We start from the raw sequence: 288,358 nt of genomic DNA on the forward strand, positions 1-288,358 counted from the left end.
TTACTTTCTACCACTATAGCTCCCTTTGATCTATCTTTTTGTCTTTTTTTCCATGCATCAAAGCCATTTTCTCACAGGAAACTGCAGCCACCAATTGTGTATTTTCTATGTAAAAGAGAAAAATGTAAACCACGAGTAGGTGGGAGTTGTCCTTACTTTTACCTTTTGAACTCCACTGAGTATTGGGAGATGATAACACTGTCTCAGATGTGCAATTCTGCTTGTCCCACAGACCAGACAGCTGGCAGTGCAAAAAAGAAACAACATACACTTTGAGAAATGGATGAATCCAGACTCACCTATCCACTGAGCTCTGAACTCCTTACGATGGCTCCTTAGGCAAAGGCTAGAAAGAAGATACAAGAAAAGGTTGAAAGGCAGAGAAACATCAGGACAGACACAGCTCTCCTTTATCAAAGTATAAACTATCATGCTTTTTTTCAGCGTAATGGCCAGGAGCATGGAGCATATAACATATGTTCATTTTGAAGCAAAGATGGCAAGACTAAATTATATCTGAGGCTAGATGATAGAAACTTAAGGACTGTTGTACTTTTTCTGACCTTTAAACTATACACTACCAGGAAGTACTAGCAGGTAAGGTGGGTCCATATGGGTTCCTGAGGCATTACCTTCCAGTGTCAGAATAGAACAATTACAATATACTGCCTGTCCAGTGAAAATCTATACCATAAATCTATATTATAAATCTATAGCAAAACAAAAATAATCACACATACAGTGAGGGAAAAAAGTATTTGATCCCCTGCTGATTTTTTACGTTTGCCCACTGACAAAGACATGATCAGTCTATAATTTTAATGGTAGGTGTCAGTGATGCTGTAGGTGGGTGTGGTGGTGGAATCAGGCGCAGGACGCAGAAGTACAGTCCAAAGACTTTAGTGAAATATCCACAAGAGAAACGCACAAACTAGCCCGAAGGCGAAACTCCGCACGCAGGCGAAAACAAAACGGGCGCACTACACAGGTGCGACAAAACACTCCAACACAATGGAGAACAGCTCAACCGAGCAAACAGTAATACGTCCAGCAAAACGCACGACAGTAAAACAATCACACACAACACTAGACAAACACAACGAGAACTTATAGGACACTAATTACACTAAACGATAACAGGTGTAACAACAATCAGACAAAAGCAAACGAACATAGAAACATGCAACGGTGGCAGCTAGTATTCCGGAGACGACGAACGCCGAAGCCTGCCCGAGCAAGGAAGAGAGGCAGCCTCGGCCGAAACCGTGACAGTACCCCCCCCTTGACGCGCGGCTCCAGACGTGCGCCGACTCCGGCCTCGGGGACGACCAGGAGGACGCGGAGCAGGGTGCGTCGGGTGCCCACGATGGAATTCCGTCAGGAGAGACGGGTCCAAAATGTCTCTCCTCGGCACCCAGCACCGTTCCTCCGGGCCGTACCCCTCCCACTCCACTAGATATTGGAGACCCCCCATCCGACGTCTCGAATCCAAGATGGACCGCACGGAGTACGCCGGTGCCCCCTCGATGTCCAATGGGGGCGGAGGAGTCTCCCTGATCTCACTTTCTTGGAGTGGGCCAGCTACCACCGGCCTGAGAAGAGACACATGGAACGAGGGGTTAATACTTTTATATTCAACAGGTAGTTGTAATTTGTAACACACCCCGTTCAATCTTCTCAGGACTTTAAATGGCCCTACAAACCGCCGACCCAGTTTCCGACAGGGCAGGCGGAGGGGCAGGTTTCTGGTAGAGAGCCAGACTCGATCACCAGGTGCGTACACCGGTCCCTCACTGCGGTGGAGATCGGCGCTCGCCTTATGACGACGGAGGGCCCGCTGCAGGTGGACGTGTGCAGCGTTCCATGTCTCCTCCGAGCGCCGCACCCACTCATCCACCGCAGGAGCCTCGATCTGGCTCTGCTGCCAAGGTGCCAGAACCGGCTGGTAACCTAACACACATTGGAAAGGGGTTAGGTTAGTGGAGGAATGGCGTAGGGAATTCTGGGCCATTTCGGCCCAGGGAACGTACCTTGCCCACTCCTCCGGCCGGTCCTGGCAGTATGTTCTAAGAAACCTACCCACATCCTGGTTCACACGTTCCACCTGCCCATTACTCTCCGGGTGGTAACCCGAGGTGAGGCTCACCGAGACCCCCAACCGCTCCATAAAAGCTCTCCAGACTCTGGAGGTAAATTGGGGACCTCGATCAGACACAATATCCTCGGGTACCCCGTAGTGCCGGAACACATGGGTGAATAGTGCTTCGGCAGTTTGCAGGGCAGTAGGAAGGCCCGGCATAGGGAGCAAACGACAGGCCTTAGAAAACCGGTCCACAACGACCAGTATAGTGGTATTCCCCTGTGAAGGAGGAAGGTCAGTGAGGAAATCCACCGAGAGGTGAGACCATGGTCGTTGTGGAACGGGCAGGGGTAGTAACTTACCCCTAGGCAGATGTCTAGGCGCCTTACACTGGGCGCACACCGAGCAGGAGGAAACATAAACCCTCACATCCCTCGCCAACGTGGGCCACCAGTACTTGGCACTAAGACAGTGCACTGTCCGGCCGATACCAGGGTGTCCAGAGGAGGGTGACGTGTGAGCCCAATAGATCAATCGATCCCGAACCTCGAGCGGAACGTACTTCCGACCCTCTGGGCATTGAGGTGGACTAGGGTCGGTGCGTAACGCCCGCTCGAGTTCAGCATCGACCTCCCACACTACCGGTGCCACCAGACAAGACTCCGGCAGTATGGGAGTGGGCTCCACGGACCTCTCCTCCATGTCATACCGCCGAGACAGTGCGTCTGCCTTACCGTTCTGTGACCCAGGGATGTACGTGATCTTAAATGTGAACCGGGTCAAAAACATATTCCACCTCGCCTGGTGAGGGTTCAGCCTCCTCGCTGCCCGGATGTACTCCAGGTTACGGTGGTCCGTCAAAATGAGGAAAGGGTGTTGAGCCCCCTCAAGCCAGTGCCTCCACACCTTTAGGGCCTGTACCACGGCTAACAGCTCCCTGTCCCCTACGTCATAGTTTCGCTCCGCCGGACTGAGCTTCTTGGAATAAAAAGCACAGGGGCGGAGTTTAGGTGGCGCGCCGGACCGTTGCGAAAGCACGGCTCCTATACCGGCCTCTGACGCGTCCACCTCTACCTGAAATGGTAAAGAGGGATCCGGATGCGCCAGCACCGGGGCCGAGGTAAACAGGTCCTTCAGCCTCCCAAACGCCCTGTCCGCCTCGGCTGACCACTGCAGACGCACCGGACCCCCCTTCAAAAGAGACGTTATGGGAGCTGCCACCTGTCCAAAACCCCGGATAAACCTCCGGTAGTAATTCGCAAACCCCAAAAACTGCTGCACCTCCTTCACAGTGGTTGGCGTTTGCCAATTACGCACGGCTGACACCCGGTCTACCTCCATCTTCACCCCTGACGCAGACAACTGATAACCCAAAAAGGAGACCGACTCCTGGAAAAACAGACACTTCTCTGTCTTGACATACAGGTCGTGCTCCAACAGCCTCCGCAACACTCGGCGCACCAGGGCCACATGCTCGACTCGGGTAGGCGAGTACACGAGAATGTCATCTATGTACACGACCACCCCCTGCCCCTGCATGTCCCTGAAGATCTCATCCACGAATGATTGGAAAACTGAAGGAGCGTTCATCAACCCGTATGGCATGACAAGATACTCGTAATGGCCCGAGGTGGTACTAAAGGCTGTCTTCCATTCATCGCCCCCCCCTAATGCGCACCAAGTTGTACGCGCTCCTGAGATCTAATTTAGTGAAGAAACGCGCCCCGTGCAATGACTCCGTCATGGTCACAATCAGCGGGAGTGGATAACTGTACTTCACCGTGATCTGATTGAGACCACGGTAATCAATGCACGGGCGTAACCCACTATCCTTTTTCTTCACAAAAAAGAAACTCGAGGACGCAAGGGAAGTGGAGGGCCGTATGTATCCTTGTCTCAGAGATTCGTCTATGTAAGTCTCCATAGCTCTCTTCTCCTCCTGAGACAGAGGATACACATGGCTCCGTGGGAGCGCAGCTCCTGCCTGGAGGTCTATCGCACAATCTCCCTGCCTATGGGGAGGCAACTGCGTCGCCCTCGACTTACTGAACACAATAGCCAAATCCCCATACTCAGGGGGAACGTGCAATGCGGGCACCTGGTTTGGACTCTCCACCGAGGTAGCCCCTACGGAAACGCCTAAACATCGACCCACACACTGGGCAGACCACTCCATCAGAGCCCTCTCCTGCCACGAAATAGATGGGTTATGGGTACTCAACCAGGGCATGCCCAGCACCACCGGATACGCAGGCGAGTCGATCAGAAATAGCTGGATCATCTCCTGATGACCCCCCTGCGCACACATCCTAAGTGGTGCCGTGACCTCCCTGATCAAGCCCGCACCCAACGGACGGCTATCTAGGGCATGAACGGGGAAGGGGACGTCAACAGGGAGAAGGGGAATCCCTAAGGCTAAACAAAATTTCTTATCAACAAAATTCCCAGCCGCGCCTGAATCTACCAGCGCCTTATGCTGGGAATGAGGTGCTACCTGTGGAAAACGCACAGGTATACAGAAGTGTGCAACAGAGAGCTCTGGGTGAGTGGGGCGCCTACTCACCTGGAAGGACTCCCCAGTGCGGGACCTGTCGTCTTCTCCCCTAGGAGGCCATCCCCAGCACCTAGCCGCGGTGTGTCCTCCCCGACCACAGTTGGTGCAGGAGATGGACCCCCTCGTAATCCGACCCCTCCTCTCTCTAGCACCAGCGCCCCCGAGCTCCATGGGGCACGGCTCGGAGGCGCTGGAGGGTGAAATGGACGGACCCCCCTCGGGACGTCCGCGGGTAGCTAGCAGGGTATCCAGCCTGATGGACATGTCGACCAACTGGTCGAACGAGAGGCTGGTGTCCCTACAGGCCAGCTCCCTACGGACGTCCTCACGTAGACTACATCGGTAGTGATCGATGAGGGCCCGCTCATTCCACCCTGCATCCGCCGCTAGAGTACGGAATTCCAAGGCGAACTCCTGGGCACTCCTCTTCCCCTGCCGGAGGCAGAACAGACGCTCCCCCGCCGCTTTCCCCTCCGGGGGATGGTCAAACACCGCCCTGAAGCGGCGGGAGAACTCGTCGTACGTGATGGTGGTAGCGTCTATTCTCCTCCACTCTGCGTTGGCCCATTCCAACGCCTTGCCGGAAAGGCAGGAGATCAGGGCGGACACGCTCTCGTGTCCCGAGGGCGCCGGGTGCACGGTGGCCAGGTAAAGCTCCACCTGGAGAAGGAATCCCTGACACCCGGCAGCGGTCCCATCGTAGGCCCTCGGGAGCGAGAGTCGAACTCCTCTGGGTTCCGGAGCGGGAATGGGCTGACTTGCCGATGGTGAGGGCAGGGAAGATGGCGGTGGAGGTGTCCCTCGGGTCTCCCAGCCTCGGATGGTGGTGATCACCTCCTGCAGTGCGGACCCCATCCGCAGGATCTGGTCATTCTGCTCGCGGACCCTGTCCTCCAGCGTCGCCTGTGCTGCTGCGGCTCCTGCTGATTCCATTCGAGCAGGTGTGTGATTCTGTCAGTGATGCTGTAGGTGGGTGTGGGGGTGGAATCAGGCGCAGGACGCAGAAGTACAGTCCAAAGACTTTAGTGAAATATCCACAAGAGAAACGCACAAACTAGCCCGAAGGCGAAACTCCGCACGCAGGCGAAAACAAAACGGGCGCACTACACAGGTGCGACAAAACACTCCAACACAATGGAGAACAGCTCAACCGAGCAAACAGTAATACGTCCAGCAAAACGCACGACAGTAAAACAATCACACACAACACTAGACAAACACAACGAGAACTTATAGGACACTAATTACACTAAACGATAACAGGTGTAACAACAATCAGACAAAAGCAAACGAACATAGAAACATGCAACGGTGGCAGCTAGTATTCCGGAGACGACGAACGCCGAAGCCTGCCCGAGCAAGGAAGAGAGGCAGCCTCGGCCGAAACCGTGACAGTAGGTTTATTTGAACAGTGAGAGACAGAATAACAACAACAAAATCCAGAAAAACGCATGTAAAAAATGTTATAAATTGATTTGCATTTTAATGAGGGAAAAAAGTATTTGACCCCTCTGCAAAACATGACTTAGTACTTGGTGGCAAAACCCTTGTTGGCAATCACAGAGGTCAGACGTTTCTTGTAGTTGGCCACCAGGTTTACACACATCTCAGGAGGGATTTTGTCCCACTCCTCTTTGCAGATCTTCTCCAAGTCATTAAGGTTTCGAGGCTGACGTTTGGCAACTCGAACCTTCAGCTCCCTCCACAGATTTTCTATGGGATTAAGGTCTGGAGACTGGCTAGGCCACTCCAGGACCTTAATATGCTTCTTCTTGAGCCACTCCTTTGTTGCCTTGGCCGTGTGTTTTGGGTCATTGTCATGCTGGAATACCCATCCACGACCCATTTTCAATGCCCTGGCTGAGGGAAGGAGGTTCTCACCCAAGATTTGACGGTACATGGCCCCGTCCATCGTCCCTTTGATGCGGTGAAGTTGTCCTGTCCCCTTAGCAGAAAAAACACCCCAAAGCATAATTTCCACCTCCATGTTTGACGGTGGGGATGGTGTTCTTGGGGTCATAGGCAGCATTCCTCCTCCTCCAAACACGGCAAGTTGAGTTGATGCCAAAGAGCTCGATTTTGGTCTCATCTGACCACAACACTTTCACCCAGTTCTCCTCTGAATCATTCAGATGTTCATTGGTAAACTTGAGACGGGCCTGTATATGTGCTTTCTTGAGCAGGGGGACCTTGTGAGCGCTGCAGGATTTCAGTCCTTCACGGCGTAGTTTGTTACCAAATGTTTTCTTGGTGACTATGGTCCCAGCTGCCTTGAGATCATTGACAAGATCCTCCCGTGTAGTTCTGGGCTGATTCCTCACCGTTCTCATGATCATTGCAAATCCACGAGGTGAGATCTTGCATGAAGCCCCAGGCCGAGGGAGATTGACAGTTATTTTGTGTTTCTTCCATTTGGGAATAATCGCACCAACTGTTGTCACCTTCTCACCAAGCTGCTTGGCGATGGTCTTGTAGCCCATTCCAGCCTTGTGTAGGTCTACAATCTTGTCCCTGACATCCTTGGAGAGCTCTTTGGTCTTGGCTATGGTGGAGAGTTTGGAATCTGATTGATTGATTGCTTCTGTGAACAGGTGTCTTTTATACAGGTAACAAACTGAGATTAGGAGCACTCCCTTTAAGAGTGTGCTCCTAATCTCAGTTCGTTACCTGTATAAAAGACACCTGGGAGCCAGAAATCTTTCTGATTGAGAGGGGGTCAAATACTTATTTCCCTCATTAAAATGCAAATCAATTTATAACATTTTTGACATGCGTTTTTCTGGATTTTTTTGTTGTTATTCTGTCTCTCACTGTTCAAATAAACCTACCATTAAAATTATAAATGGATCATCTTTTTGTCAGTGGGCAAACGTACAAAATCAGCAGGGGATCAAATACTTTTTTCCCTCACTGTATATACACTACCGGTCAAAAGTTTTAGAACACCTACTCATTCATGGGTTTTTCTTTATTTTTACTATTTTCTACATTGTAGAATAATAGTGAAGACATCAAAACTATATGGAATCATGTAGTAACCAAAAAAGTGTTCAACAAATCAAAATATATTTTATATTTGAGATTCTTCAAATGACAGCTTTGCACACTCTTGGCATTCTCTCAACCAGCTTCATGAGGTAGTCACCTGGAATGCATTTCAATTAACAGGTGTGCCTTCTTAGAAGTTAATTTGTGGAATTTCTTTCCTTCTTAATGCGTTTGAGCCAATCAGTTGTGCTGTGACAAGGTAGGGGTGGTATACAGAAGATAGCCCTATTTGGTAAAAGACCAAGTCCATATTATGGCAAGAACAGCTCAAATAAGCAAAGAGAAACGACAGTCCATCATTATTTTAAGACATTAAGGTCAGTCAATATGGAACATTTCAAGAACTTTGAAAGTTTCTTCAAGTGCAGTCGCAAAAACCATCAAGCGCTATGATGAAACTGGCTCTCATGAGGACCGCCACAGGAATGGAAGACCCAGACATTAGACCGGTGGAAATTTGTCCTTTGGTCTGGAGTCCAAATTGGAGATTTTTGGTTCCAACCGCCGTGTCTTTTTGAGACACGATGTGGGTGAACGGATGATCTCCGCATGTGTATTTCCCACCGTCAAGCATGGAGGAGGAGGTGTTATGGTGTGGGGGTGCTTTGCTGGTGACAGTGACTGTGATTTATTTAGAATTCAAGGCACACTTAACCAGCATGGCTACCACAGCATTCTGCAGCGATACGCCATCCCATCTGGTTTGGGCTTAGTGGGACTATCATTTGTTTTTCAATAGGACAATGACCCAACACACCTCCAGGCTGTGTAAGGGCTATTTTACCAAGAAGGAGAGTGATGGAGTGCTGCATCAGATGACCTGGCCTCCACAATCCCCCGACCTCAACCAATTTGAGATGGTTTGGGATGAATCGGACCTAGAGATCCTGGTTCGAGTCCAGGCTCTGTCGCAGCCGGCCACGGCCACCGGCCGCACAATTGGCCGGCCGCACAATTGGCCCAGCGTCGTCCAGGTTAGGGGAGGGTTTGGCCGGCAGGGATGTTCTTGTCCCATCGCGCACAAGCGACTCCTGTGGCGGGCGCAATGCACGCTGACACGGTCGCCAGGTGTATGGTGTTTCCTCTGACACATTGGTGCGGCTGGCTTCCGGGACCTTCGCCTCTCCCGTGTCCGTACGGGAGTTGCAGCGATGGGACAAGACTATAACTACCAATTGGATACCACGAAATTGGGGGGTAAAAAAAACAAAAAATAAAATACATAAATAAATACCATCTTATGACTACGAAAAACAATCTATATCTAGAAAACGATATGCTCGCTCCAGGTTGTTTAATAGTAAAAGACAACTTTTTCTTTCCATTTTACTCTAGTATTTTTGTGTGTCTCATTCATCCCCCACAGCTGGAAAGCACTTGCTGTTGTTTCCTTCCCTTCCTCAAATAAACTCGTGATGGCATTTAAACTGGTAGAGGGGGCCGGGGGAGGGAGGGGGGGGATGAGATACGTCTGAGGAGCTAATGGCTAAGCTGATCATAATCAGGAAGCTAATGAGCTGTGCAGCCAGTCGAGGCCATGGTGCAGTGGGCACACTTAACCAGCATGGCTACCACAGCATTCTGCAGCGATACGCCATCCCATCTGGTTTGGGCTTAGTGGGACTATCATTTGTTTTTCAATAGGACAATGACCCAACACACCTCCAGGCTGTGTAAGGGCTATTTTACCAAGAAGGAGAGTGATGGAGTGCTGCATCAGATGACCTGGCCTCCACAATCCCCCGACCTCAACCAATTTGAGATGGTTTGGGATGAATCGGACCTAGAGATCCTGGTTCGAGTCCAGGCTCTGTCGCAGCCGGCCACGGCCACCGGCCGCACAATTGGCCGGCCGCACAATTGGCCCAGCGTCGTCCAGGTTAGGGGAGGGTTTGGCCGGCAGGGATGTTCTTGTCCCATCGCGCACAAGCGACTCCTGTGGCGGGCGCAATGCACGCTGACACGGTCGCCAGGTGTATGGTGTTTCCTCTGACACATTGGTGCGGCTGGCTTCCGGGACCTTCGCCTCTCCCGTGTCCGTACGGGAGTTGCAGCGATGGGACAAGACTATAACTACCAATTGGATACCACGAAATTGGGGGGTAAAAAAAACAAAAAATAAAATACATAAATAAATACCATCTTATGACTACGAAAAACAATCTATATCTAGAAAACGATATGCTCGCTCCAGGTTGTTTAATAGTAAAAGACAACTTTTTCTTTCCATTTTACTCTAGTATTTTTGTGTGTCTCATTCATCCCCCACAGCTGGAAAGCACTTGCTGTTGTTTCCTTCCCTTCCTCAAATAAACTCGTGATGGCATTTAAACTGGTAGAGGGGGCCGGGGGAGGGAGGGGGGGGATGAGATACGTCTGAGGAGCTAATGGCTAAGCTGATCATAATCAGGAAGCTAATGAGCTGTGCAGCCAGTCGAGGCCATGGTGCAGTGGGCAGTGGTAAATGCCCCCCCCCCCCCCCCCCCCCCCCGCAAGGTCCGAGCAAGGTCACCCCCCCCACCATGTCTCTCAAAGGAACAAATGTACACTCATGGGCCACCCTGCGGGGGTGTGTGCTACGCCAGTGGCAATGGCATTCCCCAGAGCCTCTCTTCTCTGCTGTTCTGAGTTCCTGCAGCAACAACGGCCACAGTTGGTATTCCACTGCCCACCCGTCTGTCGGCTGGTTGGTCTCTCAGCTGGTTGGTCTCATGTCTCTCTGTCTGTCTATGTTCTCTGTCGTGCCTGTCTGTCCATCTGCCCGTCCGTCTGTCGTGTCTGCCCACCCGCATGTCTGTCTGGTCGGTCTGGTCTGTCTGTCTGGCGTGTCTGTCTGTCCGGGTGCCCTACCTAGTTTTATCAGAGAAACACTCCTCCGAATGGTGCTGATCCATCGCACCTCTCTGACAATGTCATCTAAATGCTAAATACTTCTACTGCATCTTTAAATCAAAACAAGAAAAGGGGTGAGGGGAAAAAAAGCTTATAGTATCTTCTGAGCACAAGGTTTCTTGATTTTATTTATTTTTCTTCGGTTGAAGGCTAAATGCCTAGAACATTCTCTACTGGTGGTGTGTGAGAAGAATTCCAAGACCTTACTATCTATTATAAAAGTACAAGAACCGAGGAGAAAGCGAAGTATTGATATACCTGACTTTGGCACTTTTCCCTAATACCCCCCACCCCAAAAGGCGAGTCATGATTGCGCTGGTACTTCTCCAACAATAGAGTGCCCTTCTCTTGCTACCTCTCTTAGAAATCGATTGTTGGGACACTAACTCAGGCTAAAGTGCTGAAATGGCAGTGGTGCTAGCTTGGCACTATTAACTGCTCACACTAATTAAAAGGCTAGTTGGGCCCAGAAGAGGAGGTGGTGTGGGATAGACAGAGTGGCCGGCACCACTGCCAGCCAAACAAACAGCTGAGCAATGCCTAGTGTTCACAGGACAGGAAACCCATGGACATCGCAGACAAAGTCCTCTCCTTAGGCTACAAAGAGATAAAAATAAAGATTGGGAGAGGGACAGAGAAAGAGAGAGATACAACAAACGTACTAGTGAGTTTTTCACTAATTAGCTATTTGTTTTATTTAAAGGCATAAACCCTGTCCCTGAGCTCCAGGGGCTGTATGTGTCAAACGTCTAATAAAGTGCTGATCCATGTAATCTTTTTCATTATGATCTAAAAAAGAAAACTGATCCTAGATCTGTACTCATAAACTGAGACACTTTGTGAATATAGGCCATTAGCTGTTTCATGGCTCAGCTGTTGTTGAAAAAGTATTACATTTACATTTTAGTCATTTAGCAGACGCTCTTATCCAGAGCGACTTACAGTTAATGCATACATTATTTTTTTCATACTGGCCCCCCGATGCAATAGATAGTATAGAATATAGTATACAGTATATACATATGAGATGGGTAATGCAAGATATGTAAACATTATTAAAGTGGCATTATTAAAGTGACTAGTGTTCCATTTATTAAAGTGGCCAGTGATTTTCAAGTCTGTATGTAGGCAGTATTTTTTATGTACTTGTAGATAATGTCTACCGCCAGAATGAAAGCACTACATATGAAAGAAACTATTTTGTTGTTTAAAAAAAAGACTCTTGTCAAAACCAATATGTCTATGGTCAATACACTGGGTGGAAGAAAGACAGTCTGATGGCCTTGAGAAATAAGCTGTTTTTCAGTCTCTGTCCCAGCTTTGATGCACCTGTACTGACCTCGCCTTCTGCATGATAGCGGGGTGAACAGGCAGTGGCTCGGGTGGTAGTTGTCCTTGATTATCTTTTTGGCCTTCCTGTGATATCGGGTGCTGTAGGTGTCTTGGAGGGCAGGTAGTTTGCCCCCGGTGATGCGTTGTGCAGACCGCACCACCCTCTGGAGAGCCCTGCGGTTGTGGGCGGTGCAGTTGCCGTACCAGGCGGTGATACAGCCCGACAGGATGCTCTCAATTGTGCATCTGTAAAAGTTTGTGAGGGTTTTAGGTGACAGGCCAAATTTCTTCAGCCTCCTGAGGTTGAAGAGACGCTGTTGCACCTTCTTCACCACACTGTCTGTGTGGGTGGACCATTTCAGTTTGTCAGTGATAGGTACGCCGAGGAACTTAAAACTTTCTCCACTGCTGTCCCGTCGATGTGGATAGGGGGGTACTCCCTCTGCTGTTTCCTGAAGTCCACGATCATCTCCTTTTGTTTTTTTGACATTGAGTGAGAGGTTATTTTCCTGGCACCACACTCCGAGAGCCCTCACCTCCTCCCTGTAGGCCGTCTCATCGTTGTTGGTAGTCAAGCCTACTACTGTTGTGTCGTCTGCAAACTTGATGATTGAGTTGGAGGCTTGCATGGCTACGCAGTCATGGGTGAACAGGGAGTACAGGAGGGGGCTGAGCACACACCCTTGTGGGGCTGCAGTGTTGAGGATCAGCAAGTGGAGGTGTTGTTTCCTACCTTCACCACCTGGGGGCGGCCCGTCAGGAAGTTCAGGACCCAATTGCACAGGGCGGGGTTGAGACCCAGGGCCTCAAGCTTGATGATGAGCTTGGAAGGTACTATGGTGTTGAATGCTGAGCTATAGTCAATGAACAGCATTCTTACATAGGTATTCCTCTTGTCCAGATGGGATAGGGCAGTGTGATGGCGATTGCATCATCTGTGGACCTATTGGGGCGGTATGCAAATTTAAGTGGGTCTAGGGTGACAGGTAAGGTGGAGGTGATATGATCCTTGACTAGTCTCTCAAAGCACTTCATGATGAAGTGAGTGCTACAGGGCGATAGTCATTTAGTTCAGTTACCTTGCATTCTTGGGTACAGGAACAATGGTGGACATCTTGAAGCATGTGGGGACAGCAGACTGGGATAGGGAGAGATTGCATATGTCCGTAAACACACCAGCCAGCTGGTCAGCTGGTCTGAGGACGTGGCTAGGAATGTCGTCTGGGCCGGCAGCCTTGCGAGGGCTAACATGTTTAAATGTCTTACTCATGTCGGCCACGGAGAAGGAGAGCCCACAGTCCTTAGTAGCTGGCTGCGTCAGTGGCACTGTCAAAGCGGGCATAGAACTTGTTTAGCTTGTCTGGCAGCAAGACGTCGGTGTCCGCGGCGTGGCTGGTTTTTCTTTTGTAGTCCGTAATTGTTTGTAAACCCTGCCACATACGTCTCATGTCTAAGCCGTTGAATTGTGACTCCACTTTGTATCGATTTTGACGTTTTGCCTGTTTGATTGTCTTGCGGAGGGAACGACCACTCTGTTTGTATTCTGCCATATTCCCAGTCACCTTGCCATGGTTAAATGCAGTGGTTCGTGCTTTCAGTTTTTCACGAATGCTGCCATCTATCCACGGTTTCTGGTTGAGGTAGGTTTTAATAGTCACAGTGGGTACGGCGTCTCCTATACACTTCCTTATAATCCCACTCACCGAATCAGCGTATACATCTATATACAGTGGGGGGGAAAAGTATTTAGTCAGCCACCAATTGTGCAAGTTCTCCCACTCAAAAAGATGAGAGAGGCCTGCAACCTTCACCATAGGTACACGTCAACCACGACAGACAAACTGAGGGGAAAAAATCCAGAAAATCACACTGTAGGACCTTCAATAAATTCATCCGCAAATTATGGTGGAAAATAAGCATCTGGTCAACTACAAACAAGCAAGATTTCTGGCTCTCACAGACCTGTAACTTCTTCTTTAAGAGGCTCCTCTGTCCTCCACTCGTTACCTGTATTAATGGCACCTGTTTGAACTTGTTATCAGTATAAAAGACACCTGTCCACAACCTCAAACAGTCACACTCCAAACTCCACTATGGCCAAGACCAAAGAGCTGTCAAAGGACACCAGAAACAAAATTGTAGACCTGCACCAGGCTGGGAAGACTGAATCTGCAATAGGTAAGCAGCTTGGTTTGAAGAAATCAACTGTGGGAGCAATTATTCGGAAATGGAAGACATACAAGACCACTGATAATCTCCCTCGATCTGGGGCTCCACGCAAGATCTCACCCCGTGGGGTCAAAATGATCACAAGAACGGTGAGCAAAAATCCCAGAACCACACGGGGGGACCTAGTGAATGACCTGCAGAGAGCTGGGACCAAAGTAACAAAGCCTACCATCAGTAACACACTACGCCGCCAGGGACTCAAATCCTGCAGTGCAGACGTGTCCCCCTGCTTAAGCCAGTACATGTCCAGGCCCGTCTGAAGTTTGCTAGAGTGCATTTGGATGATCCAGAAGAGGATTGGGAGAATGTCATATGGTCAGATGAAACCAAAATAGAACTTTTTGGTAAAAACTCAACTCGTCGTGTTTGGAGGACAAAGAATGCTGAGTTGCATCCAAAGAACACCATACCTACTGTGAAGCATGGGGGTGGAAACATCATGCTTTGGGGCTGTTTTTCTGCAAAGGGACCAGGACGACTGATCCGTGTAAAGGAAAGAATGAATGGGGCCATGTATCGTGAGATTTTGAGTGAAAACCTCCTTCCATCAGCAAGGGCATTGAAGATGAAACGTGGCTGGGTCTTTCAGCATGACAATGATCCCAAACACACCGCCCGGGCAACGAAGTAGTGGCTTCGTAAGAAGCATTTCAAGGTCCTGGAGTGGCCTAGCCAGTCTCCAGATCTCAACCCCATAGAAAATCTTTGGAGGGAGTTGAAAGTCTGTGTTGCCCAGCGACAGCCCCAAAACATCACTGCTCTAGAGGAGATCTGCATGGAGGAATGGGCCAAAATACCAGCAACAGTGTGTGAAAACCTTGTGAAGACTTACAGAAAACGTTTGACCTGTGTCATTGCCAACAAAGGGTATATAACAAAGTATTGAGAAACTTTTGTTATTGACTAAATACTTATTTTCCACCATAATTTGCAAATAAATTCACCAAAAATCCCACAATGTGATTCTCTGGACTCTTCCTCCCATTTCTTCTGTCATAGTTGACGTGCACCTACGATGAAAATTACAGGCCTCTCCCATCTCCCCAAGTGGGAGAACCTGCACAACTGGTGGCCCACCAAATACCCCCCTTCCCCACCGTAATTCTCAGAGGCTACCCGGAACGTATCCCAGTCCGCGTGATCAAAACAATCTTGAAGCGTGGATTCCAATTGGTCAGACCAGCGTTGAATAGTCCTAAGCGCGGGTGCTTCCTGTTTGAGTTTCTGCCTATAGGAAGGGAGGAGCAAAATGGAGTCGTGGTAAGATTTGCCAAAAGGAGCGTGGGGGAGGGCCTTGTATGCAATTAGTATAACAATGATCCAGCGTTTTTCCAGCGCGAGTGCTGCAGTCAAGTGGCGCAGTGGTCTAAGGCACTGCATCGCAGTGCTAGCTGTGCCACTAGAGATCCTGGTTTGAATACAGGCTCTGTCGTAGCCGGCTGCGACCAGGAGACCCATGGGGCGGCGCACAATTGGCCCAGCGTCGTCCAGGGTAGGAGAGGGAATGGCCGGCAGGGATGTAGCTCAGCTGGTAGAGCATGGCGTTTGCAACGCCAGGGTTGTGGGTTCGATTCCCACGGGGGGCCAGTATGAAAAAAATTAAATATAAAATAATGTATGCACTAACTAACTGTAAGTCGCTCTGGATAAGAGCGTCTGCTAAATGACTAAAATGTAAAAAATGTAAATGTAATATGCTGATAGAATTTAGGTAGCCTTTTTCTCAAATTTGCTTTGTTAAAATCCCCAGCTACAATAAATGCAGCCTCAGGACACATGGTTTCCAGTTTGCATAAAGTCCAGTGAAGTTCCTTGAGGGCCATCGTGGTATCGGCTTGAGGGGGGATATACACGGCTGTAACAATAACCAAAGAGAATTCTCTTGGGAGATAATACGGTCGGCATTTGATTGTGAGGAATTCTAGGTCGGGTGAACAAAATGACTTGAGTTCCTGTGTGTTGTTACAATTACACCATGAGTTGTTAGTCATGAAACATACCCCCCCACCCTTCTTCTTCCCGGAGAGATGTTTATTCCTGTCGGCGCGATGTACTGAGAACCCAGATGGCTGTATGGACGGGGACAGTATATCCCGAGAGAGCCACGTTTCCGTCAAACTTAGTATGTTACAATCCCTGATATCTCTGGAAAGCAACCCTTGCCCTGATCTCGTCCACTTTGTTGTCTATGGACTGGACATTAGCGAGTAATATACTCAGAAGCGATGGGTGGTGTGCGTGTCTCCTAAGTCTGACTAGGAGACCGCTCCGGCTCCCTCTCCTCCAGCGGCGTTGTTTTGGGTCGGCCTCTGGAATCAGTTCAAATGCCCTGGGTGGTGCGGACAAAGCATCCGCTTCGGGAAAGTCGTATTTCCTGGTCGTAGTGCTCGTAAGTTGACACTGCTCTGTTATCCAATAGTTCTTCCCGGCTGTATGTATTAACACTTAAGATTTTCTGGGCTAACAATGTAAGAAATAATACATCAAAAAACAAAATACTGCAAAGTTTCCTAAGGACTAGAAGCGAGGCAGCCCTCTCTGTCGGTGCCATCTTTAGTGAGGTAATCACTGATCTGACAGATTGGGTGAACACAAGGATCCATAGATCAGCGATAATTCCAAGAAAGGCAACTGTAGACATGCCGTCCCCAACGAATGATGCAATTAGTGACAATTCAAACTAGAATATACTGATAGTAACAAAACATGTGCCCGTTAGAGAGCCACCGCGTGGTCGACATTAATGTTCTTGCATATGTTGAGTGTTGACAGTGTTTGCAACCTGTGTGACTGATTTATATGCATTTATGTGCCAGACCACGCCCACGTGAATGTTTATTGGTCAATAGCGACCATGTTGTTTTAGGTACTAGTCTGGAAAATATTGCGTTGAGAGACATTTGTCCATAGATGCCACAGTGTATCAAGTTTCATGCAGATCGGTCATTTGGTGTCAGAGTAGCGTTGAAGTGTTTTTCACAAAATTCAAAATGGTGGAAAATCCATCATGGCAAACTTGTTCCTTGTAAGGAGAGGGACTTATGTACCGAATTGTATGACTTTAGGTCAAACGGAGTGAGGGGCGTGACCTTTCAAAGTTTGCATTTTTTAAATCGCTTGTTATAGTGCCCCCATTTGGCCAGTCAGTGTAATTTTGTAAATGCCGGATCTCTATGGCAAGACGCATCATTCACTCAAGTGTCGTCAGAATCGGGCCAGTGCCGTCTGAGAAATCGCGTGACGAACGTACGAGTGTACTAAGGGACAGAGACAGATCCACAGTCCATCATGGCTTCACTGTGTTGTAGTGTGTTGTAGTACTGTATACTGACACTAGCTCTCTCTGAGGAGTTGGATCACAACAAATAAAATCATAACCCTAAAAAAGGATGTGTCTCTATGTAACCTGCTTCACTGTGCTGCTAACAGCTTCACTTCCTCAACTGTCCCCTTACCAGGCTCGAACCAATGGTCCTCTGATCGCTAACACACGTGACCACCTACTTGACAATGTACAAACCAGTAGTGCCACTACAAAGTATCTGATTCAGCACCATTTGTCACATTTCAAGCTCTGGGGTGAGTTTATCCGGTACGATCTCACTCCATTACATCTACAAATACTGCTACATAAAATCCACTATTACTGTTTACTCAAGTAAGAATGCTGTTCATCGACTACAGCTCAGCCTTCAACACCATAGTGCCCTCCAAGCTCATCACTAAGCTCAGGGCCTGGGTCTGAACCCTTCCCTGTGCAACTGGGTCCTGGACTTCCTGACAAGCCGACCCAGAGTGGTGAAGGTAGGCAACAGCACCTCCACCACGCTGATCCTCAACACGGGGTCCCCACAGGGGTGCGTGCTCAGCCCCCTCCTGTACTCACTGTTTACCCATGACTGCATGGCCACGCACGTCTCCAACACAATCATCAAGTTTGCTGACGACACAACAGTGGTAGGCCTGATTACCAACGACGAGACAGCCTACAGTGCCTCAACGTCAACAAAATGAAGGAGCTGATCGTGGACTACAGGAGACAGCAGAGAGAGCACGCCCCCATCCAGTTCGACGGGGCCGTAGTGGAGAGGATCAAAAGCTTCACTGGAGAGGATCAAAAGTTCTTGGTTAAACAGCTTCACCACTAGCCGGCCTCCACCCAGTACCCTGCCCTGAACCTCAGAACCTGTCACTAGCTGGCTACCACACAATACTCTACCCTGCACCTTAGAGACCGCTGCCCAATGTCCATAGAGTCATTCAACACTGGTCACTTTAATAATGTTTACATACTGTTTTACCCACTTTATATGTACACTGAACAAAAATATAAACACAACATGTAAAGTGTTGGTACCATGTTTCATGAGCTGAAATAAAATATCCCAGAAATTTTTCATACGCACAAAAAGCTTATTTGTCTCAAATTTTGTGCACAAATTAGTTTGCATCCCTGTTAGTGAGCATTTCTCCTTTGCCAAGATAACCCATCCAACTGACAGGTGTGGCATATCAAGAAGCTGATTAAACAGCATGATCATTACACAGGTGCACCTTGTGCTGGAGATAATAAAAGGCCACTCTAAAATGTAATGTTCATTTCTTTACCATAAGCCGGCCTCCAACGTTGTTTTAAAGAATTTGGCAGTACATCCAATCGGCCTCACAACCGCAGACCACGTGTATGGCGTCGTGTGGGCGAGCGGTTTGCTGATGTCAACATTGTGAACAGAGTGCCTTCATGGTGACGGTGGGGTTATGGTATGGGCAGGCATAAGCTACGGACAACAAACACAATTGCATTTTATCAATGGCAATTTGAATGCACAGAGATACCGTGACGAGATCCTGAGGCTCATTGTCGTACCATTAATCCGCAGCCATCATCTCATGTTATAGCATAATAGTGCACGGCCCCATGTCGCAAGGATCTGTACACACTTCCTGGAATCTGAAAATGTCACAGTTCTTCCATGGCCTACATATTCACCAGACATGTCACCAATTGAGCATGTTTGGGATGCTCTGGATCGATGTGTACAAAAGCGTGTTTCAGTTCCCGCCAATATCCAGCAACTTTGCACAGCCATTGAAGAGGAGTGGGACAACATTCCACAGGCCACAATCAACAGCCTGATCAACTCTATGCTAAGGAGATGTGTCGCGCTGCATGAGGCAAATGGTGGTCACACCAGATATTGACTGGTTTTCTGCTCAACACCCCTACTTTTTTTTAAAAGGTATCTGTGACCAACAGATGCATATCTGTATTCCCAGTCATGTGGAATCCATAGATTAGGGCCTAATTTATTTATTTCAATTGACTGATTTCCTTATATGAACTGTAACTCAGTAAAATCTTTGAAATTGTTGCGTTTATATTTTTGTTCACTATACAGTATATACTGTATTCTAGTCATGGCTCATCCTATATAACTAGTGCTATACACACCTTTGCTATTCACATACTGTCTATACACACCATTCACATACATATACAATTTGTTATTTATATTCTGGACTCAGGTCTGGACGCTAATTTCATGCAATTCTATCTATTTTGCTTATTGGGTTTTGTACTGTGTATTTACAGTTGAAGTCGGAAGTTTACATTCACTTAGGTTGGAGTCATTAAAACTTGTTTTTCAACCACTCCACACATTTCTTGTTAACAAACTATAGTTTTGGCAAGTCGGTTAGGACTTGTGCATGTCACAAGTAATTTTTCCAACAATTGTTTACAGACAGATTATTTCACTTAAAATTCACTGTATCACAATTCCAGTGGGTCAGAAGTTTACATACACTAAGTTGACTGTGCCTTTAAACAGCTTGGAAAATTCCAGAAAATGATGTCATGGCTTTAGAAGCTTCTGATAGGCTAATTGACATAATTTGAGTCAATTGGAGGTGTACCTGTGGATGTATTTCAAGGCCTACCTTCAAACTCAGTGCCTCTTTGATTAACAACATGGGAAAATCAAAAGAAATCAGCCAAGACCTCAGAAAAAAATGGTAGACCTCCACAAGTCTGCTTCATCCTTGGGAGCAATTTCCAAACGCCTGAAAGTACCACGTTCATCTGTACAAACAATAGTACGCAAGTATAAACACCATGGGACCACGCAGCCGTCATACCGCTCAGGAAGGAGACGCGTTCTGTCTCCTAGAGATTAACGTACTTTGGTGCGAAAAGTGCAAATCAATCCCAAAACAACAGCAAAGGACCTTGTGAAGATGCTGGAGGAAACAGGTACAAAAGTATCTATATCCACAGTAAAACGAGTCCTATATCGACATAACCTGAAAGGCTGCTCAGCAAGGAAGAAGCCACTGCTCCAAAACCGCCATAAAAAAGCCAGACTATGGTTTGCAACTGCACATTGGGACAAAGATAGTACTTTTTGGAGAAATGTCCTCTGGTCTGATGAAACAAAAATAGAACTGTTTGGCCATAATGACCATCGTTATGTTTGGAGGAAAAAGGAGGACGTTTGCAAGCCGAAGAACACCATCCCAACCGTGAAGCACGGGGTGGCAGTATCATGCTGTGGGGGTGCTTTGCTGCAGGAGGGACTGGTGCATTTCACAAAATAGATGGCATCATGAGGAAGGAAAATTATGTGGATATATTGAAGCAACATCTCAAGACATCAATCAGGAAGTTAAAGCTTGGTTGCAAATGGGTCTTCCAAATGGACAATGATCCCAAGCATACTTCCAAAGTTGTGGCAAAATAGCTTAAGAACAACAAAGTCAAGGTATTGGAGTGGCCATCACAAAGCCCTGACCTCAATCCTATAGAACATTTGTGGGCAGAACTGAAAAAGCGTGTGTGAGCAAGGAGGCCTACAAACCTGACTCACTTACACCAGCTCTGTCAGGAGGAATGGGCCAAAATTCACCCAACTTATTGTGGGAAGCTTGTGGAAGGCTACCCAAAACATTTGACCCAAGTTAAACAATTTAAAGGCAATGCTACCAAATACTAATTGAGTATATGTAAACTTCTGACCTACTGGGAATGTGATGAAAGAAATAAAAGCTTAAATAAATCATTCTCTCTACTATTATTCTGACATTTCACATTCTTAAAATAAAGTGGTGATCCTAACTGACCTAAAACAGGGAATTTTTACTAGGATTAAACGTCAGGAATTGTGAAAAACTGAGTTTAAATGTATTTGGCTAAGGTGTATGTAAACTTCCGACTTCAACTGTATATCCTGTATTCTCCACATAGCTCATTCTAATATTTCTACTACTGCATTTTATTTACACTGTTCATACACACCACATATTTATTTATACACTGGATTCTTGACATAGCTCACTAATATATCTACTGCTGTACATATCATTCTTAGTATATCTTGTGTAAATTCATCCGGTGTATATACGTATAGATTGCATTTGGATTACTGTTACAATGCTATTTGGGTTAATTGGATTCGTTCCAACATTTCTTAATTTCTTTCTTTTTACTTTTTGGATTATGTGTGTATTGTTTTGTATTGCTAGGTATTACTACACTGTTGGAGCTAGAAACACAAGCATTTTGTTGCCCCGGCGATAACATCTGCAAATCTGTGTACGTGACCAATAAACTTTGATTTGAAGTACCCTTAACAGCATGGTTGAGTACTGTGTAGGGGTATACTGCGCCAGAGTTGGGGCAGTACTATATTAACACCAGTGGCGACCTGTCATTCAGGGCAGAGCCCCACCTGTTTTGAGCCCCACCTGTTTAGTTCTGGCATTAGAGGCACATTTCAGTTTGCAAACAATGTCAAAATAAAAAATATCCCATAGTTAATAAAGCCGCATACAAACATGGTCTCTTTCTTGAGTAAGGCAGCTTCAAAATGCAGCTGTTTCAGCCTAGCTCAGTGCTTTCTGGGCAGCCAGCGAAAGCACAGAGCGTAGGCGTTGCTAATCTTCTCTAGTTGCGCAGTGATTGGTTCAATCTTCTGTTAGGGAATGGCCAGCAGGGATGTAGCTCAGTTGGTGGAGCATAGCATTTGCAACGCCAGGGTTGTGGGTTCGATTCCCACGGGTGGTATGAAAAAAAAAACTTACAAAAAAAATGAAAAGTGTGCACTCACTAACTGTAAGTCGCTCTGGATAAGAGTGTCTGCTAAATGACTAAAATAAATACAAATAAACAGATGTGCCTTCTTAAAAGTTCATTTGTGGAATTTCTTTCCTTCTTAATGCGTTTTAGCCAATCAGTTGTGTTGTGACAAGGTAGGGGGGGTATACAGAAGATAGCCCTATTTGGTAAAAGACCAAGTACATATTATGGCAAGAACAGCTCAAATAAGCAAAGAGAAACAACAGTCCATCATTACTTTAAGACATGAAGGTCTGTCAATACGGAACATTTTAAGAACTTATAACGTTTTTTTCAAGTGCAGTCGCAAAAACCATCAAGCGCTATGATGAAACTGCCTCTCATGAGGACCGCCACAGGAATGGAAGACCTAGAGTTACCTCTGCTGCAGAGGATAAGTTCATTTGAGTTACCAGCCTCAGAAATTGCAGCCCAAATAAATGCTTCACAGAGTTCAAGTAACAGACACATCTCAACATCAGCTGTTCAGAGGAGACTGTGTCAATCAGGCCTTCATGGTCGAATTGCTGCAAAGAAACCACTACTAAAGGACACCAAAAATAAGAAGAGACTTGCTTGGGCCAAGAAACACAAGCAGTGGACATTAGACCGGTGGAAATGTGTCCTTTGGTCTGGAGTCCAAATTGGAGATTGTGGAGGTGTGTTATGCTGTGGGGGTGCTTTGCTGGTGACACTGTCTGTGATTTATTTAGTATTCAAGGCACACTTAACCAGCATGGCTAACACAGCATTCTGCAGCGATACGCCATCCCATCTGGTTTGGGCTTAGCGGGACTATCATTTGTTTTTCAACAGGACAATGATCCAACACACCTCCAGGTTGTGTAAGGGCTATTTTACCAAGAAGGAGAGTGATGGAGTGCTGCATCAGATGACCTGGGCTCCTCAATCCCCCGACCTCAACCCAATTGAGATGGTTTGGGATGAGTCGGACCGCAGAGTGAAGGAAAAGCTGCCAACAAGTGCTCAGCATATGTGGGAACTCCTTCAAAACTGTTGGAAATGCATTCCAGGTGAAGCTGGTTGAGAGAATGCCAAGAGTGTGCAAAGCTGTCATCAAGGCAAAGGGTGGCTATTTGAAGAATCACTTTTGAACACTTTTTTTGGTTACTACATGACTCCACATGTGTTATTTCATAGTTTTGATGTCTTCACTATTATTCTACAATGTAGAAAATAGTAAAAATAAAGAACAACCCTTGAATGAGTAGGTGTGTCCAAACTTTTGACTGGTACTGTATTTAAAATGGTAGGCTAACCACCTCTCTCTCTCTCTGTGTGTGTGGTGACTTAAAGAAGAGTAAAGTTAAGGCTTTGCTGAATTTATCTGAACTAACATATCAGAATTTCTGTCGGTGTCCATATTGAAAGTGCTGAATGAATAGGCCTACTTCATCGCAGATCGTTTGCTTGCACTTGCTTATACTTAGAGCTAAGTGTTAATGATATAAGAACAAACATTATGAATTTATTGAACATAAATGTAATAATGTTTGTGTATGGTTCAAAAGTCAAAACTCATGTCGGCATTCGTTATTATTCTTATTGAGTTCCACAAATCCACAAGGAGTCAGTAGAAACCATATTTATTTAAGCATGTCAGCCATATCAGCTATGGTTTTTAAAAAGGCAGTAAATGAGGCTGAATGAACAGTTACGCTGCCAGACGAGGCTACGCTGATAGCCAGGTGAAGCGGTGGTAAGGATTCACTCCATAGTGCTGAAAATAAATATCTGCTGTTGGGACAGCTTTATGTAGGCCCTAACAGTTTGTGGGCTCCGTTCGTCACCATTATAGTGCAATTAATGTATCGTTTAGTGTTGTGTAGTGGCTTTGAATGCATCCATCTAAAAAAATTGGTTGAGTTTGCCCCACCAAGATTGACATGCTAAAATCGCCACTGATTAACACTAGTGGTAGTTCAGACGAGGACACCAATTCTCACCCTCACAGTTCCCCCAGCCATTGTAGACACTGCAGGCACTTTGCCATCACAGCGATGACTAAAAACCCCTTTCCCTTGACCAACCCCCCTCGTCCCGCACCAAAAGTGGACTGTACTGCACAGTGATGTGCTAGCATCCTAGGGTGGCCTTCAGCGGGTTGGGTTATTCATTTAAAGATTCATCCAGCTCTGAGCCACTTACAACCAGTACAGCTACTATTATTCAGCCCCCAAATATACAACATGCCAGAGTGCATGCTATCAGACCAAGCCAGGGAAAACGCACACACACGCACGCACATTTGATCTCAAATCCAAAATGCTGGAGTACATAAACTAAACGTTTTAGCTTCACTGTCCAAATAAATATGTAGGGGAGTGTATGCATAGCAATCAGTGGTGGAAAAAGTACTCAATTGTCATACTTGAGTAAAAGTAATGATACCTTAATAGAAAATGACTCAAGTAAAAGTGAAAGTCACCCAGTAAAATACTACTTGAGTAAAAGTCTAAAAGTATTTGCTTTTAAATATACTTAAGTATGAAAAGTAAATGTAATTGCTAAAATATACTTAAGTATCAAAAGTAAAAGTATAATTCATTTCAAATTCCTTAGATTAAGCAAACCAGATGGCACAATTTTCTTGTTTCTTATTTATGGATAGCCAGGGGCACACTACAACACTCAGAATAAAGCATTTGTGTTTAGTGAGTCCGCCAGATCAGAGGCAGTAGAGATGACCAGGGATGTTCTCTTGATAAGTATGTGAATTGGACCATTTTCCTGTCCTGCTAAGCATTCAAAATGTAACGAGTACTTTTGGGTGTCATGAAAAATGTATGGAGTAAAAAGTACATCATTTTCTTTAGGAATATAGTGAAGTAAAAGTAAAAGTAGTCAAAAATATGAATAGTAAAGTAAAGTACAGATACTCAAAAGAAATACTTAAGTAGTACTTTAAAGTATTTTTTACTTAAGTACTTTACACCACTGATAGCGATGGAGACTGAATATGTATCGTCATAACCTAGAATGATCATGCCACTGGACATACTGTTGGGCGGTACCAACTGTGACTAATTGATGTGTAGTCCTTTCATATTCTTTTTTTGTTGTTGTACTTTTTACCCCTTTTTCTCCCCAATTGGTAGTTACAGTCTTGTCCCATCACTGCAACTCCCCTACGGACTCGGGAGAGGCGAAGGTCGAGAGCCATGCGTCCTCCGAAACACGACCCTGCCAAGCCGCACTGCTTCTTGACACACTGCTTGCTTAACCCAGAAGCCAGCCGCACCAATGTGTCGGAGGAAACACTGTCCAGCTGGCAACTGAAGTCAGCTTGCAGGCACCCGGCCTGCCACAAGGAGTTGCTAGAGCGCGATGGGACAAGGAAATTCCAGCCGGCTAAAAAACCCTCCCCTAACCCGGATGATGCCAATTGTGCGCCGCCTCATGGGTCTCCTGGTCACTGCCGGCTGTGACACAGCCTGGGATTGAACCCAGGGCTGTAGTGGTGCCTCAAGCACTGCGATGCAGTGCCTTAGAACGCTGCGCCACTCGGGAGGCCCCTTTCATATTCAACACAATCCAGACCATTGCAGATAAAGTTGCTCTGGATAAGAGCATCTGCTAAATGATGCAAATGTAAATGTAATAAAAAATTTACAAACCCCATTTTCGAGAGCATCCAGAGCCATTCTACCTATATTTTCTATCTGCTGCATTCTGAACGTTACACCTCAACAGAACACAATACACCCCAGGTCTGCTACTTTTACACCAGACAACAGTCTGCAGAGGAAAACGGAGCTGAGTAAAACAAAAATGACAGTTCAAAGAGTAGGCAATGACAGAAGTTGAAATGGGAAATGGACTGAAAGTGCTTTAAGTGACAGGGGAAAGGAGTGTGTTTAGAGAGGGTCTCTGACAGGAACAAGAGAGGGGTAAACATACGCCGAGGAGAAAATAAAAGGAAAAAACTAGATGAATTTATAGAGTGTGGCAGCACCAGAGAAGTTGCTTTATTTATCCTTACAGGGGTCTGTGCCCAGGGACATATCAGTTACTGTGTATGACATCATGAAATCCACGGTACTGGCTCTTAAAATGGCCATTGGAATGTCAATGAGAAGAGGGAACAATAGCGGAATCATATTGAAATTCTTTCAACAGTCATCTTTCATTCTTTCATTTTAAGTAATCTTTCTTTCTACATTTCTTTCTTCCATCTATCCATACTGTTTCATCGAAGGCCAAGAATCAACAGCAACACGTTTTAATGCATAGGCTTGTCAAAATATGGCTAGTTTCCTGGACCCGGATGAAGTCTACTGCTTGATGAAAAAATAAGCTCAATGGAGAATCTTCAAATGGGTCCTTAGAGTCTACAAGCATTTAGTGCTGGCTAACAACATGAGGGAGAGGGAACAGTTGGCAGAAAGCCACCGGGGCAGAATAACAAAAATTTGCAAAATGTGATGCAAGTCTCTGTGACCAATTGGGTCATCCTGTATGTGCTGTTTCTTTTGTAGAGAGCTAGCAATTTCATCCAAAATGCATGACTGCAACTTCCTCTGGCCCTTACAACATCCAAAGACACATTTCCTACAGCATCTATTCTTATACTCTCCCTTAAATGAAATAACCCTATTTATAGTAAGCATAATTTTAATTAGTGACCTCAAATATTATACAATACACACAAAGAGCTTGAACTTGCCCAATAAGAACTTGCCCAATGGCTACATTTAGAAAGGGTTTCAGGTACAAGGGGGAGTGTATGCGACAGCCGACACTCCCCGCTGCCACACACACACACTTCACTTGGCTGCACGCCCAACTGTAGTCTGTGTCACTCCTGCTGTCTGCCTAGCTCTCTCGTCCCTCTCTCCCTCTCCATCCTAGTCTGTTCAGCCCTCATTACATATTTTTCTCATTTCCATCCATCTTGAGAATTCTTCCTCCATATTGTGGTCTATCAGTCAGTGGCTTTGCTCTTCATCCAAGGCATCATCAATACATAATTTTACTACATTCACAATCGGGTCCTTCAACAGCTAATGGACAAAACATACTGTATGTAATCTGCATTTTCAGCCAATGACAAACAGTAAACTGTCAAACCCAGATGATGTAGCGATGAGAGTGTGAAATGTGTAGCAGCTGCCTGCACCTCCCAGAAAGACTATAATACACACACTGAAACCTAGCAGACATGATGCAGTCACTGGATGACCTTTCACCCTACGTACCTGACAATGAGGACAGCACTGGATCTCTCCATGTACACAGGCACGCACGCACGCACGCACGCAGGCAGGCAGGCAGGCAGGCACACACAGGAACACACACAGGAACACACACACAAACACACACACAAACACGCATGCATGCACACACACCCTATCTCTCACTTGGTGTATCATAATTGTGAATCAAAGACATTTACAAAGGACGTTGACAGCACCATTGAAAATCCTTCATTTAAAAACCTTACAAATGCCCCCTCTCTCCATCCCTGTTCCAAAGCTAATGGCAGTTGCATGTTTCAATATGACTCCATACATGACTCTATGAGGCTACATCTTACCGTGACTGTCTTGATACGGCCACTGCCTTTGGTACAGGTCCAGCCAGAGCGGTTGAAGAGGAGGCCACACACCTCTCCCTCCAAGCAGGGCGCCATCTCACACCACTGTCTGGCCCTCACGATACGCGCTGAGGGGACAAAGAGAAGAGAGAGAGAGAAGGGGGGGAGAGCGAGAGAGAGAGAGAGAGAGAGAGAGAGAGAGAGAGAGAGAGTTAGAACCTAGGTTAAATTAGATACTGTACATCAACCTTTCAATGTCACACTTTATTTAAAGTGCATTTGAACACAAAAATGGCTTGATGATGGGTAGTGACACTGTCAAACGTGCTATAGATATATAGTGTAATTGCTTTGTTGATGGGCAAGATAGATGCAGAACTTACTCATATTTACTCTTATGGCATGTCAGCATTCATCACTGTTGTGACATTGTATATTAGCTCACTATGCTAATCGGTAGATGCTAGTGCTTTGTCACTGACTGTGAGAGAGAGAGAGAGAGAGAGACAGAGAGACAGAGAGACAGACAGACAGACAGACAGACAGACAGACAGACAGACAGACAGACAGACAGACAGAGAGAGAGAGAGAGAGAGAGAGAGAGAGAGAGAGAGAGAGAGAGAGAGAGAGAGAGAGAGAGAGAGAGAGAGAGATATAGAGAGATAGAGAGATAGATAGATAGATAGATAGAGTGCCTTGCAAAAGTAGTCATCCCCCTTGGTGTTTTTCCTATTTTGTTGCATTACAACCTGTATTTCAATTGATTTTTATTTGGATTTCATGTTATGGACATACACAAAATAGTCCAAATTGGTGAAGTGAAATGAAAAAAATAACTTGTTTCAAAGAATTCTAAAAAATAAATAACGGAAAAGTGTTGCGTGCATATGTATTTACCCCCTTTGCTATGAAGCCCCTAAATAAGATCTGGTGCAACCAATTACCTTCAGAAGTCACATAATTAGTTAAATAAAGTCCACCTGTGTGCAATCTAAGTGTCACATGATCTGTCACATGATCTCAGTATAGATACACCTGTTCTGAAAGGCCCCAGAGTCTGCAACACCACTAAGCAAGGGGCACCACCAAGCAAGCGGCACCATGAAGACCAAGGAGCTCTCCAAACAGGTCAGGGACAAAGTTGTGGAGAAGTACATATCAGGGTTGGGTTAAAAAAAAATATCCGACACTTTGAACATCCCACGGAGCACCATTAAATCCATTATTAAAAAATTGAAAGAATATGGCACCACAACAAACCTTCCAAGAGAGGGCCGCCCACCAAAACTCACAGACCAGGCAAGGAGGGCATTAATCAGAGAGGCAACAAAGAGACCAAAGATAACCCTGAAGGAGCTGCAAAGCTCCACAGCGGAGATTGGAGTATCTGTTCATAGGACCACTTTAAGCCGTACACTCCACAGAGCTTGGCATTACGGAAGAGTGGCCAGAAAAAAGCCATTGCTTAAAGAAAAAAATAAGCAAACACGTTCGGTGTTCACCAAAAGGCATGTGGGAGACTCCCCAAACATATGGAAGAAGGTACTCTGGTCAGATGAAAATTGAGCTTTTTGGCCATAAAGGAAAATGTCTGGCGCAAACCAAACACCTCTCATCACTCCGAGAACACCATCCCCACAGTAAAGGATGGTGGTGGCAGCATCATGCTGTGGGGATGTTTTTCATCGGCAGGGACTGGGAAACTGGTCAGAATTGAAGAAATGATGGATGACGCTAAATACAGGGAAATTCTTGAGGGAAACCTGTTTCAGTCTTCCAGAGATTTGAGACTGGGACGGAGGTTCACCTTCCAGCAGGACAATGACCCTAAGCATACTGCTAAAGCAACACTTGAGTGGTTTAAAGGGAAACATTGAAATGTCTTGGAATGGCCTAGTCAAAGCCCAGACCTCAATCAAATCAAATCACATTTTATTTGCCACATGCGCCCGAATACAACAGGTGTAGACATTACAGTGAAATGCTTACTTACAAGCCCTTAACCAACAATGCAGTTTTTAAGAAAAATAAAATAAAAAAGCAAATAATTAAAGAGCAGCAGTAAAATACAATAACAGTAGGGAGGTTATATACAGTGAGGGAAACAAGTATTTGATCCCCTGCTGATTTTGTACGTTTTCCCACTGACAAAGAAATGATCAGTCTATAATTTTAATGGTAGGTTTATTTGAACAGTGAGAGACAGAATAACAACAAAAAAATCCAGAAAAACGCATGTCAAAAATGTTAAAAATTGATTTGCATTTTAATGAGGGAAATAAGTATTTGACTCCCTCTCAATCAGAAAGATTTCTGGCTCCCAGGTGTCTTTTATACAGGTAACGAGCTGAGATTAGGAGCACACTCTTAATGGAAGAAACACAAAATAACTGTCAATCTCCCTCGGCCTGGGGCTCCATGCAAGATCTCACCTCGTGGAGTTGCAATGATCATGAGAACGGTGAGGAAATTAGCCCAGAACTACACAGGAGGATCTTGTCAATGATCTCAAGGCAGCTGGGACCATAATCACCAAGAAAACAATTGGTAACACAATACGCCGTGAAGGACTGAAATCCTGCAGCGCCCGCAAGGTCCCCCTGCTCAAGAAAGCACATATACATGCCCGTCTGAAGTTTGCCAATGAACATCTGAATGATTCAGAGGAGAACTGGGTGAAAGTGTTGTGGTCAGATGAGACCAAAATGGAGCTCTTTGGCATCAACTCAACTCGCCGTGTTTGGAGGAGGAGGAATGCTGCCTATGACCCCAAGAACACCATCCCCACCGTCAAACATGGAGGGGGAAACATAATGCTTTGGGGGTCTTTTTCTGCTAAGGGGACAGGACAACTTCACCGCATCAAAGGGACGATGGACGGGGCCATGTACTGTCAAATCTTGGGTGAGAACCTCCTTCCCTCAGCCAGGGCATTGAACATGGGTTGTGGATGGGTATTCCAGCATGACAATGACCCAAAACGCACGGCCAAGGCAACAAAGGAGTGGCTCAAGAAGAAGCACATTAAGGTCCTGGAGTGGCCTAGCCACTCTCCAGACCTTAATCCCATAGAAAATCTGTGGAGGGAGCTGAAGGTTCGAGTTGCCAAACGTCAGCCTCGAAACCTTAATGACTTGGAGAAGATCTGCAAAGAGGAGTGGGACAAAATCCCTCCTGAGATGTGTGCAAACCTGTTGGCCAACTACAAGAAACGTCTGACCTCTGTGATTGCCAACAAGGGTTTTTGCCACCAAGTACTAAGTCATGTTTTGCAGATGGGTCAAATACTTATTTCCCTCATTAAAATGCAAATCAATTTATAACATTTTTGACATGCGTTTTTCTGGATTTTTTTGTTGTTATTCTGTCTCTCACTGTTCAAATAAACCTACCATTCAAATTATAGACTGATCATTTCTTTGTCAGTGGGCAAACGTACAAAATCAGCAGGGGATCAAATACTTTTTTCCCTCACTGTACAGGGGGTACCGGTACAGAGTCAATGTGCGGGGGCACCGGTTAGTCGAGGTAATTGAGGTAATAAGTACATGTGGGTAGAGTTAAAGTGACTGTGCATGAATAATAAACAGAGTAAAATTGTGGACCATGACAGTTTGTTAGTGATGTGGACACCAAGGAACTTGAAGCTCTCAACCTGTTCCACTACAGCCCCGTCAATGAGAATGGGGGCGTGCTGTCCTCTTTTTTTTCCTGTAGTCCATAATCATCTCCTTTGTCTTGATCACATTGAGGGAGAGGTTGTTATCCTGGCACCACACGGCCAGGTCTCTGATCTCCTCCCTATAGGCTGTCTCATCATTGTCGGTGATCAGGCCTACCACTGTTGTGTCGTCTGCAAACTTAATGATGGTGTTGGAGTCGTGCCTGGCCATGCAGTCATGGGTGAACAGGGAGTACAGGATGGGACTGAGTACACACCCCTGAGGGGCCCCTGTGTGGAGGATCAGCGTGGCAGATGTGTATTTACCTACTCTTACCACCTGGGGGCGGCCCGTCAGGAAGTCCAGGCTTCAGTTGCAGAGGGAGGTGTTTAGTCCCAGGGTCCTTAGCTTAGTGATGAGCTTTGAGGGCACTATGGTGTTGAACGCTGAGTTGTAGTCAATGAATAGCATTCTCACATAGGTGTTCATCTTGTCCAGGTGGGAAAGGGCAGTGTGGAGTGCAATAGAGATTGCATCATCTGTGGATCTGTTGGGGCAGTATGCAAATTGGAGTGGGTCTAGGGTTTCTGGGATAATGGTGTTGATGTGAGCCATGACCAGCCTTTCATAGCACTTCATGGCTACAGACGTGAGTGCTACGGGTCGGTAGACATTTAGGCAGGTTATCTTAGTGTCCTTGAGCACAGGGACTATGGTGGTCTGCTTGAAACATGTTGGTATTACAGACTCAGTCAGGGACATGTTGAAAATGTCAGTGAAGACACTTGCCAGTTGGTCAGCGCATGCTCGGAGTACATGTCCTGGTAATCCATCTGGCCCATGCGGCCTTGTGAATGTTGACCTGCTTAAAAGTCTTACTCACATCGGCTACAGGGAGCTTGATCACATAGTTATCCGGAACAGCTGATGCTCTCATGCATGCTTCAGTGTTGCTTGCCTCGAAGCGAGCATGAAGTGATTTAGCTCGTCTGGTAGGCTTGTGTCACTGGGCAGCTCGCGGCTGTGCTTCCCTTTGTAGTCTGTAATAGTTTTCAAGTGCTGCCACATCCGACGAGCGTCAGAGCCGGTGTAGTACGATTCAATCTTAGTCCTGTATTGACTCTTTGCCTGTTTGATGGTTCGTCGGAGGGCATAGCGGGATTTCTAATAAGCGTCCGGGTTAGAGTCCCGCTCCTTGAAAGCGGCAGCTCTACCCTTTAGCTCAGTGCTGATGTTGCCTGTAATCCATGGCTCTGGTTGGGGTATGTACGTATGGTCACTGTAGGGATGACGTCATCGATGCACTTATTGATGAAGCCAGTGACTGATGTGGTGTACTCCTCAATGCTATCTGAAGAATCCCGGAACATACTCCAGTCTGTGCTAGCAAAACAGTCCTGTAGCTTAGAATCTGCGTCATCTGACCACTTTCTTATTAACTGAGTCACGGGTGCTTCCTGCTTTAGTTTTTGCTTATAAGCAGGAATCAGGAGGATAGAGTTATGGTCTTATTTGCCAAATGGAGGGCGAGGGAGAGCATTGTACGCGTCTCTGTGTGTGGAGTAAAGGTGGTCTAGAGTTTTTTTCCCTCTGGTTGCACATTTAACATGCTGGTAGAAATTAGGTAGAACGGATTTAAGTTTCACTGCATTAAAGTCCTCGGCCACCAGGAGCGCTGCCTCTGGATGAGCGTTTTCCTGTTTACTTATGGCCTTATACAGCTCATTAAGTGCAATCTTAGTGCCTGCATCGGTTTGTGGTGGTAAATAGACAGCTACAAAAAATATAGATGAAAACTCTCTTGGTAAATAGTGAGAATCTGTGGTATGACTTAAAGATTGCTGTACACCAGCGGAGTCCATCCAACTTGAAGGAGCTGGAGCAGTTTTGCCTTGAAGAATGGGCAAAAATCCCAGTGGCTAGATGTGCCAAGCTTATAGAGACATATCCCAAGAGACTTGCAGCTGTACTTGCTGCACGCTCAAGTTTTCTGTTTTTTTGTCAAATTTGTTCTTTGCTTCACAAGAAAAAATATTTTGCATCTTCAAAGTGGTAGGCATGTTGTGTAAATCAAATGATACAAACCCCCCAAAAATCAGTTTTAATTCCAGGTTGTAAGGCAACAAAATAGGAAAAATGCCAAGGGGGGTGAATGAGCTAAGAGAGAAAGCAAGAAGAGCATTCTATGCCATTAAAAGGAACATTAAAATTCCAATTAATATCTGGCTCAAAATATTCCAATCAGTTATAGAACCAATTGCTCTACAGTTGAAGTCGGAAGTTTACATACACTTAGGTTGGAGTCATTAAAACTTGTTTTTCAACCACTCCACATATTTCTTGTTATTATTTCACTTATAATTCACTGTATCACAATTCCAGTGGGTCAGAAGTTTACATACACTAAGTTGACTGTGCCTTTAAACAGCTTGGAAAATTCCAGAAAATGATGTCATGGCTTTAGAAGCTTATGATAGGCTAATTGAAATAATTTGAGTCAATTGGAGGTGTACCTGTGGATGTATTTCAAGGCCTATCTTCAAACTCAGTGCCTCTTTGCTTGACATCATGAGAAAATCAAAAGAAATCAGCCAAGACCTCAGAAAAAAAACTGTAGACCTCCACAAGTCTGGTTCATCCTTGGGAGCAATTTCCAAATGCCAGATGGTACCAGGTTCATCTGTACAAACAACAGTACGCAAGTATAAACACCATGGGACCACGCAGCCGTCATACCGCTCAGGAAGGAGACGCGTTCTGTCTCCTAGAGATGAACGTACTTTGGTGCGAAAAGTGCAAATCAATACCAGAACAACAACAAAGGACCTTGTGAAGATGCTGGAGGAAACAGGTACAAAAGTATCTACAGTGGGGAGAACAAGTATTTGATACACTGCCGATTTTGCAGGTTTTCCTACTTACAAAGCATGTAGAGGTCTGTAATTTTTTATCATAGGTACACTTCAACTGTGAGAGACGGAATCTAAAACAAAAATCCAGGAAATCACATTGTATGATTTTTAAGTAATTAATTTACATTTTATTGCATGACATAAGTATTTGATCACCTACCAACCAGTAAGAATTCCGGCTCTCACAGACCTGTTAGTTTTTCTTTAAGAAGCCCTCCTGTTCTCCACCTATTACCTGTATTAACTGCACCTGTTTGAACTCGTTACCTGTATAAAAGACACCTGTCCACACACTCAATCAAACAGACTCCAACCTCTCCACAATGGCCAAGAACAGAGAGCTGTGTAAGGACATCAGGGATAAAATTGTAGACCTGCACAAGGCTGGGATGGGCTACAGGACAATAGGCAAGCAGCTTGGTGAGAAGGCAACAACTGTTGCCGCAATTATTAGAAAATGGAAGAAGTTCAAGATGACGGTCAATCACCCTCGGTCTGGGGCTCCATGCAAGATCTCACCTCGTGGGGCATCAATGATCATGAGGAAGTTGAGGGATCAGCCCAGAACTACATGGCAGGACCTGGTCAATGACCTGAAGAGAGCTGGGACCACAGTCTCAAAGAAAACCATTAGTAACACACTACGCCGTCATGGATTAAAATCCTGCAGCGCACGCAAGGTCCCCCTGCTCAAGCCAGCGCATGTCCAGGCCCGTCTGAAGTTTGCCAATGACCATCTGGATGATCCAGAGGAGGAATGGGAGAATGTCATGTGGTCTGATGACACAAAAATAGAGCTTTTTGGTCTAAACTCCACTCGCCGTGTTTGGAGGAAGAAAAAGGATGAGTACAACCCCAAGAACACCATCCCAACCGTGAAGCATGGAGGTGGAAACATCATTCTTTGGGGATGCTTTTCTGCAAAGGGGACAGGACGACTGCACCGTATTGAGGGGAGGATGGATGGGGCCATGTATCGCGAGATCTTGGCCAACAACCTCCTTCCCTCAGTAAGAGCATTGAAGATGGGTCGTAGCTGGGTCTTCCAGCATGACCACGACCCGAAACACACAGCCAGGGCAACTAAGGAGTGGCTCCGTAAGAAGCATCTCAAGGTCCTGGAGTGGCCTAGCCAGTCTCCAGACCTGAACCCAATAGAAAATCTTTGGAGGGAGCTGAAAGTCCGTATTGCCCAGCGACAGCCCCGAAACCTGAAGGTCTGTATGGAGGAGTGGGCCAAAATCCCTGCTGCAGTGTGTGCAAACCTGGTCAAGACCTACAGGAAACGTATGATCTCTGTAATTGCAAACAAAGGTTTCTGTACCAAATATTAAGTTCTGCTTTTCTGATGTATCAAATTCTTATGTCATGCAATAAAATGCAAATTAATTACTTAAAAATCATACAATGTGATTTTCTGGATTTTTGTTTTAGATTCCGTCTCTCACAGTTGAAGTGTACCTATAATAAAAATGACAGACCTCTACATGCTTTGTAAGTAGGAAAACCTGCAAAATCGGCAGTGTATCAAATACTTGTTCTCCCCACTGTATATCCACAGTAAAACGAGTCCTATATCGACATAACCTGAAAGGCTGCTCAGCAAGGAAGAAGCCACTGCTCCAAAACCGCCATAAAAAAGCCAGACTACGGTTTGCAACTGCACATGGGGACAAAGATCGTACTTCTTGGAGAAATGGCCTCTGGTCTGATGAAACAAAATAGAACTGTTTGGCCATAATGACCATCGTTATGTTTGGAGGAAAAAGGGGATAGCTTGCAAGCCGAAGAACACCATCCCAACTGTGAAGAACGGGGGTGGCAGCATCATGCTGTGGGGGTATTTTGCTGCAGGAGAGACTGGTGCACTTCACAAAATAGATGGCATCATGAGGAAGGAAAATTATGTGGATATATTGAAGCAACATCTCAAGACATCAGTCAGGAAGTTACAGCTTGGTCACAAATGGGTCTTCCAAATGGACATTGACCCCAAGCATACTTCCAAAGTGGTGGCAAAATGGCTTAAGGACAACAAAGTCAAAGTATTGGAGTGGCCATCACAAAGCCCTGACCTCAATCCTATAGAAGATTTGTGGGCAGAACTGAAAACGTGTGTGCGAGCAAGGAGGCCTACAAACCTGACTCAGTTACACCAGCTCTGTCAGGAGGAATGGGACAAAATTCACCCAACTTATTGTGGGAAGCTTGTGAAAGGCTACCCAAAACGTTTGACCCAAGTTAAACAATTTAAAGGCAATGCTACCAAATACTAATTGAGTGTACCAAATACTAACTTCTGACCCACTGGGAATGTGATGAAATAAATAAAAGCTTTAATAAATAATTTTCTCTACTATTATTCTGACATTTCACATTCTTAAAATAAAGTGTCTGATCCTAACTGACCTAAAACAGAGAATTTTTACTAGGATTAAATGTCAGGAATTACAAAAAACTGAGTTTAAATGTATTTGGCTAAAGTGTATGTAAACCTCCGACTTCAACTGTATATGGCTGCGAAGTATGAGGTCCATTCTCCAATAATGAATTGACCAAATGGGACAAACATCGATCAAAATTACGCATGTAGAGCAGAATTGGGCCAATACCTTCCTTATTCGAATTTGACATGCATCTAAAAACAAGCGACCCCAAAATATTTAATCACACAGCCCTACAATGTCAAGAGATGAAACAAGAGAAGAGGCTGATTGGAAAGACACCACAAAAAATCTCAATAAACTTCAATCCTATTTAGCTCTAAACAGACAGGACACGGTGACCACTGTGACTGATAGAAAACTGAGGAAAACACTGACTATGTACAGACTCAGTGAGCACAGCCTGGCCATAGAGACTGGTCGTCACAGGCAAACCTGGCTGCCCACTCTGTGCTCACTCTGCTCCCGGGGAGAGATATAGAGACAGAGCTGCATTTCCTTTTACACTGTGACAGATACTCAGACGTAAGATAATATTTATTTCCCCAAATTATCATTCATTGCAAAGAATTGTAATCTATAAAAGATGAAGAAAAAAATAACATTACCACTACTACTAGGTTGTTGTTATATTTGTACTTTGACAATTAATTAATTTAACTTGCCATGTCAATTAAGTTTATTGAATTGAATTGAGAGAGAGAGAGAGAGAGAGAGAGAGAGAGAGAGAGAGAAAGAGAGAGAGAGAGAGAGAGAGATACGTTTATTGAATTGAGAGAGAGAGAGAGAGACAGATTTGCACATTGTTACAACACTGTATATATACATAATATGACATTTGAAATGTCTTTATTCTTTTGAAACTTCTGAGTGTAATGTTTACTGTTAATATTTATTGTTTATTTCACTTTTGTTTACTATCTACTTCACTTGCTTTGGCAATGTTAACACACGTTTCCCATGCCAATAAAGCCCTTAAATTGAAATTGAAATTGAATTGAGAGAGAGAGAGAGAGAGAGAGAGAGAGAGAGAGAGAGAGAGAGAGAGACTTCACAATCAGTGGCTCTTGATTAGATTATTTGAAAGTGATCTGTCTAGACACTAGATGGTGTCACCATAATGACGGCCACTCTCTTGTGTTCTCTATATAATCTGTCCGGACGACATTGAATTAGCATTAGTCTTTGTTGACGCTGATTAACACAGATTGTTCCTCACAGTGTGTGTGTGTGTGTGTGTGTGTGTGTGTTCAAGCTCTCTCAAAGGTTATCGGTCCTCTCAGGACCTGGCATGAGCTGTTGTCCCTTTCTGGTCCCTCAAGGTTTACGGTGGTGGAATTGAAAGAGAGTGAGAGACAGAGGGGCTGCAGTGGCAAATTTCCACAATGAGAGTAAAGGAGTTTGTGTCCCTCCTGATTGTGACATTGTGACGCTAAAGGATAACCCCTTGTTGATGTTTTCAATAATTGCTTGTATCAGGCTGTTTCTTCGAGACGGATATCGCTGCCCTGTATAGGTCTGTCATTCCATGGGACTATGTATGCATGTGCACGTACGCATGCACGTAGGCGCACACACACACACATACACACACACACACACACACACAGTAAGAGGACACTGCAAAAAAGGATCTCTGGCTGCCTGAACACCAACTGTTTTCCAATATCATATTATGAATGGGAAAGGGTACAAAAAAAAGACCACAAAGGCCTAGCTTTAAGGAGAAAAACATTTAAAATTCCCTTTAAATTCTTCTGTGATTCCTTCATCAGCTGCAAAAGTATAGCTATCCTGCCCCTGACACTGCAATTTCCCTCGGTGAATTGGATCGTCAGCGCCATCCATCAGCCGTAACAAAGCACAGATTGATCAGTCATTCGTAAACGTAGTTGTGAGTATATCATGCGACAGCTAAACCCAATTGCCGAGGGGCTAAAGAAATAAAGCTGAGTTTGCTAAGCTGGTTGAGTGTGCAGAGAGACCAACTGAGAACTATAGCACAGCCTTGCTAAAAGACACACTGAAACAGCTGGGTTGAAAACATTTTGGGAGAAAACATTTTGAAACACAGTGAAACGGGTAGGCGCAACCTGAACTCGTCTAATAGGAAACGTTAATTTTATTTTTCAGTTGCAAAACGTTTTAGAATGCTGTGCCCTACAGAACACAACCCATAGGGCACCACAGAGTGGAGAGCTGTGACTGACACCTGGGTGGCCTTCCTGTCATTCTCCCTGTCATCACGGCCCCCCCACCCCCCAGACAGGCTGGATGCTGGTTCGTTTCCCACGGGGGTATGAAAAAAATTTACAAAATAATAAAGTAAGTCGCTCTGGATAAGAGCGTCTGCTAAATGACGTAAATGAAGGTCCTATGGGCCAGCTCTCTCCTGCCACTGTCCCTCCCTAAGAGCTCATGTGGCCATCTGTCCCCTAGCAGACCCTGCCAGCCAGGACCACAGAGAGAGAGAGAGAGAGAGAGAGAGAGAGAGAGAGAGGGGGGGGGGGGTCTGGAGTGTATTGGAGAAATAGAGAGAGAGTGTAGTAGAAATAGATAGAAAGAGAAACTGACAAAAATTCATCTGCAGATTTGAACCCGAATAACCATCAAATATGGCAACATTCCAACATCTCCAAATCGTATAAATTTCCAACACTATACCAACCACATCCCGAAAAAAAACATTTACAGGCAAAGTTCCCCAATCCACCCTCGACACAAATCAACTAGTCTTCACTACATCTCTGTGCTGTAATTCCATTAAGAGATGTGATGACAGAACCCGTTCCCGTTCTCCATAGTGGCAGCTAGTGCGCAACAGGTCCGTATTTAATGGACTGGCTATTAACGGTGCGCGAGAGCCACGATGGGCAGCCAGTAATAATCAATTTCCTGCTGCTGTAATCATAGTTCTCTCTTAGTTAATCAGCGTTGCTGGAGCGTTATGTGGAGCTGTCTGCAGAGACAGCATTACAAAGACAGTGTGGTACCAGAGAGGAACACGTTATGCCAGATATGGCCTGTTGTTTATGTACTGTAGAGCAGTGCGGGCTGGGGACGGGGGAGGAGTCGTGTGGTTGACCTCCATGTTAGATGAAGATGACCATAGAGAGATACCGCTCCAGAAACTGGAAGACTCCTACAATCAGGAGGGAATAAGCAGGAATTCCGGAATCCTCCAACTAGGATTATTGGAAAATCAGGGGATTTTACCAGCATTGTGCAACCCTAGATACAGCTTAATTTAACTACAGTTGTTCACACTCACCGTCGACGCAGGCAGGCCTGGCTCGCGTGGTGCCAGCGATCTGGCCTCTCCTGCAGGCACAGCGGGCAGTCTGACGGTCGATGGTGCGCCTGGGCACGCTGCTGTCTCTGTTGAGCGTCACGATCTCACACGTGCCCACCACCAACTGGCCTGCAGAGACAACAAGAGGAGAGTCCATTACATTATCTGCGTCTCAAATGGCATCCTATTATGTAGTGCACTACTTTTGACCAGAGTCTGCACTATACAGGGAATAAGGTACCATTTCAGACACAGTCTATGTTACATTACAATCATTCAGCAGAAGCTCTCATCCAGACCTGGATTCAGATAGTATTTGCTTTCATTCCAATACTTCAGATGCACTTGATTGAGCTTGCCTGACACTTTGGAACCAATGGAATAGTCCCCTGCCCATCTGGAATTCCAGGCCGGCTCAATCAATTTTAGAGCATAGGTGGTTCTTTACATCTTTCCCAGAAAATAAATACTAAGATGAACAAGGTTGCTCCATGAAGGTGAACTTTTAGCTCTACTTCCTGACTTGAGGCACTATATTTCACCTCATCCCCACAATGCAATTCCAACAGGAACAACACTGTTGGTATCTGGTCAATAATCTCACACACAGCTGAGTCAGACAGACTCTCCTGTGCAGCCTTCCCTGCTGAATGTCAGATACAACGATTAGCGAACGATGCAAATGTAGCAGAAGAGTTTGAACATCAAGATGCCTTGTTAAAGTCAATTATGCTACATATTAGGAAAGATCCCTGCATGGCCTTCTACAATTATATTCATTTTTGAACTGCTGTTGTTTAGGTTTGGGAGGAACATCCACAAACCCCAGAGAGTAAGTAATGTCTTGCAGTTTAAGTTTAGTCTGCTTCTACCTGGTAGTACTATAGTTATTATCAGTCTGGTGAAGAAGACTGATGAGGACCCAGGTGGTCCCCTTAAGGTCCTATCTCCCAATCCATTCACTCCCATGGCCACTTAAAGCAGTAGCCTTCCACTTTCATCCCTCATAACGCACTCAACACGTATCTCTACCAGTCAACCACTGAATTAAGATAGGAGCATTACAACACAATCAGATTCAAGTGAGGATTCGCACAGGCTATCTGTAATTTAATTTAACACACATGCACACACTGACACACAGGCACGCATTCACAAAAATACACACACACAGTCTCACACACACAGTCTCACACACACACGCATGCACGCACGTCTCTCACACACACAGTCTCACACACACGCATGCACGCACGTCTCTCACACACACATATTCTCACACAGTCTCACACCCCCCCCCCCCCCCCCCAATCACCACCACCACTTCCCCACATCCCTGTCCCTCCCCCCACTCTGGGGAGTTATGGCTGTGCCATCAGATACTAGTGCTGAGCGATTAACCAACATTTCGTTATTTTTAGGTTTTTAAACAACTAATTGACTGACGTCGATTCAATTATTTGAATTCCATTTCGTTCGTTTTTTTTTCTGTGAGCTGGATGCGCAGTTTCTGTAGAGATTTTTTTAGATAAATCATGGACAATATTCTACATAGCTTAGCGCAGAAAACGTGGTAATTAACTACAATGACCATAATCCATTGTGCGCGCGCCTACTTGTCCAGTCTGTGTGGAGCAGACATGGAGACAGAGAGAAGAGAGAACGCGCAATCAAGAGGAATAGAAAGCAGTTGCTTTGCGAGGTATCGCTGCCTGAAAATACATGATCTAAGTAATTGATAGTTGGTATTCAGCAGTCATAAAAGTATGCCTTATTTACTTTGAAGAACTACAAAAATAGTGATTTTGTCAGACAGCATAGGCAGCAGCTCTATACAGTTGAGATGATGACTTGGAATGAAATAATAAAGTCATCAAATAAAACAAATATTTTATGAAAGTAAAGTAATGTGAATAAATGATGGTTAATAAGTGATAAGCAGTAATGGACAGTCACTACCATCCTGGGACTTTTATTAATTGTTTAATTCTGCTGTTACAGCATTCAACCCACATAATGCATAGTGCATTTAATGTAAAAAAAAATCATCTGAAATCGAATATGTGATAATTTTTTATAATCGAACCGACCTCAAAAAGCACTAATCACTCAGCACTAATCTGCTGCACATAGGACTCTGGTCCACATGTTTCAACAGCTACCAGATAAATGAGACCATGTGCAATAAACCTAGAGGATAGTGCGGGAGAGGAGGGAGAGATAGAAAGAGAGAGATGGAGAAAGGGAGATGGTACAGAGCATTACAGGCTTCTTAATGTGCCCTAAGCCACTGCAACCCATTCCATCACGCCGAGCAGGAGTTCATTCATATGACAGGGGGTTTCTGTCACTTGGTGATGTGGAGGCGCATGGCCTTGTCTCTATTTCAGATGATGAAATGCACATACTGTGGGGACACAGAGTGAGGTATGGCGGGAGGGGGGGTCGCCCACGCTCTGGTTTCCATCACACATGACACCTACATATGTAGGATCTTAATTTGATCACTCTTTTGTTGATGATTCTTTTTTTAAAGGCTTCTATAGTTTGTAATTCCCACTTTAAAATGTCAGACATGATTTGCCCTAACAGAAAATGTATCAACCCCTACAAAAAATGTCCATTAATTATAGTCCAAATAATAATTAAAATGTCCTGTTGCTGCAGGATTATTTTCCTGCTGTAGCAAACTGGCTTAAATTAATATCCTACTACTGTACAGGTGCTGGCACACGCTACCGAGTAGAGGTTCTAGCTCCACCGGGGCAAATGACCTTCACTGACTCACACACACGCCCACATACAGAGATGCATGGATACACACAAATCCACACACACACGCCCACATACAGAGATGCATGGATACACACAAATCCACACACACACGCCCACATACAGAGATGCATGGATACACACAAATCCACACACAAACCGCAAAGCAAATGTATAGTGAGCAGTGTTATTTTGACTCTGCACTGCTTATGTGTTTGTGTATATGATATACTGTATTTACAGTGGGGTCCGAAATTATTGATACCCTTGATAAAGATGAGCAATTATGATTGTATAAAATAAATAATTCAAATGCTGAGCTATATTGTATGCTCCAAATAATTGGGAAATTATGTTATTTTATACTAATAAAATTGCTCAGAAAAAGAGATTTTGTTTGTAATAATAGTTTTCTCTCAAAAAGGTAGGGGTCAAAATTATTGACACCTCTAAAGATTTGTATAAATAAAGTATTCAAAAATGTAGTATTTGGTCCCATATTCCTAGCATTCAATAACTACATCAAGCTTGTGATTCTACAAACGTATTGGATGCATTTGGAGTTGGTTTTGGTTGTGTTTCTGATTATTTTGTGCCCAATAGAAATGAATGGTAATTGTATTGTGTCATTTTGGAGTGACTTTTAATGTAAATAAGAATAAATATGTTTCTAAACATTTCTACATTAATGTGGATGCTACCATGATTATGGATAATTCGGAATGAATCATGAATAATGATGAGTGAGAAAGTTACAGAAGGGTCAAAGATCATACCCCCAAGACATGCTAACCTCTCACCATTACAATAACGTGAGGTTAGCATGTCTTGGGGGTATGATCTTTGACCCTTCTGTAACTTTCTCACTCATCATTATTCAGGATTCATTCAGGATTATCCGTAATCAATTATGACCCCAACCTTTCAGGAACCAAAAAAGATTATTCTTTCTTTGAGCAATTGTATTAGTATAAAATAATTTCCCCAAAATGTTTTTGCATATAATATAGCTCAGTATTTGTATAACAATGCGCATGCTATCTATTTCCTGTGTTTGAGGGATGCAGAATCCACTTGTCACTTAAATTTCGCTGGATTGATTGCTTTCATTTTACTCCTGCGACTCTTTCATACTCTTGCTTGTGCCTGTTGTTTTTGTCCCGTTAACGTTACGACCGCGGAAATGTTTGTAATGACCTCTCAAACACCCCCCAGTAATGGCTGAAATGGGCTCAATGGAATACATTGTCTTTCCGTTGCATTTATAAGAATGCTAAAGCTTGGTCTGGGATTTAACACATAATCTCGACACTTACATCATAAGAAAGAGAAGAAAGATACCTTTACTTTGATGGGTGTTCATTTTTTGTGGAATTGCAAAAAGTAATAATTTGCTACAGTTGAAATGTTTACAAATTAGGTGCGCTGAAATGAAAGCAACTTCCGAAAATGAACACTCGGATTATAGTGATATTATGTCTGATCTTGCAAACAATGTAAAACGTGTTTAGATAGGTGTAATCTGGAGCCAAGCATGTTGATTTTTAATCAAAGGGTATCCTGCTATTGACACACTTGTTGAATTATGCAAGGGAACGTGACAACAACAGTAATTAATTAGGCAGTCTAGACAGCACAGGTGAGTGATGGTAGGGTAGACAGAGGAATTTTTTGAGGTTGCAGCCCTGTTCCACCTCTTTATGTTAATGTATTCATATATACAAATACACGCAGTGTATTTATGTAAATTAGGCACATATCATTTTCTTTATTTTAACACAAAATATAAAATAAATACCTGATACCATTAGAAAATGTATATATGAGTGCATTCTAAGAAAAAAACATTGACATTTGACAATACATTTAATACCAGAATTCCCACCAAATTCCCTGAACTCTGTGCCTGTAAAATGTTTTATAATTCAGTCAATACCTGATGGATATTTTTTTGTTGTTGTTGTAGTTTCTTCATTCAATTTTTCCAACTGTTGCATTTATTAGAATTGTTTTTAAAACCTTTTAATAATTTTGATGACCGTATTTATTTTATACATTCATTACTGCTCATCTTTATCAAGGGTGTCAATATTGTCTGACCCCACATATGTATGACTTTCAAGTTTCAATATAACAATATGACTTCAATATGAATTTTCTGTTAAGTACCTACAGTAGATTAACACATATTTAAAAGGAGACCAGCTGATGTGTGTGTGTGTATATGAGTGTGTGTGTATGTGTGTGTGTGAGTGTGTGTGTGTGTGGGACCAGGTGCGTGTGACTGTGTGTGTGTGTGACCGCGTGCATGTGACCGTGTGTGTGTGTCTGTGACCCTGTCCTGTTCAACCTACAGTCACCCACTATGAGTTCCTGTTATAAGCAAGTAGGCCAGAGGAGCGCTGGAGCGCTACGACATATTAATGCACATCTTTTAGTCATGATGACCTGGTTGGCTGCAGTTCAAACTACCACTCTGTAACTTCATCTGCATGTGTGACAAAATCTTGGTCTCATACCTTGTACGTTGAAATCATGTGATTCAGCAAACGAAACCACCCACCCACAACCAGCAGCCCTACTGTATACATGCCCCACTTCAAAGGGGATTGTGAAGCTGAGTCACTTGATTTCCAAATTACTTTGAGATAATTTGTGAATAAAAATAAGAGTACGCTCATAGCCTACTCATAATACTCAAAAGTATGTAGGGGCCAATCATTATCTTTGGTTTATGGTCATCATTGAACCAAAAAGTAGTCCAAGCCCAGATTCGGGATTTCAATCTCTCCTGGACCATACTTTTCTTAGGGAAGGAAATATTTTTGTGTTTTTGTAATTTGGGTAAACTATACCTTTAAAATGCATGAGGGAGGTCCTTTCATTGAGTAAAATAGATCAAAAAGACTGGGGGTGATGGAAGGAAACAGAGTAGGACAATAACTTGAAGGGACATTACTGATAATATTTACACTTTTCACCCACACTCTCCCTGAAATCAAGAATTTTAACCTCCAATGCATTCCACAGACAAAATAACTCGACGCTCAACCCAGAGGAAGGCAAACAGCTGATGCTATTCAGGGAGCTGTGAAATATGGGCCTTGGCGTGCAGCAACATTGATTTTGCCATAAAAACCTTTTCATTTTCCCATAGTTTTATGACTTCATTACCTATCGAAACAGGAGTATATTATTATTATTATTATTATTATTATTATTATTATATTATTATTATTAGGAGTAGTGGTTTACTCACAATTTATGGAGCAAAATCGTCCTCCCTGTAACTTGAACCACTGAACTGAGCTTCTGGAGGAGACTGAAATCTTCCTATCAACCTCACAAAACATTCTTCATTGAGCTTCAAATGGACAAATAAAATTGACTTAGTAGGCTAAAGCACAACATGCTGTTGTAACACCACTGCTAGTGACAAACGTACCATTCCATCCTCACCACCTTTTGATGCGGATACAGTCCAAGAAACACACACCTCCACCTCATAAATCTCGGAGAACATTTTTCTCGCCACCCTCTCTTCTGACCCATATCCACAACAACGGTGGTGAGGTTGACAAAGCGAAGAGAGAGGGGAGCTGCTGGTCCACTGAACAACTGGAAGAATTGGCTCCGTTGAGGGAAATCCAGACATTTCCAAATTTAGCGTTGAATAAACTGCCGAGAATGGAGAAGGGCTTGGCAGGCTATCCATCTGTGTGGGGCAGGGGCCCAATGGCATGAGAAGGACAGGCTACTGCACTTTGATTTCCTGTCGCTGTGACAGATGGTGCCGCTATGGAGTGGAGACGATGCAGCCAGTCATTGCAGGATTCACGACCGCCCCGGCCCCCAAGACCTCTCTTTGTTAGGCTACCAGGGGCCTCCCGGGAGGTGGAGATCGGACCTAGGAGCACTGAGTGAGTATCTGTGTAAGGTCAGGTGTGGTTGAGATATGTGCACAGTCATACATTAGAGAAGCAGAGGTACATTTATGTCCATACTACCTAACAGGTATCTGACTTGAGTGATGGGAAACTTGAGAAGACTTCAAATGCTGGAGGAGCGCCCAATGCCAAATCAAATCGACCCATATACTAACCCCTATGGACTTGTGGAGATTTGAGAGGACTGGACAGGTGTAAGCGATATGGATATAATTTCCATCTAGTCAATCAGAGGGTAAGGTGAAGCTACATATCATACCATATCTAACCCTCTCAGATCTCCACAAGTCCATAGCGGGTAGGGACAAGTGGTTGATTTGGGATCGACACAAAGAGAAGTCTAAACAATGTATCCAGATAATCAACATGGCTGCCAAAGGACATCCTCATCTTTGTGACTGTGAATCTTTCTTGGTTGGTGGAGAATAACAACCTAGTAATTTATCCCAAAACCGAACTACTGTACATAGAGAGAAGGTCAAAGTGCAGGTTTGATCAGTATCCTGAGGGCAGGCCATAGTATTTCATAGTTCAGGGGTTTATACTGTACAGTCTAGAGTGTATAAATGATCTGTGAAGAATCTATGTAGTTCATATGAAGATGGCGGTCTGTGTATATTTGTAAACAACAGCTGGTTCATAAAATCTAATACTAAGGAAGTCTCAAGGTTTTGCTCGCCGGAGGTAGAGTATCTCATGATAAGCTGTAGACCACACTATTTACCAAGAGACTTTTCATCTGTATTTTTCGTAGCTGTCTATCTACCACTACAAACCGATGCTGGCACTAAGATTGCACTCAATGAGCTGTATAAGGCCATAAGTAAACAGGAAAACACTCATCCAGAGGCAGCGCTCCTAGTGTCCGGGGACTTTAATGCAGGGAAACTTAAATCCGTTCTACCTCATTTCTACCAGCATGTTAAATGTGCAACCAGAGGAAAAATCAACTCTAGACCACCTTTACTCCACACACAGTGTGATGAGGTGTGAATGATGGAGTCAGGCGCAGGAGGTAAAACACCGAAATCAAGAGTTTATTCAGTGTACAATAATGTAGCGCATATAGCGACAGAACGAAACTAGCACAAGGGAAAATCAACCTTGGCTGCATACAACCGAGCTACTCACTCTCACAACGAACAATCACTCACAAAGGACAAGGGGGCAGAGGGAACACTTATACACAGACTAATGAGGGAATGAGTACCAGGTGTGTGTGATTGACAAGACAAGACAAGACAAATGGAGTGATGATAAATGGAGCGGTAGTGGCTAGTAAGCCGGTGACGACGAACGCTGAAACCTGCCCGAGCAAGGAGGAAGGGCAGCCTCAGCTGAATTCGTGACACACAGAGACGCATACAAAGCCCTCCCTCGCCCTCCATTTGGCAAATCTGACCATAGCTCTATCCTCCTGATTCCTGTTTATAAGCTAAAACTAAAGCAGGAAGCACCAGTGACTCGGTTAATAAAAAAGTGGTCAGATGACGCAGATGCTAAGCTACAGGACTGTTTTGCTAGCACAGACTGGAATATGTTCCAGCATTCTTCAGATAGCATTGAGGAGTACATCACATCAGTTACTGGCTTCATCAATAAGTGCATCGATGACGTCTTCACCCACAGTGACCGTACATACATACCCCAACCAGAAGCCATGGATTACAGGCAACATCCGCACTGAGCTAAAGGGTAGAGCTGCCGCTTTCAAGGAGCGGGACTCTAACCCGGACGCTTATAAGAAATCCCGCTATGCCCTCCGACGAACCATCAAACAGGCAAAGTGTCAATACAGGACTAAGATTGAATCATACTACACCGGCTCTGACGCTCGTCGGATGTGGCAGGGCTTGAAAACTATTACAGACTACAAAGAGAAGCACAGCCGCAAGCTGCCCAGTGACACAAGCCTACCAGACAAGCTAAATCACTTCTATGCTCGCTTAGAGGCAAGCAACACTGAAGCATGCATGAGAGCACCAGATGTTCCAGATCACTATGTGATCATGCTCTCTGTAGCCGATGTGAGTAAGACTTTTAAGCAGGTCAACATACACAAGGCCGCAGGGCCAGACGGATTACCAGGACGTGTACTCCGAGCATGTGCTGACCAACTGGCAAGTATCTTCACTGACATTTTCAACATGTCCCTGACGGAGTCTGTAATACCAACATTTTTCAAGCAGACCACCATAGTCCCTGTGGCCAAGGACACTAAGATAACCTGCCTAAATGACTACCGACCTGTAGCACTGACGTCTGTAGCCATGAAGTGCTTTGAAAGGCTGGTCATGGCTCACATCAACACCATTATCCCAGAAACCCTAGACCCACTCCAATTTGCATACCGCCCCAACAGATCCACAGATGATGCAATCTCTATTGCACTCCACACTGCCCTTTCCCACCTGGACAAGAGGAACACCTACGTGAGAATGCTATTCATTGACTACAGCTCAGCGTTCAACACCATAGTGCCCTCAAAGCTCATCACTAAGCTAAGGACCCTGGGACTAAACACCTCCCTCTGCAACTGGATCCTGGACTTCCTGACGGGCCGCCCCCAGGTGGTAAGGGTAGGTAAGGTTAGGTAGTCCTGTGTAGCTCAGTTGGTAGAGCATGGCGTTTGCAACGCCAGGGTTGTGGGTTCGATTCCCACGGGGGGCCAGTATGAAAATGTATGCACTCACTAACTGTAAGTCGCTCTGGATAAGAGCGTCTGCTAAATGACTAAAATGTAATGTCAAATGTAACAACACATCTGCCACGCTGATCCTCAACATGGGGGCCCCTCAGGGATGCGTTCTCAGTCCCCTCCTGTACTCCCTGTTCACCCATGACTGCATGGCCAGGCACGACTCCAACACCATCATTAAGTTTGCCGACGACACAACAGTGGTAGGCCTGATCACCAACAACGATGAGACAGCCTATAGGGAGGAGATCAGAGCACGCCCCCATTCTCATCGACGGGGCTGTAGTGGAACAGGTTGAGAGCTTCAATTTCCTTGGTGTCCACATCACCAACGAACTATCATGGTCCAAACACACCAAGACAGTCGTGAAGAGGGCACAACAAAGCCTATTCCCCCTCAGGAGACTGAAAAGATTTGGCATGGGTCCTCAGATCTTCAAAAAGTTATACAGCTGCACCATCGAGAGCATCCTGACTGGTTGCATCACCGCCTGGTATGGCAACTGCTCGGCCTCTGGCTGCAAGGCACTACAGAGGGTAGTGCGTATGGCCCAGTATACCAGGCGGTGTCAGAGGAAGGCCCTCAAAATTGTCAAAGACTCCAGCCACCCTAGTCATAGACTGTTTTCTCTGCTACCGCACGGCAAGCGATATCGGAGCGCCAAGTCTAGGTCCAAAAGGCTTCTCAACAGCTTCTACCCCCAAGCCATAAGACTCCTGAACAGCTAATCATGGCTACCCGGACTATTTGCACTGCCCCCCCACCCCCACCCCATCCCCCTCTTTTACGCTGCTGCTACTCTGTTTATTATTTATGCATACTCACTTTAACTCTACCCACATGTACATATTACCTCAATTACCTTGACTAGCCAGTGCCCCCGCACATTGACTCTGTACCGGTACCCCCCTGTATATGGCCTCCCTATTGTTATTTTATTGCTGCTCTTTAGTTATTTGCTTTTACTTTTTTTACTTAACACTTTTTCTATTTTCAATTTATTTTATTTTATGCATTGTTCATTAAGGGCTTGTACGTAAGCATTTCACTGTAATGTCTACACCTGTTGTATTTGGCGCATGTGGCAAATAAATTTGGATTTGATTTATGTAGGCCTATGCTTTACAAATCCTTTAGACATACCCTGAGGGCTTTTTCTGTAGCATAAATTACTTACTAAATGGGAGTGGGTTGTGAAAAATGAAACTCAGTTGATTGGTTAGTTTCTACACCTCCATAACAAGGTTATTAATGAATAATGTTAAAATCATTAGTATTGTAATAGACTCCAAGACAGCATCCTTTAGTCAATCATTTTGGGTCAAATAAATGAATATCCTTTTTAGGGATAAAATATTGTTGAGGAACACATAGACATTTGCCTTGTGAATCAGAGAGAAGAAAATTAACATGGTAGTAATAAATGAATAACCAAGTTCCTAAGCTTTGGTGTCCTTCTCTGTTAGACAAGACTATGGAGTTCCAAATTGGTTTAGTTCAGGGCAGTAGCCTATGTAGCAGAGGGAAACGTGTTTTTGCTTTCCATTCTGTGGAAAGGTGTAATTGCACTACTAGTGCATACATAATTCAACAGGGTGTGCTACTACTGTCATGGCATGGCAAGGAATGAATATAAACCAGTATGAAATCATAAGGCACATGATGAAGAATAATAGACTAGGCCTAATGGCAAAATAAATAGGCTTCATCATAGCCAGGGATCGTCCACAGCATACATGACAGTAGCATTGCTTCCAGCATTCATCTTTTGAGTAGCCTAACAACAAATAATACCTTAATACACTCGACAACTGGCGGCTGCGGGTAGGCCCAGGTGTGGATATATTTGGCCTCCCAGGTTTTCTAAGCAATTTATTAAATATATTTTTCATTGTTGGACATAAAAGACTGTAAAAACACCAGGAAATCAGCTCCAAGTGGTTATAATTTTGGAAATCTGTTTCCAAGTACTGTATTCCCACGCATAATAGAGAGACGTGTGATCATATATACAAATGTAAGCAAGGTTTGAAATTATTATGTTTTAGTCAAATATTATATATGTTGGGGCTTCTTGCGGTCAATTTGCAGTTTACAAATGATTTCTAATTATGTTCCGTCCCAGACCATCTGCTCAAGAAAAAATCGGCCAGCGGCTGAATCTAGTGGATGATCCCTGGTCTAGAATACCAACCCAAGAGAGGGTGATTTTTATGTAAAAAGCAATAGAACAAAGCAAAACAACAACATTATTCTGTAAAAAATAATTATACACTGAGATCAAGCAGTATCAAAACAATGAATGATCCATGTGTATCTGTCCTGTCTCCTTGCATTAGAAATGACAGTGAGTAGAGTAGCATAACCGTGGCATGCATTGCATGGCATCATGTAGATGCACTTACCCTCTCTCATGAGATGGGAGTAGATGACCCACAGGAGCAACAGACAGCAGAGTGACGCTCCTCCACCTGCCGAGAGCGTCTTCATTCCCTTTCCCGACTGCATTCTTTCTCTCCCGTCTCGTCGTATACCTCGTTATTCCCACTTTTAAGGTGATGTTCAAATGGTTGAAGACTTATATATGGTGTTTCGATAGCCGTCGTTGGCATCTATTTTCCGGGGTAAATTAGTGGAGGAAAATCCAATAGAGTAGCCTATAATTGACACGATCCCTTATTAGTAAATGACCTTTTTATCTTTTTCTGTGACTGTCAATGATTTGCAGTGAGTGCAACGCCGATCGAAGCTTCATAGCAGCCCAAGTTGAATGTAAATGAGATGTCCATTTGGCAAGTTTCAAAAGACATGCAGGAGTCAGGAGAGGATTCTCATGAAACATCACCATATGATATGAAGTAAATACTATTCATCATCCCCGGTGGAAGTTACAGGTTTATTCCGTAGACCGTATGGTTTATCCATTCACAGATTGCAGATCTGACTCACAGTTCAAGCAGTCTACTGCAAGACGCGGAGGCGAACACCAAGACCTCCGCAAGCATCGTCAGCTTCTTTGCGCTTGAGCGTGAATTTCCTACGACGGCGCACTAGCCCGTATTCACTGTTCCTTTAGTTTAAAGGCCAAGAAAAATTAAAGTTAGGCTACTGCAAAACAAAACAGGATATAGGCTATTTATGCACGGTTGCTAGTGAAATGCAATCGACTGCAATAAACATCAACATAAAATCCTAAAGGTCACAAATACACGGTGTTGGGGAGTAGTGGACTATGTTTAGTCTAGTTCAACTAGTAGCATAGGCCTAATTTAACTACATTTGTGTAGTAGCTTGGTGGTAGTTTAAAGGCCCAGTGAAGTCAAAAACTTGATTTTCCTGTGTTGTATATTTCCACACTATGAGGTTGGAATAATAGCCTACTGTGAAAATAATGAAAATGCCAATTTAGTGTAAAAGCTGTTTGAAAAGACCGGCTGAAAATTCAGCCTGTTGTGGTGGGATGGAGTTTTGGCCTGCCTGGTGACATCACCAGGCGGTAAATTAGTTATTAGACCAATAAGAAAGAGTTCCAAACCTCTCTGCCATAACAGCTAGTTTTTTATTTTCCCCTCCCAACTCAGACTACTCCCAGAAAGTCCTAGCAAAATACTTGCTTGAGAAATTGCTCTTTGCCAAGAAGCTATTTTTGTTTATTTTTGACCATTTTAATTGAAAACAATCACAATAAGGTACTTAATTGTTACCCATAAATGATTTGATATTGAAATAAAAACGGGTGCATTGAACCTTTAACTAAATTCAAATCTTGGTAGTGTTTTCAGTAGTTAATTACTTTTCTGCAGTGGTAACTACTGGAACTACACACTACTTTTTTTGCAAAAATAAAATATGGGTTTTGTGAATATCTGACTCTAGAGTGATCTGTTCTTGCAATTTGTAGTCTATGACATTTCAAAGATATAATGTTTCACATGGTTTGGATGTAGTGAACTAATTTCAGAGTAGCTTCTCCAACACTGCAAATAAAGGCCGCTTAAATAAAAGTGCTGTTTTGTCGGATTCGTTTTGTATTAGGTTACACTCACAAAAGTGCAATGTCCAAGGCTATAGCATTGGTCAGTTATTGGAATTATTTGGCCAAGATTGATGATTAAAAGTAGGCTATCGGTATGTCAATCTCTGTCGAAGTCTTGTCACCTGCATGAGCCAGATTTCATCTCATGCATTTTTGCTATGATCCAGTGACAGCAGCTCCACAAATGTCGGTGGTCTATTGTGATTCAATCACATTGCCAAGTCCACCGAATTCAGCTCTCGGTCATCCACCGACTATATTGCTAAATAAATAGGCAATGTCTAACCTGTTTTGACGGGACAGCGAGAAAAGAATAGATCCCAAGAGAATTGCTTCCCCTCCAAGGAGTCAATTTGTACAGGCTATGCAGCATTTAGGCTACATGTCAGCTAGGATTTCCATTGGAATGCCTGTACATCTCTCTCTCTCTCTCTCTCTCTCTCTCTCTCTCTCTCTCTCTCTCTCTCTCTCTCTCTCTCTCTCTCTCTCTCTCTCTCTCTCTCTCTCTCTCTCTCTCTCTCTCTCTCTCTCTCTCTCTCTCTCTCTCTCTCTCTCTCTCTCTCTCTCTCTCTCTCTCTCTCTCTCTCTCTCTCTCTCTCTCTCTCTCTCTCTCTCTCTTCTCTCTCTCTCTCTCTCTCTCTCTCTCTCTCTCTCTCTCTCTCTCTCTCTCTCTCTCTCTCTCTCTCTCTCTCTCTCTCTCTCTCTCTCTCTCTCTCTCTCTCTCTCTCTCTCTCTCTCTCTCTCTCTCTCTCTCTCTCTCTCTCTCTCTCTCTCTCTCTCTCTCTCTCAACACACGCACATACACAGACATACAGCCAAATCTCTGCCCTAATTCCTTAGTGAAAACTGGACACTTCGGGTTGCAGGCGATGATTCACATTCTTTGGATAAAATAATCTAATTTAGACAATATTGTTATGCCAAAACTCCATTGCAAAGAGGAGCAGGGGGGATGTTGGCCATGTTGGGAATTTTACTATTCAGACATAAGGTGTATGAGAGATGAGATTGGACAACAGTACAATGCATTGGGCATTGGAGAGCTTCTCAAACCTCTCCTTTGGGGACCACATATGTTCCATGTATTTGATCTATTCCAGAGCTAGCACACCTGATTCAACTTGTCAAATAATCATCAAGCCCTTGATTAACGAATCAGGCGTGCTAGATCAGGGCTAGAATACAATTGTGAAACATCTGGGGGCCCAGAGGAGAGGTTTGAGAACCACTGAGGTAGAGCACATGGAAGAACACAATGTCTCTGAAGACAGTGGGCCTGAATTTTTATCCCTCCACTGTGGAGTCAGTAAATCAACAATGTGGTCATAGCAACATCTCTAGATAACTGGTTATATTGTTTTAGAACATTCTGAAACATACAGAAATAGCCTTTGTATGTGTATGTGTTTGTGGTGTGTGGTGTGTGGTGTGTGTGTGTGTGTGTTACCTCTGAAGATGCCACTCTATCTTCTAAATTACTACCATTAAAACTCCCTGGCTGTTGAGTACCAGACCTCCACTACACGACCAGTCAGTCAGTCTGCACTGTATTAGCAGATGGAAAGGAGGTCTCAGTTCAGGTCTATTCATCCACTCTTACAGGGATGGATCTTAGGATGAACTATACTGTAACAACCGTAAGGTAAATGACAGTGGGGTTATTATGTTACTGTCTTTTAAGGACTATTGGTGTGTTGAATATGAACAAGAATGTCGTAGTCTTGTGTACCAGACTCATGAGGCTCTCTGCAGCTGTTAAAAGAGACTAAAATAAGACAAAGAGATGGATTGTTATTGATAAAATAGGCCCAAACACACATTCGGACCAATAGTCTTATGCCTGTACCACACACTGCCATTGTGTCCTTGAGCAAGGCACTAAAACTAATATTTCAGCAAGGCACTGAAATTAATATTTCAGCAAGGCACTAAACTTAATATTTCCTTAGCGTGAAAGCGCTCATGCTATAATGCTCTTCTTTATCCAACAACCCTACATAGCCCAGTCTCTTCCCTGGCCTGGTCCTGCAACCTAGTCTAAGGTTTATTTGTTTGATTTGGAATGTTTTTTTTTGTGTCCCTCCATTTGGCTAGGTCCATAGTTACACCACCAGCACTCTGCTCGACCTCACAGCTACTCCAACACCCATGTTCCACACCAATTTTTGTTTGGCTATTACTATGATTACTTTCTTCCTGCTCTCTTCTTCTATGGACAACACAGTCGGCAGGCAGCACTCAAACGGTGCGACACAGAATGGCCCTCTTTCTGCTCCACTGGAGTGAAAGCCGTGTTGACAAGCTCTCTGCAAAGGGACGGGAACATCTGTCCTTTAGAGATGCAGCGGACCTTGAAAGGAAAACACAAACAAATCCGCGAGCAGCAACAAGGCCCTTCCACAATTACAAAGCGGACACACGTGCCTCTCATAACAAACTGGGGTTCTTAGGAGTTTAGTTCTCTTTGAACTGGACTTTATTTCTGTGGCTCGCCTCAAAAATCATTGTTGACAGAATTGTCACTGGGTAGCCTAGGAGGCATGTTGGACTAAGCAGTCTGGTGAAGAAAAATAAACTCTAATTTGCACTTTTTAGCTTTTTCCCCAAATTAGATGTATAAAGCATTACAGGGATGATGAAACCAAGACACTCCACTTAGTATGATATGTTACGTTTCATATGGTATGTATTAATTTGTGGATGTCCATCACCCATTTCTTATGATATGTTACAAATTACAATTTGTATTATATGTCGCAAATTTGCAAAATGTACAACATGTTACAAATTCTAGCTAGGTGGCTAATGTTAGCTGGCTGGCTAACGTTAGCTAGGTTAGGGGTTAGGGTTAAGGTTAGGGTTAAGTTTAGGAGTTAGGTTAAAGGGTTAAGGTTAGGGTTACGGGAAGGGTTATCTAAAAGGGTTAAGGTTAGGGTTAGGGGAAGGGTTAGCTAACATGTTAAGTAGTTACAAAGTAGCTAAAAAGTAGAAAGTAGTTGAAAAGTTGCTAATTAGCTAAAATGCTAAAGTTGTCCGTGATGAAGGTTAAGGTTAGGGTTAGGGGAGGGTTGGCTAAAAAGGTTAAGGTTAGGGGAAGGGTTAGCTAACATGCTAAGTAGTTGCAAAGTAGCTAAAAAGTAGTAAGTAGTTGAAAAGTTGCTAATTAGCTAAAATGCTAAGGTTGTCCGTGATGAGATTCGAACTCACAACCTTTTTGCCTTAAGTAACCATCTGTGTTATGTAACCATACCAAACGTAACATATTATACTAATTTGAGTTTTGAGTATCCTGGATTTACATTTACTATGTTACGTCTAGTCTATGAGCAGGCTAGATGAAATGGTCCTTTAGAGAAGGATCCTTAAAGGATGTTTTGAAAGGCCTACAACAATGCATAAATACACAAAAGATCCCAGTCCTAGTTGCTATATAGCAGTCAGAAATCCTGAGTTTGTAAGGATATGCAATCATTTATTTATATGAAAAACATTAGCTAGCACATGCCTAGCGTTTCTGTCTGTAGCCTTGGCCATGGGTGTTCTGCCCATATTGGATAAGCAGTAACTGTAAAGTTCCTTACATTACCTATTGTGATAATGCAACTTATCAATGGGACTGAGTCAGTCCTCGAATAGTCATTGCTTCTGATTTACTTCCTTCATTGGTAGTCTCAAATTGAGTGGCACAATGTCGAATGGTTGCAATGAGAAATGGTTGCTTTTCTATCATGAAAGGTGAATGTGAAAGTCAAGGGCATAACTTTAATTTGAAATATGGGGGGACAACATTAGGGGGGGGAGTATACAGTACCTCTCAATACAGGAGTGGCCGACCCTCTTACTGGAAAGCTTTTGCTCTAGCCCTCGACAGTCCAAACCTCTGCAGGCCAGGATATTCACTGCCTGAATGGAGGACACATACAGTGGCTTGCGAAGGTATTCACCACCCCCCTTGGCATTTTTCCTATTTTGTTACCTTACAACCTGGAATTAAAAATACTTTTTAGGGGGTTTGTATCATTTGATTTACACAACATGCCTCCCACTTTGAAGAAGCAAAATATTTTTTATTGTGAAACACACAAGAAATAAGACAGAAAAACAGAAAACTTGAGCGTGCATAACTATTCACCCCCCCAAAATCAATACTTTGTAGAGCCACCTTTTGCAGCAATTACAGCTGCAAGTCTCTTGGGGTATGTTCTATAAACTTGGCACATCTAGCCACTGGGATTTTTTCCCATTCTTCAAGGCAAAACTGCTCCAGCTCCTTCAAGTTGGATGGGTTCCGCTGGTGTATAGCAATCTTTAAGTCATACCACAGATTCTCAATTGGATTGAGGTCTGGGCTTTGAATAGGCCATTCCAAGACATTTAAATGTTTCCCCTTAAACCACTCAAGTGTTGCTTTAGCAGTATGCTTAGGGTCATTGTCCTGCTGAAAGATGAACCTCCGTCCCAGTCTCAGATCTCTGGAAGACTGAAACAGGTTTCCCTCAAGAATTTCCCTGTATTTAGCGCCATCCATCATTCCTTCAATTCTGAACAGTTTCCCAGTCCCTGCCAATGATGGTGTTCTCGGAGTGATAAGAGGTGTTGGGTTTGCGCCAGACATAGCGTTTTCCTTGATGGCCAAAAAACTCAATTTTAGTCTCATCTGACCAGAGTACCTTATTCCATATGTTTGGGGAGTCTTCCACATACCTTTTGGCGAACACCAAACCTGTTTGCTTATTTTTTTCTTTAAGCAATGGCTTTTTTCTGGCCACTCTTCCGTAAATCCCAGCTCTGTGGAGTGTACAGCTTAAAGTGGTCCTATGGACAGATACTCCAATCTCCGCTGTGGATCTTTGCAGCTCCTTCAGGGTTCTCTTTGGTCTCTTTGTTGCCTCTCTGATTAATGCCCTCCTTGCCTGGTCCGTGAGTTTTGATGGGTGGCCTTCTCTTGGCAGGTTTGCTGTGGTACCATATTCTTTCAATTTTTTAATAATGGATTTAATGGTGCTCCGTGGGATGTTCAAAGTTTCAGATATTTTTTTATAACCCAACCCTGATCTGTACTTCTCCACAACTTTGTCCCTGACCTGTTTGGAGAGGTCCTTGGTCTTCATGGTGCCACTTGCTTGGTGGTGCCCCTTGCTTAGTGGTGTCACAGACGCTGGGGCCTTTCAGAACAGGTGTATATATACTGAGATCATTTGACAGATCATGTGACACTTAGATTGCACACAGGTGGACTTTATTTAACTAATTATGTAACTTCTGAAGGTAATTGGTTGCACCAGATCTTATTTAGGGGCTTCATAGCAAAGGGGATGAATACATATGCACGCACCACTTTTCCGTTACTTATTTCTTATAATTTTTATAATTTTTTTATTTTTTCATTCCACTTCACCAATTTGGACTATTTTGTGCATGTCCTTTACATGAAATCCAAATAAAAATCCATTTAAATTACAGGTTGTAATGCAACAAAATAGGAAAAACGCCAAGGGGGATGAATACTTTTTCAAGGCACTGTACATGTACATCATACTGACAGGGTCCATCTCATCCTCTCCATGTCTGCTTCCCTTTATCTGCACTGATCTGAAAACACAAGCTAGGTTAAAGCAATATGAAGGATGTTTACTGACTACCGGGCATTTGCTTTCACCTGTCCAGTTCTTTAATGTCAGTGCAGATGGAGGCAAGCACGTGAAGAGAGGAAGTGTTGAGTTTTCTCTTCAATTTGCCAATAGCGAACATGAATCCACTGTTGATCGTCTTCGTCCTTGTAAAACGGGAATTGGAGTAGCCTTGAAGTGTTTGTTTTTGATTAGCAGTGTTTAATGGTCTCTACACATTCAATTATCAGCCTCTTTGGCAGTCAATAGTCATCCGCTCATTAATGGCCCAGAACTGATTACCAAGGAGAGGAGGAGTGAAATGTGATTAATTTAAAACCACTAATTGATAAAATCCACTTAGAGGAAGGTGGGAATTTCAAACCTGAGCAAGTTTGCAGTTGAATGACACCCCCTTAGTCTTTGTAATAACAGGTCTCTGTTGTAAAAGGGATATTTAATATCAAAGGGATACCTGTATTTGATACAGGATAGATAAGAAAAACACCGAATATTTGGTTCACAGTACAGAAATACTAACCTGCATGCCAGCCTGATCAATTTGCTTTAAACTCTCAGGCTGGTTAAAAGGCTAGAAAAATGCACAGCAGATAAGTTCAGAGGATAATTCCTCAGCTGTACATTTGCTTACACTCTCCTATCAAGTGTAATTTTTTCTATATCTATGTAATGTATGTAGAGTATGTGTAAATTCCTCTTCTATATTCTGTCTGTATATTTAGTCTATTGCTGGCAGCACCATTTCACCAAGTCAAATTCTGGGTATATGTAGGTCTACTTGGCAAATAAAGATTATTCTGATTCTGACTCAATTCAAGATTATCTATATTTTACAAGTGGCTGTGGTTAAAAGTGCTCAAATTATACAGTTGAAGTCGGAAGTTTACATACACTTAGGTTGGAGTCATTAAAACTCCACAAATTTCTTGTTAACAAACTATAGTTTTGGCAAGTCGGTTAGGACATCTACTTTGTGCATGTCTGGTTCATCCTTGAGAGCAATATCCAAACGCCTGAAGGTACCACGTTCATCTGTACAAACAATAGTATGCAAGTATAAATACCATGGGACCACGCAGCCATCATACCGCTCAGGAAGGAGACGCGTTCTGTCTCCTAGAGATGAACGTACTTTGGTGCGAAAAGTGCAAATCAATCCCAGAACAACAGCAAAGGACCTTGTGAAGATGCTAGAGGAAACAGGTACAAAAGTATCTATATCCACAGTAAAACGAGTCCTATATCGACATAACCTGAAAGGCTGCTCAGCAAGGAAGAAGCCACTGCTCCAAAACCACCATAAAAAAGCCAGACTACGGTTTGCAACTGCACATGGGGACAAAGATCGTACTTTTTGGAGAAATGTCCTCTGGTCTGATGAAACAAAAATATAACTGTTTGGCCATAATGACCATCGTTATGTTTGGAGGAAAAAGGGGATAGCTTGCAAGCCGAAGAACACCATCCCAACCGTGAAGCACGGAGGTGGCAGCATCATGCTGTGGGGGTGCTTTGCTGCAGGAGGGACTGGTGCACTTCACAAAATAGATGGCATCATGAGGAAGGAAAATTATGTGGATATATTGAAGCAACATCTCAAGACATCAGTCAGGAAGTTAAAGCTTGGTCGCAAATGGGTCTTCCAAATAGACAATGACCCCAAGCATACTTCCAAAATGGCTTAAGGACAACAAAGTCAAGGTATTGGAGTGGCCATCACAAAGCCCTGACCTCAAAATGTGTGGGCAGAACTGAAAAAGCGTGTGCGAGCAAGGAGGCCTACAAACCTGACTCAGTTACACCAGCTCTGTCAGGAGGAATGGGCCAAAATTCACCCAACTTATTTTGGGAAGCTTGTGGAAGGCTACCAGAAACGTTTGACCCAAGTTAAACAATTTAAAGGCAATGCTACCAAATACTAATTGAGTGTATGTAAACTTCTGACCCACTGGAATACAAAAAATGAAATACATAAAAGCGGAAATAAATCATTCTCTCTACTATTGTTCTGACATTTCACATTCTTAAAATAAAGTGGTGATCCTAACTGACCTAAGAAACTGAATTTTTACTAGGATTAAATGTCAGGAATTGTGAAAAACTGAGTTTAAATGTATTTGGCTAAGGTGTATGTACACTTCCGACTTCAACTGTACATGTCTATATGTGGAGCCATATGCATACAGCCGCAGAGGTAGCTGCAACTGTAATTTATTTATTCTACATTTATCTGTCTCAGTCAGATAACTGCTGGAATACTGCTCCACTAGAGCCCTATTTGGAGGGACAGCATCAGTGCAAAGTGGAGCTCTCTTGTGCGGGCTCACACAGGCATACAGTCAATGTCCTGCTGTTTTTTTTCAGGACCCCTTGGCACAAACACTCCCACCAGAAGTATTGGAGAGGTGTGTATGTATGTGTGTGTGTGTGTGGTTGTGTGTGTGCGTGCTTGTGTGTTTTTGATTCACGGTTGCATTCGAAGGATATGTCAATGAGTAAGACTGCCTCACTGCCCAATCATGCGCAATCTGAGCAAAGCTAATTTGCTTGGCTGTTGCTCCACATCAGCAACATCAACTAAGCTGGCAGGCGTCTTCTCGGACATCTTCAACATGTCCCTGTCCCAGGCTGTAGTCCCCACATGCTTCAAGACAACCACCATTGTTCCAGTGCCCAAGAAAACCAAGGTGACATGCCTAAATGACTATCGCCCCGTTGCACTCACCCCATAACCCTGAAGTGCTTCGAGAGGCTGGTCATGGCCCACATCTCCATTGCTATCCACACGGCCCTATCACACCTGGACAAAAGGAACACCTATGTAAGAGTTCTGTTCATTGACTATAGTTCAGCATTCAATACCATAATTCCCTCCAAGCTTGTCACCAAGCTCAGGGCCTTGGGTCTGGAAACCACCCTCTGCAACTAGATCCTGGACTTCCTGATGAGCATACCACAGGATGTGAGGACCGGCAACAACATGCCCCTCTACCGCTGCACCATCTAGCGTCCTGAGCAGCTGGATCAAGGCCTGGTACAGAAACTGCTCCATTCACAACCACAAGGCTCTCCAGCGGGTGGTGAAGACCACCCAGTAATTCACTGGAGCGGTGCTCCCACAGCCAGGTTAAAGATGTGCTGTTGCTATTACTTATGATTTTAAGCCCATCCAAACACATCTCTTCATGTACTGCAGGGTTCTTCAATTCCGGTCCTGGAGGGCCGAAACACCTCTGTTTCTCATCCTCTCCTTCTAATCAGGGGCTAATTCAGACCTGGGACACCAGGTGAGTGCAATTAACTACCAGGTAGAAATAAAAAACAGAAGTGTTTCGGCCCTCCAGGACCGGAATTGAAGAACCCTGATGTACTGTATCAATAGTAACACATCACACTGAATTGCTAGATGGTAGGTTTCCATCCACACATTCCCACATACGGTATACTCTATCGTACACAATGTACGGACTTGATAATAAATCAGTAAACTGATATGGATTTCGCACGCACAAAGATAAAAAAAGGAGCAAACAGCAGATGGGCTAAGGTCTTCGAGAACATTCTCATTCTCAGAGGACTGGAAAAGTTGCCCGTCTATACAGTATGAGAGGTTACATTAGAGTGCAGACTGAGATCCTTTTGAAAGAACTAGGCAGTTTCTCAATGCTATTAGCGCTTCCTAAGACACCATGACAAAGTGGTGCCACGCAATCCTATTCATCTTGCAGCTCTGGCCTGGAGCCTCTCACACTTCCCTACAGACAGAGGCTATGTCCCAAATGGCACCATATTCCCTATATAGTGCACTGCTTTTGACCAGAGCTCAATGGGCCCTGGTCAAAAGTAGGGCACTACATAGGGAATAGGTTGCCATTTAGAACACAGACAAAGGGAAATGAGAATAGGGCAGCAAATACTATGCTATTGTATCTGTGGAGGGATGAGACTTATCCTGGTGCAGTTCGGCCACAGTTTTCAATGCCAAGGTGTAATGTTACTGTGAAAACTTGGGAAACATATTGTGACTCAAACACAGGACTCTGTGTTGAGTGTTCAGTAAAAGGGAGTTGTACATACTCCGCTGTTTCTTTCCTTGTGCGAACCACACCAATCTACTGCCATCTCATTTCAGAGAATGGACCCAAAATAATATTCGTCAAAGCTGCAGGAAGTAGTTGGAGTTCAGCTGTCAAACTATCAGCAGGTAAAGTGACTCCAAGGCCTGGTAGCAGCTTGCTTGTCTCTGCCACTTCAACCACTGCTGCCTCCCTGTCACATCCCAACTCTTCCCTCTCCTCCCAAACCACAGGTAGCAAGCAACTCCACGTTATTTCATGGGTAGATATTCAAAGAGACCCAATTTTCCATGTCTCTCCCAACACATCTTTGAAATCGCTTGTTGATAGTTGATCTGAAACGGTAACCTCTCTTTATGCTATGAGTGTAGATAGAGGGATAGTGTTTTAGTGTGTGTTTGAGTGAGAGTGTGTGTGTATGTGTGTTTGAGTGAGTGTGTGAGAGTGTGTATGTAGTGTATGTGTGTGTGTGTGTGAGAGAAAGAGAGATGGAAAGAGAAAGGAAGCAAAACAGACAGAAGCAAACGAAGCTCACGGGATGGAGATGAAGAGGGGGAGAGCAAGGGAAAGCGAAAACTCATAAGATGTAATCAAGCGTGCGCCCATTGTGCAGAATTTACAACTGTAATTTGGGATTCCAGGGCTCCTGTCTGGATGGAGAAGCACGGCAGATTCTCATTTGCCAGAAATGTCTCTGCTTGGTAGGCTTTCTGCCTCCCTCCAACAGCTCAAGGCGCGGGCCACAGAGTGGACCAGTTACAACCCAGCACAGTGCAAAAGAAACCTGCAACAGAGGACAGAGACCACTTACTGTGGAAATACTGTAACACCTCACAACTGAAGGCACAATGGCAACGGAATTATTACTCTTCAGGAAGAAGACCTGAAAAATACTTTGAACCAGGACAGAAAAATACATATTTTCATAAGGAGAGCTTAATAAAGAAACTAGATCGAAAATGGCAAAATTAGTGACCACCAACAATGTCAATCTAAGGTTTAAATTGAGTTCTGGGCCCATATTCATAAAGTGTCTCAGAGTAAGAGTGCTGATCTAGGACCAGGTGCCCCCTTTGTCCATTCATTATAATCTTAAACTAAACTGATCCTAGATCAGCACTCCTACTTTGAGAGACTATGAATACTGTCCCTGACCACTTTGAGAGCTCACCACCTCTAATAGCAGAGTAGGGTTTTGTGAATGTGTGTTGCAGGATCAGAACAAGACACACATATTTATGCCGGTCAACTCCTCTCAAGGCAATTAAACACAGAGTAAAAAATACTTCTGTGCCTAGTGTGGGAGTTCACTAGCTGCTCACCCATTGTATAGTTACCTTGAAGAACAGCCTGTAGTTTGATTAGAAAGCTGCTGGCTCCGTTGTGCTGGGTGGGCTGAGGGGGAAGTCAGGAGGATTGAGCACTCACTCGTCGCTCGGATCTTAACCAGACAACAAGCAAACATGGCTCCATGAATCTCTCTGACTGAGAGACTGACGGCCATTTGCTTCAAAATCTACAGAAACAAGTCAAAAGACAGTTTTGATCAAGATCAAATGGAATGAGCATGTTATGCTTGTATGTGTGTGTGTCTTAAAGCCAAAATCTCCTAACTAACATAGAAGGATGGAATGAGCAACTATTAATAGTTTATTAAATTGTGTGTGTAGTTAGACGCGTCTGTATCTTACAGCCAGAAGATTGGCGTCCAACCAAGAGGCAGCAGTGGATCGGTATTTCCTTTGTGACTGTAAATAGCTGTGCTGCTGTGTTGTGCTGTGCTGTGGTCGCCGGGGGAAAGCAAGCTGTTGTAGGGCCAGCAGCACCAGCACTATTGAGTAAATGTCATAATGCTCCTATGATGTCTTCATATGGAGGAGAGTCACTGCTGGGTGCCCGCTGTTTCGCTGTGTAATGAAATATGTCGGCCGTGATGTATGGCTGTGAGAGAAGCCCAAATTGAAAATTGAATCACACTAACTTAATTTGTGGTCTGGGCAATCAAATTACCTGTTTTGGCTGCAGTGCTGACGATGAATTCATCTTTGTGACAAAACTGTCACACCAGCGTAAGGGGGCGGAAGGGACAGAGTATGTAGGGGCTATAGAAGAATTTGCTGTTAGTGCTGAGTTGTAGATGTATGCTTGTGGCCACCATAAAGCACATAGTATTGTGAAATATGTTTGAAATATGTTTGTAAAGGCCCTACTACATACAGACTTCGTAACACCTACATAGGCATGCTCTACAAAACACACAGATCAGCCTTTCAGAAACATGTATAAATGCCAACGTCAGCTTATGTTGTGAGACACTTATTGACATAGGGTATAAAGTGACATGCCAACCTACGGTTGCTGACACAGGCCTGGGTATTTCCTACTGTGTGATCATGGTGTAATGGCTTTCCCAGAAAGTAGCTAGTATGTTTTGGAACTGGGAGTCTTTCTTGAAATATATTTATTGGGGTGGTGAGTAACAAAATGGTCTAGACAAGGGTACACTGGGAACAGTGTTGACATGGTATTTCTATCCCTCACTTAACGCGTCGTAAAGATAGACCCCACAGGCATAGCATGCCGATAGAGCAAATAAATCAGATAAAATAAGAAATCACAGAGTTCTTGTGTTTTATTCACTGAGTTATTAAGAATCAATGAATTGTGAAATGTGGTCACTGTTCAACCAATTATTCCAATTGTGACAAAATGTCTGACAGACCATTAAAATGATGGCAATGTGTACACACACTTCACACCCACACTCTTCCCCACACTCTCTCTCACTCTCTCTCTCTCTCACATGCCGTTGAATCGCGGTACCTGAATAGCGAGACAATCTCAGAGCAATGCACCCAAGCAAAAAAAGGAGCAGAGATACACAACCAAGCTTAAGTAATGGAGAAACAAACACATCAACACCCATAATCACACTTCTTTGAACAGAAGTGCTGATGATCACAAACAATGCGGACAGAAGAACTTTCATCGTTATCATCATTACAGATCGCCATGTCTCTTTGTCCAATGTGTCATCTGTTACTGAAGCAGATCACTGCCTTAAGCCCAATGTCAACCTCATCCGAAGAGGACATTTGGTCTAATGGTTAAGACGTTGTTGGGTTTCCAAGCAGGAGAGCCAGGTTCACATCCCACCAGCAACATACGGACATAATATGATAGCATTCTTCTACTTCATTCTGTAATAACACCCAATCAAGAGCCTTCGCCTATGGTGTCACACTGTGAAAGCCACATTACCAGACACACCTGTCTCTAACACACCAGACCACTACTGTCATCCCCCTTTTTTGCGGTCTTCTTCTTGCTCTATGCAGAAAGTGCAGGGCATTTAGAATCTTTAAGGAAAACAAGCCCCTATAAATAGCCCTGTTTACCCCTTTGTGTTGTGTCTGTGTCCTGCTGTGATCAACCCACTGTTTTGCTTTGGTGGAGAGTCACATTCTATAAAAGCAAGATGAGAAACAGAGGAAAGCAATTTGAGAAAGAGACTACTGAAGAAGAGGAGAAGAAAGGCAAAAAGATGGAGAGATTGGAGGTGAGTTGAATCGAAGGGGCTGCTGCTCGTGTGAGAGGGGCTGACATGCACGGTGATGTCATCCCCCTCAGTGGCCAGTTGTCACGGTAATGATGCGGAAGTAAGATATAGTCATTTTATCACCACACTCAGGCTCTAACATAGCCTGGGCCTTTGTCTCCCCTGCTCCCTCTGTCTTCGGTTCCAAACTCACTGTAAGTGACAAATTGATCCTTGGAGACATGTATTTTTGTCCCTGCTTGCACTGCTGAACAATGAGAGAAAGGAACAGACAGAAAAAAGACTAGGAAGTACAATATCTGGGAGCCTGGATATGGCTAATGTGGTAACTGCCTGATAGCAGGGCTATAATGGTTCCACAACCCTATTGTCTTGGACAAAAGTCGACTACTCACGCGGCAATTAATTTGTGCAATAAGATGGAATTTAGTTTTACTTGTGCACCTCGAGTTATATAAAGGCCTAAACATGCTCTCGTCCATATACCAGTGGAGGCTCCTCAGAGGAGGAAGGGGAGGACCATCCTCCTCAGTGAATTTCATAACAATTAAAAATTAAAAACATTGAAAAGTTATTCTTTTTAGATAAACTATACTAAATATAATCACGTCATCAAATAATTGATTAAAACACACTATTTTACAAAGAAGGTCTACAGTAGCCTCACCAGCTCTCTGTAGGATAGCACCATGGTGTAGCCGGAGGACAGCTACCTTCCATCCTCCTCTGAGTACATTGACTTCAATACAAAACCTAGGAGGTTCATGGTTCTCACCCCCTTCCAAAGACTTACACAGTAATTATGACAACTTCCGGAGGACGTCCTCCAACCTATCAGAGCTATAGCAGCATGAACTAACATGTTGTCCACCCAATCAAAGGATCAGAGAATGAATCTAGTACTGAAAGCATAAGCTACAGCTAGCTAGCACTGCAGTGCATAAAATGTGGTGAGTAGTTGACTCAAAGAGAGAGAAATAAAATAGTTGAACAGTTTTGAACAAATTAATTTCTTCCTAAATGAAGGAGAAGCGAGAGAGAAATAGAGAGAGAGAGATTCATTTTTTTCACTTTCAGTTTCACTTACTTAGCTGGCAAATGCAGCTAGCTAGTTTAGCCTACTGAAACACCCTGCTGAAACAGAGGGATGCTATGTTAGCTAGCTGGCTATGACTATCCAACACAACACTGGAACAACACTGGAACTATACTGCATGATTGTAGCGGGTTCACTAACGCGTTAGTTCTATTAGCTATGCTGACTATAACGTTACTTTAACTTACTTTAGGCTGTGTGTAGCGGTTTGGCTTGGAAAGGTTTTTTCACCTGATGTGTTGTGCATTGAAGTCCACAAGCATAGGGAAGAGGTGAAAGGAGGAGAGCGCATAACGTAGATGCGAGAAGGAATACAACGTGGCTGCTATGAAACTGTGAACTGTGTTTACGCGTGATCAGGGGTGTATTCATTCCGCCGATTCTGTTGAAAAACATTTCTTAAACAGAAGCAAACGGAACAAAACGGGGATAAACATACCTGAATTTGTCCAATAGAAACTTTTGTTTGCAACTGTTGGACTAATGATTACAACCAATAGCTAGATGCAGGCAAGAGTGTGCAAGGCGGTATTGAATGTCACTGTCTGTCCATGTGTCACTGTCTGTCACATCACATTTTTCTCTCGACCTGTGTGCACCTACATTGTCATCTTTCATTCATAAGCTAGGTTGTAGCAACCTCATGATGGGTAAAAATTTGAGTATCACGTAGTAGCCTAAACCTATCGCTGTTACATTTAACTGAGTGAATGGAATATGAATGACAGTCATCCAATATACTGTAATTGAAATAAGGTCATGCTCATGAAAAAAATATTGTCCTCCCTCATCTTAAACGGCACTCACCGCCACTGATATACACTTGTACTAATATCGAATGAAAAACTGAGGGCATACAGCTGAGCTGTAACCCATCAAATAACCCCAAACATCACAGATATCCTATTCTTTCATCTAAATTGGCTTCCTCCACATCCCATCTCCTCTAAAACAAAAGGAGTTATTGTGAGCGCATCTGGCTGCCCTTTTTCTGACCTCCTTCGCAATTGAGCCAGAGGACAAAAAGCGAGGAGAGTGACAAGAGAAACAAAACTGGAGAGAACTTACCAGGAAGAGGAAGAGAGAAGGATGAGAGCGTACATGGACTAACCTTGTACCAGAGAAACCTATAGCAGGGGAAAGAACGTGTCTTGCCTCCCAACACCTCTGGCTGTCAGACACGGTTATGATTATGAGACACAGGCAGGGGTCAGTGCACCAGCGTGGGTATTAGAATAATATACCACTACACCAGGGCTATAATAAGAATAGAGCTCTGACTCAGATCTGACTGTACTGCACTGTGTTTAGGCCTATGTTGTATATGGATAGGGCATGTTCTGTAGATGAGTAGCTAGCGCAGCATAAATCCATCAAAGCATAAGTCAGACTCTTCACAGCTGATTTATTGAGTCACTGCCATTGGATGACTCATGCTAATTCAACAGTGGCTGCCTTTGCTTGTCTCCTTGTCTCCTTGTTTCCTTTCTTTAGTAGCCATGGAGCTGTAGTAAAGTGTTACAGAGAGTTGGAAAGCTAATTTAAAGCCATTAACTTAAGTATGTGAGGGAAAGATTGATAGAGATATTTATTTGGTACAAGTAGTCTTGTAGCTAACATCGTTATATCAGGCCTAACTGTAAAGGCCATCCAATCACTTGATTGCCGAGTGTTGCATTGCATAACACCGTAGTAACCACTTATTGTTAAACCAAGACTTTTGAGGAATCCAAAGCAACATAATGACTAATGTAGCTGTAGAGCCACTCTCGAAAACCTGATGTCTTTGAAATGTTTCAACATCATTCTCTCACACGCTTTTCTCCCTCCCTTCTCTCACAGTCTCCCACCAACTCTTCATTCCATCCCTTCCCTCAAAAAATCTATTTCTATGTTTTCACCACTGTGTCTGATTGATCATGCGCCGACATCATCTCACACTCCGATGCCTTTTACAGGCCCACTGTTGATCGCCATTCAGCTGCTTTTTATGATAAATAACAACAGGAGACGTAATGGCGGGCCCCTATGGTAAATCAGAGCTCAGAGACAGTGGTGGTCTGGTCAATGGAGACAAGCTGAGGACAGCCGAGTGTAGGGTTGCAAAGGGAGGGTATATTACTGGTAACTTTTGAAGTTTACCAGTAAACTACCAGAATTTTGGTAACTTTCAAGGATTTCATGGAATTTTATCACATGACATCTAGTGGCCTTTTTGGGTACTTCAGATTATCACAGGCGTCTGTAATGATCTGTGGCCTCTGTGCGGCCATATCACATGTGAAATATATTAAATCATCAAATAAGATGATTTAAAATTTATTTATTTATTTACAAAGCAGTTAAACATTATCCTAAGTATAAACCATCAACTTAGTGAATATCATTGGCATTTAATAGGAGAGTTTCAGCATGAAATGTCCTTTATATTTCTTTTTACACACTTTTATTTATTATACTATGTCAATGTCTTTGTTTTAAATGTTTTGGCGCCAAACTGGTGGCAGTTGTGAAAAAAGTAAATACTTGGAGGAGTTGCAGAGTTAATTGAAAATAATGCCATTGTTGATTAGATGCTTTTTAACATGAATTAGGCTATTTCCTCTTGAACCATATGGTATATCCACTAGAAACACATAGACCATATGGACACAGATATAAAAAATGAATACTATATATGAATACATTGTTAAAAGTAATTCAAGTATAATTTACCAAGGTTACCATAGATTACCGGTAGTTTTCCAACCCTAGCCGAGAGTCAATGGGTTAGGCCCATCTAACGATGCAGTGCATGATTTTGATGTGTCTGGACGATTCAAACACAAAATGTACTAGATATCAACTGTATTTAAAATTCAAATGGGTCAGAAAATCTTACTTCTCAGAATCACCTTTATTTGCCAAAAACATTTGCATGTCTATGTGGACTCTATATTCTGTTTGCATATTGTCTATTGCTGGCAGCACCTTCTCCCTAAGGCAAATTCTGGGTATGTGTAAATGTACTTGGCGAATAAAGGTTATTCTGATGTACAGGAATTTGACTTGGTGAAATGGTGCTGCCACAATAAACAGAAAATACAGACAGACGATGAACAGGATATACAGACAGACGATGAACAGGATATACAGACAGACGATGAACAGGATATACAGACAGACGATGAACAGGATATACAGACAGACGATGAACAGGATATACAGACAGACGATGAACAGGATATACAGACAGACGATGAACAGGATATACAGACAGACGATGAACAGGATATACAGACAGACGATGAACAGGATATACAGACAGACGATGAACAGGATATACAGACAGACGATGAACAGGATATACAGACAGACGATGAACAGGATATACAGACAGACGATGAACAGGATATACAGACAGACGATGAACAGGATATACAGACAACATAGGTAGAACACATGTAGAAAAAAACCATTCACTCCAGATCAGAAGTACCAACTTTCTGTGTGAAAAGCCCCAAAACAGCCAAAGACCAAGGTTATGGCTGGGAATATATAGAGTGTAAGTAACGAGGACAAAATAAATGATACAACTCCCCCACGCCTGACGTCCCTCCAACTCACATTAGCAACCAGGGTAAAAGGGGCAAGTCAAGATGACCTCCTTAGGGAGCAGCTCTCCACATGGCTAAACTTCTGTCAAGTTCATCGATACTGGCTTGTTTCTATACCAGAGTGCACAAAAACAGGCTGCTACTGCCTGCTAACCCAGCTTTGTCCACAGCCAGATATTGAACTCTCCGATCATCAATACCACCCCTCTGTCTTCACTGTTAACCACTTAAAAGAGAAAAAGTAGAGGGGACAGGAGTCAACTGTAATGTGAGAGTTGTTAAGAAAACAGCAAGGATGAGATCATTGGACGGTGGCCATATCGGCCGGCCGACTTTTTGGTTTAACCAGCATACAAGTGCATGGGGCGAGGGTGAATCTAAATTGCATTTCCTTGATTCCGCATATACTCAATCCTTGCCAGAAGATCCAAAGTTGCTCCCCTCTGACCTTCTCTTCCAATGAGCTTAGAGAAGGAAGCGAGGAGAGAGGATGCGAGGAATGAAGGAAATACAATTGAGATTCATCCCTGGTGTAATGTTCACACTCATATCATGTGACAAGACTTTAAAGCATGTGCTTGGGAAAAATACTGTTTACCAAAGGTTACTTCATAGTGCATTACAAGGTAGAAAATAGGTAAGCTGCTTAGGAGAGAAATGCTTATGGCACAAAATAGAGGATTGTATATAAAGGTATAAATATTTTACACTGAGTGTACAAAACATTAGGAACACCTTCCTAATATTGAGTTGCTCCCCCTTTTGCCCTCAGAACAGCGTCAATTTGTCGGGGCATGGACTCTACAAGGTGTCGAAAGCGTTCCACAGGGATGCTGGCCCATGTTGACTCCAGTACTTCCCACAGTTGTGTCAAGTTGGCTGGATGTCCTTTTGGTGGTGGACCATTCTTGATACACACGGGAAACTGTTGAGTGTGAAAAACTCAGCAGCGTTGCAGTTCTTGACACACTCAAACTGGTGCCCCTGGCACCTACTACCATACCCCGTTCAAAGGCACTTAAATATTTTGTCTTGCCCATTCACTCTATGAATGGCACACATACACAATCCATATCTCAATTGTCTCAAGGCTTAAAACTCCTTCTTTAACCTGTCTCCTCCCCTTCACTAGATTGAATGAAGTGGATTTAATTAACAAGTGAAATCAATAAGCGATCATAGCTTTCACCTGGATTCACCTGGTCAGTCTATGTCATGTTCCTAATGTTTTGTACATTCAGTGTATATACAATATATTATACACACAGCGCAACATACACATAACATAATACTTAGGCCTACAAGGCCCAAAAACTTGATGGGAGGAATGCTATATTATAAGTGCTTGGAGTGGAACCCAGAGGGAGTCCATAGGCCTGAACGTCTTTCTCCACCATCACTCCTCATGGCGCTCTCAAGGTGCAGGCCATAATATAACAGCCAGTTACTTGATAAAGCGCGGTAGCATTCTCCACTCACTCTGCAAAAACTGGTTGAATACGTAATTTCACCGTAATTTGTGACTTGGATTCTACCTGGAAAATACATTGGATTTGAAAAAAAGTAATGTTTTGAGGGTGACATTTTAACCACAGGATTATGTCATCATGATCACCAAATTTCAACATAGACAAACCTTGTTTAAAATATGTTGAATTTGTACCTTTAAAACAACGTCAGAGTTTCAAAGTTATATATCCACTATCAGAAGAAAAACAACAATAGGCTGGGCAGCACCTCCAGGGCCGTAACCAGCAGAAACAATCAAAAATGTCATTATCACCTTGGCTGCTGTAGGTTTATTCACCTCAGTCGATCTACAAACACACAACCTATTAGCTATAAAATTGTAATGTTATACCCCTGAAAGGGGTGAAATATGAGAAATGATTCACACTGACACATAGCGTCAGCAACTGTTCAGTCAGTTGTAATGATGAAAAGCATAAAATCATCAACTCTCTATCATCAACTCTCTATTCTCATATTAAATGGCTTTCACATTTGTATTCCTAAGCATTACTAATCAAGCTCTGCACAGACAGACATTAATGAAGCACACAGATGATCGTATAATCACATTCACATGAATCATTAGAATATTACTTACGATTCTGTATTATTATTTTTATTTAATTTTTTTGTTAACCTTTATTTAACTAGGCAAGTCAGTTAAGAACACATTCTTATTTACAATGATGGTCTACACCGGCCAAACCCGGACGACGCTGGGCCAATTGTGCGCCGCCCTATGGGACTCCTAATCACGGCGGGTTGTGATACAGCCATTAATATCAGTGATGTAGCGGTAAAAAAAAGGTGGGTAATGGGTAAACTACAAACTCCAGTGGGCGATCAAGATAAGATGAACAACCACCGATATAAACGAAAACGTACAGTATGACATTTTTAGAACTGTATTGTTTGCATTTTAATGTAGGCCTATAGGGAAGATAGGCCATGTGGAGATGTTCATATCTTTATGTTGATAAGATTAGTACAGCTTTCTCAGGGGACCCCGACCCCAAGTTGTATAACCAAAAGTATTCATCCCCCTTGGCGTTTATCCTATTTGGTTGCATTATAACCTGTAATTTTAATTGATTTTTATCTGGATTTCATGTAATGGACATACACAAAATAGTCCAAATTGGTGAAGTGAAATGAAAAAAATAACTTGTTTCAAAAAATTCAAAAAACATTTTAACGGAAAAGTGGTGCGTACGTATGTATTCACCCCCTTTGCTATGAAGCCCCTAAATAAGATCTGGTGCAACCAATTACCTTCAGAAGTCACATAATTAGTTAAATAAAGTCCACCTGTGTGCAATCTAAGTGTCACATGATCTGTCACATGATCTCAGTATATATACACCTGTTCTGAAAGGCCCCAGAGTCTGCAACACCACTAAGCAAGGGGCACCAAGGAGCTCTCTAAACAGGTCAGGGACAAAGTTGTGGAGAAGTACGGATCAGGGTTGGGTTATAAAAAAAATATCCGAAACTTTGAACACCCCACGTCCATTACATCCATTATTAAAAAATTGAAAGAATATGGCACCACAACAAACCTGTCAAGAGAGGGCCGCCCACCAAAACTCACGGACCAGGCAAGGAGGGCATTAATCAGAGAGGCAACAAAGAGACCAAAGATAACCCTGAAGGAGCTGCAAAGCTCCACAGCTAGACACATGACTGACTGACATATCTATAAGCGACTATTTACCAGTAGTTCACTCATTCTTCGAGAGTCATTTTTTGTTTGTTTGGGGGTTGTCTGTTAACACGGCAGGAGTCGTGGGATGGTTTTAAAATGGCCTTTTGTCTGGCAACTTGCAAACACTGTCAGTAGTGTCTCTAGTTGCCTTAGCCGACTCCGAGCTGGGGTAGTTCGTTTCACGTCTCAGGCCCTCGGAATGTGCCACGAGAGGGCGGAGTTAGCCATTTGAGAGAGTAGTGAATCTGCTACTAAAAAGGCAATTCCGGGAGGCAAATCCAGGGGATGCAGGCGAACATAACAAACAAACCACTGTTCATGATTCCACTTGTTCGCAAAGAAGCAGGCGCTATTAGAACCCAGTCAGATCAAGAATAAAAGCATTCTGAGCTTTGATCAATGCTGGGAGCAATCTTTAGATGTTGACCTGTAATCATAGCCACGGGAAGATGTTTGGGGGTGCATATAAAAATGTTTTGCCCTTTGGCCTCCCATCCAAGGTTTTAGCTGCTTAGCTGTTATGTTTGTCCCTGACTATTACCAATGTGCTACAGACGGCTATATCGGTCAGCTAAAAAAGGACTAGTGAAGGCTCAGTGCACTACTTTTCTGAGAAAAAAATATTTTTTAGTAGGTGCCAGGCGCACTGGTTTGAGTGTATCAAGAACTGCAACGCTGCTGGGCTTTTCACGCTCAACAGTTTCCCTTGCATATCAAGAATGGTCCACCACCGAAAGGACATCCAGCCAACTTGACACAACTGTGGGAAGCATTGGAGTCAAGATGGGCCAACAAATTGATGCTATTCTGAGGGCAAAAGTGGGACCAACTCGATATTAGGAAGGTGTTGCTAATGTTTTGTACACTCAGTGTATAAATATATATATTTTTTTTTATTAGAAAAAATTACATTGTCCTCATACGCAGTTACAGCCCTGAGCTCCTCCTACTGGAGAATTGATCTATCTACAGCTGCCCTTTGGCCTCCCATCCAAGGTTTTAGCTGCTTAGCTGTTATGTTTGTCCCTGACTATTACCAATGTGCTTTCATGAGAATGATTGTTGAGAGATCTCCACTTAAAAAAAGAAATAGATTCATTGTTGCTATCAAAGTCATTCCAAAGGGTAGGCTTAACAGAGCAAATTAAATGTGACCACACTTTATCAATCATCAATTATGCTATTTAGGCCTATATAGCATTTTCAAAGTCATCAACAGCTTTGTTTGAATTTAACCCAGAATTCAACTAAAAATAGACAATGCAATAGGCCTAGGGTTTCAAGCTCTGCTTGATTTCAAATCTAATCATATTTAGTGATACTGAATTGTGTTTGGTCGTCAACACAAACAAATATCAACATTTGAAGGAGATGTATCTTCTGCTTGGATAGTTCCATCTGTGCCACCAACTTAGTCTGGCATAATTCCAGTTAATCTACAAATTAAAATTGTGTATGTTGGATTCACGTCTCCATCTCAACCAGAAATTAAAGTTGAAGAATAGGACTAAATCAAATAAAACGTTATTTATAGTGCATTTAATGTTTAATTTGTAGATAAACTAGAATTAAAGTCAGACTAAGTCAGTGGCACAGATGGAACTATCCAAGCAGAAGATACAGCTCCTTCAAATGTTGATATTTGGTTGCGTTGACAACCAAACACAATTCAATATCACTTTTGAAATACAATAAATAGCTAAGGGAATACCACGACTAAGGGACTGCATCCAGCCACTCCGCATTGCATCGTGCTTAAGAGTAGCCCTTAGCCGTGGTATATTTGCCTCTGGCCTTATTGCTTAATTATGTAATCATATAACTCGTGCATGTTCAAAATAGTATGCATAGGCCATCATAGGTCTGTGGAGATCTTCACAATTGCTGTAGTAATCTGCGCAGAATCTGAACAGCATTGATAACATTGGAAATTCAACTAACTTCTGGCTGTCTTTTTGTGTGGGTGAATATAGGTTGTAATCTCATTGATCATCGTCTCAACCAAATATTAGCCAATTATCCACGTTTAAATGACGTATTGTGTCCAGTGGGCAGCCTCCATGGTCCTTCACCTTCCATCGTTTAGGAGGCATTGTCTCCTGATGACTATCATTCGTCACCATCGATCGATGAAGCCCATTTAACTTGAGCTATTGACTCACGGCCCCTCAACAGACAGAGGCTGAAAAAATACAAAGAAATTAGATGGAGGTGAAAAAAGAACAAAAGGGCGGTATGAAAACTCCGAGCTTTGGAGAGAGAAAGAAAAAATCAGGGAGGGGGAAAGAGAAAGAGAGAAACAGAGGAGGAATCGATCGATGCAAGCAGATAATCTAGGGCTCTGTCCCAATGTGTAAATGGGTGACATTGCAGGGGTGGGCACACCAGGGAAGAGATCAATTGGCTGCTTTTTTTGGCTATGTAATCCTTAACTATCTATAAGTAATTAACCTTCAGAGGAGAAAGAGGGAATACAATTAGAAATGAAGAGTGGAGCCGCTGTAGAGCAAAAGCAATGAGCAGGCAGCGCTGATGCATAGGTGCTGGAACTCTTTTGCTGACTAAAACTTGGGAACTGCCACTGTGGAAATGGTTTACAGAGCCTTCATTTACATTTTAGTAATTTAGCAGACGCTCTTATCCAAAGCAACTTACAGTTAGTGAGTGCATACATTTTCATACTGGCCCCCCGTGGGAAACGAACCCACAACCCTGGCGTTGCAAGCGCAATGCTCTACCAACTGAGCTACAGGGGACCTTCAGAAAGTATTCACTTATTCCATATTTTGTTGTGATACAGCCTGAATTCAAAATTGATTTCATTTATATTTTTTACCCATAATATCAGCGAAAACATGTTTTTAGAAATGTATTAAAAATTAAATACAGAAATATCTAATTTACATAAGTATTCACACCCCCGAGTGAATACTTTTTAGAAGCACAGTTGGCAGCGATTACAGCTGTGAGTCTTTATGGGTAAGTCTAAGAGCTTTCCACACCTGGATTGTGCAACATTTGCTCCTGAACTTATTTATCCTTGCCACAACAAGGGGTTTAATACTTATTGACATGACATTTCAGCTTTTTTTATTACTTGTTTTTAGATTTTTTTTAACCATAATTCCACTTTGACATTATGGGGTATTGTGTGTAGGCCAGTGACAAAAAAATCGAAATTTTATCCATTTTAAATTCAAGCTGTTACACAATGTGGAAAAAGTCGAGGGGTTGAATACTGTCTGAAGGCACTGTACTTCATTCTTAGTCTAAGTACTTCCACATCATCTGTTTCATATTTGTTTTTCAATGACCTCTCCTTGGAAGTAGTCTATGGGTGGGTTGGCAGACATCTCCTTTTAATAAAGATACTTTCTGATGATTTAAAATGGATATCAAGGTGACTGCTGAAGAATGCAGTATCTTCCACCTCCCTTTAACCAATTATATCAGCCATGACCTGTATACAGACCCAGATCTCTGGTGACAAACATAGCTAGTCTACATAGCGCAAGATTTGGTTATGGGTTCCACGATCACTAGACTTATATCATCAGTGAAGGACAAGAGTTCAAATGATCAAGCAACTACAGTATGGGCCAATAAGTTTATTTTCATTGTTACTAGTATACCTTTTAGTATTTGAATCCCTTCTCACCTCATCTCTAAACCTGTTATGAGACCAGTTTCTGCAGAGTTGCTCCTCACAGTGCCCTGTGGGTAGGATTGCTTCACTGCTTTCCAGAAGATTCTGCACATTCTTGAACATACAGTGTATTCGGAAAGTTTTCAGACCCCTTGACTTTTGCCAAATTTTGTTACGTTACAGCCTAATTCTAAAATGGATTAAATGGTCCCCCTCCCCCTCATCAATCTACACACAATACCCCATAATGACAAAGCAAAAACTGGTTTTTAGAAATGTTTGCAAAAAAAGAAAGAAAAAGAAAGAAATGGAAATATCACATTTACATAAGTATTCAGACCCTTTACTCAGTACATTGTTGAAGCACCTTTGGCAGCGATTACAGCCTCGAGTCTTATTGGGTATGACGCTACAAGCTTGGCACACCTGTATTTGGGAAGTTACTCCCATTCTTCTCTGCAGATCCTCTCAAGCTCTGTCAGGTTGGATGGGGAGCGTCACTGCACAGGTCTCTACAGAGATGTTCAATTGGGTTCAAGTCCGGGCTCTGGCTGGGCCATTCAAGGACATTGAGACTTGTCCCGAAGCCACTCCTGCATTGTCTTGGCTGTGTGCTTAGGGTTGTTGTCCTGTTGGAAGGTGAACCTTCACCCCAGTCTGAGGTCCTGACCACTCTGGAGCAGGTTTTCATCAAGGATCTCGCTGTACTTTGCTCCATTCATCTTTCCCTCGATCCTGACTCCCAGTCCCTGCCGCTGAAAAACATTACATTTACGTCATTTAGCAGACGCTCTTATCCAGAGCGACTTACAAATTGGACATCCCTACAGCATGATGCTGCCACCACTATGCTTCACCGTAGCAGGTTTCCTCCAGACATGACGCTTGGCATTCAGGCCAAAGTGTTCAATTTTGGTTTCATCAGACCAGAGAATCTTGTTTCTCATGGTCAGAGTCGTCTAGGTGCCTTTTGGCAAACTCCAAGCAGGCTGTCTTTTACTGAGGAGTGTCTTCCGTCTGGCCACTCTACCATAAAGGCCTGATTGGTGGAGTGCTGCAGAGATGGTTGGCCTTCTGGAAGGTTCTCCCGTCTCCATAGAGGAACTCTGGAGCTCTGTCAGAGTTACCATTGGGTTCTTGGTCACCTCCCTGGCCAATGCCCTTCTCCCCCGATTGTTCAGTTTGGCCGAGTGGCCAGCTCTAGGAAGAGTCTTGGTGGTTGCAAACTTTTTCCATTTAAGAATGATGGAGGCCACTGTGATCTTGGGGACCTTCAATGCTGCAGAATTCTTTTGGCACCCTTCCCCAGATCTGTGCCTTGACACAATCCTGTCTCTGAGCTCTACAGACAATACCTTCGACCTGTCAACTGTGGGACCTTATATAGACAGACGTGTGCCTTTCCAAATCATGTCCAATCAATTGAATTTACCACAGGTGGACTCCAATCCAGTTGTAGAAACGTCTCAAGGATGATCAATGTAAACAGGATGCACCTGAGCTCAATTTCGAGTCTCATAGCAAAGGGTCTGAATACTTATGTAAATAAGGTATCTGTTTTTTATTTTGTATAAATTGGCAAAAAAATGTTAAACCTGTTTTCGCTTTGTCATTATGGGTTATTGTGTATAGATTGATGAGGATTTTAGAATAAGGCTGTAACGTAACAAAATGTGGAAAAAGGGAAGAGGTCTGAAAACTTTTCGAATGCACTATCTTTGCTGGTATGCTACTTTTGTGCCATTAATATCAAGCAAAAGTCGAGAACTAAATTCTTTAGTAATGCAAACAAAAATAATGATATTGAAAGCTAAACCTAAACACAAAATTATTGAGGACAAAAATTATAATATTGCAAGCAAAACATAAATCCAAAAGTATTGAGAATGAAAAAGATTTTGCAAGGAAATAATTTTGAAATGCAAGAACAAATGTATTGTAAATGAATGCAAAATAATAGTTTTCAGTTAAACATTTAAGGATAAGGCGATTGCGATCAAACGCAAACTCCCTCTTTGCCTGCTACTTACAATTTCTTTACTCTGGCCTTTGCTTCGGCTGCCTTTTTTTGCAGTTGCAAGTTTTGGCACATTCATTCCAGCAACATAGCACCCTGCATCCCTCTGCTGGTTTGCCTCCGAATCTAAACAGGGTCGGTCCTGATCGGTCACTGGATGGGAGACCAGATGTTGCTGGAAATGGTGATGGTATGTCAGTAGGGGGGCACTCTTCCCTCAAGATCAAATCCCAATGCTCCAGGGCAGTGACGGCGACAATACCCTGTGTAGGGTGACATTTTTGGGATGGGTCTTTAAACGGATGTCCTGATTCTCGGCACTTGTAAGACTAGGAGGTATTAACCCCAGTGTCCTGGCAAAATTACCAACCTGGCCCCATTCCATCATGGCCATCTAATCATCCACCTCACTCCTAATTGGCATAGATCACTCCTCACCTCTCCACCATGTGTGGTGAGTGTTCTGGCACAAAATGTTTGCTGTGCATTACTCAAGTGGGTTCCACACATTGGTGGTGGATGAGGTGTTTCCCCCTTACTATGTAAAACAGTTCAGTATGTAGAAAGGCACTATATAAATCATATCAATCAATCCATTCTGTGTAGGCGGGGTTTAGAGGGCGGTGTAGATGATGCATCCCCAGTGGTCAACCAGTTTTGGAGTGATAGTTCAACTTCATGTTACGATAAGTGCCATGGGATTTTTATGACCACTCAGAAAGACGAGAGGAAAGGGTGCCCCCTACTGATCCTCCAACACCACTTCAAGCTACATCTGGTCTCCCATCCAGGGACCGACCCTGCTTAGCTTCAGAGGCAAACCAGTAGTGGGATGCAGGGTGCTATGCTGCTGGAATAAATGTGCCAAAACTTGCAACTGCCCCCAAAACAATTTAATGCAAACAGTGAGGCATTTCATCCCAATCTCCTTGCAATTATGATTTTTTTGCGCATTACTTTTGGGTTTATATTTTGCTTGCAATATTTTTTTGTTCTCGACTTCAGAAGTTTTGCTTGACATTTATAGCACAAATGTAACTCAATACGCTGGCGGATTAAAACTAATTTATATACAACATTCACATGTAGTGAAAGCAGAAACAATATGAACATTTCATGACTTTAGGACCAAGAAGATGTATTCAAAAAAGCTTCTGAAGTTTCATAATTGTGTGTTCGTTAATAGGAAAATATGGTAATGATATGCAAAGGCAATGAAAATGTAAGCATACAAACATGATCAGCAATATCATAAATATTTGGACAATGGTAAAGAACACAAGACAAGACAGGTTTCAAGACTGGTCATTCAACTGAGACTGCGCTTCTCTGTGTCACGGAGGCTCTCCGCACTGCTAAAGCTAACTCTCTCTCCTCTGCTCTTGTCCTTCTAGACCTGTCTGCTGCCTTTGATACTGTGAACCATCAGATCCTCCTCTCCACCCTCTCCGAGTTGGGCATCTCCGGCGCGGCTCACTCTTGGATTGCGTCCTACCTGACCGGTCGCTCCTACCAAGTGGCGTGGCGAGAATCTGTCTCCGCACCACGTGCTCTCACCACTGGTGTCCCCCAGGGCTCAGTTCTAGGCCCTCTCCTATTCTCGCTATACACCAAGTCACTTGGCTCTGTCATATCCTCACATGGCCTCTCCTATCATTGCTACGCAGACGACACACAACTAATCTTCTCCTTTCCCCATTCTGATAACCAGGTGGCGAATCGCAGACATATCAGTGTGGATGACGGATCACCACCTCAAGCTGAACCTCGGCAAGACGGAGCTGCTCTTCCTCCCGGGGAAGGACTGCCCGTTCCATGATCTCGCCATCACGGTTGACAACTCCGTTGTGTCCTCCTCCCAGAGTGCGAAGAGCCTTGGCGTGACCCTGGACAACACCGTGTCGTTCTCCGCTAACATCAAGGCGGTGACCCGATCCTGTAGGTTCATGCTCTACAACATTCGGAGAGTACGACCCTGCCTTACACAGGAAGCGGCACAGGTCCTAATCCAGGCACTTGTCGTCTCCCGTCTGGATTACTGCAACTCGCTGTTGGCTGGGCTCCCTGCCTGTGCCATTAAACCCCTACAACTCATCCAGAATGCCGCAGCCCGTCTGGTGTTCAACCTTCCCATGTTCTCTCACGTCACCCCGCTCCTCCGCACACTCCACTGGCTTCCAGTTGAAGCTCGCATCTGCTACAAGACCATGGTGCTTGCCTACGGAGCTGTGAGGGGAACGGCACCTCCGTACCTTCAGGCTCTGATCAGTCCCTACACCCAAACGAGGGCATTGCGTTCATCCACCTCTGGCCTGCTGGCCCCCCTACCTCTGCGGAAGCACAGTTCCCGCTCAGCCCAGTCAAAACTGTTCGCTGCTCTGGCACCCCAATGGTGGAACAAGCTCCCTCACGACGTCAGGACAGCGGAGTCACTCACCACCTTCCGGAGACACTTGAAACCCCACCTCTTTAAGGAAGACCTGGGATAGGATAAAGTAATCCTTCTACCCCCCCCTTACCCCACCTCAAAGAAAGAAAAAAACATATTGTAAAGTGGTTATCCCACTGGCTATAAGGTGAATGCACCAATTTGTAAGTCGCTCTGGATAAGAGCGTCTGCTAAATGACGTAAATGTAAATGTAAGTATCAATAGATCTTTATTTATTGGCATAGAATTATGCATGCAACCATCTTAAATCAAATACTCTCATTAATATTCTATCATGGGACACCCTTCAATAATGTTTAAATTAGTAAAAGGCATACAGTATGTTATTCAAAGTCACATTAACACACAATAATACAATGGACTAGTGGGCTATGAAGGGCTATGAAGGACTATGAAGCAAATGCAACAAGTGAAAAAAAAAAAAAAAAAACTTTTTTTAACATATGGCCACAGTAGAAAGCGTTAGCATGATGACAATGACATTAAAAAAAAACACTGGGCAGCACTTCCTCTTACAGCCAGTGCCTTGAGCAATAAGCACCAGCAAATAACCAGGGCCTCGTTTCCCAGAGCCTTCGTAGCATTAAGATCATCGTTAGAACCATCTTACAATATATCTTTAGTAGCCGAGCTGTTTCCCAAAAACATTGTTACTAAAGTTGCACTTGTTATTTACTGACTACCTCAGACCACCTGTAGAACAGCTAAGTGCGTTGTTAGATGCTTCTTTGCCATTCCACATCACTTTATACACAGAAGATCTCCGCAAAAACACAGAATCAAGATGTGACCGCAGATAACGTCAGAACAAAGTTGACTACAAATACAAAGTTGCCAATGTCTTTGCAATTGTTACAAACAAGCGAAGAATAAAACAATGCTTGAAATGAAAACTGAGAGGACTGCAAAATATAAATACATTATAGGCTACATTGAAATAAATGTTATGTTCAATCAATTGAATTCTATTTAGCCAATTCTAGGCTACTGTCTATAACTTTTGCTACAATATATTTAAAAAATGTGTAACAACGTGCGCATGTGCCACATCTTGATTTAGTGCATTATTATAGGGTAAGTATTTAGAATTAGCCGCCTCAATATTTGCAGCCATAGGTGGTAATATCTAGTAGCTGATCCGTCATCAGTATTGTGTAACAATTTTAATGCTAAGGTAAGATTTGAATGGAGAAAGCTGATCCGAGAGCAGAGATGCTTTTCTTTCGATCCTATGAGTATCGTCACATGGTCTAACGACGCACTTAGTGAACGTTCTCTCTACGTGCTTGTTTGGGAAACACTTCAAAATGTGGCTCATAAATAACGATGCATCTGACACGATCATTGTAATACTTAAGTTACATCACAACTGGGAAACGAGGCCCAGGTTGTTACCTTGTACATAGTTGTAGCTGTTACCTTCACATGGTAATACATCCTGCGATTAAATGCTTAATGAGTCATTACTTAAAACTAAGGATTTGGCGCTAATTTCATTATCGGAGGCTTCTTCTTTACTTTTTTCTGTTTTAAATCAGCATTCCTCGAGCCCCCCTGATTTCTCCTTCTTTGAAAATACACAAATGAGGGAACCAAATTGGAAGCAATTAGCTAAGTGAATGTCAGCATGGCATAATTTGATAAAGAGCTTTGGAAATGTAATTCCTCGCCATGGACCATCTCTCATGACTTAACCATTTAAGTACATAGTTACCAAGTAAGTTCATGGTTACTTGATGAAAACAGGCTGTGTAAAAGAAGTGTGACCACAAGTTGGATCACCAATGTAGCTCCTCTACCAAAATGGACACCTGGGGGATGAAAAACAATACAAGTTCAGTGACCATTGTTTAAATTTTCCCAACATAAGTCACTAATGTTTTCCCCAACACAAACACTGGTTTGTAGTTTGGGTGCCTGTCTGATCCTGCTTTAGGCAACTTATAGTTGTCTTGTCAAACAGCAAGGCAGTGCCATAGCATTGTTGAATGCCGAAACAGTCTGGCACCCAGGCTAGGCTAATTGATGCGAACTAACAGTTACTGATCATGGTCACCAGCCAATGTAGCACAGGCTAGGCTAACTAATGCTAACTAATAGTACTAGGCTAACTGATGCTAACTAACAGTACTATGCTAACAGATGCTCACTAAGAGTACTAGGCTAACTGATGCCAACTTACAGTATTAGTCTAACTGATGCTAACTAACAGTAGGCTAACTGATGCTAACTAACAACAAACAGATCATACTGACCATCCAATATAACACTGGCACAGGTTCTCGTGCGACGTCGCCTGCTTGATGAGGAGCTCCACTTGGGTTGGCACGTCTAGAGTCTCATCGTGTGAGAAATCACGTCCTGATGGGGAAAAGCAACACATATTAGTCAATGAATGCTAATATGCTAGCATATCCTAGCATTTCTAGTTACATGTGTAGTGAAAGACTTACCAGTCAGCTTGTCTCGTACTCTGTTGATAATCTGGATAGCCTTCTTATTCAGGGCCTCAGGCTGCACAGTGCCATCTCCAACTGATGGGACAGGAACACATAGTGATGACTGACATACTAATATGTGTACCAGTAGCCATTTGAGGAAACATTTGGGCCAACATCAAGCAAAGATAGTACTTTCACATACCAATATCCACCACAATCCTTGGTTGAGGAAAGACAAACCAATAGAAACTTGCAAAGGCATGCCACTCAGCAACTATTCATAGCTGTGTTTTAACACTAGAAGCGCAGAGAGCGTCATGTTGACAAAACACATTTACATTTTTAATTACTCTGCCATTTTTAGTCATGTCCCTCACCCCCGTCCTTGACTTATCCTAAATATGTATATTTAACACAGGTATGTTGTTAAAATTTAGATATCACATACAGAATTTGCCACTCATTCACCGCCAGTCAGCCTGCGCAGCTGATGGCCCATCGAAATTACACCTAAACTATATCGATACTAATTTCACACATTAGCCAAAAGACAAGATTAAATTGACAATAGTCTGATGGGTGAAAATATGATCAATTGTCAAATTGTATATGAAGAGATGAGCAGCTTGGAATTGACACAGAGGCTGGGAAACTGAGCGCCAAAAATACACTTTTTCAAATCCTCTTACAGTTAGTTAGATTAGATTCAGGTAAGACGTTTTGATTTCTATATAGTATCAGACAGAGCAGAAAGAGCAGTTTCTAAAACACGTATCTTTGCCAAATAACAATAAATGTATTTCAAAAGACCACTTTTTCCAAGAAGAATCATTGTTCTATGCGCTCCACACGTTAGCATGTGGCAGCATATAGCCCAGGCTACTAAGCAAAGACTAGTAACATAAAATATGCTATTCTGTTCTTTGAAATACATTTTCTTATTTCCATAATGTTTCTTAAGACATGCCAAAACAAAATTATAATAGATTTCTTTGTGATGGAAAACATTTGTAGTGTTTTTTCATTTTACAGCCTACAGTAAAATAAAGTATTGAAAATGCTATTATGTTCTTCATATTCTAATGTTACCTAAGACCTTCATAAACACAACCAAATGATAATTTTTCCGATAGCATATATGAAATGTATTTAATAGACTGTTAGAATGTTGAAGTCCAAAAGACAAGTCATTGGCTCGAAGTGGGGTCCCTCGAGGCCCAGCATTTCTAGTGTTAACAAACATAGCCACCATAGAAACTACTAGGAATGTTAACCTAACGCATTTTTACAGTACTGGCTTGAGCCAAAGACTCACGGAAGGAATGAATGGATTCAGGCACAGTGGTTCCTGGTTTCTTGTGTGTGGTCTCGCCAAGGTCGATCCCCTCCAGCGCTTCTGCATTGGACAACAGACAGAAAGATGCATTCAGTCTGGAAACATTCCAAATGTTGTTAGTGACACAAAATGGACATCTTGTTTCACACTCACCGACGGATTGTCCAGCAGTATAGGAGTCCGTTCTGGTCCTGGATCGCTTGTTTCCCTTGGTGTTCGCTGTGGACCACAAATAAAGAGAGAGGTCTCAATTGTATGCCAGGTCGTTTTTTCAGATGTCTTAAAGGTATTTAAGTGTTTAAGATACTTTCAAGATGTTTTGAGGTGTTTCGGAGTGGTTTCCTTACTGTCCATCAGTCTCCAGTTGAGCAGTGGGTCGTAGACGAAGGCCTCCAGTACGGCCATGACACTGTCCCTGTGCTCCCTCAGCACCTCCATCACCGTGTGACATGTGATCCTGTAGTTCCCATCCAGCCCTGTCACCTGACCAACACACACAGGGGGAGGGAGACATTGATTGGCAGAACAGAGAGGGGAGTTTTATTGTCTGTTCTGATAGATAATTGTATCCTGGGTGCCAGCCGGAAATCTTTGCTTTGCTTCACTCCTCAAGTCTGCAGTGCAAACCCTCAATTGAGTTGCAGGATTAAGTGGCTTCTATGACAGAGGCAAACGTGAACTATTGACAAGAGTATATCAATTAAAAACCATTGGGAGTTCTTCCTCCTACCTCCATGGCGTTCGTCAGCATTCTTGTCAGTCTGAAAGGAATCTTCTCCGGGAATTTCTCCCTGGTCATGGCAACCTGTAGTGGGAAAACATTTAGAAAACATTGACAACGTTTACAGATACACTACATGACCAAAAGTATGTGGACACCTGCTTGTCGAACATCTCATTCCAAAATCATGGGCAGTAATATGGAGTTGGTCCCCCATTTGCTGCTATAACAGCCTCCACTCTCTTCTGGGAAGGCTTTCCACTAGATGTTGGAATATTGCTGCGAATTGGAATGCCGACTGCTTCCATGCAGCCACAAGATCATTAGTGAGGTCGGGCACTGATGTTGGGCGATTAGGCCTGGCTCGCAGTCGGCATTCCAATTCATCCAAAAGGTGTTCGATGGGGTTGAGGTTAGGGCTCTGTGCAGGCCAGTCAAGTTCTTCCACACTGATCTCAACAAACCATTTCTGTATGGACCTCGCTTTGTGCACGGGGGCATTGTCATGCTGAAACAGGAAAGGGCCTTCCCCAAACTGTTGCCACAAAGTTGGAAGCAAAGAATCATCTCGAATGCCATTGTATGCTGTTGCGTTAAGATTTCCCTTCGCTGGAACTAAGGGGCCTAGCCTGAACCATGAAAAACGATATGCCCCAGACCATTATTCCTCCTCCACCAAACTTTACAGTTGGCACTATGCATTGGGGCATGTAGTGTTCTCCTGGCATCCGCCAAACCCAGATTCGTCCGTCGGACTGCCAGATAGTGAAGTGGGATTCATCACTCCAGAGAACGCGTTTCCACTGCTCCAGAGTCCAATGGCGGAGAGCTTTACACCACTCCAGCCGACGCTTGGCATTGCGCATGGTGATCTTAGGCTTGTTTGCGGCTGCTCGGCCATGGAAACCCATTTCATGAAGTTCCCGTAGAACAGTACTTGTGCTGACGTTGCATCCAGAGGCAGTGTGGAACTCGGTAGTGAGTGTTGCAACTGAGGACAGACGATTTTTACACACTACGCGCTTTGCACTCGCCGGTCCCATTCTGTGAGCTTGTGTGGCCTACCACTTTGCGTCTGAGCCGTTGTGGCTCGTTGACGTTTCCACTTCACAATAACAGCACTTACAGTTGACCCGGGCAGCTCTACCAGGGCAGAAATTTTACGAACTGAGTTGTTGCAAAGATGGCATCCTATGACGGTGCCACATTGAAAGTCACTGAGCTCTTCAGTAAGGCCATTCTACTGCCAATGTTTGTCTATGGAGATTGCATGGCTGTGTGCTCGATTTTATATACCTGTCAGCAACGGGTGTGGCTGAAATAGCCGAATCCACTAATTTGAAGGGGTGTCCACATACTTTTGTATATATAGTGTACATTCAGTCAGGTTCATGTAAATCGGAGGCCCATGCTCACCTCAAAGCAATCCCCAAAATCAATGTGGAGGATCTTGCCACTTAGTCTGTCCAACATCAAGTTGGATGGATGCCTGTAGAGGAAATGGAGAGAAACTGAGTGAGGGTAGCCTACACACTGGAGCACATATTTATTTTCATGCTAATGTTTCGGCCCCATGAACGAAAATAACAATTTGATACTTTGTATGTTGTGTATAGCATAATCTTTCTGTTGAATAACTGTTCAATAAATCTGTTCCAATACACCTGCAAAGCAAGATGATTTCACTTTTGAAACATCTTATGTGCTACCACTCCTGAACTTTTATTGGTGGAGAGCCTCACCTGTCTCCCAGGCCCAGGATGTAGCCCACCATTGACATCACAGCCAGGGAGCGTGTGTAGTTGGTCCTCCTGTCAAACCAAACCTGAGAAGAAGACCAGGCGTAAACATTACTACTTTACGTCCCTGCAACAGAAAGGAGTACTAAGATATTTCAGGTATTTCTGAGCCACATCGTTCAAAGAACCATGAGGAAATGATTGCTAAATTGTTGCAGATACCACCTTTAATTAGTCTTATGGCAGCCTTATGTACGGTTAGTGGTCAGTTGTTAGCTATAACACCGAATGATGTGCTATGTCAGTCTTATGACAACTGCACTCCCTGTTCACCCATGACTGCGTAGCCATGCACGCCTCCAACTCAATCATCAAGTTTGCAGACGACACAACAGTAGTAGGCTTGATTACCAACAACGATGAGACAGCCTACAGGGAGGAGGTGAGGGCAAGGGAAATAACCTCTCACTCAACGTCAACAAAACAAAGGAGATGATCGTGGACTTCAGGAAACAGCAGAGGGAGTACCGCCCTATCCACATCGACGGGACAGCAGTGGAGAAGACAGTGTGGTGAAGAAGGCGCAACAGCGTCTCTTCAACCTCAGGAGGCTGAAGATATTTGGCCTGTCATCTAAAACCCTCACAAACTTTTACAGATGCACAATTGAGAGCATCTTGTCGGTCTGTATCACCGCCTGGTACGGCAACTGCACCGCCCACAACCGCAGGGCTCTCCAGAGGGTGGTGCGGTCTGCACAACACATCACCGGGGGCAAACTACTTGCCCTCCAGGACACCTACAGCACCCGATGTCACAGGAAGGCCAAAAAGATAATCAATGACAACTACCGCCACTGCCTGTTCACCCAGCTATCATCCAGAAGGCGAGGTCAGTACAGGTGCATCAAAGCTGGGACCGAGAGACTGAAAAGCAGCTTCTATCTCAAGGCCATCAGACTGTTAAACAGCTATCACTAGCACAGAGAGGCTGCTGCCTACATACAGACTTGAAAATCACTGGCCACTGTAAAAATGGAACACTAGTCACTTTAATAATGCCACTTTAATAACGTTTACATATCTTGCATTACCCATCTCATATGTACCGTTGAAGTCTGAGGTTTACATACACTTAGGTTGGAGTCATTAAAACACGTTTTTCAACCACTCCACCAATTTCTTGTTGACAAATTATAGTTTTGGCAAGTCGGTTAGGACATCTACTTTGTGCATGACACGAGTAATTTTTCCAACAATTGTTTACAGACAGATTATTTCACTTATAATTCACTGTATCACAATTCCAGTGGGTCAGAAGTTTACATACACTAAGTTGACTGTGCCTTTAAACAGCTTGGAAAATTCCAGAAAATGATGTCATGGCTTTAGAAGCTTCTGATAGGCTAATTGACATCATTTGAGTCAATTGGAGGTATACCTGTGGATGTATTTCAAGGCCTACCTTCAAACTCAGTGCCTCTTTGCTTGACATCATGGGAAAATCAAAAGTAATCAGCAAAGACCTCAGAAAAAAAATTGTAGACCTCCACAAGTCTGGTTCATCCTTGGGAGCAATTTCCAAACGCCTGAAGGTACCACGTTTATCTGTAAAACCATAGTACGCAAGTATAAACACCATTGGACCACGCAGCCGTCATACCACTCAGGAAGGAGATGCGTTCTGTCTCCTAGAGATGAACGTACTTTGGTGCAAATCAATCCCAGAACAACAGCAAAGGACCTTGTGAAGATGCTGGAGGAAACAGGTACAAAAGTATCTATATCCACAGTAAAACGAGTCCTATATCGACATAACCTGAAAGGCCGCTAGGCAAGGAAGAAGCCACTGCTCCAAAACCGCCATAAAAAAGCCAGACTACGGTTTGCAACTGCAAATGGGGACAAAGATCATACTTTTTTGAGAAATGTCCTCTTGTCTGATGAAACTAAAATAAAACTGTTTGGCCATAATGACCATCGTTATTTTTGGAGGAAAAAGGGGGATGCTTGCAAGCCGAAGAACACCATCCCAACTGTGAAGCATGGGGGTGGCAGCATCATGCTGTGGGGGTGCTTTGCTGCAGGAGGGACTGGTGCACTTCACAAAATAGATGGCATCATGAGGAAGGAAAATTATGTTGATATATTGAAGCAACATCTCAAAACATCAGTCAGGAAGTTAAAGCTTGGTTGCAAATGGGACTTCCAAATGGACAATGACCCCAAGCATACTTCCAAAGTTGTGGCAAAATGGCTTAAGGACAGCAAAGTCAAGGTATTGGAGTGGCCATCACAAAGCCCTGACCTCAATCCTATAGAAAATGTGTGGGCAGAACTGATAAAGCGTGTGCGAGAAAGGAGGCCTACAACCCTAACTCCGTTACACCAGCTCTGTCAGGAGGAATGGGCCAAAATTCACCCAACTTATTGTGGGAAGCTTGTTGAAGGCTACCCAAAACGTTTGAACCAAGTTAAACAATTTAAAGGCAATGCTACCAAATACTAATTCAGTGTATGTAAACTTCTGACCCACTGGGAATGTGATGAAAGAAATAAAAGCTGAAATAAATCATTCTCTACTATTATTCTGACATTTCACATTCTTAAAACAAAGTGGTGATCCTAACTGACCTAAGACAGGGAATTTTTACTAGGATTAAATGTCAGGAATTGTGAAAAACTGAGTTTAAATGTATTTGGCTAAAGTGTATGTAAACTTCCGACTTCAACTGTATATACTGTATTCTACACTATCTATTGCATCTTAGCCTATGCCGCTCTGACAATGACATTGCTCATCCATATATTTATATATTCTTTTTCCATTCCTTTACTTAGATTTGTGTGTATTAGTTATTTGTTGTAGAACTGTTAGATATTATTTGCTAGATATTGCTGCATTGTCGGAACTAGAAGCACAAGCATTTCGCTACACTCGCAATAACATCTGCTAACCATGTGTATGTGACCAATACATTTGATTTGATTTGATTTTGTATGTAGGGTGGTAAACAGGGGTATGTCAGTCTTATAATAACTGTATGTACGGTGGAAACAGGGTTTTACCTCAGAGCTGGGGCTCTTCAGCCACAGCAGCTTGGCCAGGTCGTCTCCGGCCGTGTTGTTGACAGCATGCTCAAACACCTCCACCTTCTCCATCAGGGTCAGGTGGTCATAGTCTGGAGCCATCTAATAAACATACAAACACCACAACATCAAGATGGCACAACCTTTGGTAGTAAAATAGCACTTTATTGTCAAATAGTTTATGGATTTTTCAATTCACGGATAAATAATTTATTGTCTGTTTATTTTTTTGACTTGAGAGTTGACATTTAAGAGTAGTGGACAAGTAACAACATTCATATTATATTTTGTGTATAAAAGTATATATTCCCTTTGACTTCATGGCTAATCAAAGATGGTTAGTAATAGTAAGGGCTCTGTTCAGTGTACCCCATGTTTGAAAAGGACCATTCTGAACAGGGTTTGTGTGAATTGCTAATGTGATCGTTACTGGTTCTTACCCTGAGCATGATTCGGTGCTCGATGTTGAGCAGGATCTTCTTCTTCTCGCGGTAGTCTCTGATGAGGGCGTGGAGGGTGTCGCAGTGAGGCACCCAGCCAATTAGACCAGAGTTGGTGGACAGGGGAATCACTGCGTAGCGCTGGATGCTGAGAGAGGGACACACCACACAAACACAGAAAAATTATATTTTGGTTATCAACTGGGAAATTATATTTTTTACAGAAGCACAGCAGACACCGAAAATCACACACACACACACCCCGATGGCAATAATCCAGCCATTAATCTTGAAATGTGTGTGTGTCCCATCTACCTGAGGTTCTTGCGGAGAGAGGCTGGGTCATTGGCCAGCAGTGTGTTGACCAGGCCAAAGAGTTGCATGACCCTCTCGTCCTGCCGCAGGTCCTCATGGCCCTTCAGGAGGAACATAAACTCATGGCCATTGCTGCCTGCAGGGGGCACCACAACACCACAGTACAGGTCAACTCACAGACAGTGGCTTTCATTCAACTGGCGTCTGAGAGTAGGAGTATTGATCTAGGATCAGTTTAGCCTTTTAGATAGTAATGAATAAGATTGCATGGCCTGATAGTAGATCAGCACTCCTGCTCTAAGACGCTTGTTGATACATACAGCCCCTGAACTCCTATGCATGCGAATTAGTGTAAAATTATGTTTATCACTTTACAATGGCAGTGGGATAAAAAATAATATGATGGAATTCTGTTGCGGGATAATCCTTAGTTATCACATTGCTAAACTGCAGAGGATAATAAAGTAAGTTACTCCAAAAGACAGCATGTTTGCATTTATCATCGATCTAGGGCTGTCAGAGCTCTAATCAGTTAACGCAAGTTAACTTTTTGTTATTTTAGTGCAAGTTTTTTTTATTTGGATTAATCGCATTGTCTGAAAGTGTTCAAAATACACTGAAAACATCCCAAATACAGAATCTATACAGCTAAAAACAATGATGCACTGTGAAAACAAGTTGACATTGAGGTTAAATGTATCCAATTTTGTTAACCGTTACTTTAGACAAAATCAAGACGTCAATATTCTTGTACAATTTTTTGTATGAAAATCTTAATACAGCTTAATTTGAGCAAATTCAAAATGTGAGATTAATCACAGGAAATCCTGCGATTAACTTGATTAAATGTTATTATCGTTTGATAGCCCTAGACACTCATCTTTAAACAATGGGAACATTTTTAATCGAATACCCCTACTACTATGATGGTCATACTTGTGTAGTTAGCCAATTCTCCCAGTGGACGCACTAGGACAATGGGTCTGTAGTCCACTGTCCCCACTAATACTATTCACTCTTGATTAATTCCCATTAATGGTAAATGGTGGGTGTAATCATAGAAATAAGAATTAATAGAATGGTCTTGGAAGCACTGGCAATTGACTGCTAAACTTATCGGTACCATCGCAATGGCTGCCTGGTATTATGACACAATAATTTCCATGGTATTTCTGAATATTCTATCAACTGATGCTGAATTGCCATGGTAATGTAGAATGTTCATTCAAATGATGCTAACTGATGTGGCACATGACAATGGAATCCATTTTTTGTAATGCCAGTTGAGATGACTCAACAAATCACAGCACAGATTAAAGGGTACACTTCCTGTTTTTACTTCCTTGCATGGGTACACTCAAAATGGCTGCCAGTCCACCCATTGTGCCATCATCATTGATTTGAATGGAGACGCCCTTTCTATTCATTCTTATTTCTATGGGTGTAATGGACACAGTAAGGTGATTATGTGACTCAAGTTGCTGCAGGGCATATGCTTTAGAATGAGCATATTCTTAAGTACGACAGCAGGTCGGTTATGTTTTTTTTTGCTGCGTTGTGAAGGGAACTCGACACGGACTTGAATTGTCTGTTTGGTGTGCTGACACACTCTTGGCAGTTTGTTGTGGCCAGGTGTTGATGCTAAGTTGTGTGTTAATGGATGCTAGCTTGCAGGTTGGCTACGGCGTCATAGCTAGGCTTCGTGGGTTGTTGTGGGTAGTTACTGTGTCTTGGCAGTGTCCTCGGCCGTGCCAGCTGTAGCACGAAGCTAGCTAGCTAGCCGTTCTTCAAACAGAGTCGACACAGTGGCCATTGCTAGCTACCCAACATGACCATTTGGCTGTACTGTAGTAGCTAACCACAATTTACTTGTCCTAGCTAGCCAACGTCTAATCATTGCTGCGTCATATAAGGAACTTGACACAGACACGAATGATCTGTTTAGTGTGATATCACAATATTGGTGGTTTGTTGTGACCAAGTGTTGGCGCTAAACGGTGTGTTATTGTTATTGGATGCTAGTCTGCTAGTTGGCTATGGAGTCATAGTTGGCTAGCTGAACAAAGTGGGTTGAGTCTACTCCTTTAAACATTGAACCGCTGTGGTTCACAACAATTCTGATTTCCAAAGGCGGAAGTTGGGAGAGTTTTTGTTCGGGTGGTTCAGTGAAACAATTTTAGTTTCCGAGCTAGAAGATTTGGTGAGGGAGGCCCTGCTCTCTCCACTCCCAGATGCTTAGCCCATTTCATTCCGATCTCCTCTGCATTTTTGTAGCCATTTGCTACAGCCTGTCAACTATGCCTCTGCCTATCCCTGTTCTCTCCTCTCTGCACAGGCTACACAAACGCACCACACCGCGTGGCTGCTGCCTCTCCAATTTGGTGGTCCCTGCACGCACCACCCACGTGGAGTTCCAGGTCGCAGGCAGCCTCTGGAACTGCCGTTCTGCTGCCAACAAAGCTGACTTCATCCCAGCCTATGCCAACCTCCAGTCCCTCGACTTCCTGGCGCTGACGGAAACATGGATCACCACTGAAAACACCGCTACTCCTACTGCTCTCTCCTCGTCTGACCATGTGTTCTCGCATACCCCGAGAGCATCTGGTCAGAGGGGTGGTGGTACAGGAATCCTCATCTCTCCCAAGTGGACATTCTCAATTTTTCCCCTAACCCATCTGTCTATCTCCTCATTTGAATTCCATGCTGTCACAGTCACTAGCCCATTTAAGCTTAATATCCTTGTCATCTATCGCCCTCCAGGTTCCCTTGGAGAGTTCATCAATGAGCTTGACGCCTTGATAAGTTCCTTCCCTGAGGATGGCTCACCCCTCACAGTTTTGGGGGATTTCAACCTCCCTATGTCCACATTTGACTCATTTCTCTCTGCCTCCTTCTTTCCACTCCTCTCCTCTTTTGACCTCACCCTCTCACCGTCCCCCCCTACTCACAAGGCAGGCAATACGCTTGACCTCATCTTCACTAGATGCTGCTCCTCTACTAATCTCACTGCAACTCCCCTCCAAGTCTCCGACCACTACTTTGTTTCCTTTTCTCTCTCACTCTCCTCCCACACTACTCACTCTGCCCCTACACAGATGGTAATGCGCCGCCGCAACCTTCGCTCTCTCTCTCCCACTACTCTCTCCTCTTCCATCCTATCATCTCTTCCCTCTGCTCAATCCTTCTCCCTCCAATCTCCTGATTCTGCCTCCTCAACCCTCCTCTCCTCCCTTTCTGCATCCTTTGACTCTCTGTGTCCCCTATCCTCACGGCCGGCTCGGTCCTCCCCTCCAGCTCCGTGGCTTGATGACTCATTGCGAGCTCACAGAACAGAGCTCCGGGCAGCGGAGCGGAAATGGAAGAAAACTAAATTCCCTGCCGACCTGGCATCTTTTCACTCCCTCCTCTCTACATTTTCTTCATCTGTTTCTGCTGCTAAGGCCACCTTCTACCACTCTAAATTCCAAGCATCTGCCTCTAACCCTAGGAAGCTCTTTGCCACATTTTCCTCCCTCCTGAATCCTCCCCCCCCCCTCCCCCCCTCCTCTCTCTCTGTGGATGACTTCGTCAACCACTTTGAAAAGAAGGTTGACGACATCCGATCCTTGTTTGTTAAGCCTAATGACACTGCTGGTCCTGCTCACACTGCCCTACCCTATGCTTTGACTTCTTTCTCCCCTCTCTCTCCAGATAAGATCCTGCGACTTGTGACTGCAGGCCGCCCAACAACCTGCCCGCTTGACCCCATCCCCTCCTCCCTTCTCCAGACCATCTCCGGTGACCTTCTCCCCTACCTCACCTCGCTGATCAACTCATCCTTGACCGCTGGCCATGTCCCTTCCGTCTTCAAGAGAGCGAGAGTTACTCCCCTTCTCAAAAAACCAACACTCGACCCCACTGATGTCAACAACTACAGACCAGTATCCCTTCTTTCTTTTCTTTCCAAAACTATTGAGCGTGCCGTCTTTAGCCAACTCTCTTGCTATCTCTCTCAGAATGACCTTCTTGATCCAAACCAATCAGGTTTCAGGACTGGTCATTCAACTGAGACTGCTCTTCTCTGTGTCACAGAGACTCTCCGCACTGCTAAAGCTAACTCTCTCTCCTCTGCTCTTGTCCTTCTAGATCTGTCTGCTGCCTTTGATACTGTGAACCATCAGATCCTCCTCTCCACCCTCTCCGAAATGGGCATCTCCGGCGCGGCTCACTCCTGGATTGCGTCCTACCTGACCGGTCGCTCCTACCAAGTGGCGTGGCGGGAAGCTGTCTCCGCACCACGTGCTCTCACCACTGGTGTCCCCCAGGGATCGGTTTTGGGCCCTCTCCTTTTCTCCCTATACACCAAGTCACTTGGCTCTGTCATATCCTCACATGGCCTTTCCTATCATTGCTACGCTGACGATACACAACTAATCTTCTCCTTTCCCCCTTCTGATCACCAGGTGGCGAATCGCATCTCTGCATGTCTGGCAGACATATCAGTATGGATGACGGATCACCACCTCAAGCTGAACCCTGGCAAGACGGAGCTGCTCTTCCTCCCCGGGAAGGACTGCCCGTTCCATGATCTCGCCATCACGGTAGACAACTCCGCTGTGTCCTCCTCCCAGAGTGCGAAGAGCCTAGGCGTGACCCTGGACAACACCCTGTCGTTCTCCGCCAACATCAAGGCGGTGACCCGCTCCTGCAGGTTCATGCTCTACAACATTCGGAGAGTGCGACCCTGCCTTACACAGGAAGCGGCGCAGGTCCTGGTCCAGGCACTTGTCATCTCCCGTCTGGACTACTGCAACTCGCTGTTGGCTGGGCTCCCTGCCTGTGCCATTAAACCCCTACAACTCATCCAGAATGCCGCAGCCCGTCTGGTGTTCAACCTTCCCAAGTTCTCTCACGTCACCCCCCTCCTCCGCACACTCCACTGGCTTCCAATTGAAGCTCGCATCCGCTACAAGACCATGGTGCTTGCCTTTGGAGCAGTGAGGGGAACGGCACCCCTGTACCTTCAGGCTCTGATCAGTCCCTACACCCAAACGAGGACATTGCGTTCATCCACCTCTGGCCTGCTGGCTCCCCTTCCTCTGCGGAAGCACAGCTCCCCCTCAGCCCAGTCAAAACTGTTCGCTGCTCTGGCACCCCAATGGTGGAACAAGCTCCCTCACGACGCCAGGACAGCGGAGTCACTCACCACCTTCCGGAGACATTTGAAACCCCACCTCTTTAAGGAATACCTGGGATAGGCTAAAGTATTCCTTCTAACCCCCCCCCCCAAATTGTAAAGTGGTTATCCCACTGGCTATAGGGTGAACGCACCAATTTGTGAGTCACTCTGGCTAAGAGCGTCTGCTAAATGACGTTAATGTGCCCTTGAGCAAGGCACTTAACCCTAATTGCTCCTGTAAGTCGCTCTGGTTAAGAGCGTCTGCTAAATGACTAAAATGTAAATGTAAAATGTTATGTAGTATTAAAAGACATAAGAACAAAGCAGTTCATTATCGAATAGATCAAAAATACAGTATCTCACAAAAGTGAGTACACCCCTCACATTTTTGTAAATATTTGAGTATATCTTTTCATGTGACAACACTGAAGAAATGACACTTTGCTACAATGTAAAGTAATGAGTGTACAGCTTGTATAACAGTGTAAATTTGCTGTCCCCTCAAAATAACACAACACACAGCCATTAATGTCTAAACCGCTGGCAACAAAAGTGAGTACACCCCTAAGTGAAAATATCCAAATTGGGCCCAAAGTGTCAATATTTTTTGTGGCCACCATCATTTTCCAGCACTGCCTTAGCCCTCTTGGGCATGGAGTTCACCAGAGCTTCACAGATTGCCACTGGAGTCCTCTTCCACTCCTCCATGACGAAATCACGGAGCTGGTGGATGTTAGAGACCTTGCACTCCTCCACCTTCCGTTTGAGGATGCCCCACGGATGCTCAATAGGGTTTAGGTCTGGAGACATGCTTGGCCAGTCCATCACCTTTACCCTCAGCTTCTTTAGCAAGGCAGTGGTCGTCTTGGAGGTGTGTTTGGGGTCGGTATCATGTTGGAATACTGCCCTGCGGCCCAGTCTCCGAAGGGAGGGGATCATGCTCTGCTTCAGTATGTCATAGTACATGTTGGCATTCATGGTTCCCTCAATGAACTGTAGCTCCCCAGTGCCGGCAGCCCTCATGCAGCCCCAGACCATGACACTCCCACCACCATGCTTGACTGTAGGCAAGACACACTTGTCTTTGTACTCCTCACCTGGTTGCCGCCACACATGCTTGACACCATCTGAACCAAATACGTTTATTACATTTATATTTACATTTTAGTCATTTAGCAGTGAGTGCATAAATTTTCATAATGCCCCCCCGTGGGAAACGAACCCACAACCCTGGTGTTGCAAGCGCCAACTGAGCTACAGGGGACCACTATCTTGGTCTCATCAGACCACAGGACATGGTTCCAGTAATCCATGTCCTTAGTCTGCTTGTCTTCAGCAAACTGTTTGCGGGCTTTCTTGTGCATCATCTTTAGAAGAGGCTTCCTTCTGGGACGACAGCCATGCAGACCAATTTGATGCAGTGTGCGGCGTATGGTCTGAGCACTGACAGGCTGACCCCCCACCCCTTCAACCTCTGCAGCAATGCTGGCAGCACTCATACGTATATTTCCCAAAGACAACCTCTGGATATTACGCTGAGCACGTGCACTCAACTTCTTTGGTCGACCATGGCGAGGCCTGTTCTGAGTGGAACCTGTCCTGTTAAACCGCTGTATGGTCTTGGCCACCGTGCTGCAGCTCAGTTTCAGGGTCTTGGCAATCTTCTTATAGCCCAGGCCATCTTTATGTAGAGCAACAATTCTTTTTTTCAGATCCTCAGAGAGTTCTTTGCCATGAGGTGCCATGTTGAACTTCCAGTAACCAGTATGAGGGAGTGTGAGAGCGATGACACCAAATTTAACACACCTACTCCCCATTCACACCTGAGACCTTGTAACACTAACGAGTCACATGACACCGGGGAGGGAAAATGGCTAATTGGGCCCAATTTGGAAATGTTCACTTCGGGGTGTACTCACTTTTGTTGCCAGCGGTTTAGACATTAATGGCTGTGTGTTGAGTTATTTTGAGGGGACAGCAAATTTACACTGTTATACAAGCTGTACACTCACTACTTTACATTGTAGCAAAGTGTCACTTCTTCAGTGTTGTCACATGAAAATATATACTCAAATATTTACAAAAATGTGAGGGGTGTACTCACTTTTGTGAGATACTGTACATATGAAACAGAAGAAGCTACTATATACTGAATTTCTTCATAAATATCACAGTACCACTCAATCCAATGGAACCCCCTGCTCAAATTTAGGATAAATAAAAGACCAACAATATAGAATTTATTGTTGGCCTCGTGGTTGGTTGTCTTACCCATGTAAGTGAGTCTGCGGGGGCATTGTTTGGAGGTGATGTGGTTGTCTTACCCATGATGGTGAGTTTACGGGGCCGCTGCTTGGAGGTGATGACCTGCAGCGAGGGGGCGATGGACTGGATGCGGATGATGGGCTGGTTGGGGTCGTAGGTCCCCGGCACGGCCAGCTCCAGGTCCCTGCACATCAGCAGCTTGGGGGACACGTACTGCAGCTCCAAGGAGGTCAGCTGGGGACACAGGAAGGAATGGATGGGACAGGGATGGATCAATGGATCAAATAATGGATTGATGAGGGGAGAGAGAGGGAGATCAGATTACTGGCAGATGAAAGGGTTCATTGTGTCGTGTTCCCCCAGTCAATCTGCCTCTTTCAGTCTCTCACTCCATCTTTCACTGTCACCACTTTAACCGTCGCTCTCTTTCGCTCTTGCTCTGTCTGGACAGGTCCTCCTAGAAAAGGTGTCTTAATCTCAATGGGTTCACCTGTATAAATAAAGGATACAATACTGTCCCTGTTTTGCCCACGGGTGTAGTCTTTTCCTTTGACTCTGAAGGAGTTTTGCTATTGTTGGCCTATTACAGTGAAATACTGTAGTGATGAGAAGACATTTGGCTTAACCTGGAACAACAACTGAGACAGACGCAACATCTAGGAAGCTCTATTTATTTTCCACTAACAGCCACTTCAGGATCATCGCTGAATGGGTTGCATTGTTTTAGGATGCTGACATGACCTAGATATATCAGCTTACAGTGTCACAGGGTAAATTAATGTGGGCCTTAACAAGAGTAGCAAAATAACATCTCATAGCTCTGATGAAAGATGTGAATGTAGCAATGTACAGTACCCACACATAACTGGTTGTATGCCAACTTGACTCTTTTCACTGAATGCTTTACTGTTTCAACTGGCACAACCAACTAAGGGCTGAATCCGAAGATGAGAGAGATTCTTATGTTCAGACTAAGCAGGTCTCCAATTGACCTCAGTGTAGGATTTACGTTAGCTACACACAGTAGTGTTGAGTTAGGAGGCAGCCCAAACTGACTTGAACAGAGTGTGAGTAGGTTGGTGTTCTTCTCTCACCTGTGGTAGCTGCTTAGAGATCCGTCTGAAAACGTGGTAGTAAAGGTCCCATGCTTGGGTCAGGTCCTTCACGTTGCCCGAGCGCATGTACTTCCTGCACCAATCCTGGGCCTCCATGAGGTCCCTCCCGTAGGCCTGTCATAACACATAGAACCACAGCCAATTCACTTCACACATCATTGTCAATTGGTCATTTGACTGAGGGACAAATCCTAACTATCAACTCAAACATTTCCTCAATGTCTCCAATTGACATCTACAGTCGTGGTCAAATGTTTTGAGAATGACACAAGTATTGGTCTTCACAAAGTTCGCTGCTTCAGTGTTATGAGATATTTTTGTCAAATGTTACTATGGTATACTGAAGTATAATTACAAGCATTCCATAAGTGTCAAAGGCTTTTATTGACAATTACATTAAGTTTATGCAAAGAGTGAATATTTGCAGTGTTGACCCTTCTTTTTCAAGACCTCTGCAATCCGCCCTGGCATGCTGTCAATTAACTTCTGGGCCACATCCTGACTGATGGCAGCCCATTCTTGCATAATCAATGCTTGGAGTTTGTCAGAATTTGTGGGTTTTTGTTTGTCCACCCGCCTCTTGAGGATCGACCACAAGTTCTCAATGGGATTAAGGTCTGGGGAGTTTCCTGGCCATTGCCCCAAAATGTCGATGTTTTGTTCCCCGAGCCACTTAGTTATCACTTTTGCCTTATGGCAAGGTGCTCCATCATGCTGGAAAAGGCATTGGTCGTCACTAAACTGTTCTTGGATGGTTGGGAGAAGTTGCTCTCGGAAGATGTGTTGGTACCATTCTTTATTCATGGCTGTGTTCTTAGGCAAAAATGTGAGTGAGCCCACTCCCTTGGCTGAGAAGCAACCCCACACATGAATGGTCTCAGGATGCTTTACTGTTGGCATGACACAGGACTGATGGTAGCGCTCACCTTGTCTTCTCCGGACAAGGTGTTTTCCGGATGCCTCAAACAATCGGAAAGGGGATTCATCAGAGAAAATGACTTTACCCCAGTCCTCAGCAGTCCAATCCCTGTACCTTTTGCAGAATATCAGTCTGTCCCTGATGTTTTTCCTGGAGAGAAGTGGCTTCTTTGCTGCCCTACTTGACACCAGGCCATCCTCCAAAAGTCTTCGCCACACTTTGCGGTTTAGATGCCCTCACACCTGCCTGCTGCCATTCCTGAGCAAGCTCTGCGATTCCGATTCCGCAGCTGAATCAACTTTAGGAGACGGTCCTGGCGCTTGCTGGACTTTCTTGGGCGCCCTGACGCCTTCTTCACAACAATTGAACCTCTCTCCTTGAAGTTCTTGATGATCCGATAAATGGTTGATTTAGGTGCAATCTTACTAGCAGCAATATCCTTGCCTGTGAAGCCCTTTTTGTGCAAAGCAATGATGACGGCACGTGTTTCCTTGCAGGTAACCATGGTTAACAGAGGAAGAACAATGATTTCAAGCACCACCCTCCTTTTAAAGCTTCCAGTCTGTTATTCTAACTCAATCAGTATGACAGAGTGATCTCCAGCCTTGTCCTCGTCAACACTCTCACCTGTGTTAACGAGAGAATCACTGACATGATGTCAGCTGGTCCTTTTGTGGCAGCGCTGAAATGCAGTGGAAATGTTTTTTGGGGATTAAGTTCATTTTCATGGCAAAGAGGGACTTTGCAATTAATTGCAATTCATCTGATCACTCTTCATGACATTCTGGAGTATATGCAAATTGCCATCATCAAAACTGAGGCAGCAGACTTTGTGAAAATTAGTATTTGTGTCATTCTCAAAACTTTTGACCACGACTGTACATGTGATTTATGCAAAGTTACAAGATACGCGCACATTTGTCAATCATTGTAACTTGGTAAATGAAATGTTAAAAATAAGACAAAATACATTAGGACGACTACAAACATAACTTTAAAAAAGACAAAAGAATACAAAGACGGACCTGGTTGAAGGAGGTCTCTTTGAGGGTCTGCGGGCCCCTCTCCATCATGGCGTGAAGGGGCTCCAGCACGGCGAACATGCCCTTGACATTACGCTCGCCAAAGTAGAGGCGGGAGGCCTCCTCCAGTCCCTCGTGCCACATCTCGTGCCACAGAATGGCCACCCGGATCAGCTCCTCGCTCACCTGGGGAGACAGGAAGTGACTCAGGCCTTCGGAAACAGGATACATTAACATTCTGGATTTAAGGCCTTCTTATGATTTCTTCAAATGGGGGGACAGGGGACGGGGGACGGACGGACGGACGGACGAGATACATACAGTGCTGATACAGTGGCTTCAGAAAGTATCCATACCCCTTGACTTATTCCACATCTTGTTGTGTTACAGCCTGAATTCAAAATTTATTAAACATTTTTTTTTTTTTTACACACAACACCCCATAATGACAAAGTCAAAACATGTTTTTAGAAAATAATTCAGATTTATTGAAAATAAAATACAGAAATATATCATTACCATAAGTATTCACATCCCTGAGTCAATACATTGTAGAAGCACGTTTGGCAGCAAATACAGCTGTGAGACTTTCTGGGTAAGTCTCAAAGAGCTTTCCACACCTGGATTGTGCAACATTCGTTGTTGATCATTGCTAGATAACCATTTTCAGGTCTTGCCATAGATTTTCAAGTAGATTTAGTAAAAACCGTAACTCGGCCACTCAGGAACATTCACTGTCTTCTTGGTAAGCAACTCCAGTGTAGATTTGGCCTTGTGTTTTAAGGTTATTGTCCTGCTGAAAGGTGAATTCATCTCCCAGTGTCTGGTGGAAAGCAGACTGAACCAGGTTTTCCTCTAGGATTTTGTCTGTGCATAGCTCCATTCCGTTTCCTTTATATCCTGAAAAACTCCAAAGTCCTTAACAATTACAAGCATACCCATAACATGATGCAGCCACCACTATGCTTGAAAATATGGAGAGTGGTACACAGTAATGTGTTGTATTGGATTTGCCCTAAACATAACACTTTGTATTCTGTTTGTATTTTTTGCAGTATTACTTTAGTGCCTTGTTGCAAACAGGATGCATGTTTTGGAATACAGGCTTCCTTCTTTTCCCTCTGTCAATTAGGTTAGTATTGTGGAGTAACTACAATATTGTTGATCCATCCTCAGTTTTCTCCTATTACAGCCATTAAACTTTGTAACTGTTTTAAAGTCACCATTGGCCTCATGGTGAAATCCCTGAGCGGTTTCCGTCCTCTCCGGCAACTGAGTTAGGAAGGACGCCTGTATCTTTGTAGTGACTGGGTGTATTGATACATCATCCAAATTGTAATTAATGACTTCACCATGCTCAAAGGGATATTCTATGCCTTATTACCCATCTACCAATGTTAAACACTATTATTACACACAGATTGAAACCTCTGAACTTATTATGTGACTTGTTAAGTAAATGTTTTACTCCTGAACATATTTAGGGGTTGAATACTTATTGACTCAAGACCTTTCAGTTTTTAATATTTTGTTGTTGTTGTACTTTTTACCCCTTTTTCTCCCCAATTTCGTGATATCCAATTGGTAGTTACAGTCTTGTCCCATCGCTGCAACTCCCGTACAGACTCGGGAGAGGCGAAGGTCGAGAGCCATGCGTCCTCCGAAACATGGCCCTGCCAAGCCGCACTGCTTCTTGACACACTGCTCGCTTAACCCGGAAGCCAGCCGCACCAATGTGTCAGAGAAAACACCGTACAACTGGCGACTGAAGTCAGCGTGCATGCGCCCGGCCCACCACAGGAGTCGCTAGAGCGCGATGGGACAAGGACATTGCGGCCGCCCAAACCCTCCCCTAACCCGGACGACACTGGGCCAATTGTGCGCCACCTCATGGGATCGAACCCGGGTCTGTAGTGACACCTCTAGCACGGCGATGCAGTGCCTTAGACCGCTGTGCCACTCGGGAGGCCAGCTTTTAATTTTTTATTAATTTCTAAAAACATAATTCCACTTTCACATTATGGGGTATTTTGTGTATGCAGTGACAAAACATCTCAATTTAATCAATTTTAAATTCAGGTTGTAACACAACAAAATGTAGAATAAGTCAAGGGGTGTGAATACTTTCTGAAGGCTCTGTATGTCTAAATGGTAAAACAGACTGTAACCACTTGTTGCTGTACTGTGAGGTAGAGTGTGTACACCGACAGGCATCACGTACCATGATGGCCTGCTGGACCAGTGTGTTGCAGTGCTCACACATGTTCTTGAGGATCTTGTTAGCAGCATTGTGGCGGGCAGTGGTGGTTGACTTGGAGGCCACGGTCAACGGATAGATCAAAGCCTAGAAGAGGGGACAGGGCGAGAGAGAGAGAGGGAGGGAGAGTTAATCAATGCAGTACTAGTTCAGAGATATGTGTCCTTGGCCATCGCTCCTAGCCTGGGTGCCAGCAGTATGCCATTACCTGGGGGTGGTAGCGCCCAATATCGGTGAGCAGCTGGTGGATGAGGCGGCCAACCAGAGCACGGGGTGTGTCGATGCGGGCAATCAGCTGGGGGATCACCTGCAGGCGTGGGGGCAAGATAGGGAGACTTAATTTTGTTAATATCCCGGAGCAATGCAATGTGGCATTACTATTCAGTTACTGTCGTCCTGTAAGACTTGGTTGAATGACTATTTCATGGCCCAAAACCAACCTTGCCCTTGGGAATAATTCACCCTTATCACAATAGACAGAACAATAAAAGCAAACCAAAAAACGTGCATGTGAGATGTGTACCTGTAGCCAGGTGTCTATCTGAATGGTTTTGATACCCTCCACCAGTGCCTCATTGACTTCAGGCCAGTGTCCATAGTCAAACCAGAGGGTCAGGACCCTGGAGAAAGAAAACCGCATCATGTCAAAACCAGTCTCTTGCATCTATTGCATCTTTATTGACAGGTTCAGACGAAAAAAACAACCAGAGTTTCCCTGAATTTCAAACCTCATTTTCAACGACACCAAGCAATGTAATGCGTGCAACAACACAAATTGGAATTGGAGTTCTTCTCTCTGCCACCAGTGGGCTTCCTCTCCACATATTTCAACTCAGCGTCTATCAGTGTTGTCTGTTTGGGCTTTCAGACTACTGGGCATCTCAGAGTAGGAGTTCTGATCTAGGATCAGGTGCCCCCTGTCCATATAATCTTATTCATTATGATCTAAAAGGGAAAACGGATCCTAGATCAGTACTCATACTTTTAAGATGCTTTGTGAATACAGGCCCTGGCCCCATGTGGGGACTCACCTGAGGGTGTCCTGGAGGTTGTTCCCTCTGGAGAGGGAGATGGAGCGGAAGAAGCCCTGGACTGCAGGAACAGTGTAGAGGAGTAACGTCTTGGAGAGGTCCTGCACTCGCCAAACAACAGAGAGAGAATGAGGAAGAGGAAGATTGATTGTACCTTGATTTCAGCAAGCAAGGCATTCAGTCATAGTCAAAAGACCAAGTTGCTCCTTTGTCCCTTAGTCCCAGTGAGTCACAAATCCTAACTCACACATTCTCTCAATGTCTCCCACTGACATAAACTTGTGATTTAGGCAACATTTGAAGTTCCACACAGGTCTGTCAAGTTAGTTAGAAATTTGTCTGGTAGTGAATAGTGAAAGGGCTGGTTAGCGTTAGGGGACGAGTATGGTGAAGGAGAATCTAAGATGGCCGCCGCCCTCACCTCGTTGGCCTTCTTCTGGCCCGGCGAGGGCACAGGGCTGTGCTCTGTGCTGTCTACCTCGCTGTCGCTGTTGCTGGCCTCGCTGTTTGCACTTGCACCACTGATGTGGCGCTTCTTCTTCTTTTCATCCCGGCCCTGGTTCTGGTGCTTGTAGTGCAGCACCGCCTCAAAGTTCATCACCGCCCATGCGTGCCAGGCCTGCGGAAAAAGGTATGCCAGGTGAACAAATATATATATTTAAAACATTTTATTCGAAGATATAGAATGACAAGTCTACATGTCGAAACATATGTTTGAACTTATGTTATCGCACTTATCACATCAACTTCCAGTCCGTTATCCTTCAGTAAACTGGAAAATAATTGGCTATGTGAGATGTCCTGGAGGAGTCCGGCCCTCTGGGGAATGTTCTGGGTCTAAACAGATGTCTGTCATGTTCTTGGTTGTTATGTAATGAGCTACTGAGAGATGTGAGGAAGGGGGGCACTCAGTAGAGGAAGAGCATGGCTTTCCTGGAGTCTGGGCATGGGCCTATACAAGCCCAAAGGTGCCCTTGGTTCCTTTCAAATCAACTCATGTCTCTAATAACATACAAACCTTATGTTAAGTAAATGGAGGAGTCAGCATGAGGTCCACAGCATGAATGCTGATGGGAGTGACAGGGGTTGGAGGTGAGTGGGTCACTGACCTTGTACCAGTTGCGGTCGTGCTCCGTGGAGTGGTTATAGTACTGCAGCACTTTGGGGATGGTGCTCTCGTTAATGCCCTGCAGACTGAGCTGCCATTCACCCAGCTTCAGGAAGCACCTAGGAAGGCAGGGAAGGAGGGATGGAGGAAGAGAGAGAGGGATAGGGAGAGAAACAGTCGAGGTCACTATATAGATCGTCAGCAGAATACAGCCTACGCTCATGAAGCATCTCAGAGTAGGAGCGCTGATCTAGAATCTGGTCCCCTTCTATCCATGTAATCTTATTTGTTTGTGATCTAAAAAGGCAAAACTGATCCTAAATCAGCACTCCTACTCTGATACCCTTAATATGGACACTGGGTACCTGGGGCCTCATTTATCAAGTTGAGTGAGTACAAAAAATCCTCTAAAACCTGCATGCGACAGTTTTCCCGCAAAGGTTGGTATTTATAAATGTTGAACTTGACAGGAAAGTGTGCGTATCTCCACGCAAATCACAAGAAGGTTGAGCAACCCTATAGCAAGCAAATAGGCTGATTGTTCCTCTGGGGGAAATGGGAGGTGTTTGATGCACAGGAAGGATAATCATAATAATAAAACCAAAACCTAGGCCTAGTGATAAAAGATGCATTTGCCGTTAGTATTTTAAATTGTGTTATATAGGCCTACATCATTATCATATTGCAGGACATGTCTCTCCTTTTCTGACATAATTGGTTTAAATGATTCCCACTACACAACAAATAGTAGGCTATCATTTATCAATCGCTAATTCAATAGCCAAGCATGCTCAAAAATAAATAGACCGGTAGCCTTGACTGTGACAGTATGGTCAGGCTACAGTAGTGTTGTGCTATAGGATTAGGAGCACGACATCATAGCCTAGCCTATTTAATTTCAGAGCCTATACCAAGGCAGGAGATAGAAACACAATCATGTATTTGCATAGAAGTGTGGGCTGTAGGATTTACATTTAAATTGGTCGAATGGACAATCAATCTTGCAGAATGTGCGGCCAGTGTTTAGCACTTGCTAGACAGCATGTCTTTTTTGTTTGGAAAAGTCACTGCAACATTCTGTCCACTCCTCTACAGAAATGTGATAAAATTTGCCATTGCGTTTTCTTTTAGAAACAATCATGGCCCAGTTCCAACATCTCCAAATCATACAGCAAATGAAGGCATTTTTGTTACGTAAAAGGTGAAAGGAGGGCGTTTTCCAGGCGGGGTTGTAGCGCTTGTTCATGACCGCACAAATATAATATGGCTCTGATTTATCAATGAAAACATGCGTACATGTTGCTAGCGACAGTTTGATAAATGCATATCATTTGTTACGCACGCAAATCCTAGGATCTCCACTTATGACAGAATTGAGTATGGAATTTACACACGGTTGATAAATGAGGCCCCTGGTCCTAGATCAGCACTCCTTTTCTGAGACATTTGTGAATACGGGCCCAGGGCTGCATCAGGGTCTGATGAATTGCATTGGCAACACACACTCATGTCAACAGCTATAAGGGCTGGTATGTGAGATGAAGCTCTTACACTAAGTCAGGCCCTTACAGTTACACTTGTTAGTGTGATGAATGCTTTCCACATGCTGTTACCTGGCAGTCCATCTCCCCTCTCGAATGCCACAGAGGAGCCTAGGCCCGTCCACACACTCCTCTCTACCCCCTATTGCCTTGTTTGGCCACTGACATGCTTACCTAGGCCTAAAGCCAAGATCTGTGGGACACCTCTGGAGAAAATGTATATTAACCGAATCTACTTTTAACTTTTCTATGAGAAAAGTCTGTTCTGTTGTAACAATTTTAAGAATATGTTGGGGAAGTTATCTTATACACTATGCTCACTGTCATCACAAGTTGTCTTGGGGGTGTTGGCAATGGATGTTCAATGCAGTACATTTCCATTACATTCTAGTGTAGGGACCTGACTAGTGCAGTCCTTTAAAATAGAAGAGAATGATGGGAAGACTTGGAAATCCTGCAAAGACATTTATCATACTTAGGCCTCATTACTAAAAGCAACGGCGCATTAGCTACTGAAAGGTTTTGGAATAAAAATTTTATATCGGTGGTGAGTGTGAGGGAACATTGCCTCGTGGTCGGTCTTCCCTGTGGTTGTGCTTGCTATATCAATCATCCTAAAAGACACAGACACTCGAGGCAAACCGTCAAATAATCGAGTAGTGTTTGATTTACATGGGCCAAGCGCGTGATTAGTTTATAACACATCTGACCAGGAACTGGCGAGTACTGTGCAGCCATCCATCCCTCAGCTCCTAACTATACGCTGCACTGTTTCCAGAAAGCACTTCTAATAAATTATCCATTAGCATTGCGTAATGCTGCGGAGTGCTTTTCCATGTGAAAATACAGTACTGGTTCAGTTCACCTCTGACAAACCGCTTCTCCTCAAGAAAAACACAGTAAAACGGTCTGCATGGGAGAACGACTAGTGCCAGAAGTGCTTCTCGGTTACCACAGGAACTCAGACCGGAGATTGCAGGGTTGCAGGTCTTATCATGATCATTGCCTCGTAACATGCAAATAAATAGCGCTGAAATTACAATGAATTATTTTGGGGGTGGAGAATGGTGGTGTGTGCTTCTGCACAGACCAGATGTGCACCATTCCACAGTGCCAACCCATTTGCAGGAAAGTGTGTCAGCATGTCTGGAAGAAAACAGTGCAGACGAACATTCCACAGACAACGAGAACCTGCAATGGCAGGTATGAAACACTGTGTGTATGTATGTGTGCATTTATGTGTGTGTACCTCTAAGATGAGTGTTTTACTGTGTGTTTTACGGTAAGAAGGCTTGTCTCCTGTGTGTGTGTGCGTGTCTCAGATGAGTGTTTTTACTGTATGTTTTACTGTAAGTAGGCTCGTCTGCTGACCAACGTGTCAACACATTTAACCCATAAAGCTCAACTTTTTTTTATTTTTACCCCTGCTTGTGCTTGTTTGGAGGCCAATGTGAAACACAGCATTTTACTGAGTAAAACCTCACACACAAACACACACAAAACCTGGTGTGTCAGAAGTAAACTTTCCCAAAAAATAATCGCCCTTTGAGATTTCTGATATTCCCTTCCCTTGGGCACTCATTTGAAGTCCACCCCATGAAGGAGAGAGCTTTGGGGAATGGGGATCGTGCTGGAAGTATTTTCATGGGCCCATCGAGCATACAAACAACTTCCTTAGGCTTTCATGTCTTGCAGAGGTATTCTGAAAATGGGAGTATTTCCATTTTTTATCCGATGATAGTATACACAAGCACCAAATAGAAATACATGCGACGAGCCTTCCTGATTGGGAGCGTTGCAAAAAAGGGTGTTGTTGCAAATGGGAAGAGCTTCCAACAGGAATAGAGAAAGACCTCCAGTCCCTTTCTGCCCATAACTGATCTCAATTCAGCTTGTCCATCCCCAGTCCTAACCTTGAACGTCACAGGCTATACCACAGCACAGATCCTGGACCAGCTGTTCATGTTACTGGTCCACTGCCAGTGCTCAGCATCCGCACACTTAAGGTGTAGTTTTTTCAGCCATTTTGTGTCAAAACATTCAAACAGCAACTATTCTTACAGAGAGAACAGGTGAAGATGGTAGAACGTGGCAGGAGGCAGGGTGAAGAGGCAGAGGGCAACACCCGGCCAGGTATGGGACACGCTGGGCTGGGGTGTGGGTGTAGGCACAGCCAGGTGCTGACTGACAGAGCTTGCCAGAGACACACCTGGTTTCCGGTACCTGTGGGCACAATGCCACATTTGGTTGAAGATAAGTAGCTGGATTCCTAGATGCCCGCTGGCTGAGGGGTGACTGATTACGCAGAATGAAAAGAGAGAAAACTTGTCTGGGTTTGCAAAACTAATGCCAGTACAAGGAGCGAGGGAGGGAATGGTGGAAGAGTAGACGACCAGGGTTGGGTCACAGTCATGGAGAAAGAGCAGAACTCTCTGTACGTGACCCTTTAGGTGAGAGCGAACATGAGGGCAGGGAAAAGGTGTGTGCTGATTTTTTTCAAGCACACACTGCAATAACAAATGGGGTGCGTGACGTTCATTAGTTTTTTCCCTAATGTAGGTATGGTAGGAGTCCTGACCTGGCCATGAGCTTGTGGAGCTCCTGCTTGTGTTGCTGGTCCTCAGCGGCGATGGCATGCTGGGCCTGCTGCTGCATCCCCTGGACAAAGTGCTGCATGTGCTGGAAGGCTTCGATCTGATGAGGGACAGAGGAACAACAGGGGGGTCAAAGAACTCTCATTCAAAAACGGGGATTTAACTCAACTCTCCTGTCAATACAAATGTCGCCTATGCTCTATGATATCGCCCCCGCACATCCATCTGACAAGAGTGATATTCAACTGTGTTTCTCTTTATATTTAACTGTGTTAATCTTTTGCCTTCCATTGGGGGGGGGGGGGGGGGGGGGTGTCGCAGTGTTCAATAGGGCAGGGTGTCGTAAAACCTTTTGCAACCGAAAATTAAAATCTGCATTCTTATTGGACCTAACATCTGGTATTCCCTCACTGTTTAATTGTTTCAAAACGTTTCCCTCCCTACTGAACAGGACCTTGTTGTTCCAGTCCCAGTCCAAAGAGTCCAGATGGGGGATGGATGGCTCCTCTCTGGCAGGGACTTGGATGCATGTGTCATTAAGATTCCTGCCTTGTGAGCGGCTCCTGCAGCTGGCCCTAGTATAGCCCTGTGGCGGGCAGCAGGCACGCCACGCTCACACTTACGTAAACGCCAGCCTTAGCCCCAGCAGCACCAACACTTCCCTAATGAGACCCACACTGGGAGAGCCAGAAGCTTTGGAACACGTGGTAGAAGGGTGTGTGTGAGGGGGGAGGAGGTGTGTGTGTGGTCGGGGGGGGTTATATATAGACCAGTCCCCCTGACCACACACACACAGACAGACACCTTTACACACTAATGGCGTGGTTGGAATGATGTGACATTTGTCACTGCTGCCATTTTTGCCCTGGAATGTTTATGCTCTTCATTTCAGTTGGTTCCCTAACACACAATGGTCCACAATATTTCATGAACCTACTACACATGACAGCCCTGCATTTCCTTACATTACACAACTTTGAGAAAACTACATTTTCCTTCAGCTGCAGAGAAACCCTGTAACAACGGTAGAGCTACTGTACCTTGTGTTGGCTCTTCCACATGTACTTCATGTAGGCGTAGGTGACGTGGGGGTGGACGGTGGGCAGCGGGTGGTCCAGCTGCTTCGAGGGGTCCACTCCCAGGAGAAGGACCAGGGTCTTGTGGGCCAACGCCTGGGAGAAAAGAGATTCATTTGTTTTTATGGACATTGATCATTTCTGTCATAATACTCAACATCACACACGCACAACACCATTCTGTACACACAAGGCTAGGAGCAGCATAGTGTCAGCCGCAGAGCAGCGCCAAAGTGGAAGCAAATGTCAAAGGGGTTCAACGGTCGAAACCTCAAGGTCAGTCCTCTACAGCCCACTCAGACCTCTAGTCAGGGACCCCCAGCCATTTCACATATTTGATCTATTCCAGAGCTAGCACACCTAATTCAACTTATCAACTAATCATCAAGACCTTGATTAGGTGAATCAGGTTTGCTAGTTCAGGGCTACAACAATATTGTGAAAGTCTGAAGTCCAGAGGAAATGTTTGAGAACCACTGCCCTAGCTTCCCTATCCCCTCCCAACTCCCATGGACGTACAGACGTACACAGACCCCCAGGTTTCCCCAGGCCCGTTTGAACCTCTTGCTAAATAAACAGCTCAAGTATACCACACTACTGTGGAGGGCGTAACTAACCACTGACCCCTGTGGAGGGGCCCGCCTTTTAGAACAGTGTGGGCATTCTTTTAGACGTTGCTCGTTTGCCCATAATCACGTTCTTCGCTCGCCGTTTGATGTTCGCTCCTGTGAGTGAAAACCGCTACAATTCTCTGACATCATACTGGAATGTTCTGAAAGGGTTGTGTTGCAATTGGAAAGCTGGTCGGCTGCCTGCAATCCACTACAATCACTTACAATAAAACTGGCACCAGGGAGGGAAAACAGTGACACTTTTATTAAACAGGTTTGAGGTACGGTTTCTAAACAGTGCGATTTCTGAGAGGTGCGTTACATTTGCACAGTCGTTCCAGTGAGAGTTGAGTTTCGCACCAAAGCATCACTGTTGGGCCTGCACGGCAGAATCCAATCCAGTAGAATAGATTCCCCCTTGGATTGACACAAAACCTTTAAAGAATTGTTTTAGCAAATTCATTCCATTCTGGTTGTACTAATGTCAATTGACAATGACATCACTTGAACTCAACCTGATACAACAGCTTATAGCTGTATCTGAATGGAAATACATTAATTAAATACAAGCCAATTGCCCAACAAGCTGGTCACTAAACACCACAAATCATGTAGGGTTTTTATAGCCATTTATGACAGAGAAATCGATACCCAGATACCGGTGAACGCTCCCTTTGTTTTGTTGAGTGCAATGTTTTGTCCAGGTCTTTGTGAGGCCTGGTCGAAACATTACACTTGATAAAACGTGAGCTGAACAACGGAGTGCATTAAATCATGCTTTTATACTTTTTTGCAAGGATAACTGGTTGATGGTGCAGACTAACCGGTTAAGAAAATAACCCTTACTGACATCCCTATTATGAACCATTTGGCCATTTACCCATTAGCTGTTCCTGTGCTAGTAAACTCACCAGACGTCCACTCTTGCCACAGAGACTGGCGTACTTGAGCCAGGTCCGCATGTCCTCGTGGGGGTTGATGACCAGCGAACGAACCATTAGGATCCTCTGCCAGTCCTCCACGATCCGCTGGCAACCCTAGAGACAGAGAAACAAAGACAATCAATCATATAATTATTATTAATCAATCACATTTAATTTATAACGCCCTTTTAACATCAGCAGTTGTCACAACGTGCTTTACAGGAGACACGACCACACACCATCATGACCAGGTAGGTAGTATTTTATTTTTTGGGAAACATTCTCTAGAGCTCCCATACTCAACTGGTGGACCGGACCCGAACCCAGAACGGGGTCAACTACAATTTGTGTATATATTCAGTGCATTTGTAAAGTATTCAGACCCCTTTACTTTTTCAACATTTTGTTACATAACAGACTTACAGTGGGGAAAAAAAGTATTTAGTCAGCCACCAATTGTGCAAGTTCTCCCACTTAAAAAGATGAGAGGCCTGTAATTTTCATCATAGGTACACGTCAACTATGACAGACAAAATGAGAAAACAAATTCCAGAAAATCACATTGTTGGATTTTTAATGAATTTATTTGCAAATGATGGTGGAAAATAAGTATTTGGTCAATAACAAAAGTTTCTCAATAATTTGTTATATACCCTTTGTTGGCAATGACACAGGTCAAACGTTTTCTGTAAGTCTTCACAAGGTTTTCACACACTGTTGCTGATATTTTGGCCCATTCCTCCATGCAGATCTCCTCTAGAGCAGTGATGTTTTGGGGCTGTCGCTGGGCAACACGGACTTTCAACTCCCTCCAAAGATTTTCTATGGGGTTGAGATCTGGAGACTGGCTAGGCCACTCCAGGACCTTGAAATGCTTCTTACGAAGCCACTCCTTCGTTGCCCGTGCGTTGTGTTTGGGATCATTATCATGCTGAAAGACCCAGCCACGTTTCATCTTCAATGCCCTTGCTGATGGAAGGAGGTTTTCACTCAAAATCTCACGATACATGGCCCCATTCATTCTTTCCTTTACACGGATCAGTCGTCCTGGTCCCTTTGCAGAAAAACAGCCCCAAAGCATGATGTTTCCACCCCCATGCTTCACAGTAGGTATGGTGTTCTTTGGATGCAACTCAGCATTCTTTGTCCTCCAAACACGACGAGTTGAGTTTTTACCAAAAAGTTCTATTTTGGTTTCATCTGACAATATGACATTCGCCCAATCCTCTTCTGGATCATCCAAATGCACTCTAGCAAACTTCAGACGGGCCTGGACATGTACTGGCTTAAGCAGGGGGACACGTCTGGCACTGCAGGATTTGAGTCCCTTGCGGCGTAGTGTGTTACTGATGGTAGGCTTTGTTACTTTGGTCCCAGCTCTCTGCAGGTCATTCACTAGGTCCCCCCGTGTGGTTCTGGGATTTTTGCTCACCGTTCTTGTGATCATTTTGACCCCACGGGGTGAGATCTTGCGTGGAGCCCCAGATCGAGGAAGATTATCAGTGGTCTTGTATGTCTTCCATTTCCTAATAATTGCTCCCACAGTTGATTTCTTCAAACCAAGCTGCTTACCTATTGCAGATTCAGTCTTCCCAGCCTGGTGCAGGTCTACAATTTTGTTTCTGGTGTCCTTTGACAGCTCTTTGGTCTTGGCCATAGTGGAGTTTGGAGTGTGACTGTTTGAGGTTGTGGACAGGTGTCTTTTATACTGATAACAAGTTCAAACAGGTGCCATTAATACAGGTAACGAGTGGAGGACAGAGGTCTGTGAGAGCCAGAAATCTTGCTTGTTTGTAGGTGACCAAATACTTATTTTCCACCATAATTTGCAAATAAATTCATTAAAAATCCTACAATGTGATTTTTACCTATGATGAAAATTACAGGCCTCTCTCATCTTTTTAAGTGGGAGAACTTGCACAATTGGTGGCTGACTAAATACTTTTCCCCCCCACTGTATATCTGATAGATAATTATTAAAGTCATTTGCACCACCTGGTTGTGTTGTTTTAACAGAAAATCCAGTCTATAGAAAAGTTTGTGGTCATCCGCACATCCTTGTGGTCATACGATCGAAACGTTGTCAATAAAGCTGTGAATTGGGAACTTTAACAGTGTGCGGGCCTTCTTGTTCTTTAACAGGAAATCCAGGCCACCTGGTACGAGAAGCTCCACGAGTGGGAGTGAAGGAAAAGCAGCAAACAAGTGCTCAGCATATGTAGGAACTCCTTCAAGACTGTTGGAAAAGCATTCCAGGTGAAGCTGGTTGTCAGAATGCCAAGAGTGTGCAAAGCTGTCGTCAATGCAAAGGGTGGCTATTTGAAGAATCTCAAATATAAAATATATTTAGATTCGTTTAACACTTTTTTGGTTACTACATGATTCCATATGTGTTATTTCTCCTGCGTTGACTTGGCTGTGTGCTTATGGTCGTTGTCCTGTTGGAAGGTGAACCTTTGCCCCAGTCTGAGGTCCTGAGCGCTCTGGAGCAGGTTTTCAACAAGGATCTCTGTGTAATTCGCTCTGTTCATCTTTCCCTCGATCTTGACTAGTCTCCCAGTCCCTGCCACTGAAAAACATCCCCACAGCATGATGCTGCCACCACCATGCTTCACTGTAGGGATGGTGCCAGGTTTCCTCCAGACATGCGGCTTGGCATTCAGGCCAAAGAGTTCAATCTTGGTTTCATCAGACCAGAGAGTCTTGTTTCTCATGGTCTGAGAGTCCTTTAGGTGCCTTTTGGCAAACTCCAAACAGGCTGTCAGGTGCCTTTATTTGAGGGGTGGCTTCCGTCTGGCCACTCTAACATAAAGGCTTGATTGGTGGAGTGCTGCATAGATGGTTGTCCTTCTGGAAAGTTCTACCATCTCCACAGAGGAACTCTGGAGCTCTGTCAGAGTGACCATCGGGTTCTTGGTCACCTCCCTTACCAAAGCCCTTCTCCCCCGATTGCTCAGTTTGGCCGTGCAGCCAGCTCTAGGAAGAGTCTTGGTGGTTCCAAACTTCTTCCATTTAAGAATGATGGAGGCACTGTGTTCTTGTGGACCTTCAATGCTGCAGAAACTTTGGTACAGTTTTCCAGTTCTGTGCCTCGACAACAATCCGGTCTCTGAGCTCTACGGACAATTCCTTCGACCTCATGGCTTGGTTTTTGCTTTGACATGCACTGTCAATTGTGGGACCTTACATAGACAGGTGTGTGCCTTTCCAGATCATGTCCAAACTATTTAATTTACCACAGGTGGACTCCAATCAAGTTGTAGAAACATCTCAAGGATGATCAATGGAAACAGGATGCATCTGAGCTACATTTCGAGTCCCATAGCAAAGGGTCTGAATACTTATGTAAATAAGGTATTTCTTGTTTAGATTTTTAATAAATGTGCAAACATTTCTAAAAACCTGCTTTCACTTTGTCATTATGGGGTATTGTGTGTAGGCTGTAACGTAACAAAATTTGGAAAATGTAAAGGGGTCTGAATACTTTCCGAATGTACTGTGTGTGTGTGTATATATATATATATATATATATATATATATATATATATATATATATATATATAAACACTCAGCAAAAAAAGAAACGTCCTCTCACTGTCAACTGCGTTTATTATTCAGCAAACTTAAAATGTGTCAATATTTGTATGAACATAACAAGATTCAACAACTGAGACATAAACTGAACAAGTTCAACAGACATGTGACTAACATAAATTGAATAATGTGTCCCTAAACAAAGGGGGGGTCAAAATCAAAAGTAACAGTCAGTATCTGGTGTGGCCACCAGCTGCATTAAGTACTGCAGTGGATCTCCTCCTCATGGACTGCACCAGATTTGCCAGTTCTTGCTGTGAGATGTTACCCCACTCTTCCACCAAGGCACCTGCAAGTTCCCTGACATTTCTGGGGGGAATGGCCCTAGCCGTCACCCTCCGATCCAACAGGTCCCACACATGCTCAATGGGATTGAGATCCGGGATCTTCGATGGCCATGGCAGAACATTGACATTCCTGTCTTGCAGGAAATCATGCACAGAACGAGCAGTATGGCTGGTGGCATTGTCATGCTGGAGGGTCATATCAGGATGAGCCTGCTCGATGGGTACCACATGAGGGAGGAGGATGCCTTCCCTGTAAAGCACAGCGTTGAGATTGCCTGCAATGACAAACTCAGTCCGATGATGCTGTGACACACCACCCCAGACCATGACGGACCCTCCACCTCCAAGTCAATTCCGCTCCAGAGTACAGGCCTCGGTGTAACACTCATTCCTTCGACGATAAACGCGAATCCGACCATCACCCCTGGTGAGACAAAACCGCGACTCGTCACTGAAGAGGACTTTTTTCCAGTCCTGTCTAGTCCAGCAACGGTGGGTTTGTGCCCATAGGCGACGTTGTTGCCGGTGATGTCTGGTGAGGACCTGCCATACAACAGACCTACAAGCCCTCAGTCCAGCCTCTCTCAGCCTATTGCGGACAGTCTGAGCACTGATTGTGCGTTCCTGGTGTATCTCCGGCAGTTGTTGTTGCCATCCTGTACCTGTCCCGCAGGTGTGATGTTCGGATGTACCGATCCTGTGCAGGTGTTGTTACACGTGGTCTGCCACTGCGAGGACGATCAGCTGTCCATCTTGTCTCCCTGTATTGCTGTCTTAGGCATCTCACAATACAGCCATTGCAATTTATTGCCCTGGCCACATCTGCAGTCCTCATGCCTCCTTGCAGCATGCCTAAGGCACGTTCACGGAGATGAGCAGGCCCCTGGGCATCTTTCTTTTGGTGTTTTTCAGAGTCAGTAGAAAGGCCTCTTTAGTGTCCTAAGTAACTGTGACCTTAATTGCCTACCGTCTGTAAGCAGTTAGTGTCTTAACGACCGTTCCGCAGGTGCATGTTCATTAATTATTTATGATCATTGAACAAGCATGGGAAACAGTGTTTAAACCCTTTACAATTAATATCTGTGAAATTATTTGGATTTTAACAAATTATCTTTGAAAGACAGGGTCCTGAAAAAGGGACGTTTCTTTTTTTGCTGAGTTTATACAGTTGAAGTCAGAAGTTTACATACACCTTAGCCAAATACATTTAAACTCAGTTTTTTATAATTCCTGACATCTAATCCTAGTATAAATTCCCTGTCTCAGGTCAGTTAGGATCACCACTTTATTTTAAGAATGTGAAATGTCAGAATAATAGTAGAGAGAATGATTTATTTAAGCTTTTATTTCTTTCATCACATTCCCAGTGGGTCAGAAGTTTACATACACTCAATTAGTATTTGGTAGCATTGCCTTTAAATTGTTTAACTTGGGTCAAAGGTTTCTATTTTTGATTCATCAGACCAGAGGACATTTCTCAAAAAAGTACGATCGTTGTCCCCATGTGCAGTTGCAAACCGTAGTCTGGCTTTTTTATGGCGGTTTTGGAGCAGTGGCTTCTTCCTTGCTGAGCGGCCTTTCAGGTTATGTCAATATAGGACTCGTTTTACTGTGGATATAGATACTCTTGTACCTGTTTCCTCCAGCATCTTCACAAGGTCCTTTGCTGTTGTTCTGGGATTGATTTGCACCAAAGTACCTTCATCTCTAGGAGACAGAACGCGTCTCATTCCTGAGCGGTATGACGTCTGCGTGGTCCCATGGTGTTTATACTTGTGTAGTATGGTTTTACAGATGAACGTGGTACCTTCAGGCATTTGGAAATTGCTCCCAAGGATGAACCAGGTCTACAATTTATTTTCTGAGGTCTTGTCTGATTTCTTTTGATTTTCCCATGATGTCAAGCAAAGAGGCACTGAGTTTGAAGGTAGGCCTTGAAATACATCCACAGGTACACCTCCAATTGACTCAATGATGTCAATTAGCCTATCAGAAGCTTCTAAAGCCATGACATCATTTTCTGGAATTTTCCAAGCTGTTTAAAGGCACAGTCAACTTATTGTATGTAAACTTCTGACCCACTGGAATTGTGATACAGTGAATTATAAGTGAAATAATCTGTCTGTAAACAATTTTTGGAAAAATTACTTGTGTCATGCACAAAGTAGATGTCCTAACCGACTTGCCAAAACTATAGTTTGTTAACAAGAAATTTGTGGAGTGGTTGAAAAACGAGTATAAATGACTCCAACCTAAGTGTATGTAAACTTCCGACTTCAACTTTATATATATATATATATATATATATATATATATATATATATATATATATATATATATATATATATATATATATATATATATATATATAAAGTAGACTCATAAAGCTCAGATGTTTTTAATAAATGTTTTATACAAAGTAGCCGTGTAAAATACGGTGAAATGTGCAGACTGCCCACCCTTGAAAGACAAACAGCAACCAAGTTGTCCTTACCACGGACATGATTTCAAGGGGAAACTCCTGCAATATCCGTAGTAATTTTCCTTTCGTGATTTTCCTCAGTGGAATAACCTTAGCACAAATGATGGTTAAGAGAATGGTTAAGAGAAATTGGTTACCACTGTTTGTTTTTGGCAACGGAGCAACACAGTCCACCAGAACCCTGCTGAAAGGATTTTCAAAAGCAGGAATAGGCTACAAAGGTGCAACCGGCACAGTTTGGTTCAGTTTACCAGTACGCTGGCAAACGTGACAGGATTTACATTAAGCCACAGCATCCAATTTCAGACCAAGCAAGAAGAAGTTAAGCAAGATACGGTCCTAAGTCTTTTGACCCCAAGAATGGCCTGCCATACTACCATTGTGAGCCAACCTCAGTATCTCTTGTCGAAGTGTAACTGGAACGACAATTTGAGATACACTAGGCCAACTGTCTTGCCCAGAAGTGGCGCGAGAAAGCCATTTCCTCATCAGAACACCATCTCTGTCAAAGTAACCCACGCAAATTTCATCAAACTCCTCCTCTGGACACATCTCAGCAAAAACTGGGGAGAGAGAAGCATCTTTACTCTGTTCAGCAATAAGCTGCTTCCTAGACATCGATGTGTCAACTATAGGAACCTTCTCTTCTGTCGGAAATCCTACAAACTCGCTCACCTTTGGGGTTTTCAAAGGAGTGATCAACTCAGGATGTTTACCAAAATCAGGACCACACAAACGTCTCAGACAGATCGGAACATCGTTGGATAGCTGACATCCTCCTTAACACCAGACTTGCTCTCGGCAAACTTCTTAGACATAGCACCTAATACGGCACACGCTGAGAACACTCTAGGGTACTTTTCAGATAACCAATCAGGTTCCTCTACTCTGGGTTCCTTACAAAAGACAGGATTTGGCACAACCTTCTCTTCAGCCAAATCATTGCCCAAAATGAATGAGACCCCCTTGACAGGTAGGCTAGGCCTCACTCCAACGACCACAGGACCAGAAATAAGATCAGACTCAAGTACCACATTATATAAAGGAACTTTCATGCAACCCATGTCCACGCCTTCAACTAACACACTGTAATCAGAAGCTGAAGTGTCAGATAAAGGCAAAACACCTTCCAAAATGAACGACTGGGCTGCCACAGTGTCTCACAGTATCTTCACCAGCTGCTTAACAGCATCACCACTGTGCAAAGACACAAACCTGTCCGAAACAAGGGGTTCATAGACATCTGAATCAAAATCTTGTTTAGGCGATAAACCAGTCCCAACTAGAGACTTAACGGGCAAGAGTGCTCCCACAAGAAGAAATCGTTTATTCTCTCTAATTTTTCTGTTTCAACTTAGGAACTGTTGTCTGTATGACTCTGGGACCAACTCGTAAGCCCGATGTATAGCAGCTTTAACAGTGTCATAATCTGAACTCTGATCAAGAGATAAAGCGGCGTACACATTCTTTTCCCACCTTGGCGGAGCAGTGCCATTTAAGGGACGTGGCAATCCTCTCAAACAGAGTAAAATATTTTGTTGAAAGGCGGTACAAGCCGGCTGTTCCGACCAAGATCAAATTCTGTTGAGGGTGCAGGATGGCCTGACTTGATTCAGAGTACTTCCAGATCGCTGTCTTTTAATCGAATGGCCTGCTCGAGCTCAAAGTTCTGTTATTCCAATCTCTCCTCACGTTCTCTTTCCCTTTCCTTGTGCTCAAGCTCTAGTTTCTGTTCCCAATTTGCCTTTAGTTCAACCTCTCGCAGTTGCATATCTACGGGGTGTACTTTCCCACCCGTAGGAGCCTTTTCATCATCCTCCCTCTCCGAGAGGACTTCCTCCTCCACCAAAGCAGTATCGAATACCTCTTTGACTACTGCTTTTGAATCGGCAGGTGCCACTTTAATGTCATAATGCTTTGCAATGATGAGCATATTAGCCTTCCTACACAAGATGATGGATGACCCCTCCATTTTGTTACATTCCCCAATAAAATCATTGCTCAACAGAAAAAGGGAACAAATGAGCCACTGACAAACAGAACGAAACAGGTGGGGTTTTAAAATGGGCTCTGAAAGGCATCCATGGGGGTGCCTACTGACTGGGTTCTGGCTAAGCAAACTTGAGTAGGGTCTTAAACACCCACCATGGATGCCCACTAGACTTGCCTGATAAAAGACAAATTAAAAGAAAAGAAAACCCACACCAACTTAGGTTAGGGAAAATAAATGTGGAGCAAACCAAACGGGAACACAAAACAAAAGGCGTTCTAGCTCTTCCAACATCTCTAATGCCAACTGGAGCGCTTGGCCAGCCGCTCTTAAATAGCACCTGTGCCAGCACAGGTGAAACTAACGACTGACTAATGAGGCGACAGGTGCAACACATCCTGACCAACGAGGATGATTCCAATCAGGGAAAACCACACCCAAACAGAACCAATCTTGAGTCAAAAATGAAATCGAGCAAAACCCCAAAGCCTATAACAGTCCTAAAGCACTGTTTTTTTAAAGAGGACCCAGACTTTTATGTGGGGACACATGGTTCTCGTCTCAGGTGGTTCTCAGTTCACAGAAATGTTTTCCCCTTCATTCCAGGGGTGCATCCCAAATGGCACCCAATTCCCTATATAGTGCACTACTTTTGACCAGGAAGGGAATAGGGTGCTATTTAAGACACAGCCCAGGTTGTTTGACGGAGTGTGCGACTCTTGACAGATGTGTCAGGTTAGTCGCCAATAAATCACAGGAGAAGAAGAGCCTGTCAACACTTCACCCTGAGACTCTGGTGCTGCCATTAAACTAGCCCTGTTTTGTTCTGCTGGAGCCTCGCAATCCAACTCACCCCCCCCCCTCTTCTTTTATGAATGGAAAGAGTGGAACCATCAAGACCTTTCACAACACAGGTACATGAGATGGGTTTAGGGGTTTATATATCACCCTGGAAGACATGACAGGCCTTAAGGCCCTATGGAGATGTAAATAATAGCCTTGTTTGGTGTCTAGGCAACGAATTCAATCACTTTTTGACGACATCCCTTTTGATTTAAACAAAACTTTCTATACATTTTTGCCTATGGAAGAAGAATGCCAAAAAATTCAGGAGATAGAGGTGCTCAAATTTGACCCATTTTGCATACTCCACCACACCATAAGACATTCATGTCGTCACTGGAAAAAATTAACGGTTGAGTTTGATATAATTTATAAGCTTAAACACGGTTGTCAAACTAATTTCCAATAAAAATAAAAAATAAAGTTTTTGAAAAAACATTGCATTTTATTTACCTTTAACGTCAATTATCTAAAAATGCGTAAAAGTGTTTTTCATTTTCACATACAGTGCATTCGGAAAGAATTCAGACCCCTTCCCCTTTTCCACATTTTGTTATGTTACAGCCTTATTCTAAAATGGATTAAATAAAACATTTCCCTCATCAACCTACACACAATACCCCATAATAACAAAGTGAAAGCAGGCTTTTAGAAATGTTTGCATATTTAAAAATAAAAAACAGAAATACCTTATTTACATAAGTATTCAGACCCTTTGCTATGAGACTCGAAATTAAGGTCCCACAGTTGACAGTGTATGTCAGAGCAAAAACCAAGCCATGAGGTCGAAGGTATTGTCAGTAGAGCTCCGAGACAGGATTGTGTCGAGGCACAGATCTGGAGAAGGGTACCTAAAAATGTTTGCCGCATTGAAGGTCCCCAAGAACACAGGGGCTCCATCATTCTTAAATGGGAGAAGTTTGGAACCACCAAGACTCTTCCTAGAGCTGGCCGCCCAGTCAAACTGAGCAATCGAGGGCGAAGGGCCTTGGTCAGGGAGGTGACCAAGAACCCGATGGTCACTCTGACAGAGCTCCAGAGTTCCTCTGTGGAGATGGGAGAACCTTCCAGAAGGACAACCAGCTCTGCAGCACTCCACCAATCAGGCCTTTATTGTAGAGTGACCAGATGGAAGCCACTCCTCAGTAAAAGGCACATGACAGCCTGGTTGGAGTTTGCCAAAAGGCACCTAAAGACTCTCAGACAATGAGAAACAAGATTCTCTGGTCTGATGAAACCAAGATTGAACTCTTTGGCCTGAATGCCAAGCGTCACGTCTGGAGGAAACCTGGCACCATCCCTACAGTGAAGCATGGTGGTGGCAGCATCATGCTGTGGGGATGTTTTTCAGCGGCAGGGACTGGGAGACTAGTCAGGATCGAGGGAAAGATGAACGGATCAAAGTACAGAGAGATCCTTGGGCTTCGGGACAAGTCTCTGAATGTCCTTGAGTGGCCCAGCCAGAGCCCGGACTTGAACCCGATCAAACATCTTTGGAGAGATCTGAAAATAGCTGTGCAGCAACACTCCCCATCCAACCTGACAGCTTGAGAGGATCTACAGAGAAGGATGGGAGAAACTCCCCAAATACAGGTGTGCCAAGCTTGTAGTGTCATACCCAAGAAGACTCGAGGCTGTAATCACTGCCAAAGGTGCTTCAACAAAGTACTGAGTAAAGGGTCTGAATACTAATGTAAATTTAATATCTTTATTTTTTTATATATATACATTTGTAAAAATTTCTAAAAACGTTTTGCTTTGTCATTATGTGGTATTGTGTGTAGATTGATGAGGGGGAAAAAAACAATTGAATCTATTTTAGAATAAGGCTGTAATGTAACAAAATGTGGAATAAGTCAATGGGTCAGAATACTTTCCGAATGCACTGTATGTTGTAGCTTAGACCCTACTTTACATCATCTGAGGTTTTTGTGTTGTGCCCGCCATCGGTTGAGACATAACATGCTCTTGTATACAGGGTGGGTGTTATTTCAATCATAGAATTCATAGAATGGACCTATCCCTTCAGACCACTGCAATTTAGCTGGTACACCATTACATTTTTTAAATGAACTGTAATTCACCGTCAAATGTCAACTTAAATGTTCATGTCTATTCTATATCTTTCGATGATTTCAATAGGTTTCCTATGGAGGATTGACAGTATAATTAAAACAACTGATATTCCCATTCAAGTTAACATTCTCTGACTTGTGGACCTCCAAACATCTTTGTGGTACCATTTGAAAGTCAAAATGTAAATGTTATCCCCATTTTAGTAAATTTATCAGCCAAAGCATGACACCCACCCTGTATTCCTTTCCAATGATTAAAAAATGGATGTCTCATGGTATGGTGGGGTATACAAAATGGTTAAACTTTGAGCAACTATCTCTTGAAAGTTTTGACATTCAGGTCCAAAAGTCACTTTCTGAGTGAGCACTTCTACAATGGGCAAATACACTGAACAAAAATATAAACGCAACAAGTGTTGGTCCCATGTTTCATGAGCTGAAATAAAAGATTCCAGACATTTTCATTAGCACAAAAAGCTTATTTCTCTCAAATTTTGTGAACAAATTTGTTTACATCCCTGTTAGTAAGCATTTCTCCTTTGCCAATATAATCCATCCACCTGACAGGTGTGGCATATCAAGAAGCTGATTAAACAGCAATATCATTACACAGGTGTACCTTATGCTGGGGACAATAAAAGGCCACTCTAAAATGTGCAGTTCTGTCACAACACAATGCCACAGATGTCTCAAGTTTTGAGGTAGCATGCAATTGGCATGCTGACTGCAGGAATGTCCACCAGAGTTGTTGCCAGAGAATGTAATGTTAATTTCTCTACCATAAGCCGTAGTTTTAGAGAATTTGGCAGTACGTCCAACCGGCCTCACAACCGTGTTCCAGTTCCCGCCAATATCCTGAAATTTCGCACAGCCATTGAAGTGGAGTGGGACAACATTCCACAGGCCACAATCAACAGCCTGATCAACTCTATGCGAAGGAGATTCCTTATATGAACTGTAACTCTTTGAAATGGTTGCATGTTGCTTTTATATTTTTGTTCAGTATATGTATGGAAGGTTTCGTTCAAATCAGAAAGGGTACTGTCAAAAAGTGATTGAATTCAAATGGATTTACACAGATGTGTGTGTGTGTGTGTGTGTGTGTGTGTGAAAGAGAGAGAGATTGAAGTGTGTGAGCACACATGTGCGTGCCTATCTTGGGTGAAGACTCCAAATGTCAGTAACACTTGAGCTCTCAGAGACAGAGAGAAGAGACAGAGAGAAGAGAGAGAGGAGAGACAGAGAGAAGAGACAGAGAGGAGAGACAGAGAGGAGAGACAGAGATGAGACAGAGAGGAGAGACAGGAGAGACAGAGAGAAGAGAAGAGACAGAGAGAAGAGACGAGACATAGAGAAGAGAAGAGAGAAGAGAGAGTAGAGACAGGAGAGACATAGAGAAGAGAAGAGAGAGAGAAGAGAGAGAGAAGATAGAGTAGAGACAGAGGAGAGACAGAGAGAAGAGGAAAAGGAAGAGAAGAGCGAGAGAGAGAGAGAAGACAGAGAGAAGACAGAGAGAAGAGAGAGGAGAGAGAGAAGAGACAGGAGAGACAGAGAGAAGAGGAAGAGCGAGAGAGAGAGAGAGAGAGAGAGAGAGAGAGAGAGAGAGAGAGAGAGAGAGAGAGAGAGAGAGAGAGAGAGAGAGAGAGAGAGAGAGATATGAACTGCATTCAGTGCACTGTAACTCACCACACCTACTTTTAGGTTTTCAATTTGGCGTTCAGTCTGAACGTGTACCGACCCGACAGTGGCCTTAAAAGACCTCCAAGGGTTGTTTTGATTCCCAATTAGAGTCGGCGGTAATGGAACTAACTACACACAGCACATGGATCCAGTTCATTTTTAGTTTGGGTAATTTTCTGGATAGACTGACGTTCGTATTGAGTTGCACAGTCTTGGCCGGCGACCTCGTTTTCCTCCAGAGCGGCGGTTTTGTGGACTCTTTCATTTAGTCTTTTAACAAACTGTACACGATATAACTGTAATTATCGATAAAAAAATTGTAATCATTGTAATCAAAATCAGCCTGTCAGGAAGCATGCTTTTTGGAACAGGCTTGACAAAGGTTACAATATAAATAAGGAAAGTTAAGGATGGTTGTGATTCCTCAAGTTCATACTCTTGGTAAACGAACAACTCCAATAGGGGGAATACAACTGTCTGTTTTACCTCAAAACCAACAACAATGGTTTCAACTGTGCCGGAGTCTGGTAGAGCGGTAGTGCTTTTGACTCCGGACCACATAGCCCCATCTCGGCTACCTTCTGTCTAGGCCCCTACTCACTGTCTCCCCCTCTACATTCCCTGCTGTCCCTTCTGAAAAACTAATAAAAAAACATGTAAGGGGATGGGAGCTACAAAAAAACAAACAAACTAACAGGTAAACAGCAGTGGAGAGCTTCAAGTTCCACGTTGTCCACATCGCTGAGGACTTAACATGGTCCACACACATCGGCACACTCATGAAGAGGGCATGGCAGCACCTCTTCTCCCTCAGGAGGCTAAAGAGATTTGGCATGGGCCCTCAGATCCTCTAGAAGTTCTACAGCTGCACCATTGAGAGCATCTTGACTGGCTGCATCACCGCCTGGTATGGCAACTGCACCACCCTCGACCGCAAGGCTCTACAGAGGGTGGCGCAGACGGCCCAGTACATCACTGGGGCCGAGCTCCCTGCCATCCAGGACCTTTATACCAGGCCCAGAAAATTGCCAAAGACTTCAGCCACCCAAGCCATGGCATGTTCTCTGTGCTACTGTCTGGCAAGTGGTACCGAAGCATCAGGTCTCGGACCAAAAGGCTCCGAGACAGCTTCTATCTCCAAGCAATTAGACTGTTGAGTAACTAATCAATGGCCACCCGACTATCTATACCTGTATAGACGACACTATATATACAAAAGTATGTGGACACCCCTTCAAATTAGTGGATTCGGCTATTTCAGCCACACCTGATGCTGACAGGTGTATAAAATCGAGCACACAGCCATGCAATCTCCATAGACAAACATTGGCCGTAGAATGGCCTTACTGAAGAGCTCAGTGACTTTCAACATGGCACCGTCATAGGATGCCACCTTTCCAACAAGTCTAACAGTGCCCTGTTAGAGCTGCCCTGGTCAACTGTAAGTGCTGTTATTGTGAAGTGGAAACGTCTAGGAGCAACAACAGCTCAGCCACGAAGTGGTAGGCCACTTTAGCTCATAGAATGGGACCGAGTGTTGAAGTGCGTAAATATCGTCTGTCTTCGGTTGCAACACTCACTACAGAGTTCCAAACTGCCTCTGGAAGCAACGTCAGCACAATAACTGTTCGTCAGGAGCTTCATGAAATGGGTTGCCAGGAGAACGCTACCTGCCCCAATGCATAGTGCCAACTGTAAAGTTTGGTGGAGGAGGAATAATGGTCTGGGGCTGTTTTTCATGGTTCGGGCTAGGCCCCTTAGTCCCAGTGAAGGGAAATCTTAACGCTACAGCATACAAGGACATTCTAGACGATTCTGTGCTTCCAACTTTGTGGCAATAGATTGGGAAAGGCCCTTTCCTGTTTCAGCGTGACAATGTCCCCGTGCACAAAGCGAGGTCCATACAGAAATAGTTTGTCGAGATCGATGTGGAAGAACTTGACTGGCCTGAACAGAGCCCTGATCTCAACCCCATCGAATACCTTTGGGATTAATTGAAACACGGACTGCGAGCCAGACCGAAAGGTTGCTGGATCGAATCCCTGAGCCCACAAGGTAAAAATCTGTCTTTCTGCCCTTAAGCAAGGCAGTTAACCCCCAACAACAACTGCTCCCTGGGTGCCGATGACGTGGATATCGATTAAGGCAGCCCCCTGCACCTCTCTGATTCAAAGGGGTTGGGTTAAATGTGGAAGACACATTTCGGTTGAATGCATTCAGTTGTGCAACTGACTAGGTATCCCCCTTTCCCATTTCATATACCAACCTCACTAGGTTCTATCAAAGTGAATGGACAGTGTCCTAGGTTGTCCAGATGTGTTTGCAGGGGGCAGGTAACATCAAGTGAACAGGAAACGCATGTCAAACTCCTCAAGAAGTATGGAACATCATTCAGACTGAAGTGGTCTTCTATGCACTGTCATCCCTCAAGTTTATGTTTAAGCTGTGTGTATCATCCACTCCAATCACCTATAGCCTTTTCCACACGCTCCCTTAACCACCATCTCTCATGTTTCTGTGTGTGTGTGTGTGTGTGTGTGTGCGCGTACGTATGAATGTATACATGCATGTATGTGTCTATGAATGTGTGCGTGCGTGTATTTGTATGAGTGTGTGTGTCTGTGTGTATTTGTATGAGTGTGTGTGTCTGTGTGTATTTGTATGAGTGTGTGTGTCTGTGTGTATTTGTATGAGTGTGTGTGTCTGCGCTCCTCTCCAGTGTGTACCTGTAGCCTTTCCCACCAAGTGTCTCGGATGATGTCCCTCCTCTCCGGGACCAGCTTGTACTGGATGACCTCTTCCAGCTCCGACAGCATCTGACACGACACCATGGCCTGCACAACAACAACACTCAATCACTGTACAGCACCCCCACCTCTGGTAGCACTTCATTTCAAGGCACTACATTAGGACAACATTACTCATTCATAAGCTGCTCATATTTAATGGAGAACCACAGGTTGGTGTGCAGTGATACAGGAACATGAATGCTGTCATAATGGCAGTTTTATTAAGTATTACTTAATGGATTTGAGTGTTTATGTAGTACTTTTCCCACCAGGTGCTCAAAGTGTGTTTACAGTAAATGCATCGTTTACAGTAAATGCATTATTGTAGGGCTACCTGACTGAACAAACGTTTACTCTAGTCTTTTATCTGTATGTGGTGGATAGCTGTATGTTCTCCGTTGACCATTTTCACAAAACACATTCGATTGAAATTCTCCCTTGTTGAGAATGACTGACAGCAAGACGAGAGCCAAGCAATGTTCTCTTTCTTTCATAAAAATTGCTATCTGTGTCCGCCTCGACGCTGATGCTAACATTTCATCAGACAATATCTGTATAGGATAAACTCCTATGATGTTGCTCCAACGGTGGAATCTGAAAGGTTTGTTATATAATAGAGTAGACAGTAGAGGGACAGACAGATGTAGGGTAAACAACTACACATCTCCCTTTCAAGTCTCCAATTTAGTAACTAGATCAAAGTCGAGGCTGATCGTTATCATAACATCATGATGCTACCTTCTTCAAATGGTCATTGTAGACAATGACAAGCTTTTGCAAAAAAATGTATGCTACCTGGTTATATTTGATTTGTATGGAAAACACGGTCAGCACTTGCAAATACAATTTTACTTAGATTTATTACGGGCGGTCAAAATGGACGTAAATCGACCATAAAGCCTTCGCCACCTAGTTATATGGGCAAATGTTCTTGTGAAACATAATAATGAAAATAATCATTTGGTGGGTGCCTATATTTGTCCACATTAGTGGAGAGTGATGTTCTTACCCCATACGCTCTGCTGTAACTCTCTCCAGCCATGGCTGTCAGCTCCGCGTCCAGTAGATCTCTGGCCTTGTCGATACACTGGAATAACACACACGTAGGTACGCACGCACACACACGAAAAATGATTGTTTGATTACCAACTGGGAAATGGAGAGCTTCGTACAGAAGCAAAGTAAAGTCACAGACAATATTAAACTTAAAGCAAATACAAGTGAGTGATCAATCGGTGAGGTTGATAGGGGAACATATGTCATCCACATGTCTGCTTCTCAGTCTCTCTCTCTTTCCCGCTCCATCACTCCCACCTTACAGTAACAATAACGATGGCACCCTATTCCCTTTATGGTGCACTACTTTTGACCAGCATATAGAAAAGAGGGTGCAATTTGGGATTCAGACTTAGTATAGACTCTAGTTCCCCAAATCCCTCCTACCCCTACTTGTGTCAACTCCGGGCACCTCTAACCTGACAAAACCAATGGGTTTGGACTGAACCCAATTCATATAACAACCGCCTCTATTAAGGCATGGAATACTACACCAGTGAGTCATGGAATAGCACACCCTATTTTGCCTTGCCAACACAGACACATTGAGTTACTTTGATTAAGCCAGCCACCCGGCTTGTTAACACAAAATGAACCAATTATGGGCAGTCAAATGAACTGCTGAGGACTTGCACTTTGAAACAACTCTCTAATAGTTATGTAATAGTCTCCGCCGCCTCCAATCTCATTAGCTTCCACAAAGCATCCCAGCTACCTTTTGACTGATATTCAGTCAGAGAGGGAAAGAGAGTAAGAAAGAGAGAGAGAGAGAGAGAGAGAGAGAGAGAGAGAGAGAGAGAGAGCTGTTTCGAACGAGTGACAAAGAAAACAGAAACAGGTATCTTTTTGGAAAGCCCCCGCCTTATTGTCATGTGAAGGCTGTATCCTGTACACAGTCATTACCCAGGGCCAGTAACAGATGAGGAAGGACAAGAGGCTTTTCCAACACAGCTGTTGCAGCATGCCTAGAAGCAATTAGTTTTTTTTTTTTTTTTTGGGGGGGCGAGTGATTGCGTGCCAGAACGCCTGACAGTCATGCACAACAAGGAGTTGTACGGACGGACGGTCCCCTGAGTTCAGAACACAATGACACTGGTTCTTTAGCGACTTCAGTCAGCGATTAGTAATTTTACCTTAGCCAATGGTATTCAAAGTCCTTTTTAAATACAGTGCCTTTGGAAAGTATTCAGACCCCTTGACTTTTTCCAAATGTTGTTACGTTACAGCCTTATTCTAAAATGGATTAAAAAATACATAAATCCTCAGCAATCTACACACAATACCCCAAAACGACAAAGCGAAAAAAATTGTTTTTCACAAATGTATTAAAAATACAAAACAGAAATACCTTATTTACATAAATATCAGACCCTTTGCTATGCGACTCGAATTGAGCTCAGGTGTATCCTGTTTCCATTGATCATCATTGAGATGTTTCTACAACTTGATTGGAGTCCACCTGTGATAAATTCAATTGATTGGACAAGATTTGGAAAGGTACACAACTGTCTATAAAAGGTCCCATGTTGACAGTGCATGTCACAGCAAAAACCAAGCCATGATGTCGAAGGAATTGTCCGTAGAGCTCCGAGACAGGATTGTGTCGAGGCACAGATCTTGGGAAGGGTACCAAAAAATGTCTGCAGCATTGAAGGTCCCCAAGAACACAGTGCCCTCCATCATTCTTAAATGGAAGAAGTTTGGAACCACCAAGACTCTTCCTAGAGCTGGCCGCCCAGCCAAACCGAGCAATCGGGGGAGAAGGGCCTTGGTCAGGGAAGTGACCAAGAACCCGATGGTCACTCTGACAGAGCTCCAGAGTTCCTCTGTGGAGATGGGAGAACCTTCCAGAAGGACAACCATCTCTGCAGCACTCCACTAATCAGGCCTTTATGGTAGAGTGGCCAGACGGAAGCGACTCCTCAGTAAAAGGCACATGACAGCCAGCTTGGAGTTTGCCAAAAGGCACCTTAAGAAACAAGATTCACTGGTCTGATGAAACCAAGATTGAACTCTTTGGCCTGAATGCCAAGCGTCACGTCTGGAGGAAACCTTGCACCATCCCTACGGTGAAGCATGGTGGTGGCAGCATCATGCTATGGGGATGTTTTTCAGCGGCAGGGACTGTGAGACTAGTCAGGATCGAGGCAAAGATGAACGGAGCAAAGTACAGAGAGATCCTTGATGAAAACCTGCTCCAGAGCTCTCAGGACCTCAGACTGGGGTGAAGGTTCACCTTCCAACAGGACAATGACCCTAAGCACACAGCCAAGACAACGAGTAAAGGGTCTGAATACTTATGTAAATTTGATATTTCCGTTTTATTTTTTAAATTATAGAAATGCAAAAATGTAAAAAATAAAATAAATAAAAAACTGTTTTTGCTTTGTCATTATGGGGTATTGTGTGTCGATTGATGAGGGGAAAAATTAAATGTAATCAATTTTAAAATAATGTTGTAACATAACAAAATGTGGAAAAATTCAAGGGGTCTGAATATTTTCCGAAGGCACTGTATATACTGTATATATAAAAAATGCGTAACAAAAAAATTAATAGTACAGATTATTGTATGGGATAATATACAAATGTGTTTGTAAAAACTAATTTGAAAAAAAATGTTTTATTGAGTCAATTTTTTTATTAAGTTTCTTTCATTTTGATAAGAGATTAACATTTCATGAATTTAAGGTTATTTGTTGATGTAAAAATCAACATTTACCAATTTGAAGGTTTGGTCATTAGATTTGGGGTGGGGTCGCGAGAAATGATTGCCAAAAAAATGGGTTCCCCAGAAATTGTTGCGGGAAAAGATTGGGTCCCCGCTGAAAAAGTTTCAATACCATTGCCTTAGACGTACTGTAACTTTAATGGTAGTGTGGCTATAGCATGGTAGCATTATCTGTATTAGTTTCTGGAAAAACAGGTAGGGCCCATGCAATGACGAATCAACAGGACCTGTTTTATCCATCATACGAAAGCCAAAAGACGAGGATAAGGAAAACCATTGTTTTAAGAGTGCACCAGGCGGTTTCCAAATTATGTGACTTCAGGCGATAGGGGCTGTGGTACACTACATGATCAAAAGTATGTGGACACCTGCTCGTCGAACACATGATTCCAAAATCATGGGTATTAATATGGAGTTGGTCCCCCCTTGGCTCCTATAACAGCCTCCACTCTTCTGGGAAGGCTTTCCACTAGATGTTGGAACATTGCTGCGGGGACTTGCTTCCATTTAGCCACAAGAGCATTAGTGAGGTCGGGCACTGATGTTGGGCGATTAGGCCTGACTCGCAATCGGCGTTTCAATTCATCACAAAGGTGTTCGATGGGGTTGAGGTCAGGGCTCTGTACAGGCCAGTCAAGTTCTTCCACACCGATCTCGACAAACCATTTCTGTATGGACCTCGCTTTGTGCACGGGGGCATTGTCATGCTGAAACAGGAAAGGGCCTTCCTCAAACTGTTGCCACAAAGTTGGAAGCACAGAATCGTCTAGAATGTCATTGTATGCTGTAGCGTTACGATTCCCCTTCACTGGAACTAAGGGGCCTAGCCCAAACCATGAAAAACAGCCCCAGACCATTATTCCTCCACCAAACTTTACAGTTGACACTATGCATTCGGGCAGGTAGCGTTCTCCTGGCATCCGCCAAACCCAGATTCGTCCATCGGACTGCCAGATGGTGAAGAGTGATTCATCACTCTAGAGAATGCGTTTCCACTGCTCCATAGCCCAATGGTGGCAAGCTTTACACCAAACCAGCCAACGCTTGGCATTATGCATGGTGATCTTAGGCTTGGTGCGGCTGCTCAGCCATGTAAACCCATTTCATGAAGCTCCCGATGAACAGTTATTGTGCTGACATTTCTTCCAGAGGCAGTTTGGAACTCGGTAGTGAGAGTTGCAACCGAGGACAGACGATTATTTCACACTATGTGCTTCAGCATTCGGCAGTCCCGTTCTGTGAGCTTATGTGGCCTACCACTTCGCGGCTGAGCCGTTGTTGCTCCTAGACGTTTCCATTTCACAATAACAGCACTTACAGTTGACCATGCAGCTCTAGCAGGGCAGGAATTTTACAAACTGACTTGTTGGAAAGGTGGCATCCTATGACGGTGCCACGTTTAAAGTCACTAAGCTCTTCAATAAGGCCATTCTACTGACAGTGTTTGTCTATGGAGATTGCATGGATGTGTGCTCAATTTTATACACTTGTCAGCAACGGGTGTGCCTGAAATAGCCAAATCCACTAATTTGAAGGGTGTCCACATACTTTTATACATAGTGTATGTCATGGCTATATTGGCGCTATAAATGGTTGTTGTTAGGGAAAGCAATACTGTTGTGTCTAACGGGAACACTGTAGGAAAAGATAAATTATTTCAGCTGATTTACAACATTGACGTATGACGTACACGCCACTCCTACCCCAAAGAAAGTCGCAGAGTACAACGGTCTGGAATCAAAAGACTTAAGCGCAAGGATTACCAAGCATATCCGGAAGACAACTGAGCTCATGGTGACATTTTGGCTTCAACCCTTTCCCCATCTGGTTTTCATTCAGCCTCATTCAATGTGAACAGGCTTATCGTCAAATAATCGCCTTTTTCCCTTTTCAGTGGCAGGAAACCTATAGGCCACACCTGGAGTTAATCTGAGAATTAGAGGGGAGACAAAGGATCGGGGAGCACGCAGTGTGCATGTCTCTGGGGGTTAGGGTAAAAGAGTGACTGGCTGAATGGGTCTACAGGGGCCGGAGGAACACAGGTGTGCACCGGTGTCAGCGGTCGATCCAGACCATGTCAAATACTCCACTGTCATCTAGCCTGGATGGATCGACCCCCAGAGACCATGATCATTGCAGACTCCATCGCTCATCCCACAAGGAAGCTAATCTTATGGGACAGACTTTGTTGATACCTTGCTTATTTAGCTGCGGGGTGAAAGTTACGATGATTTACAACTGGGAGTTACATAACGATTCCACACCAAGGAAGTGCCACATGTTAAAATAAAAAGCTGTTGGATGTTTTATTCCTTCCATGAAAGGAAGGATTCTTGTTGGAGCATTTGTGAGGTCATCGATACATGTATACAGAACAAAAATATAAACGCAACATGTAAAGTGATTAAAGAATAGATGCCGGAAATTTTCCATATGCACAAAAACCTTATTTTTCTCAAATGTTGTGCACAAATTATTTTACATCCCTGTTAGTGAGCATTTCTCCTTTGCCAAGACAATCAATCCATCTGACAGGTGTGGCATATCAAGAAGCTGATTAAACTGCATGATCATTACACAGGTGCACCTTGTGCTGGGGACAATAAAAGGTCACTCTAAAATGTGCAGTTTTGTCACACAACACAATGCCACAGATGTCTGAAGTTTTGAGAGAACGTGCAATTGACATGCTGACTGCAGGAATGTCCACCAGAGCAGTACGCCCAACCGGCCTCACAACCGCAGACCACGTGTATGGCGTTATGTGGTCGAGAGGTTTGCTAATGTCAACGTTGTTAACAGAGTGCCCCATGGTGGAGGCAGGCATAAGTTACAGACAATGAACACAATTGCATTTTACCAATAGCAATTTGAATGCACAGAGATACCGTGACGAGATCCTGAGGCTCATTGTCGTGACATTCATCCGCCGCCATCACCTCATGTTTCAGCATGATAATAAACAGCCCCATGTCGCAAGGATCTGTACACAATTCCTGGAAGCTGAAAATGTCCCAATTATTCCATGGCCTGCATACTCACCAGACATATCACCCATTGAGCATGTTTGGGATGCTCTGGATCGATGTGTACGACAGTATGTTCCAGTTGCCTCCAATATCCAGCAACTTCGCACAGCCATTGAAGAGGAGTGGGACAACATTCCAAAGGCCACAATCAACAACCTGATCAACTCTATGCGAAGGAGATGTGATACTGACTGGTTCTCTGATCCACGCCCCTACCTTTTTTTTAAAAAGGTATCTGTGACCAACAGATGCATATCTGTATTCCCAGTCATGTGAAATCCATAGATTAGGACCTAATGAATTTATTTCAATTGACTGATTTCCTTATATAAACTGTAACTCATTAAAATCTTTGAAATTGCTGCGTTTATATTTTTGTTCAGTATATTTTATACAGTGGGGAAAAAAGTATTTAGTCAGCCACCAATTGTGCAAGTTCTCCCACTTAAAAAGATGAGAGAGGCCTGTAATTTTCATCATAGGTACACGTCAACTATGACAGACAAATTGAGATTTTTTTTTCCAGAAAATCACATTGTAGGATTTTTTATGAATTTATTTGCAAATTATGGTGGAAAATAAGTATTTGGTCACCTACAAACAAGCAAGATTTCTGGCTCTCACAGACCTGTAACTTCTTCTTTAAGAGGCTCCTCTGTCCCCCACTCGTTACCTGTATTAATGGCACCTGTTTGAACTTATTATCAGTATAAAAGACACCTGTCCACAACCTCAAACAGTCACACTCCAAACTCCACTATGGCCAAGACCGAAGAGCTGTCAAAGGACACCAGAAACACAATTGTAAACCTGCACCAGGCTGGGAAGACTGAATCTGCAATAGGTAAGCAGCTTGGTTTGAAGAAATCAACTGTGGGAGCAATTATTAGGAAATGGAAGACATACAAGACCACTGATAATCTCCCTCGATCTGGGGCTCCACGCAAGATCTCACCCCGTGGGGTCAAAATGATCACAAGAACGGTGAGCAAAAATCCCAGAACCACACGGGGGGACCTAGTGAATGACCTGCAGAGAGCTGGGACCAAAGTAACAAAGCCTACCATTAGTAACACACTACGCCGCCAGGGACTCAAATCCTGCAGTGCAAGACATGTCCCCCTGCTTAAGCCAGTACATGTCCAGGCCCGTTTGAAGTTTGCTAGAGTGCATTTGGATGATCCAGAAGAGGATTGGGAGAATGTCATATGGTCAGATGAAACCAAAATAGAACTTTTTGGTAAAAACTCAACTCGTCGTGTTTGGAGGACAAAGAATGCTGAGTTGCATCCAAAGAACACCATACCTACTGTGAAGCATGGGGTGGAAACATCATGCTTTGGGGCTGTTTTTCTGCAAAGGGACCAGGACGACTGATCCGTGTAAAGGAAAGAATGAATGGGGCCATGTATCGTGAGATTTTGAGTGAAAACCTCCTTCCATCAGCAAGGGCATTGAAGATGAAACGTGGCTGGGTCTTTCAGCATAACAATGATCCCAAACACACCGCCCGGGCAACGAAGGAGTGGCTTCGTAAGAAGCATTTCAAGGTCCTGGAGTGGTCTAGCCAGTCTCCAGATCTCAACCCCATAGAAAATCTTTGGAGGGAGTTGAAAGTCCGTGTTGCCCAGCGACAGCCCCAAAACATCACTGCTCTAGAGGAGATCTGCATGGAGGAATGGGCCAAAATACCAGCAACAGTGTGTGAAAACCTTGTGAAGACTTACAGAAAACGTTTGACCTGTGTCATTGCCAACAAAGGGTATATAACAAAGTATTGAGAAACTTTTGTTATTGACCAAATACTTATTTTCCACCATAATTTGCAAATAAATTCATTAAAAATCCTACAATGTGATTTTCTGGATTATTTTTTTCTCATTTTGTCTGTCATAGTTGACGTGTACCTATGATGAAAATTACAGGCCTCTCTCATCTTTTTAAGTGGGAGAACTTGCACAATTGGTGGCTGACTAAATACTTTTTTTCCCCACTGTACGTTCATGGAAAAGGCGGTACATTTTTAAAAACCTTTTCACACCTTGCTATGAAATCTGCAAACGGTCAGCATCATTTAGGAAAATGTTAAACCTACAGAAAAAACTATTGACCTGTTGGGTCATCCTTTGTTCGCATATGTCAAGTATGTGTTTCACTTACCATTACCCCCACCTAAAGCAATATTGCCTCTATTGATTTCAATTGAATAATGTTGGCATTTGATCACTTTCATGTTACTTCGCCAAGCGTTTGAATCACTTTCTTTGCACACCGCCAAGGAAACATATGTAGGGGAAACAATGGATGCTGATGTCTCTCACCTGCTGAGCCAATGAGAAGAGGTCCTGATGCAGAGCCAGCACGGCCCTGTAGAAGGCTCCATCGTGTGTGTCCCTGGGGATCATACATGTATACTCCTCCATACTGTCCCAGTGGCCTACACACACACACACACACACACACTTTAGCTGTGTGGTTGTACCACCTCCACATGAAATGAAAGCCCAATGTAATGTAATATAAAAATGTCTGTTCCCTCAAGACATTAATAAAAGTCTGAACTCAGTGCTAAGGGTTCAGTTATAGCAACTTATTTATAAGTCATAATATCAGCCAGATATGTAATGAATCAAAGAAAACCATGCAGCATACTTATTATTATTTAAAGCTGCAATATGTAACTTTTTGCGCGACCCGACCAAATGTACAGACATTTCAGTTATAGATATGTCATTCATTGAAAGCAAGTCTAAGAAGTGGTAGATCTGTTCTATGTGCACTATTTCTATGCTTCCCGTGCTTAAATTTAGTTTTTGCAGCTTTAACTTTCGGTTTTGTACATCACCTTCAAAACAGCTGAAAATACAATATTTTTGGTTATGGAAAATATATTTCACAGCGGTATAGATGGGAAAATGATTCTCTACACTATACTTGCTTGTTTTGTCATATAAATTGAAATTAGGCAAACTATTAGAATTTTAGCAACCAGGAAATGGTGGAGGGATTTCTGCATAGTGCATCTTTAATGTTTATGTTTCCTCAAGGTACCAACTACAGACAGTGTTTGGGCATGTATGGGGTGCATGGGGGCCAGTGGCTGAGCACTGTGTTGGGGTTACGGATCAGGTTCTAATGTAATGAAGCCATAGGCGTCTTGGGCTCCATAAGCAGTAGGTGTGGTCTTGATCAGAAAATAGACTGGCGTAAGCTGAGGTAGTGTTTTTCTCCACCATTCTACATTGCACATTATGATATGGTTACTTATGGGTGGATGCCATTCCCATCTGGATGGTCGAGCTGTCGCTGTTATCATTACTGCATGGCTTCAGTTCCAGCCAGTCAGAGAAAATGGAAGCCTGCTTACTGTATAGTGCTCCCAGAAGAGTTCTGTGGCAGAGGTGTGGTGAACAACATTGCGTTCTGAAATGTGTCCACTGTTCTTATGTACCAATTGCTTTTTGAATGTACAGGCATCTGCACATTAAATTATGTCAATTTGTTGCTGCTCATTTGCACAATAACTGCTCCTACTTTAGTATTTCAATACTGTTACCGGTCTCACTATTTACTATATCTTATATCTGTTGTATGGTTGTCACTGTTATTAATTTTGTTTTTATTGTTGTAACCCCGACTTCACTACAAATGTCCCAATTGGGACAATAAAGATATTGATTGATTGGATAGCTGTATTGAATTTGGTCAATTACATTATTGTGACTATAGTATATCAAATACAGGAAAATACAAATCTGTACATGGTACTTTCATACACAATTATCTATAAAATGGGTCTGCTTTGTTCAAACCATTTTATAATAGTTTTGTAATAGTTATTGGATTGAATTATTAAAGTATTAATAAAGCACTGATTGTTATAGTAATTGTAAGCATTTTGTAAAAAGGCCGATGCAGGGTTGAGTGAGAGCTCTTACCTAGACCCCAGGCTGCAGCGGCTGCCATCCGTGCCATCTTGGCCTGCGTATCCTCAGTGACCAGAGTCCACTCCTCACAGCACTGCTGGTGCAACTGGCCCCTGTGCAATGAAAATAATTGTAAAAATCAAAACAATGAAGTGAACTTTGCTACATATTTTTGTGTGTGGACCCACTATATATTTTGCGACTGAACCCTGATACACACACACGCAAACACACACGACGCCTTTAGGAAAAGTTAAGGGACACAAAACATTTTAGAGGCCCTCCTCTACGACGAAGAGACAAAATGTTGCTAATTTCCTGCAATTCTACACATTTTGTCATGGGGCTGATAGAAATGTTGCAGTTTTAAAGCAAATTTCCTGCAATTCTACACATTTTGCCATGGCTTAGGCCATGTATGCTGTCAGAGTGGCTCAAACATAATCAATGGGGGCCCCCATGCCATAACACTTGTAATTTTTGATTCTCCCTGAATGTCTAGTTCATATTTTGATGGTTGTTAGTTCTCAAAGATGATCTTATTAAAAAAGACATAGCGCCATTATCTTTTCTATATACTTTATATATGGTTTTAATGGTTTAAGTTTACACTGATTATGTTTTTTTTGTGTGGTTTTTTAAACATATTTTTGGCAGTGGCGGCAACGATTTAGCAGTGGCGGCCCGCCGCTACTAAATGAATGTAGCGGAAACACTGAAAGACATGACTCTGCTAAATGTAAAATTAAACGTCATCTATATACAAAATGGTTCCATTTTCCACCACCAAACCCTATTTGATTTGTTCATTGACCAGTATAGCCCACGGGACTGGCACGGAATGAAAAGAGAAGGGGACTGAGCTGAATAATGGATGCTCAGCTTCACTGAGAACTTGGCTGAGTCTACCTTTTTTCATTCCCTGGTAAACATCAGCGAGCTGTGATCCAGCCAGCCTGTGACCACGGTCATAGTCATATCAGATATCACTGTAAACAAACTAATATTAAAGTTCCCTCTGAGGTCGGGTGAATTCAACTCTACCGGGACAAAATGTACAACCGGTACTGTGTGTGACTGCGTGTCTTCACCCGGCTCCATATGGGTGGAACCCTCAGAGCTTGCACGTGTTTGCAGGAGGAAGAACATTGGACGAGTGTGGTAAAACATTAGATGGGGTGAGTCAGACAGGTTTGTGTCTGGTCGATATGAAGTGGTTCCCCAGCTTCCCCAGCTATAGCATAATAATAGGGGGGTTAGACCACACAAGGCCCCAGAGTGCTACAGCCGTGCGTGTCTCAAATAGCATAACGCTCCGTTGTCAAGGGCATAACGGAAAGAGCTACGGCTATCGGATGACTCAGCAGCCCATCACTCAACTCAATGGAGGTAAATTCCACCTGAAATTAATATAAAAATAAATAGAGGGAAATTGAAGACAGCCATTATTTCTTTGTACTTCGTTTTGGTATAGAGCGGAGTGTGAGCATGAATGCCCGATCATAGGGGCCCTATTCATTCATGTAGTCTGTAGTAACCTTGCCAAACAGTAAAGGAATATGGAAATGGAATAAAACTAGCAAAAAAGCATGAATTGATGCCCACCCAAAAAAGCTGCAGAGGTGCTGACTAACGTAAAGAATGTCACACACTCTACTCCCAATGATTTCATGGATATAACACCAACGTTTCAGCACACAGCACCTTCTTCAGGGGTTTCTTTTTTCTTTTTATGGAATAAACACTAAACACTGTATTGAGACAGATGGTTGGGCTTTGCATTGAATAGGCAATTGTTTTCATCTTGAAAGTAGGTTTGAGCCCTTTCGGGGTCACTTTATTACTTTTAATGAGCTTTAATTGTTAAATACGGTTACAGATGGACTGACTCATCGCTCATGGGTTGTAGAACAAAGGGCTGTACTGTCATCTATGTGTACTCACTGTAGATACTCATCTTTTCCTTAGATGGAAACAATGCATTCCCCCCAGACTGCTATCCTGACGTAATGTGAAGTAATGACAGTCAATTGTTATGTAATTCTGTCTGTTCTCCCATTTCTCTCACTTGAACCATGTTCTTGTACAAAGAGAATATCATCAGGGGTATACAATGATGGCGCAGCACAGACGGTTACATAAGCTAATCGTTGTCTGGTTAGCTTCACGAACTCCAGGACGATCCACATTTTTTAAAACTGTTCTAACATTGTGTGATTTCCTTCCCAGCAGCTTTTCTCCTTGAAGGCATTTATCTTTTTTTATAGTTGAATCACCTGTGGAGAGGGAGGGAAGGATGGAGGAGGAGGAGGAGGAGGAGGAAGAGAGAGAGAGAGAGAGAGAGAGAGAAAGAGAGAGAGAGAGAGAGAGAGAGAGAGAGAGAGAGAGAGAGAGAGAGAGAGAGAGAGAGAGAGAGAGAGAGAGAGAGAGAGGAGAGAGAGAGAGAGAGAGAGAGAGAGAGAGAGAGAGAGAGAGAGAGAGAGAGAGAGAGAGAGAGAGAGAGAGAGAGAGAGAGAGAGAGAGAGAGAGAGAGAGAGAGAGAGAGAGAGAGAGAGAGAGCGTTCTTGCGTTCAATCTTGGAGCTGGCTGCCTGGAGTTGTGGTTGAGGGTTTCAGTGTACCGAACCAACAGGCCCAGTCACGAACTGGCCTGGACTGACTGTCCTTGCACACTTCCCTATAATATTACCAGGCTCTCGTTAGAGGAAACTATTGACTTTTTCCCCGTCGCTTCACGCCCAGTTATCAAAGAAGCCCAATGTCAGATTCCATTAGTACAGGCTGCCAGAGCAGTCGTGAGCAAGTACAACGTGTCGGGGATGGGTCTGCTCCCGGCGAATCTTCTCTGTCACACACCCTGTCTTTCTCCATTACACTCACAAGGAGTACACATCTCTAACGGCTATTTATTACTTCTGTGAAGCCAACTTTTTGAATAAGGTGAGAAATATGGTGAGCAACACCCACTCCAAAAAGGTTGCCTTCACAATCGTAACATGATATGACAGCTGTTATGACACCTGAGACTACATTATTTGGTCATCATGACAGGCCATTAAAGTTCCAGACTTTCCCCATAGTATTTAACACAGCGCCTGAAAGTGAATGGAAAGACACTTACTCTACCTAGGCCTACACAAAAGGAGTTGGGTCCAAAAACCTCCCCTTTGATTGACATTGAGGAGAGACATAACACAGACACGATTGTCAAACGTGACTCCAAAGTATTGTGACTCACCATTCGCCCAGGGCCTCCAAGCAGCGCATGCGCCCCAGGATGAGCTCAGGATCCTCCTTGTTCATGTCGATCTTCTTGTCGTACGCCACCAGGGCGTCCTCCCACTCGTGGAGCTTCTCATACCAGGTGGCCTGGATTTCCTGTTAAAGAACAAGAAGGCCCGCACACTGTTAAAGCTCCCAATTCAAAGTTTTATTGACCACATTTCGATCGTATGACCACAAGGGTGTGCGTATGACAACAAACTTTTCTATAGACTGGATTTTCTGTTAAACAACACAACCAGGTGGTGCAAATGACTTTGATAATTATCTATCAGATATACTAACTATACTATAAGATGATTCTTGAATGCAGCGTATGGCAATCTGAACGCATAAATAAGAACATGATGATTGCTTTTGTTCCGTTTGTTTGTAAGATACAAAAACTGCATCTGACTTCAATCTGCTCAGGCCTAAAGCAAGACCTAAACTGTACAGTCAGGTCCAGAATTACTGGCACCCTTGATAAAGATGAGCAAAAAAGACAAATAAATTATACAAATACTGAGATATTTTGTATGCAAAAAAAGAATAGGAAAATTATATTATTTTATACTATGACAATTGCTCAGAGTGATTGTTTAACATGAAAATGAAAATGAACAATACACAAAATCCAGAAAAAATTGTAATAAAGAAAGAAATTAAGAAATATCAGAATGAGCAACGTCAGAGACCGGAATATAAAAATATATACAGTACCAGCCAAAAGTTTGGACACACCTACTCATTCCAGGGTTTTTCTTTATTTTTACTATTTTCTACATTGTAGAATAATAGTGACGACATCAAAACTATGAAATAACACATATGGAATCATGTAGTCACCAAAAAAAGTGTTAAACAAATCAAAATATATTTTATATTTGAGATTCTTCAAAGTAGCCAACCTTTGCCATGATGACAGCTTTGCACACTCTTGGCATTCTCTCAACCAGCTTCATGAGGTAGTCACCTGGAATGCATTTCAGTTAACAGGTGTGCCTTATTAAAAGTTAATTTGTGGAATTTCTTTCCTTCTTAATGCGTTTGAGCCAATCAGTTGTGCTGTGACAAGGTAGGGGTGGTATACAGAAGATAGCCCTATTTAGTAAAAGACCAAGTCCGTATTATGGCAAGAACAGCTCAAATAAGCAAAGAGAAACGACAGTCCATTACTTTAAGACAGTCAATCCGGAACATTTCAAGAACTTTGAATGTTTCTTCAAGTGCAGTCGCAAAAACCATCAAGCGCTATGATGAAACTGGCTCTCATGAGGACCGCCACAGGAAAGGAAGACCCAGAGTTACCTCTACTGCAGAGGATAAGTTCATTAGAGTTACCAGCCTCAGAAATTGCTGCCCAAATAAATGCTTCACAGAGTTCAAGTAACAGATACATTTCAACATCAACTGTTCAGAGGGGACTGTGTGAATCAGGCCTTCATGGTCGAATTGCTGCAAAGAAACCACTACTAAAGGACACCAATAATAAGAAGAGACTTGCTTGGGCCAAGAAACATGAGCAATGGACATTAGATCGGTGGAAATCTGTCCTTTGGTCGGATGAGTCCAAATTTGAGATTTTTGGATCCAACCGCTGTGTCTTTGTGAGACGCGGAGTAGGTGAACGGATCATCTCTGCATGTGTGGTTCCCACCGTGAAGCATGGAGGAGGTGGTGTGATGGTGCTTTGCTGGTGACACTGTCTGTGACTTATTTAGAATTCAAGACACACTTAACCAGCATGGCTACCACAACATTATGCAGCGATACGCCATCCCATCTGGTTTGCGCTTAGTGGGACTATCATTTGTTTTTCAACAGGACAATGACCCAGGCTGTGTAAGGGATATTTGACCAAGAAAGAGAGTGATGGAGTGCTGCATCAGATGACCTGGCCTCCACAATCACCCGACCTCAACCCAATTGAGATGGTTTGGGATGAGTTGGACCGCAGAGTGAAGGAAAAGCAGCCAACAAGTGCTCAGCATATGTTGGAACTCCTTCAAGACTGTTGGAAAACATTCCAGGTGAAGCTGGTTGAGAGAATGCCAAGCGTGTGCAAAGCCGTCATCATGGCAAAGGGTGGCTACTTCGAAGAATCTAAAATCTAAAATATATGTTGATTTGTTTAACACTTTTCTACTACATGATTCCATATGTGTTATTTCATAGTTTCGATGTCTTCACTATTATTCTACAATGTAGAAAAAAGTAAAAAATTAAGAAAAACCCTTGAATGAGTAGGTGTGTCCAAACTTTTGACTGGTAGTGTATATATTTTTTAAAGATAGGAGATCAAAATTATCAGCACCCCTGTTTTCAATACTTCACCTTGCGAGGATAACGGGACTGAGCCTTTTCTAAATATTTTATGAGATTGGAGAACACATTGGGAGGGATCTTGAACTATTCCTCCATACAGAATCTTTCCAGATCCTTGATATCCTTCATCTGCTCTTATGGACTGCCCTCTTCAATTCAAACCATAGGTTTTCAATGGGGTTCAAGTCCAGAGACTGAGATTACCTTTGCAAAACGTAGATTTTATTGAAAACAGGGGTGCCAATCATTTTGACCCCTATCTTATTGAGAGAAAAAAATATTACTTCTTAAACAAAATCTACTTCTCTGTATAAAATATTATTTTTTACATAGTATTTGTATTATTTATTATACACAGTCTTTTTTGCTCATCTTTATCAAGGGTGTCAATAATTGTGGACCTGACTGTATATACTATACTTGTACTATACTTTCCAAAGTATACTACTGTATGCATCTTTTCAGAATTACTTTTATTTCTACTAAACGCTAATCCCCAGATGATGAGATAAAAAATACTTGGAAAACAAGCGGTCATCAAGCCACCCTCTTTACGACACTGAACTCATGAGTGGAGATTCCCACCATAGGCCTCTGAGTGGTCAAGTGACCTCTTTCTGTTGACTTACTGTCTGTCTGTGACCTCGGGAGGAAGTGATGCATAGAACTGTGTCGAACTCTGGCGACCTGGTGATAAGCCTGACTGGGATGCCAAACAAAGAAGGTGCCACCGGGTGCAGTCTGCTGCTTCGCTCACCCTGTAAATGCTACTCACTGTTTACCTCAGAAACAAGGTTTCCTGGAAGTTCTCTCCAAGGTGCTTTTACTGTAAACTTTAACTTCAGATTTTTTTAAATGGAGAACATAATTACGGCTCGAAAAAGACAGGCGGTAGGGCACTTTAGTCAGTCAACCAAGTGTGAAATATTCGGAGGCCTAAGAACCAGACTCTGGGCTAAAAGTAGCGACTTAATAAAAAGCAACGGCACATACTGTAAAATGATATATTGGCCTGGTTGTGTCGACAAACACACAACCCTACACATCAAAATACACAAAGAAATTATTAACACTAGAAAAGCCTGGCCTCGAGGGACCCCTCTTCGAGCCAATGACGAGTCATTTGGACATTTTAACAGTCTCATAAATACATTTCATATATGCTATTGCTAAAATAATAATTTGGTTGTATTTATTAAGTTAAGTAACATTACAATACGAAAGAAAATGTATTTCATAGAACACAATAGCATTTTCATTAGTTTATGTAATTGTAGGCTATAAGTACAAATTAAAAGCCACTAAAACAACACAATTAAAGTGTTGAAATCCATTAAATAAACAATCACAAAGATAATTCATTATTAATTCAATAGGGCAGGCATTACGGAACATTAAGAGACTAAATAAATGCATTTCAAATTAACAGAATGGCATATTTTGAGTTTAAATATATGACTGTGCTTTGAGTGTTGCGAGTGCATGTGGGGAGTGCATGGAATCACAGTAAGTAATATTTTGAAATAGAGCTGAAGGGGTCATCTTTAAGAGTTGTTTGGGAAGGATAGGTGATTTGGAAACCGCAGAATCTGCTCTTTCTGTTACTATATAGACATCAAAATATCTTACCTGCATGTGGCTGTAGGTGAATTTGGAGAAATTACTTTTTGGCGCTCAGTTTGTCAATTCTAAGCTGCGCTGTTCATCAGATTATTCATATACAATTTAACAATTGATATTGTTACCCATCAGACTATTGTTAATCTAATCTTGTCTTTAGGCCAACTATTATATGCGTGAAATTAGTATCGATATAGTTTAGGTGTAGTTTCGATGGGCCATCATCAGCTGCGCAGGCTGACTGCCAGTGAATGACTGGCGGTGAATGAGGGGCAGAGACATAAACTGCTTATAACTGCTTAAAACTGCTTACAACACTAATTTTGTTTGTGATATTAAGATTCTAACAACGACAGTGTGTTACATAGACTTATTCAGGAAAAGTTGAGGAAGGGGGGAGGGAAATTACTTTTTTTAAATGGCAGAGTAATTAAAAATGTACATTTGTTTTGCGTCCGTTCACATGACGCTCTCGGCTTTTCTAGTGTTAATTGACCACAAAATCAAGATTTTGCAATGGCCATATCAGTCTTCGGACTTTAACCCCTGTGGTTTGAATTGAAGAAGGCAGTCCATAAGCACAGACGAAGGATATCAAGGATCTGGAAAGATTCTTTATGGAGGAATGGTCCAAGATACCTCCCAATGTGTTCTCCAATCTCATAAAGCATTTTAGAAAAAGGCTCAGTGCTGTTATCCTTGCAAGGTGATGTATTGAAAGGTATTGAAAACTGGGGTGCCAATCATTTTGACCCTTATCTTTTTGAGAGAGAAAAATGTGTATTTGAGCTAAAGACTGATGGGATGTTGGGGGTTAATATAAGCCTTGTTGTGGGCCTATCCTACCTGTGCAACATGTTGCAGTTTTTTTCATGCATATGAACGTGACGAGACTGACAGCTTCTCTGATTGAGGAAAAATAATTTATCATGAACATTATAATGGATATATCCAAAGAATTGGCAATAGAAATGAAGGTAAAACAAACGGAAATGTACAGTTTGCTGTAATTTCAGCTGCATGATGTGATTGTGTGTTAGCTTTAGTTGGCTAGCTAACATTAGTTAGCAAAGGAGAAGTAATGTTAGCCTAGCTATCTTCAATAACTATGTTATGGACTCGACAATCAGCTGGTTGTTGCCTATTTATAAATCATTTATTAAATCATTATTTGCTGAAGTTCTTGTTGCCCATTTATAACTTATTTATTAAATCATTATTTATTGAAGTTCTGATCTCTCGTCATTGTTGAACCTCTGCTAGCTATAGCTACATGCCAATGAGTTGTTTAGCATAGCAATGTGGAACGAATAGAATGAACGACTGGGTCAAAACATAAAAATTTAATTAACGACCAGCCTGTTTGTTTAGCAACTTCAGAACCTCAGAACTAACAACTGGCTTTAGCCTGGACAATATCGTTGTCACGCTCGTCGGGAACAGAGGAGGACCAAGGCGCAGCGTTGAATGCGAACATATTTATTTATATAATGATCACACGATCAAAACAACAAAACGAAAACGTGACGTCCCTGGTTACATACACAAACCAACACGGAACAAGAAACCACAATGAATGAATGCCTAACGGCTACCTAAGTATGACTCCCAATCAGAGACAACGAGCTACAGCCGTCTCCGATTGGGAGCCACCCTGGCCAACATAGATATACCACAACTAGACCCAACACACATGAAAACTCACACCCTGGCTCAACATACTAGAGTCCCCAGAGCCAGGGCGTGACAATCGTCTGGTGGAAGGATGAAATAAAACAAATGTACTCATTAACAATGTTTTTAATGAAAACGTGTCGTTCATCTTTTTTTTAATACACTACCAGTGAAAAGTTTGGACACACCTACTCATTCAAGGGTGTTTCTTTATTATTATTTTTTTACAATTTTCTACATTGTAGAATAATAGTGAAGACATCAAAACTATGAAATAACACATATGGAATCATGTAGTAACCAAAAAAGTTTTAAACAAATCAAACTATATTTTATATTTGAGATTGTTCAAATAGCCACCCTTTGCCTTGATGACAGCTTTTCATACTCTTGGCATTCTCTCAACCAGCTTCACTTTTCCAACAGTCTTGAAGGAGTTCCCACATATGCTGAGCACTGCTTTTCCTTCACTCTGCCGTCCGACTCATCCCAAACAATCTCAATTGGGTTGAGGACGGGGAATTGTGAAGGCCAGGTCATCTGATGCAGCACTCCATCACTCTCCTTCTTGGTAAAATAGCCCTTTCACAGCCTGGAGGTGTGTTGGGTCATTGTCCTGTTAAAAAACAAATGCTAGTGGGACTAAGCCCAAACCAGATGGGATGGCGTATCGCTGCATAATGCTGTGGTAGCCATGCTGGTTAAGTGTGCCTTGAATTCTAAATAGATCACAGACAGTGTCACCAGCAAAGCACCCCCACACCATAACACCTCCTCCTCTGTGCTTTACGGTGGGAACTACACATGCGGAGATCATCCATTCACCCACACCGCGTCAAAAAAAGACACAGCGGTTGGAACCAAAAATCTCCAATTTGGACTCCAGACCAAAGGACACATTTCCAACGGTCTAATGTCCATTGCTTGTGTTTCTTGGCCCAAGCAGGTATTTTCTTATTATTGGTGTCCTTTAGTAGTGGTTTCTTTGCAGGAAATCGACCATGAAGGCCTGATTCACACAGTCCCCTCTGAACAGTTGATGTTGAGATGTGTCTGTGACGAACTCGGTGAAGCATTTATTTGGGCTGCAATTTCTGAGGCTGGTAACTCTAATGAACTTATCCTCTGCAGCAGAGGTAACTCTGGGTATTCCATTCCTGTGGCGGTCCTCATGAGAGCCAGTCTCATCATAGCGCTTGATGGTTTTTGCGACTGCACATGAAGATGTTCTTGAAATGTTCCGGATTGACTGACCTTCATGTCTTAAAGTAATGATGAACTGTCGTTTCTCTTTGCTTATTTGAGCTGTTCTTGCCATAATATGGACTTGGTCTTTTACCAAAAAGGGCTATCTTCTGTATACCCCCCTACCTTGACACAACACAACTGAATGGCTCAAACGCATTAAGAAGGAAATAAATTCCACAAATGAACTTTTAAGAAGGCACACCTGTTAATTGAAATGCATTCCAGGTGACTACCTCATGAAGCTGGTTGAGAGAATGCCAAGAGTGTGCAAAGCTGTCATCAAGGCAAAGGGTGGCTATTTGAAGAATCTCAAATACAAAATATTTTGATTTGTTTAACACTTTTTTTGTTACTACATGATTCCATATGTTATTTCATAGTTTTGATGTCTTCACTATTATTCTACAATGTAGAAAATAGTCAAAATAAAGAAAAGCCCTTGAACGAGTAGGTGTGTCCAAACTTTTGACTGGTAGTGTATGTTTTGAATTGGCTACCAAGTTATTAGTCTGTTCTATATCATATTTTATAGGCCTACCTACTGCTGCAATGTCTCTCATTGAGCAACGGCCCACTTGTCTTCCACACATGCAGGCGATGCGTGCAAACCTAGATGAGCTTAAGTGTCATTCTGATCCTGGCTGATATGTTGATTTTTATTTGATTCATAAAATATTTAAAAACTGTGCCTAAATAAATGTAATTAAGATACATTATTAAATTCATTTCCAGACTAAATTCCATGACTTTTCCAGGATTTTCATGACCGTACGAACCCTTATGTGTGGAAAATGCAGGGTGAGGGCTCCCAAGGCATGTACTCCGTTCAGAAAATGTTATTTCATATCTGGAGCTGGTCCCTTTGGAGAACATTAAACACTTTGAGGAATAACAACAGGGAGTACTACGTATCACAGTTAAAATAACAGAGGAGCCTCTGAAAATCGTCTGCAATGAAGATAAATAAACCTTGGCCAAGACAAAAAAAGAAAGAAATAAGTGACAAAGAATAGTGTTTGGTTTATAAAAAACGCTTGAGAATATTAATAGAAATACCGACACCCCAAATGTGAAAAAGTGACACATTTTTCAGGCTTTTCCACTTGGCATGTGAAGCGATCCCACAGGGACATGACCAAAAAATTGTGTATAAAGTCATAAAAGTGTCTTAAAACTTCACTGTTAGGTCAATATTATAGTAAGGGACTTTGGTATGGTGCATAAATGCATTTTACAATTTGGAACAAAACCTCCACCAGTCCATCTTAGCAGACTAAGGAGAAATTGTAGAAATAATAGCATCAGGTAGGTGATAAAAACAGTTGTTTTTTAAAATCCCCTTAAGTGGAGGAGAAAAAGCCCAATATCTCTACTCCTGCATACAGAGCTATTGACCATGGAAGTAGATGTCCTCTCTGCACGTGTTGGAGAGTGAGCACAGGATATTGTAGGGCACGTGTTTGAAAGGTGCTCATCCTCTTGTTAAGGATGCAGTTCGAGGGAGGAGGTGAGGTAAGGAGACACTAGGGTAAATTTAAAGTGCATGTACTGTAGAGATGAATGTAGACAAGAGGCACTCACCAGTTCGCCAAAGTGCTTCATGGCGTACTCCAGGACCCCGGATGCTGCCTCTGGCTGCTGCAGTTTGTTATTGATGCTGGAACAAGACAGAGAAGCAGAGGCAGCTTTACGGCAATTTCCATACCTAGGGCTGTGGCGGTCATGAAATTATGTCAGCCGGTGATTGTCAAGCAAATAACTGCCGGTCTCACGGTAATTGACCGTTAATTAACATAAACACACTTAGCATCTCCTGGCTTTCAGGCATAGCCTACAAGCCACTAATGCAGACCTTTGGAACATCTACATTTAAAAATATATAATAAATCCATGTAATATAGCCTACACCAGCCAAACTCAATTGGCGGAACGCGGTCCGGATCTGGACCCAGAGAAGGGTCAATCCGGACCAGACAATATCGCATTTTGTTATATACAAGTAAATACATTATTTTTAAAGAGCTATAAAAAAAATCAACCGGGCGCAGTGGCCTCAACTCAGCAACCTCTCGCTCTCTCTCGAAGCAACGCCCACCTCTACTAGTGCCCTGTCTAATCCAATCGTGTGGTTATATGCAAATATAAGAGGCCGCGTCTTACCCAATCACATTAATCCAAATATCCTCAGAGGAACCTTGGGACAAGCAGGCAGAAAGAAACATAAATATTTGACCGCGGTTCAACTGTAAATATCACAGATAAAAGGAGCTTAGTTACCAGTATCTTTGTTAATATGGCTTGTTAAAAAAAAAAGATAAGTTTACTCTGAAAACCATATATTCAAAGATGAGTGGACGGAACAGTATTTATTCATTCTCCTCGCAACTAGCACAAAACCAATGTGCCTGATATGCAGTGAGTCCGTAGCTCTCGTGAAAGTGCCAATGTTAAGCGCCATTATGACACCAGGCATAGTAAATTCGATCAGACGTATCCCCTGAACACGGAGGTGAGAACAAACAAGATTAACCAACTCAAATCCCAATATGAGAGGTCCACCAAAGTCCTTTTCAATTCCCTGACAGCCCAACAACGTGCAATGGCGTGTTCACTGAGGATAGCTTGGTTTTTAGGAAAACACACAAACACTTTTTCAGACGCTGAGCTGGTAAAATAATGCATTTGTGAGGTTGCTGACACCTTGCTTGAAGGGAAACAAAAAGATGAGCTCAGGGAAGAAAATGTGGCTTTGAAGGAGCAGGTTGGTGATTGTGACCCTGTCAGTTTCTGGGGAAAGATGGTGCCTGCAGCTGATGTCCCTGTGCTCAAGAGACTGGCACTAGACATCCTGACCATGTTTGGCTCCACATACAGCTGTGAATCTCCAAAATGAACTTTGTAACTAAGTTGTAATTAATACAAATTCTTAGTCTCCTTTAATGTATTTAAATGTACATTTTATATAACAACATGTTTCCTAAGTCGTAGAATTCGAAGCAAATATTGTCTGCTAAATGAACTAGTGTAGCCCACAGCCATATAGCATAGCCAGATCAGGGCCTAACATAAGGACAACTCAGAGTATGCTATTCTGTTCTTCTGAAATAGACTACATTTTCTTCATATTATGTTTCTTTAGACCTGTCTAAAATAAACAATGGATTTATTGTGATGGTGTAGGCCAGGGGTACTCAATTACTATTTGAGAATTTCCAGTGACACAAATTTCTTAGGTGGCAAAGGTCTGGATGGATATCGTCCTTTATCAGTCTGAGGTCCTGAGCGCTCTGGAGCAGGTTTCCATCAAGGATCTCTCGATCCTGACTAGTCTCCCAGTCCCTACCGCTGAAAAACATCCCCACAGCATGATGCTGCCACCACCATGCTTCACCGTAGGGATGGTGCCAGGTTTCCGACAGACGTGACGCTTGGCATTCAGGCCAAAGAGTTCAATCTTGGTTTCATCAGACCAGAGAACCTTGTTTCTCATGGACTGAGTCCTTTAGGTGCCTTTTGGCAAACTCCAAGCTGGCTGTCATGTGGCTTTTACTGAAGAGTGGCTTCCGTCTGGCCACTCTACCATAAAGGCCTGATTGGTGGAGTGCTGCAGAGATGGTTGTCCTTCTGGAAGGTTCTCCCATATCTACAGACGAACTCTGGAGCTCTGTCAGAGTGACCATTGGGTTCTTGGTCACCTCCCTGACCAGGCCCTTCTCCCCGATTGCTCAGTTTGGCCGGGCGGCCAGCTCTAGGAAGAGTCTTGGTGGTTCCAAACTTCTTCCATTTAAGAAGGATGGAGGCCACTGTGTTCTTGGGGACATTCAATGCTGCAGACATTTTTTGGTACCCTTCCCCAGATCTGTGCCTTGACACAATCCTGTCTCGGAGCTCTACGGACAATTCCTTCAACCTCATGGCTTGGTTTTTGCTCTGACATGCACTGTCAACTGTGGGACCTTATTGAGACCGGTGTGTTCCTTTCCAAATCATATCCAATCAATTGAATTTACCACTGGTGGACTCCAATCAAGTTGTAGAAACATCTCAAGGATGATCATTGGAAACAGGATGTACCTGAGCTCAATTTCGAGTCTCATAGCTAATACTTTTGTAAATAAGGTATTTCTGTAAATATAAACCTGTTTTCACTTTGACATTATGGTGTATTGTGTGTAGATTGATGAGGATCATTTTCTGATTTAATAAATTTTAGAATAAGGCTGTAACGTAACAAAATGTGGGGAAGGGGTCTGAATACTTTCCGAATGCACTGTAAATAGCGAATGGAGGACGCTTTTCCCGTGGTTCATTTTCATGCCAACCAGGTAGGCTATATTCCTGTTGTAAAGAGAAGCAATGTGCTTCATTTTAGGAAAGTTGAGAAATAAATATAGTAGGCCTAGCCTATAGAAAGCTGATGGGATTCTCCTATTTTTAATAGAGGCCATCGCTCTGTTTTCTTACTTAATTGCATAGCCTATAGAAATGTTGCGCAACATGAGCTCATGGGCTCTCATTAAGTGTTTGATTAGATTTTCGAATACATTTGCATTGATGTCAGAGTGATTAGAGGGACAATGGAGTGCTGAGTACCAGGCATTTAGCAACTTTGGTAGGCTACTAATGACCATCAGTAGCATCAGAGCTTGGAGAAGCCTAATTACCGTGACTAAACGGTCACGTGGAATCATGACTTGTGACTGCCGATGTGGCGGTAATACAGTCACCGTAACAGCCCTATCCATACCCAATCTGGCAACTTACTCAGGCGCTCTCCCGTGTTGCATACAGCATGCTCTGGGTGATAGATAGCGGCTGAGATCATACACACACACATTCAAATCAAATCAAATCAAATTTTAGTGGCCACATGCGCCGAATACAACAGGTGCAGACATTACAGTGAAATGCTTACGTACAGCCCTTAACCAACAGTGCATTTATTTTTAATAAAAAAAAGTAGAATAAAACAAAAAAAGTGTTGAGAAAAAAAGAGCAGAAGTAAAATAAAATAACAGTAGGGAGGCTATATATACAGGGGGGTACCGGTGCAGAGTCAATGTGCGGGGGCACCGGCTAGTTGAAGTAATATGTACATGTGGGTAGAGTTAAAGTGACTATGCATAAATAATTAACAGAGTAGCAGCAGCGTAAAAAGATGGGGTGGGGGGGGGGGGGGGGGGGGGGGGGGGCAGTGCAAATAGTCTGGGTAGCCATGATTAGCTGTTTAGGAGTCTTATGGCTTGAGGGTAGAAGCTGTTGAGAAGTCTTTTGGACCTTTGGATTCAGTACAGTGGGGTCCGATATTTATTGACACCCTTGATAAAGATGAGCAAAAATTACTATAAAATAAATCATTCAAATACTGAGCTACAGTGGGGGAAAAAAGTATTTAGTCAGCCACCAATTGTGCAAGTTCTCCCACTTAAAAAGATGAGAGAGGCCTGTAATTTTCATCATAGGTACACGTCAACTATGACAGACAAATTGAGGGAAAAAAATCCAGAAAATCACATTGTAGGATTTTTTATGAATTTATTTGCAAATTATGGTGGAAAATAAGTATTTGGTCACCTACAAACAAGCAAGATTTCTGGCTCTCACAGACCTGTAACTTCTTCTTTAAGAGGCTCCTCTGTCCTCCACTCGTTACCTGTATTAATGGCACCTGTTTGAACTTGTTATCAGTATAAAAGACACCTGTCCACAACCTCAAACAGTCACACTCCAAACTCCACTATGGCCAAGACCAAAGAGCTGTCAAAGGACACCAGAAACAAAATTGTAGACCTGCACCAGGCTGGGAAGACTACATCTGCAATAGGTAAGCAGCTTGGTTGTAAGAAATCAACTGTGGGAGCAATTATTAGGAAATGGAAGACATACAAGACCACTGATAATCTCCCTCGATCTGGGGCTCCATGCAAGATCTCACCCCGTGGGGTCAAAATGATCACAAGAACGGTGAGCAAAAATCCCAGAACCACACGGGGGGACCTAGTGAATGACCTGCAGAGAGCTGGGACCAAAGTAACAAAGCCTACCATCAGTAACACACTACGCCGCCAGGGACTCAAATCCTGCAGTGCCAGACGTGTCCCCCTGCTTAAGCCAGTACATGTCCAGGCCCGTCTGAAGTTTGCTAGAGTGCATTTGGATGATCCAGAAGAGGATTGGGAGAATGTAATATGGTCAAATGAAACCAAAATAGAACTTTTTGGTAAAAACTCAACTCGTCGTGTTTGGAGGACAAAGAATGCTGAGTTGCATCCAAAGAACACCATACCTACTGTGAAGAATGGGGGTGGAAACATCATGCTTTGGGGCTGTTTTTCTGCAAAGGGACCAGGACGACTGATCCGTGTAAAGGAAAGAATGAATGGGGCCATGTATCGTGAGATTTTGAGTGAAAACCTCCTTCCATCAGCAAGGGCATTGAAGATGAAACGTGGCTGGGTCTTTCAGCATGATAATGATCCCAAACACAACGCACAGGCAACGAAGGAGTGGCTTCGTAAGAAGCATTTCAAGGTCCTGGAGTGGCCTAGCCAGTCTCCAGATCTCAACCCCATAGAAAATCTTTGGAGGGAGTTGAAAGTCTGTGTTGCCCAGCGACAGCCCCAAAACATCACTGCTCTAGAGGAGATCTGCATGGAGGAATGGGCCAAAATACCAGCAACAGTGTGTGAAAACCTTGTGAAGACTTACAGAAAACTTTTGACCTGTGTCATTGGGTATATAACAAAGTATTGAGAAACTTTTGTTATTGACCAAATACTTATTTTCCACCATAATTTGCAAATAAATTCATAAAAAATCCTATAATGTGATTTTCTGGATTCTTTTTTCTCATTTTGTCTGTCATAGTTGACGTGTACCTATGATGAAAATTACAGGCCTCTCATCTTTTTAAGTGGGAGAACTTGCACAATTGGTGGCTGACTAAATACAATTTTTCCCCACTGTATATTGTATGCAAATTAAAATGGTGAAATTATATTATTTTATACTAATACAATTTTATACAAATACAATTGCTCAGAGAAATACATTTTGTTTAACAAGTAATTGAAAAAAATACTAAAAAAAGATAGAGGTCAAAATTACTGTTTTCACCACTCCAGCACCCTTCCCTTGCGAGGATAACGACACTGAGTAGGGTGTACAATCAAAAACACATTTTTTGAGTAAAATAATACGTTCATTGTGTAGATAATCCTCTTTCTTCTTGAATCCGCAGGACATAAAACAATAAAGAGTTAAGATGGATATCGATTTTGAGACATGACATGTAGTATTTTCATATTTTAGTAAACGCTTTTCATATTAATTCCAAATTCCTGTTATTTTTCGAAGACTACTAAAAAAAACAAGCGTCTCTCTGTAAATTGTAAACGGAGCGCTGAGAGTATTTTAAACTTTTTATTAAGCCTTTTACATTTAAATCGGCTCGTGTCGTGCTAATTTAGCTTTTTGCAACACGTGGAATCAACTTTGAAGACGACTACCACGAAATGTAAAATCTTCAAAAGTTGTTACGAAAAACATGCAACGCTGTGTCAACAGAGCTAGGTGCTTATTATTGGATGTATTAGGTTACGAAATCCAACTTTTTGCATATAATGTTAATGATATGTTAGAGAAAGACCCCACTGATTCAGAACATAATTCATTATATTTGTCTTGGTAAAATGTACCGTCTCAAATAGCCGCCTGTCCCTTTTAACAGCCGGGCAACGGCACACATTTCAGCAAATAAACACCTGCTTCAAATAAACACTGGGTTTAAATGAATTGTTTACGAGGTTACCATGAATTACCATGAATTGTTTACGAGGTTTAATATTTGAATTGTTACATTAAATAATTCAGTAATGGCAAAACAATTATAGCAATAATCCGTTTTTATCACCAGTAAGAAACTGCTAGCCATTGGCTGCTAAGAGCTGAGAACTGCTAGCTAAAAGGCAAGCACAAAAACAGTCAACAACTTCAGGAGTACAGACCCCTAGAAATCGTCAGATCGCTCGATAGTGGCGAAAGTAAGAACTGCTAAAAAAACACAGTCAAGGAGCAGAATAATTATTCTGTAAAGGATGTTTTTTGGGGGGGCATACTAAGACAAAAGAAACATGACACGTAAATTATAACACATTACTGCAGGAAATTAAGAAATTGATTAAAATGCTGGAAGTGAATGCTGGAATTAAACAATTAACTATGTAAATGAGCAAAAGCTGTTGGCATTAATGAAAAATACATGCCTGGCTCAAATAGAAGCCTGTCTCTAATAAGCGCCTGTTGTGTTCAGTGATTTAAGCAAATAAATGCCCAGAGTATTAATTTAAGTTTTACGGTATTTTATAATCTAAAGAAGTGAAATTCCATCACAAAAGCGCGTTTTCACCCACTCTGGGCAGAGAGGGTGGAGACCCTACACTGAGATTTTTTCTACAAAAGTTTTATAATAATAATAATAATAATAATAATATGCCATTTAGCAGACGCTTTTATCCAAAGCGACTTACAGTCATGCGTGCATACATTTTTTGTGTATGGGTGGTCCCGGGGATCGAACCCACTACCTTGGCGTTACAAGCGCCGTGCTCTACCAGCTGAGCTACAGAGATTGGATAACACATTGGGAGGGATCTTATACCATTCCTCCAAACATAATCTTTCCAGATCCTTAATATCCTTATGGACTGCCCTCTTCAATAGGGTTCAAGTCCGGAAACTGAAACGGCCATTGCAAAATGTTGATTTTGTAGTCAATTAACCATTTCTTTGTGGATTCTGATGTGTGCTTGGCTTTGTTGTCTTGCTGGACGATCCACTTGCGGACAAGTGTCAGCCTCCTGGCAGAGGCAACCTAGCCTGGCTGACGCGACCCACGTGACTACAAAGAGAAGACCTGTGACCCACTTGGTCTGGACAGGAGGCCGTGTAAAATTCAATATTCACTCAGAATTTGAGTGAACTTAGATTGGTGCTCATATGCACGCTATTTGCATGTGCAACACCCCCCACATTTCCTCGTCAATTTGCTACACCCCCACTAGAGAGGTAAACAAGCCAAGCTAAAGATAGGCTAGCTGGCCTAGCTAGCCAAAACTGTGGTGAGAAAAACTCAGTGATGGCGCTTTCTGAAAAGTTGATAGAGAAACGACACTGCCACATAGTAACGACCAACTTAGGGATTTAATTAAAATAGGAGTAACTTGAAGAATTGAGCCTTCTTGCGAGGGCAGGATGTATTGGAGGTCTTGCAAGTGGGCTTTGAGGAAAAGCCTCATTTACCAGCTAACTACTTCTAGTCTTCAAGAAGCTAAGAAAACAGCCTACAATTCTGACAGTCATGTCCCTGCTAAAGGCTGTTGGGGACGGAGGACCAAATCCGCAAGGCAACAGCCCTGGTTCTCAGACCGGTGGTTGTGGAGGAAGACAAGAACGCTATATGGAAGGGTGCATGCAACCTTGTCTTCGGAAGTCTGGAGAGCTGGTTTGGGAAGACTGGGAGAGATGTGATGGCTTCAGTCCTATACAGCTCCAAAATCATCGAAATTATTATCCATATGACCTACATATGGTTTGTACAATGACCTAGAACTGTACTTCAACGGTATAGAATGGCACTGCGAAGGCTACATGTAATGTCGGAATGGAAATTATACACACCAGTGAATGATTGTAGGCTTACAGTGTTGCAAGTATTGCATAATACAGAGTGGGTCTAATAGAATACCATTTGTTGTCAGAAAAGTAGCCTACCTATGTGTGCTTATGTTTGATAAAATGGGTGCAACCCATTCGTAAGTCATCACACGCGTTCTAACCTATAGCACACCCTGCATTGGCAAAAGTGATACATCCAAAAGTACAGCTGAATTTATGGTGAGAAAGCGGGGGTCCTGTCGACATAGAGGAGACTTGATATAAAGTCGGCATTTATTCCGAGTTGCCAAATTCTGGACCCCATCACCCACAAACCATAAAACGAATGGTCATTGCTAATCTGCTATTGTGAGCAAGCCAATGGCCAACTGGACTATCCAGTCGATGGCATTTGCATGTTAAACATGTTTGTTTTTTCAACCAACAAAGGTGTCCCGTTTAGAAGATAAATAATGTGTCATCCGCTTTTCTGTCATGACTATGATCCCCCGGCCATCTAATGTTTAAGAACCCATACATCTGGAAGCACTCATCTGAAACGCAAGTCTGTAGTATTTCCTCAACAACGAAAAGCCACTTGGCCAGTTCCAATACATCTGTTAAAATGTAGCGTTTCAAGGAAGTTGGAAGGCGAGGACTGCAGGCGAGAGAGTTGACGAAGGACATTGGAAGCTATATGTCAGGAATCCCAGAGTGCCCTGGGGTCAGGGCCAGACTAATTTTTTGATCTGCATGCAAACACAGCAGTTGCTAACCATATGTACTACAAAACTGGGCATATCAAACACTAAATATGTGGTATGTAATAAGTAAAACAGAGTCCACATTTTATAGAGTCACAGGTAAGTGCTGACAGTACATAGGATTTATTTATCCTCAAATGTTAATGCACAGTATCAAACGCACCAGTTGTGTCACCACAAAAATCTTAAAACAACTATTTGAAAATCAAGGAATCAAAATGTAATGCACGTGAATAAGAAGGGTTTCATACTTTTGTGGTTTAATTTCCTGCCTTCAAGAAGGACATTATGCAAGAGGAGGATATGTCAGCAATATGTGATTGCCGGCTACTCACACATCAAAGATGCTTATCTCACTTCACGGTCTACGGTGTGGTGATGTGATAGATGAATGGAGTGCCACAGGGATCAATGTCGGGACTGTTATAATATTCTGGGGAAACCAGTCATATATCCCAATCCCAAATGTGGTATTTTAAGACTCTTCAGGAGCATGAACAGAGGATATCTTTCATAGACAGACAAAGCACATCACTGTCCCAATGTGGCACTAGTACAACAGGATATTGGGTTGACAGTAGTGGAAAAAATATAGCAGCCTACAGTAATGATGGACTAGAGAGAAGCAAGGCTGTATAGTACCTCAACCCCTACACTTCTCTTTATTTGATATGATATCACCTTGCTAATTGAGGTATAGCGCAAGTGTGAAGGTTGACCCAGCTGTAGGTTTTTAACAGTGAGGCTGACGAAGTTGATGTATTTGTGTTGCCAAAGTGAGGGTTTTTATTTGGTAGGAGAAGAATTTATATATCCGGCGACTGTACAAGTATTTACAAAAACAAATAAACAGGACAATGAACAATGTGGTCCTCTGTAGCTCAATTGGTAGAGCATGGCGCTTGTAACGCCAGGGTAGTGGGTTCGATCCCCGGGACCACCCATACGTAAAAATGTATGCACACATGACTGTAAGTCGCTTTGGATAAAAGCGTCTGCTAAATGGCATATTACTATATTATTATTAACAAAAAGTAGGCCTAATAAACTCAAAAGAAAACCCAGGCTTCAATCATGCCTGTACCCGGCAGAATGCAGACTTTACCTTGTCCCGTCTCTAACCCGCAAGCTAAGAAATTACAGGGTTTAAATACCAATACAAAAATATAAATACCCAATGAGAACAAGCCAATTCACATCATGATCACTTCACACTGAAGGCAAACATTACAATATACACCTTCTCATATTATAAACATACATTTATTTCCATAGCACACACACTTCAATAAAGGTGCTACACCATGCATTAAGCATAAATGGAAGTTAAGGATATGAACATATACTTTCCCCGGGAATATACTACTTCCGCATTCCCCGTACCCTTCATTAACTATGCGGACCAGGAAATCGAGAGAACCCTCTTCAATCACAGAGGAAAACAAGGTAATCATTTACATTTATGAAGATTCACCTTAATGTTTTAATTAGTAAACAATATCACATTGTACTTTACTTTTGTTCACTAAATATATGACCAGAAAGAGCCTATATTATAAAATCGGGAGACACACAACAATAGGTTTCGGCACCAAACCATATGCCGACGCTCCAAACTCAAACTCAAACTCTAATACACATTTTACTTATTTTACAGGTGAACAGCAATAATCAAGAGGACATCTCTAACACACATTATTATCATTAACTAAATGTGGTTCTCATCAACCGTAAATCCTCATCAGTGTCCGGTTATTCATATAGGCATGTCTTTAGATTAAGTGACAGAGATGATAGGACGATCGTCACAGCAGGTAAGGCAAAGGGAAAGTGGACCACATTTTTATAGTGGGATATACACATTTCAAGTGGGTTGGATATCGCTAAATTATCTCAGAATCTGTGTTGTAACTGTAAATCGTAAGCTGGAGGAAAAGTAGGTCCCATATTACACTACATATCAACCCAATTAAACAATAACGGCCTTCAATCCTGCTTTCCAAAATGTGGGATAGACAGATAAGAGTGTTGTCCAATTCTTAGAAAGTGTAATGCAGCACCACAGGGGCAAGAGTCAAGCGACTGAGGGGAACCAAAATGGACAGAAATAAAAGTGAGTTTGTCTGTGTGTGTTTGCACATGTGTGTGACAGAAACAGAGAAATTCTCAATAGTTCAGTGTCCAATTGTAAATATTTTGCCCAACAAACAATGACTAGCCAAAAGGCTATTTATATGCACTTTCTGGTTTAAGATTGATGCTCTCACCCAGGTACCCAATTCCTTGAGTCATTTTAATTCTTCCCCAAAACTAAAGATACTAACCCAGCCACTGCTTTGTTGGAAGTATGCCCCAGAGTCATTAACGGGCTGAAGCTCCCCTCTGTTTTACCCCTGTGAGGTATTACCTCAGCCACGGAAAAGTCACTCTGGTAAAAGCGAGTATATCACCTGTAACTGTACTGAGTGGTTGCAGCTAGGTACCCCCATAATAAATAGGGGTAGCTAGCTGTCATAAGAACTGTGAGCTCTTGCCATACTGGCTATAGGTTGGACTCAAGCGTTGTTTGTCTGATTCCACTGGAGGTTTTTCCACTCCGAATTTGAGGTTCTTTCCTGGCAGCCACTGTTGCCATAGTTTTGGTTTGTAAGAGACCAGGGGCCTTAGCCTTTTGGTAAGTGCTTTGAGACACAATGCTTAGTAGAAAGCACAATGAAAATAACATTGAATCGCACTGCAGAGACCAAATTCACTCAAATCTTTTTTTCCACTAAACCTACAGAGCCCACCTAATTTGACCGCACGTTTCCAGCCGGACCCAAATGCAGTGTAAATACACTGATTATTTTTCTGAGGTTTCATTCAGAGCTCATTGCCTGTTCCCCTTTACAGCCCCCTTTATTACAAAAACAGTTTTCGGTCCTGTTGTCGTTCATCATGTCAGACAAGAAAAAATCATAACATGGGTTTAAAATCAAACCCAATCAACCACCGTTGGTGGGTTGGTGTGTCCACTGATAAAAGGCTGTATAGCCTGAAGTATGTCTTGTGTGTTATGCTTTGGCAACCATTAAATATTTCAAGTCATGGTAAAAGTATTGAGTTTCCTGGGTTAATCAAAAACGTTGATTAAGTTTTGCCTCTTGGCTCTCGTGATGAATATAACTGAGGTAGAACCTCTGTAATTGAACACTGGAGGGAAATCACTCTCAAGGGTGTTTTAAAGAGTGGCACCAACCGCTTATCACGTTACATAAACCATGATTCAAAATATTAGGTGAATCATCTTGAGGGTCAGTCTATATTGTGTGAGAAACAATCATGCAAATGACAGTTGTTGCTTTGATTTATCATTTGCTGTACTAGATTAAGAAGTGTTTTATACATAAAAGTATTGAGAGACTCAACTTTTCCAAAAAGACTGAAATCTCTGGTAAATTAAAGCATCCATATAGAGAAACAAAACACTATTCTCACGCAATCGTCCTGTATCTTACATACCACTGAGTGGCTTGGCTTTTGGTTGAATAACACAGAATATGATCCTTAAGGAAAACTTAATAAATTCCCCCACAGAGCTTAACAAATGTGTGAAGGAATGAGAAAGAGGAAAACTTGTCTCACTTCTGAACCTAATCTAATCATCTAAGTATTCTCTTGATCCTCGCTGATTTTTCTGCCCTTTAGCTAGCTAGTTTGCCAAACATTGACTCTATTCCTTGTTGAGCAAAACAGCTTCATATTTTTGGCTCTTAGGACTATAGTAGCGGTAAAAAACCTGAATAAATTTGCACACCATTGTGCTTTTGGTAATGTTATATTTAAAAACAGTTTTCGGAAAGTATGAATCTGGTCCCATTGCTTTGAGGTGCATTCTTTCACATTAAGTATTGCTCACATATTTCAGGGGGGCGCTGCCCCACCTTATCCATCTGCCAGAGAGAGAAAACAAAGTGCCCACAATGCACTCCCCCGAAATATGCTGAAGAAATTATACGGTGATGGAGATATGGTCTGTTGGACAAAGCGGTTTTGAGTCCGATGATACTGTGTCCTTTGCTCCCCAGTTTAAATAGCAGGAAACTGGAAAGGACAGGTTGATGGGGATATGGCAGGGCTGGAGATAGATCCCTCTAGTAAGGCTAAAAGAGTACAGACTGAATCCCTAGACCTAATCGAGGCCACGCACTAACATTGGGTTACTTGAATGTAATGGTTGCCTTTTGGTGGTAGACTCCTTGACTCTGTTAAGGCTTTCAAATGTTCCAGGAGTATGGAAAGTGGAAAAGTGACAATGGCTGTTTGACATGTCTCTGGCCTTGGTGCCTAAGGACCCGTTCATTTGTGAGGCGGCCAGATTGCAATCAATGATGGTTTCAGACGAGTCCAACCATCTAACTCTTAGTTTTATTTTTCTCCATTACGCACTCCTATTTCCTAGCAGATTACAGATGGGAAATGGGCGGGGTCCATCTTCCAAACACCATTTGTGTGCTTTGCCACCGGTAGTTGCCAAGTTGACAGTGCACAAAGAGCCCTTTGAAAACCTCACATCCTTCAGGGATGATCTTATATTTACAGCAAGGTAATGAGGTGTAAACTAGCTAAATGAAGTCGCTGCAGGGCTAGCGTCTGATCAGACAACTTGTTGTACGTGACAATGGTGGTTTACTATCAAATTTGAGTCCCTCCACCAGAGATCGTAAAAGTTAAGGTAGAGTATAAGCTCTAGCCAAACATTCTCTCTGGAATTTGAAGAAGTCAGTCAAACAACATGGTCTCAATGTTAACAGTAACTGACAGCCACTCATTGGTAGTACTGATCAAACACTGACTCACCTGCCCTCTCAAGTCGTATAATGTACAAGAAAGCAACATTTGCTCTAGACAGGACTCACAAGTGGATTGAGATGGATGTGCTTCCAAGGAACGGCAGTCCTCTTGCCATCACCTATTTTTTGTCTCTCCAACAACACTCATTTGGAGAAAAGATCAGTATTGAATTCTCTATTTGTTAGCTAGATGATAGTGAGGGATGTCAGATGGAGAGCCAATACCAGTTTGTTTTCCTGTTCCATCTATAAAAGCCTGTGCCAACAGGCCTATTTCAGGCGAGGGCAATTAGAAAATGATTGACATAATTTGACCGAGAACCTTCTTGTTTTTTCAGCTGTATAGTCCACAGGAGAATGGCTGAGCTCTGAATGAAGAATGAAAATTATATTGTACTGTGGATTATTTACAGAAACTCCTCATGGTGTGTAGCTGGTAGTGCTGCGCAATTAGTGATTTTTGAGGTCGGTTTCGGTTATTACGAAATAATCACGTTTTTCGATTTCGGTTTAGATTTTTTTAAACATTTACATTTACGTCATTTAGCAGACGCTCTTATCCAGAGCGACTTACAGTTAGAGCATACATTAATTGTTTTATATTTTGTATTTTTTTTTTTTTTTAATCTCGTTTATTTTTTAATTTTTTTCTTCATTTTGTAGTTTTTTTTTTTGCCACCGGTAAAAACTTCATTAGGCCCTTTCTGTTAGCTCTCAGTGGTTGGAGTGATTCAGCCTCTCTTACCAATACTTCCCCACAACATTGCAATGTCTTTGTTATCATTATTCTTTGGGATTGCCTTCTTACGTTGAACAATTTCTCTGAAATGCTTTCTTGTACATTATTCGACTTGAGAGGGCAGGTGAGTCAGTGTTTGATCAGTACTACCAATGAGTGGCTGTCAGTTACTGCTAACATTGAGACCATGTTGTTTGACTGACTTCTTCAAATTCCAGAGAGAATGCATTATGAAATAATGACTCAAATAATTTTAAAGCTTTGTAGCCCTTTCGACTCACAGCCCGTCATCCCGTATACGGGTTGAAAATGGCAGATTTTGTCATTGATAAGCGCCTAAATTGGAACGCAGTGGCTGTACAGTAACATGCTATACATGACATCAGAGCTCTGGCTCTGGGCTTCACAGCGCTGTATGGGTTTTGACTGACAGCGGTTATAAACTGCAGCACCGTGCACGACAAGATGATGCCCCCATCCCTCCTGCTAATTTGGCTACTTTTGCAAATGTTTTGTCTGAGTGAGGGAAATGTTGTAAAGCGAAAGGAGTAGATGTGTTCTGAAAGATGAGATGAGGATTATAATAAAAACCGCTTTGATGTCCTACAAGCAAATCACACATCCGTTAATTAACAAACACATTTAGCATCTCCAGGACTCTACGCATACAAGCCGCTAATGTACGCCTTTGGAACATCTACATTTCAAAAAGTATAATAAATCCATTTAATATTTAATCCATTTCACACTGCTCGTTCACGCTGCTCGCTCCGTGGGTAAGCGAACTCTCCTACCACTGTCTCTCCCAAGCATCTTCGACCTGTGTTTTGGCTTACTGCCCCGCATACTGCTTCTATCCACAGCACTAACTTGCAAGTTGGTGATCTCCCACTCGCTTAGTAAAGTGTAGCCAGGATCCATACAGTTAGTAAGTTCTCTGCCTTATCTCTGTTTATCGTACTGGTGCATGTGTGATCAAGTCTGTGCTTGTGTGTGTGTTTGCCATTTCACTGGCTGAGCTTGTTTTTTGGAGGCGGGGTGTGGGGTTGTGTTTGCTAATTCATAGCTCACAATAAGCTTGTAGCATGGCTAATACTAAACAGAAAAACACCACAAAGCTCAATGCGGAAGAGGAATACGTATAAAGCACTACAATCCATGAACTACTCGATCTACAAAAATAGTTTTATAAAGATTTCATAGATCTGCAGGAAAATAGCTAAGTCCTTCCTGCAACTCTTTATGGATTCTACTAACAAAAGGGTCGATCTGTTTAAGGAGGTAATGGAATTTAAGCACAGTTTGGAATTTACACAGTCAGAGGTGGGGGAGCTAAAGGGCGCGAATGTCACCAGCCAGACCGCATTCAAAACCATGTCTGAGGATTTCGCAATTTTCCAAACATCACTTGACAAGCATTCTTCCAACGGAGACTACCTCGAAAATCAATCGAGGTGCAATAACATTTCAATCGATGGAATTGAGGACGTAAAGAAAAAACTTGGCATGACACAGAAGTCAAGGCCAAGAAACTCCTGGCAGATCACCTCAAACTGGACCCTAAACTCATGGAGATGGAGAGGGCGCACAGGAATGGCTCTTTCTTCCCCGATGGACGGCTCAGATCTATAGTGGTGAAACTACTCAGGTTCAAAGACAAGGAGGAGATTCTCAGGCGAGCAAAGTGCCTGAAGGGAACCAAAATCTTCTCCGAAAAAGTACACCTCAAACGAAAGGAACTGCTGCCACGACTAATTGAAGAACAAAAGAAAGGCAAAGTATGATCAGCTGGTCGTTCACCCCCCTCTCGTAGGCCTATGGCAAGTGACTCAGCTATAGTCCACTGATTTGACACACGCATACATACCCACACACATATTTACTCTACTTTGTTCCACTAACCTCATGACCAAAAACACACATTGCTCTAAATGTCAAAACCCATTCCATACGAAGTGCACCCCTATTGATAAAACTAACACAAATGTATGGTTGTATTGGACATGTGAGGCATGCACTTCTATGCTTCCGTTCCACTCTCTGGATGATTCTGACTGTGTATCTCTCTTAGTTGGGCAGGATATCAACCCTGATAACATGATCTTTAACCCATTAATATTAATGAAGCGAACAATAAATATAATGATTGTGTTGATCCAGTATCAAATTTCCTGAAAATTACCAGAAATAAGTGTATCACTTGTGATTACTATAATGTTAAGCAATTTAACAACCTGTATAGCAGTTTATCTAGTTCCAAGACAAGTGTATGTATATTTATGTTTTATTTGTGTGTACTTTTTACCCCTTTTTCTCCCTAATTTTGTGATATCCAATTAGTAGTTACAGTCTTCGCTGCAACTCCCGTGCGGACTCGGGAGAGGCAAAGGTCAAGAGCCATGCGTCCTCCAAAACACGACCCCGCCAAGCCGCACTGCTTCTTGACACACTGCCCGCTTAACCCGGAAGCTAGCCGCACCAATGTGTCGGAGGAAACACTGTACAGCTGGCGACCGAAGCCAGCGTCGCTAGAGCGCGATGGGACGAGGACATCCCGGCCGGCCAAACCCTCCCCTAACCCAGACCACGCTGGGACAATTGTGCACCGCCTCATGGGTCTCCCGGTCGCGGTGCACAATTGGGATTTAACCTGGATCTGTATTGACGCCTCTAGTACTGATCAGTGCCTTAGACCGCTGTGCCACAAGCTTATTTTCTACCTTTCATTTGAACATTCAGTCTTCCTAAAAGTCATAACCAACTTGTTCATTATCTGTCTTCTCTCAGTCATACATTTTCCATTGTTGCCCTTTCAGAAACATGGTTGACTGAAGAGACAACCATGCTTTATGACACGTCTCCTTATAATGCTGTTCACCACTGTAGAACCTCAAGAGTGGGAGAAGTGTCCATTTTTGTTTATAAACATTTTCAATTATTTGTAAGAGAGGACCTCGCACTTACATCTGATAACATTGATGTTTAATTTATTTTCATAAAAACTTCAGTTAATTTTTGGGAAGTAAAAATGTGGTAATTGGATGCATCTATCGGCCACCCGATTCTGACATTAGTAGTTTCATTGATATCCTTCCATCAACCTTGGATTTGATTAATAATGAAGATACAATTTGTTTTATATTGGGTGATTACAACATACATTTATTTAAAAGTGAGAACCACTCACTGACATCTGCCTTTTTGAATACTTTATACTCTAGCTATCTGTATCCCCTCATCTATAAGCCCACAAGAGTGACCAGTTCATCTGCCACCCTTATTGATAATATATATTTTTTATTATTTGAATAATGTGGCTAATACAGGTATACTTTACACTGACATTTCTGACCACTTTCTAATTTTCCACTTCTCGTTGGCAGCTGGAAATGAACAGATGGGAATGATTAGTAGCATTAAATGTAGAATATTTAACACAAGTAATTGTGAGCGCTTTAAGATGTTGATTGATGATATTTCATGGGGAAATGTTTATAATCAGGCCGATATGGAGTCTGCTTACCAGACTTTTCTCACATCTTTCAACTCTGTATTTCACCACTGCTTTCCCTTAGTTAAACCATGAATGAGAGCAGCAGAAGGGTTCTGGAAACCTTGGTTTACAACCGGTTTAAAAAAAAAAAAAAAGTTGTATAAAAAGGTTTCTCAAAAATACCTCTCCTCTGAATTCTGCAAATTACAAAATGTATAATTACAAATTTACTCACCTACTTTGGATATCCCCAAAAATATATTTTACTAACAAATTCCAAGAATCCTTAAATAATATAAAGTCATAATATAAACTATTGAATAAGAAAAAGCCATCTACAACTATCCCATCTCAATTTATTTTTGGAAAAAAGACCTATAAGGATCCTGATGTTATTTCATGTTAATATAATAACTTTTTTGTGAATGTGGGTTCCTCTCTGTCAAAGGAAATTGGGAAAACTGATGGATTACATTAAGGGACATTTCCCTTCTCTGCTTCAGTTTGATCCTCTTGATATAATGGGAGGTGATTAAGGTCATTGGTAACTTAAAGATATCAGCAGCAGGTCATGATGAGATTGGTGCCTCTTTGGTGAAATCAGTGTCTTCCTCAATCACTGAGCCTCTAACGTATATCTTCACCAAAACAATGCAAACTGGTATTATTCCTAAAGATTTGACAATTGTCCTCTATAAATCTGGGGATCCAAGATCTTTTACAAATTATCGTCCAATATTTGTACTACCATGTTTTTCTAAAATCCTAGAAAAATTTGTGAATAAGAGAATGTTGAAACATTTAAAATCAACACTATTCTATATGAGCACCAATATGGTTTTCATAAAAACTACTCCACAGATATGGCTCTTTTGCAACTTGTGGATAAAATCTTTACAGCCCTTAACAACAATGAATACGCTCTTGGCATCTTTTTAGATTTATCCAAAGCGGTTGACACGGTTGATCATAAAATATTACTTTCTAAATTGCATTATCACGGTTTTCATGATTATACATATAATTGGTTATATAGTTATGTTTATGATAGAGAACAATTTGTTTATGCAAACGGCTGTGCATCTACCAAGGCCAAGATATCCTGTTGCATCCCACAGGGTTCGATAATTGGACCTTTGTTATTCCAATCTATATCAATGACCTTGCTGCGGTGTCTTCTACCGTACTTCCCAGTCTCTTTGCTGATGACACCAATTCGATTTATCTCACAAGAATTTTGATTCACTAATTAATGAAGCCAACTCCGTCATGGCCAAATTTTCTGAATGGTTCCAGAAAAACAAATTATCTTTAAATGTTAAAAAATCCAACTATTGTATTCACTAGTAAGAATAAGAAATATTGTTTTTTAAAAAGAGCCAGAATCTCAATTGGTGGGAATTAAATGGAACAAGTCACATCCACTAGATTCCTCAGAGTTATTTTTGATGAAAAGTTAACCTGGAAAGATCATATTCAATTTGTCTGCAGCAAAGTGATGAAATCTGTTAGTATCATCAGAAAGATTAGTGGTTTGGTTCATCAGGCTTGCTTCCTAATTCTTTATTATATCTTAACTTACCCATATCTCATTTACTGTAATATTGTCTGGGCCAGTACATACAGTGCCTTCAGAAAGTATTCATACCCCTTGACAAATTCCACATTTTGTGTTAGATTTTTTTTCTCTACCCACAATACCCCATAATGACAAACTGAAAACATGTTTTTAGAATTTTTTGCAAATGTATTGGAAATGTAATACAGATATATAAATAATCAATAATAATAATAATATGCCATTTAGCAGACGTTTTTATCCAAAGCGACTTACAGTCATGCGTGCATAAATTTTTTGTGTATGGGTGGTCCCGGGGATCGAACCCACTACCTTGGCGTTACAAGCGCCGTGCTCTACCAGCTGAGCTACAGAAGAAATATCTAATTTACATAAGTATTCACACCCCTGAATCAATACGTTGTAGAAGCAGAAAGAAGTAGTAGAAACTTGAGAGAACGTGAATAATTTTTTAACGAATATTTGGGCAAATATTGTACAATCCAGGTGTGCAAAGCTCTTACAGACTTACCCAGAAGACTCACCGCTATAATTGCTGCCAAAGGTGATTCTTAACATATATTGACTCGGGGTTGAATACTTATCTAATCAAGATATATTAGTGTTTTATTTTCCATTAATGAAAAATTAAAAAAAAAACATTTTTCTTCCAATTTACCATTAGAGTATTTTTGCTGACAAAAAAATGACAATTAAATCTATTTTAATCCCACTTTGAAAAAGTCAAGGGGTGGTAATACTTTCAGAAAGCACTGTAAATGAGGAGGCCTAATCCTGACTTGAGGAATAACATAACATAAATCTTCCAATGCTGTCAACATTACAATGGTGCATCTGTCAGTTACACCAAGCATGGATAGAATCAGTGACAACTCAATTCCAATGATCAAGGTTCCGTTGACCATTAAAGGTCTTCTTCGAAGAGAGCAACATCATTCTGCAGCTAGTTAGCATGGGGCATAGGGGTCACTTAAGTCACCTCTCTTTCCTAGCAGATGGTGCTGAGACGTGGGTGGCTAAAAGGGAATGCATTCAACCCTGACAACCCTGTCACACTAGAGTCGACCATTGTTTCTGTGGATTCCCCTACACAGATCACCAAGGAAGGGAGTGTTTTTATCACTGAGCAGATGCTCATTTTCAACAGCTAGTCCCACAATATAACAAGACACAGCTTTGGTCAAAACACTTACAATATCTGACTGACAACATTCTCACAGCATTCTCAAGATCAACTTTGTTTGCCAATGTTCACATGAAAGTGTATTAGGTCTATAAGAAGCTATTTGTTTTATCGACTCAGTACATTTACCAGAGCATAAAAGCAATGTTTGCTCATTAGGTACGTCTATTCATGTAGGCTACAAATGAACAGAAAACCAACTACACAGTTAGAACACCAGTACCACAATCATGGCCAGTGTAACGTTCTCGCGCACGTTTTTGCTACAGTTAATTTGGCGTGTTAAAGGGCCACTGAGACGCCAGCCGGAGAAGCCATTCCATCTCTGTTTACACTGTGCTGTTAACACATTGGGACACCTACACAGAATGTCTCTCCTGGGACCCTCACCTCGTGGTCAGACGAGTCCAACCATTGAACACTTAGGTTTTTTTTTCTTCATTGCGCACTCATATTTCCCAGCAGATTACAGATGGAAAATGGGCGGGGTCCTTCTTCTTGACAGCTCACACTCCACTGCTTCCAAAACCCACTTGCGTGCTTTGCACAAAGAGCCCTTTGAAAACATCAGATCCTTCAGGGATGACCTTATATTTACAGCAAGGTGATGAGGTATAAACTAGCAGAATGTAGTCGCTGCAGGGCTAGCGTCTGGTCAGACAACTTGTTGTATGTGACAAAGGTGGTTTACTACCAAATTTGAGTCCCTCCACCAAAGATCATAAAAGTTAAGGCAGAGTATAAGCTCTAGCAGTCAAACAGTCACTCTGGAATTTGAAAAAGTTAGTCAAACAACATGGTCTCAATGTTAGCAGTAACTGACAGCCACTCATTGGTAGTACTGATCAAACACTGACTCACCTGCCCTCTCAAACGTTTGCATCCTGAATCATAATGCAGTCGTATCATAATGTACAAGAAAGCATTTCAGGGAAATTCCTCAAAGTAAGAAGGCTATGCCAAATATCTGACTGATAGCATTATCACAATATTCTCATAAGATCAACTTTGTTTGCCACGGTTCACATCTAAGTGCATTATGTCTATAAGTTATTTGTTTCATCGATTCAGTACATTTACCAGAGCATAAAAGCAGTGATTATTTGGCTCATTAGGTACATCTATTCATGTAGGCTACAAATCTATAGAAAACCAACTACACAGTTAGAACACCAGTACCACAAGGACGGCCAGTGTAACGTTCTCCCGCACGTTTTTGCAAGCATTAATTTAGCGTGTTAAAAGGGCCACTGAGACGTCAGCTGGAGAAGCCATTCCATCTCTGTTTACTCTGTGCTGTTAACACATTGGGACACCTCCACAGAATGTCTCTCCTGGGACCCTCACCTCGGGGTCAAGAGGCCATGGGAAGAAAGGATACATTTTCTGCCATTGGAGTCAGACACTATGACCTCATTGGAATGTTGCCGTTGCTATTTGGACACAAACAAAGGAACCATGGACAATGTTGTGGGAGAACATGACTTGGTTTCCATACATATAGACGGCATTCAGTCAAAAATCTATTTCTGTTCAAATGATTCCACTCCTTACAATATTCAGGTACATTTAGCCTTTGTTCTTGTTAACCAACTTATGTTATAATTAAGTTTGCCCTTAACCCCTTAAACAATGGAACAAGCTTATTTTTGCCTTTGTGTATGTTGCCAATTGGTTACAGGTTTTCCTTTGACTTTGAAAAAGGTACAGCGCCTTCAGAAAGTATTCATACCCATTGACTTATTTCACATTTTGTTGTTACAGCCTGAATTCAAAAGGATTACATTGATTATTTTCCTCATCCATCTACACACAATACCCCATCATGACAAAGTGAAAAAAATAAAAAATAAATGTAGCACATTTATTGAAAATGAAATACAAAAATATCTAATTTACACAAGTATTCACACCCCTGAGACAATACATGTTAGACTCACCTTTGGCAGCGATTATATCTGTGAGTCTTTCTGGGTAAGTCTCTAAGTGCTTTCCACAACTGGATTGTACAATATTTGCTCATTATTCTTTTCAAAATTCTTCAAACTCTGTCAAATTAGCTGTTGATCACTGCTAAACAACCATTTTCAAGCCTTGCCATATATTTTCAAGTAGATTTAAGTCAAAACAATAACTCGGCCACTCCGGAACATTCTCTGTCATTTTGGTAAGCAACTCCAATGTAGATTTGGCCTTGTGTTTTAGGTTATTGTCCTGCTGAAAGGTGAATTAATCTCCCAGTGTTTGGTGGAAAGCAGACAACAAGGTTTTCCTCTAGGATTCTGCCTGTGCTTAGCTCCATTCAGTTTCTTTTTTATCCTGAAAAACTCCAGTCCTTAACGATTACAAGCCACATTTCTTGCACTATTACTTTAGTGCCTTGTTGCAAACAGGATGCATGTTTTGGAATATTTTATTCTCTACAGGCTTCCTTCTTTCACTCTGTCAATTAGGCTAATATTGTGGAGTAACTACAATGTTGGTGATCCTTCCTCAGTTTTCTCCTATCACAGCCAATAAACTGTTTTAAAGTCACCATTGGCCTCATGGTGAAATCCCTAACGGGTTTCCTTCCTCTCCGGCAACTGAGTTAGGAAGGACGCCTGTATCTTTGTAGTGACTGGGTGTATTGATACACCATCCAAAGTGTAATTAATAACAGCACCATGCTCAAAGGGATATTCAATGCCTGCTTTTTATTATTTTTACCCATCTACCAATAGGTGCCCTTCTTTGCGAGGCATTAGAAAACCTTCCTGGCCATTGTGGTTGAATCTGTGTTTGAAATGCACTGCTCGACTGAGGGATCTTGCAGATAATTGTATGTGTGGGGTACAGCGATGAGGTAGTCATTCAAAAATCAAGTTAACCACTATTATTTCACACAGCGTGTCCATGCAATTTATTATGTGACAACATTTTACTCCTGAACTTATTTAAGCTTGAATAGTTATTGACTAAAGACAAAAACATAATTCCACTTTTACATTATGGGGTATTGTATGTAGGCCAGTGACAAAACATCTCAATTTAATGTGGAAAAAGTCAAGGGGTGGGAATACTTTCTGAAGGCACTGTAAACCAAAAGATCATTCAGAAATTCCATCCTTGTACTCCAAAATACAAAATGGATTGGAGAAAAGATGACTGAAGAAGAGATGCATGCCACCAGGGCCTTTTAGCAAATACCCCCAAAATGTTTTGCAAATACAATCGAATAAAAACAACGAGATCCGCTCGAACCCACAAATATGGAACCAGATTTAATTGTGAACTACCAGAAGTCACAAAAGTTGGGATGACTTCTGTTTTCCCGGCACATTGTCATGCACCATCTCTTTGAAGAAGAGCCGTAGACGGCTGCAGTGGACTCAAGCGAGGATAGAAAATAATCTGTCTTCCTTTCTCTCTGTACCCTCTGTTCCACTGCGGCTAACGTTTTAGTAGGGTAGTGACTGGGCGGTGAGTATCTGGCTCCTGTCCACCAAGCTCTAATCCACACCACCTGGTAGCCATGGCCGCCTGAGCCACCAGACCCGCTGGGCTTGAGCTCATCCGCTCAGACGCTTGGTGGATGCCAAGGCGCATACAGAGGTACTCATTATAGTGGAATATAGAACAATTTATTGCACTGCAAGGCCTGCCTGGCTATCTAAATTTTTGTGGGTTAGGCCACGTGTTATTTTAATTTTTAAACAAAAAATGTATGCTGAATATTGAAAAGCATCCTCACATGGAGGCCTTTTGTACATTCTGTTTATTGTATTATTAATATAAAGCACAAATAAAGAATATCAGAAGCCCTATGAAATAAGAAATAACACATTTGAGACTCACAAGTATAGTACATGTACTATATCAATATTCAATACATTTTCAAATGGATCAATTCATTTACAGAGCATTTGGAAAGTATTCAGACCCCCCTTCACTTTTTCCACATTTTGTTACGTTACAGCCTTATTCTAAATGGATTGAATAGTTTTTTCCCCCTCACCAATCTACACACAATACCCCATAACGATAAAGCAAAAACAGATTTAGACATTTTTGCAAATGTATTTAAAATAAAATATCACATTTACATGAGTATTCAGAACCTTTACTCAGTACTTTGTTAAACCACCTTTGGCAGCGATTACAGCCTCGAGTCTTCTTGGGTATGATTCTACAAGCTTGGCACACCTGTATTTGGGGATTTATCCCATTCTTCTCTGCAGATCCTCTCAAGCTCTGTCAGGTTGGATGGGGAGCGTCGCTGCACAGCTATTTTCAGGTCTCTCCAGAGATGTTCGATCGGGTTCAAGTCCGGGCTCTGGCTGGGCCACTCAAGGACATTCAGAGACTTGTCCCGAAGCCAGTCCTGCGTTGTCTTGGCTGTGTGCTTAGGGTCGTCCTAGTCTGAGGTCCTGAGCGCTCTGGAACAGGTTTTCATCAACGATCTCTCCCTACTTCGCTTTTCCTCGATCCTGACTAGTCTCCCAGTCCCTGCCGCTGAAGAGTTCAATCTTTGTTTCATATGGTCTGAGAGTCCTTTAGGTGTCTTTTGGCAAACTCCAAGCAGGCTGTCATGTGCCTTTTACTGAGGAGTGGCTTCCGTCTGGCCACTCTACCATAAAGGCCTGATTGGTGGAGTGCTGCAGAGATGGTTGTCCTTCTGGTAGGTTCTCCCATCTCCACAGAGGAACTATGGAGCTCTGTCAGAGTGACCATTGGGTTCTTGGTCACCTCCCTGACCAAGACTCTTCTCCCCCGATTGCTCAGTTTGGCCGGGCGGCCAGCTCTAGGAAGAGTCTTGGTGGTTCAAAACTTCTTCCATTTAAGAATGATGGAGGCCACTGTGTCCTTGGGGACCTTCAATGCTGCAGACATTTTTTGGTACCCTTCCCCAGATCTATGCCTCGACATAATCCTGTCTCAGAGCTCGACCTCATGGCTTGGTTTTTACTCTGACATGCACGGACAACTGTGGGACCTTATATAGACAGGTGTGTGCCTTTCCAAATCATGTCCAATCAATTTAATTTACCACAGGTGGACTCCAATCAAGATGTAGAAACATCAAGGATGATCAATGGAAACAGGATGCACCAAAGCTACATTTCGAGTCTCATAGCAAAGGGTCTGAATACTTATGTAAATAAGGTATCTGTTTTGTATTTTTAATAAATTTGCAAACATTTCTAAAAACCTGTTTTTGCTTTGTCATTATGGGGTATCGCGTGTAGATTGATTAGGATTTCTTTCTTTTTTAAATCCATTTTAGAATAAGGCTGTAACGTAACAAAATGTGGAAAAAGTCAAGGGGTCTGAATACTTTCCGAATGCATAGTATATCAATACACTTCCAGTATATGACTACACTAACTGTCAATAGAATATTTTATATGCAGGCTCCACTACCACCCTGCAGTTAGGTTGATATTGATCTGGAAGAGAGAACAAACAGTAACTAAACACTGTGGGGCCTCACTTGCGAACATTAGAAACAGTTGAAATTGAAACAATTGCAGAAGCTCAAAATGCGCATCAGCCAATTAAAATCATTACATTTACTTGCAAAGGATAGAACCCTACAATGTAGCTGGTCCCATCAGATAACCTGGCACACGTTAGCCCTATGCTAACCTCACCAGATGACAGCGATTATTTCCTGGAACAAAATTCCGCATTAGCCTATCAAAGATCTTAGACTTTAGACCAATGGCATTTCTTAAAATAGGTCAACCCTGGCCACCAGAGGGATTTTTTAAACCTACAAATTCAAGGTCTGCTTTTGTTCTGTTGGTCTGTAACAAAATGTTGTGTGCCAATATTGCATTGATGCGTTCTTCACTAGACTTCTAGCTACTAGTACTAACATTTTCATATAAGCCAAAATCCCATGTTTCACACAAATTAGTGTGCTTTCACATTAATAAAGATGTAGGAGGATTATACAACATGTACGTTTATATTCGTACATCGTAAAAAATTATCTAAGACGCTCATGGTCTTGTCAAACAGCTATAATTTACTCCTACGGCTAGCACTAATTGCTGGCGTGATCCACAAAGACGGTAAGCCCAGAGACGGCAAGGTACGACGGCCGCGAGTTCGAATCTCCCTCGGGGCAAGGTTTTTATTTAAGGAAAAAATGCTCCACTGTTGGTCCTAGAGTCAAATAACGCATTTGTGACAAAGTAGATGATTATAAAAATGCATATAAAACGTTGTACATGTAAGTGTAGCCTACACGTCTATGTAATATAGCCTATAGCAGCTACGATTATTTATGTAGGCTACCTGTGATTTCGTTATCTGATAACTTTTTTTTGTTCGCTGTGTCAATTGACTGGATATATTCACTGCAGTATTAAGCCTAACATTGAACTAATTAATTATGGGCTAATATGCATACACTTCTAACTTAGACTACACATCTCAAGCCTGCCTGTCTTCATTGTTTTGTTGCGCAATTACGCACCTGGCCTCTCCGCTGCCTTGGCCATTACTCTTAAATCTTGTGGAGTCCCAGGAAAAGCCAGACTACAATAGCTTGTTGGACACTTATTTCAACTTATTTTCTGTACTAATAGCCTATTGGAGGAGAGATGCATGGTTGCTTTTGCTTGCTGAATGTATAATAGGCTATAGCATTAAGAACTGGCGGGGAGTTGAAACGGAGAGAGACAGCGCATCTCAGTGTCAGAAGAAGCCCATATTTTCCTATGGTATCTTAGCACGATACATGCTGACAAAATACACCATATGAGTGGCTTGCTAATGTACCTTTCTGGACCTTCTAAACTGTCGAGAATAGACCCATAACTGATCCAAATAGTTGCATAATCAGGCCTAGGCTGTATACAGTTATTTCAACAAAACAAAACAGGACGTTTGAGTGGTTATTCAAATTAGCCTACATCACTGCAGTTTATAGACAATAATTCTGTACTCACTTGATAACAATAATAAATTATTCATTGCACTGTGTTGTTGTAGCTTAGATAGATTCATTTTCTTAAATGTAGGCCCAATCAATAGGGGATCTTTGCGTGCCCGGTAGTGTTGCACAGTATACCGAAACTTCTGTACTTTTTTCGATACTAACGGTTCAGTACTAGAATTTGTGTTACTTCCGGTACTTCTGTCAAATGTGTCTCATGGATCAAGCCTGTCTATCAGCGCAGCCAACCCCTTATTATAGCGTGCACTGTCCCTGCTCCACTTACTCATTGCTAGCCTGCACTGGGTGTCTGGACTGTATCATGTTAGCTCCCCATGCTGCACAGAAGTGTATTGAATAATGCGACACGGCATGTAGAAATGTTGAAACTGTTCATTTCTGTTTGCAAAACAATGTCCATACAGGCTAGAACACTGGTGCTTATGAGCGTTGGGCCAGTAACCCAAAGCTGATTGCCACCAAAACCTTTATTCATTCACTTATTTGGTGTCTCTCTCACATCTCTCCCAAAGATGATCAATCCTATTGTTATTAGCATCAGCCAACTGACTGCCTCGTGAATGACAATGACGTCATTACTGGTGAAAGAGACAGCGCATATTTTTATGAAAGAAGCTACTTATGTGCAAATGCTGTTCATCAGTACAATAAAATAAGTCCCAAACAGAAGTGAAACAGATTGCCATCTGCCCCATGAAATCAGCCAAAACAAGCTACAATTCAATGCATGCACACACCTATTGAATATGCATTCACCTGTATTGTGGATACCCCTAGGCTACATCTTGATTTATCCAGTTTAATCAATAGAGATTTACCATTCAAATAAATGATTACCATTACGTAGTTCGATTGGTAAAAACAAAGTCAAATTCATTACTGCATACATGGCTGTCTCTGGGGAAAAAATATGTCAAAAATTCTAATGTAACTCAAAAGATGCCCAACGATTGAACAGAGCAGTAGCTGAGTTTATCTGTCTGGATCAAGTGCCATTCTGTGACTTTAGCTATTATGCCTTCTTTTTTTGCCCATGGTATTGCTTTGATATCGTTTTGGTATTGTTTTGTTATCAAGTATCGTGATGGTATCGAGTATTGTGATACTAAACCTGGTATCGAAGGCAAAATTCTGGCAGAGTGGCATCACTAGTACCCGGGGATCGCAGAGCACAGCCTGGAGGAACTCACAGATCTGCCATTTCATAATTTGCTAACTTTCTTTTCTAGCACTTTGACAGGTAAATCTTTATAGCCCTAATATTTAGCTAATAAATTGCCTTATACCTAGCTATATTTTTGGTTCTTAATTTTGGTGTTTGCTGTTGAATATCTACATTTAAATACAAGTTTTATATTATTTTTCATTGTAAACTTGGAAAAGTGTTTGTTCACATCCATCTACGTCAACATTTGTAATTGGCTGATGCAGAACTTGTTTCAGGAAATAATCACTGTCTGTCTGGTGAGGTTAGCATAGGGCTAACGTGTGCCAGATTATCTGATGGGACCAGCTAGAATGTATTATTCTATCACATGCAAGTAAATCAACGCTTATGCACATTTTGAGCCAGAGCAACTGTTTAAATTTAAACTGTTTCTAATGTTCGCAAGTATGACCGCTCCCCGTTTGCAATTAAAATAAATAGCTATCCCTCTGAGGCCGATGTTATCCCAGTTTCCAGAAATCTTTGTAATCTTTCATCAATATACAGTGAGCTCCAAAAGTATTGGGACAGTGGCACATTCTTTGTTGTTTTGGCTCTATACTCCAGCACTTTGGATTTTAAATGATACAATGACCAAAAGTATTGGGACAAATGTGTGTAACTTTCTCACTCATCATCATTTACAATTCATTTAGGATTATAAGTAATCATTTTAGCGTCCACATTAATGTAGAAGTGTTTAAAAATATTATTTTCTTACAATAAAAGTGACTCAAAAATGACACAATACATTATTTACCATTAATTTCTATTGGTCACAAAATAATCTGAAACACAACCAAAACAAACAGCTAATGCATCCAACAAAACTATAGAGTGGGCTCCCGTGTGGCGCAGCGGTCTAAGGCACAGCATCTCAGTGCTTGAGACATCACTACAGACCCCCTGGTTCGATTCCAGGCTGTATCACAACCGGCCGTGATTGGGAGTCCCATAGGGCGGCGCACAATTGGCCCAGCGTCGTCTGGGTTTGGCCGGTGTAGGCCGTCATTGTAAATAAGAATTTGTTCTTAACTGACTTGCCTAGTTAAATAAAGGTTAAATTAAAATTAAATTAAAATAAATAAATAAAAGAGTCAAAGCTTGATGTAGTCATTGCGTGCTATGAATATGGGACCAAATACTTAACTTTTTACAACTTTAAAACACATAATTGAATTTGTCCCAATACTTTTGGTCCTCTAAAATGGGGGGACTATGTACAAAAAGTGCTGTAATTTCTAAACCGTTCACCCGATATGGATGAAAACACCCTCAAATTAAAGCTGGAGGTCTGCACTTTAACTTCATAGTCATTGTATCATTTCAAATCCAAAGTGCTGGAGTAGAGAGGCAAAACCACAAAAAAAAATTTCAGAGCTTACTGTAGTTATGGACCACAAATCCATTTGACATTAACTCAATACACACCACAGAGAATTACAGAAAAAAATCACATTAGCACTAATTTGATGGAAATCACAGCAAAGACCAAAGGTAACGGAAAGGGAATTTAATATCTACATTAAAAATGTTCAAGTATTCAAAACCCTTGACTTTTTACAATTAGTTCTGTGTTACAGCCTGAATTTAAAATTGATAAAATTTTGATATTGTCACTGGCCTACACACAATACCCCATAACGTCAAAGTTTAATTATGTTTTAAATTTTTTTTACAATTTAATAAAGAATTAAAAGTTGAATTGTCTTGAGTCAATAAGTATTCAACCCCTTTGTTATGGCAAGCCTAAATACTTTCAGGAATACAAATGTGCTTAACAAGTCACATAATAAGTTGCATGGACTCACTCTGTGTGCAATAATAGTGGTTAACATTCTTTTTTAAATGACTACCTCATCTCTGTACCCCACACATACAGTTATCTGTAAGGTCCCTCAGTCGAGCAGTGAATTTCAAATACAGATTCAACCATTAAGACCAGGGAGGTTTTCCAATGCCTCGCAAAGAAGGACACCTATTGGTAGATGGGAGAAAAAAAACCAGACATTGAATATCCCTTTGAGCATGGTGAAGTTATTAATTACACTTTGATGGTGTATCAATACACCCAGTCACCACAAAGATACAGGCATCCTTAACTCAGTTTCCGGAGAGGAATGAAACCGCTCAGGGATTTCACCATGAGGCCAATGGTGACTTTAAAACAGTTACAGTGATGGGAGAAAACTGAGGATGGATCAACAACATTGTAGTTACTCCACAATACTAACCTAATTGTAAAAAGAAGGAAGCCTGTATTGATTACAAATATTCCAAAACATGCATCCCGTTTGCAATAAGGCGCTAAAGTAATGTGGCAAAGCAACTCACTTTTTGTCCTGAATACAAAGTGTTATGTTCGGGGCAAATCCAATACAACATCACATTACTGAGTACCACTCTCCGTATTTTCAAGCATAGTGGTGGCTGCATCATGTTATGGTATGCTTGTAATCGCTAAGGACTGGGGAGTTTTTCAGGAACGGAATGGAGCTAAGCACAGGCAAAAACCTGGTTCAGTCAGCTTTCCACCAGACACTGGGTGATGAATTCACCTTTCAGCAGGACAATAACCTAAAACACAAGGCCAAATCTATACTGGAGTTACTTAGCAAGAAGACAATGAATGTTCCTTAGTGGCCGAGTTACAGTTTTATCTTAAATCTGCTTGAAAATCTATGGCAAGGCCTGAAAATTGTTGTTTAGCAATGAACAACAGAGCTTGAAGAATTTGTAAAAGAATAATGGACAAATGTTGTTCAATCCAGTTGTGGGAAGCTCTTAGAGACGTACCCACAAGAGCTCACAGCTGTAATCGCTGCCAAAGGTGCTTCTACAAAGTATTGACTCAGGGCTGTGAATACTTATGTAAATCAGATATTTGTGTATTTCATTTTCAATAACTTTGCAAACATTTCTAAAAACATGTTTTCACTTTGTTTTATGGGGTATTGTGTGTAGATGGGTGCGATTTTTTTTTTTTTTTTTTTGAATTCAGGCTGTAACAACAAAATGTGGAATAAGTCAAGGAGTATGAATACTTTCTGAAGGCACTGTATCTTCGTTTGAAATTGACTGTTTTACTTAATGCACATCATGATATGTTAGCAGTACAGAATAGCTTTAAATACATCAATGTATCAATGTAGGGCTGTCTGCATAAAAGTAAAAGGATAAAAGAAGGTTTGCATTTGTACATCTGATTCCAGCAACTTGTTCTATGATTAAAAAAGATGGTCATCTGTGGAGAGGTACTTGACTTCAGGTGGAAGACGTTACTTTAATAAATGTTATATAATTTTAGCTCTGATAGAGGAGCCTTGGAATTTGTTGGCTCCCGTTACCTCCCTCCCCCTAATTGAACCCATGAGTGCTTTGACTGAGACTGACAGCTTGGCCCTCTGGTAACTGGATAGTTTGATTTCAAACACTTTACAGGGGTTTTTCGAAAGAAGATGTCTGGCGGTGAGCAATTTCTGACGAGAAACACTTGGCATGATTCACTCCATCAGCTCATGCTAAGTGTTTTTCACTAGCGCCGGCTATACAGCCAGTTACACACTCATTTTCCCACTTAAATTAACTAAGCTACTTCTTTACTATTCGCAAGTGAGAAAAAAAGTCCACCGAGCCCTCTCCCGAATAAACTAGGCTACTTTTCAATTCGCAAGTCAGAAAAAGTCTGCCAAACTCTTTCCCGCTAGAATGAACAATATGCATCTTCTACCGATCTATTGATAGGACAGGCAGGCGCCTGTCAGTCACAAAGTGACAGTTGTCTGTCCCGCCTCCTGGTACCTGTGTGTATGTGTTGTGTACGATGTGGTTGCAGTCAAATTTCTTTACACGGCGGGAGAGAGAATGATGCTCCTTCATCGTCTAAGCGAGTCAATTTGTACATCCCATATAATGTGGTAACGAGGAGTCGAAATCCACATAGCTTATTGTTTTCTAGCACCTTTATTTAATTTATTTTGGGTGTTTCATATGCAGCCACGAAGTGTTGGCGCATAGGCTAACTGTGCTTTGATTGACGAACAGCAAGCTTCACTAGTTTATAAAATATGTTGAACTGACTGAATAAAGTCGATCTCATATATCCTTGCCATTCATAAATCATCCGGACAAGTAAACTAAAGAGCTCGTTTGTATTTTTGATATGAAGTCCATCAGGACTTGCCAGACAGTGACGTTAAAGTGAGTGACTCAGTAGCCTACCGAATCGCATCAGTTAGAGAGACGTTCATTTCGCTCCCTAATTTGCATACTGGTAGGCTTTTTGGCGATTATCTGCAGATAAATTATGAAAAATAATGATGAAGATGGTGAATCCTCCTCACTGCAGGAACAATAGGTAGGCTAGTGTAAAGATAGCCTCACTCTGGTCCAAAATATGATTAAAGAAAACAGATTGAATTGTTATAAAGCTAATGATACTTATATGGTATTTTCAAAGATATTGATATAGGTCTACTGATTTAATCAAAGTGTTCACAATGGAGTAGTCAACTGCTGCTTTCTGTGTAGCAAAGCCCATGATTAACACCTGCTTCCTTCTTCAATCATATCTGTATTGCAGATAACTGAGAAAATGCCTCTAATAAGGAAGTGTGAAGCCTGTGGAAGTCAGCAGACTCTTACAAGATTATTTAAGAAGAAATTTGTGGGTCAGTAGATATGTATTTTTTTGAATAAATGACATACTGCAATTCACAAAGACAGTTGCAAACACTTCTTTAAATTCTTTCACTAATTTAACTAATGTTGTTCTCTCTGTTCTCAAGTATGGACCCAGATTTTAAATGAACATCTGTTCTGTTTAGAGACCAATTTTTCCATTTGAAAAAGTGCCCATCACACAATTTGTTTAATTTTAAATGTAACCTTTAATTAATTTATTGTAAGATAATTTTGGCTATTTACTTCATTTTTCTGTTTTAATAAAATACATAATTTGAAGAACAATCATAAATGTGGCAATTCATATCTTGCAGTAAAATAGTTTAATCTCAAGAAAGGTTAAATGTTAAAAAAGGTTTAATGTTCTCTTACTTAAAAATGTGTCCTGATCATATAGGCCTAGACGATATCCCAAAAAACTAACAATACACTGAATTCATACATTTTCAGTTATTTAAATTGTAAACACAATACCACAACTTATTTTCCAATCTGGGAGGTCAACTCAATAAAGTGTTCAATTTCGCTGTGTATTAAGGATGGAATCAAGGCATTAGAATGTGACAGAGGCCACCCCAAAAAAATTATCACACGACCCGGGGGATCCTGGCTGGCTATTTTTTCTATTTGGCTGGCTACTCCATGTGCTTGTGGAAAACACTGCATGCTTATCAAAAGTAGAGAACCATCAAGTTGGGAGCAGCAGAGCGAAATCTTAATGTGTTTTTTAAATGGCATAGCAAAATCTAAGGGCAATCCATGGGAGCCACACAAATAGGGGGCCTTTGCAGAGGTTTATTGGTCTTAACACCTCTAATGCCAATGGGTGCTCTGCATTCTTCACATGGCACATGGTGTGAAGCAAGAGAATATTTCGAGAAAACAGTGAATCCGGGGGGAAAAGCAGCGTGGTGCTAACAGTATGAACTAGCATCCAGCTGGAAGTTCCTGTTTGACAGATTCCAGGCCCAATGAATAGCGAGGCCTCAGGGACACACTGCATGAGAGTAAAATATGACTCACAAAGCACTGTTTTTAGGCATAGAGAAAGTGCAGGAAAGCATATTATCCACTTATTTCCTAAAGTCTGACTCACGCCTATGACTTAAGAAAGGGATACACAACAAAATATACTCAATGGGCATGACGTGGGGAAAATACTGTGATTTGTATTCCTCTAAGCCTTTATTCACAGTAGAAATATGTGTCTTGTGAAAGAGGTGGCAAGGTCTAGCATGTGGCCGACATTTTGATGCCATATGTGACCGGTTACAGGATCGCGGTCGTTTGACGTTGGTTCCTACTTCACAGTATGGACATTTGAAAAAATATATATATACACACTACCAGTCAAAAGTTTGGACACACCTACTCATTCAAGGGTTTTTCTTTATTTTTATTATGTTCTACATTGTAGAATAATAGTGAAGACATCAAAACTATGAAATAACACATATGGAATCATGTAGTAACCAATAAAGTGTTCAACAAATCAAAATAGATTTTATATTTGAGATTCTTCAAATAGCCACCCTTTGTCTTGATAACAGCTTTGCACACTCTTGGCATTCTCTCAACCAGCTTCATGAAGTAGTCACCTGGAATGCATTTCAATTAACAGGTGTGCCTTCTTAAAAGTGAATTTGTGGAATTTCTTTCCTTCTTAATGCGTTTGAGCCAATCAGTTGTGTTGTGACAAGGTAGGGGGGTATACAGAAGATAGCCCTATTTGGTAAAAGACCAAGTCCATATTATGGCAAGAACAGCTCAAATAAGCAAAGACAAAACGACAGTCCATCATTACTTTAAGACATGAAGGTCAGTCAATACGGAACATTTCAAGAACTTTGAAAGTTTCTTCAAGTGCAGTCACAAAAACCTTCAAGCGCTATGATGAAACTGTCTCTCATGAGGACGGACACAGGAATGGAATACCCAGAGTTACCTCTTCTGCAGAGGATAAGTTCATTACAGTTACCAGCATCAGAAATCGCAGCCCAAATAAATGCTTCACCGAGTTCAAGTAACAGACACATCTCAACATCAACTGTTCAGATGGGACTGTGTGAATCAGGCCTTCATGCTCGAATTGCTGCAAAGAAACCACTACTAAAGGACACCAATAAGAAGAAGAGACATGCTTAGGCCAAGAAACACGAGCAATTGACATTAGACAGGTGGAAATGTGTCCTTTGGTCTGGAGTCCAAATTTGAGATTTTTGGTTCCAACCGCCGTGTCTTTTTGAGACGCGGTGTGGCTGAACGGATGATCGCCGCATGTGTAGTTCCCACCGTAAAACATGGAGGAGGAGGTTTTATGGGGGTGTTTTGCTGGTGACACTGTCTGTGATCTATTTACAATTCAAGGCTCACTTAACCAACATGGCTACCACAGCATTCTGCAGCGATACGCCATCCCATCTGGTTTGGGCATAGTGGGAAAATCATTTGTTTTTCAACAGGACAATGACCCAACACACATCCAGGCTGTGTAAGGGCTATTTTACCAAGAAGGAGAGTGATGGAGTGCTGCATCAGATGACCTGACCTCCACAATCCACCGACCTTAACCCAATTGAGATGGTTTGGAATGAGTCGGACAGCAGAGTGAAGGAAAAGCAGCCAACAAGTGCTCAGCATATGTGGGAACTCCTTCAAGACTGTTGGAAAAGCATTTCAGGTGAAACTGGTTGAGAGAATGCCAAGAGTGTGCAAAGCTGTCATCAAGGCAAAGGGTGGCTATCTGGTTTTTACATGATTCCATATGTGTTATTTCATAGTTTTGATGTCTTCACTATTATTCTACAATGTAGAAAATAGTAATAATAAAGAAAAACCTTTGAATGAGTAGGTGTCCAAACCTTTGACTGGTACTGTATATATATATACACAGTGACTTCGGAAAGTATTCAGACCCCTTGACTTTTTCCACATTTTGTTAGGTTACAGACTTTTTCTAAAATTGATTAAATGTAGGTTTTTTTCCCTCATCAATCTACACACAATACCCCATGATGACAAAGCAGAAACAGGTTTTTAGAAATGTTTGATAATTTATTTTAAAAAATTAAAAAATATTACATTTTCATAAGTATTCAGACTCTTTACTCAGTACTTTGTTGAAGCACCTTTGGCAGCTATTATAGCCTCGAGTCTTCTTGGGTATGATGCTACAAGCTTGGCACACCTGTATTTGGGGAGTTTCTCCCATTCTTCTCTGCAGATCCTCTCAAGCTCTGTCAGGTTGGATGGGGAGCGTTGCTGCACAGCTATTTTCAGGTCTCTCCAGAGATGCTCAATCGGGTTCAAGTCCGGGCTCTGGCTGGGCCACTCAAGGACATTCAGAGACTTATCCCAAAGCCACGCCCGCGTTGTCCTGGCTGTGTGCTTAGGGTGGTTGCCCTGTTTGAAGTTGAACCTTCGCCCCAGAGGTCCTGAGTGCTCTGGAGCAGGTTTTCATCAAGGATCTCTCTGTACTTTGCTCCGTTCATCTTTGCCTCGATTCCTGACTAGTCTCCCAGTCCCTGCCGCTGAAAAACATCCCCACAGCATGATGCTGCCACCACCATGCTTCACCGTAGGGATGGTGCCAGGTTTCCTCCAGACGTGACGCTTGGCATTCAGACCAAAGAGTTCAATCTTGGTTTCATCAGAACAGAGAATCTTGTTTCTGATGGTCTGAGAGTGTTTAGGTGCCTTTTGGCAAACTCCAAGCGGGCTGTCATGTGCCTTTTACTGAGGAGTGGCTTCCGTCTGGTCACTCTACCATAAAGGCCTGATTGGTGGAGTGCTGCCGAGATTGTTGTCCTTCTGAAAGGTTCTCCCATCTCAACAGAGGAACTCTAGAGCTCTGTCAGAGTGACCACCGGGTTCTTGGTCACCTCCCTGACCAAGGCCCTTCTACCCCGATTGCTCAGTTTGGCCGGGCGGCCAGCTCTAGGAAGAGTCTTGGTGATTCCAAACTTCTTCCATTTAACAATGGTGGGGGCCACTGTGTTCTTGGGGACCTTCAATATTGCAGACATTTTTTGGTACCCTTCCCCAGATCTGTGCCTCGACACAATCCTGTCTCGGAGCTCTACGGACAATTCCTTCTACCTCATGGCTTGGTTTTTGCTCTGACATGCACTATCTACTGTGGGACCTTATATAGACAGGTGTGCGCCTTTCCAAATCATGTCCAATCAATTGAATTTACCACAGGTGGACTCCAAGTTGTAGAAACATCTCAAGGATCAATGGAAACAGGATGCACCTGAGCTCAATTTCGAGTCTCATAGAAAAGGGTCTGAATACTTATGTAAACAAGGTATTTTTTTTATTTTTTATTATATATACACATTAGCGAAAATTTCTAAAAATCATTATGGGGTACTGTGTGTAGATTGCTGAGGATAAATATATATTTTTAATCCATTTTAGAATAAGTCTAACATAACAAAATGTGGAAAAAGTAATTGTATGTGTGGGGTACAGAGATGAGGTAGTCATTCAAAAATCATGTTAAACCCTATTATTGCACACAGAGTGAGCCCATGCAACTTATTATGTGACTTCTGAAGCTTTGTACTATAACAAAGGGTTTGAAGACTTATTGATTCAAGTCATTTCAACTATAATTCCACTTTGACATGATGGGTTACTAAGTGTAGGCCAGTGACACAAACTCTCAATGTAATCACTTTTAAATGTAGGCTGTAACACAACAAAATGTGGAAAATGTCAACTGGTTTGAATACTTTCTGAAGGCACTGTGTATATGCATAGGGCTAAATTTGGATGTTTCTTACAGATGAAATATGAAAAAAATATGCATAACCAATTGAAAGGGAACAGTTTCAAACGGCATTTTCTTCTATTTTCTTCTAAAGCAGCATAACATTCCCATCTTTCCTCATTTTACTTTTATAAAATGTAAAAATAAGCAAATCACATATATCTGCCTCAATAGAGAAATCTGGACACATATTAAACATTTAGAACCTATTTTGGAAATAGAGATACTACATGCTGCTAAATTATTCATAGGGTGTCCACTTTCAGGTAAAAATGAGAATGAGCCTTTTGAACTAGATCCTTTATGGAGGTGAGATGAGCTAAGATTTATTTTAGTTAAAAACAGGTCTGACAAAGTACTACCTTGTTCTGTTACTAATAAATGATGCAAGATATTGAAGATAATAGTGCCATGATGCATTTTCTACCTCAATGTTTAAACAAAGTTGGGATCCTTAACGTTAAGAAAAATCCCTAACCGAAATATTCTGTTTTTAAATCACAGTGCAGTTATCACAAAACATAGTATTTTCTGTGTTATACAGTGGGGAGAACAAGTATTTGATACACTGCCGATTATGCAGGTTTTCCTACTTACAAAGCATGTAGAGGTCTGTAATTTGTATCATAGGTACACTTCAACTGTGAGAGACAGAATCTAAAACAAAAATCCAGAAAATCACATTGTATGATTTTTAAGTAATTAATTTGCATTTTATTGCATGACATAAGTATTTGATACATCAGAAAAGCAGAACTTAATATTTGGTACAGAAACCTTTGTTTGCAATTACAGAGATCGTTCGTTTCCTGTAGGTCTTGACCAGGTTTGCACACACTGCAGCAGGGATTTTGGCCCACTCCTCCATACAGACCTTCAGGTTTCGGGGCTGTCGCTGGGCAATACGGACTTTCAGCTCCCACCACAGATTTTCTATTGGGTTCAGGTCTGGAGACTGGCTAGGCCACTCCAGGACCTTGAGATGCTTCTTACGGAGCCACTCCTTAGTTGCCCTGGCTGTGTGTTTCGGGTCGTTGTCATGCTGGAAGACCCAGCCACGACCCATCTTCAATGCTCTTACTGAGGGAAGGAGGTTGTTGGCCAAGATCTCGCGATACATGGCCCCATCCATCCTCCCCTCAATACGGTGCAGTCGTCCTGTCCCCTTTGCAGAAATGCATCCCCAAAGAATGATGTTTCCACCTAAATGCTTCACGGTTGGGATGGTGTTCTTGGGGTTGTACTCATCCTTCTTCTTCCTCCAAACACGGCGAGTGGAGTTTAGACCAAAAAGCTCTATTTTTGTCTCATCAGACCACATGACATTCTCCCATTCCTCCTCTGGATCATCCAGATGGTCATTGGCAAACTTCAGACGGGCCTGGACATGCGCTGGCTTGAGTAGGGGGACCTTGCGTGCGCTGCAGGATTTTAATCCATGACGGCGTAGTGTGTTACTAATGGTTTTCTTTGAGACTGTGGTCCCAGCTCTCTTCAGGTCATTGACCAGGTCCTGCCGTGTAGTTCTGGGCTGATCCCTCACCTTCCTCATGATCATTGATGCCCCACGAGGTGAGAACTTGCATGGAACCCCAGACCGAAGGTGATTGACCGTCATCTTGAACTTCTTCCATTTTCTAATAATTGCGCCAACAGTTGTTGCCTTCTCACCAAGCTACTTGCCTATTGTCCTGTAGCCCATCCCAGCCTTGTGCAGGTCTACAATTTCATCCCTGATGTCCTTAAACAGCTCTCTGTTCTTGGCCATTGTGGAGAGGTTGGAGTCTGTTTGATTGAGTGTGTGGACAGGTGTCTTTTATACAGGTAACGAGTTCAAACAGGTGCAGTTAATACAGGTAATGAGTGGAGAACAGGAGGGCTTCTTAAAGAAAAACAAACAGGTCTGTGAGAGCCGGAATTCTTACTGGTTGGTAGGTGATCAAATACTTATGTCATGCAATAAAATGCAAATTAAATACTTACAAATCATACAATGTGATTTTCTGGATTTTTGTTTTAGATTCCGTCTCTCACAGTTGAAGTGTACCTATGATAAAAATTACAGACCTCTACATGCTTTGTAAGTAGGAAAACCTGCAAAATTGGCAGTGTATCAAATACTTGTTCTCCCCACTGTAGCTGATTGGCTATAAAGGTCTGGGAAAGTTGTGTAATTCAAATAAAACCAGAGGAAGAGGTGAACTTTAGGCTACTTGGTGAATTTGTAAGGCATGCAAGACAAGACATTGCAAGATGCAGATTACCAAAACATATGAGCACGTTTCTGCCTGCCGCTCCTCTCTCTCCCTTGAGCTGGCCTGCCTGCTCTGTCTCTTCGCTAATGATGCAAGTGTGTGTTCAATCTTCAGTCTGTTGTGTGTAGAATATCATAGCCTATTCATATCACCGATGTCGCCAGGATACAGAGGTATCTTCGGGCCAGTCTTTCGAGCACGGGGTAGCCTAGTCTTAGTTTTTTGCCTCATAATATGACATTACAGTAGGCTACCGGTAGCCTTTATCGATAACCCTTTTCAGACATAATGGAATGCGGCCCTTTGAAAGCGCCTTGTCTACGGCATGTTTGTTTGTCTGTCTGTTAGGGTAGGCTACACTATGGATTTTTAAATGCCGACACGAAACCTTCTCTGGAGATATGAACAGGCATTTTAATTGTCTGTAAAGGAATGGGGTTTCTGAAGCGGAACTAACGTCCATCACTCTGCAACCAGAACTGTCAATCAAATAATCTTGAGCTCCTGTGCGCATACCAATCTCTCAACAAAAAAAAAGTACTTTAAAGTTTGTTAAATACAGTGACTTACCAAGATACTTAGTAGAAATAAAAGATCTAGCTACCATACCATAAAAAACAGCATAAAAAAACTACACAGCAGCACATCAATCAGCTACGTTTATTGTTGTTAGGGAAAAAAATACAGAACATTTTATGCTAGAGCAGAATTCTACTGTCACTTTTTTTATTTGTCTGAAAAGTTACCAATTGTCACTATTGACATATTACTGTAGCTGCGTTCTGTCTGTAAATGATTGCGGTAGATATAACTTCATTGCCCGGCCATAGCGGTCATTCATACATAATAGGACCATTATTCTGCATTGTAAATTGACGTGGAATGTTACGATTTTTTTCTTATCATTTGAACGGAAAACCGATACAAAAAAATTGCTGTTTAAACGTTAAGCAAAATTGTCCATTTGTCAGACCCCTAGTCTAAAGGCAACATGGTCAGCAGTAGGGGGAAATATGTATTAGCCTAGTTTCTGACTCGGCTGTATTAGATTTACAACATTACAGTCAAAACGTTTCAATACAATCTTAAAATAATTTAATGATTCCTCTCTGGTGGATGTTCTAAAATGTATGGAATGGGTCGTGCAGAAAACAGTACGAGGTCATACAATGTATGCTGCATGTTACTTTATATCACCCATTTGTTGTGGTAGGCACATGTAGGTCCTGTAACTAACAAAGATTAAGGAAATAGTGGAATACCATGTCATGTCTACAGGAAATAATCATGAGTAGAAAACAATTAGTCAAAAAGGCAGACAATGACGGGCCAACAACTCTCTAAACACGAAGCTGTTCATTAATTTCATTTCCCTGAACTAATATAGAGACAAACAAACGCATGGTTGGTAGGGAGAAAACAAAGAGAGGGAAACCTAAAAACACATGTCAAGATCCTATGTATGGTCTATGTAACCCTCAGTGTTAAATTATGCAAGTTATTTGATACTTCACCATGAATGGCGACTGCTCTAGGCCAATATACTATTTTTGATGTGCCATGCCATTCTGACGTATGACCTGACACTATTTCCTTATCTGCTTGTTCTTATTGTTAGGAATACAGTGCCTTCAGAAAGCATTCACACCCCTTGACTTGTTCCACTGTTACAGCCTGAATTTAAAATTGATAAAATTGAGATTTGTCACTGGCCTACACTCAATACCCCATAATGTCGAAGTGGATTATGTTTTTAGAATTATTTACAAATTAATAAAAAATGAAAAGCTGAAATGTCTTGAGTCAATAAGTATTCAACCCCTTTGTTATGGCAAGACTAAATAAGTTCAGGAGTAAAAATCTGCTTAACAAGTCACATAATAAGTTGCATGGACTCAATCAGTGTGCAGTAATAGTGTTTAACATGATTTTTGAATGACTACCTCATCTCTGTACCACACACATACAATTAGCTGTAAGGTCCCATAGTCGAGCACTGAATTTAAAACAGAGATTCAACCATAAAGACCAGGGATGTTTTCCAATGCCACACAAAGAAGGGCACCTACTGGTAGATTGAAAAAAATAAAATAAAAAAGCAGACACTGAATATCCCTTTGAGCATTGGGAAGTTAGTAATTACACTTTGGATGGTGTATCAATAAACCCAGTCAAATCAAATCAAATGTTATTTGTCACGTGCCGAACACAACAGGTGTAGACCTTACCGTGAAATGCTTATTTACAAGCCCTTAACCAACAATGCAGTTAAGAAAATAGAGTTATTTACTAAATAAACTAAAGTAAAAAATAAATAAAAGTAACACAATAAACAATAATGAGGCTATATACACTACAAAGATACAGGCATCCTTCCTAACTCAGTTGCCAAAGAGGAAGGAAACCAATCAGTGATTTCACCATGAGGCCAACGGTGACTTTAAAAGAGTTACAGAGTTTAATGGCTGTGATAGGAGAAAACTAAGGATGGATCAACAACATTGTAGTTACTCCACAATACTAACCTAATTGGAAGCCTGTAGAGAATAAAACATATTCCAAAACATCCATCATGTTTGCAACAAGGCACTAAAGTGATACTGCCAAATAATTGTCAAAAGCAATTAACTTTTGGGACAAATCCAATACAACACATTACTGAGTACTACTCTCCATATTTTCAAGCATAATGATGGCTGCATCATGTTATGAGTATGCTTGTAATAGCTAAGGATTGGGGAGTTTCAGGATAAAAAAGAAACGGAATGGAGCTAAGCACAGGCAAAATCCTAGAGGAAAACCTGGTTCAGTCTGCTTTCCAACAGACACTTGGAGATGAACTCACCTTTCAGCAGGACAATAACCTAAAACACAATGCCAAATCTATACTGGAGTTGCTTACCAAGAAGACAGTGAATGTTCTCGAGTGGCCGAGTTACAGTTTTGACTTACATCTACTTGAAAATCTATGGCAAGACATGAAAATGGTTGTCTAAGCAATGATCAACAACCAACTTGACAGAACTTGAAGAATTTAGAAAATAATAAAATGGGCAAATATTGTACAATCCAGCTGTGGAAATCTCTTAGAGACTTTCACAGCTGTAATCAATGCCAAAGGTGATTCTAACATGTATTGGCTCAGGGGTGTGAATGCTTATGTAAATTCGATATTTCTGCATTTCATTTTCACTGTAATTATGGGGTATTATATGTAGATGGTTAATAAAAAAAAAATATTTAATCCATTTTGAATTCAGGCTGTAACAAAATGTGGAATAAGTGAAGGAAATAAATACTTTCTAAAGACACTGTAGATAGTTCTGAAGACATATTGATTGAGGAAACAACTTGGGTCTCAGTGCCGGGGCCTTAGATCACAAGGACATCAAACTGATGAGCACACAAACTGTACACACACACACATCCCAAACACAAACTAAACTATAAAAAGCCAAGTCCTTTCTAGTGGAGGTTTGATATAATTTCAGCTCTTTTGCGGCTTGCTTGTTCCCTCGTTGCAACTGGTTGATTTATTGTAACTTATGTTGACTTACTGTAACTCATGTTGACTTATTGTAAGTCATACTGTTACTCCTCCGTGCTAGAAAGGGACAGAAACACAGTGGCATCAATAACAAACATGTGCTTAACCCTTAATTAAGAGTCCTTAACAAATTCCTTTGGCATGTAAAGAGGCAGCGTTTATTGATGAAACATTCCCCTGAGGGTGACACACAACTACCACTAACAAGGAGTACAGGTGTGAAGGCAAGCCCAAGATAAATTGTACACATACCATTACTTTGAGCAGTAAAATCACAAAGCTTGATACAAGTATCAAAAGTCATTAGCAAGGTGTGCCTCTGTATAAAGACGAGTCATTGGGAATGAAAGGCTGTTAGATACAAAGCCGCTCCCTTCTTTGCTCTTTCAGACAGTGCGAAAAATAAACTTTCAACACCTGACAAAGAAACGAGACAGAGCAGAACCAACAAGAGTGAGAGTGAGAGAGTGGGAGAGAGAGAAGAGGAGAGAGAAAGAGAGAGATGGAGAGGTGGGGGGAAGAAACCGGGGTGGGGAAGGTCCTCCGCCCAGAGGGTTGGAGGGGGGTCAGTGACTGTGAGCACAACCACAAAAGGGGAGGGCACACGTCAAAAATATTTAAGATGCACCAGCCACAGCAGTGCTTTACTGAGGAGCAAAGAGCCTGAGCAAACAGTTGGCCAAAGAGAGCTTCACTTCAACCAGTCAGGACTTTGATTCCTAACTCAATCGAACCAATCCTGCTCACTTAGTCTCTTCAGGACCTCCTGCACCTCTAAAGAATCAGACTGGACCAGGACAGCTTGTATTCAAGGAGAGCAAGACAAGAGAAAATAGTACTTCACATAGGTGCAAGTATCCATTTTTTAAAACATAGAAAATGGTAAAGATGTCTTTGCGGACGGTGGCTCTGAGTGTCACCCTGCTGCTGGTGCTGACAGAAGCGTGGGCGCAGAACCCAAGGAAGAGACTGGCGCCACCCAAGTCTCCAAAGGCGCAGTGCTGCGATGAGGTGCGCTCCCTGAAGGTGCAGGTGGCCAACCTAACCAGCCTCCTGGAGGAGCTGAACCGCAAGCAGGAGGCAGACTTGATGAACGTAGTGAGGCAGATGATGGAGCTGGATAAGCAGAACCGGCAGCAGGAGGCCCGCGTCACAGAGGCCGAGAGCAAGTATTCCGAGATCAACAACCGGGTGGAGATCATGCAGCTACAAGCCGCCCAGTCTGCCACTCAGACCTCGTCAGGTAAGAACTTTCCTTGTGGCTGTGTCCCAGGTTCTTGGGCCAGGGAATGTGTTCATTGCTCCTCAGCAACAAAGAAGTAAAGATAAATTAAACACTGCTTTAGTGTGAATTTAAAATGTAGTGCTGTTTTCATTCCTTCACTATTTTTCAACTTCAGTGAATGTGATTCTCACCCCCCCCACCAAAAAAAAGCTAGATTAAGGCATCAAAAACTGTTTGAAATCAAATAATTAGTAGGAATAAAACACAAAAGGTTTTCTGGTGAAAATAATAGCCTTTGAGTAGTAGAATGCAGTAGTACAGTAGTGACTGACAAATGGCCAGGGTGGATATCTGTCCAGCTCCACATGGCAGACCCAGTTCAGTTTAGACCCAAACGATACTTCTCTCTCTATTGCGCTTGCCTGCTCAGCATCTTCTGCCAGATGCTCAGCATCTTCTGCCAGATGCTCTCCACAGGTGTGAAAATCATATCACTGGCTGCCATACATTACACACTGCCATAAATATTCATAGCACACACCTAACGTCAGACACACAGGAAATTTGGTTCGTCTTAAAGTTTTTTTTCCCTACACTTTATGACATCAGTCAGTCTGCAGTCAGAAAACAATCCACTTAAAAATACCCCTTACAGAGATACGACTATTCGTTTCAAAAATCATTAAACAACCAACCAAAATGTGTTCTATTACGTTGGTATGTAGGGTGTTGTTGTTTGTCAAAAATTAAGGAATTCAGAATACACAAACATTTTCATTTACAGGACACTAAACATATTTTTTGACATTGAAAACTATAAATAGCCATGGGCGCTCCGAATCTTGGGCACTGGACAGCTGCCATCACTTGGTGATAATGGAGATTATAGTGCACAAACTTGTCTGGGCGTCTCATGGTAGCCAAATGCCATAATTTGAACACTTTAGTGTCCTGTCTGCACGAAGTCTGTCAATAAAGACCACCTCCATCAAAGCCAATTGTTTCCATCAGTCATCTGAACTTAACCAAACCACTCATCACTGTGGGGAGATTTAACCAGGCATGTAGCAGTGTATTCTTTTGATACCCTATTAGCCAGTCTTAGCAGTGTTACTTTTATGATGCAGGCACGGTAAACAGAGAGGAGCTTTATAAAGACTCTGCAAATTACAGAGACACTGTGCAGACGGGGAAGCAGAGCAGGAAGAAAAGCAAAGATTAGAGTGGCGTTTCCACTCCAGCCTCCAGCCATGAAAACACTTTAGCCCCTTTTTGATGCATTGGATCCATTTCTCCCCAGTGATCTCAGAGCACCACTAATGGCATCACCATGCCGTCACATGAACAATGGAGGGAACTATGCAAAGTCTTTGACTTCTCTGCCAGACATCTATTCCCATGATTCAGTCAATTTGCATTTTTTAAACCCACCATGAAACGGCATCTGGTTTGGCCATCTCTAATAACATAACCTTTTATTTTATAGATGCCATCTATGACTGCGCATCCCTGTACACCAAGAACTACAAGATCTCCGGGGAGTACAAACTGCCTGCAGATGACTTCCTGGGGACCCCTGAGATAGACGTAAGTGATAAACCCTGTAACTGCAAACAAGTTTTAGGTTCACAGATCCCTGCTACATTGTAGTCTCTGTAGAATGCCATGAATGTGTCAGACTTTTCACAGACTTGTTGGGGTAGGTTGTTTACATTTACATTTTAGTCATTTAGCATACACTCTTATCCAGAGCAACTTACAGTAGTGAGTACATACATTTTCGTACTGGTACCCCGTGGGAATCGAACCCACAACCCTGGCATTGCAAGCGCCATGCTCTACCAACTGAGCCACATGTTTATCCTGTGCTGTTGGTTTCAGGTATTCTGTGATATGGACAGCAATGGCGGTGGATGGACGATCATCCAGAGACGCAAGGTGGGCCTGACCTCCTTCAACCGCGACTGGAAACAGTACAAGAACGGCTTTGGCACCATCCGCGGAGACTTCTGGCTGGGCAATGACAACATCTTCCGTCTGACAAGGCAGCCCAGCACACTGAGGATAGAGATGGAGGTACAAAGGACGGCTGAGGGTGGGCCCCCCAAAACAGGCTAGCCGCCCAGACCAGGCCCCAGATATTGAGAGTAGTAAATAGATAACACCTTGGTAAAGCTTTCCATGGTTCTGACACACACCACTCATGGGAAACTGATGTTAGCAGTGGGAGGTTTTATTCAGAGCCAGGAGACTAAAGATAGACCACCCAAAACACAGTAAAAAGAAACCTCATGGGCAATTGGTAAACCTCTTGCTTCACCAAAAGTGATAACATTACTATTTCAACTACAAAGTTCAATATTGTCAGTTGCATAGTTTTACCACAAGCTGTGCTGCAAATATGTAAATCAGGTACTATTTATGTTTTCTGTTCTCCAATGAAGGACTGGGAAGGCCAGACCCGCTTTGCAGAGTACAGCTACTTCACAATGAAAAACGAGTTGAACAGCTACAAACTCTTCATCGCCAACTATAGTGGAAACGCTGGGGACTCTCTGCGCTACCACAACAACACCAACTTCAGCACCAAGGACAAGGACAACGACAAATGTGTGGACGACTGTGCTTCACTACGCAAAGGTACAAAATACTTAACTCGGGTTTAACTCATATAATTTCGATTTTCATAGATTAAGATTGATTCCATGTAAGAATTAATTGGAATCAATTCCTTGAACACCTTTCAATTTCTTTCCAATTACTATTTTAATATTTTCCCCTACAGGTGGTTACTGGTACAACTGTTGCACTGACTCCAACCTGAATGGCGTGTTCTATCGTTATGGCGACCACAGCAAGAACTCAGATGGAATCACTTGGTACGGCTGGCACGGGCCCAACTACTCCCTGAAGAGAGTGGAGATGAAGATCCGGCCACAGAATTTTCAACCATAAATGCTTCTAACTTCAAACCCTGGATGATGTGCATGCTTGCCAAGAGATTTAACAAAGCCTGAGCAACCAAATAGTCTTTCCCCTTGATTGGGGAAAAAAAATACCTTTGTTATTGCCTGGAATATTTCTATGGGTTGAATGTGTAATGCGTTTAACATGTTTGATTGTAAATTGTAGTTAATTTTGTATTTATCGTTGAAATACTATATTTTCTTAAAAGCTTTACAGAAGCCTCTTTACCACTGTTCCGTAACGGTAACTGAATGTTGCTTCCCTCCATAATTTGTCTCAAAGCAATAGAGTATATTTATCAGTCCTAACTCAAGCTGTCTACTAGCCTGTGGTTAAGTTGATTACATGTATTGGGAAAGTATGACAATGCAAAAACATATATGAAGATCCATCGAGTGTTTTGCAATGGGCCTTTGTGAGCTACTGGAAGAGGAACGACCACCCAATGTACTTTCATCAGAAGTACCCGACAGATTTTATTGTGAGAAAACTAACATGTAGATTTTTTGGGAATTGTGTAAAACATGTACAGCTCTATAATTGTGTTGTTTTGTGGGATAGAAAATAAATGTGTATTTTTAAAAAAGGTGTGTTGCTGATGGTAGTCAATGTGGTTTATTCATCTAGCCGTCTGTCTTAGTTCAATGTCATCAAATTATCACAAGTCCCCAATGGTTAGCTGGTACGGTGAAAGAGCAACAGTAGGTTTGAGAAGCAGACAGTTGATCACCCTTATGTTTCTGACCAACAATGACAAAGCCTTTGCCTTCAGCCACCACTGATCCCTGACTCTCAGGTCACACTGACATTCATGCCACAGGTCAAAGGTCACATAGCCAAACTCCAGGAAACAAGACCACACACGTTTCCCACGAATGCCCGTCCAGTCAATGGCCTCTACAGGTATATACCACATTAAAAAAACAATGGCTTTTAAACTACATACCACTGAAATGGTAAGAGTTTATAGTGGAATACCTTCAGCGGGATGCACTGCCTGTGTAGTCCCTTCAAAGAGGAGCTAAGGTCAGGATGGAGGGCATTCCAAATAAAGTGTGGGTGCTTCCATTCCTCACCTTCCCGAGAAAGACTGTGGCGGATGAACAACATTCTTAAAAGTAAGTCCTTGGGAGCTTAGGGACGGTGACAAATTCTGAGGATAATTTAGGATAGATGACAAATGACAGAGCCATGCTCATGTATGCAGAGCTTGTGGCTGCACTAGTCCAAAAAGGTTTCCACTAGCAGCTGCGGAGTAGAGCTTGGGGTCCCAAGGAGAACTGGGAGGTTCCCGTCGGAGTCCTCATTAATCAAGGAACCCTGTGGCCTGGTGTAACCTTTCGGTTGTGTATGTGGAATGACCCTGTGCTAATGGCCGACGTTTCATTTCTTCGACCCGTCCACTGCAAGGCCTGCCGGGGGACTTTTATAGTTCATTTACAGGGTAGCCTAACTTTCTCAAAATGGTACTGCCAAAGCCTCAGCTATTTATATCAAGATATCGTACTGAAGGAGACGTTGGCTTTTGGTCCCTTTGCTGGCGATGTAAAAGAGACAGTATCTTAAAAGTCAAATTAAGGAAATAACTAAATCAATATGCCGTCAAGGAGATATCCAATCATTTTTATAGCCTTTCAGATGCAGCTGCGAAGAAACTATGTATTCCTAAAACATTCAAATATTTCAGTAGAAGGCCGGAAACCATCAATTATAGTAATTGCTCTTATCTTCTACACAACATTTCAGAGTGTATTTCATTTGGATGGATGTCAAGCATTGCACTTCACTTGTATTATTACTGGCATTAAATGGTAGTTAGCAATGGCAGTTAGCAAAGGTAGTTAGCAATGTAATGTATAGGGGCAGCGAGAACTTATTTCCATGGCAAATGAAGAAAAAATGTAATATTATTATATAATTATTACATTTTATCTTGCAATGAGGGAAGCACATCTCAAAACTGCATCTGTGTCGGTTTTAAAGTGTTTAGTGTGGCACTAATAGAACTAACACACCTGTATCTCAACGTTCCGTTAGGTTCTATATTGCTATGCTTCATTCAGAGTGAATAATAATAATAATAATAATAATAATAATAATAATAATATGCCATTTAGCAGACGCTTTTATCCAAAGCGACTTACAGTCATGTGTGCATAAATTTTTACATATGGGTGGTCCCGGGGATCGAACCCACTACCCTGGCGTTACAAGCGCCATGCTCTACCAATTGAGCTACAGAGGACAGGAGTTGGGACGCAAGTCCATCCTATTACGTATTTGTTCCTTTTGAAAACCATTACATAAGCATTGGGCTATGGTTTAAAACGCAAAGTTATTTAAAAAATGTTTTATAGAAACCTGACGGAGGACTGTACAAAATGTAAATAACGCATATGAGAGAGTTAGGACGAGCAGCACTGGATGGGTACTCATCTCACAGTCTGACAGGATAGCTTCTGCTTAAGAGGTTTCAGCCCCTTACATCTGAGCATCCCAGACTTCATTTGAAATTTCATTTGCACGGGCAACATTAAGGCCACGCATTTTCTATAAACAGATGGGCCAGATGCAATGACACTCGGTTCCAGCCACTGCCTTAAGCAATCGAGTTACCGGTCGCACGATCAAACTGTAAATAAATCAGCCCTTTCTTTAAGAGGCCTTTATATTAGCTACCGCACCAGGGGGACTCCGTCCAGACTCCAATCATTAAATTCAAACGAGAAAATGTTTCAATTCAACACAAAATGTTATAAAATTACAGGGAATTTGAATGAAACGTCATGTGAGAACCCAATGACCTCGACTGATTTCTATCAAAATGTATTGCTTTGATCCTCTAATTGTATGAATTTCTTCACCGGAATGTCCAGCTACCAGACAGCAAAAGCGACAAGGAAAAAAACATCCTTCAAAAACATCCTTATCTTAATACCTAAGCCGACGTGATTAAATAGCCTACGTGAAAGCATAGTTTCAATTCAGATTGGTAATTACTTCAAGCAATGATGGAAGAAATGAAAGAAGGATTTTTTAAGTATTCGAACAGGGCCCTAGGCTCACCTACCGTAGTGGTCTAGTGGATTAACCCCAGGTCGCGGCTCCTAAATCATTTTTGCTGCCTCAAAGTCCCTCATGCCTTATTCATACTGTATACCCCAGCATCTGGACGGCTGTGGAGCATCAAAGTCGCTTTCACTTCCTAGGACAGCGTGGATAATGGAAGACTGTGCATTTCCGCTTCTGTGTCTGTAAATGCCTTCCACAGATTTGAAATGCCTAAATGCTAAATAAATGAAGACCCATATGGTCTGAATAGACTACTTTTTGAGATTACTTTTTGCTTACAAATGCCAAAAATCAAAGTTTCACTGCTAGGCCCACCAGCAACTGAGTCCTGATACCTTACACACAGCTTTATCTCTTTACTAAGTACAAAATAAAATCACAAATCCACTGCAAAGGCCAAATGGATATTTGGTGATAGGGAAAGAAATGGAAGACAATCTTCCAAACGTCCTGACTTAAGAATATCATGTAATGGCCCCAGAAATCTCTTACTTCTATATACACCAACCAAAGTGATGGAATAGAACGGGCTGTGTGGTGCACATGAGTCTCATGGGCAAAATGCTAGGTTATTTTATGGGAAATCCTGGAGAGGTGAGAACCAGATGGGGAGATTGAAAGCACTGAGCTGCTGGCTCCCATCATTCATCAAGGCTGGGAGAAATTGAAAACAGGCCCCTGAGAGAACGCTATTCCAGACCACTCGATGGATGAAAGGAGGCAAACGTCCAATTAAATGGCTGGAAAACAGTTCTCTTCATACAATACCAGCGTAAAAAACAAGGGTGAGAGGAGGGATGGAAAAGATGACAGGAGTTCTGAAAGTGCTACCGGATGGGGGACGCATCAACCATTATCTGTGTAATACGTTAGACTCGTTGACTAAAGGACGTTTAACAACCCCTTTATCAGGGGTCGGCCTTGTCTCTAGTGAGGCTTTGTGGTTCACAAATACACTGAACAACACCTAAATAATAGGTCATGGAAGAACTAGCAAAGTGTACGCTCAGAATATTTGTATTGAGGTGGACGCCTGTTCCACTGTGTCCTAACTCAAAACGGACTCCGATTTGAGTAAAGTTAAGTCTGCCAATGCTACAGTGACTAGGCCTAAGCAAGAACCGAAAAAAGCACTTAAGCATTAGCTACAGTCGGTTGTTCAATTCATGGCACACTAATCAAAACATCCCATTACATCAAATCGTAGCAGCCTTCTTTCCAAAATAGCTACCCATCCAGAAATAATCCACTCACCTTTTCCATGCGGAATAAATTCCAAGCGAATATTATCAAGTGTCATCCACAAAATGGACAAAATGTACCAGACGGACATTGTACTTACGTAACCGGTGCGCTCTCTCTCTGTTTACACTTTGTCATCAAGGCAAGTGACAGCTACTTTGAACTACTGGACATCTGGCATCTGTCCTCCCCAGCCATGTGCAATCACACGCATTCCACCAAAACTGACACGGGGGAGCCAAAGAAAATGGCCACTAAAAGCACTGGGTCTTCCATTCGAGCAATTTTTTGGTTAGGCTTCACCAAGTAGAAATCACCCAACACAAGCAAGAGTTATATAACCCAATGGGAACCATAAACCATACAGTAGCTGTACTGCCGCAGTAGCTACCTGTAGAATATCTGAACAATTGATGCTGGCCATAGCCAAATCTGGGAAGCACAGGAAATGTACAATGTGCACCCACCAAATACTCCACCATTCTAAATGGGTTGTGTAGATTAATGTGTTCTCTTAATGACGTTCCTACCTGATGAGGGACTCTAGGATGAGAGGAGAGGCGCCCTTCTGGAACTCCAGCTCTTTGTAGTGGAGGGCCTTGGCGTAGGCACGGCATTTGGCAGCCCTCTCACCCAGCAGAACAATGCCATTGTCGTCTCTCAGAGGCAGAGGACCCTTAAAAGACACAGGACATTCATTAGATGGGTGGATTGATGGAAGGATGGATGCCGTGGCATAGCTCTAAACCAAGGTTCTCCAACTATGGGGTGTGTAGGCCTTTATTCCAGCCATCACCACACATGATTCAGCTAATAAATACCCAGACTGAGGATAGTGATGAGTTGATTATTTGAAATCAGGTGTGTCACTGCTGGGCTGGAACGAAAGCCTGCACACCAAGTAGTTCTCTCCAGGACTGGAGCTGAAGACCTCTGCTATAGTTCGGAGAACGAAGACCTCTGCTCCGAGTATGAACCCACCTTGTCGCTGTGCTCCATGAACTCAGCCAGGTTTAGCAGGGTCTGGGTGACCTCGGCGATGTCCTGGGAGGTGAGGGCCAGTTCAATACTGCGGATCAGCTCATCTTGCTGATCCTCACTCAGCTCAGACCAGCATGACAGAAAGGCTGCGTTGAACAGGTCCCTGACAATGGATGGGAAAGTTAACAACAGCTTAACAACAGTAACTGTACATGCTGATATGCTCGACCTCTGCATATATTTTTGTATATAATTCATTTGTATATAATTCAAGTCTTCAGGGCAAGATATAGGCCTCCTGTTTGTCTTTTTGTGTGTTAACAACTGCAACAGGTATTAAATCACAGTCAGTTTGAAGGACCATAAGTTCATTAGTTCATCATAATAATTATACGTTCTATTCATAGGGTTTTTAGGGGGGTTTATAGAAAAAAAGGGACTTCTTTCAAATTGGACAATTGCTTATAGGTTTCTTTTAGTTAAACCATTTCTAAATGTTCACGGAATGCGGTTGTTAAGCACCTTTGGACAATTGTATGTCGCTTTGAAAGAAAGCATCTGTTAAAAGACCACATTATATTGTTTAGGCTTCAGAAAATAAAAACAGCCCATGGATGCCACACCAAGGCGTGCCCAAGTTATCGCAGCAAAACAAAACATGATCTGGTTTAAGAGTGGAAAAGAGGGTATTTTGATTCAAACTAAACTGCAACTTGACACTTATGAGGACCTCTGCGGTTTACTGAGGACCTCTGTGGGAAAAAACGGGTTGACTGCCTGGTGCTCTGAAGTGTGGTGGAACGTGGAAGAGAGGGATGGATGGAGAGATAGAGGGAGGGAAGGAAGGAAGGAAAGCGGATAGCTATACCTGGCGAGGGGAATGTAGGTTTGGGCCAGAGACCAGCACGAGCGCAGGGCAGGGGAGGACGACTCCTTCAGCAGGACCACGCTCAGGCGCCTCAGCCACTCCAGCCAGTCGTCCTTGGACACCTTCCGAGCGGCGCCCCAGGCCTGTGGTCACCAGGAAAAATTTAAGGAAATCACGTTAATGCACTTCATATGGCAACAGTTGGTGAGGGAAGATGGAAGACGTCTCCATCAGCAGATCTGACAGGTCAGTGTCTGGCACTATGTGTTAGAATGATTAGACGCGCAGAGGCAAAGGTAGTTCAAATTGTTGGCCATTGGCATCTTATAGAAAGGGAAAATTGGCGATTATATCAGTAACACACTTGACTTAATGCCTGGTGAAGTGTATTGGATGAAAACAGAGCACACTGTCAAAGGAAAAACATTTATATATCCACCATAACAGACCCTTTGTTTGAAAAATCACAATCAATGGACCATGAAGTGATTTCATAACGAGTCTCTAAAACCAAAAGCACTACCTGTTTGAGGACAAAAACTAATGTATTACTTGAAATAAGACAACACACAGTGCAGGAAGTGAAATGCCAAGTTATTTATCCTGACCTTCTGCAGGGCTGTGGTGCTGACGTGGAGCTTCTTCATTGGCCCCGCCTCCGCCGGGCCGCTACCGACGTCACCCTGGTTACTGCGCAGCTGTCGATGCTGGAAGATTAAAGGATCCTCTTCCTCCTCCGCCAAAGTGTACCCCTGAGATAAACATGGTTACCATGACACACAAAACACACACACATCAGGGCTTCTAAACATGCGTTGTCCACACTAATTGCATTTCCTTCCTGAAGAGAAGCACACTGTTGACAAGCAACGTGCCTCGATGAATATTCTTCTATTACACCGTCGGCTTGGAATTCTAATTGTTCAAACGTGCCTTCGTGTGTTCCTCACAAAGACTGCCTCCTCTCTATTCTCAACACATTTCATGGCACGTGCTGACAATGTGCGAGAGTTGGACTCAGGACTACTACCACACGATAGGATCATCGTTTTCAGAGTATTCTCTGATTTTTGCATATTGCTCCATATGTTGCCTCACTATTATATATACACTACCGGTCAAACGTTTTAGAACACCTACTCAGTCCAGGATAAGTTCATTAGTTACCAACTTTTGACCGGTAGTGTATATACAGTGCATTCGGGAAGATCCCTTGACTTTTTCCACATTTTGTTACGTTACAACCTTCTTCTAAAATGGATTAAATAGTTTCCCCTCATCAATCTACACACAATACCCCATTATGACAAAGCAAAAAACGTTTTTTTGAAATATTTGCTAATTTATATAAAACAATTAAACTGAAATATCACATTTGCATAAGTATTCAGACCCTTTATTCAGTACTTTGTTGAAGCACCTTTGGCAGCGATTACAGCCTCGAGTCTTCTTGGGTATGACGCTACAAGCTTGGCACACCTGTATTTGGGGAGTTTCTCCCATTCTTCTCTACAGATCCTCTCAAGCCCTGTCAAGTTGGATGGGGAGCATCGCTGCAAAGCTATTTTCAGGTCTCTCCAGAGATGTTCGATCAGGTTCAAGTCCGGACCCTGGCTGGGCCACTCAAGGATATTCAGAGACTTGTCCCAAAGCCACTCCTGCGTTGTCTTGGCTGTGTGCTTAGGGTTGCTGTCCTGTTGGAAGGTGAACATTCTCCCCAGTCTGAGGTCCTGAGTGCTCTGGAGCAGGTTTTCAGCAAGAATCTCTGTACTTTGCTCCGTTCATATTTTCCTCGATCCTGACTAGTCTCCCAGTCCCTGCCGCTGACAAACATCCCCACAGCACCATGCTTCACCGTAGGGATGGTGCCAGGTTTCCTCCAGACGTGACGCTTGGCATTCAGACCAAAGAGTTCAATCGTGGTTTCATCAGACCAGATAATCTTGTTTCTCATGGTCTGAGAGTCCTTTAGGTGCCTTTTGGCAAACTCCAAGCGAGCTGTCATGTGCCTTTTACTGAGGAGTGGCTTCTGTCTGGCCACCCTACCATAAAGGCCTGATTGGTGGAGTGCTGCAGAGATGGTTGTCCTTCTGGAAGGTTCTCCCATCTCCACAGAGGAACTCTGGAGCTCTGTCAGAGTGACCATTGGGTTCTTGGTCACCTCCCTGACCAAGGCCCTTCTCCCCCGATTGCTCAGTTTGGCCGGTCGGCCAGCTTTCGGAAGAGTCTTGGGGGTTCCAAACTTCTTCCATTTAAGAATGATGGAGGCCAATGTGTCCTTGGGGACCTGCAATGCTGCAGAAATGTGTTGGTACCGTTCCCCAGATCTGTGCCTCGACATAATCCTGTCTCGGAGCTCTACGGACAATTCCTTCGACCTCATGGCTTGGTTTTTGCACTGACATGTACTGTCAACTGTGAGAACTTATAAAGACAGGTGTGTGCCTTTCCAAATCATGTCCAATCCATTGAATTTACCACAGATGGAGAAACATCTCAAGGATGATCAATGGAAACAGGATGCACCTGAGCTCAATTTCGAGTCTCATAGCAAAGGGTCTAAATATTTATGTAAATAAGGTATTTCAATTTTTTTGAAAAATTATAAATATATACACTACCGGTCAAAAGTTTTAGAACACCTACTCTTTCAAGGGTTTTTCTTTATTTTTACTATTTTCTACATTGTAGAATAATAGTGAAGACATCAAAACAAAGCTGTAATCAAGGCAAAGGGTGGCTATTTGAAGAATGTCAAATATAAAATATATGTTGATTTGTTTAACACTTTTTTGGTTACTACATGATTCCATATATGTTATTTCATAGTTTTGATGTCTTCACTATTATTCTACAATGTAGAAAATAGTGAAAATAAAGAAAGCCCCTTGAATGAGTAGCTGCTCTAAAACTTTTGACCAGTAGTATACATACACACACACACATACAGGTTAAGGCCAAACATGTTGCGAGGAGAACAAAACAGACCTTGACGATCCGACATATGAGCACGTCATAGCGCTGGTGATTGATCCTGTGCTTCAACATCACTTTGTTCACCATGGGGATAAAGATCTGGTACTGAAGCCGGGAAAAGTAGAGAAAGAGAGGAGAGAGAGTAAATAAAAGAGTGTAGGCTATGTGGTGGTTTATGCATTTAATCTGTTCACCTCCATCCCCTCTGGCCATAACACTAACGACAGACTGGCGATGCCATCTGTATCTAACCTCCGTTGCCCCTGGTTTGATGGTTGGATCAAAAGCTGCTGCTTTTCAAATCGGGGCCAGACTTCCCTGCATGTGGTCTAGTTTCTAAGGTTTGGGTGGGGCTAAGGGGGGTGACCTCATCGACTCTCGTAAACAGTAACGGTCCCAACTGCGGCACCATGTGATGACATCACCGACCCGCAGGAAGTAGTAAAAACCACAGGTACAGGAGAGAAACTTGAAGAGAAACGTATGGTCCTGGGATGTGTGTGTGTGTGTGTGTGTCTGTGTGTGTGCATGTGCGTGCATGTGTGTGTCAGCTCCTGTTTGCGGTTCTACGAGGGCCCTGGGGGTACGGTAACTAATAACGAGGTACCTTCTTGCCCAGCTGGAAAACGAGCGAGGACAGCGTGTCCATGGCTGTGATGCGTAGCTCGGGGGTGTTGTCCAGCGCGCGTACTATGGGGTGAATGATGCGCGACGCGTAGTCCGTGAAGTCCAGGGACTCCGTCAGCCTGTCTAGCGTCTCCAAAGCAACCCTGAAGGGTGAGGGAAACACAGATAAACAACACATAGAAAAAAGCTCAGCTACCAAAGTGCACTGGGAGAGCGTGGCCGAGAAAGGGCCGTCTCGCTCCAAATGCTAGGAAATCGAAATGGGAGCCCTTTATTTATGAACACATTTCTTCCATGACACCCAGACAATAAACGTAAGATGCTGGCACTTTGTATCTTGGAAAGTGGGCCCCATTTCTTCACTACTCATTAATGTAATATTACCAATTGGGAGGAGATGGGGAAGAACATTTAACATGGGAGTGAATATACTCATGTGACTCAGTGACCTGTGTGTCAATTCATAAACTCTCAAAATGTACTTTACAGTGCATGTGCTCTATAACCAAGTGTGTGGGAGATGTGTGTTGAACTCACTTGCGGGCCTGTAGGGGTACATCCGGGGCATCAAACAGCTTGACGATGGGAGGCAGCAACAGGTGGAGGTAGTCGTCCAGGTTAGCACCAAACAGCTGAATGGCATTGAGGAGCTGAAGATACAATATAGTCAATACAGAGATAAAACAGGCAATCTAAGAAATAGATCAAAGACAAGATACAGCCCTGATGGTAAACCTAATGGGAGAGACTGGTATACCACCAAATGGAGGAGCAGATAGTATGCATCCTTATACTGGTTGGATGGTCAAAAAGTATAACAAGACAAGAGGTATTGAGGAACTTTCGCATCAGCAAAGTCAATTGTATGTTTGCATTTTACATATGCAATGTGTATGGTATTGTTCATGAAAAGTGAGTGCCAATGCCAACATCCATGTCTTTCAAAAGAGGTTCTTAGTCATTGTGAGCTAAGGCTACAGAACAATGTCCTTTTTGATACTCCTGGCCCTCCTACTTGCTTCATAAGAGCACACTGGTTCCAACACCACACTCTTGCCATGGATTTCAGCGCAGTAAAGTGGGTGGATGTTTTCTGTGTAACTAACCAATTTTCCAGTACATAATTACTGAATGCGAGGGGGCAGCAAGAATGTCTGTGTGTGTGTGTGTGTACGTGTCAGGTGTGGATGACGTATAGCCTACACCATTGACTGTAAGACCCCCTTCTTAATTGCCTTGGCGAGACTACAGGAAGTTGGGAGCTAGACTGAACAGCTCCCGCGAATGATGGAGTTCTGTTTTCTTTTCTCTACCTGGACTGGAAGGTAACCTGATTCTTCATGTCTCTACTGTGACCCTCTGGTAATACATAGAGGTTAGACCAGGGCTGCCTTCCAAATGGCACCCTATTCCCTATATACTGCACTACTTTTGACCTGAGACCCCCTATTGGCTCTGGTCAAAAGTAGTGCAGTATAAAGGAAATAGGGTGCCATTTGGGCCATAACCTAGAACTTGGGTTCTATAGACCATATCCAGACATACTGTAGGAGGTTGAAGCTAGCTGTGTGCTTCTGGTTATCTAATATCCCATCGTTGCCTTAGAGAAACAAGATACCCGCTACACCGGAGAGAGGTTGAATAACTGTGGTGGGTTAGTTAGAGTGCGATGTTGCCCTGTGGTCTATTTTCACCCCCAAGATTTACTTTGAGGAAAACCCATATCGGTGTCATAGCTAATCGGTGAAATATGAGAGAGTACCAGCTATGCTTCGTTGGCTGGGTTGTTGTAGTGATTATGCTTTGGCTAGACTAAAAAAGGGTCATGGGGTGAGTTTTGATGGCAACCACAAACAAATGGTACCTAGAAGAACAGGAAGTAAACTGGACTTTGAAGGGGCCATGTTGTGGCAGTAGTGCAGTAGATTATGATTTTAAAGAACCGATAAATGATTTAATTTATATAACGGTTCCTCAAGTCCTCATATATTTGACTAACCATGACTTACGGTGTACAATTACAATGTGTGTTGATGTGGTAGTCACTGGTTACAGGAAAATACTTTTTGAACAAATACTGTTTTAACAAGCGCATCGGCACATTTCCTCTAAGTGGTGCTGAGAACATAAAACACACTACATAGTCCAAAATGATAAAAGTGACCTCTGTAGGTCTATGTCAGTCCAGATATTTATGTCATTGCTCGCTAGGACAATGGCAAAAATAACTGGAACGATATAGAAGTGCAGAGGTAAATGATGTCATTTCAACCAGTTCTGCCTGCTGACACTCTCTTGGAAAAGGTCTAATTCTGACCAAAACGAGTACTAACAAACCCCCAGACGTGTGTGGAAGTAGGTCCTGAGAAAGGATGACATCATCCTCACGACCTTACCTTGATGGTGACCCCGCGGCCCATGCTCATATCGTGCATGAAGACACGCAGCATGTGTGGGATGAGCTGCGGCAGGTAGAGCTTGAACTCCCCACCCAGGGCCACCACGATCTGTTCAATCAGCAGGATGATGGTGTTCTGCATGGGGTTGTTAGGTGTCCAGTACTCCTATGGAATGATAATAATACACGTGGTTACTTGCAATGACTGTGATATGTGGTGGTTATACCTCCCTTAGTTTAATACACTGATTGTAACTTGCTCTGGATAAGAGTGTCTGCTAAATGACTCATATGTAAAATGTAAAGCATTATTCTGACTTGAGATCTGAGTGCACAGCTTCGGCGTCAATCCTTCATTGACGCCAATGGAGACGGTTCTCAAGTTAGGATTCCACCCTTAAGCCATGGAGGGACATTACCCCCGTATTGAGAAATTAGTTTTTCCTAAATAATGAGTCCAGGTCCTTATGTTTTGGCCTTTTTATGGTTTGTACAGGTTTTTAAGAGCTTTGGATGGTACGGCCAAAGTGCTAGCGACCAAGCACTACCTCATGCGGTCCCATTGCCATACATTAGGAGAGATGTGAGGGTCTGGCACTGGGGTAACTGGGTCAAATGGTGTTTCCATCAGTGAGATGGAAGATTTAGAAGGAGATTCCTCCTCTATGCAATGCGACGTCCTCACGTGCCAGTGGCGGGATGCCAATTTCCTGTCAATCAACTCGACATCCTTCCTCAAAATGACTCCGCCACCATTATGAAAAACAGGGCTTAAGATCTGTCACAGCCACTGGTGATTGGGAGATAATGGGGGTGTAAAGGAATGTAGTCACGCAATACATTGAAGGGCCAATATCCTTAAGCTATGAATGCTCATAGAGGCATTTTGCGAGTGGCCAGTGTTCCAACCCCCGCTTTCCTGCTCTGACTGGAACTAGCCTAAGTTAGGGCTGCTATTCCTACAGCAGATGATGTGATTTCACCTCCCGAAGTCCCGAATGGCTATTCCAGCCCCTCATCTGGACGCATGAGGTAGACAGTTACTACAATGAATAGAGCCCTTTGTTTTACTCACCATTTATTAACTCCAGCTAAAATGTGCAATGGCCCAGTTTCCCGGAGAAGTTACTGACTGCTGATTCAGAATGTTATTTTGATTCCAGTAAATAATGGACATTTTATATTTTGTTCCTGGCTATATGAGTATGTACTGCTAGACCGTTGGAATTTTCGAAATTCAACTGAGAAAAATTGCAGTTATTTGAAAATATATAGGTCCATTATAATTTCTACATATTTTCTATCTAGTTTTAGACATTCAAGAGTGGCCTGGAGTGTTTTTTTAACCCATAATAATCATCCCCCCCACAAAAAAAATAACCTACTCAAGGTTTTAACAGTTGCTTTCACAGTAGGACTTCCCACATGTACTTTTTTCTTCGCACTATTGAAGTTCAGTCAATTGGAGGGAATGACACTGTAGAGTGGAGCAGTTTAATAAAATATTGCAATACTTAATGTAAAAGAAATACTGTGAGAAAACTACCAAATACTTATTTCTGAACAACTTTTATACAAACAAAATAGTTTCTCCATAACAAACAGCTTTTAATGGTGCAACTCTTTCATTCTAGATGGACAAACAGGCTTCATGCCAGTAAGAGAGTCACGCTCAAGTCACATTTCCCCTTACGCATTAGCGCCAAAGAGGAAAGTCGAGAGAGAAATGTACACAATTAAGAGTTTGCAGCTGTTTCTGAGCCAGTGGAAAAAAGAGAGAAAGAAAAGGGGCCTTGTTTTTGAAGAGGCAACTCACTCTGATGAGTGTGAAGATGTCATCCATGTAGGGGCGGATGTGGATTTTTACAAAGCACACGACCATCCCCATCTGCTGGAAGAGAAACTGAAAGAGAGGTAGAGAAAATAACAGGTGTAAGCAAAACTATCTGGTCGTGGGTCAATGCTTTAGCTACATGCATCTCGAATCCCGATTTCAAACCCCTGACAGCGTGATCCAGGTTGAATTTATGGAGTTGAAAACGTGTGGTTGTAATAAAAATGGCCTGGTGCAAAACAACTTCGGAAAGAAGCAGGTAAAAACACTGAAGTGGAAAGGATCTATCTTTAGTTACCTTTACATGTATGGCACAGCCTTTTTAACTTTACAGCTACCCTGACTTTTACCTAGCTACCTCTAAAAATCCATAATTTCCCAAAACGACTAGCGATAGTACTGAATTTCAGCTAAAACAAAGAAATACACAACAATTAACAGCCACAAGTGCCAATCAACAAGAAGAAATCCTGAAACACAACAAAGTTCCCGGCTAGCAGTAACTAGCTAGTTACCTCTCGGATGCTAGCGTCACACACGCGGATGACGTTGAGGAAGGTGGGCATGACCTGGGGCAGGAACTGGACACACTTGAGGCCCAGGGACTTGAAGATGAAGGTGACTGCCTGCACCACCATGGTGTGGTGGTTAGAGAGGGAGGGGTCACGCAGGATGCGCATCAGCGTCACGATGGCCACCGCCGGGTAGAACTCATCCAGGGGGAGGTTGCCCATGTTCACCAGCATCTCACTAGTACTGTAGTCGGCTGGGAGGGAGAGAGAAAATAAAAATCTATCACACATGACCATTTTTTACTTTAAAATTATTTTCAGGCCACTGAGAGAAACATACCATCCTTTTGTGAAGGTACAGTGCCTGTATTTGTTGTAGCCAGTTAAATAAACATTGCGTTTGAATAATACAGGACACCTTTTTTTGTCATGTTATGTTTATTGCAATATTGACGTTATACAGGGAACAGAGGTGGTGACTTGACAATGTACTACAGCTCACTGAACAACGCACAGTAAAGTTCACCGAACTCTAAACTTTGGCATGTCTTTCATGCCTACAGACAATGCATATTGAAACATATTGAAATCACAACTGTTGTCAATTTCTCCTTCAGAGTAGTCTTTATTTTAGTCATTCATATTCACAAAATTATATAATACTAATCTCTTTCTATTTTAAAAACAAAGAAACTATGATAGATGTATTCCATCTTACTACAGGGATAAGGCATTCATAGATTAAACAAATGCAAATCCTAGTTCTGTTATGTCTATTATATACAAACAGTATAAACTAAATTAATCTTTACATATATTTGATAATAATATATATATTTTTTAAATAATCGAATTAGAGTAATATATTGCATTGATAATCAATAGGAAGAATTTTTATGGTAGAAGAGTAACACAGCTGCTTCAGTAATCTCCTTTGATACACTGTGTTGGTTCCATAGCCATTCCAGTCAAAGGCAGAGAAGTCACCACACTGACGAGGCGCTGCCTCAGGGAAATGTCCACCACCACCAATACAGTAATGTTCAGTGTCGCCGCCATTTGTTGGTTTGACCCCAGAGCAGATAGCCATGGCTGTCTGTACATTATTTATTGGCCTGAAAGTGATGAAGCCAGGCTCAAACTGGTTTCTTGTGTTGGGTCCGTAAAATGTTATTGTGGTTTCTTTATCCCCAAAGTCGTACACGATTGGAATGACAAGTCCTGTGGTCCCACTTGCCCCAGCATTATATCTCACTGGGTAGAGCTTAAAGAGTTGATGCAGATTTCCCCCTTGACTGGAAGGAAGCGTCTCTCAGTGTGGTAGCGGAGGATGGCGGCTAGGTTCCAGTGTTCCATAGGGGAGTTGTTGGGAACGTGCCACACCGACATGTCTTCTGCCACAATGTCATAATACCCAGGATTCTTGAAGTCGTCCGAGGTGGCGCCCTCTGCGGTTCCAAAACTGGCCCTGTTGGCCCAGTTCCCATCTCCGTCTGGCCAGTTGGGGTTGCTGCCTTGCTGGCTGGACCAACGGTCGCCCATCGTGCACTTCCCATACATGTTGTTCTCGTGCACGCTCGCCAGAAGAGTCCAGCCGCCGCCAGTGGTGGTCATGTCGCAGAAGGTCTGGTAGACCGTCCCGCTGGTTGTAGTCAGGTAGTACAGCCCATCTTCATGTTGATCATATCTGTCCCTTATTTCCTTACATCTTCTGGCAACATAACTAGACGTGTTTCTCAGCCTCTCCAAACTGTTTAAATATGTTGTGGCAACTACTGGAGCTGCTGCACACCCATTTTCTTGTAATGCTTTTACAAATTGAGGCAGTTGCACCATCAGTAGATGGATCATCATCAGGAGAACACAATACTTAATGTCTTCTGTGGTGAGTTCTCAGTGAAGTATCTGTTCAGTGTCTGTGTCCAAGACAAGGTATGTTGTCAATCCATGGCAATGCTTAAATGTATACCCTTAGGGCCCACGTGTCTTTTGTCAACTGTGACCAACTCAACATCCAAACAGGGTTAATATTTGATTGAGTTGTCAATAGGGTTGCTAAACTCCGGTAACTTTCCCAGGTTTAAAAGAAAACCCGGTTGGAAGATATATATAAAATCAGGAGGGAATATGCATGGAATCCAGAATCCTCCAACCAGGACTTCTGGAAAACCTGGCAATTTTCAGAAAGTTCCAGAAATGTTGCAACCCCAGTTATCAACAAACATGACGTGGTGATAAGCACACAATAACGGGCAGTCACTACCGTCATGGGACTCTTATTAATTGTTTTATTCTGTGTTGTTAGACAATGAAATGGTTTCAATGTTTTGGCAATTGAAGTCTCAATATTTGGCTACGCAATTTCAAATGAAAAGCTCAAATAATTTCAAGGTCATATTTCATAATACATTTAAAGGGATACTTGTGGTCCTCTGTAGCTCAATTGGTAGAGCATGGCACTTGTAACGCCAGGGTAGTGGGTTCGATCCCCGGGACCACCCATACGTAAAAATGTATGCACACATGACTAAGTCGCTTTGGATAAAAGCGTCTGCTAAATGGCATATTATTATTATTATTATTATTATTATTATTATTATTACTTTGGGATTCTGGCAACGAAGCCATTTATCTACAGTGCCTTCTAAAAGTATACACTTTTGGTAGGTTACAGCCTACAGCCCTTTACTCAGACCTTTGTTGAAGCACCTTTGGCAGCGATTACAGCCTCGAATCATCTTGGGTAAGAAGCTACAAGCTTGACACACCTGAATTTGGGGAGTTTCTCCCATTCTTCTCTGCTGATCCTCTCAAGCTCTGTCAGGTTGGATGGGGAGCGTCACTGCACAGCTATTTTCAGGTCTCTCCAGAGATGCTCGATCGGGTTCAAGTCCGGGCTTTGGCTGGGCCACTCAAGGACATTCAGAGACTTGTCCTGAAGCCACTCCTGCGTTGTCTTGGCTGTGTGCTTAGGGTCGTTGTCATGTTGGAAGGTGAACCGTAGCCCCAATCTGAGATCCTGAGAGCTCTGGAGCAGGTTTTCATCAAGGCTCTCTGTATTTTGCTCCGTTCATCTTTGCATCGATCATGACTAGTCTCCCAGTCCCTGCCGCTGAAAAATATCCCCACAGCATTACGCTGCCCCCACCATGCTTCACCGTAGGGATGGTGTCAGGCCAAAGAGTTCAATCTTGGTTTCATCAGACCAGAGAATCTTGTTTCTCATGGTCTGAGAGTCTTTTAAGTGCCTTTTGGCAAACTCCAAGCAGGCTGTCATATGCATTTTACTGAGGAGTGGCTTCTGTCTGGTCACTCTACCATAAAGGCGAGATTGGTGGAGTACTGCAGAGATGGCTGTCCTTGTGGAAGGTTCTCCCATCTCCACAGAGGAACTCCAGAGCTCTGTCAAAGTGACCATCAGGTTCTTGGTCACCTCCCTGAACAAGGCCCTTCTCCCCCGATTGCTCAGTTTGGCCGGGCAGCCAGCTCTAGGAAGAGTCTAGGTGTTTCCAAACTTATTCCATTTAAGAATGATGGAGGCCACTGTGTTCTTGGGGACATTCAATGCTGCAGAAATGTTTTGGTACCCTTCCCCAATTCTGTGCCTCGACACAATCCTGTCTCGGAGCTCTACGGACAATTCCTTCGACCTCATGGCTTGGTTTTTGCTCTGACATGCACTGTCAACTGTGGGACCTTATATAGACAGGTGTGTGCCTTTCCAAATCATGTTTACCACAGGTGGACTCAAGGATGATCAATGGAAACAGGATGCACCGGAGTTCAATTTCGAGTCTCATAGCAAAGGGTCTGAATACTTATGCAAATAAGGTATTTCTGTTTTGAATTTTTATAAAATTAGCTAACATTTCTAAAAACCTGTTTTCGCTTTGTCGTTATGGGGTATTATGTGTAGATTGCTGAGGATTTGTATTTATTTAATCAATTTTAGAATAAGGCTGTAATGTAACAAAATGTGGAAAAAGTCAAGGTGTCTAAATACTTTTTGAAGGTACTGTACTTCCCCAGAGTCAGATTAACTCATTTGTATGTCTCTGCATCCAGTATAAAGGAATTTAGAGGTAGTTTTGCGAGCCAATGCAAACTACTGTTAGGCAATGACTGGAAGTCTATGGTAACTACTAGCATGCTAGCAGTTACCACAGACTTCCAGTCATTGCGCTAAAGCTAGTCAGCAACTTCCTTCAAACGGCACGCAGAGACATAAAAATGGTATCCACGAGTTCATCTGACTCTGGGGAAGTAGCCAGAATACTGAAGTATCCTCAAACATTTATATTAAATTGAAAAGTGATTTTTTTAAATTATATGAACCGACCTCAAAAAGCACTAATCGCTAAGCACTAATGAGCCTGAAGGTGATATTTTGTTTACAAACCTTTGAAAATAGGTTTGACTTGTTCAAAGACAGAGCGTTTCACAAGCCATGGATTATTGCATCACAAGACCCTAGGTGACCAAGGCCAACCCTGTCTGCTGCAGTGAGCAGGGTTTGGTTTTACGGGCGAGTCAGGGAGACAGAAATGTCTGATATTCAATGTTTCATTGGCTCAGCGTAGGAGTTGAGTTTCAGCCCTTAACGCAAGTCCCACACTTCTTAATACCTTTTCCCTCCCTTTACGCTCTAGTCTAGAGCCAGACACAATAAGTGGGCACCTGGGCAGAACGCCTGTGTTCCTTTGGACAGGCCAGCTTCACTATCGCCACACGTGCAGTACATAGGGCCATTACTAGGCCCAATACAACATGAAGAGAACAATGGAGACTTGGCACCAATTACATCAGCAACTTTCACCCCCAAACAAAACAGATATAGGTTTGTGTGTTACAGAGCGTCAGAGAGTGCAGAGTACTGTTGGGACTGGAGCAGCGCCGGAGAAGATGGCTGCCGTTTTACAGCCCTCTAACCAACCCTCTAACCAATTGTACTATTATGTGTGTTTTTCCGCGTTATTTGTCATTTATTTTGTACATAATGTTTCTGCCATCGTCTCTTATAACCAAAAAGAGCTTCTGGATATCAGGACAGCGATTACTCACCTCGCATTGGACGAAGATTTTTTCTTCAACGAGGCGGCCGCGAAGGATATCATACAGACACCCGACAAGGCCCAAATCCCCGTCATTCGCGTGAGGAAGAGACGGAGATATCGCGGACGCAGATCCGGGTGCCTTGTAAGGATCCGACGGCGAGCGAGTAAACTGCCTCTTCCATCAATCCTATTAGCCAACGTTCAAGCTTTTGAGAATAAAATGGACGATTTAAGATTACGGTTATCCTACCAACGGGACATTAAAAACTGTAATATCTTATGTTTCACGGAGTCGTGGCTGAACGACAACAATGATAACATTCAGCTAGCAGGCTATACGCTACATCGGCAGGACAGAACGGCTGACTCTGGTAAGACAAGGGGTGGCGGTCTGTGTATATTTGTAAACAACAGCTGGTGCACAAAATCAAATACTAAGGAAGTCTCGAGGTTTTGCTCGCCTGAGGTAGAGTATCTTATGATAAGCTGTAGACCACACTATTTACCAAGAGAGTTTTCATCTATATTTTTCATAGCTGTCTATTTACCACCACAAACCAATGCTGGCATTAAGATTGCACTGAATGAGTTGTACAAGGCCATTAATCAACAGGAAAACGCTCATCCAGATGCAGCGCTCCTAGTGGCCGGGGACTTTAATGCAGGGAAACTTAAATCCGTTCTACCTAATTTCTACCAGCATGTTAAATGTGCAACCAGAGGGAAAAAAACTCTAGACCACCTTTACTCCACACACAGAGACGCATACAAAGCTCTCCCTCGCCCTCCATTTGGCAAATCTGACCATAACTCTATCCTCCTGATTCCTGCTTATAAGCAAAAACTGAAGCAGGAAGCACCAGTGATTCGGTTAATAAAAAAGTGGTCAGATGACGCAGATGCTAAGCTACAGGACTGTTTTGCTAGCACAGACTGGAACATGTTCCGGGATTCTTCAGACAGCATTGAGGAGTACACCACATCAGTCACTGGCTTCATCAATAAGTGCATCGATGATGTCGTCCCCACAGTGACCGTACGTACATACCCCAACCAGAAGCCATGGATTACAGGAAACATCCGCACTGAGCTAAAGGGTAGAGCTGCCGCTTTCAAGGAAAGGGACTCTAACCCGGACGCTTATAAGAAATCCCGCTATGACCTCCGACGAACCATCAAACAGGCAAAGAGTCAATACAGGGCTAAGATTTAATCATACTACACTGGCTCTGACGCTCGTCGGATGTGGCAGGGCTTGAAAACTATTACAGACTACAAAGGGAAGCACAGCCGCGAGCTGCCCAGTGACACAAGCCTACCAGACGAGCTAAACCACTTCTATGCTCGCTTCGAGGCAAGCAACACTGAAGCATGCATGAGAGCACCAGCTGTTCCGGATGACTATGTGATCACGCTCTCCGTAGCCGATGTGAGTAAGACTTTTAAGCAGGTCAACATTCACAAGGCCGCAGGGCCAGACGGATTACCAGGACGTGTACTCCGAGCATGTGCTGACCAACTGGCAAGTGTCTTCACTGACATTTTCAACATGTCCCTGACTGAGTCTGTAATACCAACATGTTTCAAGCAGACCACCATAGTCCCTGTGCCCAAGAACTCTAAGATAACCTGCCTAAATGACTACCGACCCGTAGCACTGACGTCTGTAGCCATGAAGTGCTTTGAAAGACTGGTCATGGCTCACATCAACAGCATAATCCCAGAAACCCTAGACCCACTCCAATTTGCATACCGCCCCAACAGATCCACAGATGATGCAATCTCTATCGCACTCCACACTGCCCTTTCCCACCTGGACAAGAGGAACACCTACGTGAGAATACTATTCATTGACTACAGCTCAGCATTCAACACCATAGTGCCCTCTAAGCTCATCACTAAGCTAAGGATCCTGGGACTAAACACCTCCCTCTGCAACTGGATCCTGGACTTCCTGACGGGCCGCCCCCAGGTGGTAAGGGTAGGTAACAACACATCTGCCACACTGATCCTCAACACGGGGGCCCCTCAGGGGTGCGTGCTCAGTCCCCTCCTGTACTCTCTGTTCACCCATGACTGCATGGCCAGGCACGACTCCAACACCATCATTAAGTTTGCCGACGACACAACAGTGGTAGGCCTGATCACCGACAACGATGAGACAGCCTATAGGGAGGAGGTCAGAGATCTGGCCGTGTGGTGCCAGGACAACAACCTCTCCCTCAACGTGACCAAGACAAAGGAGATGATTGTGGACTACAGGAAAAAAAAGAGGACTGAGCACGCCCCCATTCTCATCGACGGGGCTGTAGTGGAACAGGTTGAGAGCTTCAAGTTCCTTGGTGTCCACATCACCAACGAACTATCATGGTCCAAACACACCAAGACAGTCGTGAAGAGGGCACGACAAAGCCTATTCCCCCTCAGGAGACTAAAAAGATTTGGCATGGGTCCTCAGATCCTCAAAAAATTCTACAGCTGCACCATCGAGAGCATCCTGACTGGTTGCATCACCGCCTGGTATGGCAACTGCTTGGCCTCTGACCGCAAGGCACTACAGAGGGTAGTGCGTACGGCCCAGTACATCACCGGGGCAAAGCTTCCTGCCATCCAGGACCTCTATACCAGGCGGTGTCAGAGGAAGGCCCTCAAAATTGTCAAAGACTCCAGCCACCCTAGTCATAGACTGTTCTCTCTGCTACCGCACGGCAAGCGGTACCGGAGTGCCAAGTCTAGGTCCAAAAGACTTCTCAACAGCTTCTACCCCCAAGCCATAAGACTCATGAACAGCTAATCATGGCTACCCGGACTATTTGCACTGCCCCCCCACCCCATCCTTTTTACGCTGCTGCTACTCTGTTAAGTATTTATGCATAGTCACTTTAACTCTACCCACATGTACATATTACCTCAACTACCTCAACTAGCCGGTGCCCCCGCACATTGACTCTGCAACGGGTACCCCCCTGTATATATAGCCTCCCTACTGTCACTTTATTTTACTTCTGCTCTTTTTTTCTCAACACTTTTTTTGTTGTTGTTTTATTCTTACTTTTTTTGTTTAAAATAAATGCACTGTTGGTTAAGGGCTGTAAGTAAGCATTTCACTGTAATGTCTGCACCTGTTGTATTCGGCGCATGTGACCAATAAAATTTGATTTGTATCGGATCTCTCCCTGAGCATGCTACTACATTATACCGTTATCATTCTTGAGCCCTTGGTGTCCAACTCCCTTGGCCTGACTTGGTCATTGTATTCACTGGGTTGTGGTTGTGTTCAAGAGAGGTCTGGAGCACCTAGCTAATGACTTCCCACCACTGGAGTCACAAAGGGACAGCTAAGGAGCCCTATGAGGCTCTGGAGCCACAAGTTACAGACCCCTGACATTGCCAATTACTTTCCAGCACTTAAGCAGGACATGCAGGACTCCCAGTACACAGCAGCAGCCAGCTGCCAGAGACTATGGCCGCATTCCAGAGCTTAGAAGTTGCTGACGCCTGACAGATATTTTTTTTTTTTGTCATTTAGCAGACGCTCTTATCCAGAGCGACTTACAGTTAGTGAGTGCATACATTTTCATACTGGCCCCCCGTGGGAAATGAACCCACAACCCTGGCGTTGCAAGCGTCATGCTCTACCAACTGAGATACAACGCCTTGATACAGTTGAAGTCAGAAGTTTACATACACTAAGTTGACTGTGCCTTTAAACAGCTTGGAAAATTCCAGAAAAGGATGTCATGGCTTTAGAAGCTTCTGATAGGCTAATTTACATAATTTGAGTCAATTGGAGATGTACCTGTGGATGTATTTCAAGGCCTACCTTCAAACTCAGTGCCTCTTTGCTTGACATCATGGGAAAATCAAAAGAAATCAGTCAAGACCTCAGAAAAAGAATTGTAGACCTCCACAAGTCTGGTTCATCCTTGGGAGCAATTTCCAAACGCCTGAAGGTACCACGTTCATCTGTACAAACAATAGTACGCAAGTATAAACACCATGGGACCACGCAGCCGTCATACCGCTCAGGAAGGAGACGCGTTCTGTCTCCTAGAGATGAACGTACTTTGGTGCAAATCAATCCCAGAACAACAAAGGACCTTGTGAAGATGCCGGAGGAAACAGGTACAAAAGTATCTATATCCACAGTAAAATGAGTCCTATATCGACATCACCTGAAAGGCCGCTCAGCAAGGAACCGCCATAAAAAAGCCAGACTACAGTTTGCAACTGCACATGGGGAGAGAGATCGTACTTTTTGGAGAAATGTCCTCTGGTCTGATGAAACAAAAATAGAACTGTTTGGCCATAATGACCATTGTTATGTTTGGAGGAAAAAGGGGGATGCTTGCAAGCCGAAGAACACCAACCCACCTGTGAAGCACGGGGGTGGCAGCATCATGCTGTGGGGGTGCTTTGCTGCAGGAGGGACTGGTGCACTTCACAAAATAGATGGCATCATGAGGAAGGAAAATGATGTGGATTTATTGAAGCAACATCTCAAGACATCAGTCAGGAAGTTAAAGCTTGGTCGCAAATGGGTCTTCCAAATGGACAATGACCCCAAGCATACTTCCAAAGTTGTGGCAAAATGGCTTAAGGACAACAAAGTCAACGTACTGGAGTGGCCATCACAAAGCCCTGACCTCAATCCTATAGCAAATTAGTGGGCAGAACTGAAAAAGCGTGTGCGAGCAAGGAGGCCTACAAACCTGACTCAGTTCCACCAGCTCTGTCAGGAGGAATGGGCCAAAATTCACCCAACTTATTGTGGGAAGCTTATTGAAGGCTACCCAAAACGTTTGACCCAAGTTAAACAATTTAAAGGCAATGCTACCAAATACTAATTGAGTGTATGTAAACTTCTGACCCACTGGGAATGTGATGAAAGAAATAAAAGCTGAAATAAATCGTTCTCTCTACTATTATTCTGACATTTCACATACTTAAAATAAAGTGGTGATCTAACTGACCTAAGACAGGGAATTATTACTAGGATTAAAATGTAAGGAATTGTGAAAAACTGAGTTTAAATGTATTTGGCTAAGGTGTATGTAAACTTCCGACTTCAACTGTAGGTATTTTAAGTATCAGCTAACCATATCAAATGTTATAGCAATTTGTCAGTCGATGACGTGGAAAGCAACCATTGGTTGTTGCGTCGCCGCGCCTTAGCTGTGGAACGCGTCCTATTGCTGCTCCAGACACTGACCCTGGCTTTAACCATATCCTACCTTGGAGAGAGATAGCTTCAATTCCAGACTGAGCCACATTAGCAGGCCAAACTGCTAAAGCTATTACCTTCCACAGAGCAGTCACAGCGTAGCTCCTTATTGACATTTTCCATGCATTTTCTTACAATGCTTCTGGTAAATTGATTCACATATGACAAAGTTGTTTAAAAGTTGCTCAATGTTGGATTTTAATTTTTCTTCATTCTGTCATTTTTGCAAGCTGTTTTTCTCTGGACTGACCAAAAAGATAGCGCCACAGGAGACTGCACATTGTATTATCAGATGTGTAGCCTTGTGTGAACTCAATGATGTAATTTGACATTAACATGGAAATATCTTCGAGGACTCTGTCAAAGCATGAATATGCCTCGGGGGCCCAGTCTAAAACACGGAATAAAATCCCTACCTGCATTCATGAGAAAGATTAGTGATTTATGGTATGGATATAATGTACAAATGTAATATACATAAATATGAGCAAAACGTTCACTTGTAATCTCCAGTGGACGGTGTAGCCTAATCCTGTGACCAAAATGACGTCAAGGCGTTGGTCTCGCCAGTGCGTGGACCGTTAAGTCATATAAAAATCAACCAAATTCCTCTAAAATCATTACAAAGTCATATACATCAGGATTTACGGTAAAGTCTCTGTTGTGTAGGCTGACGCCTGGTGGACTCCAAGCCTTAGGGTCTAATATGTGGGTCAGTTTTGATGAGCAGGGCTCCAGACTGCGACCATTTAGTCACATTTTGCGACCTTTTAACTTGGCTGTGGAAGTTACATTTTTTATTTTTCGCACTGGTGCAAGCTGCACATTCTACCTGGTCAACTCAATCAAAACGTCCTATTTTTTTGCTGGATAAAACCATGAATTTGTTAAACAGTAAAGTGCATTATCCTCATTATCCACTGTGCCTGCCTGTTTCGCTGTGGTCAGCTGCTGTAAAGAACGAGCCTCTCACACGCTCGGTCTCCCCTTTAGTGCCCCTTGTGATTGTATAACATTTCAAAATACAATTGCGGGGGAAAAACTGCTCTGGAAGAGACTAGTTGTCCATATTAAAAGAGAGGAGTCTCTCAGCTTTCTGTAGGTATAATTATCGAGCTCAAAGCACACAGTTTTACAATCATGATATCTGATATGGCTTTGAAATACGGAGCGCGCGACATTGCGCATCGGCCATCTCAAGTGCACTAGGGCTCATTGCAAAGTTTTTTTAGGACAATTCATTTACTGTTAGATTCATACATGGTTACTAGCAGTAGGTGTTATATTTAGAGTTAGCGATCTAGCACCAATTGAATTAGGCCTGTATATAATATTAGTGCACATAAAGATTAAGACAAATTCATCTCTATTGAACAAAAAAATCTGAAAATTCTGAGCCCTATTTTGACAGTAAAATATAGCAAAAGAAATTGCCTAATTGTCAACCCAAAATTCATGACAATCACTGGATTAGGTTGCATATCCAAATATTTCCTTCTTGGACATGTTACATGTACCAACTTATTTATTGAATACCATCTCAGTAGTCTACTACACTTGTTAATGAAGCATTGTAAATGATTTTACAATGACTATAAGATGATGACTCAACTGTATTATATTGTATGACGCTGCATTTTTTTTTGGGGGGGGGGGGGGGGGGGGGCCAGATATCCCTACTTCAACAGGTCCCAAAGCACTTAGCTTGATCATTTTCTGTCTGAACTGAGGTCAGACTCCCTGTGTTGGATGTTTTGGTTCAGACAGAAAGTGTGCAGACATACAAAGACACATGGGCAGGTTGTAAAGCCAACCCATACATTCTGTTGACATTGCTAGGCCTAAGCGATGCCCTATAAGCAGCAGCCTCCAGTGACAAAGTCAGTCAGTGGATATGGCCCTTTGTTGGCTTAACTCATAGCTGAGACTGGGTACTCGTGGCAGCCAGAACCAGCACCTTTTGTAATTGAAAACGTAAATAACTTTTCTCTAGTGTAGCGGTAACACCGCGGTGAACTCCAGCCACCAACACAAAAGCTAGTGTGCATATGTGAATATTTGCACGTATTTGTGTATAAACGCAATGTTTTCCACTGCTAATCCACTCTGGGGAGAGGCAGCCACATGTCAGGTGTGTGTGTATGTGTGTGTGAGAGTGCGTGTGCATGTGAGAGAGGTGTTGAAAATGGCAGTGGGTGCTCACCAGAGTCCTGGCTGGACTTGGACTCGGAGAGGCTGACGGCAGAGGCGTCTCGTGACTGGTCGATCATGCCGATGTTCACCTTGTGCTTGTAGGGGTCCAGGGCTCCCAGCAAGCCCAGTACACGGATAGCCTGGCAGACAAAGCAACATAATTAAATGGAACATATTATGTCTGTCAATAGACAGCACATGTGACATAACAGTGAAACGTGAGGTGGGGGAGAAAAGTTGACACATCACTTACATCAGGGCACGAGGTTTTGGAAAAGCTAACCTTATAAAGCGTAATTCCATATAATTCTTAACAAGAAGTGTCATTCTGAGATGTAATTCAAGGTGTTACCAGTTTAATCATTGCAACTATAAAACTGTGAGGGGAAAAGCCCAAATGGATAATGAATGGTACCTCTCTTCTGATACCCTGGTTCTGCTCCGTCTTGAGGAAGTTGAGCAGCACCTCCAGAAGAGAGGGGTACTTGCGGTAGGGCTCCACCACGTATCCCGTGCTAGCAACCTGCTGGCCCAAAGTCCACAGCGCCACCTGGTGGAAACGAGATGTGTTACTACCACGACAATGTAATCAAATCACAAAGAATCTGATGGCAAATAGTACCATAACATGTATAAAGATATGGATTGTATGGAAAATACAAAATAGTCCTTTTGAAAGCAGGGACATTTAATATTAACACTTGGACATGACCAGACATGCTTGGGGGAAAGGCTTGCAATTGAAGATATCAATGATACTTGGTGAACAAGCCTGTCACCTCCCAAAGTTGTACCTATAAAATCGTGCATATATACCTGTCTCTTGGCCAATGAGGAGGAGTCCTGGAGCATGTCCATGATGATGGGGAAGAGCTCGTCCATCCACTTCCTCATCTCCAGCCCGCTCACCTGGCGGGCCGTGACAACAACCAATCAGAACTCACCTCTCTGGTGCAAAGAGGCCTACTGTTATGTCTCCCAGCTATCCTTGTATATCTAATCTATAGTAACCCCGCATTTCATTTCACCTATCAGATTCACAACTTACTGTACTCAGTCTCGTATTTCAGTTTTGATCCACTCAGCTTGTAATATTCACAATTCACAAATCCTTTTCATATTCCTTACGTAATCCAGTTTATACACTACACTATACACGTACTCTTGGATGTTTACCACTGTCGTAGCCTGGCCATGGGTTGTGTTCAGTAGGGAGAAAACATTTTGAAACGGGGAGGCACCATCTGAACCAATGATGTATATAAACCCTGGATTGCTGACACTATGTATTGGCCATTGAGAGGCTTTGAAGCCACCGGTCAGTCATATTGGCACTCACAAGTAGGAGCAGTCCTCCATAGGAATGAATGGAATTCTACAGTATTTTAATTAGCCCGTTCTCCCCAATTAAAGTACCACCAACCTCCTGTGATTGAGAGGCTTTGAAGCCACCGGTCAGCCATATTGGCACTCCCCAGTAGGAGCAGTCCTCCAAATTGAATTTCAATTCAATGTTTCAAGGACAAAATGACATGTATTTAAGTATTTTTTGTTGTAGTGGGGACAGTAACATTAGTACATACTTTCTAAAGAAAATACTTTAAGGAAAATGTTTTTATATTTTCATGTTTAGCTCACATAATATACACGGAACAAAAATATAAACACAACATGTAAAGTGCTGGTCCCATGTTTCATGAGATTAAATAAAAGACCACAGAAGTTTTCCAATCGCACAAAAACCTTATTTCTCTCAAATGTTGTGTACAAATCTGTTTACATCCCTCTTAGTGAGCAGGTGTGGCATATCAAGAAGCTGACTAAAAAGCATGATCATTACACAGGTGCACCTTGTACTGGGGACAATAAAAGGCCACAAAAATGTGCAGTTTTGTCACACAACACAATGCCACAGATGTCTCAAGTTGAGGGAGCATGCAATTGGCATGCTGACTGCAGGAATGTCCACCTGAGATATTGCCTGAAAATGTAATATTAATTTCTCTACCATAAGCCGCCTCCATTGTCGTTTTGGCAAATTTGGCAGTACGTCCAACTGGCCTCACAGCCGCAGACCACGTGTATGGCGTTGTGTGGGCGAGCGGTTTGCTGATGTCAACATTATGAACAGAGTGCCCCATGATGGAGGAGTACCAACATGGCTGCGCGGTGGCTTCAATACAGCACCCCCTGTCAGTCATCCAGGGTTTATACACATACTTGATCTGAACTTGTCCAATAAGACACACTTGGTTTTCTTTTCTGTTTCAATACATTTTGCTATGGTGTGCCCTACTGAACACGACCCTAACATATTGAGAATTCACACAATCCTGTTCAGTCTTTTTCCTCAGACTGGCTCTTTGGGGGAACCTGATGGTCTCTACCTGTCCTGGCACTGCCTCAGCACAAACTGTCATCAGCCCTACTCTGGCATCTCCTGCACTCCCTCTGCGCTGCAGGGCCAGCCTGCCCCTAACAACTCTCACTTCCTCAACCTTCTGGGGAGTCCAGCAGTTCACCTGAGCAGAGAGAGTGAGCAGGCACAGTGAACACTACTGAAATGAATGGGATATACATGGTTGATTCCCATAGGAGAAAGTTAAGTTGGCCACCATCGGCAGACACAGGTAAATTGTGCAGACACAAAGGCATAGAGAATACATAGGCACATAAAATACAAGAGTGTAGAATACACTAAACATTGAAAAACGATACACTGAATGTCACTAGCATTTACTGGTAGGGTCACAGGGTTAAAAAGGGATCCTTACCTGAGCCAACTCTCCAATAGTGGCCAGGACGCTGATGACCACCCCAGGGTTGGGGTCTGGGTCTTTAAGCTTCAGGATCAGGGCCTGAAACAGAAGAGAAGAGGAGCTTAGAGCCAACAGTAAATTGAATCATTTGAATCATTTCTAATACAAATAAATGGTTAATTTAAAAGTACGTTAATTTGAATTAGGAAAATATTCTCAAGATATTACAGGATGCTTAGGGGCACTTCTGACAGCAGTACATTTCGGTTGGAATCTATATATCCAGTATCTTACTTTCAGTAAGTTACATAGTTGTCACAAATATGTTGTAACACGTTACAAAGACGTTACTGGGTAGTTAACATATGGGGCAGCACCAATTATGGTAGGTACCTTTAGGATGGGCTCCATGTATGGGCGTATGAGGCGGGGGGCGTTGGACACCAGGTGACCCAGCATGCGGGCACTCTGCTCCTTGTTCCTGCCCACGCCACTGTGTTCCAGCTCAGTCAGAATCTGGAACAGGCAGAAACACACACCATAGTTTAGCAGCCATTATGATGAAGGAAATAGATGTGTTTAACTTGAATTAATGAATAAAACATCCTGTTTAAAAACTAAATGCGATTGCCATGCCAATTCCTTTCAAAAAGGTAGAAAAACCCACACCATAGTTTAGCATAGTTCAACATAGTCTGACATTTGTAATTGAAGCCACATCGTGAAACATTAACTTGGCTACCATCTGCTGGTGTGTTATTGAAATGGCAGGTCCACCACTTACACTCACCCAGGAATTACTAGCATCTCGGGTAAAACACACAAAGCTACATTATACCAACAACAGATGAAAACAGATTATTTAAAGGGATACTTCAGGATTTTATCTACTCCCCCAGTCAGATGAACACATTTTTATGTCTCTGTTTCCTGTATGAAGGAAGTTAGAGGTAGTTTCGCGAGCCAATGCTAACTAGCGTTAGCACAAGTCTATGGGTATCTACTAACATTCTAGACACCCAAAGACTTCCAGTCATTGCCAAGTATTCCCTTTAACACCAAGCTATGTGGGGTTTTCTGACATGCCTTTTGTTGTCTTTCAATACATCTTGCACAGAAATACACAAAATAACCTACATGTGAAATAAGTAATTTCTGTTTATAGTTTCTGTAAATTAGATTCTGTTCTCATTCAACTTATCTGGTAAATGGGTAAAATGACTCAAATAAGACAAGTCTACTGCTTGTGTTACCTGGATGAGCATCTTGCGCAGGAAGGGCATGACGAAGGCGGGGTTCATACTGCTGAGGCGTCCGATGGTGCAGATGGCCAGTTCCCTGATCTCAAACACCTCGTCGTTCAGCGCCACAAACAGCGCCTGCAGGTTCTCCGCCTGCGCCAAGTGGGCGTCGAAGCGCTCGTCCAGAGAGGCCAGCACACAGTAGCGGATATCTGGGTCTGAGGGGGGAGGTAAGTAGGTAGGGACAGAAAGAGAGAAGAGAGAGAGGGTGAGACTCATGCTGTTTTCCTTTCTCTGTATCCTATCTCCTTTCAAGCTGTCTAAATAAAGTGACAAAATACTAAACGGGGTGGGGGAAAAGTAGCGAACCCATGAGTGCCTAGGCATTCTGGCTATTTGAACCTATCATCATCACCACCACCAACACCCTTACAACCAACCTGGATCTGTGATGCCCACTACCAGCAGCTTGCTGAGCACGTCGGCCACCACCTGCACGGCCGTCTGGCTGACCACGTGGCCATGGCCGGTGATCAGGTGGATGGAGGGCGTCAGCAGGCGGGAGCAGGTGCGCGCCGCCTCCATGCGGATCTCCTTGTGCTCGCTGTTGAGGAAGTGGTCGGCGCAGTGGCGCACAAACTGGGTCAGCGAGTGGCCTGTGGACAGGAAGGAGAGGTGAGAAAGTCAGGGTCTAATTCCTTTGGCACCAAATGGAAGAAAGCAGACTGGGAAATGGAGGGAGGTCACTAATGTACACAGCAGCTGTCACTGATAACGTTGTTAGCGAACGTGTCATTGTAGCTGCAGCCTCCTCACCTTCACATTTTATTTGCAGAAGGGGAAACGATGGCTTGATAGCTAATTCAGCTGCTTATGCTGTTACAACTAGCCAGGTAAGCTAATGTTGCTAGCTAGCTTAGCGAGCTAACTTACAGTGACAAGTTGACCACAGGCAGTACTTGTACTCAGGAGGGAGACGTTCAGTGTTGCTGCTCACTTGGCCCAATGACATCAAAAGGGAAAATGTTATGTTTCAAACCTCCAGTTAAAGTCACTGATTATTGGACCATTTGATACTGAACGTACGTTCCCTTGTGGAGCCACTTCAAGCAAATGCTAGATTAACATTGCACTGAGAGAGAATAGCTTCAATAAAATCATTTTAACATTCAACATGCATTCTTCTCAGTAGTGGCCTTAAAGCATCTCACCTTCAAACTCAAAGCTGCCCAGTGTCCTGAGTGCCAGGGTGATGCTGCCCACGTCGCTGGCCTCTGGGATGTTGGTGAGGCTGGGCGATGCCAGCTGTTGCGCCAGGCCCTTGGGCATGCCCGGGTGGCGCAGGGGCTTGTGCATGAGCACCAGGGAGAGCATCTTCAGCAGGCCGTCCTGGATGTCTTTCTTTAGCTGGGGGATCTGCCTACTCAGGTCGTAGAGCACTGCCGTCAGGGCCGGGCTACAGGAGGAGACAATGGTGGATTGTTATGGAGACATTTCATCATACCAGGAAGTGCTCACGTATAGGCAGGCACACATCCAAAGCATACACAAAATACACTCAATACCACATCCAGGTCTGTCATCTTTTCCACAAACACACACACACACACACAAGGCCTCAAAGCCACATCCACATCTGCCTGGCATCTGTCGGGCAGCAACACTTTCCTCTTTTGGATGGATATTTGGGATACGGAGGCCAGTCCTGCCTACACAAAGCATGGAGAACAATGGATGGGAATGAGAGGTGTAGTCATGAGCTCTACCTGAGTCCCACGGCCAGCATGGGCTCCAGCAGCTCCTTGATGTCCTGCTGGATGCTGGGGCCCATGGCTCTGGACAGCATACTGATACAGGTGAACACTGTGGCATCCACCTGCATGGTCTTCTGTCTCCTACACACACACGTGTTAGAAAAATAAAGTTCAGCACACAGTATATATTGATCTGTATTATCTTTACATGACGAATTTCAAACTTTAACCCTTTTTCAAGTATGAATCAACTAAACTATAACACCGATTTCAGGGGGACATTTCAGTGATTTGAGTATGAACATCACTTCAGAAACAAAGTCACTTCTATAAAGTCAATCTAATTTACTTGTGAGCGAAGTCCTTGGGGGGCAGCGCAGCCTTGATGATCTCCAGAATCTTGGTGAGGTAGGGCTGGATCTCAGTGCGCACTGCCACCACCAGCAGCCCCAGGGCCTGGAAGGCCGCCGTGCGCTCCTTCTCCTTCTTCAGACAGCCAAGCAGGTAGCCCATTGTGTCGGCGAGGTACTGGTCTGGGAGGGGGCAAACTTCAACTGGTCAAAGTCGAGAAAAGTTAGAATCGAGAGAAATTACGAACATCCACACGCAAATAAATTATCTAATGGTATAAAACCAGTGAATGGTATAACCTTTTATTTTAAGAATGAACACAACTTTCTTTCAAAGTATTAAAGCCTATTTTTAACTTGAGCAGCCACCAATACTTTTTCTAAATGAGGAAATATGACTTAATAACAGAATTCAATCATGCATCTCTCTCAAAATGTTTCATACAGGTAAATTGATTCACTTCAACTTTGTTAGCCTGACTAATCTAGTTTCAAAATCAAGCGCTTAAAAAAATATTGGATCCATATCTAGCAGGGATACTGCATGTGAGGCTCCTTTCTGACCTGTAAAGGTGTGTGGCTGGAAAGCGGCGAGGCGCGGCAGAAGGTTGAGAATGGTCATCTGGATCAGAGGGTTCTTGCTGGTCCTGTACTTCAGCACCCAGCGGCACACCTGAGGAAGACACACACAGCAGCTGTCGTTACATCCGACACAACTCAAACCTCAGGCTAGTTACACAGGCAGCCTAACTCCAAATTTGTTGCCACTCATTTGACTTTTCAGATCAGATCTTTTGCTCATAATTGGGCAAAAAATCAAAACTGGGCTGCCTGTGCAAACGCAGCCTCGGGCATATAAAAGTATGTGCTACACCAGTGTTCATTTTTTGTATCAACAACTGGCAAGCTATGGTTCTCCACCACTTACAGAACACTGAAACGAACCCTTGAACACTGACTAAATAGGTGTCAGAGTCCGACAACTATCTGAGGGAACGGTCAGCAACATCCAAGCGACTAGTTCCCCTTCACAGACCTCAGATTGAGAACCTGAGATCTGTCAGGACTCAACCCTCAAAGTGGGTTTTCAACCCTCCACTAGGAAGTACAAAATAATAACGGCACCTGGTCAAAGCGCTCCTCCATGAGCTCGCGGCAGTAGCGGCTCTCCACCAGGGAGCTCTTGGCGGGCACCGGCGTGGCCCCGAAGCTGAGGAAGCCCTGGGGTGTGCTGTAGCCCAGGAGGCCCAGCAGCGCATTGGACTGCTGCGGCTGCACCGACTGAAAGCTAGTGAAGGGGGTGATGTGACGTGGCTTGGTGCCGAAGCCCATCAGCTCCTTGCAGTACTTGTCGTGGACCAGCTGCTGCTGGGTGATCTCCTCCATCTCCTCCCGCATGCGCTGCCAGGGAAGAAGACATTAAGAGGACGTTGAGACACAGTCTGAACGCAATACATAAGAGCTATGCTTCCCCTAGGCAGTGTTTGTTCAGAGTTTGCAGATCTGAATAAACTGGATATGTATGAGCACATGGCAGAAGCTCTCTTGAGCCTGATGCAGTAAAGCCATCACCATATTATTTACCACTTCCGTGACCAAAGGTTTAGGGCCTATGAGTTGCTCATTCTTTTGGCCATGGGAAGCAATGGACAAGGTTGTTGTCCTCTGTGACCTGTAGTGCTTGTGCTTTGTGGTTCAGAGAGGGGCTCACCTCTCCTTCCATACTGCTGATGCGGACCAGTTCGTTGAGGATGAGGAGGGCGCCGTGGACCCTATCGTCACGGTTCATACCCTTCTCTTTGGACAAGGTCTCATCAAAGCCTTTCTCAGCCTCCTCAAAGGTTTGCTGTGGTGAAGGACACACATAAAACAAATAATGAGTGCTTTCATTGCAACTGGGTGAAATATGTTAAAATGATGGCTCATGATATGAAGAAAATAACTATTCAAATGTTGATTGTGAGTGACATACTTTGTACCACTATGGTTTTAGAAAATGTTAAACAAATTAGATATTGATTGTGAGGGACCTACTTTGTACCACTGTGGTTTCTGCATCTCCTTGGTCTCTCGTTGGGTGGTGAGGATGAGGCAGGCCCTTAGAGCGGCCACAGCCCCTTCGCGGATGGCCTGCTTCTGGTCCCACACCGCATAGAAGATGTTGTCGAAAAAGGGCTGGACTTGCTGGAAGAAAAAGGTGGGTGCGCTGACGGCCAACTCCCTTAGGACAAGAACCTGTAAAGTAAGAATAAAAAAAGGGGACATTTTCAAACTCATAGTCCTCATCTTGTGCTGGTTTACATATGAAATTTAAAGCTTTTTACTGAAAGGAAAGCAACAAAAAAAACGGTTCTAACAGTGTTATTACTACCCCTTTCACCATCATTAATAGTTATTAGGGATGGTGAAAGGGGTAGTTAAGCTAGAAGCCACTATGCCAGCCCCTAAAGCAGAGCAAGGCTGTGGGCTTGTCCTGATAAGTGCTTTAGCCCACATTGGTAGAAAATGCAACCACCTGCAGTTTCATCCTATAGTGGTTGACAAAACAAACAGCAGGCTAGCTGTGTGTGTCACACTAACCGCAGCATGGCGCCTGCCCTCGTTCCTGTCGGCGCCCAGCCACTCCAGTGCCCTCTTCACCTCAAACTCCACATACTCGGCGGTGAAGGTGTCCCCCGCCATGGACAGGTGGCCCATGGCCTTGGAGGCCATCTCCATGACCACCGAGTCACTGGAGGGCAGCAGGTTGCGGAGGTAGTTGGCGAAGCGGCTGATTCGGGTGGCATTGCCTCCTTCAACTCCAATCAGACTCACTGGAGCAAATAGACGAGTCAGTGACATGGATTGGGTCAGCTTCATTTGTGTGTCGACAGGAGTAATGTAAACTCCCAACAAATGGAACAAAGCTTTATTTAGTGTCTTAGACCTTGCAATTAATTTGTGCCAAGTTTGTCATTGTTGAGGCAAATCATCTGACTTACCTATAGCAAGAATCCCTCCTTTTTTCTCATTCACATCGGAGCTGGAAACCAGCTCAAAAATATGATGATTCAGTTCATCGTAGAAAGTGGTGGCTTCATCTTGGCTCAACTTAGGACAGAATGCAGGTACACATCACAATCAGACAAAACCATACTGGATAAACCCCACTAACTGCATGTAACTCATGACTGTTCATAGTAGCCAATGACAAGAGGCACAGGTAGACTAAAGGTATGACAATGATGCTGTAGGAAACATAAAACATTCCAGAGAGAGTGTGTAGTTAAATAAGGAGAGTTTGTGAAAGTGTTGCATTGTTATGCAAGCGTTGCTGCTACAGTACAGTTCAGACTGTAACTAGCTAGTAGTACCTCTCTGAGCTCTGTCGTCACATAGTGCTGGAGATCTTTCGCAGATTTTGCTCTTGTGTCTTCATTTCGACTCTTCAGGCCACTGACAAATTGTTGCAGCACAGTGGCTGTGCCAGACATGATAACCATTGGGGAGCCAGACCTGTAGATAGCATAATAAATGTGCAAGCTAGCTAGCAACACAAACAGATGTCGGCTATATAACCCACCACGCAGCTTGCAATTGTTAGTTTACTGTCTAGCTTGCCGATTAAAATAAATTCCACGATATACGATCGCTGCCCAACTCCATCGTAAATCGTGGAGTTTAGTTGGCTACTGTCTAGATAACTAGGCCAGAGCTAGACATCTACCGCGCTAACTAAAGCATGCAGTACAATTTGCAAGGTGTCATATGGGCAGCTAGATAAGATAGCTAGCTATACAGCTACTACGAACGTTAGCTAGCTACCTACAGTTAGCTCAAAATGTCAACGTTAGCTACTAGCTAGCTAATTTATTAAACATATTTGCAACATACCAAACTGCTAGGTATTTGAATTACATGGACAATACAATGGCTTTGCAAGCTGGACAAACGCCGTTAGCTTGCGAGTTATCTACTGTACAGCAGCTAGTTAAAAACTAGCTGCTAGAAAAGGCATGCTAACGCGCCAGGTTGAAGTGGAAGGACACCACGAATGAGAGCATAGCAAACCATACAAATAGCTATCTAACTTACGCTTTTATTTTGGTGTTTTGGCTATGTTATGTATAGCACAAGCAAAACATAAGTAATTGCTTACCTAGCTAGCTTGCTGGCTAACTGCTGGCTAGTTTTCCGTCAACACAGGGTCTGTTTTGGGTATAGACAGCGTAGAATTATTCACCAACATCAACTTGAGAAGCCTTTGCGCAGAAATGTATTTGGGTGCGTTCCAGCCTGAGGCAAATCGATTGACTACTGTAAGATCAGTTGTAGGCCTACCCACAGAAATACACTACCAGTCAAAAGTTTGGACACACTACTCATTCAAGGGTTTTTCTTTATTTTTACTATTTTCTACAATATAGAATAATAGTGAAGACATCAAAACTATGAAATAACACACATGGAATCATGTAGTAACCAAAAAAGTGTTAAACAAATCAAAATATATTTTATATTTGAGATTCTTCAAATAGCCACCCTTTGCCTTGACAGCTTTGCACAATCTTGGCATTATCTCAACCAGCTTCACCTGGAATGCTTTTCCAACCGTCTTGGACATTGTATATAAACTGAGGGCCGAGTGTTGTGAGTTAGTCGCTCTGCAGACCAGATCGGCTTTTGTTGCTCTATGTAATAAAGTCTATCTTGATTCTACAAAAACTATGGAAGAACTTTGATTTGTAGTAAGTATAGTGATAATTATCCATGACATAATTTGCACCCCAGACGGGACTGGAAATATACATTTTACATTTACATTTACATTTTAGTCATTTAGCAGACGCTCTTATCCAGAGCGACTTACAGTTAGTGAGTGCATACATTTTCATAGACCTTTGGGGTACTGCGCCATCGGAGAACATTTGGACGAATCACACACAAAAATACAGTGGCCACTGTTAATAGAGTTAAGTGACGTTCTTACTTTTAACATAGAAATTGTGTGATTCGATCATGCTGAATCTGAGGGTCAGGTACGGGAGGGGTCTCTCCAGTATTAAGGACTACATTTAGGAAAAGTACAGAGTTTTTGTTGGAATGAGAAATAAGCATGCATGCAATGTTTTTGATTGTTGAATATTGTTGGTAATTACAAATAAGTTAAATCCTGTGGGTACCGCTTTGGAGACCACTCCAGAGGGCTGAACGGGCAGGTGGCTAGCCAAGAGTGCCTATGGTTACCGCTCTAACGTGGATTTCAGTGTTAGAGGCTGCTCGGGTAGGGGATGCATCATCCTGTGGTGATGCAATAATTAGACAGGGCCAATCGGGTAAAAAAGTAGGTCATCCTGAGTAGGTGACACCATAAATTGGAAGTAGCACTAGTCATCCAGAGTAGGTGAACGGGTGTGAAATAGCCACTAGGGCTTCAAAATATAGAGAAATGTTAAATAGAGTAGGTCTGCTCATCTCGTATGGGTGAATGGTTTGCTTGAGCGGCTGTGATTCATTCAATTGTGATTAAGTTCTATGTTTCATCTGTCTAATTCAAGTTGCTCATTTGGTCAGCTTGATCAATTTGTTTGGTTCGATTGTTTTGTCTGACTCGTTTTGTACAAGACTGGTTTGTTGGACCTGCTTGGGTTTGCGAAAGCAACTCTTTCATCTTTGTCCACTGGTCTGACTCAATTCGTGCATTCAATCTGTCGAATTTACTCAGTTGTTCATCTGATGTATTTGTTCAATTCGTCTGATTAATTTGTTCGCCCTGCTGGTCATTCTGTCTGATTCATTTAAGCACGAGTGGGTGCTCATCTGTGTGAGTGATCGGACAATAATAAGAAATCCTGCAAATAATAGCCTTTTCTGTGTTGAGGGAGTGTCAGGAAAGGGACTATATTTGAGGTTGCTTGCAACTTCTATGTCTGGTGGAGAAAGGGCGTGCCCAATCTTGCATTAGGAAGGGAAGAATAAATGGTATGTGGATATTCATTGACCAACTGAGTGTGGAAATTTCACGTTACCAGGAGGGGTAGGATAAATCCTGTTGGAGGAACAGGTCACGTGTACCGGTGTGGTTGTATGACGTCTATATTGTATTTCGGCCAATCTTTTAGGGTGTTTTGGACATTATATTTGGAAATGTAGAAGTGATGTAGGATTATGATCAAATTGACCACAGTAAAATGATAAATGTGATAGGGTTAACATTCCAAATTTGGGCCCTTTTATAGAAGAAAATATTCCTATAGGTTATACAAATAGTGATTAAGCGTGTTTGAGAACAACATTGTGTGAATGGGATATGAGAATGGTATAACTGTGGAAAATGAGTCGCACTCTCAAGTTTGAATGATGAGATATAGAGGTGTGTATGATAATTTTATATAATAATAATAAATAATATGCCATTTAGCAGACGCTTTTATCCAAAGCGACTTCCAGTCATGCATGCATACATTTTTGTGTATGGGTGGTCCCGGGGATCGAACCCACTACCTTGGCATTACAAGCGCCGTGCTCTACCAGCTGAGCTACAGGGGTTTCGTACAACACTGCCTGTCATAGAATATTGTAAGATCAGTGAATAGTGACCAGTCTATAAGATTCTGGGAGGATTCTATGACTGGGGGGAAGGGTCTGGGTAGTTAAAGTTGTTGTTCCACTGGAAGTCGATTATGATAAACTGACTTGTGATAATAAAGAATCATTAGAAATATGAATGGTTTGGTTGATATGAATATATTAAAATATGATGAATTTTGTGTGCTTGTAATTGATTACTAGATTTTGGATAAAGTAATAAGTGGAATAATTTATAGGTACTGACTTGCGCACCCAAAACGTAGACGTACGTGAGGGGTGAGAGACAGTACACAGATCATTTGATAGAAATAAGATTAAGCATTATAATAACTATCTATAATTTCGGAGCAGAGGTGATATAGTAAAGGCATTTTAGTATATTGTAGGGGAAAAACATAATCCATTTGATTAAACTCATTAGATCTGTTTCCAAATCAATGAATGAAGATTTGACTCGTTGACTGCTAATTCATTCCCTTCGAGCTTGTGAGGTCTTTGTCCTGTAAAGCTATTTTCTGATAATTGTGTTATGTGACAGATGTTAAGACTACAGACCTTTATAATTGGAATAAAGGAGGATTTACTTGTCATTTCAGTAAAGCATAGGTTCTGCATTACTGACTAAAATCTTGGTTTTCTGATTGTAGTTCGACTATGGTTATGGGTTGCTTAGATTGATAGAACAGTCAGCGTTTATTTTGTGATGTAAGACTGGACGATTTAGCAGCTTGCTTGTTTCAAATTGAAAGATTCACTTATTCAACATGAATAGTGGGACGATTTCGAGGTAGTCATTTTTTGCGTTGCCTAATGATTTGATCGTTTAAACTACTGTGAATAGGGTTGTAATTTGGAATATTGAATTGAATATGGATATTAATTGAATATATGCTTGTCAACTATAGCAAGTGTTTGTTTTATTAACTAATCAGAAAGGACAGTTACATAAATGTAATAGCGGACTGGCAATTACAATAGAGCTGTGGCCATGATTTTAATTGATAACAAAGGAAAGTAAGTTAATAGGGAAGTGAGAATTTCAAATTTGAATGGTTTGGGTAGACTGGAATTAACGTAATGTCTTCTAATTATATGAATGCAAATATACTACTAGTTATTGGTGGTTTGCGAATAGACTTTACTGATGCCATGTTTTAGCTCGCGGGTGAATGAGAGTCGTACTTGCTGGACTGTATCGGGTTGTAAGGGACATTTGAAGCAGAGGTCTGAATAGTTGAATCGGGAAATATTATTTGACAAATTCTAATTGTTATTACTCAATTCTATAGTTTGCGTAACACCAGTGACGTATGCAAATAGTTAATGAATTCTAAAACGATAATTTGTTGTCGTTACGTTGAACAGTGGATTGCAGGTAGTTTTGACTATTACGCTGATGGGATAGCACCAACTTGTTGTAGGTTCTACATTTATTAAACAACACATTTATATTTTTGACTAAATTAATGCAATAGGTTACAATGATAACATTACCAGAAAAATAGCAACAAAATGGCCAAAGAAAGGGATGTTTGATGTGGCAGTGTGAGAGGACATGGATACCCTAATAAAGAACTATAGAACAGGAGGAAGAGGATCACACTTAGATATAGACTGTTATGAGGGACTGAAGGGTATGTTAAACAAACTGGAAAATTATGGGATAGATGAACAAGATGTTGATGGACAGAGTGAGTGGGATGATGCAAGTATTGAGGAAGATGAGGAACTTAAACAGTGTGCTGACTCTGAGCAAGAACAGAGTGAGACAGAGGGACAATTATCACAGCAAGGAGCCACAGGAGGCAAATCTATAGTAACAGAACTTGGTGAAGCACTGCAAGCCCACCTGGAAAAAATCTAAGAGAGAATTAAGAAACAGAAGAACAATAAAAAAGCCAGACAAATATGGAGCCCAGTATCCCATTTTGGTAAAGGGGACACAGGTTCACTATGTGCCTTGGGGATCACAGGACCTGGAAGGCCTGGTGACTAGACTGCCAAACATACATGAAGGAGCAGGAAAATGGATTAGAACATTTGAAGAACAAACAATGGTGAAGCTACTGACGGTGGGAGATTTGAAGGCATTGCTGGCCAGGGTGGTGGGAGTGGCCAAAATGGAGGACCTGTTGCAGGCGGGTGGCCTCATACAGGCGGTGTGGAGGACGTTACTGGATGGAGTGGTCTTTGACAATTATAGGCCAGGAATATGGCACACTCTGAGAATGGAGTATCAAGCCAAAATAGACCCTAAAGCACTGATAGGGGAACCATTGGGGGATAAAGAAAACCATGCAAGCTACCTAGAGGATCAGCTCAAGAGGTTGGCGACAAGAAACCGAAAAAGACCCAGAGAGGGATCCACTGAAGACAACACTATTCAGGACATCACTGATGGAGGCAATGCCAACGCCTGTCAGAAGCAGACTGGAAGATGTGGTGGGACCAACGTCAAATTCACACAAGGAATTCTGCGACCATATTATCCACGCAATGGAGAAATACAGGAGGGATGAACAGAAACTGGCGAAGCAGTGGAGAGACATTCTGAGAAAACTGGGACAGATGCAGCTGGAAGAGCTGACAAGAAAGGACAAAAAGAAAACACAATCCCCAGTGATTACTCCAGCACTGCCAGAAGAGGGCGCCATGGCACCTGTTCTCCAAGGAGGTCCACAACTACAGCCTCAACCACAATTCCCTTTCCAATTGCTCTAGAAGCGGACCCTCATATGGTCCCCTAAGCACCGGCACTGGTATGGGTCAACCAGTAAGCATTTTATGTGGTGTTAGATGCGTTATTCTGTTAGCGTGCATGCGATAACTCATTAGTGCCAGAGGTAAGGCCCCCCCCCCAAAAAAACAAAAAAACAACACTGGATGTTAAATCAAAATAACAAATCAAATTAGAATGATAACCCTTGATAACACCTTAACTTAATTGTATCCCATAAAGTACATGGTCTCTTTTTTGCTTTGTTGAGTAAGGCAGCTCCAAAATGCATGTGTTTCAGCCTAGCTCAGTGCTTTCTGTGGTGGTGGGGCAGCCAGCGGAAAATACGGAGCATAGGGGTTGGTAGTTGCGCAGTGATTGGCTCAGTGTTCTGTCACTCATGGGGACAACACGTCACCGCAAAATCTACGGGGAGTGTTCGAAAATTCAAGCCCTTTAGGTGCTGCCATAGAGTTACATTAGAAGTGCCCATCCAAGAAGTCAAGGTCATTGGCCACAGATAAAATGACTTCAAATCATGTTATATCTACCGTAGTTTTGATTAGACTGTCAACATCATACTTTCAAAATCATTTTTAATCCTTGTCATATGAAGAGAAATAATGAAAATAAATTATAGATAAAACGTATCGGTGCTAATCGGCCATTGGACATAAACATTACACAACAAGTTGGAAATTGCAAATTCAACAATGAGCGGTTTGGAAGGAATCAGTGGCAAAGCAATCACTACCCTGCTATTCAGTGGAGTGGGTGTGTGGTCCAAGTCTGTGTTTAAGGGTCTTGTTTCCAAGCTTAAAACGATAAACATTCAACGTTGGCCATGCTGTCAATCCAGCATGACTTCTACCACGTTCAAAACAACTGGAAACTTGGAACTGGGAAATCTCAGACTTCCGTGAGTTCAAGACAACTGGGAACTTAGAAAAAAACAAGCTCTGAATGGGAAAATACGTTTTGAACGGTCATCCACCTCGAAATTACAAGTCGGGAACTTGGGCCTCTTTCTAGAGCTCCGACCATGATTCAACCTTGTTTTTTTTCAGAGTTCCCAGTTGTCTTGAAAGCACCATAAATCCAGAGAATGCCAGACTTTAATGACAAAGTTTGATGACAAAAGTTGCCCACAAAGGACCGTCGCGCCACCTTCCTGTCGCTGTACATTTAAAAAGTGCTGAACAAATAGTTATATTGACTACGTCCGTCCTAGCTCGCTCATTAATGTCTTAATCGAAATTACAGATTGCATCTTATCCGCTCGTCGTTGTCACGGATTCAGCCGAGGCTGCTCCTCCTCCTTGCTCGGGCAGGCTTCGGCGTTCGTCGTCCCCGGAGTACTAGCTGCTGCCGATCTATGTTTCGGTGTTTGTCTTGTTTGGTCTTTATTGTCTACCATTATGTTTCCCATTATGTTTTATTGTGTTCCCTTTATAACCCTCTGTTTCTCATTGTGTATTGTGCGTAATTGTTTTGGTCTTTTCGGCAGTTGCCCATGTGTGCGGGTTGTATCGTTCCTCTCTGTATGAGGTTGCCTTTGTACTTTGGATTTGCACTGTATCCAGTAAAGTATCTGCCAGTAGCTCGGTGTCCTGCTCTTGACTTCGCCTACTGCATACACGTCGCTTTGACAGTCGTCCCCTTCTGCCATAGTTTGTACATCTCAATTGTCAGTAGAAACCACATTTGTTTAAGCCAGCCATATCAGCTATGTTTTTTTAAAGGCAGTAAATGAGGCTGAATTAACTGTTTCACTGCCAGACAAGGCTCCGCTGATAGCCAGGTGTAGCAGTGGTAAGGTATTGGGACTGATATTGGGACTCTGCTGTTGGGACAGCTTTATGTAGGCCCTAACAGTTTGTGGGCACCGTTTGTCACCGGTATAGTGCAATTAATGTATTGTTTAGTGTTATGTAGTGGCTTTGCTGGCATGCATCTAAAAAAATAGTTTTGAGTTTGCCCCACCAAGACTTACAAGCTAAAATCGCCACTGTATGTATGTATTTGTTATTTTACGTTTATTTAACCAGGAAGTGTGAGGTCAGAAGACATCTTTCACAAGCAAGACTTGGCCTATGGAATGGGGTGATCGGGGTAAAGTCATGTAGTCCGAAAGAAAAGGTTAATATACTGCAATACGTTTTTTCAATGCATGATGCTCTCGTTTGACTAAAGAACAACATGCATTTAAAAAGCTTGCTGTGTTGGTTTTGCCTTGTGATTTCTATCGAGTTTCTGGTCTTTTTCATTGTAGGGTATTGGCATATACAGTGAGGGAAAAAAGTATTTGATCCCCTGCTGATTTTGTACGTTTTCCCACTGATAAAGAAATGATCCGTCTATAATTTTAATGGTAGGTTTATTTGAACAGTGAGAGACAGAATAACAAAACAAAAAATCCAGAAAAACGCATGTAAAATTTTTTATAAATTGATTTGCATTTGAATGAGGGAAAAAAGTATTTGACCCCCTCTCAATCAGAAAGATTTCTGGCTCCCAGGTGTCTTTTATACAGGTAACGAGCTGAGATTAGGAGCACACTCTTAAAGGGAGTGCTCCTAATCTCAGCTTGTTACCTGTATAAAAGACACCTGTCCACAGAAGCAATCAATCAATCCGATTCCAAACTCTCCACCATGGCCAAGACCAAAGAGGTCTCCAAGGATATCAGGGACAAGATTGTAGACCTACACAAGGCTGGAATGGGCTACAAGACCATCGCCAAGCAGCTTGGTGAGAAGGTGACAACAGTTGGTGCGATTATTCGCAAATGGAAGAAACACAAAAGAACTGTCAATCTCCCTCGGCCTGGGGCTCCATGCAAGATCTCACCTTGTGGAGTTGCAATGATCATGAGAACGGTGAGGAATTAGCCCAGAACTACATGGGAGGATATTGTCAATGATCTCAAGGCAGCTGGGACCATAGTCACCAAGAAAACAATTGGTAACACACTACGCCGTGAAGGACTGAAATCCTGCAGCGCCCGCAAGGTCCCCCTGCTCAAGAAAGCACATATACAGGCCCGTCTGAAGTTTGCCAATGAACATCTGAATGATTCAGAGGAGAACTGGGTGAAAGTGTTGTGGTCAGATGAGACCAAAATGGAGCTCTATGGCATCAACTCAACTCGTGTTTGGAGGAGGAGGAATGCTGCCTATGACCCCAAGAACACAATCCCCACCGTCAAACATGGAGGTGGAAACATTATGCTTTGGGGGGGGGTTTCTGCAAAGGGGACAGGACAACCTCACCCCATCAAAGGGACGATGGACGGCGCCATGTACCGTCAAATCTTGAGTGAGAACCTCCTTCCCTCAGCCAGGGCATTGAAAATGGGTCATGGATGGGTATTCCAGCATGACAATCACCCAAAACACATGGTCAAGGCAACAAAGGAGTGGCTCAAGAAGAAGCACATTAAGGTCCTGGAGTGGCCTAGCCAGTCTCCAGACCTTAATCCCATAGAAAATCTGTGGAGGAAGCTGAAGGTTCGAGTTGCCAAACGTCAGCCTCAAAACCTTAATAACTTGGAGAAGATCTGCAAAGAGGAGTGGGACAAAATCCCTCCTGAGATGTGTGCAAACCTGGTGGCCAACTACAAGAAAGGTCTGACCTCTGTAATTGCCAACAAGGGTTTTGCCACCAAGCACTAAGTCATGTTTTGCAGAGGGGTCAAATACTTATTTCCCTCATTAAAATGCAAATCAATTTATAACATTTTTGACATGCGTTTTTCTGGATTTTTTTATTGTTATTCTGTCTCTCACTGTTCAAATAAACTTACCATTAAAATTATAGACTGATCATGTCTTTGTCAGTGGGCAAACGTACAAAATCAAATACTTTTTTCCCTCACTGTATTCCCTTTTAATGCCTGGGTTGGTCCTACAAAAATTACTGTAGACTACACATGTGGGAAGGGTTTACATTTATGTTAATCCACTTGGGGGAGGTTATAACAAGCATACGTAGGTAAGGATTGTTACCGTATAGTGAAGCATGGGGACACACTCTACTATATGGAGGGGATAGTGCAACACCTCTAGAGCAGGTAGGCTTGTTGGGATCTCCCCAAGTCAAGTGGGTTAACCCTATTGGAGCAGTGGTTAAAAAGTTTGCCTACAGGCTGGGAGACCAGGGATTGAGGTGCACAGCACTGTCTCTGTTCACTACACTGGTGTCACAATTATAAAGTACTACCACTAGCACTCTACTACTGAGTCTCCCCTAACACACTGACCCACCTGGACACTTTCCCCACCACATTTACTGAGCCCCTCTATCCCAGGTCTTTGGTTTAGCAACATGATGCCTCAGTGTCCATATGTCAGGTAGAATAGTTTCCTGTGTGCTAGACATTAAAATGTGTATGCTTTTTTTGATAGACCTGTTAGTAGGCCCTACTTGTTACGCTGGTAATGTCTTGTAGATATGATATGACGTAATGATGTTGTGCTATCTTGCTGTGAAGTTGCTGTGTGTATGTCATTTGTGCTATACTCAGAAGCGGGCCAGCACCGGTGCGACCGCCCCATGGCCCACGCACCTAATTCCCTGTTCCTGCAGATTAAAAAATAAGAATATACTACCCACCATTGTGACGTGTATGCTCTCGTTGGCTGGCCCTCACTATATATTCGTCGCCAAACCCACTGGCTCCAGGTCATCTATAAATCACTTCTAGGCAAATCCCCGCCTTATCTTAGCTCATTGGTCACCATAGCAACACCCACCCGTAGTATGCGTTCCAGCAGGTATATCTCACTGGTCATCCCCAAAGCCAACACCTCCTTTGGTCGCCATTCCTTCCAGTTCTCTGCTGCAAATGACTGGAACGAACTGCAAAAATCTCTGAAGCTGGAGACACTTATCTCCCTCACTATCTTTAAGCATCAGTTGTCAGAGCAGTTTACCGATCACTGCACCTGTACACAGCCCATCTGTAATTAGCCCACCCAACTACCTCATCCCCATATTGTTATTTACATTGTTATTTATTTTGCTCATTTGCACCCCAGTATCTCTATTTACACATCATCTTCTGCACATATATCACTCCAGTGTTAATACTACATTATAATTGTAATTATTTTGCACTATGGCCTATTTATTGCCTTACCTCCATAACTTACTACATTTGCACACACTGTATATATATTTTCTATTGTGTTATTGACTGTACATTTTGTTTATTCCATATGTAACTCTGTGTTGTTGTTTTTTTACCATACTGCTTTGCTTTATCTTGGCCAGGTCGCAGTTGTAAATGAGAACTTGTTCTCAAAGAATAACAATTTAAACGATGATGTACCAAAAAACAAAGAAAAACATTCTTTAACACTATAAAACATGGCACAATGTGTATATAATATGATATATAATAAGCTGTACTTTTTAAACAGTCTAATGCAGTTGAAGTCGGAAGTTTACATACACCTTACCCAAATATATTTAAACTCTGTTTTTCACAATTCCTGACATTTAATCCTAGTAAGAATTCCCTGTCTTATGTCAGTTAGTATCACCACTTTATTTTAAGAATGTGAAATGTCAGAATAATAGTAGAGAGAATGATATATTTCAGCTTTTATTTCTTTCATCACATTCCCAGTGGGTCAGAAGTTTAAATACACTCAATTAGTATTTGGTAGCATTGCCTTTAAATTGTTTAACTTGGGTCAAACGTTTCGGGTAGCCTTCCACAAGCTTCCCACAATAAGTTGGGTGAATTTTGGCCCATTCCTCCTGACAGAGCTGGTATAACTGAGTCAGGTTTGTAGGCCTCCTTGCTCACACACGCTTTTTCAGTTCTGCCCACAAAATGTCTATATGATTGAAGTCAGGGCTTTGTGATGGCCACTCCAGTACCTTGACCCTGTTGTCCTTAAGCCATTTTGCCAATACTTTGGAAGTATTCTTGGGGTCATTGTCCATTTGGAAGACCCATTTGCGACCAAGCTTTAACTTCCTGACTGATGTCTTGAGATGTTGCTTCAATATATCCATATCATTTTCCTTCCTCAAGATGCCATCTATTTTGTGAAGTGTACCAGTCCCTCCTGCAGCAAAGCACCCCCACAGCATGATGCTGCCACCCCCGTTCTTCACAGTTGGGATGGTGTTCTTCGGTTTGCAAGCTGCCCCGTTTTTCCTCCAAACATAACGATGGTCATTATGGCCAAACAGTTCATTTGTTTCATCAGACCAGAGTACATTTCTCCAAAAAGTACAATCTTTGTCCCCATGTGCAGTTGCAAACCGTAGTCTGGCTTTTTTATGGCGGTTTTGGAGCAGTGGCTTCTTCCTTGCTGAGCGGCCTTTCAGGTGATGTCGATATAGGACTCGTTTTACTGTGGATATAGATACTTTTGTACCTGTTTCCTCCAGCATCTTCACAAGGTCCTTTGCTGTTGTTCTGGGATTGATTTGCACTTTTCGCACCAAAGTACGTTCATCTCTAGGAGACAGAACGCGTCTCATTCCTGAGCGGTATGATGCGTGGTCCCGTGGTGTTTATACTTAAGTACTATTGTTTGTACAGATGAACGTGGTACCTTCAGGCATTTGGAAATTTCTCCCAAGGATGAACCAGACTTGTGGAGGTCTACAATTTTTTTTCTGAGGTCTTGTCTGATTTCTTTTGATTTTCCCATGATGTCAAGCAAAGAGGCACTGAGTTTGAAGGTAGGCCTTGAAATACATCCACAGGTACACCTCCAATTGACTCAAATGATGTCAATTAGCCTATAGAAGCTTCTAAGCCATGACATCATTTTCTGGAATTTTCCAAGCTGTTTAAAGGCACAGTCAACTTAGTGTATGTAAACTTCTGACCCACTGGAATTGTCATACAGTGAATTATAAGTGAAATAATCTGTCTGTAAACAATTGTTGGAAAAATTACTTGTGTCATGCACAAAGTAGATGTCCTAACCGACTTGCCAAAACTATAGTTTGTTAACAAGAAATTTGTGGAGTGGTGGAAAAACAAGTTTTAATGACTCCAACCTAACTGTATGTAAACTTCCGACTTCAACTGTACATATTATTGGCATAACAGCAACCAATGTTGCTTCCCTTCTTCCTTTTTCATATTTCCCTACCTTCTCCCCTCCACCACTACCTCTGTAGAAATAATTGGTAATGTCACCACTGTTTCACTGTAGTGCCCCAGCAAGTTGTTCTGTTACAGATGCAAAATTCCCTTGTCCAAAAAGAATAGCTGCAAACTCTTGACCTCGGCTTCAAACACATCCACTCCTCTCCCCATCAACTCAACCACCTACCTCCTCCACCATCTTCTTTCCCCTCCACTCAACCACCTACCTCCTCCACCATCTTCTTTCCCCTCCACTCAACCACCTACCTTCCCCACCATCTTCTTTCCCCTCCACTCAACCACCTACCTTCCCCACCATCTTCTCTCTCCTCCCCTCCACTCAACCACCTACCTCCCCCACCATCTTATTTCCCCTCCACTCAACCACCTACCTCCTCCACCATCTTCTCTCCCCTCCCCTCCACTTAACCACCTACCTCCCCCACCATCTTCTTTCCCCTCCACTCAACCACCTACCTCCTCCACCATCTTCTCTCCCCTCCCCTCCACTCAACCACCTACCTCCTCCACCATCTTCTCTCCTCTCCCCTCCCCTCCACTCAACCACCTACCTCCCCCACCATCTTCTCTCCCCTCCACTCTTTCTCCTTCTCCAGAGGTGGACTTACATGACACTCCTGCAAGTAACATGCATAAACAAGCCATTAGGTAATCTACTTGCAAAGGAGTTGCTTAAACTTATAAAATACTTATCAAGTATTTATCAAATATGACAGTATTCACAAGGGCAGAAATGTGAGTTTTGCTTCCACACCAACATCAATGTTTTGTTTCTCTCTTACAGGACACTGTTCATCCACATCATGCCTCCCTGATAATGAGTATCACTTTGTTAACGACCCTCAGACCTGGACTGACACACAGAGCTACTGCAGAAAGAAGTACACTGACCTGGCCACCATAGAGAACATGGATGATATGAACAGACTGATCAACACTGTAGACAGTAGATATAATGAATGAGCCTGGATAGGGCTAGAAAAGGAAGACAGTAAGACATGGCATTGGTCACTAGCAGATAGTGAGTTTATTGAGAAGGAGACTCACTGGAAACCAAGAGAACCAAATTATCTGGGAGGGAATGAGGACTGTGTGTTGATGGAAAACACTGGTTCATGGAACGATGCCACATGTAGTCCAAAACATTTATTTATATGCTATAATGGTAAGCCCCTGATCAGACAATAATACATATTCTCAAAATATTCTACAGATATCTGTTGGTCAGACAATTTTTATGTCTGGAAATATGAAACTGTTAAAGTAAAACTTGACAATTATGTTTATATTTAAGTTACAGGACTGAAACTTTTCAATGAGACATTCCATTTGATTAGGGAGAATAAGACGTGGAAAGATGCTCAGAGCTACTGTAGGGAGAAACACACAGACCTTGCCAGTGTGAGGAACCAGCAGATACAGAATCTAGTGCCAGAAGACAGGGGCGTGTGAATTGGCCTTTTCAGAGACTCCTGGAAGTGGTCGGACGGGAGTAACTCTTCGTTCAGATACTGGAATGAGGGACAGCCCAATAACAACAAAGGGAATCAGAACTGTACTGTGACATTTATAAACCAGTCAGGAAGATGGAATGATAAGAAATGTAACTTAAAACAACCTTTCTTTTGATATGATGGTGAGTTACCATCTCATCTGTTTGTCTTTTTTTTCTTCTGTAATGAGTTATATTACGGAGAAGACTATATGAGAAGCCTATATCTACAGTCGTGGTCAAAAGTGTTGAGAATGACACAAGTATTGGTCTTCACAAATTTTGCTGCTTCAGTGTTATGAGATATTTTTGTCAGATGTTACTATGGTATACTGAAGTATAATTATAAGCATTCCATAAGTGTCAAAGGCTTTTATTGACAATTACATTAAGTTTATGCAAAGAGTCAATATTTGCAGTGTTGACCCTTCTTTTTCAAGACCTCTGCAATCCGCCCTGGCATGCTGTCAATTAACTTCTGGGCCACATCCTGACTGATGGCAGCCCATTCTTGCATAATCAATGCTTGGAGTTTGTCAGAATTTGTGGGTTTTTGTTTGTCCACCCGCCTCTTGAGGATCGACCACAAGTTCTCAATGGAATTAAGGTCTGGGGAGTTTCCTGGTCATGGACCCAAAATGTCGATGTTTTGTTCCCCGAGCCACTTAGTTATCACTTTTGCCATATGGCAAGGTGCTCCATCATGCTGGAAAAGGCATTGGTCGTCACCAAACTGTTCTTGGATGGTTGGGAGAAGTTGCTCTCGGAGGATGTGTTGGTACCATTCTTTATTCATGGCTGTGTTCTTAGGCAAAATTGTGAGTGAGCCCACTCCCTTGTCTGAGAAGCAACCCCACACATGAATTGTCTCAGGATGCTTTACTGTTGGCATGACACAGGACTGATGGTAGCGCTCACCTTGTCTTCTCCGGACAAGGTGTTTTCCGGATGCCTCAAACAATCGGAAAGGGGATTCATCAGAGAAAATGACTTTACCCCAGTCCTCAGCAGTCCAATCCCTGTACCTTTTGCAGAATATCAGTCTGTCCCTGATGTTTTTCCTGGAGAGAAGTGGCTTCTTTGCTGCCCTTCTTGACACCAGGCCATCCTCCAAAAGTCTTCGCCTCACTGTGCGTGCAGATGCACTCACACCTGCCTGCTGCCATTCCCGAGCAAGCTCTGCACTGGTGGTGCCCCGATCCCGCAGCTGAATCAACTTTAGGAGACGGTCCTTGCGCTTGCTGAACTTTCTTGGGCGCCCTGACGCCTTCTTCACAACAATTGAACCTCTCTCCTTGAAGTTCTTGATGATCCGATAAATGGTTGATTTAGGTGCAATCTTACTAGCAGCAATATCCTTGCCTGTGAAGCCCTTTTTGTGCAAAGCAATGATGACGGCACGTGTTTTCTTGCAGGTAACCATGGTTAACAGAGGAAGAACAATGATTTCAAGCAGCATCCTCCTTTTAAAGCTTCCAGTATGTTATTCTAACTCAATCAGCATGACAGAGTGATCTCCAGCCTTGTCCTCGTCAACACTCTCACCTGTGTTAACGAGAGAATCACTGACATGATGTCAGCTGGTCCTTTTGTGGCAGGGCTGAAATGCAGTGGAAATGTTTTTGGGGGATTAAGTTCATTTTCATGGCAAAGAGGGACTTTGTAATTAATTGCAATTCATCTGATCACTCTTCATGACATTCTGGAGTATATGCAAATTGCAATCATCAAAACTGAGGCAGCAGGCAAATTAGTATTTGTGTCATTCTCAAAACTTTTGACCACGACTGTACATCTCTGAATGTGTGTTCAAATATCACAAACTCATCCTCCCCAGATAAGCTGATCCTGGTCCGTGAGAACAAGACGTCAAACGATGCTCTGGACTACTGCAGAGAGCACCACCATCACCTGGTTTCTGTCCACTCCCATGTATGTATACTTTATACATGAATGTTGTATAGTTTTGTTTTTGGGTGAATATTTTGTCTAAAGCATAGATATAGAATGTCATTCTATGTCTATGGTCTCTAAAGTATACCTTGTTGAGTACTTGATCAGACTATTCTATCAAGTTGTACCGAAAGCAAATACCATCAACCTTTGGTTGTGTGGCAATAAACTAATCTGAATCTGAAGGAGATCCAGAGCTGGGTGGCGGCCAGCGCCAAGAGGGCCTCCACTTCTCATGTGTGGCTGGGCCTGTGCCACACCTGCACAGTGGACTTCTGGTTCTGGATCAGTGGAGAGGGCACCTGCTACCACAACTGGGCTCCGGGACACGGGTTCCGCAGGGAGGACTGTGGGAGAATCGGTGCGGTCCAGTCTGGAGGAGATCACCAGTGGTGGGTCAGTCTGCCTGAGACTGATGATCTCAACTTCATCTGCATCACCGATGACAGTGAGTTTGGGATTACCTCATTAACTTCATTTAACAATAATAATAACAATAATACAAATAAAAATAATTAAAGATAACATGTTAATAATATTGGCTGGATTTATGTTGCATTTTTCCAGGTCCTCTTTTCCTAGTAAAGGGGGAAACTCACCTCATCTGTCACGACTTCTGCCGAGGCTGCCTCCCCTCCTTGTTCGGGCAGGTTTCGGCGTTCGTCGTCACCGGCTTACTAGCTACTGCCGCTCCCATTCTCATCACTCCACTTGTCTTGTCTTGTCAATCACACACACCTGGTGCTCATCCCCTAATTAGTCTGTGTATAAGTGTTCCCTCTGCCCCCTTGTCTTTGTGAGTGATTGTTCTATGTGGGAGGAGAGTAGCTCGGTTGAGATACTCTCTCATTTATTTTGCCAGGGTTGATTTTCCCCTGTGTCATTACATTTATTGTGTTTTCTGAGACTGTGTTTGGTCAGGAAGGATTGTTTCCCCTGTACCTGTTTCGATTGCCGTTGTAGGCGTATTGTATGTCTGGAAGGAATAAATCTGCATCCGGTTATTTTACTCCTGCGCCTGACTCTGTCCATCATTCACCACATCATCCACTACTGTAGTGCTCTCCTATTCCTTCCAACCCCCATATTTCATTTATCTTCTTATGTGAGTGTTTGTTATGTGAATTGTTTCACATTTCACAGTATTGTCTGGGACTTTATAATATTGTCTGGGACTTTATTGTGATTTGTTATATAGATCATGTTTAAGAAAAATATGTTCAACATTGTCACGGAATCAGCCGAGGCTGCTCCTCCTCCTTGGTCGGGCAGGCTTCGGCGTTCGTCGTCCCCGGAGTACTAGCTGCCACCGATCTATGTTTTTGTGTTTGACTTGTTTTGTCTTGATTGTGTACACCTGTTTCCTATTATGTTGTATTGTATTCCCTATTTAACCCTCTGTCGTTCATTGTGTGTTGTGTGTGATTGTTCTCGTCATTTTCGGCAGTTGCTAGTGTGCGGGTATTCCCCTCCCTGTTTGGAGGTTGTTTTGTATTCTGGTTACTTTGTTAGTAAAGTATCGTTTCCAGTAGCTCGGTGTCCTGCGTTTGACTTCGCCTACCGCATTCACGTCGCACTTTGACAAACATATTTTTCAAAAAATGTATTCGTCTTTTAATTACATTGTGATGCGTGATTTGAAGGAGTCAGGTGCAGGAGGGTAAATCACAGTATACAGAGTTTATTCCGTAATCCAGCGTAACCAGTCCAGTGCGCAAAACAGGTGCACTGGAACAAACATGCACACGGGGAAAATACCCCAGAAATACAAAATACTGAGCTCAACCGAGCTACTAAACCTCAAAATGAACAATCACTCACAAGGACAAGGGGGGCAGAGGGAACACATAAACACGTACTAATGAGGGGAATATGAACCAGGTGTGTGTAATTGACAAGACAAGACAAATGGAATGATGAGATATGGAGCGGCAGTGGCTAGAAGGCCGGTGACGACGAACACCGAAGCCTGCCCGAACAAGGAGGGGAGGCAGCTTCGGAGGAAGTCGTGACACACATGTACAGTTGAAGTCGAAAGTTTACATAAGATGGTGGGGGAAACAGGTGGTTGAGTGGAGGGGAGAGAAGACAGTGGAGGAGGTAGGTGGTTGAGTTGAAGGGAGAGAAGAGGAGATGGTGGGGGAGGTAGGTGGTTGAGTGGAGGGGAGGGGAGAGAAGATGGTGGAGGAGGTAAGTGGTTGAGTTGATGGGGAGAGGAGTGGATGTGTTTGAAGCCGAGGTCAAGAGTTTGCTGTTATTCTTTTTGGACAAGGGAATTTTGCATCTGTAACAGAACAACTTGCTGGGGCACTACAGTGAAACAGTGGTGACATTACCAATTATTTCTACAGAGGTAGTGGTGGAGGGGAGAAGGAAGGGAAATATGAAAAAGGAAGAAGGGAAGCAACATTGGTTGCTGTTATGCCAATAATATGTACAGTTGAAGTCGGAAGTTTACATACACTTAGGTTGGAGTCATTAAAACTTGTTTTTCCACCACTCCACAAATGTATTGTTAACAAACTATAGTTTTGGCAAGTCGGTTAGGACATCTACTTTGTGCATGACACAAGTAATTTTTCCAACAATTGTTTACAGACAGATTATTTCACTTATATTTCACTGTATCACAATTCCAGTTTGTCAGAAGTTTACATACACCAAGTAGACTGTGCCTTTAAATTCAATGTTTCATTGGCTCAGCGTAGGAGTTGATTTTCAGCCCTTAACACAAGTCCCACACTTCTTAATACCTTTTCCCTCCCTTTACGCTCTAGTCTAGAGCCAGACACAATAGGTGGGCACCTGGGCAGAACGCCTGTGTTCCTTTGGACAGGCCAGCTTCTCTATCGCCACACGTGCAGTACATAGGGACATTACTAGGCCCAATACAACATGAAGAGAACAATGGAGACTTGGCACCAATTACATCAGCAACTTTCACCCACAAACAAAACAGATATAGGTTTGTGTGTTACAGAGCGTCAGAGAGTGCAGAGTACTGTTGGGACTGGAGCATTGTATCGGATCTCTCCCTGAGCATGCTACTACATTATACCGTTATCATTCTTGAGCCCTTGGTGTCCAACTCCCTTGGCCTGACTTGGTCATTGTATTCACTGGGTTGTGGTTGTGTTCAAGAGAGGTCTGGAGCACCTAGCTAATGACTTCCCACCACTGGAGTCACAAAGGGACAGCTAAGGAGCCCTATGAGGCTCCGGAGCCACAAGTTACAGACCCCTGACATTGCCAATGACTTTTCAGCACTTAAGCAGGACATGCAGGACCCCCAGTGCACAGCAGCTGCCAGAGACTATGGCCACATTCCAGAGCTTAGAAGTTGCTGATGCTTGACAGATCTTACAACATCTTGATAGGTACAGTTGAAGTCAAACTCGTTTTTCAACCACTCCAGAAATGTCTTGTTAACAAACTATAGTTTTGGCAAGTCGGTTAGGACATCTACTTTGTGCATGACACAAGTAATTTTTCCAACAATTGTTTACAAACAGATTATTTCACTTATAATTCACTGTATCACAATTCCAGTTGGTCAGAAGTTTACATACACCAAGTTGACTGTGCCTTTAAACAGCTTGGAAAATTTCAGAAAATCATGTCATCAATCAATCAATCAATCAATCAATTTTATTTTATATAGCCCTTCTTACATCAGCTAATATCTCGAAGTCCTGTACAGAAACCCAGCCTAAAACCCCAAACAGCTAGTAATGCAGGTGTAGAAGCACGGTGGCTAGGAAAAACTCCCTAGAAAGGCGAAAACCTAGGAAGAAACCTAGAGAGGAACCAGGCTATGAGGGGTGGCCAGTCCTCTTCTGGCTGTGCCGGGTGGAGATTATAACAGAACCATGCCAAGATGTTCAAAAATGTTCATAAGTGACAAGCATGGTCAAATAATAATCAGGAATAAATCTCAGTTGGCTTTTCATAGCCGATCATTAAGAGTTGAAAACAGCAGGTCTGGGACAGGTAGGGGTTCCATAACCGCAGGCAGAACAGTTGAAACTGGAATAGCAGCAAGGCCAGGCGGACTGGGGACAGCAAGGAGTCACCACGGCCGGTAGTCCCGACGTATGGTCCTAGGGCTCAGGTCTCTCAGTTGGCTTTTCATAGCCGATCATTAAGAGTTGAAAACAGCAGGTCTGGGACAGGTAGGGGTTTCGTAGCCGCAGGCAGAACAGTTGAAACTGGAATAGCAGCAAGGCCAGGCGGACTGGGGACAGCAAGGTGTCATCATGCCCGGTAGTCCTGACGTATGGTCCTAGGGCTCAGGTTCTCAGAGAGAAAGAGAGAACGAGAGAATTAGAGAGAGCATACTTAAATTCACACAGGACACTGGATAAGACAGGAGAAGTACTCCAGGTATAACTAACTAACCCCAGCCCCCCGACACATAAACTACTGCAGCATAAATACTGGAGGCTGAGACAGGAGCGGTCCGGAGACACTGTGGCCCCATCCGAAGAAACCCCCGGACAGGGCCAAACAGGAAGGATATAACCCCACCCACTCCGCCAAAGCACAGCCCCCGCACCACTAGAGGGATATCCCCAACCACCAACTTACAATCCTGAGACAAGGCCGAGTATAGCCCACAGAGGTCTCCACCACAGCACAAACCAAGGGGGGGGCGCCAACCCAGACAGGAAGATCACGTCAGTAACTCAACCCACTCAAGTGACGCACCCCTCCCAGGGACGGCATGAAAGAGCACCAGCAAGCCAGTGACTCAGCCCCTGCAACAGGGTTAGAGGCAGAGAACCCCAGTGGAGAGGGGAACCGGCCCGGCAGAGACAGCAAGGGCTGTTCGTTGCTCCAGCCTTTCCGTTCACCTTCACACTCCTGGGCCAGACTACACTCAATCATATGACCTACTGAAGAGATAAGTCTTCAGTAAAGACTTAAAGGTTGAGACCGAGTCTGCGTCTCTCACATGGGTAGGCAGACTGTTCCATAAAAATGGAGATCTATAGGAGAAAGCCCTGCCTCCCGCTGTTTGCTTAGAAATTCTAGGGACAATTAGGAGGCCTGCGTCTTGTGACCGTAGCGTACGTATTGGTATGTACGGCAGGACCAACTCGGAAAGATAGGTAGGAGCAAGCCCATGTAACGCTTTATAGGTTAACAGTAAAACCTTGAAATCAGCCCTTGCCTTAACAGGAAGCCAGTGTAGGGAAGCTAGCACTGGAGTAATATGATCAAATTTCTTGGTTCTAGTCAGGATTCTAGCAGCTGTATTTAGCATTAACTGAAGTTTATTTAGTGCTTTATCCGGGTAGCCGGAAAATAGAGCATTGCAGTAGTCTAACCTAGAAGTAACAAATGCATGGATTAATTTTTCTGCATCATTTTTGGACAGAAAATTTCTGATTTTTGCAATGTTACGTAGATGGAAAAAAGCTGTCCTTGAAACAGTCTTGATATGTTCGTCAAAAGAGAGATCAGGGTCAAGAGTAACGCCGAGGTCCTTCACAGTTTTATTTGAGACGACTTTACAACCATCAAGATGAATTGTCAGATTTAACAGAAGATCTCTTTGTTTCTTGGGACCTAGAACAAGCATCTCTGTTTTGTCCGAGTTTAAAAGTAAAAAGTTTTCAGCCATCCACTTCCTTATGTCTGAAACACAGGCTTCTAGCGAGGGCAATTTTGGGGCTTCACCATGTTTCATTGAAATGTACAGCTGTGTGTCATCCGCATAGCAGTGAAAGTTAACATTATGTTTTCGAATAACATCCCCAAGAGGTAAAATATATAGTGAAAACAATAGTGGTCCTAAAACGGAACCTTGAGGAACACCGAAATGTACAGTTGATTTGTCGGAGGACAGACCATTCACAGAGACAAACTGATATCTTTCCGACAGGTAGGATCTAAACCAGGCCAGAACTTGTCCGTGTAGACCAATTTGGGTTTCCAGTCTCTCCAAAAGAATGTGGTGATCGATGGTGTCAAAGGCAGCACTAAGGTCTAGTAGCACGAGGACAGATGCAGAGCCTCGGTCTGACGCCATTAAAAGGTCATTTACCACCTTCACAAGTGCAGTCTCAGTGCTATGATGGGGTCTAAAACCAGACTGAAGCATTTCGTATACATTGTTTGTCTTCAGAAAGGCAGTGAGTTGCTGCGCAACAGCTTTTTCTAAAATTTTTGAGAGGAATGGAAGATTCGATATAGGCCGATAGTTTTTTATATTTTCCGGGTCAAGGTTTGGCTTTTTCAAGAGAGGCTTTATCACTGCCACTTTTAGTGAGTTTGGTACACATCCGGTGGATAGAGAGCTGTTTATTATGTTCAACATAGGAGGGCCAAGCACAGGAAGCAGCTCCTTCAGCAGTTTAGTAGGAATAGGATCCAGTATGCAGCTTGAAGGTTTAGAGGCCATGATTATTTTCATCATTGTGTCAAGAGATATAGTACTAAAACACTTAAGTGTCTCTCCCGATCCCAGGCCCTCGCAGAGCTGTGCAGATCCAGGACAGCTAAGCCCTGGAGGAATACGCAGATTCAAAGAGGAGTCCGTAATTTGCTTTCTAATGGTCATGATCTTTTCCTCAAAGAAGTTCATGAATTTATCACTGCTGAAGTGAAAGCCATCCTCTCTTGGGGAATGCTGCTTTTTAGTTAGCTTTGCAACAGTATCAAAAATAAATTTTGGATTGTTCTTATTTTCCTCGATTAAGTTGGAAAAGTAGGATGATCGAGCAGCAGTGAGGGCTCTTCGGTACTGCACGGTACTGTCTTTCCAAGCTAGTCGGAAGACTTCCAGTTTGGTGTGGCGCCATTTCCGTTCCAATTTCCTGGAAGCTTGCTTCAAAGCTCGGGTATTTTCTGTATACCAGGGAGCTAGTTTCTTATGACAAATGTTTTTCGTTTTTAGGGGTGCAACTGCATCTAGGGTATTGCGCAAGGTTAAATTGAGTTCCTCAGTTAAGTGGTTAACTGATTTTTGTCCTCTGACGTCCTTGGGTAGGCAGAAGGAGTCTGGAAGGGCATCAATGAATTTTTGTGTTGTTTGAGAATTTATAGCACGACTTTTGATGCTCCTTGGTTGGGGTCTGAGCAGATTATTTGTTGCGATTGCAAATGTAATAAAATGGTGGTCCGATAGTCCAGGATTTTGTGGAAAAACATTAAGATCTACAACATTTATTCCATGGGACAAAACTAGGTCCAGAGTATGACTGTGGCAGTGAGTAGGTCCAGAGACATGTTGGACAAAACCCACTGAGTCGATAATGGCTCCGAAAGACTTTTGGAGTGGGTCTGTGGACTTCTCCATGTGAATATTAAAATCACCAAAAATTAGAATATGATCTGCTATGACTACAAGGTCTGATAGGAATTCAGGAAACTCAGAGAGGAACGCTGTGTATGGCCCAGGAGGCCTGTAAACAGTAGCTATAAAAAGTGATTGAGTAGGCTGCATAGATTTCATGACTAGAAGCTCAAAAGATGAAAACGCCATTTCTTTTTTTTGTAAATTGAAATTTGCTATCGTAAATGTTAGCAACACCTCCGCCTTTGCGGGATGCACGGGGAATATGGTCACTAGTGTAACCAGGAGGTGAGGCCTCATTTAACACAGCAAATTCATCAGGCTTAAGCCATGTTTCAGTCAGGCCAATCACATCAAGATTATGATCAGTGATTAGTTCATTGACTATGACTGCCTTTGAAGTGAGGGATCTAACATTAAGTAACCCTATTTTGAGATGTGAGGTATCACGATCTCTTTCAATAATGGCAGGAATGGAGGAGGTCTTTATCCTAATAAGATTGCTAGGGTGAACACCGCCATGTTTAGTTTTGCCCAACCTAGGTCGAGGCACAGACACAGTCTCAATGGGTATGGCTGGGCTGACTACACTGACTGTGCTATTGGCAGACTCCACTAAGCTGGCAGGTTGGCTAACAGCCTGCTGCCTGGCCTGCACCCTATTTCACTGTGGGGCTAGAGGAGTTAGAGCCCTATCTATGTTGGTAGATAAGAGGAGAGCACCCCTCCAGCTAGGATGGAGTCCGTCACTCCTCAGCAGGTCAGGCTTGGTCCTGTTTGTGGGTGAGTCCCAGAAAGAGGGCCAATTATCCACAAATGTTATCTTTTGGGAGGGGCAGAAAACAGTTTTCAACCAGCGATTAAGTGCTGAGACTCTGCTGTAGAGCTCGTCACTTCCCCTAACTGGGAGGGGGCCAGAGACAATTACTCGATGCCGACACATCTTTCTAGCTGATTTACACGCTGAAGCTATGTTGCACTTGGTGACCTCTGACTGTTTCATCCTAACATCGTTGGTGCCGACGTGGATAACAATATCTCTATACTCTCTACACTCGCCAGTTTTAGCTTTAGCCAGCACCATCTTTAGATTAGCCTTAACGTCGGTAGCCCTGCCCCCTGGTAAACAGTGTATGATCGCTGGGTGATTCGTTTTAAGTCTAATACTGCGGGTAATGGAGTCGCCAATGACTAGGGTTTTCAATTTGTCAGAGCTAATGGTGGGAGCCTTCGGCGTCTCAGACCCCGTAACGGGAGGAGTAGAGACTAGAGAAGACTCAGACTCAGACTCCGACTCGCTACATAATGGGGAAAACCGGTTGAAGGTTTCTGTCGGCTGAATGAGCGACACCGGTTGAGCATTCCAACAGTATTTCCCTCCAGAAGCCATGAGAAAGTTGTCCGGCTGCGGGGACTGTGCGGGGGGATTTATACTAACGTTACTGTCTGTACTTACTGGTGGCACAGACGCTGTTTCTTCCTTTCCTACACTGAGATTACCCTTGCCTAACGATTGCGTCTGAAGCTGGGCTTGTAGCACAGCTATTCTCGCCGTAAGGCGATCGTTCTCCTGTATATTATGAGTACAGCGACTGCAATTAGAAGACATCATGTTAATGTTACTACTTAGCTTCGGCTGTTGAAGATGTTGATGAACCATGTCCAGATAAAGCGTCCGGAGTGAAAAAGTTGAATAAGGGAAAAAAGTTGCGATGGAAAAAAGGAAAATAACGTAAAGTTGGCAGCTAAAACGCACAGGAAAATGACTCTTCTGTCTCGGGATAAACGTCCGGGGTGAAAAAGTTTAACGAAAAAAAGATGAGTGAGACAAAACTAAAAAGTTGGTAAATTTGTTGAACACAGAGATTGATTAAACGTTTATTAAAAGTAAAACGTGAATAGTTTGGCAGGTAGCCAAGTAGCAACAAACAGCACAGCAGCACGGAGACAATGCGGAAGCGAGACGTGAAGCTTCTGATAGGCTAATTGACATCATTTGAGTCAATTGGAGGTGTACCTGTGGATGTATTTCAAGGCCTACCTTCAAACTCAGTGCCTCTTTGCTTGACATCATGGGAAAATCAAAAGAAATCAGCCAAGACCTCAGAAAAATATTTGTAGAACTCCACGAGTCTGGTTCATCCTTGGGAGCAATTTCCAAACTCCTGAAGGTACCACGTTCATCTGTTCAAACAATAGTACGCAAGTATAAACACCATGGGACCACGAAGCCGTCATACCGCTCAGGAAGGAGACGCGTTCTATCTCCTAGAGATGAACGTACTTTGGTGCGAAAAGTACAAATCAATCCCAGAACAACAACAAAGGTCCTTGTGAAGATGCTGGAGGAAACAGGTACAAAAGTATCTATATCCACAGTAAAACTAGTCCTAAATCGACATAACCTGAAAGGCCGCTCAGCAAGGAAGAAGCCACTGCTCCAAAACCGCCATAAAAAAGCCAGACTATACTTTTTGGAGAAATGTCCTCTGGTCTGATGAAACAAAAATAGAACTGTTTGGCCATAATGACCATCGTTATGTTTGGAGGAAAAAGGGGGTGCTTGCAAGCTGAAGAACATCATCCCAACCGTGAAGCATGGGGGTGGCAGCATCATGCTGTGGGGGTGCTTTGCTGCAGGAGAGACTGGTGCACTTCACAAAATAGATAGCATCATGAGGAAGGACAATTATGTGGATATATTGAAGCAACATCTCAAGAAGTTAAAGCTTAGTCGCAAATGGGTCTTCCAAATGGACAATGACCCCAAGCATACTTCCAAAGTTGTGGCAAAATGGCTTAAGGACAACATAGTCAAGGTATTGGAGTGGCCATCACAAAGCCCTGACCTCAATCCTATAGAACATTTGTGGGCAGAACTGAAAAAGCGTGTGTGAGCAAGGAGGCCTACAATCCTGACTCAGTTACATCAGCTCTGTCAGGAGGAATGGGCCAAAATTCACCCAACTTATTGTGGGAAGCTTATTGAAGGCTACCCGAAATGTGTGACCCAAGTTAAAAAATTTAAAGGCAATGCTACCAAATACTAATTGAGTGTATGTAAACTTCTGACCCACTGGGAATGTGATGAAAGAAATAGAAGCTGAAATAAATCATTCTCTCTACTATTATTCTGACATTTCACATTCTTAAAATAAAGTGGTGATCCTAACTGACCTAAGACAATTTTTACTAGGATTAAATGTCTGGAATTTTGAAAAACTGAGTTTAAATGTATTTGGCTAAGGTGTATGTAAACTTCCGACTTCAACTGTATGTACTGTACATGATGCAGTTTTCTGATTAAACAAATAGTGCTAGCATATGACTTATTTATTTGTGTATTTGTAATGTTTACCAGTACAGAGAGCTTTGAATGACTAAATAAATTGAATGGTGTCAGGGATGACCAAGGAGGCAACGCGAAACACTGAGATAGCGTGCAAAAGAGTAGGGGTTTTATTCTCCAAATTTGCAAAAATACAAATTATTGCTAGAGAAAATACACCAAAAAGTGCTTTAAAATAGACAAACTTGATAAATGAATTGAATTGAAATGAAAACCGGACTGTCCTAAAACCTCAATTTAAAATGCAGGAAAATAACGTAAAATACAACTCAACTCACAAGGGGTTGACAAAGAGAATATATAGGGTGTGGCCAGTTCCATTCTCAACATGAAGGGGAGTCTGCAAAACATCCATCTACAATTACAGACTATAATGATATAAAGTTTTAACATACTGATCAGATTTTTGCATAAGCAGGACATTACATGGGTCATTCTTACTGTCCGGTGCCTTTTGGACCTCATAACGTTCTTTGGGGAAAATTATATATTAATATACACCACTTGTAAGGACAGATGCTGGGAGACAAGAAGCAAGTACAGGTTTGTGACTGCACTTGAAGAAACTTTCAAAGTTCTTGAAATGTTCCGAATGGACTGACCTTCATGTCTTAAAGTAATGATGGACTATCATTTTTCCCCCCCGCTTATTTGAGCTGTTAAACCCCCCCCCCCCCCCCCCCCCCGAATGAATGCATTCCAGGTGACTACCTCATGAAGCTGCTTGAGAAAATGCAAAGAGTGTGCAAAGCTGTCATCAAGGCAGCATGTTACTACATGATTATATATGTGTTATTTCATAGTTTTGATGTCTTCACTATTATTCTACAGTGTAGAAATGGTAAAAATAAGGAAAGACCCTGGAATGAGTAGGTGTGTCCAAACTTTTGACTGGTACTGTATGTATATATATATATATATATATATATATATATATACAGTGGGGAGAACAAGTATTTGATACACTGCCGATTTTGCAGGTTTTCCTACTTACAAAGCATGTAGAGGTCTTTAATTTTTATCATAGATACACTTCAACTGTGAGAGACGGAATCTAAAACAAAAATCCAGAAAATCACATTGTATGATTTTTTAGTAATTAATTTGCATTTTATTGCATGACATAAGTATTTGATACATCAGAAAAGCAGAACTTTATATTTGGTACAGAAACCTTTGTTTGCAATTACAGAGATCATACGTTTCCTGTAGGTCTTGACCAGGTTTGCACACACTGCAGCAGGGATTTTGGCCCACTCCTCCATACAGACCTTCTCCAGATCCTTCAGGTTTTGGGGCTGTCGCTGGGCAATATGGACTTTCAGTTCCCTCCAAAGATTTTCTATTGGGTTCAGGTCTGGAGACTGGCTAGGCCACTCCAGGACCTTCTTACGGAGCCACTCCTTAGTTGCCCTGGCTGTGTGTTTCGGGTCATTGTCATACTGGAAGACCCAGCCACGACCCATATTCAATGCTCTTACTGAGGGAAGGAGGTTGTTGGCCAAGATCTCGCGATACATGGCCCATCCATCCTCCCCTCAATACGGTGCAGTCGTCCTGTCCCATTTGCAGAAAAGCATCCCCAAAGAATGATGTTTCCACCTCCATGCTTCACGGTTGGGATGGTGTTCTTGGGGTTGTACTCATCCTTCTTCTTCCTACAAACACGGCGAGTGGAGTTTAGACCAAAAAGCTATATTTTTGTCTCATCAGACCACATGACCTTCTCCCATTCCTCCTCTGGATCATCCAGATGGTCATTGCCAAACTTCAGACGGGCCTGGACATGCGCTGGCTTGAGCAGGTTGACCTTGCATGAGCTGCAGGATTTTAATCCATGACGGCGTAGTGTGTTACTAATGGTTTTCTTTGATACTGTGGTTCCAGCTCTCTTCAGGTCATTGACCAGGTCCTGCCGTGTAGTTCTGGGCTGATCCCTCACCTTCCTCATGATCAATGATGCCCCACGAGGTGAGATCTTGCATGGAGCCCCAGACCGAGGGTGATTGACCGTCATCTTGAACTTCTTCCATTTTCTAATAATTGCGCCAACAGTTGTTGCCTTCTCACCAAGCTGCTTGCCTATTGTCCTGTAGCCCATCCCAGCCTTGTGCAGGTCTACAATTTTATCCCTGATGTCCTTACACAGCTCTCTGGTCTTGGCCATTGTGGAGAGGTTGGAGTCTGTTTGATTGAGTGTGTGGAAAGGTGTCTTTTATACAGGTAATGAGTTCAAACAGGTGCAGTTAATACAGGTAATGAGTGGAGAACAGGAGGGCTTCTTAAAGAAAAACGAACAGGTCTGTGAGAGCTGGAATTCTTACTGGTTGGTAGGTGATCAAATACTTATGTCATGCAACACAAATGCTTTGTTTGTAAATAATGTCTGCATGTTGTAGTGTGCCCCCCGACTAGCCATACATTAAAAAAACTAGAAAATTGTGCCGTCTGGTTTGCTTAACATAATCAATTAGAAATTATTTATACATGTACTTTTACTTTTGATACCTACAATGAGGGAAAAAAGTATTTGATCCCCTGCTGATTTTGTACGTTTGCCCACTGACAAAGACATGATCAGTCTATAATTTTAATGGTAGGTTTATTTGAACAGTGAGAGACAGAATAACAACAAAAAAAATCCAGAAAAACGCATGTCAAAAATGTTATAAATTGATTTGCATTTTAATGAGGGAAATAAGTATTTGACCCCCTCTCAATCAGAAAGATTTCTGGCTCCCAGGTGTCTTTTATACAGGTAACGAGCTGAGATTAGGAGCACACTCTTAAAGGGAGTGCTCCTAATCTCAGCTTGTTACCTGTATAAAAGACACCTGTCCACAGAAGCAATCAATCAATCAGATTCCAAACTCTCCACCATGGCCAAGACCAAAGAGCTCTCCAAGGATGTCAGGGACAAGATTGTAGACCTACACAAGGCTGGAATGGGCTACAAGACCATCGCCAAGCAGCTTGGTGAGAAGGTGACAACAGTTGGTGCGATTATTCCCAAATGGAAGAAACACAAAATAACTGTCAATCTCCCTCGGCCTGGGGCTCCATGCAAGATCTCACCTCGTGGAGTTGCAATGATCATGAGAACGGTGAGGAATCAGCCCAGAACTACACGGGAGGATCTTGTCAATGATGTCAAGGCAGCTGGGACCATAATCACCAAGAAAACAATTGGTAACACACTACGCCGTGAAGGACTGAAATCCTGCAGCGCCCGCAAGTTCCCCCTGCTCAAGAAAGTACATATACAGTGGGAAAAGCCACCAATTGTGCAAGTTCTCCCACTTAAAAAGATGAGAGAGGCCTGTAATTTTCATCATAGGTACACGTCAACTATGACAGACAAATTGAGGGAAAAAAATCCAGAAAATCACATTGCAAGATTTCTGGCTCTCACAGACCTGTAACTTCTTCTTTAAGAGGCTCCTCTGTCCTCCACCCGTTACCTGTATTAATGGCACCTGTTTGAACTTGTTATCAGTATAAAAGACACCTGTCCACAACCTCAAACAGTCACACTCCAAACTCCACTATGGCCAAGACCAAAGAGCTGTCAAAGGACACCAGAAACAAAATTGTAGACCTGCACCAGGCTGGGAAGACTGAATCTGCAATAGTTAAGCAGCTTGGTTTGAAGAAATCAATTGTGGGAGCAATTATTAGGAAATGGAAGACATACAAGACCACTGATAATCTCCCTCGAACTGGGGCTCCACGCAAGATCTCACCCTGTGGGGTCAATATGATCACAAGAACGGTGAGCAAAAATCCCAGAACCACACGGGGGGACCTATTGAATGACCTGCAGAGAGCTGGGACCAAAGTAACAAAGCCTACCATCAGTAACACACTACGGCGCCTGGGACTCAAATCCTGCAGTCCCAGACGTGTCCCCCTGCTTAAGCCAGTACATGTCCAGGCCCGTCTGAAGTTTGCTAGAGTGCATTTGGATGATCCAGAAGAGGATTGGGAGAATGTCATATGGTCAGACTTTTTGGTAAAAACTCAACTCGTCGTGTTTGGAGGACAAAGAATGCTGAGTTGCATCCAAAGAACACCATACCTACTGTGAAGCATGGGGGTGGAAACATCATGCTTTGGGGCTGTTTTTCTGCAAAGGGACCAGGACGACTGATCCGTGTAAAGGAAAGAATGAATGGGGCCATGTATAGTGAGATTTTGAGTGAAAACCTCCTTCCATCAGCAAGGGCATTGAAGATGAAACGTGGCTGGGTCTTTCAGCATGACAATGATCCCAAACACACCGCCCAGGCAAGGAAGGAGTGGCTTCGTAAGAAGCATTTCAAGGTCCTGGAGTGGCCTAGCCAGTCTCCAGATCTCAAACCCATAGAAAATATTTGGAGGGAGTTAAAAGTCCGTGTTGCCCAGTGACAGCCCCAAAACATCACTGCTCTAGAGGAGATCTGCATGGAGGAATGGGCCAAAATACCAGCAACAGTGTGTGAAAACCTTGTGAAGACTTACTGAAAACGTTTGACCTGTGTCATTGCCAACAAAGGGTATATAACAAAGTATTGAGAAACTTTTGTTATTGACCAAATACTTATTTTCCACCATAATTTGCTAATAAATTAATTACAAATCCTACAATGTGATTTTCTGGATTTTTTTCCCTCATTTTGTCTGTCATAGTTGACATGTACCTATGATGAAAATTACAGGCCTCTCTCATCTTTTTAAGTGGGAGATCTTGCACAATTGGTGGCTGACTAAATACTTTTTTTCCCCACTGTACAGGCCCGTATGAAGTTTGCCAATGAACATCTGAATGATTCAGAGGAGAACTGGGTGAAAGTGTTGTGGTCAGATGAGACTTAAATCGAGCTCTTTGGCATCAACTCAACTCGCCGTGTTTGGAGGAGGAGGAATGCTGCCTATGATCCCAAGAACACCATCCCCACCGTCAAACATGGAGGTGGAAACATTATGCTTTGGGGGTGTTTTTCTGCTAAAGGGACAGGACAACTTCACCGCATCAAAGGGACGATGGACGGGGCCATGTACCGTCAAATCTTGGGTGAGAACCTCCTTCCCTCAGCCAGGGCATTGAAAATGGGTAGTGGGTGGGTATTCCAGCATGACAATGACCCAAAACACACAGCCAAGGCAACAAAGGAGTGTCTCAAGAAGAAGCACATTAAGGTCCTGGAGTGGCCTAGCCAGTCTCCAGACCTTAATCCCATAGAAAATCTGTGGAGGGAGCTGAAGGTTCGAGTTGCCAAACGTCAGCCTCGAAACCTTAATGACTTGGAGAAGATCTGCAAAGAGGAGTGGGACAAAATCCCTCCTGAGATGTGTGCAAACCTGGTGGCCAACTACAAGAAACGTCTGACCTCTGTGATAGCCAACAAGGGTTTTGCCACCAAGTACTAAGTCATGTTTTGCAGAGGGGTCAAATACTTATTTCCCTCATTATAATGCAAATCAATTTATAACATTTTTGACATGCGTTTTTCTGGATTTTTTTGTTGTTATTCTGTCTCTCACTGTTCAAAAAACCTACCATTAAAATTATAGACTGATCATGTCTTTGTCAGTGGGCAAACGTACAAAATCAGCAGAGGATCAAATACTTTTTTCCCTCACTGTATATATATATTCTATAAGAAACAGGACATGTTTGACTTTCAGAAAAACATATTTTTTATGTGCATTTTCCAACCTGTTAGGTGCATAATACTTACAAGGTGGAACGTAACAGGGTGGAAATGTTGAGCCTAAATTAGCCATAGCGCTGTGAGTGCGCAAGATTAAGCACTTGAACAAGATTTTAACTTCTCTATCAAACGTACAGTATATATATATTGACATTATGTTAATTTTTTCTATACTTTAGCCCAACAGGGTGGACATTTATGAGTGGGACATACAGACTAACAACATGAAACTTGGAAAAAACTGAGTGTTTATAATTATTTAGCTTTGCATTGTTGTTTTCCCACCAAAGAAATGATGACACTTCCTGAATGTGGTGTCATTGTAGGAAGGGGTTGTTTTTAGCAACCAGGAAATGACGGACCAATTTCTGCATAGTGCATCTTTAAATAAAATTATAATCATAAATAAAATAAAATATTAATGAAAACAACTTTTGATGAGAGAGAATTTAAATAGGACTATAAAATAATGAATGAAGATATTTCCTGTGGGAGTTGATGAATAACACCCAGGAACATGGCAAAAACACCTACATGCACTGAATTCCCTTTCAAGATCCATATTTGTGTGTTTTTAACCCTTTACACTCATGGGATTTTGCTTATATGGATAGGGCTAAATTGAAATGTTTCTTAGAGAATAAATATGAAATGCATAACCATGGTAGCAATTGAAAGGGAACAGTTTGGAGATAATGGTAAAATTATTAGACCGAAGGTGAGTATACAACAGGTCACTGGACACAATACTGAATCCAAACATTATGCTGTTGATTTTGTGTGCATTTTACATTTACTGTACTTTTTGCCACATTTGTTGATAACGAAATCTGAAAATACTCTGGAAGGCCCAAATACAGAGGAAATACAGAGGAAGGCCCAAAAAATTGTCAAAGACTCCAGCCACCCAAGTCATAGACTGTTCTCTCTGCTACCACACGGCAAACGGTACCGGAGCGCCCAGGTCCAAAAGGCTCCTTAACAGCTTCTACCCCCAAGCCATAAGACTGCTGAACAATTAATCAAATGGCCACCCAGACTATTTGCATTGACCCCCACCCCTACCTACATGTACAAATTACCTCGACTAACCTGTACCCCCGCACATTGATAGCCTCATTATTGTTATTTTATTGTGTTCCTTTTTTAAACTTTTTTAATTTTTTGCTTTAGTTTATTTAGTAAATATTTTACAACTGCATTGTTGGTTAAGCGCTTGTAAGTAAGCATTTCACGGTAAGGTCTACACCTGTTGTATTCGGCACATTTGACAAATAACATTTGATTTGATCCATTCAGTAACATGATCAGACTATTCCTGTAAAATGTGGGTAGGTGCATCATAAGACAAAAAAACTCAAAGTGGCCACACACCTATCCAAAGTGTGCACTGTTCCTAAGCAATTTCAATGCACTTTTATTACTCAAAGATACTTTTTTGAACTCTCCTAGCTGTGCCATTGATGAACATATAGTTGTTTCATTTGGAACACAACCCTGCGTCCCTGCCATCACACAATTACTGTTCTTGTTTGCGCAATACAAAAACAGTCCATTATAAATCGCAATCTCGGTCAGGTGGGCATGATTTGAAAGGTTGTTCTATTGCCAACATGACTAGCTAAGTCATATAAAATATGATCTTACGGTGTTAGACTTGCACAAGTCAATTCAGAGAAACAGACCATAATTGTGGTGCGCATAGAAAGGAGTCATGAGTGGATTCAGGTTGTGTGGCCCGCAAATTTTCTTCACAACACCTGTGAGTCCAAATATGCACTTCTCATTTACAAATCATAAAACTCATGTCATATACAGTGTCAAAGCTTATGATCACTATGTTTGACAGTTACAAGATGACTTGGCATCATACCCTGGGTTGTTCTGTGTTCACAGGTGTTTGGCTTGCTTGTATGACATCAAAGCAGTATTGATTATAATCCTCAACATCTCGTCTTTCAAAATACATAGTCCTCTTAATTTACAGCATTTCCCTCACTCAGACAACAAAAAATGTCAGTCAAAACCCATACAGCGCTGTGAAGCGCAGACCCAGAGCTCTGACGTCATGTATTTAAGCAATAAGGCACAAGAGGCAGTGCTGTATCAATAATACATTCACAGGTAAAAAATTATGTTGTTCGTCCCTACCTCATTGAAGTTGAATTTTAAAATGTACATTTACATTTACGTCATTTAGCAGACGCTCTTATCCAGAGCGACTTACAAATTGGTGCATTCACCTTATAGCCAGTGGGATAACCACTTTACAATATGTTTATTTATTTATTTTTAAATTGGGGGTGGGGGTGGGGTAAGGGTGGGTAGAAGGATTACTTTATCCTATCCCAGGTATTCCTTAAAGAGGTGGGGTTTCAAGTGTCTCCGGAAGGTGGTGAGTGACTCCGCTGTCCTGGCGTCGTGAGGGAGCTTGTTCCACCATTGGGGTGCCAGAGCAGCGAACAGTTTTGACTGGGCTGAGCGGGAACTGTGCTTCCGCAGAGGTAGGGGGGCCAGCAGGCCAGAGGTGGATGAACGCAATGCCCTCGTTTGGGTGTAGGGACTGATCAGAGCCTGAAGGTACGGAGGTGCCGTTCCCCTCACAGCTCCGTAGGCAAGCACCATGGTCTTGTAGCAGATGCGAGCTTCAACTGGAAGCCAGTGGAGTGTGCGGAGGAGCGGGGTGACGTGAGAGAACTTGGGAAGGTTGAACACCAGACGGGCTGCGGCATTCTGGATGAGTTGTAGGGGTTTAATGGCACAGGCAGGGAGCCCAGCCAACAGCGAGTTGCAGTAATCCAGATGGGAGATGACAAGTGCCTGGATTAGGACCTGTGCCGCTTCCTGTGTAAGGCAGGGTCGTACTCTCCGAATGTTGTAGAGCATGAACCTACAGGATCGGGTCACCGCCTTGATGTTAGCGGAGAACGACAGGGTGTTGTCCAGGGTCATGCCAAGGCTCTTCGCACTCTGGGAGGAGGACACAACGGAGTTGTCAACCGTGATGGCGAGATCATGGAACGGGCAGTCCTTCCCCGGGAGGAAGAGCAGCTCCGTCTTGCCGAATTTAGCTTGAGGTGGTGATCCGTCATCCACACTGATATGTCTGCCAGACATGCAGACCTGGTTATCAGAAGGGGGAAAGGAGAAGATTAGTTGTGTGTCGTCTGCGTAGCAATGATGGGAGAGGCCATGTGAGGATATGACAGAGCCAAGTGACTTGGTGTATAGCGAGAATAGGAGAGGGCCTAGAACTGAGCCCTGGGGGACACCAGTGGTGAGAGCACGTGGTGCGGAGACAGACTCTCCCCACGCCACTTGGTAGGAGCGACCGGTCAGGTAGGACGCAATCCAAGAGTGAGCCGCGCCGGAGATGCCCAGCTCGGAGAGGGTGGAGAGGAGGATCTGATGGTTCACAGTATCAAAGGCAGCAGACAGGTCTAGAAGGACAAGAGCAGAGGAGAGAGAGTTAGCTTTAGCAGTGCGGAGAGCCTCCGTGACACAGAGAAGAGCAGTCTCAGTTGAATGACCAGTCTTGAAACCTGACTGGTTTGGATCAAGAAGGTCATTCTGAGAGAGATAGCAAGAGAGTTGGCTAAAGACGGCACGCTCAAGAGTTTTGGAGAGAAAAGAAAGAAGGGATACTGGTCTGTAGTTGTTGACATCAGAGGGATCGAGTGTTGTTTTTTTGAGAAGGGGTGCAACTCTCGCTCTCTTGAAGACGGAAGGGACATAGCCAGCGGTCAAGGATGAGTTGATGAGCGAGGTGAAGTAAGGGAGAAGGTCACCGGAGATGGTCTGGAGAAGAGAGGAGGGGATAGGGTCAAGCGGGCAGGTTGTTGGGCGGCCGGCCGTCACAAGTCGCAAGATTTTATCTGGAGAGAGAGGGGAGAAAGAAGTCAAAGCATAGGGTAGGGCAGTGTGAGCAGGACCAGCAGTGTCATTTGACTTAACAAACGAGGTTCGGATGTTGTCAACCTTCTTTTCAAAATGGTTGACGAAGTCATCCACAGAGAGGGAGGAGGGGGGGGGGGGGGGGAGGATTCAGCAGGGAGGAGAAGGTGGCAAAGAGCTTCCAAGGGTTAGAGGCAGATGCTTGGAATTTGGAGTGGTAGAAAGTGGCTTTAGCAGCAGAAACAGAGGAAGAAAATGTAGAGAGGAGGGAGTGAAAAGATGCCAGGTCCGCAGGGAGTCTAGTTTTCCTCCATTTCCGCTCAGCTGCCCGGAGCCCTGTTCTGTGAGCTCGCAATGAGTCATCAAGACACGGAGCAGGAGGGGAGGACCGAGCCGGCCGGGAGGATAGGGGACATAGAGAGTCAAAGGATGCAGAAAGGGAGGAGAGGAGGGTTGAGGAGGCAGAATCAGGAGATTGGAGGGAGAAGGATTGAGCAGAGGGAAGAGATGATAAGATGGAAGAGGAGAGAGTAGCGGGAGAGAGAGAGCGAAGGTTGCGACGGCGCATTACCATCTGAGTAGGGGCAGAGTGAGTAGTGTTGGAGGAGAGCGAGAGAGAAAAGGATACAAAGTAGTGGTCGGAGACATGGAGGGGAGTTGCAGTGAGATTAGTAGAAGAACAGCATCTAGTAAAGATGAGGTCAAGTGTATTGCCTGCCTTGTGAGTAGGGGGGGGACGGTGAGAGGGTGAGGTCAAAAGAGGAGAGGAGTGGAAAGAAGGAGGCAGAGAGAAATGAGTCAAAGGTAGACGTAGGGAGGTTGAAGTCACCCAGAACTGTGAGGGGTGAGCCATCCTCAGGAAAGGAACTTGTCAAGCTCATTGATGAACTCTCCAAGGGAACCTGGAGGGCGATAAATGACAAGGATGTTAAGCTTGAATGGGCTAGTGACTGTGACAGCATGGAATTCAAATGAGGAGATAGACAGATGGGTCAGGGGAAAAAGAGAGAATGTCCACTTGGGAGAGATGAGGATTCCTGTGCCACCACCCCGCTGACCAGATGCTCTCGGGGTATGCGAGAACACATGGTCAGACGAGGAGAGAGCAGTAGGAGTAGCAGTGTTTTCAGTGGTAATCCATGTTTCCGTCAGCACCAAGAAGTCGAGGGACTGGAGGGTAGCATAGGCTGAGATGAACTCTGCCTTGTTGGCAGCAGAATGGCAGTTCCAGAGGCTGCCTGAGACCTGGAACTCCACGTGGGTGGTGCGTGCAGGGACCACCAGGTTAGAGAGGCAGCAGCCACGCGGTGTGAGGTATTTGTATGGCCTGTGCAGAGAGGAGAGAACAGGGATAGACAGAGGCATAGTTGACAGGCTACAGAAAATGGCTACAATAATGCAAAGGAGATCGGAATGAAATGAACTAAACATCTGGGAAAGGAGAGAGCGGGGCCTCCCTCACTTACGTTTCACTGAAACACCCAAATATAACTCTCCCAACTTCCACCTCAGAAACTATCATTGTTGTAAACTACAGCGGTTCAATGTTTTCTAGGAATAGACTAACTTAGTTTATTCAGCTAGCTAACTTGGTACAGTATTCTTCCGTGAAAATCGTCCAGGGCACCTAGTCATATGACGCCACAGCCAACTAGCATGCCGGACTCCAACAACACGGTTTAGCACCAAATCAAATCAAATCAAATCAAATTTTATTGGTCACATGCGCCGAATACAACAGGTGCAGACATTACAGTGAAATGCTTACTTACAGCCCTTAACCAACAATACTCGGCCACAACAAACCACCAGTGTGTCAACACGCCAAGCAGATCATTTGTGTCCGTGTCTAACGTTGTGGGTTAGTCCCGACAGCTTGAGCGAGTCCGTCGTCAACTTATTCAGCCAGTTAGTTAGCTAGAATAGTTAGCATACTAGCTAGCCATTGCTTTCAGACAAAGAAGAAACCCGTCCTCCCACGGCACGAACACACAGAGAGAGCCAAGCTAACGTTAACTAGTCACCCATGTCCCGAATTCCCTTGAACGACTCTGGCTACCAGTATGTAAAAACAAAACACAAATGTAGGTTATAACTTACCCCTAGCAGCTACTGTTAGCTAGCCAAGTGCAAAGCTAGCCACTGAATTGACTCAGCCAGGTTAAGGGTTAAGTTTAGGGTTAGGTATGGTTAGGGTTAGGGTAAGGGTAAGGGTAAGGGTAGGGGTTAGGTATGGTTAGGGTTAGGGTAAGGGTAGGGGTTAAGGTTAGGGTTTAGGGTAGGAACGTGCGCTCAGAGAAACAATTATCACAAATGTCATAACATGTAGCCTAATTCTGCATTTCTGCAATAAAGGTATGTATGGGATATAAGAAAACAAAAGCTAGCCTGTGTGTTGCGTCATCATTTATATATTGTGTACAGTGCTTGACTTGGGATGATATAGGTGCAGGAGATAGTCCATTAGACTATGTTCAAAGATATTCCCAAATGACATTATGCTATAGAGACCTCTTATTCACTGTTATGGGTTCAAACACATTTTGACAGATGGAATTTCATGACTTTTCCATGACTTCCCATGACTCTCTATGTAGCCTACAAGTCAGCATAAATGTGGTATTGATGCTAGAAGGCTTCTGGTCTCTGATCCCATGTAGGCCTACCATCTCCTGTCGTTGTGCACTTGATCAGGACACGTAACCCCCACAAAGTAAAATAACTGCACTGTTAGGCTACGTTATAAAACACATGTGGTCAACCCTCCATCTGGGGAGCTACTGGGTGTGCAGGGTTTTGATCCAGCCCTGAAACACACCCGAGTCTACCTATCAAGGTCCTGTTGAGCAGCTGATGTTTAGGCTACAATGTAGTGTGTTAGAGCGGAGCTCAAACTAAAGCCTGTACACCCAGTAGCTCTCCTGGAGGATGGTTGGCCACCCTTGATATAAAATATTGCAACATTACAACCAAGTACTTTTATCTTTATAGAATTATTCCCTCATTCAATGAATCAGGGATAAATTGGATGAGTTAGGCTACTTCAAAGCAAGGTAGCTAACTAAGACTATAACTTTATAAGGCACAAATATTCATGTTTCAGGGGAGATTTATGCACAGCATGGAAGCTACAATGTTGTCAGAGTCAGCATATAGCCCACACCCGTCGCTATGGGCGGGCCATAGGGGGCCGGGCCCGCCCCCAAAAATGCTTGTGCCCCCCCCCCCCCCACTTGAGGGAATTTATTATTAAATATACGTACTGTAGGCTAATAATAGTAGGCTAATAATAATTGTGCCCTGCCCTCCCATGCATTTCATATGCCCCCCTTAAGACTGAGGTCTGGCGACAGGTCTGATATAGCCTACTGTTTAATAGAGGGGAATCCCATCTTTCAAATAATGGTGTCAGATTTGTTTCTCAACAGTGTCTGTGGAAAGGTGACAACGAGTCAACGACATTAATGCCTAGGCCTATAGCTAAAAAGTTAACTAGCGAGATAGCTTGTAGCATGGCTAGTTATGTTTTGAATTGGCTATTTAGTTAGTCTAGCATTATTTTATAGGTTACCTGCTGCTGCTGAAATGTCTCTCCTTGGTCATTGGCCCACTCGCACTGGCACAAGCTCAAGTTCAAGTTCTCTTTATTGTCCTGATTGGGAAATTTGTTGTGCAGTCAGGGTTCAACAATAAAAAACAAAAACATTTAAAACAGTGACAACCATTCAACTGATATACACATAACATGAGGTCGATATAATGGAGCAATCATTGTGCAAAAGTGCAGCAATAAATATACATTTAATTGTATGAGCAGATTCAGAAGGTTTATGGCCTGTGGGATAAAATTGTTATTGTATCTGTTGCTATTGAGTTTGGGAAGTCTAAAACGATGACCTGAGGGGAGAAGTGCAAAATGGTCAAGGAGGGGGTGATCAGGACAGTCTAGGATACTGTTATCTCTCCTCACCACTTGCTTTCTCTATGTCACTGAGAGCTGTGCCTGTTGCACCCCAATGACCTTGCTGGCCACCTTAACCACCCTGTCCAACCTATTTTTGTTGCAAACATTAAGATTGCCAAACCAGGCCACCATCGAGAACAACAATATGGATTCAATAAAACTCCTGTAAAACAGTGTCATCATTGTCTTGCTGACATTAAAAGAGTTCATCTTTTGCAGTTGATGCTCAGCACACACACACAAATGAGCTGAACGGTAGGCCTAATTCTGATCATGGCTGATATGTGCATTTTTAAGTGATTGATAATATATTTAAAAGGAAAACACAATAATACAATTCCATGACTTTTCCTGGATTTTCATGACTGTAAGAACCCTCATTTGGCAACTTGGAGCAGCGCATCCTGCTCATTCAGACTGTCGCATTCTCAATCTGCGCATTCTCAAACTCAAACAGTCTACTGGCATAAACCGGATTCACAGATTAGTGTCAAATAAGCTTGAACAATGCGGAATCAGGACATTAATGCATTATCCCCATTGCTATTCAACTCCGATCCGCATTTATTCCAATCTGATCAACCCTTTTTCTTTGCCGCTGTGTGTGAATCCGGGCCGGTGATAGGCCACTTTGTTTTATAAAGAAGATGGTATGCAGTTCCCCAAAAATTGGAGGTGCCGGTGTGTTGAGATAACTCAATCCTTTGGTATATGACGATACGAGCCCTTATTTCAAAGAACGCTCTATAAACTAGGCATGTTGCACTTGTCAGGTTTTGGCCATGACTGTTCGGGTTTTGGTCACTAGATGTCCCCATTGCACCTTTTTTGTACCTTTTGTTTTTTCTGGATCTAATTATTGTTTGCACCTGTAGGTCATTCCCTTGTTAGTATTTAAACCCTGTGTGTTCCTCAGTTCCTTGCTCAGTGTTTGTAAGTTAGCACCCAGCCCCAGCCCAAGCCTTGTGTTATATTGATATTTCTCTGGTGGGATTTTTCCAGAGGTTCTCTGGTTTAGTTATTGTGTTCTGTTTGAGTAGTCTTTTGAGGTTTGTTTTTTCCCTGCTGTTTTTTACCACTTTGTGGAGTTTCTTTGTTTTTTGGAGGTTTTCCTCTTTGTGCCTCTTGGCTTTATTTTTGGACATTGTGGATTAAGTTTCTTTGCCTGAAGATTTTGTTCTTTATTAAACCACCATCTCTAGTACTGCTGTGTCTGCCTCATCTTCTGGGTTCTGACAATTATTAGTGACTGTTTCTCGCACCGGGTCGTGACAGAAACACTGAGCCATTATTATGAACCCAGAGGCAGCCAGTACCCAGGATTTTTTTTCCATGCTGTCCCACCATGAGGGGACTGTCCAACGCCACGAAGCTGCTCTGGGTCAGCAAGAGGCCTTAATGGCTAGACATTCTCAACTTCTGTCAGAGATGCTGACTTCCATAAAGCAGATTTCGGATCGACTTTCCCCGGAAACCGCTTCTGCTCCAGTTCATCCGATTCAAGGGCCCCTGGCAGTTAATCCCCTGGCGGAACCTCGTCTGCCGCCTCCCCAACGGTTCTCAGGGGACCCAAGTGTTTGTAAGGGGTTTTTCACCCAATGTTCTCTCTCCTTTGAGCTGCAACCATCGTCGTTTCCCACCGACCGGTCCAAGATAGCATATATCATCACCCTGCTGTCGGAAAAGGCCCTAGCCTGGGCTACTGCTGTGTGGGATGCCCAAAGTCCCTGCTGTGCCAGCTACTCTACCTTTGCTGAAGAATTCAAGCGAGTGTTTCAAGGTCCTACCAACGGCCCTGACTCAGCCAAACAGCTCCTGACTCTCCGCCAAGGTCGGCGCAGCGTGACGGACTATGCCATCCAGTTCCGCACTGTGGCAGCAGCAAGTGGCTGGAACGACGAGGCGCTCACAGTGTGTTTTTTGAAGGGTCTTTCTGACACCATCCAAGATGAACTGGCCACTCGGGAACCACCGGACAACCTCGAGTCCCTTATCAAGTTGGCTTCACGCATAGACCAGCGTCTGAGAGAGAGAGAACAAAACCATAGACCGCTCACCCTAGTTCCTATCGGTTCCAACTCCGAGTCTCCACCTTTATCCTCGCTGGCTCCACCAGAACCCATGCAGGTTGGACGCATCTCCCAGGCTGAGAGAGACCGCCGGATGAGGGAGCGATGCTGTCTATATTGCGGCAAACCGGGTCATTTCCGCTCCACGTGTCCCGGGCTCCAGGGAAACGCACTCTCCCGTGCAGGCCTGGGAGGACTGTAACGGGAAACATAACCTCCTCCCATCCATCCAACTCCCGCCTGCTCATTCCTGTTACCCTTTCCTGGGACGACCACGAGGTTTCTCTTCAAGCCTTGGTAGACTCTGGAGCCGCAGGTAACTTCATGGATGGGATCTGGGCGAAGGAGAATGGCGTTCCTTCTGAACCTCTAAGTGACCCCATAAGGGTTACTACGTTGGATAGAAGTCCTTTGGGATCTGGACTTGTCACTCGTGCCACTACCCCCTTACGACTTTCAGTTTCCCAACACAAGGAAGTGATGAACTTTCATCTGATCGCCTGTTCCGAGTTTCCTCTCGTCCTTGGCTATCCCTGGCTTCACAGCCATAACCCTCACATCGACTGGTCTGTGGGCACTATCAAGCAGTGGGGTCCCACGTGCCAAGCCACTTGTATCTTCCCGAGTTCCCAGAGTTCTCCTTCCGAGTCTCTAGAATCCATCGACTTGTCCCGAGTTCCCGAGTGTTACCATGACCTCAAACTGGTATTTAGCAAACAGAGGGCCACCAAACTACCACCCCATAGACCTTACGATTGCACCATCGACCTGTTGCCGGGGACCTGCCCTCCCAGGGGTCGGATCTTTTCCCTTTCTCCTCCCGAACGAGCTGCTATGGATACCTACATCAAGGATGCTCTGACAGCAGGCCTCATGCGTCCATCTACCTCGCCGGCGGGAGCAGGGTTTTTCTTTGTGGCCAAGAAAGACGGCGGATTACGACCTTGCATCGACTACCGGGGACTCAATGCCATAACCGTCCGTAACCGCTACCCGCTACCTCTTATGGCCACAGCCTTTGAGCTGCTCCAGGAAGCAGTTGTCTTCACCAAGCTTGACCTGCGGAACGCATACCATCTTGTGCGGATCAAACCCGGGGACGAGTGGAAGACCGCTTTCAACACGCCTACTGGTCACTACGAATACTCTGTGATGCCCTTCGGCCTGACCAACGCTCCGGCTGTGTTCCAAGCGCTCATAAACGATGTGCTTAGGGATATGCTTAACATCTTCGTGTTTGTGTACTTGGATGACATCCTCATCTTTTTGAGCTCCCTTCAAGAACACACTAAGCATGTCAGACAAGTGCTCAAACGCCTCCTAGACAGCCATTTGTACGTTAAGCCGGAGAAGTGTGAATTCCATTCCTCTCGAGTACAATTCCTGGGATTTATAGTGGAACCCGGACGAGTCCAGATGGACCCCAAGAAGGTAGAGGCGGTAGCGGATTGGCCCACCCCCAAGTCCGTTAAGGAAGTTCAACGGTTCCTGGGCTTCACCAACTTTTACCGCAAGTTCATCAAGAACTTCAGCTCGGTGGCAGCCCCTCTCTCGGCGGTAACCAAGGGTGGCAACACAAGGTTTCTGTGGGGAAGAGAAGCTGAGACGGCCTTCCAAGGACTCAAGCAGCGCATTCTCTCTGCTCCCATCCTGACACTACCAACGGCGGAGGAACCTTTTGTGGTGGAGGTAGACGCATCAGAGGTTGGGGTTGGAGCTGTCCTGTCTCAGAGGGGTGAAGACAAGAAGCTTCATCCTTGCGCCTTCTTCTCTCACCGGCTTACCCCGGCCGAGAGGAATTACGATGTGGGGGACCGTGAACTCCTAGCGGTTAAGATGGCATTGAAGGAATGGAGACACTGGCTCGAGGGGGCTTCACAACCGTTTCAAGTGCTTACGGACCACAAGAATCTGGAGTATATCCAGCAGGCGAAGCGGTTGAACGCCAGACAAGCTCGATGGTCTCTTTTCTTCAGCCGATTTCAGTTTATCCTCACCTATAGACCCGGGTCGAAGAATCTCAAACCGGACGCCTTGTCACGAATCTACTCTCCTGCCATTCGAGAAGATACTGACATGACTGTCCTTCCGGCCGCTAAGATCGTGGCTCCGATCTCGTGGCAAGTGGAGGATACCGTGAAACAAGCTCAAGCCATCGAACCGGGCCCTGGTGGAGGTCCTGCTAATCGGTTGTTTGTTCCCAAGGCAGCAAGGTCCCAAGTCCTTCGGTGGGGGCACTCCTCTCGCCTCACCTGTCACCCGGGCGTAGGCCGCACCTTGGAGTTCATCCAGCGTAAGTTCTGGTGGCCCACCATGAAGGAAGACGTTGCCACTTTCATCAAGGCCTGTTCCGTGTGCTGCCAGGGCAAATCTTCTCACCTTCGCCCTCAAGGACTCCTTCACCCTCTATCTATTCCCCACCGACCCTGGTCCCATATCTCATTGGACTTTATCACTGGCCTTCCTCCGTCCCATGGTAATACTACGATCCTAGTCATCATCGACAGGTTTTCTAAGGCGGCCAGGTTTGTTCCTTTGACCAAATTACCTTCTGCCAAGGAAACAGCTGAGTTGGTGATTAACCATGTGTTCCGAGTCTTTGGGATCCCGCAAGATATGGTTTCCGACAGAGGTCCCCAGTTCGCCTCAAGGTTTTGGAAGGCCTTCTGCCAACTCATAGGGGCCACGGCCAGTTTATCTTCCGGGTACCATCCGGAGTCCAATGGCCAAACTGAGAGGATGAATCAGGAGCTGGAAACCACCCTCAGATGCATGGTTTCCAACAACCCGTCCACTTGGTCATCCTTCATTGTTTGGGCCGAGTACGCGCACAACACCTTGTGCTCCTCCTCCACTGGTATGTCCCCGCATGAGTGTCAGTTTGGCTATGCGCCTCCATTGTTCCCGGACCAGGAGGCAGAAGTCAGAGTACCTTCAGCCTCGAGGTTCATCAGACGCTGTCGGCTTACGTGGAAGAAGGCACGTCTTAATCTTCTGCGTTCCTCTCAGCAGTACCAACGACAAGCCAACAGAGGTCGCCGTCCCGGTCCTACCCTGTACCCCGGCCAGAGAGTTTGGCTCTCAACTAAGAACCTACCTCTACGGGTGGAGTCTCGCAAGCTGTCCCAGAGGTTCATCGGTCCCTTTAAGATTGCCAGGAGAGTCAATCCCGTTACTTTTCGCCTGCACTTACCCAGATCCCTTAAGATCAATCCAACATTTCACATTTCTTTATTAAAACCTGTTGTTTTTTCTCCCCTTATTCCGGCAGGCAGACCTCCCCCTCCGCCCCGTGTCATCGGTGGCCAGTCGGCTTATACCGTCCACCGGATACTGGATTCCCGCCGGGTGCAGCGGTCCTGGCAGTATCTGGTGGACTGGGAAGGCTACGGTCCCGAGGAGCGCTCCTGGGTTCCTGCCAAGGACATACTGGACCCTGACCTCATTCGTCAGTTCAGGGCCCTCCACCCTGAGAAGGCTGGTAGGAACGTCAGGAGCCGTTCCTAGGAGGGGGATTCTGTCAGGTTTTGGCCATGACTGTTCGGGTTTTGGTCACTAGATGTCCCCATTGCACCTTTTTTGTACCTTTTGTTTTTTCTGGATCTAATTATTGTTTGCACCTGTAGGTCATTCCCTTGTTAGTATTTAAACCCTGTGTGTTCCTCAGTTCCTTGCTCAGTGTTTGTAAGTTAGCACCCAGCCCCAGCCCAAGCCTTGTGTTATATTGATATTTCTCTGGTGGGATTTTTCCAGAGGTTCTCTGGTTTAGTTATTGTGTTCTGTTTGAGTAGTCTTTTGAGGTTTGTTTTTTCCCTGCTGTTTTTTACCACTTTGTGGAGTTTCTTTGTTTTTTGGAGGTTTTCCTCTTTGTGCCTCTTGGCTTTATTTTTGGACATTGTGGATTAAGTTTCTTTGCCTGAAGATTTTGTTCTTTATTAAACCACCATCTCTAGTACTGCTGTGTCTGCCTCATCTTCTGGGTTCTGACAATTATTAGTGACTGTTTCTCGCACCGGGTCGTGACAGCACTGGGACACATTTTAGTATGGTGAAAAGCCTCTCATTTTACAATGGGTCCGCCAAGGTTCTGTGTAGCCTAGTTATGCTAATATAGTTCAGACAAGTGTATTGCAGTTAATTTAATATTTGACTTAATAAGTAAAATATATTTGAGTAGTAAACAGTGAAACGAGTCCCAGACAGTTCGCAATAATACATACCAGATGGGGGCATCGTTTACTACCTAAATTATTGGGATCATCTGGTTCTCACTTTATGATAGAATATTCAGATTTTTCTGCCTGACTGTGGCGCAATGGGCCATATGGGCCCTGGTCAAAATTAGTGCACTATGTATTGGGAATAGGGTGCCATTTGGGACACATTCCATCTGTTGGTGAAGCCATCTGAAATCAATGGCTGCATAAGAATTGTCCATCTCTCTCCTCATGGACATCCATGCATTGGATAGGTAGAAGCACTGGCTTGAGCTACTTTACAACATTGTTAAATCCCTGAGATAAGAAGAAATGTGCAAGTCCACACTTTGGGAGAAGGACAAGGGATATGCAGCCAATGTTAATGGTCACACACCTTTTAAATCATTAGTAAAAAACGGTATTCAGCCAAGAAATCCATATTTTCATTGATTAAATATTCAACAGTCTGAACAGTCATGTACCAATGAGATTAATTAGTTGCCATTCAGCCTCATCTAGCCTTGGTATGGAATAACCATTTTTTATGATCAATCTCAGTTGTAGTAGTCTACTCCAACCACCAAGGGCCAACATTGCCCAAGAAAATAATCTGACATTAATGTGGGACTGGTTACTGGAACACAAACATCAGGATTAAACTAATTGTATGGACAGAATCAAGAATTATTCTGAATTATTCAAAGAAAAAACTATGAAGGAAATATTAATGCCAGTATACTATTGGTACTACAGTACTAAGAATACATTACAGAAGGCTTCAACAATGTGTCACAGTCACAATGTCATGTGTCTGTTTGATGCATCCCAGGGGTCCCTGAAAAAGCAAATATAAAGCTAACAAATAAAAATGAACAACAAAAAACAATAGAAAAGTAAAAACATCTCACATGAACAAACTGTTCAACAGTGTTTTAAAGAAATTAGGCCTAAAACATTGTTCAATTTCATATTGTCAGCATCAAGAATGAATATTGAGCACACATTTTGGGGGCCTTGGAACGGGGGCCTCAGAACAGAAATAGTTAAGAACCCTGCCCTACAACACACAGGAAATGGAAATCCCCACTGATAACAGTAATAAGTAATGCAACATCACATGTATTGACATTCTATACTTCTGTTAAGCAAATTGACATAGTTGTAAACAGCATGTTGTTCGACAGGTGAGAGTTACAGCAGGAGTGTTGTTGGTGGAGGAAGGTCCTCTTCATGCCATCATAGTCTGTACTCTCTCTCTGTGATAATCTTGCACTGAAGGAAATCAGTGAGTGTTACTGACTAGTTTACAGCATGTTAATACCTGATTTGGACAGTGGCAGAATCCACTGATAAAGAAATCCTCAGATGGTGGCTGCTAGAGATGTATGGAAAGACTATCATTGAAAGTATGCATGAATTTATGAAGTTGTGTGTTATTGACTGGGTCAACTAATGAGAGCTGTCCTTTTTTCCAGTCCAGTTGCATTCTGATTTTCTGGGGCTTACTCACTATGAATGCAGTAGATGGAGTAAGTGCCTCTGATAAGGAATGTGTATAATATTTCCCATCAATACACCACACACCCAAGGTTCTATGTCTGAAGCCCAACTCGCCCTCCCTCTGGACAGAGTCTGGGGCCACACCCAGGACGCAGGCTTTATTTCCTCCAACCTCAATGTCCCAACTATGTGTCCCTGAGCTAATGCCCTCAGAGCCCAGGACCACAAAGCATTCATCACATCTCTCTAGGTTGTCAGGAAGCGGCTGTGGCTCATCACAGTATGTCATACTGGTCAGATCCTCAGACAGGATGAGACGTGGATGGGCAGAGTTGGGGTCCAGAATCAAAGGAGTGTATTTAATTATCCCCTGCATCTTCTCCCAGACTCTGAACTGCAGGTTGCCCAGGTGCTTTGCCACATGGATCAGTGATCCTGAAACCCTCTGTGTGTACTAGGCTCTTTTCACTGTGGCATTGTAGTTCTGCAGGAATGAGATGTCTTCACCTCCCAGCTCCTTCTCTATGTCTCTGATTGTGTCTAAAAGTGAAGATATCTCTCTGGTCATCTCCTCAATCGTTGTCTTCATCATCTGACTCTTCTGCTTCTCTTCCTTCCTCAGTGCAGCAATCCTGCCTGGCCTCTCTGTGTGGTCTGCCTGGCTCTTAATGTGCTCTGCTGTTTGATCACAGGTCAGTTTAATTTAATGAAAGTCCTCAAGCATCTCCTTCAAGGGTTTTAGTGCAGTCTTAACTTCCTCCTTATGATCCAGTGCAGTTTCATCCGTGGGGACACAGTCATGCTTTTTATGTATTTTTGAATCCCGACACACTACACAGATAGGCTGCTTATCATCCAGACAGAATAGTTTAAGTTTCTCACTGTGCCGACTGCAGAGCACCTCTGACCCTGCTGAAGCTCTCTGACTTTGCTCCAGTAAGAAGGCCTCACACAGGTTCTTTCAAATCAGGTTACATGTTTTTTTTTCCATTGACAATCTTTTCCGGCACATTGGACATTCCTGGGATCCCTTCTGTTTCCAGAATTCCTTAAGATAGGCTTTGCAGATGCTGTGGCTACACGACAGGAAAACTGGATCCCTGAAAATATTACAACACACAGGACAGCAGAGATCCTCCTCTGGTAGAGAAGGTTTAGTTGCCATTTTTCACCACCACTGTCTCTCTTTTGTAATGGCTTCTGGAATTAAGGTTTACTTTCACGTTTGAAAACTTACAGCAGTGAGGTCAGTAGAACTTCGAAATCACCGTTTTGATTTTGCTGTCTCTTTGTCTTCGATGGTTGTTTGAATGTTGATTATTTCCAACGATTTCAATGAACGAAGTCCATTGATAATGCAAATAAATCAAATCAATAAACAATGAATGCTGAGAATATCGCTAATTAACTGCATGCTACTGTGCTGTTCTGTTTAATCTACTTCTTCCTGTTTAACTAGTAAGATGAGGGTGGAGCGCTGCAAGGTCACATGGAAGGTGTGTGTGTGTGTGTCTGTGTGTGTCTGTTTGTCTTCAAAGTTGTATTACTATCAATGCAGAAAGACAGCAATCTCGCAATACTGGGCAAATAAATATATCCAATTTACAAACACTACACAATGATGCCACTAATAAATATTATATTGTACACCATAAAAAAAAACTGTAACATCACAATGTGTATAATATAGTCATCAGCGGCAGTCATATGCTGCCTTTAAATGCTGCTTGGAATTTCTATCTTCTGTTGGTGAAGTCTTAGTATGACCAGCCAGGTAACACCAGATCCACTGCAGTATTAGACGTTTGTCCAGGTCCCCAGGACGTCGGGAGATTTACATTTACATTTAAGTCATTTAGCAGACGCTCTTATCCAGAGCGACTTACAGTTAGTGAATGCATACATGTTTTTTTGTTTGTTTTATTTGTATTTTATTAATTTTTTTCATACTGGCCCCCCGTGGAAAACGAACCCACATCCCTGCCGGCCAAACCCTCCCCTACCTTGGACGACGCTGGACCAATTGTGCGCCGCCCATGGGTCTCTCGGTCGCGGCCGGTTGCGACAGAGCCTGGACTCGAACCAGGATCTCTAGTGGCACAGCTAGCACTGCGATGCAGTGCCTTAGACCACTGCGCCACTCGGGAGTATAGATGCCTTCAATACTGTCCACTAGGGGCAACGTGAGTGCCTAATAGCCTACTCGTTAAAAAAAAGTATGTTTCAACCCTATCCCAAACCTTAACCCTTACCTTAATCAGTCGGAATTGATGCCTAACCTTAACCGTCAAGTTTTTTCTGTTTTAACCCTATCCCAAACATTAACTCTTACCTTAATAACCAGTCAGATTAATGCGTAAACTTAACCGTTTATCGATATGTCTCTAGTGCCCAAAAGCCAATATTAACA

The 288,358-nt window shown here is 43.2% G+C and overlaps 4 protein-coding genes and 1 pseudogene across 6 annotated transcripts; 1 reads left to right on the forward strand and 4 right to left on the reverse strand.

The window, feature by feature from the left end:
- Window positions 1-322: 322 nt before the first annotated feature.
- On the reverse strand, window positions 323-52,041 carry LOC311147971 (chemokine-like protein TAFA-5; the record flags this gene model as incomplete). The annotated part of the gene is made up of 4 exons (XM_084184836.1): window positions 323-346; window positions 27,806-27,933; window positions 40,095-40,244; window positions 51,939-52,041. The coding sequence occupies 4 exons, from the start codon at window positions 52,039-52,041 to the stop codon at window positions 323-325; spliced, it is 405 nt and encodes a 134-aa protein (XP_084040962.1).
- Window positions 52,042-83,045: 31,004 nt separating this feature from the next.
- Window positions 83,046-238,328, reverse strand: mtor (mechanistic target of rapamycin kinase). 2 transcript variants are annotated; one of them, XM_084184822.1, is made up of 58 exons: window positions 238,247-238,328; window positions 237,462-237,603; window positions 237,090-237,198; window positions 236,689-236,921; window positions 236,143-236,343; window positions 235,820-235,954; window positions 235,234-235,509; window positions 234,673-234,781; window positions 234,108-234,291; window positions 233,771-233,899; window positions 233,216-233,460; window positions 232,445-232,660; window positions 232,017-232,222; window positions 231,157-231,279; window positions 230,779-230,862; window positions 228,821-228,913; window positions 228,420-228,554; window positions 228,015-228,144; window positions 215,537-215,787; window positions 215,004-215,090; window positions 213,186-213,353; window positions 211,327-211,439; window positions 210,770-210,932; window positions 210,175-210,267; window positions 207,795-207,938; window positions 207,187-207,329; window positions 206,319-206,481; window positions 205,868-206,013; window positions 152,751-152,826; window positions 144,277-144,416; window positions 141,052-141,152; window positions 139,435-139,550; window positions 131,307-131,384; window positions 130,235-130,342; window positions 114,546-114,671; window positions 112,988-113,119; window positions 111,932-112,047; window positions 107,814-107,931; window positions 107,126-107,323; window positions 106,705-106,805; window positions 106,197-106,293; window positions 105,882-105,980; window positions 105,638-105,760; window positions 103,420-103,602; window positions 101,455-101,589; window positions 100,420-100,594; window positions 92,938-93,073; window positions 92,623-92,770; window positions 92,162-92,284; window positions 89,097-89,179; window positions 88,771-88,843; window positions 87,364-87,438; window positions 86,981-87,116; window positions 86,787-86,852; window positions 86,613-86,693; window positions 85,310-85,390; window positions 85,112-85,217; window positions 83,046-84,667 (listed from the first exon to the last, which is right to left on the reverse strand). In XM_084184822.1, exons 2-58 carry the CDS (start codon window positions 237,588-237,590, stop codon window positions 84,652-84,654), a joined length of 7,554 nt encoding a protein of 2,517 aa, XP_084040948.1. In that variant the 5' UTR covers window positions 237,591-237,603; window positions 238,247-238,328; the 3' UTR covers window positions 83,046-84,651. The 2 variants fall into 2 exon arrangements, with proteins under 2 accessions (XP_084040948.1, XP_084040947.1); XM_084184821.1 differs by having other exon boundaries at window positions 234,108-234,312.
- Window positions 197,267-201,620, forward strand: LOC311147969 (angiopoietin-related protein 7-like). Its single transcript, XM_084184834.1, has 5 exons — window positions 197,267-198,074; window positions 199,543-199,643; window positions 199,938-200,132; window positions 200,501-200,696; window positions 200,842-201,620. Exons 1-5 carry the CDS (start codon window positions 197,711-197,713, stop codon window positions 201,009-201,011), a joined length of 1,026 nt encoding a protein of 341 aa, XP_084040960.1. The 5' UTR covers window positions 197,267-197,710; the 3' UTR covers window positions 201,012-201,620.
- Window positions 216,412-217,446, reverse strand: LOC311147566 (intelectin-like; the record flags this gene model as incomplete). Its single annotated transcript, XM_084184316.1, is given in 3 exon segments — window positions 216,412-216,479; window positions 216,482-216,835; window positions 216,838-217,446. Coding segments are annotated over 3 exon segments (972 nt in total). The 5' UTR covers window positions 217,388-217,446.
- A 47,481-nt stretch (window positions 238,329-285,809) lies between the features above and the next one.
- LOC311147626 (zinc-binding protein A33-like) lies at window positions 285,810-287,113 on the reverse strand (annotated as a pseudogene). The gene is made up of 2 exons: window positions 286,033-287,113; window positions 285,810-285,823 (listed from the first exon to the last, which is right to left on the reverse strand). The product of its transcript is annotated as a zinc-binding protein A33-like (transcript).
- Window positions 287,114-288,358: the final 1,245 nt, after the last annotated feature.

This window comes from Coregonus lavaretus (genome assembly GCF_964263955.1).
Source record: "Coregonus lavaretus genome assembly, chromosome: 20".
NCBI classification, from domain to species: domain Eukaryota; kingdom Metazoa; phylum Chordata; class Actinopteri; order Salmoniformes; family Salmonidae; genus Coregonus; species Coregonus lavaretus.

What these genes read in the sequence shown, in the direction of transcription:
- LOC311147969 (XM_084184834.1), top strand. Translation starts at nt 197,711, where the DNA reads ATGGTAAAGATGTCTTTGCGGACGGTGGCTCTGAGTGTCACCCTGCTG. An exon ending in TGGGGACCCCTGAGATAGAC is followed by an intron (nt 199,644 to 199,937) that starts GTAAGTGATAAA and finishes TGTTGGTTTCAG; the next exon opens with GTATTCTGTGATATGGACAG. An exon ending in CTGTGCTTCACTACGCAAAG is followed by an intron (nt 200,697 to 200,841) that starts GTACAAAATACT and finishes TTTCCCCTACAG; the next exon opens with GTGGTTACTGGTACAACTGT.
- mtor (XM_084184821.1), bottom strand. Translation starts at nt 237,590, where the DNA reads ATGGTTATCATGTCTGGCACAGCCACTGTGCTGCAACAATTTGTCAGT. An exon ending in ATGCTGGCCGTGGGACTCAG is followed by an intron (nt 233,461 to 233,770) that starts GTAGAGCTCATG and finishes CTCCTCCTGTAG; the next exon opens with CCCGGCCCTGACGGCAGTGC. An exon ending in TTGGGCGCTACCACCCCCAG is followed by an intron (nt 105,761 to 105,881) that starts GTAATGGCATAC and finishes CCCCTCTTCTAG; the next exon opens with GCTTTGATCTATCCGTTGAC.